Source organism: Aotus nancymaae, unplaced genomic scaffold, assembly GCF_030222135.1.
Source record: "Aotus nancymaae isolate 86718 unplaced genomic scaffold, 86718_ANA_hifiasm-v0.15.2.pri h1tg000033l, whole genome shotgun sequence".
Classification (NCBI taxonomy): Eukaryota; Metazoa; Chordata; class Mammalia; order Primates; family Aotidae; genus Aotus; species Aotus nancymaae.
In genome coordinates, this window is record NW_026988447.1 from 59,962,720 (window position 1) to 60,251,077 (window position 288,358).

At 37.2% G+C, this 288,358-nt stretch overlaps 1 protein-coding gene, 2 non-coding genes and 2 pseudogenes across 9 annotated transcripts; 2 read left to right on the forward strand and 3 right to left on the reverse strand.

The window, feature by feature from the left end:
• Positions 1–473: 473 nt before the first annotated feature.
• On the reverse strand, positions 474–5,527 carry LOC105706237 (pumilio homolog 3-like; annotated as a pseudogene).
• TET2 (tet methylcytosine dioxygenase 2) lies at positions 3,724–141,146 on the reverse strand. Of its 7 annotated transcripts, XM_012436520.3 has the most exons (11): positions 141,004–141,141; positions 97,489–97,633; positions 46,101–49,561; positions 41,998–42,088; positions 40,495–40,588; positions 39,650–39,858; positions 24,116–24,266; positions 21,886–21,975; positions 13,730–13,867; positions 10,576–10,930; positions 3,724–8,422 (listed from the first exon to the last, which is right to left on the reverse strand). In XM_012436520.3, exons 3-11 carry the CDS (start codon positions 49,513–49,515, stop codon positions 6,963–6,965), a joined length of 6,003 nt encoding a protein of 2,000 aa, XP_012291943.2. In that variant the 5' UTR covers positions 49,516–49,561; positions 97,489–97,633; positions 141,004–141,141; the 3' UTR covers positions 3,724–6,962. The 7 variants fall into 7 exon arrangements, with proteins under 7 accessions (XP_012291943.2, XP_064240111.1, XP_064240112.1 ...); XM_064384041.1 differs by lacking the exon at positions 97,489–97,633; XM_064384042.1 differs by lacking the exons at positions 39,650–39,858; positions 40,495–40,588; positions 41,998–42,088 and having other exon boundaries at positions 24,178–24,266; positions 141,004–141,142.
• On the forward strand, positions 125,224–125,291 carry LOC135277868 (small nucleolar RNA SNORD5). Its single transcript, XR_010345443.1, has one exon. It is a non-coding gene; the product is annotated as a small nucleolar RNA SNORD5 (small nucleolar RNA).
• LOC135277899 (U4 spliceosomal RNA) lies at positions 132,485–132,625 on the reverse strand. Its single transcript, XR_010345465.1, has one exon. It is a non-coding gene; the product is annotated as a U4 spliceosomal RNA (small nuclear RNA).
• Positions 141,147–180,015: 38,869 nt separating the features above from the next.
• On the forward strand, positions 180,016–180,566 carry LOC105706236 (nucleoporin Nup43-like; annotated as a pseudogene).
• Positions 180,567–288,358: the final 107,792 nt, after the last annotated feature.

Here is a 288,358-nt window from a genome sequence, read left to right on the forward strand (position 1 = left end):
AGTTTTAGACCAGCCTGGCCAACATGGTGAAACCCCGTCTCTACTAAAAATACAAAAAATTAGCCAGGCGTGGTGGCATGCACCTGTAACCCCAGCTACTCAGGAGGCTGAGGTGGGAGAATTGCTTGAACCCAGGAGGCAGAGGTTCCGGTGACCTGAGATCATGCCACTATACTCCAGCCTGAGTGACAGAGCAAGATTCCATCTCAGAAAAAAAAAAAAAAAAATTAGTAGAGTGACTATACTTAAGAAAAATGTTGTACTTGGGTGATGGCTACCCTGAATACCCTGAGTTGGTCACTATGCATTATACCTAACAAACTTTCTCACATACCTCATAAATGTGTACCAAAAAAATTCATTAGAGTAAAATGCCAAATTGAGGACACAAGCTCCTTTTGAAACAGCATAAAAAGCAGCCCCTCCAAAAAACTGTATTTGTTGCATATATATGCAAGGGAAAGTGTGGCTCCTTTAAAGAGTGAATTTTGGATGAGAAAACTAAGGAAGTTTGTGAGAAACTACCTGGTAAGAGAGGAGAATTTAGGCAGGTGCCTCTAATATATGAGAACAAAAGTATCTTTGTTCTTTGAAACAGAATTCTCCTAGTCAAACCAAAATAACATAAATGAGTTAATTCTCTTCTATGCATCTCTTGTGAATACTTTCTCATTCTTTCAGCAAATTTGACTGTATTGACAGGGGAGGGAGAACGTCCCTGACCCCTTACTTCATAAGCTGGGTGACTTAAGTTAGTAAGCAAGTGTCTTCATGCAACGAGCACGCCCCTCAAATCAACGTTGGGAAAAAAAGATGCTTCTCCAGACCTCCTTCTTCTTCTTCTTTCTTCTTCTTTTTATTTTTATTTTTTTAAATACTCGCCTCCAGATGGACTTTAAACCAACAAAATCCATCTAAAATTCTCCACACTCTAAGGATTAGGTGCCTTGTTGAAAAATGACTTTTCTCACTAAGTCTGGCTCTTACACAGCTGACGAGTTCTGGACAGTGGAATCAGGCAGGACTCAAAGATAAGCTAGAATTACCCATGGTGGAAGGGGTTTTTAAAAAAGTTTCTTTAAAGACCATTTTTAAAAACAATTTATATAAATAAATTCATATACAAAGAAACACATATACAGAGCACCCCAATTACCAGTACGGTGGACCCTAGCCCTTCTTTTCTGCATTGGGAAACAACAGAGAACGGAACAAATGATTCCATCTTCCTCTTAACTCTTTCCACCTATGTGCTCAGTTTTTCAAGTAGAGTTTCTATTCCTTTGCTGGTGCTTTTGGTTTTTTCCAATGTAGGAATCAAGCTTTTCAGTGCAGCTTTGACTTCGTTTGCAACTTCTGGGTCACAACTCTGGAGGAGGCTGGAAAGAATAATGGCCCCTTGATTTATGCTAGCCCAAGACTTCAGATTCTTCATACCAATCTGCTCTGCAAGTGTTTTTGCAAAACAACCTTCTCTCCCATTTTCTTTCATCTTTTTATCTTGCTCTGTTAACCAGTTCAGAACTAGATGTCCTGCAGGATGTTCTGCCATGTGAAACTCTCCGTCCTTGCCAGCGGGATGCAGTTCTGTTGCTGCCAAGCTGGTGATGGCATTCATGGCAGGCTGAACATCTCCAGTGGCAGATCCCAGAATGTCAGACACCAACACACACGCACACTTATCTAGCACCACCTCTTGGGCGTGTTCTTGCAGGTAGCTTAACAAAGCTGGAGAAATGGATTCTAGGAGCCCCCGTCTGCGGACCTCTATATCTTTCTTACTGTGTGCATTTCAATCTCCTTTTTGCACAACTTCAGTGATTTCTTGAACTGTATGTGCAGGATCTCTGGGGCTTAGTAAGTATAACAGACCTTCCTTCCATATTTATCATTTACTATGCTAGGCAACAAACTGATAATTTCTGATATGATTATCTGCTTCACAAGCTTAGTATCATCAATACAATCAAATGCCGCCAGTAAAACCAAATGGGAGTATTGGCCATTAGCCACCTATTCAACGTGTAAGTCTTCATTGTTTTCACAATCACTTTCCTGTCCTTGGGGGTACCGTGCCACAGGCACTTCATGGCCACTCTGGCGCCATCGTGTGAGTGTGCCAGGTATACCACCGCTTCACAGATGGCCTCAATCATTTCTGATCTGAGTTCGGGGGGTGCACAGGTCCAAGAATACTTTATGCACCAAAGAGTGCTTAATCATAGCTTCCTTTGGGGTCATTGGAGTTAGAATCTGTTTCATTTCATCCATAATAAGCTCTAATTTTTCTGGCTGTACCTCTAATACTTTGTCCAGAGTTGAGTGATCTGACTTGTAAAGCTGAAATGTGTTCCCATAGGGTTTTTATGATAAACCAGCTGAAAAGAGTGAGGAAGGAATGGGTGGTGCTGCGTGACAAGGCAGCTATGTGTGCTTACAAGAAAGATATGTCCTTGATGTATCTTTCCAGGAGAGGCAAGGGGCCAATAAAGCTCTGTGAATGGCGGCTCATCTGTCATTTCTAGCTGTTTCCTCTGTTCAAGTCCACCTGCGGGCTCAGAAGCAGCATGCCTGCCCACACCTTCATTTATAGTGTGCTAGCATCACCAGCCGCCACTAGCAGAGGTAGTAGCAGAATGGGGCTCTAGCAGCACAGGCTTTTGAGCTTGTGGAGTCTTAAATTCTCCCTGCCCTGGGCAGGGGAGACTTGCAAATGTGGAGTGGGAGGTTCCCAAGGTTCAGCCAGATGATAGACAGTGAAATGAGGGTTGACGATGTGCTCAGAGGGTTGAAATTAAAAGAAAACAAAAGCCAAGTCATTAGATCACTGTGTTTTAACAGTGATGTTGCTGCTTCACTTAATATCCTGGCTTGCAGAGTCCTGGAGGAATCTCCCAGTCAATGAGCTCAGAGATTACTAAATGGTAGCTCTTGGGTTGCGCTATTTGAATCAGATTTGGCCCAGGCTGAACAGAGAGAAATGTGAGAAGGGGAATTCCTTTACTTCATGCGTGATGAAAATGATTTCTCTGCCAATTGGGAAGGAATGGACGGCTGGAAGATTCCCATACTATTGTTTAATATCTTGCAGTTCTAGTAAGTGTTTCAGCTGGAGTGAACTGATATTAATATATGGGATGATTCACATGGCAGAGAATGGGTAGAGATGAGGAGGATTTAGCCTCAAGCTCCCTGAAGCCATGTGGGACTGGATGAGGACAAGTATATTTGTGTGACGCCTGCCAGGCCACCTCTCCCCACTCCTCTTGCCTACCACCTCCGTGCCTTTCTGATGTACAGGAAAAAGTATTTTCCCTTAAGAAGAGTAAGCAAGAAGTGGAAGGTGAGAGTTGGAAAACAGAGTTGGCCTTAGATCTAAGCAATATGAATTCAAACTTAGTGCACCTGCTGTCACTGAGAGCCTTCACAGAACACTGGAAGGGACAATCTAAGATTAGAGGTGCTTTACTTTATAACTGATTTATACTGTCTACACATGGAGCAAAGTGAATATTCTAAAAAGTCACTTGGAAGAAAAAGTGAGTGAATATCTAGTCTATTTGATCAGAGAAACACTTTGGCCTTAATTATTTGAGTATTATCTTAGATGTAGTTTAACATTACGACTACCTATCTGAAAAGTGTCATTAAAAATAATTTTTATTCCCTTTTCATTGAGGTGGCAGTCATTCAAGTACTAAAAACACTTCAGGAGGACAATACTTAGAGTGCATTAAATAAATATAAATTTTATTAAAAACACTCACATAGCGTTATCAGGAATGATATAATAATAGCTTTCAAATAACCTGCATTCATAACATTACAATACTTACAGTATTTATAACCATCCTCAGATCTTATAAACAAACCAAACATCTCATGAAAATAAAATGAAACTAGTTAAAAAAAATAAAGCATAGAAAAATGCACACAAAAGTTCATTATCTTAGTGTCAAACTGCAAGAGTTTTCTACACAAGTTAACCACTAGCTTAGAAGTGAACTGTACATCACTGTGCGTCAATCAAGATGAAAAATTCATTCAAGTAAAGTTGACACCACTCAGAAGCATTTTCAAGTATGGCTATATAGTCAACCTGATATTCCTATATTAGCAAATTGTAGATCTGCTTTCCATTCATTCTAACTGAGGCAGGTTTTATATTTACAATTATAGATCTGATATTTACAATATGCCAATCAATTTCTTCTCTTCCTTACGTAACCTCTCCCCAACCCCCAAACTATACTTCCTGCTCTTTTCGGCCAGCAGTTTAACAAATGACAGTAGGTGACATAAAAATCAAATATTAAGAATGGCTAATCAAAATCACCAAATGTACATACAAATGTTTTGAGCTAGATATTATGGTAATAATATATAAAACATTAAAATCATGTGGTTTGTAAGCAAAGCAAACATTTTTGGAAATGTCTGTAAATTGGACACAATCACAAATTTGATAAATCTTTTAAAAAGACAAAAGCCATCTTATAAGGATTTGACCAATAAAACCCAAAGGCCTCCTCTGATTAAGAATTTATTTTAAATACTAGTCAGCAAAAATGTATTTAGGTCAAAATGTAATTGTACAGTCTATTGCACACCATACTTGTAGGTGTTTGCCTGTTTAAGGGAAGTCCTCATGGAGTATGTACCTTCAGTGATTACAGGATCAAAAAAACTTCATTTAGAGAGTTAAAAGACTCTGGCCAAGAGCCACTTGCCAAACTCTCCTGCCTTACAATTTCCCTTTATCAACTCAGTGCATTCTATTTTCATGTAATTTTTTTTTTCTGCTTGAAACAGTCAAAAGATTCCTCAAACTTTTAAAATGATTTTCTTTACAATAAAAAGAGCCAACAGATTTATAAAATTAGTTTTAGTTACATCAGCACATGTACAAGTAAAATAGAAGGGATTCAAAATAAAAGGGTCAAATCCCTGACAAGGAATATATTTATTAACCTACAACAATTTTACAAAAACACAGGTGACATGTTGGCATAAGGAGAACATGAGCTGAAATATCCCTGAATTTTTAGAACAAAAAGGTTGAAGTTCAAGTTATACTTGCTAAGAAATCAAGTATTGAAAAAAGGTTTTTTTTTAATAATAAAAAAAAAGGACTTGGAAAAAAAATGATGGTACACAATGCTTTCACTCTCAGTTCAATATCCTATTGCCAAACTAGTGTTGAGGTATATGACAAGTAGGAACATCACTCAAACATTTAATGACTTCTTAGCTCACATTATGATATATTTGTAGCAGGCTGAGTAGCACCATCATGATGTGAATTCTGCTTCAAACTCATATATATATGTATATAATTTTTTTTTACAGTACTAAAATACTAAAGCATCGCGTTAAAAAAGTTTTGTTTACAATTTAATTTACTATACAACTCTTTCACTTTTTCTTTATACAAATTAATGATTTAAAACCACCACAGCAAACCAGCTGCCTGTTTTTGTTTCTTTTTAACTGACAGATTCACATGGAACTAACCCTGTTTATTCATCTTACGCAGGCATCAGTCTGCTCACTCTTCTTGTTAGAGAGGACACTTAAGAAATGACAACATCACAATGTACATAATTATCAACACAAAGGCAGACTGCCATTCAGTTCTCTGAAGAGCATACAGATCCATAAAATAGCATAGGCTTCAGTGAACTAGCTTTGCTGAGTCTGTAGCATGCGGCTAATTATTACCTGCAGTTAATAGAAAATTCTTAAAACTGTACATATTTGAGCAATGAACTTGTCATACAATTTTGTAGAAAACTGTTTTACAGTATAGCATGTGAGATGAGCACCAGAAAACATGTTTTGTGGACTAACGTATTCCCTTGAATCCAGTAAGCCCCACTGTGGATTTAACTGGCTGTGTTGAAAATGGACACATTGCTCATCAGCAGATGCATGGCTAAAAGCAAAAATATTTTAAAAGCTTTCCTTGTTTCCTTAAAAAAATCAACTTTGCATTCTAAAATGAAAGTAAACTTGTTTTTTAAACATCTTAGTACCTTAGCATTGTTCAAGTTGTCAAAGCTTAGGTAGACAAAGTGCTTCTAAAACACCATTTAAAATATTTATACATATACATGTGTGTGTATATATGTACATATATGTTTATTGTCCTACAAGGACTTCACTGGATGAGCAAAATCCAGAGGCCTTTAAAATGTCCACATTTTAAAAATTAAGCTTGTGTAAGAATAGGTAATTATGATAAAAACTTGAATGAAAAGGTACCCCTATTATTCAAGGGCACTGGAGTACACTGATAGCATCTTGATGCTATAAAGGCATTAAATTTTCAAATATTAAAGACACCATTTTCTTAGCACCATTTCTTAAAACATCCAAACAAATTCAGTGTTTTCCTGTTATCCATTTATGCTTCCTGTAGCTATTTTGATAAATAAACGTTAATATTAAGATTACAGTAAAAACTGCATTTCAGAAAGCCGTATTTCCAGTATTTCAGTACATCATAATTCAGCACCAGATGGTATTTTAGGATTCCTGTCACTGTAATACTACAGTACTTGTTTGATTTGTGTTCCATGACTATGCAAACTTGATATTATTAAAAGTAGTCACAGATGTGTAGACTTGTAAGGGGGGGAAATCACATTTACATATCATCTCATCCAATAATAGAACCAGTGTTTAAAAATGTAAATTGCGGAACACTTTCTTCCCCACCTTCTTTTTGCATAGAATGCTTTGGTCTTTTCCTAGATGCCATCTGTGACCACTTGGGAGTCAGTGAAAATTAAGTGCTATGGTAAGATTACCTCTTTTTTTTGCTGGTGAGCTGAGGTTTTTCCCACCACACTTGTCATGAATACTGTGACCTTTCCCCACTGCCCACGTCACGATAACTACACTACTGACAGGTTGGTTGTGGTCTTTTCAAATGAGGTAACCAACAAAAGGGGGTGATATCATATATATCTGTTGTAAGGCCCCGTGACCCGAGTGAAGGCATATGGAGATGTAGTTACTGTGGAGTCTGTGGTCACGGACATGGTCCTTTCAGCGAGGGACTTGATGAAGCGCAGGTATGTGGGCTCTGAAGGTTCATGTGGCTCAGTGGGCTCCCGTTTCACTTTTTTGCCATGGGATTTTTGAGGCACATAGTCTGGGCCATACTTTTCAGACTCTTCCTCTTTCTCACGGGCTTTTTCAGCCATTTTGGCTTCCCAAAGAGCCAAGCCATGTTTTGGCTCATTCATGCTCTTATGCTGGTAAAAGACGAGTGAGATCCTGGTGGGGTGATTCCTATTGGGATTCTTTAAAGGGGTTGTGGCATGCAGCTCGCGCTTTGCACACTCAATGAGAATCGACCCATGAGTTGGAGCCACGGCCACGCCCCCAATGTCAGGATCCAGAAAGCTCTGCTCGCTGTCTGACCAGACCTCATCATTGTCCTCTGCGGCAGAAGCCACACCCTGCACTGGTGCCAATGGCTGCTTTTCCTGACCGTTAGCATCACTTATTCTGTGTAAGCCTCCTTGGACACAAGCAGTTCTATCATGGTTAAGAGCTGGAAGCATCTTTGATAACCCATTAGCTGTGTGGGAAAGCATGTCATTCTCCTTGTTTTGGAGATGCAGGGCATGAAGGGAGCTGTTGAACGTGCCTGGAGCTGCACTGTAGTTATGGATTATGTGAGACGGTGAATGATGTTCACCATTTTTATAGTCTATGTTTGGATTACTCAAATTGGGTGGTACTCTAGAGGTGGCTCCCATGCAGTGGCCATCCACCTCATGAGTGGAATAAGGAGGCAACGTCCCTACGTGATGTACATTTGGTCTAATGGTACAACTGCTGAAACCATCTCCCTGCATATTTTGGTTTCCATAACCTAAGTATTTAGATGTAAAACTCTGGCTATTTCCAAACCTTGGCTGGTAAAGTGTATGGATGGGTGGTAGATTTAGCTTAGACAGAGGGTCTTGGCTCGGATACCTATACAGATCCACGGGCTGAGACTGGGGAGAATAGGAACTCAGATATGGGGAGCAGTTGTCCACTGATAGGTTTCCATTGCATTGATATGATGAATATTGGTTATTCTGACTCAAAAGCCCAGGGTAAGGGTTCATGGGATTAGAAGAATTCAAATATGAACCTGCAGCTTGAGATGAGGTGGAATAGAAGTTGCTTCCATAGATATCTGAAGTGTGTGAAGAGCTTGGATAAGGACTAACCAGATTGGGCCGTCTCATGTATGGATTAATGGATCCAGAAGCAGAATAAGAGTTGACAGACTCTGTCTGAGGGTGATGTGGCTGCTGCTGCTGGGGTCTCTGCTGCTGCTGGGGCTGTGGTGGGTTCTTCTGTGGAGGCTGGGGCTGCTGGGACTGCTGCGTGACTGGTCCTGGAAGCCGCAAAAGTTCTGTGGACAGGGTAAGAGGGAACAGAAACAGATTATCTCTGATGTTGATGATTATTTTATGAAGGTTAGCGAGGATACTTAAATGTGTGTAAGAAACTCCACTAGGAATATACAATACCTATTCAGCAAAGATAAGAGCAAAGTCAGGTTTCTTTGCTAACAATTTTTTGCCTAAGGCATGAGAAATGCAGAACTTAGTGGAAAAAAAAGTAATAAACATCCAAAGCCGTTCCATTGAAAGCAACATCTTCTTTGGAAGTTCTGAACATGCCTTTGCTTGAAGTGTCCTCCTTTTTCCTCCCCATCTCCCTACCCTTCCTTGGTGTAGTCATCCCTTCCTCAAGGGACCACTGTGACCTCATCTTCTAGTGCTTTTATAATACTCAATGCAAACATAGATCTGATAAAGCAACACTCACAATGTATTACAGTTATGTTTTTAGTTCTCTCCTCACCCCCACTGGTAAATAAATTCCTAAATGGGAGGGACAATGTCTTATTTTACTTTATTTCTTTATTTCCTGGCATGCAATGGAATTTGCTACATAATTAAAGTAAGATTTGTTATGCGAGATTCAGGAATGTTGTGAAAAAAAAGAATGACACGCATTTAAACACAAAAGGCATCTTATATAATCAGCAAACGGTACTTTATGAGCAGGCTTTCCAGAAAGGAAGTTAACACAACTGTAGGTAACACTTTAAAGAAACTTTCAGCTTTGTACGTGAAACTTTTAAAAGTCATACTTCTGTTTTGATCTAACTTGAAAAAGTCTTATGAGTTAAGAACAAATAGATAAAAACTGCAATGGCAGTTCTGAGAACAGAAGTGATTAAGTTAAAAGGGAGCAGAGACAAAGTTCTATCTGGTAATATTTCACAGCTAACCTAAAGGAGATATCAGGGAGGAAGAGTTTTTACTTAGTGTAAGTCAACCAATCAATAAACACTTATCAAGCATCTTTAGCATATTGTTCTAAATTATTTAACCTAGTTCCTCTGAGCTTGGCAATGAATCAGTAGAGAAATCTGGCTTTATGAAGCAGTAAAGATGGTTAGTTTTAAGCAAACTGGTACACTACACTTAAGAGATACACATTTTGCTTTTGTTAATGGCCAGGCCAATACCATCTCCAAATTTTGGATTTTTTTTTAAACCATACTAATTGCAGACATAAAGCAAGAGGCTATGGAAAGAAAATAGCTTAGTATTCATGAATAATGTTCTATTGTTACTACTACAGCTGTAATCTATTCTGATGGGTAACAATTCTGTAGGATATCTACATGTGGAACCTCTCCTTAACCACAGAGTCAACATGTCTAAGGAAAGGTATTTTATTCTTCTCTCTCTATAAATTGTAATTTTTTCAAACTTTTTATTTCAATAAATAGTACTGTTTTAGAAACCTAAAACAGTAGGTTAAGTTTAAGTTTAAAACTTTGGAGTCATCTTTAAATTTTTCTTTTCTTTCATTCCAATGTTCTGTCACCAATGTATTGATTTTCCCATTTTGGAAAAGCTCATTTGCACCATTTTGCTATATCTTTATGCTACCAACAAAATTCAAGGTCATGTTACCTCAGTCCCGGTTTATGGGATCTGTCTCCAAACTGCTCCTCTACTAATCTGGTCTACTGCTAGATTACAATGAATTTCATTATATCACTTACCTGTTAAAAAATGTTGCTGTCTGTTATAGAATAAAATCCAAACTTTTCCATGTTTTCCATGTTACTGGGCAATAATATCTCATTACCATCTCTGCGAGCAAAGCCTGGCCCTTGCTACTTTAGAGAAGACTCGGGCACAGAACTAAGACCATAACTGATGTAACTTTCCAAAATTAACAATGTTCATTTTACAGTGAGAGCACATAGAAGCATGGAGGTGGGGGGACAACACGCACTGGGGCCTGTTGGCGGGGGTGCGTCTGGAGGAATAGCTAACGGATGCTGGGCTTAATACATAGGTGATGGGATGATCTGTGCAGCAAACCGCCATGGCACACGTTTACCTATGTAACAAACCTGCACATCCTGCACGTGTACCCATGAACTTAAAAGTTGATGGGGCAAAAAAACCAAAACAATATTCATTTTTAATAGACCATACAACACATTTATCTACAAATACTCTACATGACATTTACCTGCCAACTGCTTAGCCTGGCTTGCATTTTCAGTTTGTTTTGTACGTGACGAGGCTGACTTTTCCTTTTCATTTTTACTCGAGCTGTTGTCCAGGGAGGAAAGCTTTTCAGCTGCAGCTTTCTTGGCTTCTAGTTTCTTTTGTCGGCAAGTCTTGACTGGCTCTGCTAACATCCTGACTTTTCGCCGAAAAGAACTCAGTACCTGAATAGCACCACTCCGTTTTTTCTCCTCCTGAGCTTCTACGCTCCCAAACTCATCCACGTCAGAGACTTTGTATAAAGGCAGAACATGAAGCTGCTCATCCTCAGGTTTTTTTCCAATTTCTCGATTGTCTTCTCTAGTGAGAGTGCATACCTGGCAGGAAAGACAGACATTACAACCTCAGCAACAAGTCCAAAAGAAAATGTGTGTGTGTATCTTTCTCCTCTCAGTACCCAGATTTGTGCTAGTGGTCAGGTTGCTCCAGATCAGTGACACGTATATTACTATAAAACCATTCTACCTGTTATTAATGAAAAGAGCATCAAGATGATGGTACAGGGAGATAAAGACAAATTGACACTGCCACCCACACTTTCCCTGAGTCTATCAGGAACTGTTACTGTGGTGACCCTTGTTCTTCACATACGTTTCTGACTATGGGAAGACGCAACACTCCCCAAAATGAAGCACTCTCTCACTTTTCACACTTCAAAAATAGATGTGCAAGATGTGAAGCCTCTTCAAAAACAGGCAAAAAGTTTTTTTTTTTTTTTTTCTATGAAATGACTTCCTCTGTTTTTGGTTGTATCACATTTGCCTCATCTCACAATTCTGAACGCAAATTTCATGTTTTCCACATACCTGACACCAAACTCTCTATGCTTAAGAAATTTCCATAAGATAACTGAAGTAAAAATATAAAAAATGAAAAGCTAAAGATTTGGCTGATATAGGTAATATGCAACTTAATGCTATTTTTTTACCTATTTTTTCTCTCTCCCTTTGTACTTTGTCAAACCTAACTTTGTTTCTCTTCATTTCTTTTCTGAAACATGACCACATACAAGTGGGTACTCTGAAAAGGGTAGCGGGTGGAAGGAGGAAAGCTACATCTGTTGCCTTGATAATTAAATGGTACTTTTTTCTTTTGTTACCACAATTATATTGGTTTTGGTAAAGGATTATTTGTGGTTTTAAAATACTAGCTTTTTAGTATTTAGTGTTTTTGATCAATGCAGACAATGTGATCTAAAATAAAATCATTAGAAGATACTTTTGAGAGAACTGTGATCATAACTGACTGACTTTAGACATGACTTTAACATGAGACGGTATTAATGAGCCTGTCACTTCCTGCATGGGAAAGTCTTCAAATGCATGTCTCTGAGCACCTTGTTACTTTCCCTATACATATGTAACCCTATTCAGTGCTTATCTAGTGCTACTTTCCATTTTACTTCACAGAACCCATGCTCTATCAGAGGCAAATTCTCCTTGTTTCTAAACATCCTTCTCATTATCTTACTCTCTATCACCTTGCTGGAATGAAACGTGGTTATATTCAGGATGCACTATAACTCCAGTTATCATTTACTCCTGCTTTTCAGAAACTAGCATAGCCTCCTAATAATGAGCAGGTGCTGAGAACATGATAAGTGACGACTTTAGATGTTGCGGTGGGTGGTAGGCCTTGTGTTTGTTCTCCTGGGTCAGAAGTTAGCAAACTAGAACCTGTGGCTAATGTGTCTCACAGCTTGTGTTTGTATGGCCAGTAAACTAACAATGGCTTTTACATTTTTGAGGAGTTTAAAAAAAAAAAAAACAAACCCACCAAACAATGTAACAGAGACCCTATGTAGGCTGTAATGCCTAAAATATTTACCATCTTGCCCTTTATAGAGAAGAGTTTTCCAGTCTCTGATCTAGACCATTAAATGAATACCTTCTCTGCTTCTCAACAAAAACTTCACACCAGCTTCTTCAAATTATTTCAGCTATGATCTAGTACCTCCCTGAATTCTCTTCTGCCTTAGAATGTGACTTTAATATCTGACATCTATTTCCATATTCTCACTGGCCATCTTCCTCGACTACACTTACAAGCATGTTGATGATTCATTAGATGATTGATTTATAGTTTTTTCAACAGAACTTTTTGTTCTTTATCTCTACTCTGGGTCATCCCTTTACATGCAAAATTATACCCTGAATTTTGTGGGTATAGAACATTCCTCCACCCTAAGAACTTATATATATAATTTTTTTTTTTCCCTTCACCACTGCCTCCTATTACAAGACTAATCCAGTTCACCCACTGTAATATGTAGCCGGGCTCTTTTGCACTGTGAATCTTTTACAGTAGGTTACCATAGTTACTGTGACAATGATGATGTGTTTCTCATTTATGCTTCTCTCTCTGTAAGGTGAACTGGTACCTTGGCTTGTATATGGCTTTTTGCTTAACTGATTATAACGTACCAGGCAATTGGCACTGAATTTTGAGATTTTCCTGGCAGTTAACTGTAACTGGCAATGCATAGTCACTGGTTTAATTAGCACCAAGGATGTTCATGTTTCTCACACGCTTGTCAACACAATTGACTGGACACTAATGTGCCAACCTATCATGAAAGTGCTAGTTATGCCAAAGACGGTCACTTTGCAACAGGAATTCGTTCACGAAAGTACTGTTGTCCAGTGAAAACTGCAGACAACATATTACGCTAACCAAATGCTACTAAATTCCTGTGTTCTGCTCCTCGACATGAGATATGGCTGCTGATATGGTTTGGTTGTGTCCCCACCCACCTCTCATCTTGAACTGTAGCTCCCATAATTCCCCTATGTTGTGGGAAGAACCAGTGGGAGGTAACTGAATCACGGGGGTGGATCTTTCCCAACTTGTTCTTGAGATAGTGAATAAGTCTCGGGAGATCTGATGATTTCATAAAGGGGAGTTCCCCTGCACGTGCTCTCTTGCCTGCCACCACGTAAGACGTGACTTTGCTCCTCATTTGCTGTCAGCTATGATTGTGAGGCCTCCCCAGCCATGTGGAACTGTAAGTCAGTTAAATCTCTTTCCTTTATAAATTACCCAGTCTTGGGTATGCCTTTATTAGCAGTGTGAGAACAGACTCAGACAGCTGCTAAGCTGTCCTCATCACAACTTACCAATGTGCTGCCATTCTGCATGTTGTGCAAGTCTCTATGGGCATGAGCACAGAAGTCCAGACATGCAGTGACCCCTGAGAATGGACGGCCTTCCTTCAGCCCCAGACGGCACTCTGGTGCTCTGTGTTCATATTCAATCTGAAAAATGAAAGTGTGTGTGTGAATGGGAAAGTAGTTAGTTTTACTCTTAGACCAAAAAACTCACTAGTATTTAAACCATTTATAATTTTAAAAAATGGTTTAGTCTTTATATCCATAAACAAAATGGAATGACACAAAATAGAGCAAATATCTTGATGTGGTAAAGTTTTTATTTTACAGTGTTATTGAGGCCATAATTGACATACACTAAATAGCATATATTTAAAGTGTGCAATCTGAGTTTTGATATATGTATTTGTCACAATCAAAATAAAGTACATATTCATCACTCTTAAAAGTTTCCTCATGCCCTTGTATAATTTATGCTTCCTGCTTTGTTCCCAGACAACTACTAATCTTTCTATCACTCCAGGTTAATTTTCATTTTCTAGAATTTCATATAATTGGATGTATTTGCAGTTAATTTTTATAAATGGTGTGAATTAAGGGTCAAGATTACTTTTTCCCATATGGCTATCCAGCTGTTCAGATACCACTGGATAAAATGGTTATCCCTTCCCAATTGAATCGCCCTTTGTTAAAAATCAATTGACCATATATATTGGGTCTACTCGAGGACTGTCTAATCTGATATACTAGTGTTTAATGGTGTGCATGTAGTATGTCATATCAAACTTTAAAAAAAAATTTATTATTTATTTTTTAAGACAGTCTCACTCTGTCACCCAGGCTGGAGTGCAGTGACATGATCTGGGCTCACTGCAACCTCTGTCTCCTGGGTTCAAGTGATTCTCAGGCCTTAACCTCTCAAGCAGCTGGAACTATAAGCACATGTCATCATGCCCCACTAATTTTTTGTATTTTATTAGAGATGGGGTTTCCCCATGTTGGCCAGGCTGGTCTCAAACTCCTGTCCTCAAGTGATCTGCCCACCTTGGCCTCCCAAAGTGCTGGGATTACAGGTGTGAGCCACTGCACCTGGCCAATATCAAACTGTCCTGACAGTAGCAAGTATAGATCTTAGTAAACCTTGAAACCAAGCAATAGATAACCTCAAATTCTGCTCTTCTGTTAAAATATTGTTTGACTATTCCAAGTCCTTTGCATTTCCAAATATATACACTTTAGAGCCATCTTGTCCAATTTTTTCAAAAAAACTGTTGAGGTTCTGAAACATGTATTGAACATATTAATTAGTTTGGGGAGAACAAACATCTTAATAATATTTAGTCTTCTGAACCATGAACATAGTACATCTCTCCAGTTACTGAAGTCTTCTATAATTCATCTCAGCAGTGTTTTAGTTTCCAGTATATAATCTTAGTCATTTTGTCAAATTTATGCCTAAGAATTTTATTTCTGATGCTATTTTAATGGTTTATTTTGATTTATTTACTGCTAGTATATAAAAATACACGAATTTTGTAACTTTGCTAAATTCATTTTTTGATTAGACTTTTTTCAAACTTCTTATACAGATAAACATGTCATCTGCAAATAAGTATGGTTTTAGTTTTTCCTACCCAATCTTGACTGCTTTTTTTCTTACCTTACCGCATTTTCTAAAATTTACCGTTTGATGTTGAATAGAAGTGGTTGGTTAAAAACGGACATCGTTGTCTTGTTCCTTATCTTAGGGGTAAAGTATTAGTCTTTCACCACTAAGTAAAATGTTAGCTTTTGGCTTTTCATTTATGTATTTAATAGGTTGAGAAAGTGTCCTTTTATGAATGTTGAGTGTTATCGAATGGTTTTTTTGTACCTACTGCAATAATCATATATTTTTTCCTGTTACGTCTTTTTAACGTCATTTTTTGTGTTTAAAAGTATCCTTTTAATTTATTTGTATCTTTAAAGTGGTTTTGTTTTGCTTTTTTTTTTTTTTTTGAGACGGAGTTTCGCTCTTGTTACCCAGGCTGGAGTGCAATGGCACCATCTCGGCTCACCGCAACCTCCGCCTCCTGGGTTCAGGCAGTTCTCCTCCCTCAGCCTCCTGAGTAGCTGGGATTACAGGCATGCGCCACTGTGCCCAGATAATTTTTTGTATTTTTAGTAGAGACGGGGTTTCACCATGTTGACCAGGATGGTCTCGATCTCTTGACCTCGTGATCCACCCGCCTCAGCCTCCCAAAGTGCTGGGATTATAGGCTGAGCCACTGCGCCCGGCCTGTTTTGCTTATTCAATATCACAATCTCTGCCTTATAATTGGAGGTGTTAAAACTATTTACATTTAATATGGTTGTTGATATAGTTGGGTTTAAACCATCTTGCTGTTTTTTATTTATATTTATCTTTTTTTGGTCCTATATATTTTTAAAAAACATTTTTGGGTTGATTTTATTTTTCTCTCTCTATTGGCTGATGAGCTATATTCCCTTATTTTTTTAAGTGGTGCTTGCTTTAAGGTACTCTAACTTCTCACTGTTTATAGCCAAGTAATATACCCAGTCCATATATAGAGTAAGTACTTTACAATAATACACTTTCAATTCCTCAGCCTCTGTGCTATTTCTACATATTATAAACCTCATTGTTAATATATATTTAAAATAGCAAGTTACCTTTTAAATACATTTTTAAAAAAGTATTTTAACCATGTTTACTATTTCTGATGCTTTTAATTTTATTATGTTGATCTAGATTTCTATCTGGTATCATGTTTTTTCTTCCTAAAGGATTTTGTTTAACATTTTAAAAGTGCTACTTTGCTTGTGGTGAATTCTTTCAGCTTTTGTATGTCTGAAAAAATACTCTTTGTTTTGCTTGCTTTTTTGAGAGCTGTTTTCATTGGTTAGATATTTCTGGGTTGACAGTCTTTTTCTTTTAGTATGTTAAAGATGTCTCTGCTGTATCTTCTCACTTGCCTTTTTCTGAAGGAAGTCTCCTGTTTTTTCCTATGTGTAATATGTCCTTTCTTCTCCCTTTGCCTTTCTGATTTTCTCTTTATCACAAACTGTAAGCAAACTGATTATAAACTTTTGGTAGTCTCTTTCCATGTCTGTGTTTTTTAATCTGGGGTTTGCTGGGCTGCTGAGGACTATGGGTTCACAGTTTTGAAGAAATTTCAAAAAAATTTGGCCATTGTTTCTTTACATTTTTTTTTCTGTCTCCCACCTCCTTCTATAATACACATATATGAATGTAACAATATTGGCTAATAGGTCTTTTATATATTCATTTTTTTCAGTTTTGTTTTTTTCTTTATATTGAAAAATTTCTATTGCTTTATCTTCAAGTTCCTTAATCTGTAATTCCACCTAGTGTATTTTTAATCTAGACATTATATACGTTTCACTTCTAGAAGGTCATTGTGGGCATTGTAATATCTTCCAGTCTTTCGTTATCACTCTCATGCTTTCCTCTGGCATTTTTAGCGTATGAAATATGATAGCCATTTTCATGAACTGATCTACATATTGTATCACGTCAGTTCCGGGACTGTTTTTACTGATTTCCCCCGGCTCCCCAGTATGGGTTCTATTTTCTTTTTTCTTTTTATGCCTTGTATTTTTTGATGGAATGCTAGACTATAAATTTTACCTTGTTGGTTGGTAGATTTCTCTTTTCTCTTTTAATTTTTGTACTGGGATGCAGTTAAATTACTTATCAGTTTGGTCCTTTTGTGTTTTGATTTTAAGCATTTTTAGATGAGCTCAGAATAGTCAAATTTACTTCTACCAATGCAATATAATTATGAATAGCTTATGTATTATGAAGTCTTCTCTGTCTGGCTGGTATGATCAGGAACTATTCTAGGTCCTGTGTGAGATCAAGGGATTATCTGCCTGCTTCCTCAGATGGTTCTTTACTCAGCCCTGGCCGTTTTTTCACACGTATGTGCTGTTCAGTGCTCAGCTGAAGACTGGATCAGAACCCTCTGCAGGTCTCTCGAGCTCTTCTCAATAACACTCCCTCCTCTCTGGTACTCCAGCCAGCTTGGTCTCTCCAAATTTTCAACAACTTTGCCTCCTTAATACAGAGATAATGCTGGGGTATGTTTGGTTTCCTACTGCCTACCCTGGAGCCTAATACTCTCTTCTGGAAGCAAACTCGGGTGATTATAGGTTCACCTTTTGATTTCCTCTCTGGTGCCTCTGTCTCTTGAACTTCTTATTCTATGTCTAAAAACCATTGTTTCATATATTTTGTCAGTTTTTTCTTAAATGTGTAAAGGCATATCTAGTCCCTCCCTATTACTCCATCATGTCTAGAAGATCAACCTGCATTATGACTAAAGTTTTTGGTGACTTCATATTATTTACTGTTGGATTTATATATGTTTTTGTCTATCTAACCTCAAAAGACTTTGGCCAAAGGAAAATAAGGGTACCAACTACTGTTTTTCATAGCTGTGTGGTTTGTGACTGTTTAGTTCATGCTGTGGTTTAGTTAGCTTTATTCTGTTCCTTGAACAAAAACAGATATACAATCAATCAGCTAGGAATTAGACAGACTTATGCCATCTCCTAAATATACCATACAGGATTTTGTGAATGAATTACTGGAAATCCATCTCCATGTCTGGAAGACAATTCTAAATGAATGGCTTTCTCATGGTCTAAGGTTGTACTGTTCAATATGGTAACCATTACCCATATGTGGCTATTTTTGTTGATTTTTAAATTAATTTAAACTCAATTACATTAGCCACATATCAACTGTTAAATAATAACCATATGTGGCTAGTGGCTATTACACTGAACAGCGTAAATAGGGAATATTTCCATCATCATAAAAGCTCTCTTAGAAGCATTTGTCTACAATGTCATCTCCATGTATGATAAATAGCATATGAGTTGAGATGCAAACCTACTATTTCAGGTCTATTGTTAAATTGTAAGACAGGCATAGAAAAGACAGAGCCAAATATAGAGTCTACTGGATAGACATGAAGAAAGGACATTTAAATGGAGAAAACTGAAACTCTAATTCCATGGGACTGACAGGAGAGATGCTGTGGAGAGCCAACTAAGCTTTAGCAATAAGACTTTATGAAATCAAGAAATAAAGCAAGGACAAAATTCAGATGTGAGAAACAGAGATAATATACTCAGTTGGGGAAAGGTGGTGAAGATCAAATAGTAAGTTTTATGACAGCATCTATAACATCAAATGGTCTTCCCATGTACTGTGTGGAAACATCAAATGGCTATTATTTTGATCTCTAAAGCATATTAACATATATGGATGAACATTACCAATAGTACCTACCACATAATATAAAAATATTGTATCCATTCAGAAGCATCTCACCCATTTACAACTATTAATTATCTAGACCTTACATCAACACATTGTTTCATATATAAATACTGAAACGCATATTGGGAATTACATGTACTCATCTTGTTATAACCTGAAAATTTTTGATGGCTTCATATTTTGGGTAATTAAGTTTTAGGAAATGCACAAAATAGTTATCCCCAAGTAATATATAATAGGGTAGAATACAAATGCTTAGAAAATACAGAGTGTATGAGACAGTCCATAATAAGAATCAAGGGAGCAAAAAGAACAACAATACTTTGTTATTCTGCCTCTTTCCTCGAGTAAAGCCATTTGATTAACAGCACCTATTAAAAATTCATTTAATAGAAAATGGCCCAACTTTAAATCTAGCAAGATGGACTCATTCACTTCCTTATTTTTATAGCTTGATTTATTTCGGAAGTTCTTGTCGAGAGTTAAATTTTTACAACAGTATCAAAGCACTCCTTATACTTTGTGATGCTAGCTAAATAAAATAACAGTATTAATCTATTAGTAATAGTGTTTAAAATGCTTTTTATAGATATTCATACACATTTCTAAAAACGTAAGTTATGACATAAAATAACTTACAAATAGACCATCATTTAATTTGCCTCTATTGTTCCCACCAAAAAAAAAATTAGTTTGTTGAGGACTGTTAAAGTCCACAGTGGAAAAGAAGAGTAGCTAAATCATTTTAGGATTAATCCCCTGTCCATGTCTGGTGTGTAAACTGATCTAATCCCCTAAAAGTCTTTCATATTATCAAGTAAATGGCAGAGCACAAAGTTACACAGCCCCATACCTATTGCTCCTGTACATGCTGCTGTGGATATCTTCTCATCACCTCCAGCTTTCTTCCATCCATCCATCTCCCTCTTTCACCTTTCCTCCTCCATTTCTTCTACTCCCTCCCCCAGTGCTTGCTTCATTGGCTTCTCTTCCTCCACTCATGCCCACAATGATTAATGGCTCCAGAATCCCATCATAAGCCATTTCTCCTCTTTATAATCTCTACTTTGAAAAACTCCTTTCATTCCTATGCATTCGACTTTAAGTCCTGCAAGCCTTCTGCTAACTCTCAAATCTACAATGCTAGCCTGAGTTGTTTTCCTCATTCACTAATTAACCTAGAAGCAAGTCAAGCCTAGCATGTCCGAAATTTTGATATCTCCCTAACACAAAACTTAGTAATTTTTTTACTGATTTCTGATGCCAGTTAATAGAACTACCTGTCCAAACTAGAAATTTGTTGGATTTCCAAATTCTCTTCTGCTCAACCACACATCTAATTAGTCACCAAGTTCTCTAAGCTCCACCTTAGTGTACATACTTAATTCCTTTTTGCCATCACTCATGCTATTTCTTTAATTTAGGTCCTTAAAATCTCTTGCCCAATGATTGCAATAGCTTCCTTCTCTCTAATCTTACATAGATTTATTTTCCTTACTTGGCTTTTAAGTGAACTTTTAAAAATATAAATTACTTCATTCCTCCATCCCCAACACACACTTGAAACACCCCAGTGGTTACCTACAAAATAAAGTTCAAAGATCTTCATTTAGCATCTAAGGCCATTTGTGACATTACATCTAGTCTACTTTTAGGTTGTTTTTTTCAGAAATGTGAGCATATTTCTATTCCAGCTGTAATTGTGTAATTCTGAAATTGCTATTTCATATGACTCTGTCTTCTCTAGAGAAACAATTATTTTGTTTTTTGGCTTTTTTTAGAGTCTGGGTCTATCTTTGTCACCCAGGATGGAGCACAGTGATGCAATCATGGCTCACTGCAGCCTTGAACTCCTGGTCCTGGGTAGCTGGGATTACAGGCATGAGCCACTGTACCCAGTTAAAGACAGAATTCTTTTTTTTTTGAGATGGAGTTTCACTCTTGTTGCCCAGGCTGGTGTGCAATGGCATAGTCTTGGCTCACCTCAACCTCTGCCTCCTGGGTTCAAGCAATTCTCCTGCCTCAGCCTCCCAAATAGCTGGGATTACAGGCATGCTCCAACTTGCCCAGCTAATTTTGTATTTTTAGTAGAGATGGGGTTTCTCCATGTTGGTCAGGCTGGTCTCAAACTCCTGACCTCAGGTGATCTGCCCACCTCGGCCTCCCAAAGTGCTGGGATTAAAGGCGTGAGCCACTGCACCTGGCAAAGACGGAATTCTTAAAGACAGTCAGAGATGGCACTGCTCATCTGTCACTGTTCCCAGTGACTAAATACAGTGTTTGTGACGACTTTCACTTAATGCTTTTGTTGCTGACGTTACTGAAACAGTGAAGATTTTTTACAGTTTTTTGCCTTCCTTATGAGCAATTTCTGACCAAATCATCTGCTGTCCTAAATAGCTATAGCTTAGAATACACATATAAAATAGAAAAAAAATGTTTTTGCTTGGTTTATGAAGTCAAGGTCAAACAAAAAAGGAAGATCTGGCAAAATCTGACACATCTGGATACAAGTATATATACTTACAGTGTTAGTATATGCATAGCTTTACATGAGTATTTGTAAGCTGATAAATTCTTATGAATACTCATTTATACTTATAGACTTCCAGTGAAAATAGTTAGTAGTGGTTGGAACCTATAGTTTGGGCCACATAAAAAAATGTACTTTTGTATGGTATAATTTTTACATACTAGAAACTGAACACTGTAGTGGTTTCAACAATTAAGAGGAAAGGTTAGAATTTCTAACACATAAAAATCATTGTTTGACAAATATTTTTGGACATAGGTAGGTCATTAGTAACAAATAAGTAAATTGTTATCACTGCCAACGATTATTTAAACTTACCTGATTATTATATGCATCAGGTGCGAGCTTCTTATATGTTGGTGCCATAAGAGTGGACAGGTTTTGCAAATGAGACTCCAATTTCTCTTCCTGCATAAAGTGAATAATTCTACATATTAAATTTTAAGTTCATTCTCTCTACATGAGAAAGAGGCTATCAGTTAGATTATTCCCTTTACATTTTGAATCCAAAACACAATATATGTTGCCTTAATAGCTAAAGCATCTTTAAAACATGACCATTTCAAAGTGAAAGGTATAGATTACATATCATTTCATTTTATATGTGCTAGCAAATATCTAGCTATTTGTTTTTTTCATAAGACCAATTGCTTTTCTACTTTGCATGCTGATACTTTGCATTTTTTACATACAAGCCTGTGCCAGGAGTAGGGTTAGGGGAATGAAGCCATATGGTCTTAAAGAGGTCACATTTTTTGCTCTCGCTATTCAGTGAGCTACCAAGAAAGAGGAACTATTAAAAAAAAAAACTTGTTTAACTTAATTTGTCTATTTCTAATCTTTATATTTTATGTTTATAAAGATAGTATTTCAAAATTTGAAATGATCTCTCCATAGAGCAAATGAAATTTACTGGACACTTCAAATATGGATAAAATGCTTCAGAACTAAAATACAGGATATATGAAAAACTTTGCAGAATTTACTTGAAAGGGGGAATGCTCAGTGACACCCCCACCTGCCCTGCTCATGAAGAACAGATTTTCCAAGTAATACGCTGTTAAAAAATGGTAGGTCATAATATTTAGTTGCTCTATTCATACTTAGAAGTCTTCATTTCAGATCAATATTTCTCTTAAAAAAATGTTGGGAGGCATGACCACCTGGCAGAGATGTAAATTTTAGAAAGTGAACAGAGCCCTCCTATCTAACAGAGGCAATAAGTTACTAGGTATCCTCTGGATTGGGTTTACATGAAACCCCCTGAAAGTGATAAGTTTTTCACCACTATTTTATAAAGTGATAAATGTTTATCTATAGAAAACTAAAATGACTGACAGAATGCAAAATCATTACTTTTCATTAAATTTATTAATATTCTTGTTATTGTCTAGTGAAATGATGTTTCGTACTTTTAAGTAATATGTTTAATTATTGAAAATATCCTTCAAAAAAAGTTTATATTGTGATTTCAGGAGTTTTTGCACTTTTGCTTTATTGTGACTATAATAGTAAGTGAAAGTTTAATAAGGTTAACAAATTCTTCCTTTGGATGGACCCATCAATATTATAATATCTGTAGTATGGATACATTTTAATTGTATTCAAAATTCAAAAGATAATTATAAGCATATAGAATGACTGAAAATGTGGTCATATCTAAATGCTAAATATACTGAGGTTTTCTAATCATTCAATTAGTACAGAGACAGTCCCTGACCTACAATGGCTTGACTTTTTTGACTTTAGGATGGATTGATTGGCGTATTAAATGGATTTTTAACTTACAGTACTTTCTTTCTTTCTTTTTTTTTTTTTTTGAGACAGAGTTTCACTCGTTACCCAGGCTGGAGTGCAATGGCGCGATCTTGGCTCACCGCAACCTCCGCCTCCTGGGTTCAGGCAATTCTCCTGCCTCAGCCTCCCAAGTAGCTGGGACTTACAGTACTTTCAACTTACAATGGATTTATTAGGATGTAGTCTCCTCATAAGTCAAGGAGCATCTATCCTCTAGACTACATGCCACCCCAAAGTTGTTAAATTTGGTATCAACTTGCAAATTTTATTTTAAGAAATGCATATTCTAGAGACAAGATGAAAACCAGTGACGTTAGTGAGAAATCAGTGTCCATTTATCTCCATTACAGATTTATATTAAAATTTAAGTAACTAAAAGTTTTAGTTACTTAAATGCATTCATTATAGTGACTTTAAATTATGTGAATCTCATGGGACATAAATGTGACTAGAAATGGTCTTTTCTGAATGTAGTGGTTATGTAACTTCCATAATCCAGAGTCAAAAGATGAAAGACATCACCAATTCTCATTTAGTTTTAATGATGGAGTTTTGTTGCCCAAATTTTATCTATTATTTTGGCATAATATGATTATTTTTATGCCAACTTAAAAAATAGTGTGTATCTACAGTCTGGGAAAAACTTTGATTAATAAGAGCTTACCAAGATATGTCATTACTGTTCACTTCATCTATGCTAATGAATTCTCTATGAAAAATAAAGTAATTATACATCAGGAAGTAAACAAACCTCTTTTGGGTCATCCCCAAGTAGCTTAAACTTCCTTGGGATCTTGCTTCTGGCAAACTTACATCCATTGTAGTACATGCTCCATGAACAACCAAAAGAGAAGGAGGCACCACAGGTTTCTGGATCCAGCCCCTGGCAGGCGCAAGTTCTCCTGAGAAATCAAAAGACCAAATTCATTGCTATGGACAGCATTATATAGGCTGTGCAGCTGATATTCTGGGTGTCTATATGCAAAATGAGTTTGAAAAGAAGTCTAATATAACTCTGCATTAAGCTGTGGCATAACCACACACAGAACTATATCTATTGACTTTAAAACAATTTTATTGCAATATAATACACATACAGAAAAGTACACATAATTTTATAATTCACAAATGGAACAGACCCAGTTAAGTAGAACTCATACTAAGAAACAAAATATTTACTATTTCCTGGAATCTCCCCTCATTCTGCCTTTCAGTTACTGTCTCCCTAACAGTAACTTCTCTGAGAATATAGTAGTTCTGCCTATTTTTATGTTAATATTGCTTTCTTTTTTTAGAGATGGGGTCTTGCTATGTTGCCCAGGTTGTACCTGAACTCCTGGGCTCAAGTAATCTTCCCGCCTCAGCCTCCCAAATAGGTGGGACTATAGGTGTGTGCCACATCAGTGGCTTGTTTTGCCTACTTTTATGCTTGATATAAACATAGGTATATGGAATTATATAATATAAGCTCATTTGTATCTGTCTTCTTTTTACATTACATTTGGAATATCCATCCAAATCACTGCATGTAGTTGTACTTTATTCATTTTCATTGAGTACCATATTCCATCTTATAAAAATGTGACAAATTCTACCATTGATGGGCATTTGATTGATTGCTTCCTAGTTTTTGGCTAACATACAGTATTGCAACTTTATAGCCCTAGTTTGATATATCCTAATGACAAGAAACAAACATATAAGTAAGCAAAGAAAACAAACAAACAAAAACAACTTATAAAGAAAATATTCAGGTGGAACTGTAAATTATCTTTAAGTTACTGTATACTGTGATATAAAAAAGTTAATATAAAAAACCAAGAATTTCAATGTACAATAGAAGCAAAACAAAAGATAATACTCTATCGTCTTAACTATGAATAGGAAAAAACAGTATGAATTAATAACTTGAGTTAATCTCAGATTTTCTTTCTAAAAAATAATTACTTCATGTATCTGCTCATTAAAAAAGCCTAAAAGTAATGACATCTCTGTAGCAAGGAGCATATCTAGACACTGACTATGATCTCTAAATATAATTTCCCATCAAAATCTCTGAAATTGACAAGATTCTTACCAGGCATTTATTCTATCATTGTCTTAGAAACTATATTACATGGTAACTAAACAGTTGATGAGGAAAAGTCCTGTAAAGGACAGCTAATAAATGCAAAAGGAATATTAGAAATAACCACTTTACAAATGTCAGCACAAATGGCAGAATAAGCATCTCTGAAGATTTTCTTCTCCGTCAAAGCAGTAAGTACTGATAATTATTGTCAAAATCAGCTTTTTCAGATCTGGAAATCAGCAAGAAACTTGCAGTAATATAGAGAGAATTTATTCAAGAGGGGGATAAACAGGATTTCAGTAAGAACAATGAACTCTGTGGTATTTTAACATTCCCCACAGCTCTATGGTAGATCAAAACAGCCCACATTTAATATGAAAAGCAGCAGCCAGGCTGCCACTAGAGGAGGCCAGATTGGTTGGATATACTCTAAAGTACCATTCAGAGAACTTACATTATTCGACCTAATTGGTAGTTTCCTGGAAGATCCAAATAGTAAGGTTATCTTTACTTATCTATCTTGGAACTCACCTAGCATGAACTGCCTTTACCACAGAGGTATTTGTCAAATAATCATAGGCAACTGTTGAATATTTTCACTGATTGAGGTGTGGCTAATAACTGGAGCAAAAAATAGGATAAAAAAGCTTAAAAGTAAAACCTGAGAAATGAGATGATTCATAGAAGGCTTTGAAAATATATTCCTGGCAATTTAGAAAGCCACATGCAAATGTAGGACTCATAGAAGACCTGATAAAGCCCTAAGTTCTCACCACAGTCTAACCTTGAGACTCTGCACAAGCAGGGAATAAAGGCTAATGCAGAGCTGCAAATAGCCTGGCTGAGTGTTGAATACACGCCCCAATACACATACAGACCCTTTTGTCAAAGACTGACTTATTGGTCTCAGGCACCTAAGGAATTCTGTCTAATCCTTAGCTGACCTCCAAGAAGCTTAACTAACTCCATGTAACATAAATCCAAAGATAGATATGCAAATATGTAAACATCATAATCACACTGCTAAAGCCAATAACACAAGAAAATCATAAAGGCTGTAAGATTAGCACATACGCAGAACTCCCAATGAGATTAATAGCTGATCTCTGATCAGACACAATGAAGACCAGAAGGCAGTGGGATGACATAGTGCCACAAGAAAAAGACTGTCAGTCAACCAAGAATTCTGTATCTTGCAAAATTGTATTTCAGAAATGTATTATATAATAAATTATGACATTCTCAGATAAGAGTTTACTGTTTTTAGGCATGTGCTATAAAAAATACTGAATGTGTGCTTCAGGCTGAAAGGAAAGGACACTGGGTAGTACTTCAAATCCACCTAAGAACTTAAAGAGCACTAGTAAAGATAATTACATAGGTAAATATTAATTTTTGTTTGTGACTATTTTTTTCCTATTTGATTTAAATGACAATATATATCTGATTTAAAAGAAAAAACATAATCTGTGTTAATGGGCACAAAATATATAAAATTTAATTTGTATAATAAGAGCACAGAGGAAAAGGAGGGAATGGAGCTATATGGGAAGTTTCCTTTTATTGCAGTGAAATTGGTATTACTCCAGACTAGACTGTTATAAGTTAATTGTAATCCCCAAGGAAACTACTAAGAAAATAACATCAAAAAAATATAATAAAAGACTAGGTAATTAAAATAGTACACTAGAAAATATCTATTGAATACAAAAAAAGAGTGACGGAGAAAAAAGAAAAGATATAGACAAAATGGCAGACAAATTCTACCTTATCAAGAATTACCTTAAATGTACATGAATTGAATAATTAAAAGGCAGAGACTGGGGATATAGATTTTTAAAAAGATTTAACTATATGCTGTCTACAAGATACATAAATTTTATAATAAAAAGTTCAAGTCATTAAAATGATGTAACAATGGTAAACATACATGTAATCAGCAACAGAGCACCAAAATACATGAAGCAAAAAGTGGCAGAATTAAAGGAAGGAAGCAATAATTTACTAATCCACTTTCAATAATAGCTAAAAGTAGGCAGATTAAAAAGAAAACAGAAGTTGTGAAAAACACTATAAACCAACTAGATCTAACAGACGTCTATAAAACATGCCAACCACCAACAGCCAAATATACACATTCTTCTCAAGTACACATGAAACATTCTCCAGGATGGAGTGTATGTCAGGTTATAAAACAAGTCTAAATAAAATAACACTACAAAAATTGTGCAAAGTGTGTTTTCTGACAAAATTAATTATAAATAACAGAAGCAAATTTGGGTAGTATGTAAAAATAATATACTCCTATATAATCAGGAACCAAAAAAACTCATGATAGAAATTAGAAAATACCTTGTAAATGAAAACTCAACATATTCATTTTATAGGATGGAGCTGAAGCAGAGCTGGAGAACAAACTTCTATAAAAACAAACTACTGAAATTGACTCAAGAAGAAATAGAAAATCTGAATATACCTACAGTAAGTTAAAAGATGAAATCAACACTACTTAGATTGGTCAGAGAAATGAGGTCACAGAGAAAATCACTGCTCTCAAAACCAGAGAGACAGACAGATAAAAAGAATTACAACTTACCAGAGCAGAAACGTCTGTAAGAACCAGTGTTGGGATAGGAAAATCACAATTATAATTGATAAATTGCTGGAGATTCCGTGTGAACAACTCCAGAGGCATCCAGTCACAATAGGATCCTCACAGTTTTGTGAGTTTTTTACATCCAGGAGCCAGATGAGGTTCTCACAATGAATATTGGAGAAAAATCCCTTCATGCTTCCATAGGAGGAGGGGAAAAGAGAATGTTTGTTTTGGAAAGTGTTATATACCATTCTGTTCTTAAAAAGTTCTGCCATCAGGCTAGGTATGATGGTCACGTTTGTAATTCCAGCACTCTGGGAGGCTGAGGTGGGCAGACTGCTTGAATCCAGGAGTTTGAGACCAGACTGGGCAACATCGCAAAACCCCATCTCTAATAATAATAATAATAATAAATTAGCCAGACATGGTGGTGTGTGTTTGTAACCACAGCTACTTGGGAGGCTGAGGTGGGTGAATCACTTGAGCCCAGGAGGTCGAAGCTGCAGTGAGCTGAGAGCAACTGTGAGTGCCGTGAGCAACTGCACTCCAGCTTGGGCAACCAGAGTGAGACCCTGTCTCAAAAACAAAGGATAATAAATATTATAAACAAATGTGCCCACAGATTTAATAATGAAGCTGAAAAGGACCAATTCCTTGAAAGACACAACTACCAATATTTACACAAAAAGAAATCTAAATAGGCTCATATTTATAAAAGAAATTGACTGACTCAGTAATAACTTTCCAAAACAAAGTACCAGCCACAGATGGTTCATTCTGATTTCTACCAAACTTTTAAGGAAAAAATTATATCAATTCTCTACAGTCTCAAGACAGAAGCAGAGAAAATACTTCATAACTCATCTGACGAGGTCAGCACTACCTTCATACCAGCACCAAAGTCTTTACAAGAAGTAACTACAGACTAAAAGCAACCATGAAAATGAATGCAAAAATCCTTACCAAATGACAAAATCCAACAATATATAACGTATCACAACCATGTGGGTTGTATCACATGCCAGCCTAGTTCAAAATTTGAAAATCAATTAATGTAATCCATTGCATTAATAAGCTAAAGAAAAATCATATGGTAATATCAATAGGTGGAGTAAAAGCATTTACAAAATCCAACATTAATTCATGATTTTCAAAAGCCTCTCAGTAAACTAGGAAAAGAGGAGAAGTATCTGAACCTGATAAAGAATATCTACAAAACCGTACAGCTAGCATATTTAATGTTGATAAAATTGAAGATTTCCTGCTGAGATCAGGAACAAGACAAGAATATTGCCTCTCACCAATGCTTTTCAACATCAAACTGGAACTCCTAGCTAATACATTAAGACAAGAAAATAAAACATATACAGATTAGGAAGAAGTTGTCTTTGCAGATGACATAATCACCTAGAAAATACAAAAGAATGACAAAAATCTGGATCTACAGCCAACAGAAAGGGAAAAATTTTTTTCAATCTACCCAACTGACAAAGGGCTAGTATCCAGAATAGACAAAGAACTAAAACAGATTTACAAGAAAAAAACAACCCCATTCAAAAGTGGGAGAAGGATATGATCAGACACTTTTCAAAAGAAGACATATATGAAGCCAACATATATATGAAAAAATGTTCACTATCACTGGTCACTAGAGAAATGCAAATCAAAACCACATTGAGGTATCATCTCACACCAGTTAGAATGGCGATCATTAAAAAATCTGGAGACAAGAGATGCTGGAGAGGACGTGGAGAAATAGGAACACTCTTACACAGTTAGTGGGAGTGTAAATCAGTTCAACCACTGTGGAAGACAGTGTGGCGATTTCTCAAGGATCTAGAAATAGAAATTCCATTTGACCCAGCAATCCCATTACCAGGCACATACCCAAAGAACTATAAATCATTCTACTATAAAGACACATGCACACGTATGTTCACTGCAGCTCTGTGTACAATAGCAAAGACCTGTAACCAACCCAAATGCCCATCAATGATAGACTGGACAAAGAAAATGTGGTACATATAAACCATGGAATACTACGCAGTCATAAAAAACGATGAGTTCGCGTCCTTTGTAGGGATTTGGATGAATCTGGAAACCATCATTCTCAGCAAACTGACACAAGAACTGAAAGACAAACACTGCATGTTCTCATAGGCGGATGTTGAACAATGAGAACACAGGACTCAGGAAGAGGAACATCACACACGGGGCAGTTGGTGGGGGTAGGAGAGAGACAGCGGGGAGTGGGGATGGAGGGGAGGGATAACATGGGGAGAAATGCCAGATATAGTATGCACCTAAAGTTAAATAAATAAATTAAAAAAAAAAACTGGATCTAATAAGTGATTATAACATGGTTGTAGGAAACAAGTTTCATATACAAAAGCTGCTCACTTTTCTGCATACCAGCAATACACAAGAATTTGAGATAAAAATACATTATCATTAGCACCCCCAAAATGAAATACTTATGTGTAAATCTACAATTTGTACAAGGTCTATATGAGGAAAGTACAAAATTCTAAAGAAGGATATAAAAGAAAGAAAGATATTCCGTGTTCATGGATAGGAAGTTGTGTATTGTCAAGATGGCAGTATTTCTAACTCCATCTAGAAATACAGTGCAATCTCTCTATCAAAATTCTGTCAAGATTTTGAGGATATTGACAAACTGATTTTAAAGTTTATATCAAGAGGCAAAATACCAATAAATGGCACAGTATATACAGCCTTTTCAGACTGGTTTTTGTCACTTAGAAGTAAGATGCAAAAGAATAGCCAACTCAATACTGAAGGAGAAAAGCAATGTCAGAGGACTGACACTATATGATTGTAGGACTTACTCTGAAGCTCAAGTTACCAAGATAGTGTGGCATTGGTGAAAGTACAGACAAATATATCAATGGGACAGAAGAGTACAGAAACAGACCACTCAAATATAATCAACTGATCTTTGACAGAGTAGCAAAGGCAATGCAATAAAGCAAAGATAGTCATTAACAAATGGTATGAGAACAACTGGACAACTCCACGCAAAAAAAGTGAATTCATACACAGTCTCTATAGCTTTTGCAAAATTAATGAAAAATGGGTCACAGACCTAAATGTAAAATGCAAAACCATAAAACTCTTGGAAGATAACACAGAACATATAGATGACCTCGGGTTTGGTGTTGATTTTCTAGATTCAAAATACCAAAAATATTGTTCATGAATTAACCAATAATCTAAACTTCATTAAAAGTAAAACTTTCTGTTCTGCAAATGTCACTGTCAAGAGAATAAAAAAAACAAGATGCAAACTAGGAAAAATATTTCTTGCTCTTATTAATCAAGCTACTGTGCTCTGTGGTATTTAATCAAAGGAGCTGAAAACTTTTGTCCACACAAAAACCTGTATAATAACATTTATAACAGCTTTATTCATAACTGCCAAAACTTGGAAGCAACTAAGATGTCCTTCAGTATGTAACTGGATAAACTGTGATACATCCAGATAATGGACTAATATTCAGTGCTGAAAAGAAATGAACTACAAAGACATGGTGAACAACTTAAAAGTTTATTACCAAGTGACAAAAACCAGTCTGAAAAGGCTACATATACTGTACCATTCTAACTATATGACATTCTGGAATAGGCAAAACTATGGAGACAAAAAGAGCATTGGTTGCTAAGGGTTAGTGGGCTGGGAGAGATAAATAGGTAGGGTACAGAAGACTTTTAAGGCAGTGAAATTACTCTAAATGATACTGTAATGGTGAATACATGTCATTAAACATGGATCCAAACTCACAGAATATATAACACCAAAAGTGAACTCTAAACTGTGAACTTTCAGTGATACTGATGTGTCAATGCAGGTTCACTGATGGCAACAAATGTACCATTCTGGTAAGGGATGTTGATAATGAGGGAGGCTATGCACATACAGGGCAGCGTGTAGTTCAGGAAGCTTTGTGCCTTTCACTCAATATTGCTGTTACTCTAAAGTTGCTTTAAAAATAATCTGTTTAAAAAATGTTTGATAAATTCCCACAAAGGAAAGCCCACAAACATTTAAAAAAGAGTTAAATCAGTTCTTTACAAACTCTTCCAAAAGATAGAGAAGGAAACATTTCCCAATGCATTTTGTGAAGTCAGAATTACTCTGATACCAAAACCAAAGATACCACAAGAAAATTATAGATCAATATACCTCATCAACAGAGATGCAAAAGTGCTCAATAAAATTCTAGCAAACTGACTCCAGCAATATATAAAAAGTAGTAAACACTAAGGCCAAGTGGGATTTATTCCAGAAATGCCATGTTAATCTAACGTATAAAAATGAATCCATATACCATATTAACAGAAGAAAATAGAAGAAACCATTTTCATTTCATTAGATGTAGCCAAAGCATTCGAGTGAAGTTCACCTTTCATGATAAAATTATTCAACAAACTAGTAACAGAAGGGAACTTCTGAACTTGACACAGAAGTCTCTTTTTTTTTAAAAAAAAAAAAACCTACAACTAGTATCATACTTAATGGTGAAAAACTAAAAATTTCTTCCTAAAATGAAAAAGACAAGGATGTTTGCACTTGTTAATTGTATCTGATATTTTCTGGAAGTTCTAACTGGGCAATTAGCAAGAAAAATTAATAGAGACACTCAGACTGGAAATGAAGAAACAAAACTATTTCTTTTTTTTTTTTTTTGAAATTCCCAAAAATCTATTGTCTTTTTTTTTCCAGATAAGAATTTTTTTTTAATATTTTAAGTTCTGGGATACATGTGTGGAACATGCAGGCTACATAGGTATACACGTACCATGGTGGTTTGCTGCACCCATCAACACGTCATCTACATTAGGTATTTCTCCTAATGGTATCCCTCCTCTACCTCCCAAACCCCCCAACAGGCCCCAGTGTGTGATGTTCCCCTCCCTATGTTCATGTGTTCTCACTGTTCAGCTCCCACTTATGAGTGAGAACATGTGATGTTTGGTTTTCTGTTCCTGTGTTAGTTTGCTGAGAATGATGGTTTTTAGCTTCATCCATGTCCCTGCAAAAGACATGAACTCATCCTTTTTTATGGCTGTACAGTATTCTACAGTGTATACATGCCACATTTTCTTTATCCAGTCTATCATTGATGGGCATTTGGGTTGGTTCCAAGACTTTGCTATGAAATGCATCCCAAATTCATTAAAAGAAATGAGAGGAATATGTAATTAGGGCAACTAAAATAATGCACTAAATGGCCCTCTTTTTTTTTTTTAATTGCATTTTAGGTTTTGGGGTACATGTGAAGAACATGCAAGATTGTTGCATAGGTGCATACGTGGCAGTGTGATTTGCTGCTTTCCTCCCCTTCACCTATATGTGGCATTTCTCCCCATGCTATCTCTCCCCAACTCCCCACCCCCTGCTGTCCCTCCCCTATTTGCCCCCAACAGACCTCAGTGTATAGTGCTCCCCTCCCTGTGTCCATGTGTTCTCACTGTTCAACACCCGCTTATGAGTGAGAACATGCGGTGTTGAAACAAAACTATTTCTATTTGTAGATGACATAATCTTGTATGTAGCAAATCCTAAAGAATCTATCCAAAAAAGTTAGTGCTAATAAGGTAGTTCAGCACGTTGGTAGGATATAAGATCAATATATAAAAGTCAAATATATGACTGTACATTATCAACAAAGAATTTGAATTTGCAATAGGATTAAAAAAAATGCATAGAAAGTTTTAACAAAAGAATTTCAGGCCGGGCATGGTGGCTCATGCTTGTAATCCCAGCACTTTGGGAAGCCAAGGCAGTCAGATCACTTGAGGCCAGGAGTTTGAGACCAGCCTGGCCAACATGGCGAAACCCCGTCTCTACTAAAATACCAAAAAATTAGCCAGACGTGGTGGCATGCACCCTGTCTCTACTAAAAATACCAAAAATTTAGCAGGCATGGTGGCATGCACCTGTAGTTCCAGCTGCTTGGGAGGCTGAGGCAGGAGAATCACACAATCCTGGAGGTGGAGGCTGCAGTGAGCTGAGATGGCACCATTGCACTCCAGCCTGGGCAGCAGAGCCATACTCTGTCTTAAAAAAAAAAGAAAGTGCAGGACTTTGTACCTGTTTTATCCAAAACATTATTGAAAGAAATTTAAGATCTAAGTAAACAGAAAAATATCCTATGTTCACAAATTGGAAGATTTAATATTAAGATACTAATACTCTCCAAATTGACCTACAGATTCAACAGAACCTGAGTCAAAGTTCCAAAAGGGGGCTGGGTGTGGTGGCTCACACCTGTAATTCCAGCACTCTGAGAAGCCTAGGTGGGACAATCTCTTGAGCCCAGGAGTTCAAGACCAGCCTGGGTAATATAGTAAGACCCTAGCTCTACCAAAAAAAAAAAAAAAAAAAAAAAATCCCAGAGGAGGGAAACTGACAAGCTGATCTTAAAATGCATATGGAAACATAAGAAATCTGGTAGCCAAAACAGTCTTGCAAAAGAACAAAGTTGGAAGACTTACCTGTCTTGATTTCAAAATTTACTACAAAGCTACAGGAATCAGCACAGTGTGGTACTGGCATAAGAACAGTCATGTAGATTAAGAGAATATAATTAAGAGTCCAGAAATAAACTCATACATCTTGGTCAATTAATTAAAAAAAATGGTCTCTTCAACAAATGGTGCTGAGACAACTGGACAGCTACTTGCAAAGGAATGAAGTTGGACTCTTATCTCTTACCATCAAATTAACTCAACATTAATAAAGTCTAAATGTAAGAGCTAAAGTTATAATACTCTGAGAAGAAAGCATAGGTAGGTGTAAATCTTTCAGATCTTGAATTAGATCTGAATGATTTCTTAAATATGACACCAAAAGCACAAAGCAACCAATTAAAAAACAGAAATTGAGTTTCATCAAAATGAAAACTTTTATACTTTAAGGGTATTATCAAAGTGAAGAGACAACTTGTGGGATAGGAGAAAATATCTGCAAACCATGCGTTTGACAAAGTTCTAGTATCAACATATATTCTTACAACTCTAAAAATAAACAACACAAAAATATGTAAGTAAACTGTTCTCAAAAAAAATGCATGGTCAATTAACACGTGAAAAGATGCCAAACGGCAATTAGGAAAATGCAAATCAAAATCACGAGATAAACTTCACACCCACTTGGATGGTTATAATTAAAAAGACAAACAATAACATTTTCTTGAGGATGTGGAAACACTGGAAGCTTCATACACGGTTGGCAGAAATGTAAAAGGATGCAGCTACTTTGGAAAATAGTTTGGCAGTTCTTACCATATTACTAACAATGTCACTCCTAGGTGTATATCCCAAGATAACTGAAAACATATTCACATAAAAACTTGTACACCAATGTTCACTGCAGCATAATTTATAATAGCCAAAATGTGGAAACAATCCAAATGTCAATTAACTAATAAATAAAAAAAATGTGGTCAGGTGTGGTGGCTGATGCCTGTAATCCTAGCACTTTGGGAGGCTAAGGTGGGAGGATCACTTGAGGCTGAGTTTGAGACCAGCCTGGCCAACATAGCAAAACACTGTCTCTACTAAAAATACAAAAATAAGGTACGTGTGGTGGTGCACACCTGTAATCTCAGCTACTTGGGAGGCTGAGGCATAAGAATCGCTTGAACCTGGGAGATGGAGGTTGCAGTGAGCTGAGATCGCGCCACTGCACTCCAGCCTGGGTGACAGAGCGAGACTGTCTCAAAAAAAAAAAAAGTTATATATATTTTTATATATATAATATATAATATATATATAATATATATAAATATATATAATATATATAAAGTTATATATATTATATAATATATAATATATATAATAAATATATAATTTATATATATGATATATAATATATATTTTATATATTATAAGATATATAATATATATTTTATATATTATAATATATATAATATATATATATAATTAGCCAAAAGAAGAGTAAAAAAGTATTTATCTTTTTTACCAAATGGATGAGCCTTGAAAACATTAAGGTACATGAAAGAAGCCAGACAGAAAGGCCAAATATATGACTTCACTAATACAAAATGCCCAGAATAGGCAGATCCAGAGAAACTGAATGTTTATTGGTGACTGCCACTTAGAGAAAGGAAAAGGGGAGAAGGGGAAGTGACTGCCTAATATACAGGGTTTCCTTCTGGGAATGATGAAAATGATCTGAAACTAGGCAGAGGTGACCTTTGCACAGCTTTATGAATGTACTGAAACAACTGAATTGTATACTTTAAAACAGTGAATTTTATGGCATGTGAATTATATCTTAATTAGAAAAAAATACATGGAGTAAGTCAAACTACCAGTCCACAGAAGATTCTGGAGACAGATAGGTTAAACAAAAGAACCAAGATGAAACTGGTCAAATCCAGAAGGTGGAGAATTTCACACAGAAAAATCATACAGTTTCTTTAAAAAACATATTCATAAAAAAAGGAGAAGGACTATTATAAATAAAAAGAGGCTTGTGAATCATAGAATTTATCTTCTAAACAGAGACAATTTTACAAGAGGAAGTTTTGTTTTAGTTATGCCAGACAATGGGCATGAACTGGGATCACACTACTCAGAAGTGTTAATCACATTGCAATGGCTTTCTTTTTCTCAATATCTTTTTTGTTTACATATGTGTTTTTTGAAATAGAATCTAATGAGATACTCTGAACAAACACATACTAAATATTAAATGATAAAGGCTTTACCTGTTAGAAATACATAGAAAACAGACAAGATGATATATTATCTGTGTTCTGCTTTCAAACACTAGTGTAAGTGGGTATGGGGAAAATAAATAAAAAATTGATAAAATGTTGATAAATATTGATGGGTCCATGGAATTCATTATATTGCTCCTTTCCTTTTATGTTTGACAAGTTTTATAATATAAAGTTCCTTGAAATGTTTAACATTACCCACCATGGCAGAAGGCATTTCTGGCTTTGATTTCCTTATGATGACAGATACACTCCCACAACTCTTTACTTGCCAAAAAAATATTGGTTAGACTTAGTCATAAAATGGAAATCCTTAAGGGAAATCTTTAAAGAAGAAACAGCTGGTTTGGCTCAAAGGAAATGTAAAAATCAGTTTCTACTTTCCCACTGAAAGATGCTCTCAGAGTTCTTTGCTGAACTCGCAGTGGGTGGTTTGGAGCATGTGGACACAAGGATTTGTAAGAAGTCAGTGATGAGGTTCACACAGCTCTGAACATAAAACTGAGTCCACAGCCCCCATTTGAGATTATTTTCTGTTCTTGGCAAAAAGTTGTAATTTTTACTTCTGCCAGCCATAAAATAAAATCTATTTATGGGGTAGAAGAAACTTCAAAAGCTATTTCTGAGTAAAGTCTGTATTGACACTGGATGTGTCTATTTTAATCATGTATTTAAGTATTAAAATTTTTCATTTTGGAGAATTGCTCTAAGTATGCATAAGCATAGCTTAAGCATCATCTAAATGATTATTCATGTTTACCTTGAAACTCTAGACAAAAACAAAAGTGTATAGCTTTGCTTTTAAATTGTCTTAATATTTGAAGCTTGTCTTTTAATAGTTTTGTATTTGCCTGACATTTAGAGTAGTTAAACTAACAATCTACAAGTTTTCTGAGACTCTGGTCTAATCATTTTGCATGGTTTTCAAATGCAAAATAATAAAACTTCTTCAAGTAATTTTTTATATGTCAGATTCCATTTCAGGCATTGGCATTTATAAGAATTAAGGAAAAGCTGGCTGGGCACGGTGGCCTACACCAGTCATCCCAGCACTTTGGGAGGCTGAGGCGGATGGATCACCTGAAGCTAAAGTATGAAAGCAATCTGGCCAACATGGTGAAACCCTGTCTTTACTAAAAGTACAAAAATTAGCCAGGCATGGTAGTGGGTGCCTGTAATCCCAGATACTAGGGAGATTGAGGCATGAGAATCACTTTACCCCAGGAGGTAGAGATTGCAATGAGCCAAGAAAAATATTAGAGATTTATGTTAATGAAAATTAAATCCATTTCAATGAATAAAATATCATTTCCAGGAAAATTCAAGAAATTCAAACATATTGCAATAGGACTATTCTTGAAAAGAAATTTTAAAACAACTATCATTTTCACGGGCAGTTCTTCAGTGACTTCGACTTTCAAACCATCAAGTCTGAGAGATATTCTCCTTAAAGACAATGCAGTGTTACTGAATTCCTGAGAGAAATGCTATTACCAATATGAGCCCAAGGTGCCTTAATTTTTATTTTCTTTCTAATTAAAGGCACCTACATACACTTTTTTTTCCAGAAAGTGCAAGAGGAATCAGGGTAGATTAAAAAAAATTTAGGCTTAAAGTAGTCCATCATAAGTTTATAAGTTATGTGTTATGAGTCAGCAGCTTCTACTTTCCAAATAATCATTTGTAAAAGTGGTCAGGTACACACCATAAGATTTTTGGATCATAATTATCATAGAAAGTCAAGTCACACTTTCATATAGAAAGAGTAACTTTTCTAAATAGATTGTTTATAGTTGATTTGTCTCCCACAACCCAGAGAAAAACTGTGTTAGCATAAAGTTAGTAAAACCATGCTAGTTAGAGTTATAAACAGCAAAGGACAAATTTGGCTAGTTGCTGCAATGAGCAGTACGAGCATTTCTTAGAAGCTCAGCAAACGATTCTGTAGTTTGGCGGATGCAGAGAAAAATAGACTAAGGGAAAGAGTGCAAAATTAAAATTAATTTAAAACCAATTGTGAGCAAAATAGTGTAGGATTTCTGTGTAGCACTGTGAAAATTCATATATTTGTTTAGTGTTATATATAGGATTATCAGCACAGTAGAGGAATATTAAAAATGAAGCTTTCTCCAAGTGAAGGTTTAGACTTCTTGCAAAGTAGATGGTGTTGAAACAAAACATTAGCAATTGGATACACTGAATATATTTAAGTGCATACTCCTGCAGTTCTATTCTAAATTCTTATATTCCTGGAAAATAATATATATCCATACCCAGTAATTTCCTGATCATTTAGCAGCAGTAAAAGTGGAAGCAGTTTTTATTACTATTGTAGAAATAATGACTAGACCGAATGAAAGTAAAAATCAGTTCCATTTCTACAGAACTTCTAAGGCTTTGTATTTTGATTTTGCTACGTACATATGGAAGTTATTTAACCTGGCCCAAAGTTTCTCATCAGACTTACTTTCCGTTTCAGGTACTGCAACATGGAAGTGGAGTCAGTGTGTGATAATACAGTGGCCAAGCACACAGGAGCTGTCACTTGCAGCATGTGAGCACATAAATAATTTCAAGTTTACGGTATAACTGAGGCCATGTAGGTGCAGACACTCTGATTGCTCCTAATTAATAGCTAAACTGTCTGTACATATCAGGTAATGAAATCATCTCAAATTATTCATGTTAGCAAATACAACTTCTTATTGCATGACTGCCAAACAGGCATTTTGATCCCCATTTTATAAATGTAAAAATGCACGTTAAACTCTCTTCCTTCCAACCAAAGATTAGGCTTTCCTATGAGTGGCCCCAAAGAGTCTGGAAGAGGCCCTGGGCTTCACTTACTCTTCATTCAAGGCACACCGGCGATTGGTGAGCGTGCCGTATTTCCTCAGCGTCTCGGTAAGCTCTGAGTAGAGTTTGTCAGCCAGAGACAGTGGGATTCCTTCCCACACCAGGATGAGAATCACAATCACTGCAGCCTCACAGGTGTGGCCAGCTCTCTCCCGCACCAAACACAGTAGCTTCTCTTCACTGCTGCTTCTGCGAACCACCTGTGCAGATCACCATTCCATCCCAAACACCCCCCACCCCAACCAAAACAAAACAAGGGTCACTTGCAGCAGGTAAGAGCACTTATGTATGTATATTTTATCATGCTTAGGTCACAATTAGGGCAACATTTATCAGCATGTGCAATTTGCCTTTTGCATCTATAAAAAGTGGGCCTTGACCCTGGTATCAGAAAAAGGAGAGATGCAAAACTACTTCTTAATGTTTAGCAGACCATACCCAGTACAGTGGGGACAATTAAATGCTACCAGCATTAAACCCAGAGCTAGATGAAAGATACATAAGTCTTAGTTCAAGGTTTTCATAAATGAAAATATAAAGACTAACTGAAGGTATTTAAAAGATTAAGAACCACTTCACATTCTAAGAAGGATCATACATTTAGCAGGCACTAGAATGGACCTTCTCCCTATCACTAAATTCTTTCAATTAAATACAGTTTGTTGATTTTAGAACAAATGTGCATCTTCTAAGAGATAACACAAAATAAAAAATACAGGTTATGCTCTTTTCAACTGTCATGAATCTTTGATCTGGATAACTCTATTCTCAGTGTTAGATTTACAAATAAAAATGTCCAAGATTCAAGACCAAAAGTTTTATCAAGTCACACTTACCCACTTAGCAATAGGACATCCCTGAGAACTTTTGCCTTCTTTACCAGTATAGATGACTCTTTCAATCCTAATAGCTTTACCCTTCTGTCCAAACCTTAAAGAAACCCACAGAAACACACACACACTTACAATTAGCAAATGAATTCAACAGGCAATCAAAATATTTGAACATTTGAGCAGAACTTTATTCTATGACCACATCCTGAGAAATGAATGGTTGTTTTTTTGTTTTTGTTTTTTTTTAAAAAAAAACAGGTCTAAGCCAAGCAAATTGGATAATAGTTTTTAAGCTTTGTTTTTCTTCAGTATCAAAATGTATTGATAATTGTAATGAACTATTTTGTAAATTACATGTTGGGTGAGAATAATGGGAAAGCTCATTTCTATATAAAATTTCACAAAGCACAAAATTCAAGTTAGTTCGCTAAGTTCAGTCTTCTAAAGCATAAACTATTATTTTCCCCCTTACTAAATTTAGCTATTTTAAAACTTGAGGAGTCATAATAGGTTTTAGTTAAAGAATGTCTCCAAGAATGTCTCACAATTTAGAAAAGAGGGCTGGCAAATAATTAGTATCCAGCCATATTGAAAATATAGAATAGTTCTGGAAATAGACTATATCTTTCCTTATGAGCAAAACACCATCTACTGCTTGTTTAAAAAAAAAAAAAAGGCACTTAGGGAAATTCACTATTTCTGCCAGGCCACTAGATGATTATTTAGTGAACTTCTACATGCTAGTTTAGAAATGAATAATTTGGAAATGGAGCAAGAATGATACCGAATATGTCCTTGCTGCCCCAATGTATCCTAAGTACTTTAATAATAATACTGCCTACCTCTTAATGAAAAGGCACCCTAGTAGAAGAACAGCTCAGAGCTGTATAAATTTATATGAAAGGCCCTCTCTGCATTATCTCGCTCATAAGAGTCTTCTACATGCAGGAGTAAAGGCAAGAACTTGTATACCTGTGATTGATGGTGAAAAAAAAAAAGGCAGCTGTAAATAGTATCTGTTTCTCTTTCTATTCAACATATCACACTTGCTCTCTTTTTACAGAAAATAAAACTTAAAGATAACTACTCATTTGCAGTACTAGGTGGATTTAATTCAGTGGTTCCTTTCTTACACCACTTGACCATTCTTTCCTCTTTGACACTTTATTATCAGGTGGGAAAGTCAGAGTGGGACCTCTCTTTGGAGCCTGTGCCAGTACCTTGTGGCTGGCAGACCGGCTGGCCGATTCCTGTTCATGCCTGGGTTTTCTGGCATCCATCGCAAAGTGGGCAGCCTGTGCCAGCTAGCAGACTATTAGTCCTGTCAAATATTGTGACTCTCTGGTGAATAGCACAGTGTGTAGTATTGGCAACCCTAGAATAGCTAAGCCTACTAATAATTACTCAATTTACAATTGTTTACTGCTTTGTGTGTGAAGGCTGGAAAAATTCTGACATATACAAAAGGATAAACGTTAATCTGCCCTGTGCCTTTGCGTTAATTACCTTTCTTCCATGATTTCTCTAATAGCTGCCACATTAGGACCTGCTCCTAGATGGGTATAAAAAGGACCTTCATCTTTTTCAATAATTTGCTCTGTTGAGATAATAGAAGATTATTATTTTAGACCTCAATTATACTAAATATAAAGGCTACATCCACAAACCTTATCCCCCAACTACACATTAAGGGCTCTAAGTGACTTAAATTTTTTTTTCTTTAAAATGAGTAAATTGATGGACTGATCTATTAGAAAATGTGCCACATAATGAAGTATATGTACATGATGGTTGTTGGATAAAAATATATTACATTTCAGATATGGGATAAAAAATTATTTTAAACCAAATAAGTGAAACTGAACAAAGAATACAGTGAGGGAATTAGAATGTATTATATGTAGTATCAACTACAATCCAATTTTTTTAGCTGAAAAAAGAAACATTTGAAGCTAACTGGAAGCCTACCTGTCACTTGGATTTTAAAATATTAAAAATAAAATTTCCTGCTGTATCCCACCCCCAGAATATTGCTTGGTTTATTGTCAAGGATACCGTTTTTTCTTCTTATTTCCCCACAATACTTAATTACTGTTCTGTAAATATCAATCATCAATCCAGACCCATATTAACGTGTACTTTAGAACAATTTATGATGAGAGAAAATCCTGGGGAGTCAGGCAAAAAGAAGGGGCTGTTGCAAACCAGTGAAGATGGAAAAGTGGGAAGACAGGGTTGGGTGATAAGAGAAGAGTGAAGACAATTACAACTTACCAAATGTTACCTATGAGATGCGTGGTGTTTAAGCCCAGTGAGGCAACTTAACCACACACAAAGAGGGGTAGTGTGAGTCCTCCCTCCATCCTCCTACACAATGTGGGGGTGGGGTATCTCTTTGCAAGAGGGAAAACATGGCATGGGCAGGCCATTAGTCACACTAATTTAACATTTGTCTTTTCAAATGTCCTAAACTAAATCCATACTGCATAGCTGTAATTAAGATCTTCATCTCTGCCCATGTATATATCTACATCCATCAGCAAAAATGTTTCACTATTCCTGTAGACCTATTATGTATCATGAATTAAACAAAAGCTTTTTTTTTTTTAAATGGAATACAGGCATACCTCATTTTACCGTGCATTGCAGTTACTGCTACTTTTACAAATTGTAGGTTTGTGGCAATCTCATTTGTCAAGTAAGTCTATCAATGTCATTTTTCCAACAGCATGTGCGCACTTCATGTCTCTGTACCACATTTTGGTAATTCTCACAGTACCTTCAACTTTATTATTATTATTATATCTGTTATGGATGGTGATCTGTGATCAGTGATCTTTGATATTACTATTCTAATTGTTTTGGGGTGCCACCTAATCTGATAAATGTTGTGTGCATTCTGCGTGCTCTGTCAACCAGCCTTTCCCGTGGCTCTCTTCCTCTCTCTGGGTCTCTGTTCCCCAAAACACAGCAATATTGAAATTAGGCCAATTAATAACCCTATAGCGGTCTCTAAGTGTTCAAGTGAAAGGACGAGTTGTATGTCTGTCACTTTAAATCAAAAGCTAGATACGACTGAGCTAAGTGAGGAAGGCATGTCAAAAGCTAAGAGAGGCTGAAAGCTAGGTCTTGCATGCCAGTTAGCCAAGTTGTGAATGTAAAGGAAGAGTTCTTGAAGGAAATTAAAAGTGCTACTCCAGTGAACGCATGAAAGGTAAGAAAGCAGAACAGCCTTATTGCTGATATGGAGAATGTTTTTGTAGTCTGGATAGAAGATCACGCTGGTCACAACATTCCTTAAGTCAAAACTTAATCCAGAGCAAGGCCCTGACTCTCTTCAATTCTATGACGAGAGTGAGGAAGCTGCAGAAGGAAAGCCGCAAGCTCGCAGAAGTTGGTTTATAAAGCTTAAGAAAAGCGGCTGTCTCTAGAACATGAAAGGACGAGGTGAGGCAGCAGGTGCTGATGTAGGAGCTGCAAGTTATGCAGAATATCCAGCTAAGATCACTGATGAAAGTGGCTCTACCATACAGTAGACTCTTAAATGTAGTTGAAACGGCCTTCTATTGAAAGACGATGCCATCTAGGACTTTCATAGATAGAAGTCAATGCCTTGCTTCAAAGGACAGGCTGACTCTCTTGTTACAGGCTAATGTAGGCGATGATTTTAAGTTGAAGCCCATCCCCATTTACCATTCTGAAAATCCCAAGGCCCTTTAGAAGTATGCTAAGTCTACTCTGTTTGTGTAGAGTAATAGAAAAACAAAGTCTGGACAATAACACATCTGTTTACAACATAGTTTACTGAATAGTTTAAGCCCAGTGTTGAGATTTACTGCTGAAAAAAAAAAAAAAAAAACACAACAACAACAAAAACAAAACCTAAGCCTCTTTTCAAAATATTACTGCTCAAGGCACCTAGTCACCCAAGAGTGCTGATGGAGATGCACAAGGAGACTAATGTTGTTTTCACGCCTGTTAACACAACATTCATTCTGCAGCCCATGGATCAAGGAGTACTTTTGACTTTCAATTCTTATCACTTAAAAAATATATTGTTAGTCTACAGCTGCCAAGATAGTGATTCTTCTCATGGATCTGGGCAAAGTACATTGAAAGCCTTCTGGAAAGGATTCACCATTTAGAAGTTATTAAAAACACTCATAATTCATGGGAGATAGTCAATATATCAACATTAACAGGAGTTTGGAAGAAGTTGATTCCAACCCTCATGGATTACTTTGAGGAATTCAAGACTTCAGTGGAGGAAGTCACGGCAGATGAAGTAGATGTAGCAAGAGAACCAGAATTAGAAGGAGAGCCTGAAGATGTGACTGAACTACTCCAATACTGTGAAAAAACTTGAAAGGATAAGAGTTGCTTCTTACGGATGAACAAAGAATGTTTGAGATGGGATATACTTCTGGTGAAGATGCTGTAAACTCTGTTGAAATGACAACAAATAATTTAGAATATTATAAAAACTTAGTTGATAAAGCAGCAGCACAGTTTGAGAGGATTGAGTCCAATTTTGAAGGAAATTTGCTGCGGGTAAAATGCTATCAAACAGCACTGCATGCTACAGAGAAATCTTTTGTGAATGGAAAAGTCAATTGATGCAGCAAACTTCATTGTTGTCTAAGAAATTGCCACACACACAGCCATCATACCTTCAGCAACTCCCACCATGATCAGTCCACAGCAATCAACATTAAAGCAAGACCCTCCACCCGCAAAAAGATTAGAACTCACTAAAGGCCTAAATGTTAGCAATATTTTTAGCAATAAATTATTTTTAAATAAGTATGTATTTTTTAGACACAATGCTATTGCACACTTAGTATATTACAGCATAGTATACAAGTAGCTTTTTATATACAGTGAGAAACCAAAATGTTCTTACACCTTGCTTTATTGTAATACTCACTTGATTGTGGTGGTATGGAGCCAAACCCACAATATCTCTGAGGTATGCCTGTATCATATTTTTCTTAATCGAAAGGATGAAATTTTAGAGAAAATGGAATCAAAATGAATATAAGTTGCAACATTCCAAATGTATAAATGGAGGAAAGGCAACTTTGGGAGCACTAAGAGTGTCAGCATTACAGTCTCCCCCAGCTCATGAAGACTCAAGATAATAATTTCCCTATTAGCCAGAAATCTTGTAAAACTAATATATTTTACCTTGAGTTAAAAAATAAAGTTCCTACATTAGACTGCATATGGCAGTTATTTTCTCCTTTTAAGAGATTTTTTGCTGCCTGGCTGTCTCTCCAGGAGATAATATACAAAGAACTAAATAGACTAACTGATCTAAAACAGATAACATTCAAATTTTACAGGGTCTGAATAGAGGGAAAAATAAACATGCATAATTATTTAATTTTTTTTTTGAAAAACTGAATGTAAGTGAAGTTCTCTTTCACAAGACACAAGCACTGGTAATTTAAAGACAAAAAATGTAAGCTTCAGATTTTTATGAGCCTTTACAAATTGCTGCCAGACTCAAGATTAAAAAAAAAAGAAGAAAGAAAATCCCATATCTGAAGATAAATTTGCTAATTCTGGATAAACACCATGTGTCTCAGTACATTGTTGGCACTTACCTACACATCTGCATGATGGGAAATCATACTGAGTCTTGACAGGTGTATCCAATAAATTTTTTATAGGAGTATCTAGTAATTTGGAAGGTGACTCTATAAAATTATTGAGAACAGAACCAGCTGTTCTTTTGGTGGGTGTCTTTTCTGAAGAAGTTGCTTGCTGCTCTAAAGCTGGGGTGTGGCTATCAAGTTCTGCAGCAGTGGTTTGTCTAGTCAAAACTGTGACTGGCCCTGACATTTCAACTTTTACTTGCTTCTGTGATTTGAGAGTAAGAGCCTTATGGTCAAATAACGACTTGACCTGAAACTGCTTCAGATGCTGTTCCATGGTCTCAATGATGCTCTTTTGCTGCACATTATCACAGCTTGGAGGTGGAATCTCTTCCTTAGTTACCTTTTTCCATGTTTTGTTTTCTGGTTGTGCTGCGTGCATACAGGCATGTGGCTTGGATCCAGGTTCCACCTTAATTGGCCTATGCATCTGACTATGGCAAGACTCAGTTTGAAACTGCTGTGTTTGCTGCTGTTCTTGCTTCTGTAAGAGATGCCACCTTAGCGCAGCATGCTTTTGAATGTCCTTCTGGGGAGGGGTCTGAGTGTGACTTCCTCCCTGGTCAGGCACAGGTAAAGCATTTGCTTGGTTATGTATCAAGTACCTTTGCTGAGCAAGTTGTGCACCTTGTTGACCAGATATATCTTGGTTTCTACTTTTATATCCCTGTCGAACTGAAGCTTGTTGTGACTTCTGTTCCTGTTCTTGAAAGCACCTGTGAAGATCTTGCTTTGGGATCACATTATTTGGAAAATATTGCATGTGATGCAAGTTTTGGGTCTTGCTTCCCGCAAAAAGTTCAGGATGTGTAGTCTGTTCTTTATTCTCTGAAACGAGGTGTATATTGTTTGAACAAGAAACCTGTACTTTGCATGCACTTGATTTCATGGTCTGACTATAAGGGGAATTTCTACTGTTCATATTCTGTACTTCCTCCAGTCCCATTTGGGCATTATGAGTCTGGAACTCACTTGATTTTGAATACTGATTTTCACCATGAAAACATTCTTCCACTTTAATCTGCCCAAAGAACGATCCTTCTCTTTGCTGATCATGGTTGCTTTGGGGGTGAGGAAAAGTCTGGAGTATTTCTTCTTTATTCTTTATTTGTAATCTTTGCTGCTGTTGCTGGTTTTGAGGGAGATGTGAATTCTGGGATGGTTGTGTCTGTGCTGCCTGTTTATGAGGCTTATGTTGCAAAAGATGTGAGTTTGAAAATGGCTCAGTCTCTGAAGCCTGTTGATTCAAGTGCTGTTTCAACAATGTGGACGTAAGTTTTTCAGTCTGGGAATCTGCTCTTTGTTGAAAATGAAATCTAGTGCCACACACTGACTGCACATGAGCTTTGGGTAAATGGTCTGTTTTGGAGAAGTGCACCTGGTGTGAAGGTTTTTGGAACTGGAGATGTTGGTCCACTGTACCTTGGGATTGCCCTTGATTCATTTCAGCTTGGTACATTTGTGACTTGTGCTCCAGCTGTGTCGTTTTCTTGGTGTAAGTGTGCCTTGGGAGCCCTCCGGGCATGTTGGAATTTCCAGTGTATTGTTTGGAGGTCATTTGATTGGAAGGATTGGATTGATACTGAAGAACTGATGGCAGTGATGCCTCATTACGTTTTAGATGGGATTCGGCTTGGTGAAAATGAGGGGCCTTCAATTCAATCCATCCTGGTTTCAGATAGTGCTGTGTTGGGGGCAAAAGATCTCGTGTTTGTTCCTTGTTTCGAGCCTTCAGAATCTCTTGCTCTTTGTTTCTCATCAGCTGCTGGCAGTGGTCCTGTAAGTGGTCACTGCTACCAAAAATTGGTGGGTTATGCTTGAGCTGTTCTGATATTAGTCTTATTTTCTCAGAACACAATGGAACAGTCATCGTCCCTGCAGTCTGTACGTCATTCCTGTTAGCACAGTTATTCTGAGGCCTTTCAGAACGCATCAGAGAAGGGCTGCATCCATGTGTAGATGGATTAGGACTCTGGGAAGGCGGTGCCTCGGGTTTACCCTCTATTTTCACTTCTCTTAAAAGTGTTGTGTTACTTTGGTTGGGGTAGTGATGGTGTTCTTCAAAAACTCCACCATTCAGAGTGCTTTTTCCTTCTGAAGGAAGCTGAGGAACCCGTGAAAGAGGAGGAGGGGGAGAAAGAAGCAATTGTGATGGTGGTGGTGGTGTGGTAGTGGCAGAAAAGGAATCCTTAGTGAACACTGAGCTTTGCTTGAAGTAAGCACCATTTATTTCATTTTGCTTTAAATACCGTTCAGAGCTGCCACCAGGAGCTTGCAAATTGCTGCTGGAACCTGAACAGAATTCTTCACCAGACACTAGCTTTGTGGTTCCTCGGATGTGATTAGTTTCTGCAGGAGATGGGCATATCTCAAAAACTGATTTTTGTTGTTGTAGTTGTAGTTGTTCTGGTTTCTGAAAGGGACAGGTATCTAGCATTGCAGCTGGTTTACTGGCATTATCAGCATCGTCGGCAACACAGGCCTCAGTCCCCACTGCAGCTGGCTTTGGAGGCAGCTCAGAGTTAGAGGTCTGTGCGGAATTGATCTGCCCTGAGGTATGCGATGGATGAGTGATCTCACAGGACAACTCATTAGTAGCCTGACTGTTAATGGCATTCATGTGAGATGTGGTTTTCTGCACCGCAATGGTAACACAATCTGGATAATATTGAGACAGTGTTTTTTCCAGGAGTTCACCATGTGTGTGTTCCATGGAAGAGGCAGAAACTGTAGCACCATTAGGCATTAGCACTGCCTTGTTTTTAGGTAATACGATGTTCTTGTCATGGCAATTAGCACTTTTCCCCTCCTGCTCATTCAGAATCTGAAGCTCTGGATTTTCAGACCCACTGCGGTTATGTGTTGAAAAACTGGTAAAATCTTTAACTGCATTTTCTTGGTGTACAGAGCTCACAGATTCTTTCTTATCACTCAAATAGGAGACATTTGGTTGACTGCTTTCACCTGGATTTCTTTCTTTGCTTACCCCGAAGTTATGTCTTTCTCCATTAACCTTTTGGTCTTGTTTCAATTTCTTGATCTGATGGAGCCCAGAGAGAGAAGGTTCACTAACTGTGCGTTTTATTCCTCCATTTTGCAAACACTTGGAATACCCTCTACTTTCTTGTATAAAGTCAGGACTCACCCGACTATTCTGGCTTCCCTTCATATGGGGTATTCCATAATAACTTTTGAAAGACTGCCACTTGGTGTCTCCATTTACTTCTGCATGAGTTCTCTCGGGTAGTGGGCTTCCATTCTGGAGCTTTGTAGCCAGAGGTTCTGTCTGGCAAATGAGAGGCGATGGTATCAGGAATGGACTTAGTCTGTTGCCCTCAACATGGTTGGTGCTATCCTGTTCCATCAGGCTTGCTTCGGGGCCATCCACAAGGCTGCCCTCTGGATGAATTCTAAAGAGCATGGAAACAAAAATTAAAATGCGTTTATATAAATACACACATTTAATACTAATATATCTTAAGGAGTTAACTGAGTATAAATATTGGAATACCTAGGCATAGCAAACCGATCATGCATTTTCATGTTTCATAGTGACAACTGACAGCTACTCAGGAAATAACCATTCTTGTCTTCCTATCAACTCTCAAATACTTATGGTCGTGGAGAACGAGGGTGATCAAAATTACCAGCTTATGTGGGAAGTTCATACTCTTAGTTATTAGCATCAGTTTCCTTCCCAAATAATTCCTTTTTGTCCAAATGCTAAAAACAATAGAAAAAAAATCACCTTTTCTTTTTTCTAGCACTTCATTTATCTAATCACTTGCTAAATTCTATCAACTCTACTTCCTGTATATTCCTTTAATCATCTTGACTGCTACTTCATAGCTCACATCTTCATCACTGTGTCTCCTGATCTACTGCAGTAGCTTTTTTTTTGGAGATGGATTCTCACTCTGTTGCCAGGCTGGAGTGCAGTGGCATGATCTTGGCTCACGGCAACCTCCACCTCCCAGGTTCAAGTGATCTCCTGCCTCAGCCTCCCCAGTAGCTGGGATTACAGGTGCCTGTCACCATGCCCAGCTAATTTTTGTATTTTTAGTAGAGACAGGGTTTTGCCATGTTGGCCAGGTTGGTCTTGAACTCCTGACCTCAGCTTATCCGCCCAGCTTGGCCTCCCAAAGTGCTGAGATTATAGGTGTGAGCCACCGTGCCGGGCCTGCAGTAGCTTTCCGGAAGGTTCTCCCCTAGTCCAGTCTGCCCTTCCCCACCAGCCCTTTAATCTTCCCTTCAATTTGTTTTCAAAAGGAATGTTCTAAAATGCAAATCTGATGCTGATGCCACATTCTCTTTAACACACTGGCTTCAACTTGCCTGCATGATTCTCAAGCTATTTCATCCAAATACACCTGAGAGATAAGGCACATTCCCTTCAGTATTATCAATATTCCAGGTGACAAAATAGGGGTGAAAAGCATAATTTATGAAATATCCTTTCTAGGTGATTCTATGTTTTCCTCTACAGGGTCTGGCTGCTCAATTCTTTTGAGAATTCTGTTTAATTTAAATGTTTTTTTTTCCACATGCAGGGTGTGTTTTTCTCTCCTCCTACTCTTTCTTACAGTTTATACTCCAACAATAACAACAGCTTATACATATCCAAACATAGTAAGCTGTTTCAGAGCTTCATGCCTTTGCTTTTCTGTCTGCCTAGAATGCCTTCTTAATCCCCTTATTTGCCCAATGACTCTATACAGAACTCTAAACCTGCCTCAGATATCATCTTCCCTAGGACTCCATCTTTGACTCTCTAAAAGAATTAATCATTCTTGTGGAGAAAAGGGAACACTTATCCACTTATCGCTTGTGGGAATATAAACTAGTTCAGCCATTGTGTAAAGCAGTGAAGCAGTTCCTCAGAGGACTTAAAATTGCCATTTGACCGAGCAATCCCATTATTCAATATATGACCCAAAGTGATATAAATCATTTTATTACCATAAAGACACATTGCATGCATATGTTCATCACAGCACTAGTCACAATAGCAAAGACATAGAATCAACCTGAATGCCCATAAGTGGTAGAGTGAATAAAGAAAAAGTGTTACATATCCACAATGGAATCCTACACAGCCATGAAAAAGAACAAGATCATGTTCTTTGCAGCAACACGGATGGAGCTGGAGGCCATTAACCTAAGCAAACTAACACAGGAACAGAAAAATACCACATGTTCTTCTAAGTGGCAGCTAAACAACAGAACACATGGACACAAAGAGGGGAAACAACAGACACTGGGGATTACCTGAGAATGGGAGAAGGGAGAGGATCCAAAAACTACCTATCAACTACTATGCTTATTACCTGGGTGACAAAATAGTCTGTACATCAAACCCCCAAGACATGCAATTTACCTGTATAACCTGCACTTGTATCCCTGAATCTGATTTCATTTATTCAAACACCTTTGAGAGTAGTACTAATGAAGATTTCAGAGTCCCAATAATAGAGAAAGCCAGAAGAAATGGCACTAAAAAAGTTTAATAATCCATTGTATAAGGTGTCTACTTTATTTCCTCACAGTTTTTCTCATTATATTTATTCTTAAAATATAAGTAGAAAAAAATCAAGACTATTTCCTCTTTGGGTGAAAAATAATTCTATTAAAACAGCTATCACTTGATAAACAAGAATGAAATAGAAGAAATAAGAATATAAACACTGAAAAGCAACACTAAAGTTATCATTGCTTACAGATAATGATAACAGATCAATCTAGAGAATCAAGTAAAAAATGGTTACAGTTTGTGACAATTCAGTAAAGTAGCTGAAGAAAAATTCATAGCCTTGATGAGCAACAACCAGTCAGAAGCTTTACTGAAATAAAATACTGTAGTTACAATAGAAGAAATTAATACACTAGGAATAATTTTGAAAAATGTAGAAGACCTATTTTTTTTTTTTTTTTTTTTTTAATTGCATTTTAGGTTTTGGGGTACATGTGAAAAACATGCAAGGTTGTTGCTTAGGTGCATACGTGGCAGTGTGATTTGCTGCCTTCCTCCCCTTCACCCATATCTGGCATTTCTCCCCATGCTATCCCTCCCCAATTCCCCACCCCCCCGCTGTCACCCCACTCCCCCACAACAGACCCCCATGTATAGTGCTCCCCTCCCTGTGTCCAAGACCTATTTTAATGTAACTTTAAAACTGTACTAAGTAATATATAAGTATAAAAACAAAACAAGTGAAAAGCTATAATATGTTCTTAGATAGTTGTCAAATTATTCACTTAATATACTCTTACTAAAAGTATTTGGACAATATTTTGAGGAATTGAGGAAGCTGACTCTAAAGTTCATGTGGAAAAATAAATCAGTTGGGTAGCCAGGGGTATTCTGATAAAGAATTACATGGGGCCTGGTAGTCAAAAGATATTTAAATGCAACAAAAGCTACTATACTTAAAACAGCTTGTGTTTACACATATAATATTAATATGATCAATGGACTAAAACAGAATGTTCAAAAATAGACCCAAACACAGAAATATGCTGCGATCAGGATCGCATTTCAAAGACATACATGATATTAGAACAAGTAGGTAGTCTCCTGAAAAGGTGATAAAATGAGATCAATCCTGTACACCTTATCCTAAGATAAATTCTAGATTAATATTTGAATATAGAAAATAAAACCCTAAAAAAAGTTAAAAACAATCTAAGAAAACTTAAATCTAATGACTGGGTAAGTTCTTTTTTTGTGACACAAAATCTAGAATTCATAAAAGATGGGAAATGTTGCTAAAATTTATGTGTGCCAAATAAACATGTAAAAAGAGTTAGAAGTTGTGTAAAACTTTTCTTAACATATAGGACTCCTACAAATAGATGATTAACCACCTACTAGAAAAATGGAAAGAGGACATGGATAGTTCATAGAAAATAAAGTGTGAATGGCTCTTAAGTATTTAAGAAGATGTCTACCATTGCTCATAAAAAGAAATGCAAATTAAAACTGCAATAAGACACAGTTTTTCTCTTCTCAAATTAGTGAAGATCAGTAAGTTTAATACTATCCTATGTTTGGCATGCATGTGGGAAAACAGATACACTCTTAGATGGTTTTTGAGAGTCAAAATTGCCACAAATATCATGTAGAATGACAATTTGGTAATATGTACAAAGTTTCAGAAACACGTTCCTTGGCTCTTTTAAGAATTTATCTGACAAGCCAGGCATGGTAGCTCGTGCCTATAATCCCAGCACTTTGGAAGGCGGAGGCGGGCGGATCACTTGAGACCAGGAGTTTGAGACCCACCTGACCAACATGGTGAAACCTTGTCTCTACTTTAAAAAAATGCAAAAACTAGCAGGGCATAGTGGTGGGTGCCTGTAATCCCAGCTACTCGGGAGGCTGAGGCAGGAGAATCACCTGAACCCGGGAGGTGGAGGTTGCAGTGAGCCGAGATTGTGCTACTGCACTCCAGCCTGGGCAACAGAGTGAGACACTGTCTCAAGAAAAAAAAAATTACCTGACAAATATGCTCATATATACATTAAATGATGTAGGCACAATCTTTTGGAATAACAAAAGGTTAGAAACAACCTACATCAGTAATGGTTAGGTTAAATAATTTATGGTACAGCCACACAACATAATACCATATAGCTATTAAAATGAGTGTCTCTGTATTTTCAGATGGAAGTACCTCCAAGTAATTAAATGGAATAAAGGAAGCTGCACAACAGTTTATATAAGAATGCTACAACCTATACATTTATTTAAAAAATATAAAAATCATCTCTGGAGAATATATAACAAACTGGTCATAATAATTTGCCTCCAGAAAAAGGAATAGGGCAGCTGGAGAAAAGCACTGGAAGGGAGATTACTTTTAACTATCTGTCTTTAAAAAAAAAAAACTTGCAAGTATGTGTATTACTTAATATAATAAAAGGCCAGGCGCAGTGGCTCACACCTGTAAGTCCCAGCACTTTGGGAGGCCAAGGCAGGTTAATCATGAGGTCAAGAGATCGAGACCATCCTGGCCAACATGGCGAAACCCCACCTCTACTGAAAAATACAAAAATTAGCTGGGTGTGGTGGCACGGGCCTGTGGTCCCAGCTACTAGGGAGGCTCAGGCAAGAGAACTGCTTGAACCTGAGAGGTGGAGGTTGCAGTGAGGCTAGATCGTGCCACTGCACTCCAGCCTGGCAACAGAGCGAGACTCCATCTCAAAAAAAAAAAAACAGAATTAACATTAAAAGTTAGAATTAATATTGGACAAAGAAAAACAACAACATGATGTCTTTATTTCTGCTAGACTTACTTCCTCCCATACATTAAGAGACGGTATAGACACGCATCATCCAACACAGTGGTGAGTCACATACAGCTACTGAGCCCTTAAAATGTGTCTACTCCAAATTGAGATGTGGTATATGTGTAAACATTTAGTTTGGATTTCAAAGATTTAGTGTGAAAAAAAAACCACAAAAATACTCAATTAAAAAATATGACCTGTTGAACTATTTTGAATATATTAGGTTAAATCAAATGTATCATCAATTTGTTTCTTTTTCACTTGTTTTAATGTGAGTACTAGAAAATTTTAAATTCCATATGTGGCTTACATTATGTTTCTATTGAAAAAGTAGAAAATTTGGGTGAGACAAATACTCTTAATCATCAATAACACCTAGTATAGAAACTTTAGGTCTTAAAATCATGAAAATTGAAAATTGATTTGTAGTTTTTGATATAAGAGGCTTCTTCAAAATCAAGGAGCATAGAAATAAACCTAAATAAATCCTGCAGAGATGAAGTCAATTAGCTGTCCAGATACTACAAAAAACACTTTTCTTTTGGTAACTGTAAAACCAATTCATATATAGACCAATCGAAAGGTATTTACATGTACATACATGTGTACATTTATGATGTTATAGAAAACTTGTAGGATCTGTACATAATACATATTTTTCTACTTTCTGAGGTATAAAATATTTTAAGCATTTAATACATTACTCTTTATTATGATCCATTCCACATAATTTTGGACATTCTTTAAAGTGTCAAGGGAAAATCCTTTGAGTCTAATAATAGCTACTAAGAAGAAATGAAGGTGACTTAAAATGAAATTGTAATTCAATATGGAGTTTTAAACACAATAGCCATTTTTAAACATTATACAGAACTATTTGTCTGTGACGGCAAGTCCTTTCTTTATACAGCCATTGGATGTGAAAAGTTTAATGGTTAACCTTTTCACAGGAAGGGCAGGAAAGTTATGTTAGAATGAGGACAATTTGTTATTGGTCTATAAATCTTATTTCAGGAAATTTAAACTAATAAACTGCTATTTTAGAGGGAGAAAAAGGCAGTATTTTATTTTACTTTAATATGGGCCAAATCACACTTTTTATATACATACCCTGGAATACTATGATCTAGTAACCCACTCACACACTATTCTTTCAAGCTCTTAGTGCTTTTATACTGATGTTGATAAAGTATCATTTTGTTTAATAAAAAAGAAGGAAATGAGACCTATGCATTTTGCTCATTATAGAAATACTGAAAAAGCTTTTGTGCTGTAGTTTTTATGGGGTCATTTACACAGTGTTTTCAAGCTTGCATAAAAAGCCTACATAAAGTCAATAATTTTTGCATAAGATAAAAAAACCTTCAAAGGTGAATTTTTGTAGATATTTACCTGCTACTCAAAGTAGAATAATGAATTTTTTTTACAAATTTAAATGATTGCAAAGAAGAAAACTTTTTCAGAGTTAAACTGTTTTTCAGATAAATATAAATTTTTGCTATAGAGATTATATCTGTGATTTTTGCTTCTCAGAGACTAAGAACAAAAACAGAATTTTAATTCATCCATATCTGCTCTTATAAGTGACTCATCAGAAATATTTTGAATTATCATGATTGACTTTTTTAGTTGAAATTAAACATCCTTCTATTTCTTCCTATACCAGAGAACATAAATTTAATATGGTGTACAATATTAATCAAGATACTATTCTATTGTGCATCTAAATATTCAAATACTTTTTAAAGTCAGCTATTGAAGGTCCATACATTGTAATTCATGGTATTCACAATAGTCCATGCCAAATAAGATTCTACCTATAAAAATCATTCCCTAGATGCAAACAATTTTTATTTTAGAATGAGAAGCAACTTTACTAGAAGACAGTATCTTCCTAAGAGGATGCTGGCTAATAAAATTAAGGACTTTTGGGGGGTTATTAAACTGGGTATGAAGTTTATATACAAGAACAGAGACAGAAGAACTTTTGGGAAAACCTGGAGTGACTGATTGTTTACCCAGGGATGATTTTCATGATGTCAATACTTCACTCACCACATTTAGTTAAAATTTAAGAATGAATAGACAGTTTTTAAAATATTCCTTAAGAGATGCTCTCATGGATTATAACTGGTATCACGTTATCAACCTACAGCTCATGCAATTCTTGAAAATTTCACAATGTGCCCTTGAGAATTGGTTTAAGCACTGTTAGAGCTACCAGAATATTAATAAATTATATTACTTTTTCCTCCTTTTGAAAATAAAAATGAAATTTCCGTGAGATCAAACACATGCCATATTATTTTGGCATCTTTATTTCTAGAATTCTACTGGACAAAGAGCTCTTGCTCCTAGAATGACTAAATAGCATTTTAACCGTTTGAAAGGTATGTTAGGCTGTTCATGAGTTGCTATAAAGAAATACCTGTCTGGATAATTCATAAGAAAATAGGTTTAATTGGCTCATGGTTCTGCAGGCTGTACAGGAGGCATACCACTGGCATCTGCTCTGGGTGAGGCCTTACAAAGCTTACAATCATGGCAGAAAGCAAAAGGGAAGCAGGCAATTCACACGACGGGAGTGGGAGCAAGAGAGAGAGGGAAGGAGGGAGGGAGGGGTAGGTGCCACACACCCTTAAACAACCACATCTCTTCAGAACTCACTATCAGGAGGACAGCACCAGGCTATGAGGGATCTGTCCCAATAACCCAAATGCCTCCCGCAGGCCTCGATCCAACACAGGTTTATATTTCAACAGGAGATCTAGAGGAGCCAACGTCCAAACCACATCATAAGGCTAAGAAATTCTAAAGTGATGCTCAAATATGAGTAATAATATGTAACAATGATCCTAACACTCTATAAATATTTTAGAGTAGCAGCAAGGATCTAGTACCATTTTCCCATTTTAAAGATGTGAAAACTGAGGAATCTGCTCTTGGTGAAGCATCAAAACAGTGGCTCCCACAGGGGCTAGGCCTAGGCACTCTGGCAGCTCTTTGAAGCTCTTCCCACCACATAATACTAAGAAAAATGCATAATTCAGGGAGTAAGTTTTGTTATTAAATTCATATTTAGCCAAAAATTTAAGCATTTTTTTTAAGGTTTAGGATTTTTAAAAAAGTATTTTGGTTGTGTATCTGTAGGTGTGTATATGATTAAGGGCATTTTGCTTATCTTTTGCCAATGAATCATTTCTTTATGTGGTTTGGGATAGAATAAAAAAGAAAATGTAAACTTTTAGGACATGGAATTTGCAGCTGCCTTCCTAGATTATCTCTGCAATGCTGGACTGCTGATGACTTTTCTCTAGAATATTTGAGAATGATTTATAAATCTCCCCTGGTAATGTCACTAAGAGAACTGGAGCTCAAGACACATTCGCTCATTTACTTTTATTTATTTTTTTTGAGATGGAGTCTCGCTCTGTCACCAGGCTGGGGTGCAGTGACACAATCTCAGCTCACTGCAATCTCTGCCTCTCAGAGATTCAAGCGATTCTCCTGTCTCAGCCTCCCGAGTAGCTGGGATTACAGGCACACACCATCACACCCTGCCAATTTTTGTATTTTTAGTAGAGACGGGGTTTTACCATGTTGGCCAGGATGGTCTCAATTTCCTGACCTTGTGATCTGCCTGCCTTGGCCTCCCAAAGTGCTGGGATTACAGGCATGAGCCACTGCGCCTGGCCAGTCCATTTATTTTTTTCAGTCACTTTGAAAAAATACTATTTTCTGTCTCGCTGCACTGAGTTGAATCCTCACTCAGTGCAGTTGCTATGGCATGGAGCTAACACAAAGGTACCTATATCCTGCACTGTGGTGATGTTGAGGCAATGAGACTATTGAAGTGGCATGGGAACACAGGAGAGGGAAAAGCAGGGCACTTGTCTTGTCAATGTGGGCACGTCAGCCACCCAAGTCACTCTTGTAAAATTTAACTTCATTTCTTCTTGCCATAGTATGAGAGAAAAACATGTCCCACTAAGTCAAAGGTAGTTATAAAAGGCTGACAACAAATGTTTATCAAAGATACCTACAACATTACTGAGGTAGAGAACCAGTGATCTAGGTAGAAATGTGGATCTGTAATCAGCAAGCACAGAGAATACCAAATTAAAAACTCAATAGAGTGCAATTAAAAAAACAAACTAGTAAGACAACAAATGACTTGTGGAAGCTCTTCTGATTACTGAACGCTTAACCTAGGAAAAGGCGTGTTTATCTGCTTCCCTAAAAACTTATAGTTGCTGATCAAAATATAACACAAAGCTCATTATTCAAACCACACCTAAACACACACACACACGATTTTTTACTATGTGGTGCAGCATGAGGTTTCTTCATAGGTTTACCAAAAAGGCAGCAGAATGAATTAAACTTTAAGAATGAACAAAATGTAATGCTAAAGTTGTCAGAACTTTGGTCTTTTTTTAAAGTCTAAAAAGGCAGTTTTAGAAATTGTCATTTGCCTAAATGACAGATATTAATTAAATCACAATTTTAAAAGGTCATAATTTAGATCCCACTAGTCATATAATGTATGTCTATCCTTTTATTCTAATAATCTAATGTTCTTTGTAATGCATGGACTTCCAACGAACCAAAAAGAATAGTTCTATTTACTATAAATACCACCATATTTTTCAGAAATTCTAAAGGTCAAATTATAACCAGGCAATTTAACATAAATAGAAACATGAAACAATTATCGTATGGCCACTTGATAATTTCAGCTAATGCTTCAGAACAATTTTTCACAAGCTATGAGATAGAGATTTTTCATAAGCTATGAGAGAGAGAGATACTGGCTGAGATGTCAATTATGTTAACCTTTATCTTCTATGTCAGGGGTACACATTAATGAAGCATGTCTGTCTCAATTGAAAATACTGGCCTTTTGACTAGTAGCTAACATTTTGGTTTCCTAAGACCAAAACAGGTTCTGGCCACAGCAGCTTTCATTTGATTTTGTTCGTTCTCCTGCCTCTCTGAAAATAATTTATTATAAATTCAAGTCGCATCGGCAGCATCTGTGAAACAATTACTGCATCTAGGACTGACTCTGCAGTCTAATCCATCATAATTATGACAGGCCTCTTTGAAGATGCCATGATGCATGACTTAAAAATAGCACATTAGTGTGCAAATGGATCAGCATCTCATTTCACCAATATGCATTTAGAGTTGTAATTTTGCTCAATACCATTTGACTCTTTGGATTACTCAGGAACGGTAGCTGTATCTCTCACCATAAAGCTGTAGATGATGCTCAAATTTGCGAAGAGGGGTTGATTTTGCTCTTATTTTTTGGTTTATTGATTTTCTAGGTGGTATATCTTTTATTGCTCTCAGAGAAAAAATACAAATCATTTAAATTTTATGTCAACTTTTTTTTAAGGCGACAAAACAGACAATTTATAGATTTGTATAGTTGCCATACTGTAAGGCAGTAAATTATTCTTTTCTATAAAATTTTTTTGTATGTCCTAATACTACAAGAATATATAAAATACTCTACCATCATGAGTCCTGTTTGTTTATATATTCAGATTACTGAGGGTAAATACTTCAGACTGCTTACTTATGGGGACTGTATCTACTAAAGGCACTATGTTTCAGCATCAAACTTACGAGACTTACTGTATATCTCTGTCACTTCCACTGACAGGCTTTACGTCTATTAATTCAGGGTGTTAGGAATTAAATATTTCTTGACATGGAAAACCCTGAGTAAAGATGATGTATATGGCCACACTTCCTGCATAGATGGCACTATTCTCCAAAACTATTTTGGATTCTTCCTATCAAAATGGGACATAGCTTGTGTCAATTATACACTTATTTCAAGATGTGTGCAGTGCAAAGGACTTCATTATTGTCTATTAAATTTCTCTCTGGATAGTGTTCTAAAATCCTGAGGAAAATGCTGGTTTAAATTCTTATCTTCTGCATCTATTAAGTTTGGTCCACTTAGTTTGACTCTTAAAATTACTCTGTAATATTGGTATGGTTGCCAAGTTTCACTCTTGAGGTAAACAAAGTGTTTTTTTAAATAGGGCATTTCTTATAAAATTAAAAAGTATTCTTCACTAATTTAAATTAACATTATTTAATATTTAAATATGAAAGCTAAAATTTTAAAGAAAAATATAACCCAAAACATGTATTTTTCAACAGCAGAATTAATGTATCCAAGCTACATGTTAGGCCTGGAATATAATATGCTTCCTATATGGATTAAGTATGGAGACTGTAAGGTGAATTAACATTTTAAGGCAAAGCTAACTTTAATATTTCTCACTCTATAAGAACTTTCTATCTTAGTATGAAGAAATCTGTGAAGATATACTTCACATCTCTTGAAAAAGGACTGCTGAACACACAAATATATCAAAGTCCTCAGAGAAAGTTCCTCCATTTCTGAAAACCTGTTCATTGGACAAGTAGCTGCACACACACACATACAGCGTGCGCACTGCTGCTAATTTAAATCACGTGCACAGGAGGCTTTGTCAGGTTTTTCGTAATCCTCAGTAGGGACTATTGAATTCCCATGTTTAAAGTTTTAAAATGCGTTTCTTAAAATGGCAGTATAAACAAACTTGAATAATGTACAGATTTGAGGGAGGAGAATTCAGAGGAATGCCACTGAAGATTAGAGGCACATTAGCTCAGACACAGAGATCTGTATTTAAGATGTGGAGACACCTGCCAGTTTAGTATAAATCTGCCTTCAGTTTGCAACCCAAGTTAACCAACCAGTTTCTAATTGGTAAAATGGGTATGATCTTTTGTCATTTCTCTATTATCCACGTATCTGTCAAACCTGGAATTGTTTCTTGAATTTGGGCTCAGTCCTGGACTTTCTCCAAGTCTCACCAAACTAGTTTGTACTGAAGGAAATTATAGTTTAAAAAAGATAATCAAAAATAATTAGAAATATAACTTGTCACAAATACTAATTGTTTCTCATAAATTATTTCAAAAATTCAGATTTTTCTATTTTGGTTGACTCCTATTATTAGAATGGATAATTGTGAGCTCATTGTCTTTACTGGAACACTGTCCTGGATACACTTACATCATCCAATGCTTGAAACTTTCAATTAAATAAAAGTGTACTAAAAACACTTGAGAAGTTGTTCTGGCTTGGTCATGCTCTAAGAATCCGTCTGGGGCAAGGAAGCCCCAGCAGAAAGAAACTGCGGGGTGGACTCAGTGGGCAAAGCTGAAGCAGCGATAGTGATAGAAGAGATGGGGACAGATCTCTCATATCAGGGTACCATGCAGCAAGAGCCCTTGTAGGCCTCTCTAAAGAACCTTCCATCTGTGTCAAGAGAGAGCCAATATTTGGATGCCTGCATCATAGAGGGCATCCAATAGCCAGTCAATGTCCAGCAGAAAAATAGCAACATCCAAAGTCCTGCAGTCTTGTTCAGGTGCATAAGGAGCCCTGAGCTCCTTTTCGTCCTTCCTCAGTCCTGACAAATCTCCTAGGCACTGGTGCTCAAGGTAGAGAGGGAGAGGAGGTATCTGGAGTGAGGTTTTCCTACTCTCAACGCCAAGGGTTGGAGCCAGAGTTTAAGTTTGTCCTGGGAGAAGAAGAACATTGACTCAGGCTTGAGTTGGAGTTTTAAAATAAATAGGACTGTTTCAGACTAAAATAAATTGTTCTAATAAGCCAGGTGTGGTGGCTCATGCCTGTAATCCCAGTACTTTGGGAGGCTTAGGTGGGTGGATCACCTGAGGTCGGGAGTTCGAGACCAGCCTGACCAACATGGAGAAACCCCATCTCAACTAAAAATACAAAATTAGCTGGGCATAGTGGCACACGCCTGTAATCCCAGCTACTTGGGAGGCTGAGGCAGGAGAATTGCTTGAACCCAGGAGGCAGAGGTTGCGGTGAGACAAGGTCGCGCCATTGCACTCCAGACTGGGTAACAAGAGCAAAACTCTGTCTCAAAAAAAAAAAAAAGTTCTAATAAGGAAACAATGCTGTAAAAATTACATTATCTGGTCAAGATGACACCAGCGGCAGAAAGGAGTGAGGGAGACTATAATAGTGTATTTGAGGGGCAATTGTAGAAAAATAAAATCTTCATTTTTATATACTGAGGTATGATTTTTCCAATAGAACCATTACATAAGGCCAACAAATGGTTTCTAGTAATATATAAGAACTCTATGTAATTTTTCGGAGGACTCATAATCATTCAGTGTAGTTATGTAATGACATTGGTAGGGTTATAAAAATAATCTGTGAAGGTATTCATTCTTTCATGCAACAAATATTAATTGAACATATTCTATGTGTCAGGCACTCTTATAGTCACCAGTAATACACCACTGAACAAAAGACAAATATTCCTGTCTTCTTGGACCTGTTATTCTAATGAGCAGAGAAACAATAAACACAATAAGAACGTAAATTATGTGGTGTGGTAAGAAAACGTTGAGTACTAAGGTAAAAACAAAGAAATAATAGCGCAGCTAATGGGGAATCAAGAGTATTGAGGAGTGGTTGCAGTATTAACTACTATATAGTAAGAGCAAATCTCATTCAGATCGTGAGAGCTGAACAAAATCTTAAAGTTGAGTTATATAATAAACATCTAATTCACCAAGATGATCTTAATTAATCAATGCATAATTATTTATTGTTGTATACATTGTCTCATATCGTCAGTCCTAAAATCAAGAATGATAAAAAAACAAAAACAGACAAAAAAGTCCCCACAAAGCTATCAAAAGGTAGAAATTAACTATATCAGAGTCAACTAAATTGTTGAATCCCCAGGAGGCTCTAAAATATTAATGTGAAACAAACATGACATACCTAGCATTTTATTTAAAAACTCTGTACCAGGAATCCTTGCAACTCAGGCATTTTGGTAATTATGTACTGTACTGTATCCTTAAAATCTGCTACTTCTTGAAAATGTTTTGTTCCCTACCATTGCCTCAAAAGGCATGCCATCTATGTTTTGGAGAAGTTTTGTACAGACTTGAACAAATTCATCTTCATATTAATCTAGTCTTAGTCAACTGGTTAGCATTAAAATCTAGTCATTTTTATTCTTCCTATTTTGGAACAACTAGCAATGATCATGTTTTAGTTAATTTGTAGGATATTACAGTTATTCAAGAGTAAGATGAAGATTCTACTTAAAGACTAATAATGGAGATGCCATTAAACCAGTTGCACATCAATGGGCTATCAACTTAAGAAATTTCAATATGTGCCAGTTCTAACGAAAACTGCCAACACTATTTCATAATATAAACAAAATAATTTCAATCCATCAGAAGAAAGAGTAAAATAAATTATCTAGTGGGTTAAATATTAGGAAAATGACAAATTTCAACTATATAGATGCTTTAAAAGAGTATCATATAACCATGTGCTCATCAGAAAAATACATTAATGTTTTCATACATGATGAAGATCAATTTTCTTTGATCTGAAAAACTCTGATAAACAGGTTAAGATCACCTAAAATTATAGAGCATATTTTAGATTATCAAAATATTAATAGAAAGACTATATATATATATATATATATACACACACATATATTTCTTTTTTCATTACAAAAGTTTCTTCTGGGAACATAATCTATGGGATTCAGAAGTTGTATAAAATATGGTCTCTATCTTTAAGAATTTTTAGTTATTTAATTGAGAAGACAAAACATATACATACACAAATAGCTAGTCAGAACAAGAAAGCTGAGTTTTGGTTCTAAATGTGGGTTTGTGAGCAAGTCATAACTACCCCACATCTCAATTTTTAAAATTCGATAATGTAATATAAGGGAAATGAACACGATTACATCCAAGGTTGTCTAGTGTTCTAAAATGCTATGATTCTCTAAAACTGGCAATGATAAATATCTACTTCTTGATGTCTCTCTCGTGTCTCTTTATAAGTGCAGTGCTAATAAACTAGAGATATGTCCTAATGTGTATGTACCTGAACACACATGTACAACAACACTATTGAAACAGATTAATATCATATGCAATATCTACATATGGAACACTGGTTCTTCAGGATGTTAATGTGTAATTTTAAAAAGGGAGGACCAACCTGAGAGAGAATAAAGTTCCTTGCTCAAGTTTGAAAATTTATTTTTAAAAAATTTAAAACTTTCTTTAATGCATGGCCTCGAAGTCTGTACTATGATGATAGGATGTCTAGAAAGGTGCTGTGACATGTGGCATTTCCTGGACATAATGAGGTACGGGATCATTATTTACAGAGCACCCTGAAAAACCAGTATTTCCATGGAATAGTATACTTTGGAAAATCCTAATTCTGATGTAGCATATATTTTATGTAATTTATATGTGCATAGATCTTGAGGCATTGATGAGAACCTGTGGAATAGGAGAGTATAAATTCATATAACCACTTAGATGCAGAGTTCTGAGTTCATCTTCAAGAGCAAAGGACATCTATCTATGCAAGTTTTGCCTTAGCTTCAAATTTAACTTGTAAAAACTATCTTACTTCTTCCAATTATATTGCTGTTCTAATTATTCAAGCTCTTCACTTGTACTTTGCCCAAATACAGAGAATCATTACTTTCTTCTTTTCACCATGAGCTAAACAGACTATCCAAGTTATGCCTTTGAAATAAAGAGAAAGGTCTATTTCCTGGATGTAATTTGGGTGATTCTTCCTTTATTGTTGCATAGCACTGATATGTATCTTCACCGGGAATGCAGGGAGGGACGAGAACAAAGAAGAAAGAACACACAAAAAAATAAAATCTAAACATTCAAGACAAACAAAAAATACATTTCCATGCATGTCTCTATTAAAAATAACGTTTGAATTCAAAATAAGACTTAACTACCTACTAAAAAATTTCCATATAACCTTAGCCCTACCCAGGAAATATAAATTCACATCACACTGAATGATGCATTTAAGACTGATGTGACCAACAGTTTGTTCAACACACTTAGCTATACATCTGTTATCATAATTATAACTAAATCCTATAAAAGATGAATTAGTTTTTTGTTTGAAAACAGCTTCAAATTAATTAGTGAATGATCCATGTTGATGGCATTTTTCATAGAACAAAAACAGGATTTTCTAGAGGAAAACATCTACTAGGAAATATCATATAAATGTTCTGCTTTAACCTGTGGCAAATCATTACTTTTAAAATTTATATTTGAATATAATATATAAACGTAAATCAGAAGCAATAAACAAATATCACCAACCACCTAAAAGTTGTAGCTCTCCCCCTTTCCCTTTTATCGTATCCATCTTTCAGGGGTATAAAAAAAATCTGATTTTAAATGCCATCTTATAAAGATGGTACCATAAAATAAATCCACCAGTTAAGATAAGCACTGAATTACGATGAAAAAAAAAGATTTCAGATTAACTCAAAAAGATTATAGAACTGTTATTACTAGAAGCACTAACATTTCCATGAAAGAACTTTGATTAAAATTCAAAGCAATATTTAACTTAACTCTCCTCCCCACGACCCGTTTCAAAGAAGTACAATGAAATAAACATGTATAAAACATTCCTTTTGTTTTAGTCAATTTGGCTTTAAAAATACTCATTTAAAAATACTCTATTGGCTTTAAAAATATTCTATCTGTCCTCTTCTACCTCCCACAGAAATACTAGCCAAACTCCAAGAATACTAGCTCTAATATTCACAGTACGGAAATGTCTTACAGTCTTCTAAAGACTCACAGTTAGTAATCAAGATCATAAAATATTCTGAAGTTGAATTAATTTTATTTAAGGGGAGAACAAAGAGTAGAAGGAAATGGTGGTTGGTCTCTTGATAGAAAAGGTACTTTAGTAACACATGGAGAAAATAGAGCTCTGACTTGTGTCTCTTCAAAGGTATTGACTTACAGTTAAAATGCTATGCAGGCCAACCATTTATGGTATTGTATAAAAATTCTACACTGCTCTGCTAAAAAAGGTTATGGTTTAGAACCCCAGAAATGAGTTGGCATTCTGGTTGAAACCTAAGCAAACTCTGTCCCATGTGTTAATGTTCTCTTTGTGGTAAGATGTAGCATGAAGAGATGGTAAAATCACTGCAGATAAGGGAAAAAAAAAAAACCTGGCTGATCTCATCTGTACTGCAGTTACTGCTTTGAGATGATGCTGAAGATTGCATTATTGAAGCACTACCGGGAAAATGCTGTATTCCTTTCTGTTTCTCTGTTCAAAATACTTTCAAAACTCTTAATCTTTCCTCAGAGGCATTTCCAACTCTGGAAGCCAGGCACACAGCTACCAATCTTATAAACATTTAAAAGTGTTTCCTCACTCATTTAAATTTTAAATAAAATTGTAATGTACTGAATAAGAATTCAGGCTTTTTGGTAATAAATATAAGTCAAATGTCACAAAGTTTAAAAAGCTCTTTCATTAATTTTATAGAACATTATTTCATGATCTGACAAGTGATTGTAAGATGTTATTACAGAGAGATACTGAAGTCACCTATTCTTTTTAGTTTAAATGCTGCTCAGTTGAAGAAAATTAGATTTTATAAAAAGGTCTCATGTAGCATTTTCTGTAAAAAAAAAAAAAAGCATCATATTCTTATTACTGTATATGTCTGTGTAGGAAGAAGACTCTCCAAACTGCATTTTTCCTCTGCTCTCATATCACAACAACATTCAGTACAGAAAACTTCTCTTCTGTGACCAGATATGTGGGGGTTTCTCCCAACCACCAAGCAGCAGACACTAGCTGTGTGTCCTCCAATTTAATTCCTGGAGACAGTGTTAGATCCCACAGATTGAAGGCTCAGTCCAAAGCCTCCTTAGCCTCAGACACAGGTCACAAATCCAGGCCTCCAGAACCTCTGACCAACCAGCTTCAAGCTGGGGTTCCCACAACGCCCTCTTAGAGTTCAAATACGTGTGCTCAAGCAGCTCACAGAACTCAAGAAAACACTTACTTACATTTGCTGGTTTATCAAAGGATACAGATGAAAAGATGAGTAGGGTGAGGTATAAGAGAAGTGCATGGAGTTTCTGAGTCCTCCCTGGATGAGACACCTTCCAGGAACCTCCACTGGTTCAGCTAAGCAGAAGCTTCCCAGACTCAATCCTCCAGGCTTTTTATGGAGGCTTCAAGGTTATCAACATTGCTTTCCCCACTGCAAAGGGTGGGACCTTCTCTGGGGTTTTAAGATTCAAAATCAGAAGGGTGGGGAAGATTAGAATCTCCCTCAGGGTTGGGTGTGGTAGTTTATGCCTGTAACCCCAGCACTTTGGGAAGCTAAGGTGGGTGGATTTCTTGAGCCAAGGAGCTGGAGACTGGGCAATATGCTGAAACCACGTCTCCACAAAAAAAAAAAAAAAAAAAAAAAAAAAAATTAGCCAGGTGTGGTGCTATGTGCCTGTAGTCCCAAGTACTTGGGAGGCTGACATGGGAGGACTGCTTCAGCCTAGAAGGTTGAGGCTGCAGTGAGCTATGATGGTGCTGCTACACTCCATCCTGGGTGACACAAGAAGGTATTGTCTCGGAAAAATAAAAAATTCTCCCTCAGGGCAAGTGAAAGGAAGGCAAGAGAGATTCTGTTTTCTGAGGCCTGCCCCTGATGCCCAACACACCCAATATTCTAACAGAAGACTGTAACAAGGAATATGAGAGCTATGAACCAGAAACCACAGACAAAAACCAATATATATCAAAACACCACAATGGCAAAATTTTGTGGTATATTTTTTGGCATATATTTTCAAAAACGGGGGACAGGCCTGGTGGCTCATACCTGTAATCGTAGCACTTTGTGAGGATCACGTGAGGCCAGCAGTTTGAGACCAGCCTGGCCAACATAGTGAAACCTTGTTTCTACTAAAAATTAGCCAGGCATTGTGGCATGGGCCTATAAGTAGTCCCAGCTACTCCGGAGGCTGAGACAGAGAAATCATTTGAACCGAGGAGGCAGAGGTTGTAGTGAGCAGAGATCATGCCACTGAACTCCAGCCTCAGCGACAGAGGGAGACTCTGCCTCAAAAAAACGGAGTTCAACTCATTACTTACTGAGTCTGCGAGCTGAGTGCTGTAGTAGGTTCCATGGGAAACAGCATGACAATTGGTCATAGTGCTTGCTCTCAGAGAGCTTTTATCTAAGTTAGAAGCAGATCATAGAGTTACAATAAAATAAATGCCATCAGACATGTAACTACGGGGACTCATAGGGAGGTGGGTCATCCGAATGAAGGACTTTTGGTAGTGCACTTTAAGAATTTTTAGAATCTCTTCACTTTCAGTGAAAGAAGAACATCCTAGGTAAAGGAAAATGCTTGCGAAAATTTGTAGAAAGATTTAAAACATAGAAAAATATGTTAAAATCACAGGAAATTCTTTTGGTCAAGCATAGGTATATGTAACATCTTATAGTGAGAAGAGTACAGATGTGGTGGAAATTAGTGTGTCATTTTGAATAAGGCCATTTGTGATGATAACTACAAGCTCTGAAGCATAATCCTGTAAGTTTCAAACTCAACTTGATTAAAATTGGCTAAAGAAATTTTAGTATGCTTCCTCTCATTTTTCCTCTTCTGCATATTTGAAAAGCTGAGAATTTTCCCAAATTCTATCTTTTCGACCTAGGATAATGAAAGAACTATACTGACTTGTCAAACTTCAGAAGGTTATTTCATTATGCTCATAAATATTGAATTGAGCTACAACCCTAGAAAGCAGTCACTATCAGCCATTTCACACTGCATCTGTATATTTCTATGTCAGAAGAAGAATGGAAGAGTTAAGATTTAAACTCAGGCTTGTAAAATTAGTCTATGCACTTAAAAAGAAAGATGAGCAGATGCCTTTGTAAAATAAAACTCCCATCAAGTCTTTTGGTGGGTGGGTGGGGGAATGGGAAAAATTAGTATTTTTTAATCATGAAAAAATAGAAAATTAAAAGAGACTAATGCCATTAATTCAATTTTTAATTTCACTTAAACTAGAAGGGACAGTCCTAGAATATATAGACCAGCCATACACAATTTGAAAATTCTGGGACTCTTTAATATGCATAAATGAATTCACTCTAGTTTAAAGTGTGTGTGTATGTGTGTATACAAACACAAAGGCAAATATGTGAATAATATAATACTCAATATTGCCAGTTGTTATATGTAAATGTTATTGACTACATTAAAAAAAATCAACACCTGCAACTAACATAAGCTTATTATTTTATTAGTTGGGTTTCTGTAATTAAATATAATGTTCTGAAAGTCTGCTGTACCTCAATCTGAAAGGTACACTAAGTAATCTTTACAAATCATTTGGCAGAGCAGAACAATAAGGAGATAAAGAGAAGGTATTCTTCATTACTATTATGGGTAAACTGGACAGTCAGCCCTCTTAGACTGGACCCTCTTTTCAACATTCTTTCATCTATTTATTTATTTATATTCAGCATATTGTTCTATGTTTTAGGAATGTATGGGTGAATAAGATAGTCTTGGTTCCTTCATCAGTGAATTTTATCTAGACAAACAAGTAGCCCAAATAAACAGACAATTTCAGATTGGTAAGGAAAATAAATCTGAGTGATGAGACAGGACTATAAACAGGACTATTTAGATAGAGCAGGTAAGAAAAGACTCTTGAGTTGTTGATACCTATCCGAACTGAATGAAAAAGGCAATGATAGGATGACCTGGAAGAATGATCCAGCTAGAGGGAGCAGAAGTACAAAAGGCACTGAAGCATAAATTAGCATGGTATGTCTGAGGGAAAAAAACTGGTCTAGTTGGTTCTTAGTGAACAAGAGGAGTGTTTTTAAGGTGAGATTAAAAGCATGTAAAGGCCAGAGAGGGGTAAAGTGTTAAGATTATTATTTAAATCCAGTGGGAAGCCATTGGTGCATTATATATAAAGCAGTGATGTGAACTGTTTTGGACTTAGAAAATCACTCTGGTATCTGTATAGACAATAAATTAAAAGTATAAAAAGTAGATGCATGAAGTTTAGAGACTGCAATAATCCAAGAGAAAGGATATAATGTCCTGAACTAGGGAATAGCAGTGGCAGAGAAATGGATAAATTTAGGACACATTTTGGAGGCAGAAACAAAACGACTTGGTAATGGATTCAATGTCAGAGAGTACATGAAAGGAAAGAAACCAGGATAATGCCTAGGGTTTTGTTTTGAGCTAAAATGTTGATGATGGTACCATTTGTTGAGATGGGTAAGTCAGAATAATATGGAAAAATTAAGGCTTCTATTTGGAACAAGTTCAGTTGAGATGTACATTATCATTAAAGTGAGTATATTAGGCAGGCAGTTGAGTATACAAGGAAATCAGTAAGGGGTCTAAGCTGGAGATAACTGTGAGCTGTGTTAACCTACGAATGGTATTTAATACCCCACGACTAGGTAAGATCATCCCAAAAAAGAGTACAGTTAGAGAAAGATTAGGGCCTTAAAAACACTAGAATTTAGAGATTGTAAAGAGAATGGAAAGCCAGCAAGGTGACCCAAGAGAAGCTGGCCTAAGACTGGGGCCTTAAAAACACGAGAATTTAGAGATTGTCAAGAGAATAAAAAGTCAGTAAGGTGACCCAAGAAATGGCCAGGAAGATATTGAGATAACCATTGGCTGAATGACCTATTTTATTTCCATGAGCTCAAGTAGCAATTCAATCTCAGATCTGTACTTCTAACCTTCGGCAGAATTCACAATTTGGATTTTCAGTTTTCTCCCAGTCATATGTACCTCTATGTCCCATAGGCACTTCAAACTCAACATACCCAAAACGGAATTCACTCTTTCACTCCAAACTTGTCATCTATATTCCCCATCCGTGTGAGGGGTACTATCCTCCACCCAGTTACTTAAGAAGAAACCACGGATATTTAATTCTTTCTTCCCTTTAAGAAATAACCTATCGATCACCAACTATTATTGGTTCTCTTTTCTTATTGTCTGTAGAACCCATAAATTATTCACATCCTTATTCTTTTTTTTTTTTTAATTTGCGTTTTAGGTTTTGGGGTACATGTGAAAAACATGCAAGGTTGTTGCGTAGGTGCATACGTGGCAGTGTGATTTGCTGCCTTCCTCCCCTGCTCCTATATATGGTATTTCTCCCCATGCTATCCCTCCCCAACTCCCCACCCCCCACTGTCCTCCCCACTCCCCCTCAGTGTATAGTGCTCCCCTCCCTGTGTCCATGTGTTCCCATTGTTCAATACCCATCTATGAGTGAGAACATGCGATGTTTGATTTTGTGTTCTTGTGTCAGTTTGCTGAGAATGATGGTTTCCAGGTTCATCCATGTCCCTACAAAGGACGCGAACTCATCGTTTTTGATGGCTGCATAATATTCCATGGCGTATATGTGCCACATTTTTCCTGTCCAGTCTATCATCGATGGGCATTTGGGTTGGTTCCAGGTCTTTGCTATTGTAAATTGTGCTGCAATGAACATTCGTGTGCATGTGTCCTTATAGTAGAACGATTTATAATCCTTTGGCTATATACCCAGTAATGGGATTGCTGGGTCAAATGGAATTTCTATTTCTAGGTCCTTGAGGAATCGCCACACTGTCTTCCACAATGCTACACTTTTACACATCCTTATTCTTACCACGATGGCTCATGCTGTCACCATCTCATTGCTATATTACTGCAGCAGCCTACTGAATGAACTTCTTGCCTCTAGCCTTGCTCATCTTCTACCTATTCTTCATACTGAAGCCCAACGCTGAACACCACCTCTTCCAATAGTTACTTATTACCCTTCAGTAGATATTCACACCCCTAAACTAATTGTTTAAAATAATTCTTTCATGGCTAGCTACAAGATTTCTGAATGTTCTTAAACACATCCTCTTTTATAAAAGCATCTTCACTATGGAAGACTAAAATTATATATTTTAGCTCCATTAAGAAACATACACAAAAAATATGAGAGAAATCTGTTGTCAGATTTCTGTTTGTTTCCACTGTGACAAACTAACTTGGTATATGTACCATTTTAGTAAAAAGAAAGTTGTTGGAAGCACATTATATCAGCCATTGACCTATATCAAGAGGTGTAGAATATTTAAATCTCTAGCCCTAGAAGTCAAGCTGGATGACTATTTGACATAAAGATCCAGAGTTGGTGGGCTCTGAGTCCAGGCTCATCCAGAGCATCTCAGTCAGCACTGGAACAGAAATTTCAGATTTCCTCCCCATTTGGATGAAGATTCATTTTGATATAGAAACATGTTATTGCACTCGAGTCATCTTAGAACAAATTCATACTTCAAATACTGTCAGCCAGATGCAACCTTAAACACTATTAATCAGACTCAAACTTTGTGAGCCTGGTTGAATAACTCATAACTGGAATACACACGAAAAGTGAGTGGATTAAAAAATATGCACGCAGACATTTATACCAGTGTATTCAGTTTTGCTAAAAGTGCCCTTCGCTCAAACATATACACCATGCCATGAGGCATCTATTTGATTTCTGATGTGCAAAGGCATCTATTTGATTTCTGATGTGCAAACTCTATCTTATTAAATGCCAAACTTAATTCAACTGGCATGCGCTTTGTTTTCTAGCAGATGTTAAAATTAAATAGCTTTGTCTTTATATCCTTGTTTCACTCTAAAACACTTATCACTTTCTGAGGCTGTTTGCTGACAATTCGCTCTTTGGTGGAAGAAGACTGTTTTAATTGGTGCCAAGTTTCCTGCTGTTTCCTCTTTGTTATGGCAGGTTACCACGTCAAAGAGCAGGAAGGCACCAAAGAACAGAATTCACGCTAAATTAATCCCAAACTTGGAGATTAATTGGAAACACTCCCTACTCACCACTGTGCCTCTACCCACTCCTATTTTACTCTTCTTCATGCTGTAAACTAGTAAGTAAAGCTGCGCATGCTTAGCAACTGTTCGATGACTGGAAAAAGATCCAAGAAATATAAAAAGATTAGATGGTAAAGATGCCTAATTAATTTTTTTAACTTCCTGTACATAAGAATTAATCAAGTATCTATCCCTTATACTTAAAGGCAAGAAAAATAATTAGATGATAAAAATAAATGAGAAAGCTAGAGTTTCCTAGTTTGGGATATTGATCCTTCAGAGAACTCAAAATGTAATTCAGAAGATGTTGAAGAGTCATGCTCAATTCTAGCCATTTGGGTTGTTTGCAAATGGATGTTTTCTACCAGTTTCTACTAAAACACAAAAAGCATATGAAAATATTCTAAATCAGAAGAGTGAGAAAGTTAAAATTGGTTCCTAGAGCTGTGAACTTTATTTAAAATATTCTGCTAATGCCTAAATGCGTAATGAATGACTTCCACAGCAGTGTAGGTTAAGAGGGAAATTGCTGAACTCTTTGCACATCTGAAACCGTATAGGTACAGAGTTGCCATTGTGACCAATCACTTCAGTTCCTTTTATGATCCCTTAAACACAGACACTGAAATGGAAGCCATAGCCAAAACACTAGAAGGGGTTTTCCACTTATCTTTTAAAACTTTCTCCTCCTCTCTCCTTCAATATACATCCCAAATAAACTATGTGATACGAACTCTTGTTTAAAATCTGTTGGCTATTCTGAAAGGACTTCAAATTGTAGCAAATTCAATTTTCTACATTTCCAGTTTCAGTTCTTTACTTTAGTCTTTGTACTTCAAAAGGAGAGTTCTCATGCTTAAGGTTTTCATGTTTGTGCTAAAGCAATTTCTTGTGAAACTAAGTTTATTATCCAAACTAGAAACTAAGATGGTAAATTTTTGTCTTAATTTCCCCATAAACTTACAGTATTCATGTCTAAGATTTGAGATCTTTTTGAGAATCTAATAAAAGCAACTGGTCAATCACCTCTTCTAGTAAAATTTATGTAAAAATTTCAGTGAGCTTATACATTTCTATACATTAATGTTTGGAATCTTTATCAGTTAAAGTTTTTTATATCTCTGAAGTTTCACTTGAAGAGTTCACCTTGAATTTGAAATGTAAAAAAAATTTACTCCAAACTTGTTATATATGATTTTGCTTATTTTTGTTCTTGTGAGACTGATAATTTATTCTCTCTTCTTGAAAGACTGCTTGCTATTTTAAATTTCCTTCAAAGCAGTCTCTAATATTAAAGGCATTTAAGAAGCTAATTTCCACCATGTTCATGAACAAAATCAGGCTGGAGGATTTGTACACTAGCAGGAACATAAGAGCAGATATCTAAGCCTTCTTTCCAGTAAATGATTTAAATGGTCAAAGAAAAACAAAAGTTAGAAAAGATCCCCCATTAGCACCAAAATATGGAATAGTGCCAGATGAGAGGCAGAAAGTTTAAATAATTTCTAGAGAAAATGCAGATGAATCCACATTAAAAGTCATTACTAACAGCCTAATTGCAGTCCCTCTTCTAAAGCCAGCTGTGGAGTGATGCAGAAAGTAAGTAAAAACTGCTCCATTATCTCTTATTTGGAGAGCATGGGCTGGGGTAGACAAACCTAACAGGAGAGAGGGAGACTGCAATTGAAGCCCTCCACATCTGCACCATTTGAGGGGGATGTGGAAACACTACTGTCTGAGCTATATACTTGTGTAGCAGGCTCACCCTGACATAAGGAAGCTGTCTTCCCAACCAAAAGGTCCCCAGCATCAAGGGTTAAAGGTGAAGGAGGCTTTAGGAAAAATGGGTATGTCTTATTTAATCACAAAGCAGCCAAAGGCAGCAAAGTTGGGGAAAGGAAGTATATACAAACTCAGCAAACAGAATGCTTCTGGGCAGCAGGTCCCTGGCTTCACTCTTGGGGAGAGGGAGAGGTCCCAATGGGAGAGAGCTGTTCCCCAGCCAGGTGGGCTGAAGTACTAAGAAAGAAAATCATACATAACCAAACTAGGAATCTGAACTAGAGGCCAAGACAAGTAAAAGAGAAATACAAAGAGTGTGAGATGAAGGATGGGCATGACCTGATCTCTTAAGCAATATTTTCAACAAATACAAAGAAGTTTGTCAGTGATATGTTTTAAATGCCCCATTAAGATAACGTTTTGAACACTCTAAGAAAATTCTATTATAATTTTTTGGGTATAGATGAATCAGCCTTCCTTTAAGAACATGTGAATAGAATAACAAATCAGAATAGTACCTATGCAGGGGGAAATAAACTTCAGCTAAAAGACAAAAACAAACATGTTACTTAATAGTAGAAGACCACACTTTCAGAAATAATTTGCTTACTGTTCTAGAAATAAATCTTAGGCCTCCTGTGCCTTAGCCTGACAAAGTTTTCTTAGTATTCATTGAAACAATAGATAAATGATTAACTTGGAAAAGAGACTGAAATTAAGAAGTTAAGGAAAATTTCATAACAAAATATAAAGAAGTATTACAAGAAGTAAAAAACAGAATACTACAAATAATAAAGCTAGTCAAGTAGAAAATAGGTTGAAGAGATTTTTGCTTCTTTCTTTTCCTAAATAACTCTTTGTTTAAAGAAGAAAGCAAAGCTTTGAAATAAGGAATTTCTGAAAATAATCATAATAAGTAAGTACCTCTCAAAATGCATTGGCTATAGCTATATTATAACGAGAGTCTTAAAACTCTTTTATTGACAAAACAAAATAAAAACAATTTAAGTATTCCAACTCACTAATTTAGGAAAACAAAGCAAACTTAAGCAAAGAAAGGAAAAGTAATTTTTTAAAATAAGAGAATTAATTAGTACACACACACACACACACACACACACATATTAGATTTAACAAATCTAAGAGTAGATTCCTTGGAAAATAATCTAGTCAACAGCAAACTAAGGAAATTTTAAAAAATACACACATTAACTTAGTGTACACAGAGGTGATGTACCTACAGAGAGAGAATATTTAAGTAGTAAAATGCCATGTATTTTAAAACAATAAATTAGAAAACCTAGAGTGAATGGTGTTCCAGGAAAATATATACTGCTAAACTCATCTCAAGAGAAGACACAGAGCCTAAATAAACTTATACCTATGGAAAATAATCTTTAAACTTTTCAAATTATCCTGCAATTACACCCAGAGCCCAATGTTACCATAGATATTCTTTTTAATTTTCCAAGAAACCTAACAATTAATGTTATCTAAATTTTATAAAGCAAAGAAAAAGAAGGGAAAACTAACAGATTTCTCCATTGGTAAATTATTCTGAATAGTTGAGATTACTTTTTTCTGTCAACTGTAGGCCTGATATTACATGATGTCTATGTTTTTAGGGAATAGTAGCCCATTATTCATTCAAGTATCTTTAAGTACCTGGTATGCACTAAGGATTTAAAATTCTTGTCCCTGAGGGAGAGAGATGCTTAAAACATTTTAAGAAAACAATGTAATTAGTTTTCATATATATATAGTCACACATATATATATACGCACATATACATACATATTTTGAGATGGAGTCTCACTCTGTCGCCTAGGCTGCAGTGCAGTGGCGTGATCTGAACTCACTGCAATCTCCGCCTCCCAAGTTCAAGAGATTCTCCTGCCTCAGCCTCTTGAGTAGCTGGGATTACAAGTGTCCACCATCAGGCCTGGCTAATTTTTGTATTTTTAGTAGAGACAGGGTTTCACCATATTGGCTAGGCTGATCTCAAATTCCTGAACTCAGGCGATCTGTATTTTTAGTAAAGACAGGGTTTCACCATATTGGCTAGGCTGATTTCAAATTCCTGAACTCAGGTGATCTACCCGCCTCGGCCTCCCAGAGTGCTGGGATAACAAGCATGAGCCACTGTACCCAGCCAGTTTTCTAATAGATTATATGTAATATCCTTTAGAAACATTAAAAAACAGGGGTAGGAGGGGACTAAATTTGCCTCGAAGAGTTTGCGATGGCTTAACAGAGGCTGTAAGTTCCTTATTATTATTAAACAAAAATTATTTAAATATTTTCCAAGACGTTTCATCAAAGTTAATTACAGCCCTGAGTTTTCTTGGTATTACCTACTGTATGGCAGCATCAGTGCTATTTTAAGAGTTTAGGTAGATGTGTTTCCCATAGCCAGGCACTCCTGTCTGTGTAATGTAATGTATTGGTATACAAAATGTAATGTACTGTATACAAAGACCTTTTTCCGACACAAAGCACATTCAATTCCCAACTGATTACAGTATTGTTTAGGATATTTTTAAAAAAGAAAACATGACTTTTTTCCCAGTAAATACAGCTTAAAGCCCTCTCCTATTACTACTTACTTTTCCTACTTTTGGTGCTTTGTTTCTTCTAATGTAATTACATATGAGTCCACATGGTCAATGTAGGAAAGGAAGTAGCTCTTAGTAAAGCATAATCGTACGGTGCTCTTTTACTTTTCTCCCAAATCTTATGTAAAAATATTTTAAGGGAACTAATTTGGAATTGATAGCCCTTTCCCAACTCTCTTAGTCACTAATTAAATGATAATTATTATTCATCCACCATACATTTATTAATTACCTACCATGAGCCAAACACAGTGTTAGGAATCAAAATAAGAATAAGAAAGAAGCCCAAGTACTCCAGTCTTTTCAACGACATTTCTTAAGACATTTAAAAATATTTGGCCAGGTATCGAATTACATTTGATACTTTACTTATTCATACTCTGCCCTGTTCCAGGAAAGGTTTGTATTTACTGTCTTTATTTTGCCTGCTATAGTTAACAGCCATTTCATGTTTTCACAATGAAATCTTTATAACGATGTATCCATTACTTTGTTGACAGCAATTCTATCACAAAACTATGGAAAGAGTGGTACTTTCTTTTCATTAAATTACAAATAATGAACAAAAGGCAAGCCTAAATATGAAAAGTAGGTGTATGTTGCAAAATGAGGGCTCACTGTGACCACTGAAGTTATGATGTTACTAAAAGTCATTTAGAAAGGCCAAAAACTATTGCCTTTAAGACAAACAATTTCAGAGGAGAAAATCACCAATGTATTCAAGAGCAATTAATAATTTAAAACTGTTTCCTGTATTTGTTCAATAAAAATGTAATAAAAAATAAGATTAAAAAATTGTGTAGGACTATGTAGACTATAAAAAAAATAATAAATAATTGTGAATTTCAGGTTTTTTTTAGGGTAGCATGTAGTAGCGGGAAGAGACCTAGGATTTAGAGGACCCAAAAGGCGAACCCAGTGCCACTAGCAATTCACTGCTTCACTTTACAGCAGTCATCTCACCTTTCAGAGGCTCAGGCTTCTCAAAAGTGAGGGCTAGAAAAAAACAAAACTAACTTCACATTCACATTATGTTCAGCATCAGTTAGTCATTAACTAAGATAAATAAATGCTATTTATCAACAGTTTTAGTAAGCTTTCTATAACAGGTTAAGTATATTTAAGTATCTTTATAACTCAGGAAACTAGTTAATTGGATATATATCTGTGTTCACAATATTCATAAGGATTATGAGGAAGATGAGGAGGGGTCTTAACCTCTAAAAATATGCAGAACTTTCTAAGGGCATGAAAACCTGGAAGACCAAAGTTGGTAATCCAAAGATTCTGGATGGGCTGGGTGTGGCAGCTCATTCCCATAATTCCAACACTTTGGGAGGCCAAGGCGGGTGGATCGCTTGAGGCCAGCACTTTGAGAACAGCCTGGGCAACATGGTGAAACCCCGTCTCTACAAAAAATACAAAAATTAGCCAGGCGTGGGGGCACATACCTGTGGTCCCAGCTACTCTGGAAGCTGAGGCGGGAGGATCACCTGAGCCCAGGAAGTTGAGGCTGCAGTGAGCCTCAATTATGTCACTGCACTGCAGCCTAAGCAACAAAAGTGAAACCCAGTCTTAAAAAAAAAAGGATTCTGGATGAAGATGTTCTGTTAATGATACCATTTTAACTACATTGGCACTAATTGAATTGAACTCTAGCCTCAACTTGGTAACCTTCTATTACTTTATACTTTGCTTAGTACAATCTATAATTAGCAGTACTTAAAACCTCTCAGTAAGATTAAGTTTGAAAAAGCACAACTCTCATAACAGATGCTGGAGAGGGTGTGGAGAAATAGGAACGCTTTTACACTGTTGGTGGGAGTATAAATTAGTTGAACCATTGTGGAAGACAGTGTGGCAATTCCTCAAGGATCTAGAACCAGAAATACCATTTGACCGAGCAATCCCATTACTGGGTATATACCCAAAGGATTATAAATCATTCTACTATAAAGACACATGCACATGTATGTTTATTGCGGCACTGTTCACAACTGCAAAGACTTAGAACCAACCCATCAATGACAGACTGGATAAAGAAAATGTGGCACTTATACACCATGGAATACTATACAGCCATAAAAAAGGATGAATTCATGTCCTTTGCAGGGACATGGATAAAGCTGGAAACCATCATTCTCAACAAACTGACAAAAGAACAGAAAACCAAATATTGCATGTTCTCACTCATGAGTGAGTGGTGAACAATGAGAACACATGGACACAGAGAGGGAAACATCATACACTGGGGCCTGTGGGGAGGGTGAGGGGCTGGGGAGAGATAGCAGGGGATGGGGGATAGGGGAGGGACAGCATTAGGAGAAATACCTAATGTAGATGACAGGGTATTGTATGCAGCAAACCACCATGGCATGTGTATACCTATGTAACAAACCTGCATATTCTGCACATGTACCCCAGAACTTAAAGTATAATAAAAAATAAGAAACTACTGATACATGCCAAAATGTAAATTAAAAATATTTTAAAAAATTAAAAAACACAACTCTCACAAATTAGTAATACTTCCACTTACTGAACTGTTTGATAATTTTATTTACTAGAAGCTACAGTAATTGAGCACTGAAACGGGAACAAAAATCAGCATAGCACAAATGCACCCCCTATTTACCATCTTTTAAATCTTTTGTTTATTTGTTTTGTCTCACATCTATTGTATTATTTACTATCATACATGAAAACAAAGTTATGCTTTCCTTAAACTTTTTAGGAAATACCTTGCATTAGAGCAACTAAGATAGATAAGCATGAACCACTCCAGTAGAAAACAATTCCTCAATTAGACATTTGAGGGGAAAGCATGCCTTTTTTTGAAGAAGAGGTAATTTTGTTTAATAGGTTAATTTATTCAACTTAAAAAAATATATCGGATATAATATTTTTAAATTGAACTCTTGATTTACAAATATTTAAATGATTTGGACAGATAATTAAAGGGAATTCTCAGTCCTCAAGGGGTTGAAGGATTCAACAACATGGATTTCAATTGTAGTATGATCAAGTAACTCAAGATGTAAAAATCTGAAGAACATAAAACTTAAATATAAAACAAGACATAAGCACTCCAGTGAAATCAATCTTTTTTTTTTTTCCTCATTTTGATTAAAAGTATGACCTGGTAGTTAAAAATAAACATACACTTATATTAGACCCATGGCTTCTGACCTCACTGACTGATAAGCAGGAAGCAGTGTTTCTATAGAGAAAAAAGAAGGATAAACAGGTATAAAGCAGAAGGAAATAAATGGGCATGAAGTTAAAGGTAATTAGATAGTTGTTGAGTAAACATATAAGAGTAGGAATGCAGCAGAAAGTTTTCATACATATATGTTTTCCTAGGTTTACAAAACTCTGGAAGAGATTTTCCCAAATAGAAATAGTTGATGAAGACGAACTGTGGCTTGGGAAGACAATAATGTAGTTTAAAAGATTATTTGCATTTTTTCCTCTAATGTTCTCTGAAAACAAATTTACAGATTTTTTTTCCAGCAATGTCAGTTGTGCTTATTATATCATTCTGACTCTCATATTCTTTGTTAGTTTTTTATCGTTTGATAGTATCAGTGTACCTTTTTCCCTCCAACTTTATTGAGGTATACCGGACACACAAAAGTTATGTATTTTTAAGGTGTGCAATGTGATGTTTTGGTATATGGATACATTATGAAATGATTGCCACAATCTAGTTTATTAGCATATGTATCCCCTCACAGTTATCGTGTGTGTGTGTGTGTGTGTGTGTGTGTGTGGCGAAAACACTTAAGATCAACTCTCTTAGCAAATTTTAAGTATACAACATAGTATTATTAACTATAGTACTAAGCTATACATTAGACTCCAGAACTTACTCATCTGGCATAACTAAGAATTTTGTTCCCTTTCACCAACGCCTCTCCAACTCCCCTCACCAATCCCCAGCAACCACCATTCTACTCTCTGTTTTTATGAGTGTAAGTTTTTCAGATCCCACATATATAGGATCATGCAGTACAGCAGTCCCTTTTTCCCTTGGGGAAATACATTCCAAGATCCCCAGAGGTGCCTGAAACTATGGAGAGTAGTTACATATACAATTTTTTTCCCGATACATACAGACTAGTTTTTTTTTGAGACGGAGTTTCGCTCTTGTTACCCCGGCTGGAGTGCAATGGCGCGATCTCGGCTCATCGCAACCTCTGCCTCCCGGGTTCAGGCAATTCTCCTGCCTCAGCCTCCTGAGTAGCTGGGATTACAGGCACGTGCCACCATGCCCAGCTAATTTTTTGTATTTTTTTTTTAGTAGAGACGGGGTTTCACCATGTTGACCAGGATGGTCTCGATCTCTTGACCTCGTGATCCACCCGCCTCAGCCTCCCAAAGTGCTGGGATTACAGGCGTGAGCCACCGCGCCCGGCCAGACTAGTTTATAAATTAGGCACAGTAAGAGATTAACAATAACTACTAATAAAATAGAACAATTATAACAATACACTATAATAAAAGTTGTATGGATGTAGTCTTTCTCTCTCAAAATCTTATTGTACTATATTCATCCTTCTTCTTGTGATAATGAGAGATAAAGGCCTACGTGAAGAGATGAAGAAAGGTGAATGTTGCAGGCACTGTGACACGGTGTTAGGCTACCAATGACCTCCTGAAGAGGTCTGACATGTCAGAAGGAGGGTAATCTGCTTTGGGTGATCCTGGATCATCGAATCATGATGATGTTGACGGTTGGATGTCAGGAGTGGATGATATTTGTGACTAAAGGATGGACACGCTGCACAAGGGGGTGATTCACATCTTGGGTACTACTCAGAAAGGCACACAGTTTAAAACTTATGAATTAGGGGCCGGGCGCGGTGGCTCACGCCTGTAATCCCAGCACTTTGGGAGGCCGAGGCGGGTGGATCACGAGGTCAAGAGATCGAGACCATCCTGGTCAACATGGTGAAACCCCGTCTCTACTAAAAATACAAAAAATTAGCTGGGCACGGTGGCGCGTGCCTGTAATCCCAGCTACTCAGGAGGCTGAGGCAGGAGAATTGCCTGAACCCAGGAGGCGGAGGTTGTGGTGAGCCGAGATTGCGCCATTGCACTCCAGCCTGGGTAACAAGAGCGAAACTCCATCTCAAAAAGAAAAAAAAAAAAAAAAACTTATGAATTATTTCTGAAATTTGCCATTTAATATTGTCGGACCTCAGTATATCACAGGTAACTGAAACCACAGAAAGCAAAACCAAAGATAAGGAGGGCACTACTGTCTTTGTTTTTATGTGTCTAGCTTATTTTACTAAGCATAACATCCTCTAATTTCATCCATGTTGTCATAAATGGCAGGATTTCTTTTTTAAGACTGAATTCCATTATGTATATAAACATGTATACACACACACAAATGAATTATTCATTTATATATGATTCATATTATATATATTACTCATATTATATATATTATTCATATCATATATATGATATTATCCATTCATTCATCAACAAACACTTAAAGGGTTGTTCTCATATCTTGACTATCATGAATAATGTTGCAATGAACACAGGAGTACAGATCTAATTGAGATAACTGATTTCATTTCCTTTGAATATATAACCCTAAGTGGGATTGCTGGGTCACATGGTCTATTTTTAATTCTCCAAGAAACTTCCATTCTATTTACCATAATGGTTGTACCAATTTACATTTTGACCAACAATGTACCAGGGTTTACTTTTATCCATACCTGTGTTAAACACTTTTTTTTAAGAGCCATTCTGACAGGTGTGAAGTGATATCTTGTGATTTTGACTTGTATTTTCCTGATGATTAATGGTAGTGAATATACATGTCAGCCACTTATGTGTGTTTTTTAGAGAAATGTCTGCTCAGGGCCTTAGCTCACTTATTAATTTGGTTATTTTATTTTTTTGCTATTGAGTTTCTTAAGTATTTGGATATCATCTAATGTATGGTTTGCAAATATTTTCTCCCATTCTGTGGGTTGTGTCTTCACTCTGTTGATTTTTTAAAGTGCAGAAGATTTATAAGTTGAGACAACCTCACTTGTCTATTTTATTGTTGTTGTTGTTGTTTGTGCTTTCAATCATAATTTAAAAATTCTTGCCCAGACCAGTGTCAGGAAGGTTTCCTCTCCATGTTTTCTTCTAGTAGTTTTACAATTTCTAGTCTAACGGTTAAGTTTGTAACCATTGTGTGTTCTTGGCACTCTTGTTGAAATTCACTTTACTATAGATATATGGATTTATTTATGAGCTCTCCATTCTATTCCACTGGTGTACATGTTTGTTGTTATGCCAATACCATACTGTTTTAGTTACTGTAGTTTGTAATATATTTTGAAATCAGGAAGTACATGCCTCTAGGTTTGTTCTAACTGAGGACTGATTTGGCTATTTCAGTTTTTTTGTGGTTGTATGTGAATTTTAGAATTGTTTTCTCTATTTCTGTGAATAATGCCATTGGGATTTTTATAGAGATTACTCTGAATTTGGTAGGAGGGACATTTTAACAATATTAATTCTTCCAATCCTGTGTCTTCTTCAATTTTTTCATCATAATTGTCTGTATATATGTTTTTTACCTCATTGGTTAAGGTTATTTCTGAATATTTTATTCTTTTTGTTGCTATTATGAATGGAATTGCTTCCTTTCCTTTTTGAGAGTTTGTGGTGTGTATGTAAAAATGCAATTAATTTTTGTATGTTGATTTTGTATTCTGCAACTTTTCTGAATTTATTTGTTAGTTCTAACAGCTTCTTTTTTGGTGGGGGGGCAGTTTGAAGAATTCAGTGTATTCAACATATATAATCATGTCATCTGCAAATATATACTTAAACTTATTTTTTCATGGATATCTTTTATTTATTTTTCTTATCTAACCATTCTGGCTAGGACTTCCAGTAATATGTTGAACAGTGGTAGTAAGAGTAGGCATCCTTGGTTTGTACCAGATCACAGAGTGAAGGCTTTCAAATTTTCCCCAATGTTTATGATGTTAGCTGGGCTTTTCACATGTTGCCTTTATTTTGTTGAGGAAGGCTCCCCCCACACCTATTTTGTTGAGAGTTTTAATCATGACTAGACACTAAACTTCATCAAGTGCTTTTTCTGTGTTTATAAAGATAATCGTGTCATTTTTTTTCATGTTGTTAATGGTAGTGGATCATACCAACTGATTACCATATGTTGAATAATCCTTACATCCCCAGAATAAATCTCTCCTGATCATGGTATATTTTATCCTTTCAATGTGCTTTTGAATTCAGTTTGCTAGTATTTTATTGAGGATTTCGGCCACTATGCTCATTGGGGTATTGACCCATAGTTTTACTTTCTTGTGATGTATTTGCTCTGATAGCAGGGTGATGCTAGCCTCATGAGTTTGCAAGTGTTTCCCTTTCTGTTTTTCAGAAGAATTTAAGAAGGATTAGTGTAATTCTTCTTTGGCTGTTTGGTAGAATTCACCTGTAAAGCCACCTGGGCCATCTGGGCCAGGTAGATGCCATCTGAATCCTACCTGGGCTTTTCTTTGTTGAGATGTTTTTGATTACTGATTCATTCAATCTGCTTATTTGTACTGGTCTGTTCAGTCTTTCTATTACGTCTTGATTCAATTTTGTGGGTTGTACATGTCTAAAACTTTATCTGTTTTTTTCTAGATTATCCAATTTGCTGGCATATCATTATGTATAATAGTCCTTTATGATCCTTTTCATTTCTGAGACATCTATTATAATACCTTCTGTTTCACTACTAATTTTATTAATTTGAATGCTCTCTCTTTTCTTAGCCTAGGTAAGGGTCATTTTCTTTTCTTTTTTTTAATTTTAATATTTAGTTTTATTTATTTATTTTTTTTAACTATAAGTTCTGCAGTATATGTGCAGAACGTGCAAGTTTGTTACACAGGTATACACGCACCATGGTGGTTTGTTACACCCATCAACCTGTCATCTACATTAGGTATTTCTCCTAATGCTATCCCTTCCCTAGCCCTCCACCCCCTGACAGAAGCTAGCAGGTCATTTTATTTTTTAAAAAACAAGCTTAGTTTTGTTCATTTTTCCTATTATCTTTCTATTCTCTATTTGACATATTTGTGCTCTAATTTTTATTATTTCCCTTTGATAACTTTGGGCTTAATTTTCACTTTTTTTTCTAGTTTATTGAAATGTAAAGTTATGTTGTTTGAGATTGTTTATCTGTTTAATGTAGGCATTTATTGCTAAAAACATCCCTCTTAGTACCGCTTTTGCTACATCCCATAAGTTTTGTAGACTGCTTTTGGCAGGTATATACCTTCTCCTACTGGGCCCTGGGATTGCCTGTGGGATCTTAATAAAGTGAGGCTAGAATCAGGTCACATGACTATTGCCACATCCAGAATTAGCAGGCCTGTTACTGGTGGCATGGGCAGGTATATTTCCTGTTGGTTTTCCAGGTGAATAGAAATACCTTTAGGACCATGGTTGAGCAGAGCTGAAGCCAGGTCACGGGGGTACTTCTCTTTCTGCAGTCAGGTCTGCAGATGATAGGACTGCTACCAGGGGAAAGGTGTGGCTTCCCCTGGGCCCCTGAGTGAGCTCTTGCTGGGTCCCTCAGAAGGTCTCTGGCTGGGGAAGACTTCCCCTTGGACCATGACAGAGCAAGTTTGGAACAGAGACACAGGGTTGCTTCAAGGTCCACAGCCATGACTTGGGTTAGCAGGCCTGCTACTAGGGATATGAATGGGTGTCATTGGGTCTTTGGGCAGGCAGGGCTGATTCTACACCACGGGAGAAGGGGGGTTTGAGTTGGGTCTCAGGGACAGTTCAGAATCCACAGTCAGTCAGGACTGAAGTCAGTAAACGCTGGTGGTGCTCAGATAGGAGTGTCTCATTAGTTCCCAGGGTAGATAGGACTACTCTCAGATTGTATCAGGGCAGGGCTAAAACTGAGTCACAGGGCTGCTTTAGATACCACAGATAGGAATGAGGTCAGGAGGCTTACTACCAAGGACAAAGAAAGGTACTACTGGGTCCCCAGACAGGAAGGACTGACTCTGGATAGTTGTAGAAAGGGGCTGGAGCACAGACCCTCATATTTTAATGTGATAGAGATGTGAAACATATTCATATCTCTATTATTAAGTATATTACCTATATTACATAGGCACAGGTAAAGATTTCATTATGAAGATGCCAAAAGCAATTGCAACAAAAGCAAAAATTCACAAATGGGATCTAATTAAGCTAAAGAGATTCTTCACAGTAAAATAAACTAACAACAGGGAAAACAGACAACCTACAGAATGGGAGAAAACTATGCAATTTATGCATCTGACAAAAGTCTAGTCTCCAACATCTATAAGGAACTTAAATTTATAGGAAAACAAACAATCCCATGAAAAAGTGGGCAAAGGACATAAACAGACACTTTACAAAAATGTCAGACATGTGGCCAACAAACATAAGAAATAAAGCTCAACATCACTGATCATTAGAGAAATGCAAATCAAAACCACAATGAGATACCATCTCACATCACTCAGAATGGCTATTATTAAAAAGTCAAAAAATAACAGATGTTAGTCAGGTGTGGAGAAAAAGAAACACTTATATGCTATTGGTGGGAGTGTAAATTAGTTCAGCCTTTGTGGAAGACAGTGTGGCAATTCCTTAGAGACCTCAAGACAGAAATACTATTCAACCCAGCATTCACATTATATACCCAAAGGAAAACAAATCATTTTGTTACAAAGACACATGTACACACATGTTCACTGCAGCACTATTCACAGTAGTGAAGACATGGAATCAACCTAAACGCCATCAATAATAGACTGGATAAAGAAACTGTGTTATATATACACCATGGAATACTATGCAGCCATATAAAAGAATGAGATCATGTCCTTTGCAGGGACATGAATGGAGTCGGAGACCATTATCCATAGCAAACTAATGCAGGAACAGAAAACCAAATACCACATATTCTCAATTATAAGTGAGAGCTAAATGATGAAAACACGTGGACACAAAGAACAACACATACTAGGGCCTATCAGAGGGTGGAGGGTGGGAGGTGAGAAAGGATCAGGAAAAATAACTAATGGGTACTAGGCTTAACACCTGGGTGATGAAATAACCTGTACAACAAACTCCTGTGACCCAAGTTTGCCTATGCAACAAACCTGCATCTGTACTCCTGAACTTTAAAAAAGAAATAAGCCAAGAGATGGAATGGAAAAAGATTTCCATAAATATCCTTAGACTTAAAGGAGGGACTTGAAGTAATAAGATGAAATTTAATAAATTAAAAGTTAAAATCTCCAACATTTATTCAGAAAATCACAGGCACAAAGTGAAGGATGAAAGAGATCTGTGTATCAGCTGCTTGCATGAAAAAAAGACAAAAACTTTTGCGTACCGTAACTTCAATGTGATTAAACAGTATGCTCTTACTATAAAAAAGCAAGTGTGCTTTGGGACTGTATTAATAGTTGTGCAGCGTCCAGGCAATTAGAAGAGAACCCTAAAAGGATTTGGTCATGTTTAAGATACCAAACACCGAACTTTAATATTTAAGGGATCAGTAAGTTATAAATGGATCCAACATTTTTAAAGAAAGAGTAGAAGACTCTTCCTCAACTTGCTCTCAAACTTCTCTTTCTATAGTGAAACATTTATGTTCATATTGGAATTAGAACACTAAACATATCCCTAAAGTCTCCAAATAGCTAAAACCTTACAACTCTCAACTGCAACACATTTAATTTTGGTAGGATAGTTGAGGGGAAAAAAATGTAAGTATCAAATGTCCCACAAGTGCTACTTATAATTAAGTATCTCTGAGGTTCAAGCTTTGATATAATGTAACTTTGTAAATGCGATTATCATGTTTTGACACTTCAAGTTCCAACTACTGGACTCCCACACTGATGTACCAAATCAGTGAGTTCCCAATTAATTACTATAAGTATCCAGTTAGGTGCTAGACTGGGCCTTTTAGGAATGCAGTAAAGAAGGTTCCTGCATGGTATGGGAAGGGAATGTTCATTTTCTCAGGCTACAATGCATATTTTTCCCAGATAATAATAATGGCAATTTTATAAACATTTTGATTCTCAAAAATGTAGAAAATATTCTCTTGCCATTATTTTCTGGCTATTGCTTCCTTCCCCATAACTTCCTTCTGTTTCCTTTAACTGGTCTCAAATATTTGATGTTGGCATTTTAGAACATATTTTAGTTTCTGACCTAGATTAATAAAGAGAAATATCTTCCATATCATTATTAAAAGCTAAGCTAAGTTTTAAAAAATATATTTTCATATTATTTTCTTTTTTATAGGACAATGGCACCTTCATTAAATAAAAAAACATTTATTTATTTATTTATTTTTGAGATGGAGTTTCACTCTTGTTGCCCAGGCTGGAATGCAATGGCGTGATCTTGGCTCACTGCAAACTCCACCTCCTGAGTTCAAGCGATTCTCCTGCCTTAGCCTCCCAAGTAGCTGGGATTACAGATGTACCACCATGCCCGGCTAATTTTGTATTTGTAGTAGAGATGGGGCTTCACTGTATTGGTCAGGCTGGTCTCGAACTCTTGACCACAGGTGATCCACCTACCTCAGCCTCACAAAGTACTGGGATTACAGGTGTGAGCCACCGCACCTGGCCCAAAAAACATTTATTAAATATTTACTATGTAGGTATTCAGAGGTGCTTTTCCACCTCTTCTAGGAAGACTTACTAATAAAAAAAAATCATAGTAATGCTAATTTTTTAAACGTCTAAAAGGTGACTCACTTTCAACAAGTAAAACTTCCAGAAAAACAGAAAGAGACAATTAAAATCTAAATTTAAAAACTAAGAAAACTACTTTTCCCTGCCTTAAAGTCTGAAAGTGAGCAAAGGGAAAAACCTTTTAGAGATCGTCTGGTTTTATATTTCATTAATGAATATATGATATTTTTTGTTCTAAATGAAATACACTTAAAATGCCTAAATATTCAATTCTAAATTTGATATGGGAAGTGTATTTACTTTCCTCTATACCTATGGATATTAAGAATCCCTTTTTGGCCAGAAGCGGTGGCTCATGACTGTAATCCCAGCACTTTGGGAGACCAAGGCGGGCAGATCACAAGGTCAGGAGATAGGGACCATCCTAGCCAACATGGTGAAACCCCATCTCTACTAAAATACAAACAATTAGCTGGGCATGGTGGTGCACGCCTGTAGTCCCAGCTACTCAGGAGGCTGAGGCAGGGGAATCGCTTGAACCCGGGAGGCAGAGGTTGCAGTGAGCCGAGATCATGCCACCGCACTCCAGCTGGGCAACAGAGCAAGACTCTGTCTCAAAAAAAGGAAAAAGAAAAAGGATTATTTTTTACTCTTTGGTCAGGGAACCTAAAGCTTAGAGGTCTTTCCTAAAATGCTCTCTGAAGTTCTACCATGTTAGTTTGTCCCTGCAAGCCTGCACCACCCATTCTCAGCTACACCACAAAGCACCTGGATAGCTACCCCAAACAAGAGCCTACATTCTAAAGTCCACTGACCACTTTCTGCTTCTCTGACAGTGAAAAACAGAACACAACAAAAAACTGCTAGATAAGAAAATCTATAATCAATTAATCTTTTCATAATTTTCAAAATACTTTCTGTATTCATGTATTTCTCACTAAGCAAGGTCTTGAGCATGTTTAATCATCAAAAATTATCACCCAATAGACATCAAATATCATTCTTCACAATAGCTCTCAAACTTCTCTTTCTACAGTGAAACATTTATGTTCATCAATACTATTGGAATGAGAACACTAAACATATCCATAAAATCTCCAAATAGCTAAAACCTCACAAATCTCAACTACAACACATTTAATTTTGATAGGATACTTTAGGGAAAAAAAAAAATGTAGGTATCAAACGTTCCAGGAGTGTTTCTTACAGTTAAGTATCTCTGAGGTTCAAACTCTGATATAATATAACTTTGCAAATGAGATTACCATTTTTTGACACTTCAAGTTCCAACTACTTGACTCCCACACCTCTTCCCTCCACTTAATCGGCAAGTGCTGTATCTATCTTAAGAAGTAGGAAGAAGTTGCCAGTAGGGGCAGAGGGAAATAAAAGATATGAAAAAGATCACAAAGCAAACCTGTTCTTTTAAATTGTATGATTGAGTGCCTACTATGTAACCAGACACTGTATAAAATATTGGGAATAAAAGACAAGATGTAGCCTTTGTCCTAGAAATTTCAGAATCTGTGGAGGAGACAAGCACAAACAGATGACTACAGTAAGTGGGATGTTTGAGGAACAAAAGCACCACAACAAATATGAAGATTCCCATATGAGAAATCTGAGCTGTGTCGTTAAGAGAAAAGGGCAGCTTATCAGGACAGCAACAGCAGTGCAAAGGCTCAGATGTGTAAAATACTACGTCATGGCAAAGATCTACAAATTTGAAGGGATGATATGGTAAGGAGGAATTTGAAGAGTGACCAGAAGCCAGATCAGGAATATCAAGCATAGAGTTTGATCTACTTTCTGTGGGCTGATCGTTTTCTGAACTGAGTTCTTTAGACTCCTGGGTTCACAGAGCTATTCATGGCCATTCTGAAGAGGGGTAAGTAGTGTCCCCAAGAATTCTACATCACATGTGTCTTCGCATTAACCAGATAAACTCCATTTTAATTGCAAACTTCAAGTAGGGGAGGGATGGGAAAGTTTCCACTCCTTTAATAAAGTCTGAAATGGGTATCCATAAAAGAATATTAAGAAGGGGTATACATGGTCAAATTTGCACTCAAGAATGAGCATAAAGGGGTACTTTAAACTGATCATCAGAAAAAAATAAAAAACAGAGACAGGGAACAATTAGGAAATACTTAATTCATAGAAGTGGTGAGATGACTGGAGAGTGAAAAGAATGAGTATGTCTAAACTAGGTTTAGGGGTATAGTTGGAAAAAATGGTAGAAGTTCTTGGTCGTCAGGTCGAATGCTCTCAATGCAACAGGAAGCAAGCTGGTGAGCAGAACTTAAGGAAGGGTATTGTATATGAGTATGCACACGTATGTGAACATGTGCAAGTGGGGGTAGGAGTCAAAGATTTTTAAGAGAAGTCCCCAAGACCCCCACCAAGATTCAAGGACTATACGTGTCCTTGGTTGAGGATTACAAAATTGTTATACACAGAGACAACATTATAGTCAGCCCCCCGTGGGTATTCATGGATTCCAGCATCTGTGGATTCAATCAATCACAGATCAAAATACTCAGGGAAAAAAAAATGGATGGTTGTATTTCTACTGAACATGTACCGATATTTTTCTTGTTACTATTCTCTAAACAATACAGTATAATAACTACTTACATAGCATTCACATTGTAGTATTATAAATAATCTAGAGATGATTCAAAGTATATGGGAGAGTATATGTAAATTATGTGCAAATACTGCACTATTTTATATAAGAGACTTGGGAATCCACAGATTTTGATATCCATTGGGGGTCCTGGAACCAATCTCCCACAGATATTGAAGGACAACTATAATTATATGACCATAGATTCTTCTAGAAAATCACTACTTGTTTTTCTAGTCTTTTCAATATTAAATGAGCTAAGAAAATCCATACTATTTTCACATTTTGAGAAAAATGTCTGGTCAGATTAACATCTGTAAAGATGAATAAACATTTTTAGTGCCTGTATTTGCATTGCAATTTTCTTTCAGAATGCAAACTGTTTTCACTAAGACTCTTTCATTTCTGCTTCAAATATCCTGAGATCAATAGAGGCAACTGATAGTTCACTATTTGATGGGGAAACTGAAACACAAGAATGGTGAAAATTACTTTCATAAGTTACAGTCTATTTTAGAATGGCTTACTTGTTCTAAAATCAAAGGTCACATCATATGTGGATATGCATTAAATGCAAAAAATGCTATAGAGCTATTTGTGAATTTAGGGATTGCCAAGGTTGTCAGATAAATGCCATGATAATGTCAACGATCTTGTTTAATTCAGTCTCTTGGGACAAAGAGACTACTGATACCAATCTGGGCCTTAACATACATATAAGACACCATATATAAGAAGAGTTTTGCTTTCACATAGTTCATTTATGACTTGTACCATACCCTGTGGCATGTGTAATGGAGAGAGTAAAGAAGTGTATAAAGAATTTTAATGCTACTATAAATACATGTCTGCTCACTTGCTAGATAATTATATTTTATTAGAATAAAAACAAATATCTGATGAGTAGTAGAAAAACTGAAGAGTACAGTTTGAAGAGCACAGTATTAGATGATCTCTAAGGTCTATTTTTTCTTTTAAAATCCTGTGACTCAAAGAATAAACTGCTCAGGCTTGTTAGAACAATGACTGTGGATTTTAGCTCGTAAGAATGACCTGTAAGGAAGGAACAATAAAGTCTTAAAGTCTAGGCCTTGATTTAAATTTCAAGAGAAATGAGGAGCTAGATCAGAAAAATCAAGAAACGAGTGTAATCTATTTCCTGTAGGGTAATGTTATTTTTGGGCCAATAAGAAAAGCCATTTTTCTTCTGAAAGATTAACAGAAAAATAGTACATCATTAGAAATACCATTAGTCCTTAAACTACTGAAAAGATAAAAAGATAACATTGTAAACCAGGAAACTTCAACAATAACTATAGGTGGGAGAAAGTGATTAATTAAATCAAGAAGACTGATGCTTCTAAACAAGTTAGATCTGTTTCATGAGAAAGGATAAAATGTGTCTATGTTAATTAGAAAACAGCTACAAGAGAGTGCTAACAGGCAAGTCAAACCTTCTAATCCTATTCTCCACAAGCAAGCTGGCAAGATACAAATCACTAACTCTTTTTATAGACAGCAGAAGGAGAGGCTCAATATGGAGACCTGGGGCTAGAGCAAGTTACATAATAGCTAGAGGCATGGCTATAAAGTCATCTAATATCTCTGGGTATCATTTTTCCTTCCACAAAATGAACTAATTGGACTAGCTGATGTCTAATGATTCCAAATCAAAAATGTTTTGATTCTGTCTCTCCAACTTGTTATAAAAAAAAAAAAAAATTGTATAGCAAACAATTTTTGTACTATGTTAGCATTTACATGGATTAGAAAGTTAATTCAGCCTATACGACAAATATCATATAAACTTTAGTTGCCTTAAGAATATCTGCATCTGATTATCTTAACTGACTCATGTTGAATTCAAACTCATATGTCCTAACTTCCCTATTTCCTTTAATACCAACACTTAATGAATCATTTTGAAATTTTCAGAGAAATCTTTTGACTCCTCTCTTTTATCTCTTGTGTGCAATCAGCAAATAAATCCTCATGATTTTTCCTTAAAATATATAAAATCTATCTTCCCTTTTCATTCTTACCTCTCCTATCAAAATCCATTTTCAATGTGTCTCCTAAATTACTGCAACTACTACCTCCATTTCTTTATTTGTTTAAATTTGTAAAAATAATGATATTGCTGAAGACAAGAATTTACCTTTCTACTCACCTGCTGTAATTGTTCCTCAATATTTGCAGGATAGCATGGAATAATCTTTAGCTTGACCTTAGGATTTTACAAAATTTGGCCTTACTCTGCTTTTCCATCTTCTCTCTCATATTTGCCAACATGAACTCTATACAAGGTCACTTGTTTTCTGTTTCCCCACCACTTGCCTTCTGCCTGGCCCATTCCTGTCCTAAAGGCTGACATATTTATTTCACTCCATCTCATGCTGTTTCCCCTCCACTTCTCTCCAATGGGATTACATTCTTTGTTATCGATCCCAAGTCTTCCTATCCTTCAGGAACCCAGGCCATGCCCTGTCATCTTCCCTTGTGAAGCCTCCTCTAACTGTTACAGTCCAGATGGACCTTGCCATTCAACTTCCAAAGCTCTTGTCCACATCACTTACTTAGGTGTATGTGTAAATATTTTTCTCTTTTTTGAGATGGAGTTTCCCTCTTGCTGCTCAGACTGGAGTACAATGGTACAATCTCAGCTCACCGCAACCCACACCTCCTGGTTTCAAGCGATTCTCCTGCCTCAGCGTCCTGAGTAGCTGGGATTACAGGCATGTGCCACCATGCTCAGCTAATTTTGTATTTTTAGTAGAGACAGGATTTCTCCATGTTGGTCAGGCTGGTCTCGAACTCCTGACCTCAGGTGATCCACCCGCCTTGGCCTCCTAAACTGCCAGGATTACAGGCATCAGCCACTGCACCCGGCATGTGTAAATATTTACTGATGTATAAGATACTGTGATTCTTTTTAAATCACTCTACATAAAACCTTTTACTACTCCAGGACTTTATGGCTGTTCTCCGCTACTTAGAATTCCTTCAGACAACTTTATTGTTTGTTTCTATACCATTATCAGATTTTTATTTAAGACATAATCTTCTCTTGAAGCTACCTTGCTTGACTACCATATCTTCAATTGCTACTAACCATGCCACCCAAATTCCCTTTTCTCCTTTATGTTTTTATGCTAAATACTTCTTGGTATTTGGTGTATTATACATTTTATTTATTTTGTATATGTTGGTATCTCTAATAGATTCTAAGGTTGACAAGGGAAGAGATTTTTGTCTCTTTTGCTCATTAATGCAACTCTAGTTCCTAGAAGAGTGCCTGGTATTTGGCACGTGCTTATGAAATATTTTTGAATGAATTCATATTTTAAAAACTAAAAGCAACATTAATAATAGTGGTTAATAATAAAAAACAAATGCTAATATAAAATTGAGAACTTATATGTTGGGCAGTGTACAGGTTATACATAAAATAATCCTATTATCTATTATTACCTACTTTATTATTTGTCATATAAAGCAAGGCTTACAGAGGTTAAATAATCTTCCCAAGAACATATTCCTAATAAATGTGCTAAAAATAAACTCTAGGCTTTATTTACTATTGAAAATATGTCAAAGGCTGAGCTTATCCAACTGTAAAAAACTAAATGTAAAACAAGATTTTTGAGGAGACATGAGGGAAGAACTCAAACACCTACCTGTAAAATATTTTCCCCCAGTTGCTAATATTTAATTTGTTGTCTCTCTCTCTTTTTTTTTTTTGTAAGTTGACCTTATACTTTTCCATAAACTTCTGCACTTTATTCCTTACCCAGGCTTAACATTCAAGAAGAGAAAATATTCTGACTAATGTTACGACTTCATTAAAGAGTAAAAATTCCATCTTAAAAATACATTCTCAGTTCTCGTGTAAAAGACAAGGGCAGAATGAGTAGTCACAGTTCTCACAGAGTTAGGTAAAGCAATCATAAGGGAGGAGGGGAAAAGTAAAGAATGCTTTATTCATAATTACCTAAGATTTTCCAGCATGAGAGGAGAAAGAGGAAGTCTATTTTCAGTGACAATGATTACTCTAAAAATATTAACATGCAAGGGGAAAATTTTCATTCTGAGAGTTACTACTATGCTGAGTTCTCTTTCCTTCACAGAGTGACTTAAAATTCCCAGGGTAAAGAGGTAATCTAGACAGTTGCGCTTGCCCTGTGTCTTGAAAATGGCAACATCCAGGAATCATGGGAGTTTAATTGAGGACACACTGGAAAGGATTTCTCAGCACCAGGACAGTCTCTAAGAAGTATCAAGTGGCAGAGTGGATACTTATATCCTCAGGTGTCTGCAGTAAGGGAGAGAGTAGAGCTACACAGGCTTTTTAGAAGATTTGTTATGCTGAATGCATAAACAGGATTTAGTGAAACTGAAGCTGAATTACCTGCTAAAAGGGTTATAGAAGAAAAAAAAAAGCCTAATTCTTTCTTTTACCTACCTAATCCAGATTATTTCCTGCAATGTCCCTATAATTTTAACTGGATTATATAGTACAGGCAAAGTCAAATATCATAGAATTCATTCTCATCTTCATCTTAAACACTTTAGAAAAAAAATACATTAGTTCCCTACTTCTATATGAGAAAATGGTCTGACAACCCTTAGGTTGGGACACTCAGCAGGCCATGGCATTTAGAGCAAATTCGTTTTTATTAAGATCATTTTAAGAACATGATTTTTAAAAAAGTATTTTGTGTCTCCCTGTCTGTCTCTTTTGTATTTTCAGAAAACCATATGAACTGGGCCTGGGGCACGCACGTGTAATCCTAGTTCTTTAAAAGACTAAGGCAGGATGATGGTTTGAATCCAGGAGTTTGAGAGCAGCCTGGGCAACATAGCTAGACTCTATCTATTAAAAACAAAGTATATGTAAAATCACATAGCTGCTCCTGCGATCTGCCATTCCATGATTTAGTTCTCTACTAGTTCCATGCCACCAAATTGTCATACAACTGACTGGCCAGTTGCAGTAGGTACTCACTTGTCCAGTCAGCAAATAACCACAAATACCATTTATTTGTTCCTTAACAAAACTGAGACAAAGTGGCTACAAGTGAAGTAAAATGGAGAAGCTAAATATTGTAACAACTGGTTATAGATATCGTATTTCCCTATGCTTATAGTTATATTTGAATAATTCTTACCTCTTTTTAAAAACTCCATAGACATTGAGAATTGCTAAAAATTATCTTTCTCCCCAAAAATACAGATATACGTAAGTCAGCACAAAACTTCAGCAAATTCACAAATCTCACAATCTAATCGACGTGTCCTAAGCATAGACAATAAAGAAAAGTATTTGAGAGGGTGCAGGGTAAGTTGGAGTTGAAGTTTGGGAGAGAGATTAACCATTAAATTAGGAATACATTTCTACTTGAAAAGCAAGCATCAGCTGTCTCTACCGTCTTACCAGCAGCTCAGTCCCTTACTGCTCCTCCTGATCATGTCCTGGTGGCTGCTGCTGAGCCCATCTCCTGCTTCCAAGCGTTGTCACTCAACAGAAGCAAAGGCAAGTAAACAATCTTGAGAGGGTGTGCTGCTGAATGTTTGCCAGCCTAGAGAAGACAGAATTTGAATAGTTTTAAGTTAGCAAAAAGGAACAGGGTATATACATCTGATATAAAGAGTTTAAAAGGTGTTAGGTGCCTATTATTGAATATTTCCATTCCACTGTGGCTGTTAAAAAACTTACAGGATCGCCGGGCGCAGTGGCTCACGCCTGTAATCCCAGCACTCTGGGAGGCTGAGGCGGACAGATCACCTGAGGTCAGGAGTTCAAGACCAGCCTGACCAACATGGTGAAACCCCATCTTTAAAAAAAAAAAAAAAAAATTCAAAAAACCATAAAACTTATAGCATCTCTCTCAAAGCAATGACACTCTCAAATGTACTATAATAAAATTCTAATATTTGCAGAGCACTTTGCAATGCGCAAAGCATCTTTGGTCTTCACATCTTCACTGCAATCATCACTGAGGCTTAAGAATCAGTAGCTTATATTACTTCATCTGTTGAATCCAGTGGTTCACAGTGTGGCTTACAAGAGTATCACCTAGGTACGAAGCTGAGGATTTGTGCTCAGAGATTGACTTGTTGAGTTAGGAAACCGTATTCTCCAGGTGACTTCAAAGTGAAGTCAGGATTGAGAATCACTAAGTCCCTGTACTTGATGAGCTGTAACAATAACTAAACTCAGAAATACCAAGTATTTATTCAGTATATACCCTGTCAAGGTATTATGCTAAGTACTATGAAAAAGGTAAAACATTATAACATGTGGTTTTTGTGCTCAAGGGTTTCAACTTAGCAGACGAGACTGGATGTACACTTTAAAAGGATCACCTAATAAGATACCTACTTTAAAAACATAACCCAAGTAATACTTAATTGGTCAAAGATGTAGTAAAAATACTGAGTGCTACAAATGCCTGGAGATGACTGTGCACTGAAATAAGGGAGAAAGTTGAACACATGGGAGAAGTCCACTGAGTTCTAAGGCAGGGAGAAAAGAGGAATGAGGAGAGAGTGTTGTTTTGAGGCAGTGATGGGGCTGCAGCAGATTGGAGGTTAAAAAGTTCACTCTGACTGAAGGTTGTCTACAAAGGAGCATAAGAAAAATTTGGAAAGACAGATTTGAAACAGAATCTAAATAAAGAGTTTCGATAAAATGGCTAAAGGAGTTGTCCATTTTCCTGAATATATGGAAGTAGTATTGGAATATCCTGAAATAGTATCTGGAATAGTATCGGAAGCCACTGAAGCTCATGTTCCAGGGGTTCTTGGTAAATGCCAGACGCTATGCTAGATGCGCTACATACGTCACCTCATTTAATACTCAAGAAAATCTGGTCAGATCATTATTATTATTCCCATTTTACAGAGTAAGAAGGGAGGTCTCTTGATTTTTCCTCAAAGTCACATGCCTAGAAATAGTAAGCTGAGACTGGGCCATGCTGCTTCTGTAGAAACATGGAACTGGGAAACCATCATTCTCAGCAAACTGACACAAGAACAGAAAATCAAACACCGCATGTTCTCACTCATAGGTGGGTACTGAACAATGAGAACACATGGACACAGGGAGGGGAGCATCGCGCACTGAGGTGTGTGGGGGGAAACTAGGGGAGGGACAGTGGGGGGGTGGGGAGTTGGGGAGGGATAACATGGGGAGAAATGCCAGATATAGGTGATGGGGAGGAAGGCAGGAAACCACATTGCCATGTATGTACCTATGCAACAATCCTGCATGTTTTTCACATGTACCCCAAAACCTAAAGAGCAATAAAATATATATATATACATATATACATATATACACACACACACAAAAGAAAAAAAAAACATGGCATCATGAAAGTCATGTTAAGATTTAAGGGGTATTTTGAGATATAACTCATATACCATCAAATTCATCCTTGTAAAGTATGAGTCAGTGGGTTTTATATATTTAAAAAAATTATGCCACTGTCACCTATCACCACTATCAAATTCCACAACATTTTAATCACTCCATCCCCCTCCCCCCAAAAAACTCACTACCCATTAGGAGCCAGTTCTCATTCATTCCTCCCTTGGGCCTTGGTGACCACTAATCAACTTTCAGTCTCTATGGATTTGCCTAATTTGAATGACTTTAAATATATGAAATCATACAAAATGTGTCCTTTTATGTCTGGTTTCTTTCACTTAGTATAATGTTTTTAAGGTGCATTTCTGTTGTAGCATGTGTCTGTACTTCATTCTGTTTTATGACTAATAGTCTGCTGTATTTATATGCCATATTTCCTTTAGCTATCAATGATGAACTTTTGGGTTACTTCCAGTTTTAGCCTCATAAATAATGCTTCTTTGAATATTCATTTGAAGCTTTTTTATTGTGATAAAACATATGTAACAAAGTTTGCCATTCAAACCACATTTAAGTATACTATTCTGCGGCATTAAGTATCTTCATATTCACCGCCACTGCCACCCATCTCCATAACTTTTTCATCTTCCTAAACAGAAACTCTATACTCATTAAACAATAGCTTCCAATTTGCCTCTTCTCCCAGACTCTGGCAATCATTATTCCACTGTAACGCTTTATGAATTTGACCATTCTAAGTACCTCATGTAAGTGAAATCATATTTTTCCTTTTGTGATTGGCTTATTTCACTTAGCACAATACATACAAGATCCATCCATTTTGTAGCATGTGTCAGAATTTCCTTCCTATTTAAGGTTGGATAATAGTCCATTGTTTGTCTATATAATGTTCTGTTTATCCATTCATCCATCTATAGGCATTTGGGTTGCTTCCAATCTTCATGTTATTGTGAATAATGCTGCAACAAACATGGCTATACAATGCTTATACGTTTTTGTGTGGGCATATGTTTTCAATTCTCTTGGTAGTGGAATCTCCAGGAATGAAACTACTGGATCCTATGGTAATTCCATGCTTAATCTTTTGAGGAACTGCCAAACTGTTTTTGCAAAGTGACTGCACCATTTTACATTCCAATAGCAATGTGTCAGGGTTCCAATTTTTCCTCATTCTCACTAACACCTGTTATTGTGTGTTTTAAAAATTAAATCCATCCCAGTGAGTGTGAAGTGGTAGAAGATTTAGGTGTTCTACCTAAATAATTATAAATTATTTATAATGTAGAGATTATAAATAATCATATGCAAGATATTGGCTTATTGTAATAATCATAAGTGATAGTCGGAATGAGAGGGTGACAGAAGAAATGAAATAAAATGATCCAACAGAAATATTACTGATAAAGAAATGAATAGCACTTAGTAACATTTTAAATTTAGGGAGAAAAAAGATTCAATTATAGTGATAAAGCTTTTGAGTTTGGTTGTCTGGAAGAATGATGGTATTAATCAGATAATAGATAATTCTAGAAAGGGATCTGAAATGACAAAATAAATTCTTGACATGATACATTTGAATAAACTTATGTATTCCAAATAAATATTCATCAGGCAGGTGAAGTACAGGAGGTCAGGGTTGGAGTCAACGGGTTATTTCATCTTCTTTTTAAAGAAATGATCAAAGAACCATTATTAAGATTAGAAGAGGGTTATTGCCTGTATATGACTAGACCCAGTGTTTAACTGGGGAAGGCAGAGGAGTTTTTGCCTTTTGTTTTCTGTTTAAAATAGTAAAACAAAACTTAAATAGTAAAAAACATAATTATTAAGCTTTATAGAACTTGTTTTTATCAGAATTTGAGTTGGTATCACATTTTTAACTACACCAAGGTAGTGTTCGTGGTTCTTGGAATGGTATGAGCAGGTCTAGTGGGATTTCCCTCTCTGAGCTGGCACGAGATTGGGAGTCCTAGAGGACTTAAGTGTCACTATCAACAGTTATCTGGTTGGCTGGGAATCAAGCTGGCAAACTATCAAGGAGAAACATGAATTCTAGTTTTATATGCCCAAAACAGTCCCCCTTAGTAAAAAGAGGTGATCCCCAACAAGTAGTCTCTTGAGAGAATATAGCTCCTCAGCAGCCAATAATTCTGACTTTGTCCAGCTTTGGAAAGTCTCCAATATGATAATATTCAGGAATAAACACAATGATGACTCACAGGCTTATATACATGTTTTGAAAGAGAAGCTTAAGGTGCTATTTTTGGATCATGAGATAAGTACTCTCAAAGAAGGCTGGGCCAAGGTGGCTCATGCTTGTAATCCCAGCACTTTGGAATGCCAAGGTGGGTGGATAACTTGAGGTCAGGAGTTTGAGACCAGCCTGGCCAACATGACCAAACCCTGTCTCTACTAAACATACAAAAATTAGCTGGACATGGTGACGCAAGCCTGTAGTCCCAGCTACTCGGGAGGCTGAGGCGGGAGAATGAGGCAAGAGAATCACTTGAACCCAGGAGGCAGACGTGGCAGTGAGCTGAGATCGCACCACTGCACTCCAGCTTGGGCGAGAGAGTGAGACTCTATCTCAAAAAAAACAACAACAACAAAAAAGAAAATCACAAAGAAAATGCAAAATACAGTCAGCTTATACAATGAGTTTCCCCTCTGACATAATATATTGAGAGTTATTTTAAAAATCATGTAGAAGATAAAACAGAACAAACATATGAAGGGTAACTGCTGAAGACAGAGGTTAAGATAGGGGCCATGAAGAGGGTTAAAAAAATCTAAGCTGATGAACACATTTAAATGTTCTCATTTTCACACACCTATCTACTGTATTTTTTGTTTTGTTTTCTTTTTCCTGAGACAGGTCTTGCTCTGTTCCCCAGGCTGGAGTGAGGTGGCATATCTCGGCTCACTGCAGCTTTGACCTCCCAGACTCAAGCTATCCTCCCATCTCAGTCGCCCAAGTGACTTGGACTACAGGCATGTACCACCACACACAAATTTTCTGTTTATTTTTTGTAGAGATGAGGTCTCATTATGTTATCCAGGCTGGTCTCGAATTCCTGAGCTCAAGCAATCCACCTAGGTCGGCCTTCCAAAGTGCTGGGATTACAGGCGAGAGCCACCAGACATATCTACATTTTTAAATGAATAAAATACACTTCACCATCAAAGTTGCAATCTTTTTGAGCATAATATCATTCCTAAAAAAGTTTTCCTTTGTTTCCTAAATGGAAGCCTGTTCTAATATATTTTATCTTTATAAACTATTCATTGTGTTTTAAAAAGGTATTATCTACTTTCTGCAATATTTTCCAAATAGATTTAGAAAAAAAAAAGACAATAAAAATAGCCAAAATGTATTTAATGCATTCTAAGTCATCTAATTTTCAGAATACTATCAGTTGTGTGCCTTAGCACACCCTTTGTAGGTGGCAGGGCCTCCAGAACCTGCGTTCTCATTCAACGTGCTTCATAGCCTCCACAAGCTTGTAGGAGATTCAATGAAACATTTCATTTTGATGAAAGGTAAACAATTCTATATTTCAAAGCCTAGAAACAGACAAGTTTTATTTCAAAAAATGAAAAAAAATCCAACCTCTTCTCTAAAAACCAGTCACCCCACCTATAAACATATATGTATCAATACAAGTTAGGCACCTCATACAGGAATCCTCCATTTGGGGTTTAAATGCATTTTCCTTTCAAGAGAGAGATCCACCACTGATCAAACATCATCAAACACTTCCGTTACAAACAGAAGACTTTGTTTATCATGCTGGATTTAGTCCTTCCCTTCCCTTTGTGATACTAGTGCACCTTCACTGCACGTTTCTTCAAAGCCCCAGTAATGGATGCTTCCTTCCTGTTGAAATGCTGCCTTGGCTGCTTCTCTGCTTGATGTGATTCTCCTCCAGGTTTAAATGGGGTTTGACTGGAGTTCATTAAACAGCACATTACTCTCATCAGGATATGCCCACCAAATGTTTCTCCTCTTCTTATGCACATGTATGTGCGCACAGACAGACACAGACACACACACAAACACATACACGCATGCAGACCTCTCTCTGCAAGTAAATGATCTCAACTGTACAGTGCCCAAAGGGAAGTGCTATTTCAGAATGTCAGCTACTTTGCACTGATGGCTATTCTACTGTTAATGCTTTAAAAACACACTACAGTAGTTAAAGCTTTAAGAAGAAAATTAAAGACCTTATATGTATTCACTTCCTGCTCCTCCTAACATAAACAAAGTAGTAACTCCCAATGAAAAACTCAGTAAGTGTTTGCAGAAAAAATTCCATGAAGAAAAAAACAAGTATACATCATACAAGGTTGTTTCTAATCAACAGTCTTTATATAATTACAATTGCCAAACAAGGCTGAAATATCAACCACCAGTTATAAACTATTGTGTTTCCATTGCACAAAGTGATTATTTAAGAACCAAAGTGTTTGCATTGACCATAGTGTTTCCATTATACAAAGTGATTATTTAAGAACCAAAGACTGGGACATAAGAGGTACAGGTATAAATTCACATGGGATTGTGTATAGATTATCAGATCGATTTATATACTTCCCCAAAATAAAAAGAAGTATGAGGGATTTTTTAACAATAATAGATTTTTTAAAAACCAAGATGGAAAACTCACATCAGAAGAAAATACTGTATAAAAATCAAGCAGAAAAAGCAAAAAAAAAAAAAAAAAAAAATCTGCATCTGAAACACAAACTTTTCATGACATTCTGACACTTGCTAATACTTGACCTTACTGATCAGAGACTGAGCCAATGAAGGGTTTGCTCAAAATCTTAACTTTGAAAAGCCTGTTAAGGGTATGGTTTATTTTTCATCCACTAAAATAGAAGATATAATTCTCTACAATAGATTTACCATTCCTAACTTCCGGGCATTTTAGAGATCCCCTCCAGAGATTTCAAGTAGTACAGGAGAAGAAAGGAGTTAAAGGGGAAGATAGGAGCAAAGAAAGGCAACGTGTACTGATTTTAATGCTTTATTCGTCATTTCCTTTTTCTTCGCACAAGGAACTTCAGGTATTTGTGATAGTATTTGCATAGCTGACTGCAGGACAATACTTCTAGTGGGAGCTAGGTTTTTAGCTGAATCTCAAAGTGTCTCTCCTATAACTTCCATAAAACCATAGGCAAACTAAGGGGGTGGGCTGCAGAAGAGATAACAAAGTATAAATTAATCTCAGGTTCTAATTCTTACTCTCATTCTCCATAACTTCATGATATTGAGCTGATCACTTGAGGAAACTGAGGACTAGAGAAGACTGTAAGATGTTAAATTGTATTATTTCCGTTTCAACCCAGCTTTAAGGTTTCATGATTCCATGATTTAGATACTATCGAATTTGAGACAAAAACTATATATAAAGGAAAAAGAGTTACTGACCAAATTAATAGATATGAAAACACAAGCAAAATTAATGAAATTATTCTAATTTTAATCTACTTATGTGATATTAAAGCTTAATAAAAGGATATCCTTTAAATTGTAATATGTAACTATAATTGATAGCCACAATGCTCATTATCGATTTCAAAGCAATTTTTACAACATATATTCTATTCTTTATATTTAGTAATTTCATATTATAAAATGATGTAATGGTTTCTTGAAAGTAATGAGTCTACTACCATGGTTCTCTTAGACTGTCCTGCTAATTGCATCCATTTATAACAGCCATAAATTGAGGATCAATAAACTGGTAGACTTTAAGTGCTTTTTAAAAACTGCTTCCAGTCTATAACATTTACCCAGATATTTTTTAAAGGATTTCACTTTTCCTATTTTTTGGGGATAAGTATTTGGTATACATGAACCCTACTTTACAATTTCTTCAAAATGGATAGAAAGAGTGAATTTGTAAATCACTTAAGTTATAAATTATTTATAGCCCAAATAATATCTTCATCTAAAGATGCTTTAAGTCACATGACAAAAGACATTACATTAATATCATCAATATAAACATCAAAGGATACACTATAAAAATTCTAATGCTTGATGAGATGGCAAATTATAAAATAAAATTACACTATAGTATAAAACTTCTGACATTTGATCAGTCACTATTTTCAAAAAACATTCCTTCAGTAACAATATTCTCTAATTTTCATTCTAAAAATTTAAACAAGGAAATTTTTATTTAATCTTACTTAGAAAGGCAAATGAAAAAATAATTTTTTAAAGATTTCAAAACACATAGGAAAAAGCTACAGTTACATTTACCTGGTTTGTTAAAAACAAACTATGCATTCTGCAAAATTCCAAGTGTCTACTTGCAATTTTGGTATTCTTAAAAGCAGTTTAATAAACAACAAGTGAAGACTTAGATAATATCTCTTTTGCCACACAGCAGTGATAATCAAAATACTTAACAGCTCATATGTCAAGGCATGACACACAGTGCTGGAGGAGAATCCTAGAGGAACCCACTTGCCATTTGTTACGCTAGCTGCAGGATTGTTGGTAGGCCCAGGGAGTAATAGGGAAGGAGCTATAGTGGCTTACGGTAGCAGAATTACTAGCTACCTTGGAAATCTTTCAGTAACCATCAGCACAGCCACACTCGTGTGCACCTGCTGCCTATCAGCTCTGGTTGTTTGCATGATTCTTAAATAAGGGATAAAAAAAGCATTAAGCAACTGTTAGAAGTCTTTGCAAATCTACCATGTGTCACTGGAAAAAAATGTAACTATTAACTTTGGCTGTAGCTAGAGAACAACATAATGGGGAAAATTTGACAAAAGAAATAAAAATTTAAAGATGAAATATTGAAAAATGTTTTCTAATTATACATAAATTACATAAAATATTTTCATAATATTAACATTATTAAAAAATGAAAGTATAGGGTTGAACCTTCAAGTAATAACCAAGATAACAGAATTTAAATACATTTCTCCCTAAGTAAGGAAAGCAGTATAAAAAGCTATGAATTCAATCATTCTTAAGGTTGGAGGGTCATATAAATGAATCAGAAATCCAAACAAATATTTTTATAACAAACTTGTGACATATTATTTTTCATCAGAGTAACTGTCATTATCATATTAAGCTGGATTTGCATGTCTTCAATTTCCTGGAAGGGGTTACAACTATTGCTACTTACAAGTTGATTGCTTATGAATAAGCATATTATAATGGTCAAGAAATAGCAGCATAAGTAAAAAATATTTGGTGCAGTGTTACAGATACAGGAGATGGTCTGTACAGAATTAGACATTTAAAAAAATTTTTAAACCATGTTTTATTTGCTAGATCTTCTAAGTGAAATATCTGAATCTAAAGAAAGCAGGAATTCATTGTTGTTGATTGTCCTGTGTTAAAAGGGATTAAAGTCGCTTAGCAACCTGTGTGTTGTAGAAACCAAAATAAAAGAAGAGTTGGTTGTCTATCACCAGCTCTTCTAAGATGGAAGAGTTCAAGTAAATAGAAAAGCACTATTTCTGCAACGGTGCTTTGACATACATTTTTCATCACATGACAAAATAAAAACCATTAAGAAATTCCCAGGAAAAGGAAAACCCTCTAAAAGCATATTAACTGTGACTAAATGGAGAATTTACAAACCCCTACCATACAGACACATATGAAGGCAAACACACACCCATAACAGGCTCCCCCGCCCCACATAACAAAAGACATGGCCAAGGAGTATATAGATGGTAGCTTAGAAAGGGAGATTGCATAGCAGAAACTTTGTTAAAGGCTTTAAAATATTCTAGGTAGAAATATAAATGAGCATAAGAGTGATGATTTATAGAATCAGAGACTATTTTTAAATTTGCTTTTATAAAGGCAAAGAATGAAGATTAAACTAGGACAGTACATAATCAGGGAAGGCAACTTCACATGGAGGATTTGAGGATTTGAGTTAAAAGAATTATAAAAGGACAGGCACAGTGGCTCATGCCTGTAATCCCAGCACTTTGGGAGGCTGATGGGGGTGGACAACCTGAGGTCAAGAGTTCAAGACCAGCCTGGCCAATTTGGTGAAACCTCATCTCTACTAAAAATACAAAATTAGCTGGGTGTGGTGGTGCATGCTTGTAATTCCAGCTACTTGGGAGGCAAAGGCAGGAGAATCACTTGAACCCAGGAGGTGGAGGTTGCAGTGAGCCAGGATCCCATTACTGCACTCCAGCCTGGGTGACAGAATGAGACTCTGTCTCCAAAAAAAAAGAGAAAAGAATGATAAAAGGGCAATATCAATTAGAATGTGAAATACTGTTTGTAATCATGGGATAGAGAATATTTACACTTCAGAAAGGTTTTTAAGTGTCATGAGATTCTAAATGTAGTAAATAAGCTGTGAAATAAACATAATTTTGCTTCCTAGTAAAACAAAAAAAGATATAAAACTTAAAAGAACTCAATAATTATAGAACACATTCGTATATATTTTATGAATCTACAACAGCAGAGAAGCACAGGCATGTAATAATTTGTATTTTCTTCCATGATTGTATTCCTCCAGTCATACTGAGATTTTGGAATATGAGCAAGTATTTTTAGACCAGGAACAAATCAAATCACCACTTTAATGTCATCACTGAGCAAAGTGAAGTTTGGCAAAAAGAAGCCACAGACTCTGCATTTAGAGAAGCTTGTATGTAAATTCCTTCATGCCAAGTTGACTCAGGTTCACAGGCCACGAGCAATCGATACTGAAAGTCTTATCATTGATTTTGGATGAGAAACTAAGACAAGGCTGGAGCATCGAGTTCCTTCCACTTGAAGATGTGAAAGTGTCATTTCTATGATAGGCCAACTGCCAGCTGACCAGAAAGGCATAACTACTGTAACTTCCCAAGACAAAACCAGTAAAAGAAGAGAGATAACAAATGAACAACGCTTAGTAAAAACCAGATACTCTACGTGCTAGAAAAACTTTCCTCTTGGGCAAGACAAGTAATACTGAAGAACCTAATAGAGGGATAAACTTAATCATGCCTCACTAGGAATGCAGCTGCTTTAGAGGATCTCACTGTAGACAGTCTTCCAGTGGGATGCCAATCTTCCCTCAAACATGTGCCACTGAAATGACTTAATACTCTAGGTTTATGCCAGGTCAGGGTACACAGGTCACCTAGAGAGCCATGAATGAAGTCATGCGTTATCAGAAAGCAGGTCAGAGGTGACACAAATCATCTAACAGCTGACTACAAATTACTTTCTATTATAAGCACTCATTTCCCAAATGAAGAGGATATATCACTTTTTGAGGATGGTGAAAAAAAAATCCTCACATAAAATCAAACAAGATTTTTTTATCTTGAACACTTTGAGAAAAAAAATGGAGTCTGTCTGTAGGTACATGAATTTCCACGGTAGCCTTTGCAGTATCACTGGCATTAGATGCAGGCAACTGAATAATGCCCATGGACATACCCCCATCACCTCCCCTATTTCTTTTAATGAAAGATTTGTGTTAATTCTTCATTGCAAACAAGGTTGTGGGTCAATTAAGGAGGATCTGACCTCAAATTGGAAAATTGAGGTCCAAAAGAAGACTTGAAATGAAACACTGTAGCACCCCACAAAAGAAAAGATAGACTTTTATCACTGATAGGTTAGGCTTTGTGTCCCTACCCAAATCTCATCTTGAATTATAATCCCCATAATCTCCATAATCCGAATGTGTCAAGGGAGAGACCAGGTGGAAGTAAGTGGATCATGGGGGCAGTTCCCCCATGCTGTTCTCATCATAGTGAGTGAGTTCTCATGAGATCTGATGGTTTTGTAAGTGTTTGGTAGTTCCTTTTGCGTTCATTTCTCCTTCCTGCCACCTTGTGAAGTCGCCTTCTGCCATGACTGTAAGTTTCCTGAGACCTCTTCAGCCATGTTAAACTATGAGTCAGTTAAACCTCTTCCCTTTATAAATTACTGTCTCAGGCAGTACTTTATAGAAGTGTGAAAACGGACTAATATAATCACCTAATTTGATTAACATTTTTTTCAGATTGCCTAAATTTTTTAACATTAATAAACTTTATAGTAAAATTGATTCACAATAAAACAGCAGAAAGTTTCCATATGCCCGCTGTCCCCACACATCCACAACCTTGCCCGCTATCAACATCCCATACCAGAGTGGTATATTTGTTAAACTGATAAACCTACACTGACACATTATGATATCCAAAGTCCATAGTTTACATTAGGGTTCACTCTTGGTGGTTATATTCTATGTTTGCACAACTGTATAATGACATAGATCCACAACTGTAGTATTGAACAGATTCATTTCACTGTCCTAAAAATTTTCATATACATTCCTCCCTCCCCCTAAACCCTAGAAAACACTGCTCTTTTTACTGTCTCCATAATTTTGCCTTTTCCAGAATGTCATATAGTTGGAACCACACAGTATTTAGCCTTTTCAGATTAGCTTCTTTCCCTTTATAATATGCATTTCACCCATGTATTTTTATTGATAGCTCATTTCTTAGCAATGAATAATACTCTTTTATCTGGATATACCATTGTCTATTTATCCACTTATGTATTAAAGGATATCTTGATTGCATCCAAGTTTTGGTAATTATGTATAAAACTGTTAAACACTGTGTGCAGGTTTTTATATGCACAGAAGTTTTTTTTTTTTTTTTTTTTTTTGAGACACAATTTTGCTCTGTTGCCCAGGCTGGAGTGCAGTGACATGATCTCAGCTCACCGCGACCTCCATCTCCACCCCCTAGGTTCAAGTTCTTCTGCCTCAGCCTCCCTAGTAGCTAGGATAATAGGCATGCACTGCCATGACCAGCTAATTTTCTTTTTTGTATTTTTAGTTCAGAAGGGGTTTCACCCAGGCTGGTCTCAAACTCCTGACCTCAAATGATCTGCCTGCCTCAGCCTCCCAAAGTGCTGGGATTACAGGTATGAGCCACTGTGCCTGGCCAGGGCATAAGTTTTCAAGTCCAAACCAAGGAGTGCTATTGCTAGATCATATGGTAAGAGTATATTTTGTAAAAAACTGCCAAATTGTCTTCCAAAGTGACAAAACCATTCTGAATTCTTACCAGCAATGAACAAAAGTTCCTGTTGCTCCACATTCTCACCAGCACTTGGTTTCATCAGTGTTCTGATTTTGGCTATTCCAGGCATGCAGTGGTATCTCATAGTTAATTTGGAATACTCTAATAATGTATGATGATTGACATCTTTCCATATGGTTACTTGACACTTGTGTATCTTCTTTGGTGAGGTGTCTGTCTAGGTTTCTGGCCATTTTCTAAGTTGGGTTGCTCATTTACGAACTGTTGAGTTGGGAGAGTTGTTAGTACATTGTGGACAACAGTCCTTTATGAGAAGTATCTTTTGCAAATAATTTTTCCATCTGTGGCTTGCTTCTCATTCACTTGATATTGTCTTTCTTAGAGAAGAAGTTTTAACTTTTAATTAAGTCCAGCTTATCAATTATTTCCTTCATGTATCGTGCCTTTGGTCTTATATCTAAAAAAAATGTCACTGCCATACAAAAGTCATCAAGGTTTTTTCCTATGTTATCTTCTGGGAGTTTCATAGTTCTGCATTTTACATTTAGGGCTATGATTAAATTTCTGCAAAGGGTATAAGATCTGTGTTTACATTCATTTTGGATTTCAAAAATTTTTGTTCTTACATGTGAATGTCTAGTTTTTCCAGCATTATTTATTGAAAGGACCATCTTTGCTTCATTTTATTGCCTTTGCTCCTTTGTCAAAGATCATTTGATTATATTTATACGGGTTTGTTTTGGCTCTTTATTCTATCCATTGGTCTATATGAATATTCTTTCACCAGTACCCATCACATTGATTATCTGAGCTTTATAGTAAGCTTTAAAGCCAGGCACTGTCAGTCCTCTGACTTTGTTGTTCTCCTTAAATACTGAGTTGGGTATTCTGCTCTTTTGTCTCTCCGTATCAACTTTAGAATCCTTTTGTTGATATCCATAAAATATTGTGCTGTGCTTTTTAATGGGACTGCACTGAATCTATAGATCAAGTTGGGAAAAACTGACATCTTGACAATATTGAGCCTTCCTATCCATGAACATGAAATATCTCTACACTATTTAGTTCACTGGCATCTTTCATCAGACTTCTGTAGTTTTCCTCAGATAGATCATATATATATTTTGTTAGATTTATACAAAGGTATTTCATTTATTGGGGTGCTAATGTAAATGGCAATGTGTTTTTAATTCAAATTACACTTGTTTATTGCTGGTAGATAGGAAAGTGATTGACTTTTTTTATATTAAATTTGTATTCTGCAACCTTACAATAATCACTTATTAGTTCCAGTTTTTTTTTTTTTTTTTTTTGCTTTTTTTTGTTATTTTTTCTGATCCTTTGGATGTTCTATATAAACACTTGTCATCTGTGAACAGACAGTTTGACTTTCTCCTCCTGAATCTGTATGGTTTTCATCTTCTTCCCTTGTCTTACTGTGCTAGCTAGCACTTCTAGTAGGAAACATGTGTCAAGAGGGGACACCTTTGCCTTGTTCTGGATCTTAGCAGGAAAACTTTGAGTTTCAAAAAATTAAGTATGATGTTAACTACAGGTTTTTTGTGTATTTTCTTTATCAAGTTGGGGAAATTCTACTATATCCCTAATTTTATTTTCCTTATGTGGATATGAATTTCTAACCTATATCATTTTATCTTTCTCTGAAGAACTTTAAACATTTTTTGTAAGGGTGGTCCACTGGCAACAAATTTCTGAAATTTTTGTTTCTTTAAGACAGTCTTTATTTCTTCTTCACTTCTGAAGGACAATTTTGCAAGGTACAGAATTGCACGCTGTTGGATTTTTCTTTCAACATCTTAAATGTCTCACTTTCCTCTCTTATTTGCATGGTTTATAAGGATATGTAAGATAAAATTCTCATTTTTGCTTCTCTATAGGTATTTTTTTCCTCCTGGATTCTTTCAATATTTTTCTTTATCTTTGATTTTTTGAAGTTTGAATATAATATGCACGTGTGTAGTTTTGGGGCACTAATCCTGCTTGGTGTTCCCTGAGCTTTCTGGAGAAGTAGTTTGGTGTCTGACATTAATTGGGGGAGATTTTCCTACATTATTGCTTCAAATATTGCCTCTATTCTTTTCTTTTTCTAGTATGCTCATTACATGTACATTATACCTTTTGTAGTTCTCCTGCAGTTCTTGAATATTCTCTTCTATTTTTTCCCAGTCTTTTTTCTCTTTGCATTTTAGTTTTGAAGTTCCTATTATCATATTCTTAACTTCAGAGACTTTTTTCCTCAGCTATGTTCAATCTACTTATGAGCTTATCAAAGGCATTTTTAATCATTTCTGTATACTATGTTTGATATTTGGCATTTCTCTTTGGTTCTTTCCTAAAATTGCCATCTCTATATTTATATTATTCATCTGTTCTTATATGTCATTTTTTTTAACCTTCAACATATTAACCATAGTTTTAAATAAGTTTCTGTTCTGATAATTCCAATATCACTGCCATATTTGACTCTGCTTCTGACGCTTGTTCAGTATCTTAAACTGCATTTCCTGACTTTTAGCATGCCTTACAACTTTTCCGTTGAATGACAGATTGTGATATACTCGGTAAAAGAAACTGCTATAAATAGGCTTTTAGTAATATGATGGTAAATTGTGTGGGAAAGGGAAGCACTCTGTAGCCTTATGATTTGGTCTCACTCTTGGTGAAACTGTCCCCCTGAACTATCAACTTCACCAGTGTTCTCAGTTCCCTTGCATTCCCTAAGGTGGACAGGATGGTTTGAGTTGTCTAAAGTTATATATTTTCCTCTGCCTATGTGGAAAGCTAAAAGGGTGCTGAACTTGGGTATTTCCTTTCCCCTTGAGAGGTTAGGCTCTTATAAAATCCCAAAAGTTTAGACGCTGGTAAAATAGTTTCATTTGAGGGCAGGCCTTGAGTCCAACAAAATGCTCTGACATATTTCAAGATGGTTCCTTTTCTTCTCCCCTTGGGGAATTTTCTCCAGTATTCACTGTGAAGACTCCTGGAGGTAAAACTCACAAAAGCACAGGCCCTTTCATAACTGAGTCCTCCTGGAGATTTTAACTCGTAGACTTGCCCACACTGAACCTCCAGCAATTTTTCAATTACAGTTCAAGTTTTCCTACCTGGCACTGGTTCCCACAAAAATTTTCCTTGTAGGTTTTTGCCCCACTAAGTTGTGATTCTTTATATCTACCTGTCTGCTGCTTTAATATTTCATGCACTGGTTTGCCCTATAATCTCATTTTTCTGATGGCTCTAAGAAGAGAGGTTAATTTTCTAATTTATTCAGCTTTTTACTTTTTTGCTAGGATGGAGTGGTGGCTTCTAAGCTCCTTACATGCCAGGCTGAAAACCAAAGTCTCAGTATTTTTTTTTAAAGACTGTTTTGTTTTTTACTTTTTAACCATATGTAATCCCATAAAAATATCAGGTTTTCTATTCCAAATATATCTTAGGAAATACCAGTGGAAAGAAAATCTGTGATCATAGTCTACTTCTCAAAAAGGGTTGTTTTGCAATGTACAAATACATTCTTTAGAAGAATGTAGTGATAAAGTATCTTTTAAGACCTATTAAATAAGGGATAGGCTTATCAAATTCATGCATGTATTTGGTCTTTTCTAACTTTCTCTGATACATCTAAAATTTTATTTGTATATGTACAGTATAGTTATAGAACAAACTGAGGCACTGTGTAGAAATATAATTAGCATATTAAGTTCATGTTTATAATTGTTTCATCAATATATATGTTGATAGGGACAGCTATGGTTCTTTGAAGTCATTGCTACATACTATTAAGAAATATATACACTATTTTTGCATGCATGGGTAAAATATTATATATTTCCTCACAGATATCTACCTAAGTCAGTATTTCATTAAACTGAACTCTTGAAGAAGTCTCAAGATCTTTCTCAACCAATATTAATCTCTGTTAGATTATAATCTTGTTTATATGTCATGTTGTTAACAGGAATTCTAAGAATATTAGCCTAATTTTATAAATGTTTTAATTTACCATGAAATAAATATTTGAATAAATAGACTCTTGGCCTGCATTTGCTGAGTACTAGAGAAAACAAATCCCTTTAAATTTCCTCATGCCATCACCTCTGCATTCTTGTAGCAAATATGTCATTTTCAAAACTAGAATTTCTTTATTTCCTTTACTAAAATGACTGATTATTATCTGCAGTTTCTTAGTAAGATAGAGTTTTTCTTAAAAGATTAATCTAGGAACTTACCATTTTGGTAAAACGGCACAGTGAATGGAAATTTTATGCACATTTTCCTCTTGGAAACTAAGGATAGGTAAACTTTTATCCTTTCCATTGGCATGCAGGAATAAATTTCCCCTTAGGAGGAAAATTTATATTGTTAAGAGGTATGAGAAGCAGATATTTTTCACATTTTCTATTCTCTAAAGGGATATTTAAAATTTGGTTCATGAAAATAAGACTAAAGTAATTTGCTTTCTGCTCTGAAAAGCAGTATCATTGTATAATAAGAGTAGCAGCATAGCCAACTTGGAAAAAGCTGTTAATTGCCCATATCAATTTCATTACCAAAATTATGTCATCTGCTAGAACACTTCTGATTAATACTCTTTCCTCACTGAAATATTTTCTTTTTGAGTAAACAGCTAATTAATCAGTTTCAAGTCTTAAGACCACTCGTATTCTCATACTGTAACAAACATTACAGAAAGTATACACACAATCTGCAAGAAACCTTGAATTCAACTTTCATAGTTCTGAAATGTTTCTGATAAACATATAGGCATTTGAATGGAACACTATTTTTTTCCATGAAAAAACAAAATAATACGGTCACTTACAAGATGCAATGTAACAAATACAGTTGACCTTAAACAATACAGGTTTGAACTGAATGGGTCTGCTTATATGTGAATTTTCTTCCACTTCTACCTCCCCTGGAACAGCAAGACCAACCCATCCTTTTCCCTCTCTTTCCAAGACAACAAAGGATGAAGATCTTTATGATGATCTACTTCCATTTAATACATAGTAAACACATTTTCTTTACCTTATGATTTTAATAGTTTCTTTTCTCTAGCTCAGTTTACTGTAAGAATATAGTACATAATGCATATAATAGACAATATGTGTTAATCAACTGTGTGTGTTATCAGCAAGGCTTCCAGTCAGCCCCAGGCTATTAGTAGTTAAGTAGTAGTTAAGTTCTGGGGAGTCAAAACTTACATGTGGATTTTTGACAGTGCAGGGGGTTGGTGCTCTTAACTTCCAAGTTGTTCAAGGATCAGCTGTATTTATTTAAGGTCTGTGATGTGCTGCAAATAGACATACACACACACATGTGCTCACGCACATGCACGTGCACACACGCGCACACACACACACACACACACACTTTGCTGAGCTTGAAGTTCAGTGAAATTTCACAAAATGTTACCTTGCCCAGATACTGCATTTTATAGATGAAGAAATAGTAAGCTTTCTCTCCAGTATCACATGAAAAACCAAGGATATAATTTAAAGACAACCATGCCTTTTTGCTATACCAAGTGTATACTAATTCTATCTTACCTATCTGAGAAATGTATGCTATGGACATATGAAGGTGATGATAAGTCTTGGAAGATTAGGAAACGGATTTCCAAAGCAGATAAAGACCAGGCATGTGGAAATGAATAATGCAATCTGGAAGAAAGAGAATAGTCTGTTTCTGTAGGTTTATCCACAGCTACTTTAAAGTTGCTGCTTCACCTTCTTCACCATCCCATGTACTGTATTGTATATTCCACTGTAAATGGGCAAACATGACACTGGCAGCAGGAGCCAGCATCCTTTATCAAGAGGCAGTTATAGCTCAAGAGTTGCACCTTGGTAGCACCAATACAGAATTTAAGGATTGCAGAAGATGTCTCAGTAAGTTACACTGCTGGTTTGAAGAAGACTGTTTTGACATCTAATTCTATCTCTAATTCTAATCTTCCTGTCATTTTTTAAAGAACAAAAGATGAATAAGAAAACTACTGGCTTGTGTTATCTTATTTGGTTATATGATTACATATTATTATGATCAATAACATATATTAAAACTCATTATTCAATGCTTCTTTAATTTCAGAAAGTTCCCTATATTTGGAAGAAAAATAAAGAACAACTCTAACAATTTGCACTTCATTTACTTAGCATGGATTAGAGCATTAATCATTATTTTTTCATGCCACTAAATCTTTGGAATGAGAATTATTTAATAGTATTGGTCTATATCCACTAAATAAACGTTATAGGCACTGTGCTAGACACTCGGGATGACACTGTTCCAGGCACTGTGCTAGACACTTGGGATAACACTTTGAATAAAATAGAAATGGAACTTCCATCATGGAGCTCAGAAATAACACTGAAATGCTGCTGGATTTTGAGCCAGCAATAACAGCAGGAAGAAAACTGCACTCAAAACACTATGAATTTATTTCCGCCATTTAAAAAAATGAATGAAGAAGGTATTTCAAATCCAGAAGAGATATTTTCTCATCATGATGGCAGATGTTAAAGATATTGGAAACAGTGCAATTTCTCCTAGTGTAGAAGGAGAAGGAAGTTGGTAGACATACAACTGAAATAAAGGAAGCGGAAGGAAGAACACAGGCAGTGCTCATCTTGCAGGAGGCTTGAGCACCCTAAGTCTATTTATAAATCAGTTGTTTAAAACTGATTGTATTATATATATAGTGTTGCATATCATGTTTATATTTTGAGGTAGCCACAGTAGCCTTTTAAACACACTATGTAATTGAAACACTAGCATCATAAAAGAGTATAGTCGCCAATATATATGGTATTTTAGCTACGAATGTTTCCTTGGCTCCAGAAGTTCCTGGAAGATTATCTCAGCAATTCCTCATGGATTCGAAAGCCTAAATTCACCCATAAATAAGCAATGGATATTTTATCTATCTTTAATTTCCAATGAGGGGAAATCAGCAGAGAAAAGACAACACTGGTAGCCTTAAAGAGAAAAGCAGTAAAAATAAGATTATATCACTGACACATTTTAAAGAGATGGGTTCTCACTGTGTTGACCAGGTTAGAGTGCAGTAGCTGTTCACAGGCACAACCTTAATGTGCTATGGTCCCAAATTTTGGGACTCAGGCAATCTTCCTGCCTCAGCTCTCAGAGCTGGGACTACAGTTGTTGCCATTTTAGAAACCATTTTCATTCACTCGAACTTTCACCAAATATTTATTGAGTGCCCACCATGTGCTAGCCACTGTTTGTTATGCTGAGACTGTATGTCAGTGACCCAAACAATGTCCCTGAGCTCATAGAACTCACATCTATTGGAGGGAGCAGACAATAAAAAAAATTGTAAGAAAAGCAGAAACCCTTTGTCACGGGTTGATAAACCATGCAATTCCCATCAAAATACCATCTTCATTCTTCACAGAATTAGGCGAAACAATTCTAAAATTCATATGGAAACAAAAAAGAGCCCATATAGCCAAAGCAAAACTAAGTAAAAAGAACAAATTGTGACTTTAAACTACACTATAAGACCATAGTCACCAAAACAGTATGGTACTGGTATAAAAATAGACACATAGACCAATGAAACAGAATAGAGAACCCAGAAACAAACTCAAATACTTACAGGCAACTGACCTTTGACAAAGCAAACAAAAACATAAATTAGTAGGGAAAGGACACCCTACTCAACAAATGGTGCTGGGATAGTTGGCAAGCCACATGTAGAAGAATGAAACTGGATCCTCATCTCTCACCTTATATAAAAATAAACCCGAGATGGATGAAAAATTTAAATCTAGGACCTGAAACTATAAAAATTCTAGAAGATAACATGGGAAAAATCCTTCTAGACATTGGCTTCGGCAAAGATTTCATGACCAAGAACCCAAAAACAAATGCAACAAAAACAAAGATAAATAGGTGAAACTTAATTAAACAAAAGAGCTTTCTGCACAACAATAGTAACAGTCAGCAGAGTAAACAGACACCCCACAGAATGGGAGAAAATCTTCACAATCTACACATCCAACAAAGCACTAATATCCAGAATCTACAAGGAGCAAGTTAGCAAGACAAAAACAAACAATCTCATCAAAAAGTGGGCTGAGGACGTGAACAGACAATTCTCAAAAGAAGATATACAAATGGCCAACAAACATATGAAAAACGCTCAATAACACTAATGATCAGGGAAATGCAAATCAAAACCACAATGTGATACCACCTCACTCTTGCAAGAATGGCCATAATAAAAATAATCAAAAAATAGTAGATGTTGGCATGGATATGGTGAAAAGGGAACACTTCTACACTGCTGGTGGGAATGCAAACTAGTACAGCCACTGTGGCTGTGTGGAGATTCCGTAAAGAACTAAAGGCAGAACTACCATTTGGTCCAGCAATCCCACTACTGGGTATCTACCCAGAGGAAAAAAGTCATATGAAAAAGATACCTGCACACACATGTTTATAGCAGCACAATTTGCAACTGCAAAAATGTGGAACCAACCAAATGCTCATCAATGAGTGGATAAAGAAACTGTGGTATATTTATATGATGGAATACAAGCAGCCATAAAAAGGAATGAATTAATGGCATTTGCAGCAACCTGGATAAGACTGAGACTATTATTCTAAATGAAGTAACTCAGGAATGGGAAACCAAACATCATATGTTCTCACTCATAAGTGGGAGCTAAGCTATGAGGATGCAAAAGAATAAGAATGACACAATGGACTCTGGGGACTTAGGGGGAAAGGATAAGAAGGGGGTGAGGAATAAAAGACTACAAATAGGGTACAGTATATACTGCTGAGGTGATGGGTGACCAAGATCTCAAAAATCACTACTAAAGAACTTACCCATGTAACCAAACACAACCTGTTCCCCAATAACCTATGGAAATAATAACATTTTTTAAAAAAAGAAAATAAAATAAGGCAAGGTCAGGAGTGACAGTCTGTTAGACAGAATGGTTAGGGAATTTATCTCTGAAAAAGTAACACTTGACCAGGCATGGTGGCTCACGTGGGCTCATTCGGGAAGCTGAGGTGGACAGATCACGAGGTCAGGAGTTTAAGACCAGCCTAACCAACATGGTGAAACCCCGTCTCTACTAAAAGTACAAAAATTAGCCAGGCATAGTGGTGCACACCTGTAGTTCCAGCTACTCAGGAGGCTGAGGCAGGAGAATCGCTTGAACCCAAGAGGCAGAGGTTGCAATGAGCTGAGATCATGCCACTGCAATTCCATTTGGGTGACAACGAGACTCTGTCTCAAAAAAAGAAAGGAATTTTCCTCCATCCTTGAGAGGAAAAATTATGCTTGAATGCTTGTCTTATTGCCAGGACAGCAAGAAAGCCAAGGAAATAAGAATAGAATGAGGGAGAATAGTGGCAAGAAATGGAATTAGAGACATAAATAACAGTCAATTCACCTGAGGACTGGTGGGTCATGAAAAGGGCTTTGGCTTATATTCTGAGTGAAATAGAGACCCATTAATGGTTTTAAGCAGAGGAGAGGCATGATCTGACTTAATTTTTAAATGATCACTTGAATTTTTGTTTGGGTAAGAATTCATGGTGAGGTAAGAAGGGGAAGCAAAGCTAGAAACAGGGAAACTCACGACAGGGAAATTGCACTTTTCAAAGTGTCACATGAAGGCAGTTTGAACATGAAGGCAGTTTGAACAGAGATGGAAGCGGTGAAATGGTGTGAAGTGGTCAGATCCTGGATATATTTTACAGTTAGAGTCAACAGAAAGGGTTGGAGGATTGGTTATTTCTTTTCTCTCTGTTGTTTCTAGTATCTCCTTCATTCCCTAAAGCTAAGCAAGGGCTCTGGGTAAAAGATTATGTCCTTATGGGTTTCACATTTATTTTTAAAGATTGCTAAGCAGTGGAAAATAATAATATTTAAGTTTTATCTCCTTTTCTATTACCTGTTATCAAACAGCAAGATAGGTAAAAGATATGAAGACGAGCAAAGTATCTCCAAGGGCCCAGAAAGAGTTCACATTGGAGGTATACAGGATGAACCTCTACTGCTAGGACTATTAGCACAGTCACTGACTATGCCTGGGCACTGTAATTCTAAAGCATAATATGAGAATACTGAGGACTTAAGATACAACCATACACACCAAGTTCTGAAAATTAGTCAGTCATGATCTCTAGCACTATTATTATTATTATTTTGAGACAGTGTCACCCTGTCACCCAGGCTGGAGTGCAGTGGCTCAATCTTGGCTCACTACAACCTCCACTTCCCGGGTTCAAACCATTCTCCTGCCTCAACCTCCTGAGTAGCTAGGATTACAGGCACTCGCCACCACACCCAGCTAATTTTTGTGTTTTTACAAATTTTTTAGGGGTTGGCCAAGCTGGTCTCACACTCCTGATCTCGTGATCCACCTGCCTTGGCTTCCCAAAGTGCTGGGATTATAGGCATGAGCCACTGTGTCCGGCCATACACACAATTTTCTTACAGTTAGTTGTATTTTTAGACATGGTTAGGTAAAATTTCATTTTCTTAGTTTACCTAATTTTTCCACAAAATTTAATATATTTTATAGGACTTGAGCCACAAAATAGGCTACCATTAAAATGAATCAGAGAACAGAAGACTGACTTTTTGGAAATTAAATTTCAATTAACAAAAATATCAAAAGTTGGAAAAATAAAATATACAGAGAAAAACAGATGAAAAATACATGAGGGAGTTTAATAAATAAGAAAAATCCTTCGCAAGTTCTAATGCACCATAACATGAATTCCATAAAGATAAGGGGAGAAAAAGATGGAAGAAATAATCAAAGGTACAATGGGAAAAAAGTACCTTAAGCTGAATAAAGGTGCCTGTTTCCAGATTGTACAGAATCATCAAGTGCTGAGAATACATTTTAACAGAGCCACATCTGGAGGAATTTCAGAACTGAGGAGATAAATAGCCTAATAAACGTTTGAATACGTAAAAAAGTTATCTAAAAAAGAATCGGATTGGCATCAGATATCTCATAAGCAATACCACATAAAAGGTAACAACGTACCAATGTTTCCCAAGTTCTGAGAGAAAATTACTTTGAACTCAACGGTTCTAATCCCAGTAATTTATTAATGTACTACGAGGAAAAATGTAAGGCATTTTGAACATGTAAGAACTCAGCATAATATTTGTAGAAACCCCTGTTTTTTCCTTTTTACCTATAAAAAGAAAAACAGTAGTACAAAGAAAAATAATAATCAAATACAGACAAAGACATGAGACCGAAGCAATGCTGGATATAGCCAGGAGAAAAAGAAGAAGAAACTCTAAATTAGAACAGAAAAATCAGACTTCAAGAAGAAAGTGTATTTCATTCATCAACAAGAACCAAAAAATACAATTAAAATTTTTAAGAAAAATTGAATGCTTACAGAAAAACCTAAGTCCAAATGTGAAAGAAACAAAAACATGGAATAATTTTGAGGAACTGAAAGAATTTAGCAAAAACGAATCCATTTTTCCCTAATGCTTAAAGTATCATCCTTAGAACAAACTAAGTTTTGGTGTCACAGGATCACTTTTTCCTTTTCTACACGTTCAGTCATACTGCTTGGTGTTACAGTGACTTTTATTTTTTGTTCCCATGCTCCTATGTATTTTGAAAAGTCACTGTGGAAACTAAGCAACCAATCGAACATTTCATTTTGTGTTCTGTATTTCCCTAAGTGAAGACTTAGAAAGGTACTCAAGGGCATCCCAACTTACACATGGCAATAAATAGTAAGTGTTATTGAGGACCTGCTATTTATTTGGTTGCACAATAATTATTGTGGGAAATTCAACAGACATACAAGATGTGATCCTAGTTCTCCAAGAAACTTCAATCTCAATGAAAGCAAACAGTTTCTGACACATAAATAATGTATTTTTAAACTGTTACCTATTTTAAGTTAAAACAGTCAAAAACATGTTTCACATGGGCCCAAAATTCCATGACACTGCCACGTAAGGAATTTCCAATCTCACAAGTAGCCCCTGATTAGCATACCAAGACTATCATCTATCTCATTTATTTATTTATTTATTTATTTTTTGAGATGGAGTCTCCCTTTGTCACCCAGGCTGGAGTGCAATGGCGTGATCTCAGATCACTGCCACCCGCCACCCAGGTTCAAGCATTCTTATGCCTCAGCCTCCTGAGTAGCTGGGATTATAGGCACCTGCCACCATGCCCAGCTAATTTTTGTATTTTTTAGCAGAGATGCAGTTTCACTATGTTGGCCAGGCTGGTTTCAAACTCCTGATCTCAGGTGATCTGCCTGCCTCCCAAAGTGCTGGGATCATAGGCGTGAGCCACCACGCCCAGCCAAATATCATCTTATCTTTAAACAAGGTATGCCGAAGTGTTGTTTCTTTTTCTAAAAATATGATAGGAAGTAGGGGAAAAACTAGTATCTACAGTCCTTAGTACTTTTTAAATCATGCATGCTATCATTTAATATTTCTATGGACAAAACATATCGTTTCATTGTATCTAATAAATACAATAAAGGATGATAGTGAAAGGATGGTACTATGAGCTCATAATTTATATCCTGATTGGAACAATAAAAAGGATGGAAATAATCCTTCACCTCTTCTCCCTTGAGCCAATCTTCAGAGGCTGTGCTGTTACACTTGCACAGTCTCCCTGTCTGGTCCCAATACTGAGAAAGCCATGCCAACTCTAGCACCTAGGACCATTCAGGCAATTGGGAAATCACAGCTTTTGAGCAGAGGCTGAAAACATCCTGGGAAATTCCTTAACTGACCAGTCTATGAGTCCTATAATCCCATTATGCTTTAAAAGAAGATCAGAGTGGCAGAGGCGGATGGATCATGAGGTCAAGAGATCGAGACTATTATGGCCAACATGGTGAAACCCTGTCTTTACTAAAAATACAAAAATTAGCTGGGCATGGTGGCACACGCCTATAATCCCAGCTACTTGGGAGGCTGAGGTGGGAGAATAAGTTGAACCCGGGAGGCAGAGGTTGCAGTGAGCCGAGATTATGCCACTGCACTCCAGCCTGGGTAAGACTCTGTCTAAAATATAATATAGATATATATATCTCAATACTGTGATATTCATCAATAATCTTTACCCTTCTGGAGTGTACATATATATATATATATACACACATACATACACACACACACTCTGATATATATATATCAGAGTATTGATTATTTCCTATGATATATATATACATCAGAGTATTGATTATTTCCTATGAACCTGTATACTCCAGAAGGGTAAAGATGATGGCTCTCTTCTTTCCTGATACAGAGATGCTCAAAACATGCTTGAGGAATAAACAAATATTCATTCAATCACTACAATTTTGCCAAGTAACATGCTGGATGCTTTCTTTATGATTATACTTCATTTCATCCTCTCAATAATCCATGAAATAAGAATTATTAGCTGTTCTCACTTTACAGGTGGAGAAGCAGATTCACAAATGCTATAGCAACGTGAATATGACATATACAGCTAATAAAAAGGAAAGTTGGGATTCTAAACTAAATCTTCCTACTGCATGATCTCACTTATATGTGGAATCTAAAGAAGTCAAACTCATAAAAGCAGAGAGTAACAGGGTGTTTGCCATGGTCTGGGTAGTAGAGGAAATAGGTTGGTCAAAGGGTACACAGTTTCCATTATGCAAGATGAATATTTAATACATTCTGGAAATCTAATGTACAACATGGCAACTACAGTTAGCACTGTATGGTATTCTTGACTGTATTCGAGTAGCTCTTAAGTGTTCTCACCATAAACACAAAAAATGACAGAGGTGACAGACATAAATCAGCTTGATTGTGATAATCACTTCACAATGTGATGTATATTAAAACTTCACATTGTATCCCTTAAATATGTACAGTTTTGTCAACTGTCTACTTGTCAATTATACTTCAATAATTGGCCAACTGGCACGCGCATGCACACACACACACACACACACACACACACACACACAATTGAACCTTTCTAGCTCCAAATGCCAGACTGCTTGATGGCATCCAACTGTTTAACAGTTGACTTATATCTATTAGGAACAAAGGGACAATGGAGATTTGCAAATAGGGAGATGCCAAAGACAATTGAAAATTTATAGAGAAGTTACTCAACCCCATGTCTTGGTTTCTTCCTTAGTAAAATGGGGAGAGTAATAGCACCAACAAAAATATAGATGATGTAAAGATTAGATAATCTCTGGAAAGCACTTACCATGGTGTTTAACCCAACATAGAAACTTAATGAATAGTAGCCATTATTAGAAATATACATAGCTTGTTATGCTATTTGAGGCAATTGACTTTACCTTCCCATGCCTACGTTTTCTCATCTGTAAATGCAAGGAATAGGGTTAGTGAGTCTCTAGAGTCCTTTCAGCTGGTAACAATCCACGATTCCATGTTTGAAAATAAACTATGTTTTTGATTAATTATTTACTGGGAATCCAGGTGGCAATGTCTTGTAAGTAGTTAGAAACAACTCTAGCATACAAATCTAGATCTAAAATATAAAAATATATTCAAACACACATATACTTACACAGAATTAAATCTATAATTCAGGGAAAAAGATGAAAAGTTCAAAAAAGGTAGATTAAAAAGTAATAATTCATTACAAATAGGAAAAAGAGTTTGAAATAGATCTTTAAAATGTTCTTCAGACAATGAATTTAACTGTTCAACTGCTGAATGATACAGGCATGAACTAAAAATTCTGACAGAGAAAAAGAAAAAAAAAGGAAAAAATAAAAATGAAATTTAAAAATGTTCATAATTTGTGATAGAAAATTCATTCTTCACTGAAAAATTTGTAGTCTCCCGATCTTAAAAACAAGAAAATGCAGCTCTCACTCCAACTCTCTGTTTCTATGAAGGTATGCAGCAACATTTTTAGAGATGGTTAAGTTACTTTATTAGCTTCTAAGAGAGTTTGAGTCAGCTTGGTTATGAAAGAGAGCAACACTCCTCAGGGCTTGTCACCTCCACTCTTTAATACTGAAGAGCTTACTTGCTTACTTGCTCGCTCCTCAGGGTTAAAAGCTACTATTTTAAGTTCCCTTAAAGTGAAAAGCTCCCTTCAGGTGGTAATGATAGTTTAAAATAAACAATGTGGGCCAGGGGAGCCTTCCTTAGGCATCTACCATGTTTCTCCTCCAGTCAGATTTTACTAAGGCCAAAGCTTTCTTATTCCGTATCAATATTCATGATACAGAACAGTTAGTGAGACAGACACCACTCCTTTTCCCTATATCCCACAGTTAAACAATTGTAGTCTTCAGAATTCTGGAGCTGTGTGTAAACATGAAAGCTCCATGTGTTTGACCATGTGGGAAGGCATCAGGGTAACCTGGGACTCCTATGTAAGAGAGAACACACTGGCACGAATGTCAACATCACCAAGCAAGCTGTTTGTTTTGTGTGTGTTTGGTGCCTCAGCTGTCTTCTTCAGGAACCACATAAAAGTAGTTTATACAAAAGGCCCCGAAGATTTTGTGCACCTTCAAGATATTAGCGAAAATGCATGACATCAGTATTTTTTTATTCTATATTTATAGACACTGTTACTATAGTCTGTTTAATTGATGATTTCTACCGAAGAGGATTTAGCTTAAATATGAAAAGTTCAAAACACATACACACCGCATACACACACTTAGTAGTAATTGAAAAAAAGATGAACAGCCTAAAATTTCCACATTGTTCCTTGGTATGCATCACATTCAATTTACCATTTTGATATCTTATAATACAGAGACAACTGTCACTCACTCTCATCTTTATGAAGACAGCCTATGCAATGAATAAGTCAAATGTTTATTGCATGCTTGCCCCTTCAAGTGAAACTACAGTATAGTCAAATAAAAGTTACGTTTAAATCCCTTTTTTAGCAGAAATGCATTAACTTGTAGCCTTAATCAAATTCTGAGCACTTGCAGCTTATATCCATATGTGATTTACTATGAAACAAAGGTCTGAGAAGGAGGGAAAGTATTAATGTTCTAACATAAGATAAGATGATTTTTGTCAAAGCTCAATAGTTTTCAGTCATGGCTCTGCTCTGTGCAGGAAAAGTACACTCATAAGTAATTTCACCCAAGCTTTTACTATTTGGGCCCAGGGTGATTGAGATAAATACATCATTCCTAGTCCAACACTATAAAAAGCAAGCAAGTAAGAACCTTTAAAAATCTACAACCTACTCTCACCATATCTTAATTCAATGTATCAGAAATGTACAATAATGAATTATAAGTGATAAACACTAAAGAAGTAATATCTTTTCATATTCAGAAGGTATTTTTGCTCTGCAACAGAATGAAAAAACATCTATCCTTAGATTTTATTGATGGCTGAATGAGTCACTTTTTTGGTAAAAATTTCCTCTAAATAAGAACAGCTTTAGATGTTAAATGGCTAGAACCTGAGTTTCTGTATGTAAATAATAGATCTGGTCAGATAATATTTAAGTTATTCCAGATATAAAGTTTTCTTATACCAAATATTAAAGAAAAACACCTGTAATCCCAGCACTTTGGGCGGCCAAGGCAGGTAGATCACGAGGTCAGGAGTTCAAGACTAGCCTGGCCAAAATAGTGAAACCCTGTCTCTACTAAAAATACAAATATTAGATGGGTGTGGTGGTGGGTGTCTGTAATCCCAGCTCCTCAGAAGGCTGAGGCAGTGAATTGCTTGAACCCGGGAGGTAGAGGTTGCAGTGAGCTGAGATTGAGCCCCTGCACTCCAGCTTGGGCAACAGAACGAAACTCGTCTCAAAAAAAAGAAAAAAAAAAGAAAAAAAAGAAAAACAGATTTGGTGCTTGGTTAACTCTTGGGAAAAGATCCTTTATTAAAAAAAAATTTCATTTATAGTATCACATTTGAAACACGCTTATTTTTCCCATTTTTAGAAAAGTAGTGTAATTACAAAAACAAATTCTATGAAAGAGGCAGTCAAATGAGCTAACTTTTCAATTAACTATAAATTTCATCTTTGATAATCTAATTACAATTTTTTGTTAGTCAAGAAGACTTCCATTTTGGATGCCCAATGATGACATCCATCTCAAATGATCCTTAGATGCAATATAAAAAGAACTCAAATTCTGTTCATATTTTAAATATTCAGGCCAGTGTGCTTACAGCTAATGAATAGCATCAGTACACATATACCAGATATACAGGGTTAGACATTTAAATTCTTGCTGCCTTTTTTTTTTTTTAATTTCAACTTGCTTTGTATTGATAAAAATAAATGAAAAGCTCTAAAAATCATTCTGGGATAGGAGAAACATTCTCTAAATGTAGAGACTTAAAGCTTTGTGGCTGTTTTAGCTCTAAGTCTTGATATGAAATTAAAAATGAAGGAGGGTTGAGAGAATTTACAGAGGATGGGGAAAAGGAGAGGTAACTATAATAAGATACTGAAGAGCATGATCAACCAAGAGTTTTCTTGAGTGTTTTCTGGTCATATCGTCTAGCTTGGGAATTTAATCATGAATTTTCTTGCTTTTTAAGATGCTCACAAATATCAAGATGTAATTTTTTAAAGGCATTTTGTGAGGCTGGGAGGCAGGTATGCAAACCTGACTTAAAGGGCATGCACTGTGAATTATAATCAGATCCAAAGCATCATCTGCTCACGTTTCCCCAAATCACAAAAATCATTTGGCATGACTAGTTCCGTTTGCTGCAGGGCATAAAAAGATTAATCTTGTATCTAGGCACAGCTTTTGAGGCTTTGGTAGAAAACCTGTACATTAGGGAAGATCCTGACCTGAACACCTTGATCTTTGGTTCATGACCCCATCAGAGCCAGACAAGGGCTCCCTGACAGTGAGTTAAACTGTGTTGATTCTTCCGCCCACAGACACTCAAAGCTTACTCTCTCCACTGTTACATCAGTCTCTGGAATCCTAGGATGGTGTTTGTAAATAGTGCTGCCACGTGCACAGTACCCACGTGTCAAATGTTGATGTGACCATGTGTAACTGGAAGGAGAGAAAGCTTCTACAGGTTCCAAAGAGAAACCTACTATTTTTTGGCCCTAAAAATGAGCATACAGATATCAAGGAATTATCTCTAACTAAGGGTGATTTATTTGGCTTTTCTTTTTTTTTTTTTCCAAAAATAGAGGAAGAACTGGATAAAATTTTTCCTGTTGCATTTCTTATAATCCAAACTAACTGCCCTACCTAACTCAATTTAGGATCAGTTTTATAATTTCAGCAAGGCGTTCTGACTGCACTTTCTATTTCTCCTGTTTCCAAGACTTATTCTTGTTTGCTCATTTACTTCAGTGTAAACTGAAATATTATGACAGATGAATTACATAAAAACTAGAGATATACACTAAGTAGGCAAATGATTTCAAAGTTACAATTTACACCCAATTAAATTACAGCATGACCCATTTGATATTCAATGGCTTTCCTTGAGTGAAGAAAAAAAAATTACCTCTCTTCTTACCTCAGATTTCACCTTATCTACATTCATTATATCTTTTACAATGGGTTTGTGAAAAGAAAAAAAGTAAACTCCATTCCTTAAACACCTGAATTCTTACAAATACTAGAGAAAAATTTCAATGTCAACAACTAAGTTTTTAACCCCTAAATCTCAAAAGTTTCCCAGAAACCCTGAGGATTTTTTAAGGCATGACTAAACAATACAAAAAAAAAAATATTAAATGGAGAAAAACTGTCAACAGTAAATTAAACTCATTGTATTTTAAAAATATATTTTGACCTCAACAAAACCCAAGAATTGTTTTTAAAGTCACTTTAAAATGCCATACCCTAGATTTCCCATGCTGTTGAAAAACATGTTGATAAAAATGTTTTAAAATTACAATATATGTTGAAAAAAATTAATTGATGTCTATAAAATTTCTTATTTGAAACAAGAACCACATTTTTAACAGTAAATAAGTTGTTTCAAAATGTTAAAAATAGGCCAGGTGTGGTGGTTTATGCCTGTAATCCCAGCACTGAAGGAGACCAAAGCGAGTGGACCACTTGAGGTCAGGAGTTTGAGACCAGCATAGCTCACATGGTGAAGCCTCATTTCTACTGAAAATACAAAAATTAGCCAGGCATGGTGGCTGGCACATATAATCCCAGCTACTCGGGAGGCTGAGACAGGAGAATTGCTTAAACCTGGGAGGTAGAGGCTGCAGTGAGCCAAGATCACGCCATTGCACTCCAGCCTAAGCAACAGAATGAGACGCCACCTCAAAAAAAAAAAAAGTTAAAAATTATTCAGTTCCCACAGTTAGTAACCAAATGTCCTTTTCAAGTTTGATTTTTAGTAGAAACACATAATTAAATCTTAGCCATTAATAAGGTGAGCCATTAGCAAAATGTCTGTTAGCTTTGCTTTATGCCAGTGTTTTCCTGCAAGCTGTAATGTGGTAGACAACTCCAAAATTAAAATACAACTTTGTTTTAAATTCAACTTATGTAGATAACATAACTTTACTGGAGAAAAAAACGTTTCGGTGACTAGACTGGAAGAAAGATAAAATCTACGATACAAAGTTTAAAGTGTGATTTTATCCTGCTAAAATGTATCTGTTTTTGTTTGTACTAAAATAATTACTTACTAAAATAAATAAATTATGTGGTAAGAATCTTTAGTTGGACATTTTTTCTTCCCTCATATTTGAAAGGTACCCATTTATGGTATTCTTCCTTTCATCAGTTGCTTTTGGTACATTAAAATAGGAATGTAAATGAATTAATATTTTAATAATTCACTTTTTAAGATGCTCACTCTAATTTGGCGAACTATCAGACACTGTATTTTTAGAAATGGTTTCTTCTTCTGTTTTAATGTACACAGAATACACAGTAGAACAAACGAAAAGCTAATAATCATCTGAACTAATTAGAGGGTGTTAAAAGTGATCCTTGTAATGCAGATATCATGAAAAGTTACAAAAGAGCAGAGATAACTTCACAGCCAATGGCAAATACAAAAATTCTATAACTTCAAAGCAAGAGACTTCAAACAAAAGCAGGAAAAGTACTGAAAGAACAGGTTAAAAAAATTAATAGGACCAGGACAGTATGCTAAGGATGGAATCTCGTGTGGTATCATATTACTCTCAAATTCTGGTGCTCTACTTCAGAGGCAGCACAACTAATAATTAAGGTATTTTTTAATGGGTGCCCTTCTTAGTGTAGCCAGGTAAGAAAATCATGAGGAATAACTCAGAGATACCATGCTATGTTATCTGCTTTCATTTTCCCTAATGAAGCTTTTTCACTCCTTTTTGTTAATGCATCATCAATTTCAAGAGAAAATACTATAATAGTAATCCATTTGACAGTTGGATGAATAGTTCTCATTAATGTATAATCTGGACATAGAAGCTAGATTTAACACTGCATCAAGAAAATAAGTGATTTGGTAAGGCAGGTTTTAGCGATGGCTAATGAAGCATGACAACTGTAATTAAAATTATCATTACATTTACCCACCCACAGAACAAACTGTGACAAATCTTAAAATGTTAAAAGTAGCAAATTAAAAATATCAGAACCCTGTATGGCATACCTAAATGGCAGATTGCCTGCATTTCTATGCTTGAACATAGGCAATTCCCTCTGAAGAGAGTAGTACATCAGCAAACATTCACAGCCCATTTTTCTTCTTTTGAATATGGTGTATCCTCCATAGAAATTACTTACAAAAAGCAAAGCTAAAAATAAACAACAAATCAAAATATTCCTAATATGAGAAAATATTTACATTTTTTAGAAGTGCATTAAAAAGTAAAGATGAAGTACTACACTCAAACCTGTGAACAACTTTTAAAAAAAATTACAGAGATACTAATACAAAATTTTATAGTCAGCTGAGGAGGTTAACAAAGTTTTAAGAGAAACGAGAGAGGGCAAAGAAAAGTAAGCTACTCGTTTCTTTAGTAAGGAGAACAGAACCTAAATGTTACCTAACTACTTTCCATAACCATTACTACACCAACTTCTTGATGGGTCTAACATGAGCATCTATCTTGGGCTTGTCATACATACTCAACAAACCTACAAGTAGATGCTATGATCATACTCATAAAAAGTAAAATTCTATAGCTACTCATTGAAAAAGTGATCATAGCAATTATATAAAGCCAACATACTTCCTTATTGGGTACAATACCATGAGTACCTTAAATATGTCTCTGAAGCTTAAAGCTCAATGTTTCCAGATCAGTGAATTTTCTCCACTCACTAGTTATCAATCATGGTCCCAAGATATGGGATCCAACTGGCTGTAACCCAACATTCTCATGAAAATAAAAAGGGAGAGAAGCATTGCACAAGAATGTCTGGTATCTAGAATTACATAAGGTTAGAAATTCAAATACAATTAACCTTAAGTAATTCACCCTGTGTGTCCAAAACTACAAGTCATAGTTCCATAGGGACTAGTGTTAAAAATCTTCACTCATTTTACCATGAAGAGTTTGTAGAAGTTCTGCTGGTATTTGTAAATACTTGTGGACACGTATAGCAAACATGAAGAGCCATCATCATTCTGACCCTAACCGTTTCTCACTTTGTCCTGCCATTATGAAGACTGCTGCAGAGCAATTCGTTTTCAACCTTATTTTACATCTTCAACATGCCACAGTATCAGGAAACAGAAAAAGAGTCACTTGCTTAAACCCCAGGAGATACTTTGTCATTTTAAAATCTGAGACATTACAAGTGGAGATAGAAACAGTTAACACACTCAAAGTTTTAAAGTTTCCTCTGCCCTGCATTGCCTTGTTTTCACACAGATATTAATGCCTTCCAAAATCTAGTAATTTGTTATTTCTAGATTTAACTGCACTTCGCAGCAATTTAAACAAGAACAGCAATTTTTATGACTTTCCTTTTTTTTTCTTTTTCTTTTATTTTTTAAATTCAGTCTCCACAGAAACCGTCAAAAATTGCCAATGCTGACTATACTTCAAGTCGTCATGGCGAGGTATTGGGAAAAGTTTTCAATTAGCAATAATCACACCTCAGATAAACCTCATTGGCTATGATACTGCCACTGCGAAAAGCCTTTTTCTTTTTTTTCTTTTTGAAAGAACATCTCACTTTGTCAACCAGGCTCAAACAGGGAGGCACCAACATGGCTCACTGCAGCCTCAACTTCCCAGGCTCAAGCCATCCTCCCACCACAGCCCCACAAGTAGCTACAACTACAGGGCTGTGCCATCACATCTAGCTAACTTTTGTATTTTTTGTAGAGATGGGGTTTTGCCATGTTTCCTAGGTTTGTCTCTAACTCCTGAGCTCAAAAGACCTGCCCACTTTGGCTTCTCAAAGTGCACAGGTGTGAGCCACCATGCCCAGTCACATTCCTTTTAACACTTGGGTTACATCTACTGAACTAATTAGGAAATGGCTGGGTAACTAAAGATATCTGAGAAAGTTTTTTGCAACTATACATTAAGCCCTGTTAACAAAGTCATATAACCTATCACTATCTATTGAATCATCCCATATAAGCTCTGAAGGCTATTGCTATCATGAAACACAATGCAAACTTTTGAGTGACCAAGTATCCTTCTCATCTATAAGAGGATGTTGCCCAGACTAATCTCAAACTCTTGGCCTCCTGCCTTGGCCTCTCAAAGTTCCAGGATTACAGGCGTAATAAAACTTCTTGATGCCATCTTCCTAGAAAGATAGGCTTAGCCTCATTTAATCCAAACAGTTCCTGCATTTCTTTTGCATGAGACCTAAGATATTTTCTAACATAACATAAACCAAATAACTTAACTCAACTATATTCATTTTTATAACAACAGTGTTTTGAAATTTAATTCACATATAATAAATTCATTCCTTTAAAGCATATAATTCAGTGGGTTTTAGTATATTCATAGAGTTGGGCAATCATTATATCTAATTATAGAACATTTTCATCATCCCAAAAGAAATCTCACACTTATTAGCAGTCACCAATTTCCCTGGCCCTAGCCCCTACTAGCCAAACTTTCTGTCTCCTTAGATTTGCCTATTCTGAGCATTACTTAAAATTGAAAGCATATCAGCTGGACGTGGTGGCTCATGACTGTAATCCCAGCACTTTGGGAGGCTGAGGTGGGTGAATCATGAGGTCGGGAGTTCAAGACCAGCCTGGCCAACATGGAGAAACCCTGTCTCTACTAAAAACAGAAAAAAATTTTGTATTTTTAGTAGAGACGGGGTTTCTCCATAGGATTACAAGCATAGAGGTACAAGCCTATAATCCCAGCTACTCAGGAGCCTGAGGCAGGAGAATTGCTTGAACTCAGAAGCCAGAGGTGGTGGTGAGCCGAGATCGTGCCGTTGCATAGAGCTTGGGCAATAAGAGCAAAACTCTGTCTCAAAAAAAAAAAAAAAAAATTGAAAGCATAACTTAATATGTGGCCTTCATTAGGCCCTTTTGAGTCACCTGTGTCACAGTATTTACCAATAATCCATTCCTTTTTATTGCTTAATAACATTTCATTGTATGTATGTCCACAATTTGTTTATTTACTCATGAGTTGATAGACATTTGGGTTGTTTCCATTTTTTACCATTATTAATAATGCTGTTATGAACATTGGGCTAAAAGTTTTCATGTGACCAACTGTATGCATTTCAAATCTCCTTTTTTGTCTTTCTCTATATAGTCCATATTATATAGAGGACTTTTACAACTAACAATGATAATGAGGAAGTATAATATAGTAATTAAAAGATTTGGCTCTAGAGAGAGACTGCTCAACTCAAATATTGGCTAAGCTTAAGCCATGTATTGGGTGTATGAACTTAGGGAAGTTATTTAACCTCACTGGGCTTCAGTTTCCTCATTCACAAATAGGGATAAATTAAATGACATCAACTTACAATGTCACAAAACAACTTAAAATATTTTTAACATAAAGGACATCTATCAAAAAAAGAACTTTTAAGAAAACAAAAACTTATATTCTGACATACATTTTGATAAGGCACAATCACATGATTGATAACGTGCTAACCTTCTGTGTTAAACTTCTCTGTTTTGAGGAAAAAAAGTTTAAAAATAAGTGAACATATGATTAAATGGTATAAAACAAAATATACACAAATGAGTACAAGTTAAACCGAGGACACCTCTGAATAAGATTAGTAGACCATATCAATGTCAGTATCATGGCTGTGATATGATATTACAGTTTTGCAAATGTTGCCACTGGGGGAAAACTGAGCAAATATACATGGACTCTCTCTGTATTATTTCATACAATTGCATATGAATCTATAATTATCTCAATAAATATTTCAATTAAAAATATATGATCCCATATAAGTTTACTAAAAACCATTCACTTTTCTGCTTAAAATGGGTAGCTTTTATAGGGCAATTGTCATAGCTTGTAGAAGTTAAATGTAAGGAATTACATTTAGTTACTCCTACCATCATCACCATCACCAAGACACTTAACATTATTTTTTTCTTACACTTGAAAATAGATTAGACTGGGTGCAGTGGCTCACACCTGTAATCCCAGCACTTTGGGAGACCGGGGCAGGCAGATAGCTTGAGGCCAGGAGTACGAAACCAGCCTGGCCAACATGGTGAAACCCATCTCTAATAAAAATAGAAAAATTAGCCAGGTGTGGTGGTGCATGCCTGTAGTCCCAGCTACTCAGGAGTCTGAGGCAGGAGAATCGCTTGAACCTGGAAGGCAGAGGTTGCAGTGAGCAGAGATCACACCACTACACTCCAGCCTGGGAGACAGAGTGGGACCTCCTCTCAAAAAAAAAAAAAAAAAAAAAAGAAAAGAAAGCAAAATAGATTATACATTTTTTTTCAGCTAAATTACATGGTTTTTCACTAGTTCTAGATCATTTATTAAATATTGACTGAGAGGTCACTCGTAGGTTCTATTAGGGAATAGAAAAACATAGAAATCAGTGACTAACTTCCAATAGACAAAAAAGAAATATAATTTGAAAGAAACATTTTTAGTATTTTTAGTCAAACAATTGGTTCATTTTATGTCCTAGACTGTCCTCCGAAAACACTTCATCCCAATTTATTAATCTCTTATGTATTTTTTTTTTTTTTTTTGAGATGGAGTCTTGCTCTGTCTCACCCAGACTGGAGTACAAGGGCCCCATCTCAGATCACTGAAGCCTCTGCCTCCTAGGTTCAAGCAATTCTGTCTCAGCCTCCAGAGTAGCAGGGACTATAGGCATGTGCCACCACACCCAGCTGATTTTGTATGTTTAGTAGAGATGAGGCTTTACCATGTTGGCCAGGCTGGTCTTATATTCCTGACTTCAGGTGATCTACCCGCCTAGGCCTCCCAAAGTTCTGGGATTACAGGTGTGAGCCATCGCGTCCAGGCTCAAGTGATTCCTCTGCCTCAGCCTCCCGAGTAGCTGGGATTACAGGTATGCACCACCATGCCTGGCTAATTTTGTATTTTCAGTAGAGTCAGGGTTTCACCATGTTGGCCATGTTGGTCTCAAACTCCTGACCTCAGGTTATCCGCCTGCCTTGGCTTCCCAAAGTGCTGGGATTACAGGCATGAGCCACTGCACTCAGTCTCATCTCTTAAATTCTCAGTTTATTTGGAACGTGATTTCAAGTCAGTTTAGAGGAACAACTTTCAGTGAGTATAAAGCATTCATTGAGTTCTGTTTTTTGTTTTTGTTTTTTTAATGAATAGAAACAGGTTATCTCACTATGTTACCCAGGCTGGTCTAGAACTCCCAGCCTCAAGTGATCTTCCTGCCTTTGCCTCCTAAAGGGCGCCACCACACCCAGCCTGAGTTCTGAACTCTTAAAACTGCAGGTAGGACGATATTATCACAGAATTTATTTTTACATAATACACTGAAAATCCACCTACTACCTGTTTCTTCTTCTTGAAGCATGACAAATTTAATTACATGTCATTAAAAATGGAGAAACATATATCAAAGCTGATAGAATGTGCTTTTTTGTTTGGTTTTGTTGTTGTTGTTGTTGTTTGAGATAGGGTCCCTTTTTGTTGCCTGGGCTGGAGTGCAGTGGTGTGATCATAGCTCACAGTAACTTAGAATGTTTGAGTTCAAGCCACCCTCCTACCTCAGCCTCCTGAGTAGCTAGGACTACAGGAATGTACCATCATGCCCCACTAATTTTTAAATTTTTTTTGTAGAGACTTGGGCCTATGTTGCCCAGGCTGGTCTCAAACTCCTGGCCTCAAGTGATCTCTCACCTGGGCCTCTCAAAATGTTGGGATTACAGGCATGAGCCACCACGTCCATCCAGAATTTGTTATTTGGAATGGACAACTAAATATCTATTCCACTGAGAAAAGATTATATATCTATTTTAAGTCAGCAAGTCTCTACAATGTACAATCTAGGACAAAAATAATGCTGGAAATAAGCAGATACACGTAATTCTTTTTGGATTGCAGTCACAATGATTCACATGCTCTCACTTTCCCCTTCTCCCTATTGGAACCCTTCTCTCCTACTATACACCAAATCAACAGATGTACTGTATAACCTCCTTCAATAATGCTGCAGTATTCACTCACTTTTGGCAGTGAGTCGAAATAGAAATTGGAGATTTAGACCAAGTAAATACTGTATATTTGGCAAAATCATTTGTGGTTGTGTTCTTCAGCATAGTTTCCCAGATAACCACCAGCTCTACTTGGCAACTGGTCGTTCCCACAGTTAAGGCTCCAATTGTAAAGCTGGCTTGGGAGATATTCTACTGCTGCTGGCTTTGGTACCATTACTATCCTTAAGAACTACTGTGGAATGGTAGAATAATCACTGACAAAGTGTTACTCTGATTAACAAATACTGACAGCTGGTCCAAAGTTTTAGCCTGTTCCCAAGATAGGAAACAATTACATTTAAACAGCCTACGTCGCTATTTATAAAACAAAGACAATTCTTTCCAGTAATGTGAAATTGCTAGATAAGACCATGAAATTCTATTAAAACAATAATAACAACATAAACAAAACTGAACTTGCATTGGAAGCAATTAAAACATAAAAAGTAGATCTAATATTTTCTAAATATTATTCTAAAATACTGACATTATACAATGTCAAGCATCCATAACTTTTGAAGATATTTTATTTCAAGGTAATTTTGTAAGAATTCATAAGAATTTACCTACTTGGACTTTGGGCAGGATGGAAAATAGAGTTTCTGTGAGGCATGCCTATGAATCATAAGAAGGGCTTCTTAATGAGGTCAGCAAATAAGGAAATACATTTTAATAGTGACATTTTACTTACAACATTATTTGGGGGTGGAGTCTTAGAAGAATTGATAGGGAACTTTTCACTTCAACAAGTGAAACTAAAACATTAACTCCAATTTTTGTTACCTATTACAAGACCAGCGCCCAATAAGGACTTTGGAATTCTTTCACAACAACTCCCTGGCAGGTGTGCTTCACTTGTTCTGGAAGTGATGTTCACTTGCCAAAGTCTAGTAGGACCATGTGCCACTGCCTCAAAATCATATCAATTTCTCTGGCTTCTGGTATAAACTGGCACATCAGATCTAACTAAAGCCTTAAGAAGTGTTTGGCAAATATAACAATTTAAACAAAGCAAGGGATTTCTCTCACTGCAATTTAACTTCTCATGAATGATTAGTTCAGTAAGAAAATAAGCAAAACAATGTCATAGTTTTAAAAAAGCTATCTATCTTGCTATTGTCCATTATCAGGCTCCTAAAATTCAATAACCCAATACAGTCCTATAGAATTTTTGGGGCATCTAGGTGGTATGATCACACAGATGGTATATAAAGAACTGAGGTTATGTCTTTTATTGTAAGCTATCCCATACTTATTAAAATAATTTCTCTTTTTCAACAAAGGATGTTACTGTTATTCAGAGGGGTGACTAATATACACATCTCTTCCTTATAATCACTGAAATACTTCATACAGTATTAATTAGCAGCTATTTTTAGCATAAACACAGGATACATAACAATAGTCTAAATTTGATGACAGGAAAAAACAAGTCTTTGTAGTTATATTCAAAATTATTAACCAATGTAGTTATTCTTATTTATTGATTTGAGTGGAAAATGTTGTATCTATTATTAGTTGAATAGGCTGAAGGCAGCAAATACCACAACATATGAAAAGTTGTCCCCCAAAAGTAAATACTATTTTGTTAGCAAAAGGCATTGTTTATTTTTAATTGTGAATTGCTGGAATAATTAACCATAGTTTTCTCAATAGTTTACCATGAACAGCATTAATGGTAAAATCCTAAGTGGTCTTTTTTTTTTTTTTTTTTTTTTTTTTTAATTTTAGGGCAAATGAGAACTAACCAATAAACCATTTCTATGCCACAGAGATAAGTAATACTTCTTCCTTGTAAACACGTGAAAGAAGGCTGTGTTATCAACGATTAAAGCAAACTTAACTACATTAAATTAACAAAGATCAAAATAGAAAGTTACACAGTGAACTACTGAGGACAAACAGTTTTGGAAATTCGACTTATGGAGAAATATCTATTATTGTGCTTTTCCTTCTATCCATTTTTTAATCCTAAAAATTGTCTTCTAAACTTCAGTTCTATTATCCAACCCTTCACTAACACTTCTCTGCTTACTAACATTTAAAAACATCAATATTTACTGTGTTTAAATTTATATTCCATTCCAAACATTAAGCACACATACAAACATGTAAAAGAACATAACTCCCCTTAGTATTTCAACCTTCCATTAAAATGCAAATGTAATGATTTCATTAGCCAGGCAACAATACCCACAGTCTCACACCAAACCAAACCAATGTCTTTTCTCTGTGAATCCCAACGTCCCTTAAGATACAGTCTTATTCCTAGGTTGGATCATTTGTTGATGAATATCTCTGAATTTGAGTTTGCCATTATAATCCCTGATTGAAGGGGAAAAATCACAATGTGTGATTTGAGATCTTAAATTCATGAATGTATTCTATTCCCTAGACAGATAAATACATAAATATTTCACTAAATTTTATGCACAAAATTTTACCGCGGGAAAATAAGCCTTTTCTCAATTCTTAAACATTAGATGAAGAAGGGAGAACTCAGTCAATGTAATTAAAAGTATATCATGAGGGTAATAACCAGCAAATAACACTTCTATTGCATTTTCGGCCTTTCCAGGAGTCTATCCAGGCCACACTTTATTATGTCATAGATAGAAAACTCTCCACAGAAACCCTGTTAGCTTAATAAAACTAGACAAGCAGTCCCAGTGAAAAGATTCAGCAAGATGCGAGTGACGAGTGTGTGTGCATGTGTGTATGAGAGAAGACACACACACAGAGGGAGGAGAGAGAGAGAGAGAGAGAGAGCGAGCGAGCGAGAGAGACAGAGGCAAAGAGTAAAGAGGGGAGACAGAGAAAGGCGGAGAGATGAAAGACCAAAGAGAGAAGCCAAAAGAGAAATTGGATGGGGCTGTTACAAATCTGCTCTTCACTTCTTTGCTGGGATTGGGTTTCATTCTTTCGGCGCCCCTGACCTTGCAGTCTCGGAACTCTCAACGCTGCGCTCCCCACCCCCTCCCGCCCCCTCCCCGGGCCTGCGCCTGCCTTTGTGTCTGCCTGTCACTTACCAAGGAACCAAACCAAGCTGATTCGGGAGAAGCACAAAGCCGGGACACAGATTTGTCCACAAATTCTCTTACACACATTCCCCAGGCTGGAAGGCGCAGCCCAGCGCAGACTGAGGTACCTTGAGAAAAGTGAGTTCTGGTCTTGTTGGGGAACCAGAGAAACTATTCTTTCCTCTTTCACTCAGCGCCGCTAACAAAACGCGCGGACTTAAGAAAAAAACAAAACCCCACTCAGTGTACTCCAATTCCACTCCCTGTGACATTCACTTCGTACAGCCCCCAAAAGGGGGATAAGGAGGTAAGAACTGGCGGACACAAACCCAGATCCAGACCCAGACCCTAGAGCGGATAAAAGGGTCGAAAAACCCCCTATCAGTGTTCTCTCTGGGGTTGTGGGGATAAACGGGAGGCTCGTTTCACTTACACGAAAGAAACAGGGGAAGAGGATTAAAGGGAAAAGTAGTGTCCCCCGAAGCTGAACTATTTTAGAAAGGAAAGCAAATTTAAAAGACCACTTTTCTGAGGATTAAAAGGCCGGGAAACCGGCTCGCCAGAGGTACAAAGGTAAGTTTTCTGGGTAAGGAGGGGCGAACATTAGCAGGAGAGAAGAGAACACAGAACTACAGGTTTAAGAGGGGTGGGGGGAATTAAAACTATATTTGTCAGCCATGTTGAAGAGGCTCCAGTAATTTGTGAAGCTTCCCTCTTCCCTCTTAGTATTTGTGGGTGACATTACAGGGTTTGCTCCCCAGTCCCTGGAAGCCCGAGAGAAAGCGAAGGGGAGAGGAAAGGGGGAGTCTCGCGGCATAAGAAAAGCGCTCTGACCTCGTTCTCGTCCCTCAGCCTTGCAGCAATCCAGCAGTTGCAGTCGGGTCTCCTTTCTAACAAATCCTAAAGGGCAGCCATCTTGCTTCCTTCTGCTTCTCTACGAAAGCAGCCTAGCCTCCGCATCAATATTCATAAGGCAGTTTGACGTCTGTTCTCATCACTCGGCGGGGCCGGCGTCTCGGGGCGGCCGCGCCGAGGGGGCGGACGTGACTCGCATGCGAGCGGGGCCTGGGCGCGCGGCGCTCGCGAGGAGGAGGCGGCGGCGGCCGCCCGAGGTCTCGCCGCTACCGCTGCCGCCCGCTCTCCTCCTCCGCCCGGGCCTCCTCCCGCTCCGCCCGGGCCTCCTCCCGCTCCGCCCCGGCCTCCTCCCGCTCCGCCCCGGCCTGCGCCGCCGCCCTCGGGCCCTCAGCCCGGGCTCCCGGGGAATTAGCCCCCTGCACCGGGCGTCCAGCACGAAGGCCCGCGGCACCTGGGGCCGGACAGCGGGGCGCGCGGTGGAGACCTGGGCTGCCCTCGCGCTGTGCCGTGGCGCGGGGGGAGTGGCGCGCCCGGATGAGCGCGGGGCGGGAGCCGGGGCTGGCGAGCGCGGGGAAGGGTGCAGCCCTCGGGGACCCCGGGGACCTCGGCGGGTCCCCATCCCCGGGAGAAGACGCGAGGCAGGAGCGAAGGTGGGGGCGGTGTGGGGGGTTGGGATGGCATGGGTGCCTGGACAAGGACTTGACAACCGAGATTTCCCTTTGAAACTTTTTGCGGGTCCGCGCTCCACCACCCCTTCGAGGACCCGCGCACACCCCCCTGCGCGCACCCACCTCCTCGCGGGTGTACCCGCACACGCCCTCGCATTGGCCCCCGCCTCCACACACGCTACCTCTCCCCGCACCTCACCCCCGCTTGCGCCCACCTTCTTCTCAGAGGCCCGCGTCTCTATCCTTTACATCCCCTTGCCTGCGCTCTCCTGTCCTCCCGGTTCTGTCGCTTTAATCTCACTCAGCAGAAGCACTCCCGTGTTTCACTGAGGGCAAGCCCTTAGTGCTTTAGGGGCCTGTATTTTTAAAGACCCGACAAATTGGGAAATTGACCGAGTCCTGTTTCTCCCCGCCCCGGCCCACCTTCTGTTTACTTTGGCCACGTGGGCTGAGTAGAGGAGGGCGTCTCAGAGAGTCAAGATGGGTTTCTCACCAGTGACCCTCTACTTCTCGCTAGTAGGAAATAAACCTGTGCTTTCAAACGCTCATGTTGCCTCCCGTAAGAGCCTCTACTTTGCAGAAGTTTCCACCAGTACAATTAAATAATGAGTAATGAAGAAACCGACCGATACAGAGCTAATTCCGAATGACGGGTGCTTGATTTTCCCTGACATTCAGAGCCCTGTAACTACGCTCTTCCTTTGACAGGAGTTTTTCTCTATTGCCGAGTAGTGTTACTTCCCATTCTAATGCCCCTATTTCTTATCATAAACTTTTTGTTTGAAGATGAGATGAAGAACAAAGCCCATATGAATCATAGTACGAATCAGATCACCTCAGATAGTAGTTTTTGAAATAGTCCCTTCATCTTTAACATGTCACATTATTGACGTTCACATTTTAAGTAGGTATTTTTGGTCACATCTTTTATGGGATCACCGCATGGTGATCACAACCCTTAAGTCAATACTAGTTACGCTGTGTAACCACACTTTTTTTTGGACTGTAATTTCTTCAGAAGTGAAGCCCTAATTTTATGAAATCGGAATATTTCCTCTTTGAAGAGTGTAAAAAAGGGAACTCCTTGCAAGTGCAACATTGTTGCTAAGAAGAAGTTTAATGTGTCCAATGAAACATTGTTTATTCCATTTTGAAACAAAGTTGACTCAGATTTCAGATTTTGCACAGGCTAACAAAAATAGTACATTTTCTCCTAAACATTTCAGGTGGGAATGACATTCCATGTGTTCTAGCTGTGCATTAAAGCATCACTTAGGTCTTGGCAATTGTTAACGCATTCTAAAATCTAAGCTGTTTGAAAAGTTCTTTGTGATTGTGATTTCTTTTCTTTTTCTTTCTTTTTTTTTTGAGACGGAGTCTTGCTCTGTCGCCCACGCGGGAGTGCAGTCGCGGGATCTTGGTTCACTGCAACCTCCGCCTCCCGGGTTCAAGCGATTCTTCTGTCTCAGTCTCCTGCGTAGCTGGGACTACAGGCGCGCCCCACCACGCCCGGCTAATTTTTGCATTTTTAGTAGAGACGGGGTTTCACCATATTGGCCAGGCTGGTCTTGGACTCCTGACCTCGTGATCCGCCCGCCTCATCCTCCCAAAGTGCTGGATTACAGGCGTGAGCCACCGCGCCCGGCTTGTGATTTATTTTTCCAGTTCAGGAAATAGAGTTCTCTCAAGACCGCGACATACGTTTATATAGTGGACAGTATTGCAGATTTGTTGAAACATGGGCTTTGGAGTTGGACAGAGCTGGGTGAGTCTTGACTCCTTTTCCACTGTAACCTTGTGCATTTTACTTAACTCTCTCAGTATCGGTTTCTTTTAATATATTGAACAACCGGTAAGACAGAAGGGTTGTGGTGAGTTTTTAAGAGCACTAGGTGAGTGCCCAGGTAGTTAATACTACTACTACAATAACAAACCATCTACTTCTAGAAGTTGTTTTTTTTTCTTCTGACTATAGAAATACGTAGTTATATATCTTCTTACACTTAATATATGGAAAATATTATATTAACATGTGTTTAATATGCAAGTATCTGTATATTCCTTTAGTTATAACTGGGAAATGATCTTGCAGGTCACCTCCTTCTCATTTCTCCTTTGAAAACTGCTCTCTGTTGTAACAGGTGGTTCTTGCCTATTTGGAGTCGTATGTGGCTTGCAGTTGGTTTTGCAACAGGCCCTGAACATTTTCTTGCCAACTTCTTTCTCTGTACTTACACTCTACCCTCAACCATCATGATGTTTTTTAATTTAAAAGAAAATACATTACTCCTCTTGGCTATTGTGAATTTTCAACAGCAAAAGGAAGTAAAATTCTGAAAACCTTCAAGTATAAAACACTTTAGTTTTTTTTAATTTTAATTTAAAAAACTTCTTCCTTAGCTGCTATTTCTGGGAAAGAAAGGATATGGTTTGCATAATCAGTTGTTTACTGAACACAGTGCACACTTGTATGGGTAACTCAGAGCCAGTTTTTATTAATTGTGTGCATTTTTGAGATTCCTCCTCCTATAGGTGTGGACAATCTATGCTTAAAATATAATTTACTTTTTTTTTTTTTTTTTTAACAACAATCAGTTATCAAATTCTTTAATATTTTTTCCCCCCTCAAACTAGAAATAGCAGCACTGTTTCCATACAGAGAGATCCTTGCCTCCTTAATGGAGAAAAAAACACTAATAAAACAAGTTCCACAACATACTACTCTGTGTTAGAAAGTTGGCTTGATTGGCCTGCGCACCTGCTATCTAACTCAGTTGCTCGGTCTTTAAGTTTCTTAGGGTGGAGGCAGTTTCCTGTCTGCTGTTGTCCATTAAAGAGCTGACAATGGCAGTTTGCTTTACAATGCGATTTTAAAAATATTGTACTAACATAAAAATAATAAGTGCATTCTTCATTTCCTCCCCACCTGCAGAATATAAAATTTTCTTTAAGGACTTGATTTTCTCTTCAACACAGAGAAATAGTTGTGATATAACCTGCTTTGAAAGAATTCTAATGGTTTAACAAAAACACTAAATCATGGCCTGTTGTTTCCCATCTCCAAAAACGTGCTTCTGAAGTATAACACGATAAAGATTCTCTGCATGCTTAAAAGACAATTGACCATTAAACAGCATAGCAATCATTGCTGTGAAAAAGCTTTCTTATTTCTTTTCTTTGGTAACATTACTGCACATTACATGTAATGTACAGTAATATAGAATGCTAAGTTTTTAAGTCTCCAATAGATGAAATATTGAAATATAATGTTTTATCTTATTAATATAAATTATTATTAATAAAAATTATTGTCTAACCGAGGGATTATAATATGAGAGTCTCGATAGAATCTCTTTTCTGATGATTTCTACTTTTTTCCTAATTTGACTTCATCTGGTTAATTTTTATTTGTATAATTTGAACATTGTAAAGAAAAAATACAAATTATGTAATCTTAAATTAGTGAAATCAGGAACTATCCAAGGTATGTACTAATTTAATTGGGCAAAGTAGAATATAAAATAAACTGAAAGGTGTTGCCAAAGGCATTATAGAAAGAATGTTTCTGAGGAGTGAGAATCACTTAAGCCTAGGAATTCAAGACTGTGAGACACATGAGCAATGACTGTGCCACTGAACTCCAGACTGGGTGATATTGCAAGACCCTGTCTCAAAAAGAAAATAAAAGAATATTAGAATCATTAGTGGGACAAGCATCACGGAAATTCCTCCAGAATTATTGCAAACATTGCTAATACCAATCTCACAATTTTAGGGAACATTTTTTTATCCTCATAAATTTTGACTTCACAATCCAGTAAATACTCTTTTTGTCTTCATCCAAATTTAGTAACTCACTTAATATCTCACTTTATTTTGAAAGAATAATTTTTAACTTTAATGATGAATTTCAATAATCAATAAAATTTAAGAATTAGTAATTGCCTCAGCATCATTTTATGGGACTCTATAGTTTTTTGGCATTTATGTACACTATTATGACTTAATATTCAAAATCATGTCATATTAAAAATGGCATTTAATATAATTTCCATCATATAAATATTAAAGGTGAGGTTAAGTGATTTATTTAGGGTCAGACATCCTGTAAATAGAGAGCACCTTTCAAATATAAATTTTGTGAATTAAGTTTTATATCGAAGCTAACCTTCTGTTTTTTTCCTGCTTGTCCTCTAATTTTTTTTCCCTCAACATTATTAGTTCTGACTGGTAAAGAAGTCTTCCCTTCACAACCCCATGGCAATTTTCTATTATCCTTTGCTACTTAAAAAAATAAAAAACTCAGCGCCTACATTTACTTAGCACTCCAAAAGTAATTTTATTTGTTAAATACTGGCTGTCCACCAAGCATTGAAATAATTGTTTTACATTCATTATCTCTTTTAATTTAATACTTATTACAACAAAGTAAGTTAGGTAATATCTTATTGAGAATTAAGGACTTAGTAACTTGGTTTGGATAAAATAGCTGGAACAATTGTCTAAATCAGGGTTAGCTGACTCAAGCTGATGATCTTGCAGGCTACCTGGTGCTGTCTCCCAATTTAGCAGATACGGACATCTATGTTTGCCCCTTGTTAAGTTTTTCACACAGTATGTTTTATAGCAAAAACATCAGTATTTCCCATATCTTTCTCATATTAAAAAAACAAAAACCTCTTTTGTCTAAATCTCTACTTTTTAAAGAAAAATTCTTTGCTTTCTACTCTGTTTCTTTACTTTCCAATTTTGTCAGGAAGTTAGCAAGCTTGAACTCTTTGGAAGAATAATTACATTCATGTAATAAGCAAATGTGATACTGTACCCCTTCCCCACAACCACTTTAACATGTGTCTTCACTCACTAACAAGTTGTTTGCAAAGGTAAGTTCTAGTGTATGTTTTCAATATTGGTGTGCAATTGCACCTTTGACCTGCCCTTGACTTTTATGAATGACTTAGGATTCATTCCGCCAAGCAAAGAAGCTGGCAGGTGGAAAGAGCGCCATCTACTGAAATCGTTAATCAGAAAAGGGTCTTTGGTGATATTAATAAATTACTCAGAATGGGATAGCACCAAACTTTTCAATTGGGAAAACAAATAAAAACTCACCTAGAGAGCTTCTAAAAAATATGCATGACTAGGTTCCACTCCTCTATCCCCACAAGCCTTTTGGAGATTCTGATTAATGAGTTCTGGGATGAGGCAGGAGTAACAATACTTTTCAAATGATTCACAATGAGATGTACAAAGTGTGCTTGAAAATCAGTGAGATAGCTTAATGTGTGAGAATGAAATAAAAACTTTCAGTGTTTACACCTATTATGAATAGTTAATAAGCACACAATATTATCATTCATAGAACATCCCATGACAAAGAACAGAAACTGTATATCTCTCTATAGTATAGTGGAACTCTCTCCTTTGCAAAGATCTTGCAAAACTGCCTGTAACTCTTTTGATATTTCATATTGAGTAAATCTTCCTGAATGCTCTTGTGATAGGTTAAAAAATTGAGGAAGAGACAAATAATTAGCAGCTTAAGAATGACTCAGATTATCACTAGTGAAAAATAATGATTAGGGGAAAATGTAAGTGACAGGAACAGTTCCCTGGAGCAGTGGGGACAAAGAAGTACTGGAAGTTGCCTGAGTCCTGTGTGTGAAGAATATTGTTTTGTTGTTGTTCTCTTGTAAAAATTCTACTGGAAGAGTTTTGTCAAAAAATTTTAAAGTTTTTAAGCCATTTCTATAATCCTGGCAATTCGACAAGTTGAATATGATTGTCTTTCTTTTTTAAAAATAATAGTCATGCAATAGTTTATGAGTGTTATCATATGGGATCAGGATAACAGTTAGTCCTAGAAGAAGGACCTATAGAGATTAAACAATTTTTAGGCCCCAGTAAGCTAAATTCTTTCCTTTCCTACAGACATCCTCCATGGAGAAGGCAAATTAAAAAGGAAGTCAGTTAGCTATTAGTTGATATCCAGTTTTCTTAAAATCTTCCAAAGTGTGTTTTCATATTTTCTGGAGATGTGTGGGAAAATTGAATGAGCTCTGACTCAGATCCGACTCAAAGCCTGTGGAAGCATGAGTGGCTAAGTAGTTTCCTGCTAAGCTTGACACTACCAACCTCTGTTTAATTTGTTTTGTTATGCTATATCTCAGATTATTATGATTTGGCAGAAAACTTTCTTGATCGGTTAGTAATTAGGCATACCTCTAAAGTGAACATGGGTTGGTTGCCAGGCAATTGTTCTGCATTTCACAATGACTTATGTCCTCAAGAGAATAAATTAAATCCAAACAGGGACCACAAAACAGGGGGTTTCTGACAGAAAGGCTGGGGTAGAAGGTGAAAACACACACACACACACACACACACACACACACACACACACACCTCAGAAAAGCAAAATAAATCCCAAAGGAACATTTCATTGAGGTTCCTTAACTTTCATTTTTCTGAAATCTTAAGACCACTGGCCCTAGTTTGACTGGATAGGAAGATGCAAGGAAGTGAGAACTATTGAAGAAGGGTGTGTTTAGCATGGGTTAGTGGTCAGGTGCATGATGATCTAGGGTGATGATGATATATTTTAATGAAGGAAAGTTTTCTGAAACCCCTTTAATAACACAATGTCAACAGGCACTGTCTACTAGTGAACAAGAACTAGAGAGTCTCTAAATTTAAAATTGGTGAAACAGTGGTCATAATTTTGATAAGTGAGAATTGCTGTTAAAGGTAAAGGTAGTGTGAGGTCAAAAATGTAGAAAGAGAAACTCCAAAAGCACACTTATTGGAGGTGTTAAACTCAGGCAATAAGTGTATAAAAGGAGCCAAGATTGTAGTCTAGCCTCCACTACTAAAAGCCTACAAAAAACCTTTAAAATGCATTATCTCATTTAGTATCTACAGTAATCTTGAACATAGGGAAGACTATTACAATCTCCATTTTATTGAATTTTATTTTTTAACAGCAAGGAACATGTGTTTAATACATGAAGGAACGTGCCAGATTAAGAACTTGCCCAGGGTGACACAGCAGGTGATAAATTCTCAAATTCAAGTTTTCTTCAGTATTCCTTCCACAAACTAAAGGGAAATAAGCCAACTCTATTTCTTTCCTCAGGGTGGTAAAGAAGCTCTTACCAACTTGTGACATTGTGTCTTAGGTTGATACATTTTCATTCCTTGCCTGTGCTCACAGATAGAGGAGAATGCTATAGTAAGGGAAATATTTAGGAAGACAGTGCTAGGTGTATTTTTTTTTTTAAGGAGGCTATCCACTGTGATAGTAACTTTGTTTATTCCAAATGTGAGATGAAAGTTAATCTCTTCCCTAAAAAGATTTCGAAGGGAAAGAAGAATAAATTATTCAAAGACAAAATGTTGGCGCTCTTCCTTGCTCTCTCCCCTCAAAAGCAATGGAGAAAGATGTTTGGGTGAAGTGGAGAGAGAGAAGGAGAGAGAAAGAGAGAGATGGAGAGAAGTTGTGTGTTTGTGTGCGTTTGTGCATGCGTGTGTGTGTGTGTGATGGGAAGATAGTCATTGGACCAGAAGTTTATAAACTCAAAGTTTTATAAAATGAATTTTTTTTTAATTTTGAAATTTATTGAAACAATTCCCCTTTTTATTGATTAAGGCTGTAGGGGGTGGGGCTTGGTGGATTTAGTTTAGAGTTTCAAATTCATGTATTTTCTAATGAAACAAAAACTCAGAATGAAACTTGATGCATACAATCTGGAATGAGTGAAACATTTTGCTCTAAACTATTTTATGAAAAGACAAGTTTCATATAATTCTGGCAAATAATAATGTTCTCCACCAAGGCTACTTACCAAGCAATAATGCTTTTCACATATCCAATGTATCTGGAAAAAAGGCAAATGTAGACTGTATTTATTATAGAATTATTAGCTTTTGGAAACAATACAATAATTACTTTACTTGGTAGTATACATTTTTATTTTTGAATTTTTAGAGACTTTATTGATGGCAGCCAATGGGAAATATGTGAAGTTTTGTAGTAATTTATAAAATTCAAAATCATAGCTATGGGGTGACAAAGGAAATAGTTACAGACTTCACTTTTAGTTGAGACTTTTGAATGGCTTTACTCCTGAATGTGCCATGAATTGAGAGGAGGGAGGAGCTTATCGAAGATTTTAAGATGAATAAAATCTAACGTAGTCAGGACGTCTTTACAGATTTTTTTGTTGTTGTTAAAAATGAAACTGTAGAAACGAATCTTGTTATTCTTATTTTCCATTGCATAAATGGTTGCTCAAATATGAATTTCTAATTTATCATAGTTTATGGTAATACATTAAGAGACTTATGTGTCATTGGTGTTTTGATTTCTACATTCTAGAGAGACAATTTAATCAGTGAATGACCAAAACCAAACACAGTAAACTGTGCCATCATGGGGGTCTGCCCAGGAAATCTCCAAAATACAGAATAAGACAGATCAGAAGTCGATGGAAACACTGTCATAGAACACCTCTCACAAGTGTGTTATAAGAATGACATATTTGTTCTTCATTCTTGTTTTAGTAGTGACATTTCTCATGCTCTGTTTTTTCAGCCTTTGAGTTATGTAAAGAAAAGTATGCCAGGATCCAATAGGAAGTCTGCTTAATATTCATCCTTGTAGGTTCAGGGAGAACTTTCCATGAAAGTAACATTTGAGGCCGGGCGTGGTGGCTCATGCCTGTAATCCAAGCACTTTGGAGGCCAAGGTGGGTGGATCACCTGAGGTCGGCAGTTCAAGACCAGCCTGACCAACATGGTGAAACCCTGTCTTTTTTTTAAAAAAAAGTAATAAAAAATTTATATATATATAAAAAAAGAAAGTAACATTTGAACCGAGATCTTAAGGATGAATAGGAATTTATTCAGGCCAAGTGGTAAGTCAGAGAAAAGTGCTTGCTTCAGATAAATGACTGTATCTATATTAGACACATGAGAGAGCATGACATGTTTGATAAAATTAATTCCAAAAGACGTATAGAAAGTAAAGAGGAAGAGTCCATACTATTGCGATGCAGCAATTTGCAGGGATCAGATAATGAGGGTTACTTTAAATCATGATAAGGGTTTGGATTGTGGCTTAAGTGCACTGGGAAATCAATAATGGATTTGAAAAGAGAAGAAAATTATTAGATTTGAGCTTCGAAAATATTTCTGTGGTTGCTGAGGGAGAAACGGATTGAGAGAACACAATCACAGAGGGTGGGATACCTGTGAGGAGAGAGTAGAAAAATTAGAGTGGTCTAGATGAGAAATCGTGCAACAAGAGAGAAGATAGAAATGGGTAGATCCAAGGTATTAACAGAAGTGGTAGGAATGGAGCTCAGTAACTACCTTGGAGCAAGGTGAGGCGGAAGCAGAATTGAGAACGTCACCCAGGTTTCTGACCTGGCCAACACAATGGTTGGTAGTGGCTTTCACTGGAGATAAGATAGAAGGACCTGGGAGTAGGCGTTCGGGGGCTGTGGGAAGAAACAATCATGATGAACAAGTTAAGTTTCAGGCACTGGAAGGACACCCATTAGGAGACACACAGTGAGTAGCTAGGTATCTGAGCCCAAAATTCAGAAAAAAGACCCAGACTGGAGTTAGAGATTTGTGAATCATCAACATAAAGATAGCAGTTGAGGAAGATAACCTCATAGACTGAGGAGAAGAAAAGTGAAACTCCAGAAGAAAAACAAAGGAACGCCACTCTTGAGGTTTGAGAGAAAGAGGAGGAGCCCCTAAAGGAGAAACCCAGATGTGTGTGGTTTTATGGGAGCCAAACTAAGGAAACGCTTCATGATGGAGCATTATCAGGGCCACATAGTTACTGAACTATCCCCAGAGACAAGTAATAAGAAGTGTGCCTTGGATAGAGGGTGGTGCATTCATTGCCATGCTTGGCAAAATGAGTTTTAGTAGAAGAGCAATGGTGACAGAAGCCAGATTGCTTGAGGTTGAATGCTAAACAGGAAGTGAGGATGTAGAGATAGTGAGTGCAGATGACTATTTAAAGAATGTTTGCTACAGAGAGGAGGAAGGAGATAGCAGAGTAGTTACAGGGGGATGTTAGATTGAGGAAGGAATTTTTTAAGATGGGAAAGAATTGAGCATGTCTAAATACTAAAGGGAGAGAGCAAACTGAGGTGCATAAAGGGAAGAGAAGATAATGTATTGAATAAGGTCCCTGAAAAATTGGGTCTTTTAAAAAATCACTCTACTGACAAGCTGAGGTAGAGAAGACGTCTTACCCTTTATAAAGATCAAACCCCACCCCCTTCAGCTTTAATCAACAAAATAAATTTGTTTCAATACATTTCTTCTGTGTGACGAAAAGAAAGTATCAGAGTTACCATGGGTTTGGTCCAGACCAGTAAAATAATGCCCATCATAATAAAGTAAGTCACAGAAATTCTTTGGTTTGCCAGGGCCAATTGACTCAGTGTAAAGTTTTCTTTTTATAGTTCAGTTAAGTTTGTAGATGAAATCCCAAGACCTGAGGGAATTTTCACTATATGCCTCCCAGAATTGGTGTATAGTCTCCATGGTTACTGATACAGGCTAAAATAGTTGATTTCATTGTGCCCTCCCCCTCCCATGCCATCTTTCTTACAATGGCAAAAGGATCTTCATCTGGGTGATGTACAATGATGGTTATGGTTTTAAATCTATGCTTGCTGCTACGCTGACAGTTCTGTGATCCAAGAATACTCATAAGATTATTGCTTGTGCTGGGCGCAGATAATGTGCAGGCACGTCACATTTGATTGTGCTTCATTTGGCTGCACATCACAGATACTGCATTTTTTACATATTGAAGGTTTGTGGCAACCCTGAGGTGAACAAGCCTATTGGTGCCTCTTTCCAACAGCATGTGCTCACTTTGTTTCTCTGTTTCACATTTTGGTAATTCTTACAATATTCTAAGTTTCATTGTGATCGTATCTGTTGTAATGATCTGTGCTCAGTGATCTTTGATGTTACTATTGTAATAGTTTTGGGGGCAGCAATGTACCCACCTAAGATGGCAAACTTCATTGCAATAGGTGTTCTGCGTGCTATGCTAATTGGCTGTTCCCTGTCTCTTTCTCTTCTGGGACCTCCATATTCCCTAGAACATACCAATTTTGAAATATAAGTCAAGTAATAACCCTACAATGGCCACTAAATGTTTAAATGAAAGGAAGAGTGGTGCATCTCACTCTAAATTAAAAGCTAGATATGATTCAGTTTAGTGAGGAAGGCCTGTCAAAAGCCAAGATAGGCTGAAAGCTAGGCCTTTCTCATCAGTTAGCCAAGTTGTAAATGCAAAAAAAGAAAAAAAAAATTGAAGGAAATTAAAAATGCTACTTCAGTGAACACACAAATGATAAGAAAGCAAAATGGCCTTATTGTTGGCATGGAAGAAGTTTCAGTGTTCTGGATGAAGATCGAAGCAGCTACAACGTTCCCTTAAGCGAAAGCTTATTCTAGAGCAAGCCTGTAACAGTCCTCAATTCTGTGACGTCTATGAGAGTGGTAAGGAAGTTGCAGAAGAAAACTTGAAAGATAGCAAAAGTTGGTTCATGAAGTTTGAGGAAAGATGCCATCTCCATAACATAAAAGAACAAAATGAAATATGTGCTGATGGAGAAGCTGTATCAAGTTGTCCAGAAGATCTAGCTAAAATAAATGATGAAGGTGGCTCCACTAAACAATAGAGTTTCAAGGGAGACAAAACAGCCTTATATTGGAAGAAGAAAGATGTCATCTAGGACTTTAATAGCTAGAGAGAAGTCAATGCATGGCTTCAAAGTTTCAAAGGACAGGCCGGCTCTTTTCTTAGGGGCTCATTCAGCTGGTGACCTTAGGTTGAAGCCAATTTACAATTCTGAAAATCCTAGGGTCCTTTAGAATTATGCCAAATCTCTTCCTGTGCTCTATAAATGGAACAATAAAGTCTGGATGACAACCTATCTGTTTACTACATGGTTTCCTGAATATGTTTAGCCCCCTGTTGAAACCTGCTATCCAAAAAGAAAGGAGATTTATTTCAAAATATTACTGCTCATTGACAATGCAAGAGCTCTGAGAGAGATGTGCAAGGAGAATGATGTTTTCATGCATGTTAATACAACATTCATTACGCAACCCCTGGATCAAGGAGTAAATTTGACTTTCAAGTCTTATTATTTAAGGAACACATTTTGTTAGCCTATAGCTACCATAGATAGCGATTCCTCTGATGAATCTGGGCAAGGTAAATTGAACATCTTCTGGAAAGAACTCACCATTCTGGATGCTGTTAAGAATATTTGTGATTCGGCCAGTCACAGTGGCTCACACCTGTAATCCCAGCACTTTTGGAGGCCAAGGCAGGCAGATCACAAGGTCAAGATATCAAGACCATCCTGGCCAACATGGTAAAACCCCGTCTGTAAAAAAAATTAAAAAAAAAATTGTGATTTAGAGAAGGAGGTTAAAATAGCAACATTAACAGGAGTTTGGAAGAAGTTGATGCCAACTCTCAAGGATGACTTCTAGGAGTTGAAGACTTCAGTGGAGAAAGTAACTGCAGATGTGGTGGAAACAGGAAGAGAACTAGAATTAGTGGAGAGTCTAAAGGTGTGACTGAATTGCTGCAATCTCATGGTAAAACTTGAATGAATGAAGAGTTGTTACTTAGAGATGAGCAAAGAAAGTGTTTTATTGACATGAAATCTACTCCTGGTGAAGACACCATAAACATTGTTGAAATGACAACAAAGGATTTAGAATATTACATAAACTGAGTTTATAAAGTAGCAGCAGGGTTTGAGAGGATTAACTCCAATTTTGAAAGAAGTTCTGTGGATAAAGTGCTATCAAACAGCATCACGGGCTACAGAGAAATCTTTTGTGAAAGGAAGAGTCAATAAAATGGCAACATTCATTGTTTGCTTATTTTAAGAAATTCCACTCCACAGCCACTCCACCCTTCAGCAACCACCACTCTGATCAGTCAGCAGCCATCAACATTGAGGCAAGACCCTCTGCCAGCAAAAAGATCATGGCTTTCAGAAGGTTCAGATGATTGTTAGCATTTTTTAGCAATATTTAAAAGTTAAAAGACATAATTCTATTGCACACTTCATGCACTATGGTATAGTGTAAACTTAACTTTTATATGCTTTGGGAAACAAAAAAAAAATTATGTGACTCACTTTATTGTGATATTTGCTCTAATGCTATAGTCTAGAACTGAACCCACAAGATCTCTGAGGTATGATTGTATTGCGTCTATATTCTTGTAAGAACTATGGAAGGTAGATATTATTATCTTTAGCTTACAGATAAGTAAAAGCTCAGAGAAAATATATAAATTCCTGCAATCAAAGAGCTGGTAAATGGCCAGGCATGGTGGTTCACATCTATAATCCCAGTACTTTGGGAGGCCGAGGCAGGTAGATCACTTGAGGCCAGGAGTTTGAGACCAGCCAGACCAGCAAAGAAAATCCCCCATCTCTACTGAAAATACAAAAAAATTAGCTGGATGTGGTGGCACACACCTGTAATCCAAGCTACTTTGGAGACTGAGACAGGAGAATTGCTTGAACTCAGGAGGTGGAAGTTGCAGTGAGCTGTGAGCCAAGATCGCACCACTGCACTCTAGGCTGGGTGATAGTCTCAAAAGAGCTGGTAAATAACTGAACCAGTACTACACCTAGGTTTATCTATTTCAGATGATGAGCACCAGTGTAAAGAGCTCATCCTCTGAAATAAGCAATGTTTTGCTTCAAATTACCCTCATAGCAGTGTTACGTTTTACAACTAATCTTCTCTGTTACACAATAGAGAACAACAAATAGTGAGAGATATTGGTATACAAAAGAAAGAGAGAGTTGGTGAAAAACTAGATCCAGAAATAGAAAGATAAATGGGAAAAACAAAATAATTGCTTTCAGCACCTATGTATTCCTTCACCTCTCCCATTTTTATCACGCCTTTATTTCTTCATTTGGTAATGCTGTGTTTTTCGATTTACAGAGAAATTTTGTTTTCATGGGGCTAAAAAAACTCAGATACTTAAATTTCAATTATGATAAAAGATACAAAGGAAAGGTTTGGAGACTTTGGGGGAAGGTAACGGGAGGAATACGATCCAGTTTATGAGTCAACCTAAGGTTTCCTTGAGGAAGTGATAGTTGGGCTGACCTTTGAAGAATTGGTAGGAATGAACCAATGCAATGAAACCCAAAGAAAGAAGCTTTGCTTTTCGCAGAGGAAATTGCGCATTTGAAGGTCTACAAGCAGAAAGGGAAATGACATAAGGCCAGTGGGGCCGGAGCCCAAAGGGTAAGCAGGAGACTACAGTCAGACAAGTAGGGTAAGGTAGGAAGGGGTCAGATAATCCAGGGCCTTATATGACACATTGAGTCTTTAAAAAAATTAAATTATTAAAAGGTGGGAGAGTAGAATAAAGTTAGAAGCTATGACACACTATTACTGTTTTACCTACTCAAGAGCTATCCCCTCTTTTATCAAATAATAACACATGAATTATCCTTGGAAAACCAACCTTCAAACCACAAGGCTCAGGCTGTCTACCTTCAGCTTCAAAGCTGGGCATTTTTTTTTTTTGTGGGGGAAGAGGATATTTCTCTGTCGCCCAGGATGGAGTGCAATGGTGTGATCTTGTCTCATTGCAAACTCTGCCTCCTGGGTTCTCGTGCCTCAGCCTCCCGAGTGGCTGGGATTACAGGAACACACCGCCACACCTGGCTAAGTTTTGTATTTTTAGTAGAGATGGGGTTTGAAACTCCAGGCTGGTCTTAAACTCCTGAATTCAAGTGATCCTCCCCCTCAGTCTCCCAAAGTGTTGGGATTACAGACGTGAGCCACTGTGCCCGGCCTGAAGCTGGATATATGTTAATCCAGCCTTGGCCAATCATAAAATAATCCTCTCGCCACAGAGATTACTAAGAGAGGAAAACATTCAACCCAAGCCAGACCAATAAGAACCAATAAGTTTAGTTCTGGGTCTTCTGCTTGTGTTGTTAGGGAAAAGTATTCCCTTTCTACTGGGGATGCTGATGTGATGGGATGTACACCTAATACTACTGGCAGCCAAAAGGGAAAAATTCATTTTCTCAAAGGAAATGCCTTTTCTATGGCGTAGACAACACAGAGGATAGTGGAGCAGAGAGATAAGAGGGAAGTCAAGTTGACATCACTGAGCAGATCTACTCCATAACTTATTAGTTTTATGAACTAGCAAATTTCTCTCATCGAAAAAGCCTGTTTGAGGCTTTTTTTTTTAGCCACTTAGATCCGAAAGAGTCCTGATTTGTATATTTTTAAAATACACAATTTGAAGTGTGGTAGGTAACAGACCCTTAAGTGTGGACTTGGCTCTATCCAGGTAGTAAAGAGGCAATGAGGGCCCTTCTTTCTTTAGCTGAGAAATTGACACAGATGTTGATTAACCTATCTTTTATATCTTGGGACTCAGACCATGTGTCTACTGAGGCCAAAGATTAAAGGATGTATACAGAAAAAAAACCCAAACCAAACCAAAACAAAGCCCAGAAATGTATTTGTTCTTTTTTGTGGAGTTTAATGATGTCCTAAATGCAAGAAACAGCTGCATTAAAAGCTGGCTTCTCTGGAAGCAGTAAAGACACTAAGAGCAGCCCTTTCAGCCCTTGTCCTGATAGACAAGATAGCCAAGGGTCAGAAGCATTTCTGTTTCACCCTCATCTAAGTTTAGCGTTAGCAAAGGTGGGGAGAGTAGAATAAAATTGGAAGCTATGACTGAAACTAGGAATTCTACCCACCTGGGGAGACAGAACACTGAGGCCAATTGTTAGAAGACAGAAACAACAAATTTGGAATCTAGAATCAAGGATTAGAATGCAATACTCAGTTTTGTTGTAAACTCACTGAATTTACTGGAAACAGATACAGAGTTTAGTAAACTTTTAAGGAACATGGGTTTCCAGAGAAATGCAAATACCCATAAGCTGAGTACTGTGATTGTTCAACCCCTAAGGCAATACTCAGTCAGGTTCCTAAACCGACACCAACAAAAACAGCACTATCAGTAGAGTATGATAACCAGAGAGTAGGTACTCCCCAGGGCCTTTGGCAAGGACTGCAACAAGGCATCCCAAAAGACAGATCCAAGAGCAGACAGAAGGACTCACCAAGGAATTTGCCCCAAGGCCAGGACAAGGGGTTGCTGCTGCTCCTGTCTAGCAGGATAGTATAAGGAACGGTCATCATTTTCTGCCACCTCCCACCCATATCCCTTTTTCCCAAGAAAGAGTTTTTATGATAGTTATTTCATTTCCTCCAAATAAATGCATATTAGATTTCTTGGAGGTGGTCAAATATATCATTTAAAGAGAGGTTTTTGCACCAGGAAGAAGACACATTAACAGTAGAGTCTGGACACAGGCTGCACGCAATAACTGAATAAAACGGAAGTGATACATGTTTTTGATTCCATTTTGATTCCATATATTACTGCTTAATGTAGGCTTGGGTACTTTTGAATTTCTAGGTAAAGATATAGATACATGGAGCTTGTGCAGCCAAGAGGTAAACTGGAATAAAATGTACATTTTGGCCTATTCAGAATCCATTTCTCTTAGGTTCATGCCCTGATTTTCCCAGAGGAACTATTCTTCTGTGACTAGCTGAGTTTGACTTCACTTCTAGCCTCAAGGCCAACATTGACACAGACCTGGATAGTCAGAACGCTGTATCCCTTTGATGTTAGTGATTGATTGTGCATATCTGAATCATGTGATCATACCTCAATCAGTAAAATCAGAGAAAATGAGACTCAGTTCTGGGACCGAGGAACAGGCATTTTCTTTTGTTGGGATCCTGCAAACATCAAATTTAAGCCTAGAGTTTCTAGCACCTATCATGAATGAAGAACCTACCTGACAACAGAGCTAAAATAGGCCAAATGAGAGCTGGGAAATGCAGAGTGGGATGGAGTCTTGGAAATATCATTTGAACTCATTATTCTAGCTAAAAACGAAGATAATCTATTTATGCAGTTTTTCACTATGTTAGTCAATTGTCTTCCACATCCCATTTTTTGGGGGACAATCTACTTTTTGTTGGGTTTCTGCTCTTCCAACCTAAAGAGTCTTCAACCCAAGAAAAATGGGACGTCATGAAACGGATGTGAGCAGGGTTGAGATGTGATCAGATTTGAGATTTTTAAAGAACAGATTTTGAGTAATCTTGAATAAACACCATCTAACTCTCTAAAAGTCATAAATAAGCATAATCTGTCAGCTAGTCCATTGTACCTATATTTGTACCCAATGTTTGTAATGAGACCAAATGTTACTCTGCTTACATTTGCTAGAAGAGATAATTGTGTAACATGATCCAATAATATAATACCTTTCTTATGGAAGACTTTAAGGAAATATAATTTTGAGAAAATGAGTCAGTTTCTTGGTGACTTTTACTATAATCATGAAAAAGAATTCAGACATAATTTTTACTTTAAAAGAAAGTAGCATTTTGTTTTCTAAACAATGTTATCACAAGTTTATCACTTTCTCATTATCTTCTAGTTTTTGGAAAAGTCACCAAACTTCTTTAAATAGATGACACAACTGCTTTAAATATATTTCCCTCCAGAATTTTTAGAAAAAATTCCATCTCAATGTATATATGAGAATAATTTACTCCTTAGAGTAAAATACCACCTTAGTAATTTTATGTTAAATAAAAATAGAATCAGTAGTATGGACATATATATTTGATATACATTATCATCAGTATACACATTAGAATCAGTAGTATGGACATATATATTTTATATACATTTGATATACTATTGATATGACTATTGCTGGGGGTTTCATATATCTTTTATTGAATGCATTATTGCAAATATAAAGTAAAACTCATATTAAAGATGAAAAATCATCTCCTTCCCCATTTTATTGCATTCAAACTTTTCTATTCTTCTGAGGTCTTAGAATATTGAGGTCTCATATTTACAGGAATATGTGTTAAACCACATTATTTAATTAGCAACGTTAGGTCTAATATTTATAAAATCAGTTGTACAATCACATGATTTCATTATCATTAGAAAAATCTAGAAAGTTCTAATGGTGTAATGCCTATCTTGGTTTCCCATTATATTTTTTTCAGTGTCAAGATACTAACCTACATATATTTTGGTTTATTACCTTTCAGCCCCAATTCTTCTGTGCCACAAGATTTCCTTCTTTGTAACAATGTCTTTTTTTTTTTTCTCTATACTTCTCAAGACATTTTACTGAGGAAGAGTGATCCAAAAATTTGGGTCATTGCATTTTGCTTAATGATTGACCAAGAGATATTTGCATAAACAATTCTCAGACAGTATTTCAGATAATTAATTGTACCCATTTTTAGAAAAAAAAATGGATTGTAAATGTAGCGTAGAAATATTCTTGAGGCAGTTTATTCAACAAGCTAATTGCTTACTAATCTAGATTAATGTTTTCCTTTGAGCAGAAGCAGAGGCTCATAAGCATGAAGCCTAATTCACTGTTTGACAGAGTCTGTTATTCAAAAGAAGTGACCAAAGTTTGGGGTAACCCTCTTGTAGTTTTATAAGTGATTGTCCTTGAAAATCTGAGTTTCTTCATGTGAATCCATATATATATCAGAGAAGACTCCAACTTAGAAAGTAACCTCTCTACTCCCCATTCTATTTTAACCAGTATCGAAGTGTAAGTTTAGCCACAAGAAAATTGGTTACCTTACATACTCACAATGTCATGGTCCTAGGGACACCTGCCAACTATTTCAAGACATGGAGAGCATTGACTGGCTTCAGTGAGACAAGTGGAGGTTAGCTTAGAAAACTGATTCTGCAAGTGCTTTTGTTTCTGCTGTGCTTCCCAGAACCTCATTCGAATATATTTTTCAATAGTGTGGTTACTATCATACTGATCCCTAAGAAAGATATTCATATTACTTTTTAGAGAAGAAGTGTTCTTATCACCTTAGGTTAAGGTCAATTTATACTCCAATTACTTTTGATTTCAGCATAGATTTTTCCATCTCTTTCATGGACAACTTCTTTAGTCAAGACAAACATCCTCAAAGGCAAATATTTTACTGAAATATCTGGTTTTCTTTAGAGAAATGTAAACAATTGAATTTTCTTTTCATAAAAAATAAAATTATGATCATAGTTTATGATAAAAGAGACATACCATTTCCGTTGGGCCAAAAATTAGTTCAGAAACTGTCCCTACACAGCTTATGTGAGGAAATTGGCTATGCAATTGGATCAACTTCTATGCTGCCACAGAGGGAAACAGAATATAAGTTTCCTTATTTTAAAAATGACAAAGATTATAATTTAGAAAGGTATTTATGTATAATTTCCTTCTTGGAACTAGTTAACAATCCTTCTCAATATAGACAAACCTTAGAAATCAATAATATAAGACTATGCTGGGAGTGGTGGCTCTTGCCTGTAATCCAAACACTTTGGGAGGCTGAAGTTGGAGGATTGCTTGAATGCAGGAGTTTGAGACCAGCCTGGGAAACATACTAAGACCATGTCTTTACAAAAAATACAAAAAGTAGCTGGGCTTGGTGGCATGTGCCTGTATTCCCAATGCTTTGGGAGGTTAAGGTGGGAGGATCACTGGAAGTGAGCCAAGGCCATGCCACTGCACACCATTGTGGATGACAGAATGAGACCCTTTGTCTAAAAAAATAGGCCAGGCATGGTGGCTCACACCTGTAATCCCAACACTTTGGGAGGCCAAGGTGGGAGGATCACCTGAAGTTGGGAGTTCGAGACTAGCCTGACCAACATGGAAAAACCCCATCTCTACTAAAAATACAAAATTAGCTGGGTGTGGTAGTGCATGCCTGTAATCCCAGCTACTTGAGAGACTGAGGTAGGAGAATTGCTTGAACCTGGGAGGCAGAGGTTGCAGTGAGCCAAGATCACACCATTGCACTCCAGCCTGGTCAACAAGAGTGAGACTCTATCTCAAAAACAAACAAACAAACAAACTATATGTATATGTCTATATAAGACAAATAGAGTCAATATCTATGTGAGATAAATAAATGTTTTTATTTTATTTTTTTCTCACATCCTTTTTGGAAGTAGATATTTTTATCCATAAAATATAAGACCTTGCCTGTAATCCCAGCACTTTGGGAGGCCGAGGCAGGCGGATCACCTGAAGTCAAGAGTTTGAGACCGCATGTGAAACCTTGTCTCTACTAAAAATGCAAAAAATTAGCTGGGTGTGGTGTCACGCACCTGTAGTCCCAGCTACTTAGAAGGCTGAGGCAAGAGAATCACTTCAAACCGGGAGGTGGAGGTTGCAGTGAGCCGAGATTGCACCATTGCACTCCAGCATGGGCAACAAGAGCGAAACTCCATCTCTCTCTCTCTCTCTCTCTCTCTCTCTCTCTCTCTCTCTCTCTCTCTCTCTCTCTCTCTCTCTCTCTCTCTTTCTCTCTCTCTCTGTGGGAGTCTGTTGATACAGTTAATTACAGGCCGGCCTCCTGAAGCACAGAAAAGGTTGGAGAAGGAGGGTGAGTGACCCTGGGGAGTGGACATTTTTCTTGGTGATTTCTTTCTTTTTTTTTTGAGACGGAGTTTCGCTCTTGTGACCCAGGCTGGAGTGCAATGGCGCGATCTCGGCTCACCGCAACCTCCGCCTCCTGGGTTCAGGCAATTCTCCTGCCTCAGCCTCCTGAGTAGCTGGGATTACAGGCACGCGCCACCATGCCCAGATAATTTTTTGTATTTTTAGTAGAGATGGGGTTTCACCATGTTGACCAGGATGGTCTCGATCTCTTGACCTCGTGATCCACCCACCTCGGCCTCCCAAAGTGCTGGGATTACAGGCGTGAGCCACCGCGCCCGGCCCTTTCTTGGTGATTTCTACTGTTGGTCTGTGAAGTAATTTGTCCGGAAACTTGTCAGGACATTCTATATTACATGAAGACTAATATATATTTTTTTCTTTTTAAACGGCATAGAGGGTGGAACACATAATCAGCCGAGTCCTTTCCAATTGTAAGTTTTAATTTTTATGTGTGTTCCATTTTGCTAAACTCTAAATATAAATTGAAATTCATATTATGGAAGTATATGTAGGTATTTAAGGGACAATTATAGCAGGCCTGACAAGTAGAAGACATTTTTTATTTATTTTCTTTCTTTCTTTTTTTTTTTTTTTAAGAGACGGAGTCTCGCTATGTTGCCCAGGCTGGAGCACAGTGGCTATTCACAGGTGCAATCCCACTACTGATCAGCACGGGAGTTTTGACCTGCTTCATTTCTGACCTGGTCCGGTTCACCTCCTTAGGCAACCTGGTGGTCCCCAGCTCCTGGGAGGTCACCATATTGATGCCAAACTTAGTGTGGACACCCGATTGGCATAGCGCACTACAGCCCAGAACTCCTGGGCTCAAGCGATCCTCCAGCCTTAGCCTCCCGAGTAGCTGGGACTACAGGCATGTGCCACTGCGCCTGGCAAGTAGAAGACATTTTAAAACACAAATTTATGTTATGAGATGGGGTCTCACCATGTTGCCCAGGTTGGTCTTGAACTCCTGGACTCAGGCAGTCCTTCCACCTCAGCCTCCCCAATTGCTAGGATTACAGGTGTGAACCACTGCACCTGGCCTAGAAGACATATTTAAAAATATTTTTGGGGGATGGTATTTCTGAGATTTGATTAACATTTTTTTTGAAAACTATTTGTTTAAATGTAGGCATTTATCTGTTTATTAAGTAAATATTGATTGAGCACCTTTTATGTTCCTTCATTGAGCTTATTGTCTAATATAATATGAAGAGAGAGATATTTATCAAGCAAGCAAATAAATAATATTAATTTTATGTTTTATATATAATACATAAATTGTTATATGTATTTTGAAGAAAGAAAAACAAACTAATATATAATAATGACTGGAGTGTGATTATGGGGTCTTATTTTAGATTAGGATGGTAAATTAGTTTCCATAAATTGTTATATGTATTTTGAAGAAAGAAAAACAAACTGATGTATAATAATGACTGGAGTGTGATTATGGGGTCTTTTTTAGATTAGGATGGTAAATTAGTTTTCTATTGCTATGTAAGAAATTAGTATGAACTCAGCCATTAAAAAACACTCATATTATACATGGCTCTGTAGATCAGAAGTCTGGCATGGTGTGACTGGGTTCTCTGCTCAGGGTCTCACAAGGCTGAAATAAAAATTCTGCTTCCAAGCCCATTGCTGTCATTGTCAGAATCCAGTTCCTCGCAGCTGTAGGACTGAGATACTTATTCCTTGCTGGCTATTAGCCAAGGGCTACTCTGGGCTCTGGTAGCCTGCAGCATTCTTTGAATTCTTCCATCTTTGTCAGCAATGGCATGTGATAGCCTTCAGAAACTTCACATCTCTGACTTCTTCAAACAGCCAGACCTCAGGTGATCCACCCGCCTAGGCCTCCCAAAGTGCTGGGATTATAGGCGTGAGCCACCACGCCCAGCCTCTCTTGTCTTTTTGATACAGCCATTGTTAACTGCTATGAGGTCGTATCTTTAAAGGGCTCATATGACTAGGTCACTTCCACCCAGTTAATCTCTTTATTCAAAGGTCAATAGATTTGGGACCTTCATTTTATCTCCATACTTCCTTTACAGCATTAATAACTGGGAGATGTTATGTTTCTCAAGGCCAGGAACCTGGAGGGTCCATTATAGAATTCTTCTTACTAAGGATGGTTAGGAAAGCAAAAGGCTTTCTGTGGTGTTTCCATTTCAACTAAAGCCTGAATGATGAGAAATTACCAGAAATATAAAGATCTGGGGGGTGGGGCTGAGGGAAAGAATTATTGCTAGAGATAATACATTTCAAATTGTGAATCCCTCAAAAATTTAAAATGGAATATCAATTCAAAACCTCTGAAAGCTTCTGGAAGTATACAGACCATTACATATTAGAATTTAATGATAGCTGTATACCTATGCTTGCTGTATAAATACTGAATTTTAAACATTGACGTTTAGCAAAGAGTAGTATACAAAGAACAATTCCTAAAGGATCATACGCTTTCTATACTTCCCAAACTTTTTACTCTCTTCCTCTTTTTCTAGGCACCAACCTCTTGTTTGTATTCTTCATGTATCTTTCTGTTCCATCTTCCTCTTCCTTTACTGTCACATGGTCTTAATCACTATAATATGCTCATATTTATGCCCTTGCACAATCTTTCCTGTGATCTCACGTATCTAGAAGAATCCTTTTAGATATCTATCTTTAGAAAGTCAGCACTCTAACACTAATCAAAGGCCTGCTCTAGGCAGAACTAGGAAAACTGTTCTTTCACTGTCCTTTGATCTTTCCTTTAAGCCCTTGTTGACTTCTTTCTCCCACCTTTACTCTACTGAGCAGTCAAAGATCTCAGGCCTTTTCCTTTTCCAGCATTAATGCTCAGATTCAGCTAGATCCTACTGGACACCTTTTACATATATTAAAGTTTAAATTATTGATGAGTAGTTTCATGTGCAGCGAGTATCTGTATTTTAACACTGGACAATTGGTTAATTCATAGGACCGAGGATTTAATCATGAAATCTTCAGAGTAACCAGGTTAGATGCCAACCATGCTCAATGTCCCTATGAACTGTCCTGCTCAGAAAAGCAGCACCAGGCTCTTTGTGTATTTCTTGTATAGAGTCAGACACTAATTTGTTCATTAGCAGTGGTTTTCTTAAATCATGTCATATACAATATTCCTCTACTCTAGGGATATAAACAAGGACTTAAACTTTCTTTAAAGCTCTGCTAGCCATTATTTTTCTATGGAATCTCCATTAAAATACTGTATTAAGTTAGTAGAACAACAAATATATAAAACTGAATAATACAAAAGAGATCTTTAAGAAAGATTTCTTGGTATATAAGCAGAGGAAAAAAAAACATCTGTCCTGTTTCCCCAATGATAGTATAAAGTATAATAGAAGAGAATATGTGTTGAAAGGGGATATTACAAGGATTATTCATTTTATTTTGCCCAATTAATCAGGTGGATATACATATAATATATATGAGTAAATATCTTTCTGATTTATCTGTAATGAAGAGAGCTTTCCAGAATAAATACTGTTTTCACATTTAATGGGCTAAAAGTATATCCAAAATGTCTATAGCGTATGTCTCAGGTGTGTGGCAGAGTAGTGTAGGATGAGGGCTAGGTTAAAAATTAGGACAAGAGGCACACACAGTGGCCAAACTGGTATGACCGAGGGTGAAAGGGATGCTCTTGTTAATTTTTGGGAAATGAGACCCAAAGCTTTTGAAGACAAGAGGAAAGTCACATTAGAACTAGAAGTTTTCTATCTTACCTTTTTTCTTTTACAAATAACTCCAAGAGAGCTTGAGAAACTCACTCAAAGTTATAATAATTACTTGGGTATGAGCATTTGACTGTATGTACCTATCACATCACACATGCAAGTCATCTTTTGCACCTTCCAAACATCTTTTCTTGTTCCATTGCCATTTTTTGAAATCTACTTCCCTTGTGCTTCTCCCTCTTCAAAGTGCGCTTTGATCTTAATTTTAGGACTATTTCACCTGTTTTAAAAGGGATTTTATCAAACTTTAGTGTGCACATTCTGGTTCAGCAGGTTTGATTGATTAGGACTGAGATTTTGCAGCTCTCACAAGCTCCCAGGTGATATTGGTGCTTGTCTGTGGACCACACTTTGAGTAGCAAGGAATTAGGTTATTGGGGTTTCGAAACTTGACCCTAAAATACTTGTGTAAATCATGAGGAAATTGATATTAGGTATAAATGCCAAATGAATTCTATTTTCTTAGGATGGCGAAATCATGTATTCAAGGAATATTTATCAAGACCTTACAATATACCAGTCATTGTTCTATTAAGAGAAAAGATGAACTTTTTTTTTTTAACTGTCATTTCTACTATTATAATAAAATAAAGTGTCAATTAAAAAATTATTTTGAGGGGGCCGGGCGCGGTGGCTCAAGCCTGTAATCCCAGCACTTTGGGAGGCCGAGGCGGGTGGATCACGAGGTCAAGAGATCGAGACCATCCTGGTCAACATGGTGAAACCCCGTCTCTACTAATACAAAAAATTAGCTGGGCACGGTGGCGCGTGCCTGTAATCCCAGCTACTCAGGAGGCTGAGGCAGGAGAATTGCCTGAACCCAGGAGGCGGAGGTTGCGGTGAGCCGAGATCGCGCCATTGCACTCCAGCCTGGGTATCAAGAGTGAAACTCCGTCTCAAAAAAAAAAAAAAAAATATTTTGAGACAATCTTGTTCAGTCACCCAGGCTGGAGTGCAGTGGCATGATCTTGGCTCAATGCAACCTGTGCCTCCTGGGTTCAAGTGATTCTCATGCCTCAGCCTCCTGAGTAGCTGGGATTACAGGTGCACAACACCAAACCTGGCTAATTTTTATGTTTTTTTTTTTTTTTTTTTTTTTTTTGGTAGAGATGAGGTTTTAGCATGTTGGCCAAGCTTGTCTCCAACTCCTGGCCTCAAGTGATCTGCACACCTCAGCCTCCCAAAGTGCTGGGATTATAGGCGTGAGCCACCATGCCCGGTCTAGTGCCAAATTTTTTTCCTACTTAGACATCACTTTTTATGTGCTCAAGCAGAGTTGCTTTCTGATATGTACTTTGGATATCGGTTATATATACTGAAAGATCTTTTACAGTAATAGCCTCCTTAATTCTATCAGCATACTGTTCAAATTCCTGGAACTTGGAAATACTTTTAGAGATTATTTTCAATTAAATGTTTTAATAAAATATTTGGTCAATTAAAAAGTGGAAAAACATATTTACTTTTAATCCTAGAGAAAAACCAGCCTGTATTGTATGGTACCTGGATTTGTTAAATCTGCACGGAATGCTTTGTACGACACTTGAGCTGGGATCACTGATTTGCTTCCACAGCCGCCCATGTGGTCTTTGGTGACATAACCCAGGTCAGGCTGACATGCCAAATAACTAACATTGATAAGTGCCCACCAGAAAGAGTGAGCTGAATTATTGGGCACTGTCTTCCCTCATTGCAAGGGCAACAACCTCAGCATTTATTAATCCAGTGTAATGCTCACTTTGTAATTAACCTGGGAGCTACATCAAACATCTAATTGCACCTCTGACAGCAAGAGGGTAAGTTTTGTTGAGCCTTGAACCTCTCTCAACACATCTCTAGGAAGTGCAGTTTTGTAGCTATCAGTTGGTGGCTGTGAGAAAAAAAATAGCAGTCATGCTATTGCAACAGTGATTACTCCAGCTTCTTCTTTCAGTTAATGAAGTGTTGAAAGTTCAAGACCCAAGTTACTGGTAGAACTAATGAGAACCAAAATACATTAATACTTGCTGGAATGAATCTTTTAGGATTTAAAGCTTATTTATAATCATGCTTTGATAGGATCCTATTTTGTGTGCATTTCCTCATTTGCTATAATTTATTTGTTCATGCATATCCTTTTGTCATGTGAAGTATAAGCTACTTGAGAGCAAAGATGGTACACTTGTTTCTACATTGTGCCTGTACACAGCCTTGTTCATTATAAATGTTCAGGATGCTTGGTGAATAAGAACAGAATGCAATCTCTGTACTTATGTTCCTTCTTAGCACCAAATGCTTTCTGCTTATTACTAAGAAGTTTTCCTTGTCCATCCTCACCTTCCTGATCATGGCTGGATTAGAAAATTAGAATATTTTCTCTAAGAAGTTGAGATTAATTCCCATGAGTCCCCAGTTGACTTCTCTAGAAAAACTAAGAAGTGTAGATTACCTAAAATGTCTGAAAATCTTCTGGGGCAGTCTGGACCTTGAATATAATGGGAATATAATAAGAGGCATTATGGAGCTGAACTCTTTTCAGTAGTGGTTTCAAGAAGACCAAAATCTACTCTTCAGCTTCCCTTCAATCATGTATGTTCTATGAAATTCAAAAAGTAACATATATGGACATAAATTTACATAATTTTCCTGAAAAAAATATTCCCACAACACTATTAGTACAATAATATAATATATGATAGGCCAGACACAGTGGCTCATGCCTGTAATCCCAGCACTTTGGGAGGCTGAGGCAGGTGGATCACCTCAAGTCAGGAGTCCAAGACAAGCCTGACCAACATGGTGAAATCCTGTCTCTATTTAAAATAATAATAATAATAATAATAATATATGATAATAGAACTATGGCTTTGAAGATGTCCTCAACAAATATTAGCCATTGACTATACTGGCTATGAGTCTAAATTCTGGCTATGACACTATTCTTATGTCTATGAGGACTATTCTGGCTATCTGGCTATGAGACCATTCTGGAAATGAGTGTAAATATGGACCCAGCCCCACAATATTAAAAGATGTGCTTTAATTTGATCACCCTTAGACCTAACTGTTCATTGTGTAAAAGTGGTGGTTTAAAGAGAACCAATAATCTCTGATGATCAGCTAACATTACTGCATGCCAGGTACTGCATTAAGAACTTCATATGCATCAACTCATTCAATCTGCATGATATCCCTATAAAGTAGGTGTAATTTTTCTACCCACTTTACAGATGAGAAAATGAAAGTGCAGAGAGATATTAAGAAATTTGTTCAAGGATACTCAACTAGAAGGCACATAGGGATTCAAACCCAGATTTACCTAGCTCTAGAGTCTTTGTTCTCACCTTCAATACACCCTATGGCTCTTCTAAACCAATCTTACTGTAAATGACATATGGAAATAGAAGTGTTGCCAGTTCCAAAACCACACTGTATAGGTGCAAACCTAAAATAAATGCTTCATCGGATTGGCATAAACAGGTTTTCTAATCATGTAGATATTATTTTCCTGTCTTGAAAAGATGTTTTATTACAGCAGAATAGACTAAGGGGTTAGTTATACAGATTAAATATAATTTCATATGGATAGTCTGCTGAAGAAGTGAAGAGAAAGTTCATATTTGTCAACACTCCAAAAGTGTATTCAATTCAGTAGACTTTGCTGCCCTCCATGTCCTATTGTAAATAGCGAGCAATTAACTAAAGTCTACTCTTGTAACAATAGCAATAGGGACTTTAAAAGGATAAACCTCATTCCATCTTGTTCATAATCAAACAGATTACCTTCTCCTTATGCTTACATGGCTTTACATAGATGAATCATCAAATGAATTCAATTTTTAATTCTATATACTCCATTCAGCACTACGTTAGCATTTTTCTTCCTGCTGAGTCTTAAGGCTTGTAAGATATTATATGTGCTTAATGTGGATGTGCATTATGTCAACATTTCATCATTGCCGAACATCTTTCTTTCTTCCTCTCTTTTTTTAACTGTAAATATTCTGAAATGACCATCTATCCACAGCTTGCCTGCCCTCCTTCTCTCTCTTCATCCCTTCTTCATCCTCCGACCTCCCTTCCTCTTTCTCTCTTACTCTTCTCCTTTGTTCTCTCTCTTTTTTTAAGATAAAATATGACAAGTAATGAAAAGATAAGAATATTTTTGTGAGCCTTGAAACCTCTTGCCAAATTATTTAACAGGAATATTGTACCACTTTATGCTGAAATCACCAATGTATGGGAGCCTTATCCCTTTTCATATTTGCCAGAGTTTTTCATTATAATTTTAAACTTAATGTAATGATAGAATGCTTCCTCATTAAGAAAAATCCTCTTCTTTTAGGAAGGGTTCCTTTTAAAGGTTTTCATTTTTTAGATTGTTAGAGAAGTAAATCTTTTGAATAATTGAAATGCATTCAGTTACCTAGACTTCTCTTTTTAGAGACAGACTACCAAAACCAGTCTATTCTCCACCATATATGCCTAAGACCCATTAGAAACATTGTTATATCTGTCAAATTACCTCTCCTTGCTTGTCTACTCAAGATATTACACTACTATTTTAGTTGAAACAAAAAAGTTCTCCTGTGTTAGCTTATTTTTTTAAAAATTTAATTAAAACAAAACTTGTTAACCACAGGCTTAATTTGCATTTAGAGCTTCCCATTTTCTTCCTCTCAATGTTACCCAATAGATACCACAAAGTAACTGCTTCTGTCCAGACTGGCAGTACAGAACTGCTGTGGTTCTAATGATAAGAAGAGCAGTAGCCTCCAAAGAACCCAGGGTTCTTATTTGCAGAACCAATCAATAATTAGGTTTTTCATACTTTCTCTTTGATGAAGTCCTAGTGGAGAAGGATGATGGACAAGGGTTGAGCAGGGCTGAAAGCTTATGCTACATTTTTTTTTTGTTTTTTTTTTCCTAAAGTTTCACAATTTATTTATTGAAAGGTTATACGTTATTTTTAATTTTGAGAAACTTTTTATTTTGAAAACTTCAAACCTACAGGCGGATTAAAAGAATAGGACAATGAACATCGTAGATGCTCCATGTACGTTCATGAATTGTCAACATTTTGCCATATTTACTTTGTCTCCTTTTCCTTATACTACATTTTCCCCCCTAAAAAAGTGGAGAGTAAGTTGCAGGCATCTTACCCCTAAATACCATAGCATGTATCTCCTGATAATAAGACACACACACACACACACACACACACACACACGTATGACTTACATACTATATATTGTGTATGTACGTATACATATAACCACAATACTATTGCCACTCAGGCTATTTATCATTAACATAACACTATTGTTGAATGTGCAATCCATCCATACCCAAATTTCCTCAATTGTCCTAATGTCTTTTTTTAAAAAACTATATCAAGGATTACGTATTATCTTTAGTCTCGAATCAGAACAGTTTCCTAGCTTTTTTGTATTTTATGATATTTTTGAACATTCTAGGCTCTTCTTTATGCCATTCCACCCCCACACCAACCTTATTTTTTGGATTATGGAAGCTGTCTTTCTGACTGTCATAGCAACATATTTTTGACACTATTTCTCCACATTCTTTTGTCTTTTTCCTCCCAGATCTCTGTGCTATTTCCTTATTTTTCTCTTTCATCAGTATTTGGGACAACTTTTTGTTTTATTTTTATTTTTTAGTTTTATTTTCTTACTCAACTTTTCCCCTTCCCCGTAGGCTCTCATCTGTTTCCGTGAGATAATACTGTTTGTAAAAATTGTAATTCACTTGGTGTTATTTGTCTTTTTCTAACTCTCTAGCACTTCCCCCCAAGATGATGTGCTCCCTGCAGAGACAACTCTGCTTTTACAAGTATTTTCTAAAGTGTAACTTAAATTCTCCTTTAAGAATTATACTTGTTCTCTCTCTCATTTCCTCAGCTTCCTTTCCTTTAGGCAGATTTTAGCTGTAATTCTCATTTTCCAAGTTGCCCTAAATCAGAGCTTTACTTTTACTAAAGTATGTTCATTTAGATAAAGTATATTATACTGACTTTGACCCTATGGTGGAAAAATGCATTTTGTCACATTCCTGGTTCAACATTTATGAGGTTTTTGTCTGTTTTAGTTGACACAAACCTTGGATTTGAGGTTTAAAAGAAGAAAAAAGAGCTTAACATACCTAACCAAATATGCATATTGAAAATGGCTATTGTAAAATGTCATTCCAATTATTTCAGGATAATAATACCCAATGCAGTCTTATTTGAAAGAATTTTAAAGCTGAAGGGGCTTTGGAGATAACTAATTTATTTCCCTTAGTATTCAGATGAGGAAACTGGGAGCCCAGATTACTCAAGATCAAAATTGGTGGTAGAGAAAATTCAAGGGATCTCATACCCTGATTTTCAGTTCATCATATGTTCTTTGCTCTCACTGTGTTTCAATTTAATATTTTCCTGGAAATAATATTCAGGGATGTAAAAGAATTCATTGAAAAGCACTTGGAAATATGTGACAACAAAGAATTCAGAACACCTCATTAGGTATAGCATCTGGTTTAAAAAGATAGTCTTGCTTTGATGACTATTGCTGCAGACCTAACATGCATCGATTTATTGCTTTGTATCTGACATTGTTCTAAGCTACATGCATTCATTAATTTAATCTTAACAATATCCCTAAACGTTGATATATTATAATTCCCTTTTACATATGCAAAACTGGAGGCACAAAGAGTTTGGGTAACTTTTCTAAGGTCATTTAATAACAGGAAGAATCAGAATGGGCTGCAAACTCAAGCAGTGTTTTTCCAGGGCTGTGTACCTAACGGTTGTGATATACTGCCTCTCTTGATTTTAAGAGCTTCAAACACAAAGGCCACTCTTTTTCTTTCACAGAAATGGAAACTGAGGCACAAATGGGTTTGAATGTTTTCTTTATTGTTACCCAGTCAAATGCAAATAGATATCCCAACTAACTTTGCCTCATATTGAGAATTTCCCCAAATCACAAGGGTGCTATATCCACCATTATTAGAATGGAGATAGGGAAGCCACTTCGGGTGAGACATCCCCAGAAATTTTATTCACAGTTACATTGGTTGATCACATTGTTTCTTCTTGCCAATGTGAATTGGCAAGATGGTTGTCCATGGTTTATGGCATCTATGATTATAAAATCATTTTCTCTATACAGAACTAAGTTACTAGTATCTGTTAGAGGCCAGATATTTTCAACCAACTAACACTCTTCTTTTAGAAATGGAAAAGGCTAAACATGGTTGCTCATGCCCATAATCTCAGCACTTTGGGAGGCTGAGGCAGGAGGATTGCTTGAGCCCAGGAGTTCGAGACCAGCCTGGGCAACATAATGAGACCCCATCTCCAAAAATAAAAATAAAAAAAAGAAAAATGGAAAATAGCACTAAATTAAACTCTGCATGCCTCATTTGTGATGAATTTGGTCATCATTTTCATTAGCGTACTAACAATGTCTATGTGGCTAATGCTACAAAGGAATTTTTTCAACATGTCATTCAGACTAGATAGAACTTTGCTATAGTCCATAACTAAGTAGGTAATAGAAAATAGAAATTTTGGCCAGACGTATGACATATGAACTGAATTATCAATCAGGGTTGACCTAACAAGGGAATAAGTTTTCAGCAGATGATCTAAGTTCTGACTGTTTCAGAAACATCTAGAAAGAAGAGTTATAATACAATGTACTTGGTGAATAATATATAGCACCATTGTGAGTGACTCTCTATTGGATTTATGGCAAGTAGGAAGTGACACTTAAAAAACTGGAAGAATTGGGCTGACCTTCACAAAGCTGTCCCCTATTTGTCTCTTTCTCAGCTTTGTGTAGGCTAAAAGATGATTCCCTCAAGATGGAAGGAGGCATAGAGGGTCTCCGAGGCTGGCGAGGTACTGAGGACTTAAGGTGCACCTTGAATTAAATTTGACACTAACACAAAATTTTTTTCTCACAATCTGGAGAATGAAATGGTCTCTAACATCTTGGGGTGGCTACTTGCAAAGAAAACGACTGGCATCTCCAATAAAAGTTCCCCTACTGTTTTGGGAAGCAGCCTACACAGCAGGTAATTACAGTTCGGCCGGAACGTAAGTCAGCCAAAGCCTCATCTCAATAACATGTCCCGCTTGCAAAATGAAGTGTAAGAGTGCAACTCGGGAAGAGTGCGTGGCTGAGCAAGGGTGCTGGGGAAAAGACTTGGACAGAGAAAGAAAGATGAGAATAGTAAGAAAGAGGAATCCTAAACATTCCTTTTGGGTCTTCTAGATGCTGCATAAAATTCCAGAATCTTATCTCCTATGTCCATTATGACACAAATTATGTAGGGAATTTTATGTATAAATCTAAACATGTAAGGCAATGCTACATGTTTGCTGAGAGAATTTATTGTTGAAGAACATAAAATGTGACTGTTTTCTGAGGCAGAGGTCTGTGGTATACCTTAACACAAGTATTAAGCAGTTTGCTACACTCAAATAAGTGGTTTCAAGTTGCAGGAACTTTCAAGGGAAAGGTGATAAAAGAGCAGTAAAAACCTTTGTAAGGAAAATGTAGGCTAAGGCTAATTAGCATTATTATTATTTGAGACAGGGTCACACTGTTGCCCATGTTGGAGTGCAGTGGTGCAAACCTGGCTCACTGTAGCCTCAACTCCCTCAGTCTCTCAAGTAGCTGAGACCATGGGTGTGTGCCACCATGTTCTTAAAATTTTTGGTAGAGACAGGCAACATTTTTGTTGCCCAGGTTGGTCTTGAACTCCCGGGCTCAAGCAATCCTCCTGCCTTGGCCTCCCAAAATGTTAGAATTACAAGCATGAGCCATCACACCCAGCCATTTTTTACGTTTAAAGGACGATATGTGTTAAATTATCAGTGGGGTCCTTGGGCCACAGAGAAAAGTGCTACTGGATATAAGATCTGCATTTTGGCTAGGTGTGGTGGCTCATGCCTGTAATCCCAGCACTTTGGGAGGCCGAGGCGGGCGGATCACGAGGTCAGGAGATCGAGACCATCCTGGTCAACATGGTGAAACCCTGTCTCTACTAAAAATACAAAAGTTAGCTGGGCGTCGGGGCACGCACGTGTAGTCCCAGCTACTCGGGAGACTGAGGCAGGAGAATTGCTTGAACCTGGGAGGTGGAGTTTGCAGTGAGTCAAGATCGTGCCATTGCACTCCAGCCTAGGCAACAAGAGCGAAACTCTGTCTCAAAAAAAAAAAAAAAAAAAAAAAAATCTGCAGTTTAGTTTTATAAAGGAAAATAAGGACTGAAATGGAAAAAGGAAACTCTGAATGTGCAATGATTTTATTTAAAATTGCATTATGTTAATTAAAAAAATAAAATAGGAATACTAGTTTCAACATGTCATGTTGGGATTTGGATAGCATGTATACTTTGCTGTACATCCATTTATCTATCTATCTATCCATCCATCCATCCATCCATCCATCCATCCATCCATCCATCTATCTATCTATCTATCTATGCTGCCATAGGAACCATATTCCTGGGCTACTGTGAAAGCTGCTTTTTTTCTGGTCCCCACCCTCAGAGGTCACAGTGGCTTAGAACCCAAAGAACTTGGGACTTAATACTCAACATTAGGGAAGTCCAGATTTTCAGCTGTGTATGGTTTAAGTAGAATTTCTAGGATTCACCTGGAAACCTGAACTATGGATTTAGTGGGAAAACTTTTCTAATTCCAATTGACTGATTTACCAAGGCATTTTGGAACACAGTCTGTTTTTAATCTAATTGTTTCTAAAACTTTCTATGCATTTATGAAATATATGTAATATATTGTTCTCTATAAAGTATGTATACTTTGGGGGACTGCAGATGCTGTGTCCATTTTCCAGTTAAAAGTACAAAGCTTGTTTTCCTCACTTAGCTGATTTCTAAGGAATTATATCTCAATCCTAGCATTTGACTTACTACATTTTTCTGGATCAAGTGAGACTTTTTTAAAAACAAATATATTTATGTTTTTTCCAAATGCAGATATTTCAACTACTTATACTTTATTGAAGATTTATACTGCTTTTATTTTTTAAATTCCCAGACAAAGTTCCAAAAGCTCTCTTAATCATTCAGGTCTCTCCAGATACTCCTTGACTTGTTACTACTGCACAACCATACTGGAGCCAGCCCTGAGTTCCCCACTGTGCATCTAGAAATCAATACTCTGCTGGCACACTGATGGTTGAGGTGGCATAGGATTTATTCCCTGGCATTGGTGGCTTCAATCAATTTCCTCGTGCATTTCCTCTTTTTTAGTTTTTGCAAATTTATATCCTTTTTCCTTCCTCTCTCTTATTCATTAGCTAGTTAGAACAGATTCTGTAGTCATTGTTGAAATAACCAGCAGATAAAGAGCAAGAGGTAGAGTCAGCCTCTTGGGAGGAGTCAGACAGCATCAAACGTCCACATTCAGTGTCAAGCACTGTTACTTTGTTTGGCATCAAAAGTGGGAACCAGGATTAAGAAACACAGATTGTATCTATCATCCCATAGCACAGCAGCCTAAGACAGAAAATAAGTCCTTGTTCCTCATATTTTCGAAGAAGCCTTTGCAAAAGTTCTGAAACAGGAAACTAGAGCCATTTCACTGATTGTGTAAGCTCATCTACCAGGGCAAATGAAGGATAGATGTGCCATTTTGTGTATTTAGGAAAGAAATTTTAGCTCACACTGGCAACATGCTTTCTGGACAACTATGAATGGATGGCTGTTGTCATGAGCACCATCGTCCTGGACTATTACAAAAGCTGATGTTCCTCTGGTTTCCCACCTTCAGAGCTTCCAGTAAGTCAAGACTTAAAGATAGCAGGGACATGTAACTCAATTCTTGGATGGTATATTTGTAGCTACATCATGAGTTGATTAGACTTTCTGCAATTTACAGAACCTAACCATAGAGCTGTGAAGGTAAAAGTTCCAAATAGCTGTATCCACAGATTTGGCCACAGGAATTGGGGCTGGTTTGGTGGACTCAAGGCAAATGATGGTTTATATAATTGCTAATGCTTCTGATTCAAAGAGGTTGGGAACAGAGAATTTGTTTTTGTGCTTGGGGCTTGGATTATGATGCAAAACTAGAAGAAACAAGAGGAATAGAAAGATCAAAGTAGAATCTAGCATGGAGGAAATTGGCAAAAACATAAGCAGGGCTATTTATGAAGATAGATGGCAAGTAAGATGGAATGAGGTCACTATAATATAATTTTAGAACATTTTCATCATCCCAAAAAGAAAATTGATACCTATTACCAGTCATTCACCATTCCTCACACTTATCTCTTCATGGACCAACCCAGTTCTTGGTAACCACTAATCAACTCTCTGTCTCTATACATGTGACTATTACGGACATCTCATGTAAATGGAATCATGCAATATTTGGTGTTTGTTTGTTTCTTTTTTTTACTGGCTTCTTTCACTTTACATAATGCCTTCAAGTTTTATTCAAGTTGCAATATGTATTGGAATTTCATTCCTTTTTATGTTCTTTCTTTTCTTTTTATCATTGGCTTGCTTTTAATTAGCTTTAGCCTTTAAGCTTTTACTAGTGTAACCAACGAGGTTAGGATAGGAGGACCTATTTCTCAACACTTCTCATGTAAACCAAGTTTTAGATTTTTCTTTGTAGTAAAACAGGCTCTTCAGTGTTTACAAGCTTATTCCTGAGTCGTGAAAATTCTCTCTGTGATTCCCCCTTAATTCTTCTAGTCAATCTCAGGCTGCTACCTTTAGACAGACAGAAAGTGTGAAGAGACTTTTTTCTTGTATCTGTAGTGGAAATCTTAGCAGCAGACAGTAACTGCTTCCACCTTTTAATTTTCAAATATTGTTCTATTGTATGGATATACGATATATTATTTATCGATTCATTAGTTGATGGACATTTTGGTTGTTTTCACTTTTTGGCTAATACAAATAATGCTGCTGTAAACATTTATGTACAAATTTTTATGTGGACATGTTTTCACTTCTTATGGGTACATACCAAGGAATGGAATAGCTGGGTCACATAATAACTCTGTATTTAACAGTAAACAGTTAACTGCCAAACTGATTGCCAAAATGGTTGCATCATTTTACATTCACATCAACATATATAAGTCTTACCATTTCTCCACATTCTTGCCAATATTTGTTATTGGTGTCTTCTTGAATTTAGTCATCCTAGTTAATGTGAAGTGCTATATTATTGTGGTTTTGTTTTGCATTTTCCTAATGACTAATAATAATATACTTTTCATGTTCTTATTGGCCATTCATATATGTTCTATGGAGAAATGTATATTTAACCCTTTGCTCATTTAGAAAATTAGGATGTCTTTTTATCATTGAGTTGTAAGCCTTTAAAAATATATATTCTAAATAAAAGTCACTTAATAATTTACAAATATTCTCTCCTATTATTTAGGTTGTTATGTTAGTGTCTTCCAGAGAAAAAAACCAGTAGGACGCGCGCGTGTGCGCGCGCACACACACACGCACACACACACACACAGAGGCATACAGAGCTTTCATTTTCATTTTTCACAAGCTAAAGTTGTGTGGCCCTGCAACAAGCAATTCTATCAGTGCCATTTTTCTAACAGCAGTATGCTCCCTTTGTGTCTCTGTGTCACATTTTGGTAATTTTCACAATATTTCAAACTTTTTCATTATTATTATATCTGTTACAGTAACCTGTGATAAGTGATCTTTGATGATACTATTGTAATTTTTGGGGGGCTATATGAACCATACCCATAAAAGATGGCAAACTTAATAAATGTTGTGTATGTTCTGATTGCTCCACTAACCACCCATTCTCCCATCTCTCTCACTCTCCTCAGGCCTCCCAACAAGATTGAAATTGCCCTACAATGGCCTCTAAGTGTTCCAGTGAAAGGAAGAGTTGCACATCTCTCTTTTAAATTAAAAGCTAGAAATAATTAAATTTGGTGAGGGAGGAAGGTCAAAAGTCACAATAGGCTGAAAGCTAGGCCTCTGTGCCAAAGAGTTAGCCAAGTCGTGAATGAAAAGGAAAAGTTCTTGAAGGACATTAAGAGTGCTGCTTCAGTGAATACATGGAAGATAAAAGAACAATACAGCCTTAACGCTGATATGGAGAAAGTTCTAGTTTGTCTGGATAGAAGATCAAACCAGCCACAACATTCCCTTCAGCCAAAGCCAAATCCAGAGCAAGGTCCTAACTCTCTTCAATTCTACAAAGACTGAGATTGGTGAGGAAGCTGCAGAAGAGAGGTTGGAAGCAGTGCTTGCTTCTTGCTGTACCTGCTGCAGTTGCTTTCAGTTGGAGGAAATTTATGCCACCTGTGTTTCAGAAAATCTGCAAAACCTACTGGTGACCAGCGCCTCTGGGGAGCTTGAAGATTGCAGAGCTGTTTACTATGGGCTCTTGGGACAATGGGGAAAATTATGTTCCATTGCGATCTATTGGAGATTTTGGAAATTTGGACTCTGATAGAGGGTTTGAAGGAGACTGTCAATTATTGTGTGACATTAGACACTATGGTGATGTAATGGATTGACAGTTTTTTAACCAGGAAAGAATTGTAGCTGCTTCATCAACAGAATGTGTATCAGTTTCCCTTCACCATCTGAATAACCAGACTCTTTCAGTTAACCAGCTATGAACTACAGCTTATTACCACACAGGCCAGGAAAGTCTTTCACGTAGCAGTGCGCCATGTACAGGCGTTGTGTGCAACAACCCAGAAATCATTAATATTGGAGATGATGGTTGAATAAATCTCTTCAAAGCTTATCACAAGGAAGCTGTAAGAACTGTAAACAATGCAGATGGTAGTATACTCCATAGTGTAATCTTTCTTCAAACTCCTGAGATTCTTACTGTAAATTCGATTGGACAGTTAAAAATACGGGATTTCACACAACAAGGAAATGAACCTTTTCAGATATTGTCACTAACCGGTGACCGAATCCCCCTCCACTGTGTTGCTAGACATCTCATCAAACAGCATGTTGTAGCTACTGGTGGCCAGGATGGAATGTTGATTATTTGGAATGTTAGACAAGGTACTATGCCTGTATTTCTGCTGAAGGCTTACGAAGCTAAAATGAAAGCTAAAATTACTTTCATCCATCCAACCCAGATCCTCCATTTATTGTTCTGAAGATGAATTCCTCTGGCACTGGGATGTTCCACAGATGTACCATAACTCTTTCACTGAGGAGGAAGAGCTAGTACTTTTTTGTCTCATAGCATTAGTAACCAAGCTAACGTTCACCAGTCTCTCAAAGTTCTTGGCTCAGCACTGATCCTACAAAAGACCAAATTGAAATCACAAGCTTAATTCTCAATAGGAGTTAATATGGAGAAAATTCTAGTTCATCTGGATAGAAGACCAAACCGTTTGGATGTTTTTGGTTCTTGTCTTGTTTGTAGAACTGATGCAGAAGCAATTTATGTTACTGGACAACTTTTGTCATGAAACTACTGTAATTATAAGATTTTAGATAAATGTACGATTGGTCTTTTGAATTCCACCTTTTGTGCAAAATTTTATTATCAGAATATGTGAAATTTGCAGGGAAACATCAGCAGACTACCGTTAGTGTCAATTTCCAGCTTTGGCTTTTGTTAGTTGGATTTTCCCACAACAGTTGCAGAATCTGACAGATGACCAGTGGTAAAAAATCGTGAACATGTGGAAGAACATCAGGGGATTCTGGTACTGATGAATAATACATTGCCTTCAGACAACTATTGACAGCTCATGGAACTATTTCTTCATTTTTGATGTTGTGGGACTTAACACAACATCAGTGGTAGTTATGGGAACCACCAATAGCTTCCTATAATTTTTATCAGCATGTGTACTCCTTTGTGGCAATTGCCAGTGTTAATAATTATGCTTTTTATTGAAAATATTTTCTATAATCATTTTACACTTTATTTCCTTAATAATTTTAATAAACTTTTCCAGACAGAATTGAGTAGAGCTCTGAAGTGAAACATTAATAGCTGCATTTGAAATTTTTTAAAGATGAAAATGTTTTGACAAGTTCTTTTGTAAGAATATTTTTTAGAGCAGAACTCTGTCAACTTCTTAGACCCAACTTTATTTTTCTTGAGTTTCACAACATAGTTGAAAATTGCCGGCCGGGTGCAGTGGCTCAAATTGTATAGTTTTACAATCCCAGCACTTTGGGAGGCCGAGACAGGTGGATCACAAGGTCAAGAGATCGAGACCATCCTGGTCAACAAGGTGAAACCCCGTCTCTACTAAAAATATAAAAATTAGCTGAGCATGGTGGCGCGTGCCTGTAGTCCCAGCTACTCGGGAGGCTGAGGCAGGAGAATTGCTTGAACCCAGGAGACGGAGGTTGTGGTGAGCCGATATCACGCCATTGCACTCCAGCCTGGGTAACAAGAGCGAAACTCTGTCTCAAAAAAAAATAATAATAAAATAAAGAAAGAAAATTCTCTCAGGAGTTGATGTTGCAGTCTTAAATAGGAAGTAGTCTAGAGACAAAATTTCTTCATTTTCCCAGGACCCTTTTCCCTTAAGGCTTTCTGTTGATTGGTTAAAACTCACCCGCTTTATGAAGGGTAAATCTGCTTTCCCCAAAGTCTACTGATTTAAATATCAATCATATCTAAAAAAATACTTTCCCAGCAGCATCCACACTGATGTTTGACCAAACAACTGAGTACCATGATCTAGAAAAATGTCATGTAGAATTAACCCTCAGAGCTGTCTTTTTATTTGTGTGATAGGCTCTTGAACAGCAAAAGTTTACTAGTTTGACAGAATCCAATTTTTATTATTTTTTTGTCATTTTTGGTTTGGGTCAAAGAAATCATTGCCTAATTCAAGGTCATGAGGATCTACTCATATGAATTTTCCTCTAAAAGTTTTATAGTTTTAACTATCAAATTTATGTCTATAATTCATTTTGACTTGATTTTTATATATGGTAAAAAGTGTGAGTCCAAATTCCTTTTTTGGATTCTTTTTGGTTATTCAGTTGTCCCAGCACCATTTGTTGAAACTATTGTTCTTTTCCCATTACTGTTGCTTTACACTCGATGAAAATCAATTGAGTCTATATGCGAGAGTTTATTTTGGGAATGTCTATTTCATTTTATCTATTTATATTGCTAGTCTTATGCCAGGAACACACCGACTTGGTTACTGTAGCTTTATGATTATATTTGAAAATGAGAAGTATGAGTTCTCCATTTTTTTTTGTTTTCAGATTATTTTGTCTATTCTGGATCTCTTCCATTTTCATATAAATTTTGGAATCATCTCTAATTTTTGCAGAAGAGTTGTCTGGGATTTTAATAGCTATTTTGCTGAGTATACAGACACATTTGGGGAATACCTCAATTTTAACAATATTAAGTCTTTTGATATATGAACATGTGATGTCTTGATATTTATTTAATCTTCTTCAATTTATTTCAACACTGTTTTCTAGTTTTTAGTATACATATCTTTCACTTCTGTTAGATTTAGTTTTAAGTATTTTATTATTTTTAATGCTATTATAAGTGGAATTGTTTTCTTAATTTCATTTTCATATTGTTTATTGCAAGTAAACAGAATTACAATTGATTTTGTACACTCACCTTATACCATACAATCTTCAACTTTATTATTTCTACTAGTTTTAAAATTCCTTATGATTTTCTAGATGCAAAATCATATTATCCCAAAATAGAGATGGTTTTACTTATTTTTTTCCAATTTGTATACATTTACTTCTTTTTCTGGCCTAATTGCCTTGGCTGGAACGTCCAGTCCAATGTTGAGTAGAAGAGACAAAAGTCGGCATCTGCATCTTGTTCCTGATCTTCAGGGTAAAATGTCTAGTGTTTTAACATGAAGTATAATGTTAGATGTAGTTTTCCATAGATGCTGTTTACCAGATTGAGGAAATTGCCTTCTAGTACTAATTTGTTGAATATTTTTTTCATCATGAAAAAGTACTAGATTTTGTCAAATGCATTTTCTGCATCAATTGAGATGATCATATGATTTTGTCTTTTGTTCTATTAATATTGGATATTACTTGATTTTTTTGGATATAAAACAACCTTGTATTCCTGGGATAAATCTTATTTGTCCATGGTCTATAATCTCTTTTAATGTTTCTAGTGTTGGTTTGCTTGCATTTTATAGAGAATTTTTATGTCTATTTATTGATTTATTCTTTGTCTAATTTTGCTATTAGGGTAAAATAGAATGAGATGGAAAATGTTCCTTTCTTTTATATTACTAGAAGATTTGTAAAGGATTGGTGTTAACTTTTCCTTAAATATTTGGTAGAATTCACCAGTGAAGCCATCAGAATCTAGGCTTTTCTTTTGTTTTGAGACAGGATATCAATCTGTCACCCAGGCTGGAGTACAGTGGCCTGATCACACAGCCTTGACCTCCCCTGGCTCAGGTGATCCTCCCACCTCAGTCTCCCAAGCAGCTGAGACTACAAGCACATGCCACCACACCCTGCTGATTTTTTTTTTTTTTGTAGAGATGAGGTTTTGCAACATTGCCCAGGATTGTATCTGGGCTGTTCATGGAGGGATGTTTCCAATTTTCTAATCAATTTTTTGTACTTATTATAAGTCTGTTTAATCTATTTCTTGATGCAATTTCAGTCATTTATCTCTCTCTCTCTCTTTTTTTTTTTTTTTAGACAGGGTCTCATTCTGTCCCCTAAGCTGGAGTACATGGTGCGATCTTGGCTCACTGAAGCCTTGACCTCCCAGGTTCAAGTGATCCTCCCACCTCAGCGTCCTGAGTAGTTGGGACTACAGGGATGCACCACCGCACTTGGCTAATTTTTGTATTTTGTGTAGAGACAGACAGCCATGTTGCCCAGGCTCTTGGGCTCAAGTGACTCCTCCACCTGTGCCTCCCAAAGTACTGAGATTGCAGGCATGCAACTGGCCTTGTATTCTTCTAAGAAATTGTAGATTTTATTTAAGTTATCTAATTTGTTGGTATACATTTGTTCATTGTATTTCCTTAGATTACTTTTTATTTCTCTCTGGTCAGTAGTTACGTTTCCTTTTTCATTCTCTATTTTAGTAATTCATCCCGTTTTGTTTTTTAGCTAAAGATTTTTCAATTTTATTGATCTTTTCAAAGAACCAAGTTTTGTTTTGTTGATTGTGTTATCTATTCTCTATTTTATTTATTTATCTTCTAATTGTTATTTCCTTCTGTTTTCTTGTTTTGAGTGTAATTCGCTTTTTATTTTTAGTTTCATATGGTAGAAGTTCAGATTATTCATCTGAGATTTTTCTTCTTTATTAGGTATATGTGTTTACAACTATAAAGTCCTCTCTAAGCACTGTGTGAGGTGCAGCTCATAAAGACAAAATGTTCAAGCAAGTCATCACTGATGGCAACTAGAGCTTAATTCTTCTTAGGAACTCTTGTAGACTTTGTGAAACGCAGTACTTACAACTTATCCCACCTAAAGGCCGAGGGAGTATCCACTAACTGTTATTAGTCACTGATTGAGGATTAATCTTGGGAGGCATTAATTACTGGGCTTTTCTGACCTTCTCCATAGTCTGGTGGTCAGAAAGGGAGACTTCAAGCAAAAAATTGCAGTGCTGGCAATTAGAATTCAGACCTATGAGCACAGAAATGGAAAATGGTAAGATGGTCTGTGCAAAACACTGAGAGCATTTGTTGCACGACTAAATGTGACTTTTTCTTAGTGGCAACGTTGCAAGGGGCAATAGTTTGTCTTTTATCTTGGAGTACATGAGAACATGTTCCAATGTGTGCCAGACCATTGCCTCCCTAGAAACTGCAAAGTATGCGGCAGCCCCTCAATCTCTGTAGCTTTTCTCTCTGACTCATTGGAATATATGATTTGACAATGGTAGCAGAGCTACTCATAATTTCCTGTTCATCATAATTTCATCAATCCAGTCAACCAGCATAATTTTCTCTAGAATGTCAAGATGATCTAGTTTCCTTTCTACTACATTTTGACAGAGAACAGGAGAAATCACATAGCCCGAGGACAAGTGAATGTGCATTGCAGTCCTTTCCACATGGAGGTAAATTTCTTTCATCTTGGTTATTGATGAGGATTGAAGAAAACACATTAATCAGATTCATAGCTACTGCAACTGCCACTGCCTGATCAATAAGTGGTGTCGATCAGTTCTAGTCAACATACCACGTCTGATACAGACATGCAATTGTGGCTCTCATTTGGTAATTTCATGGTAATCAGCCATGATGTCAACCAGACAATGATATGATGATGACCACAATATCTGTGCTTTCGTATCTTAAGCATTAAGCCTGGATTTTCATGGAGCTGGTATTCTGATTTACTTTCTTATTTTATTTTTTATTTTTTGAGACAGAGTCTCACCCTGTCACCCAGGTTGGAGTGCAATGGCCTGATCTCAGCTCACTGCAACCTCTGCCTCCTGGGTTCAAGAAATTCTCCTGCCTCAGCCTCCCAAGTAGCTGGGATTACAGGCACACCCCACCACGCCTGGCTAATTTTTGTATCTTTAGTAGAGATGGGGTTTCACCATGTTGGCCAGGCTGGTCTCGAACTCCTGACCTCATGATCCGCTCGCCTTGCAAAGTGCTGGGATTACAGGTGTGAGCCACCATGCCCAGCCACTGATTTACTATCTTAAATGGGTAAGGGTAACTTCAAAGCCTTATCCTTGGCCTTTCATATAATAATTGCTCTTATTGCACAGCTCAAGGAACCGTGTGAGTGTTAGCTGCTAAGCATATTCATCCTAATTGTACACTCAGGGACAGGGGAAATAACAACAGAATGGGTCTATAAACTCACTGTGAGATAGTCTTTGCAGAGGGTTCATCTGACTTTCAAAAGCCCCACTCTAATGGAGGTAATGGAGTATGAAGACATAGCATGTCTCCTTGTACTTGTGTTAGCTTAGAATTCTAATAGTCTTTGAAAGGTCAGAGTCGCCCTCTTTCCTCAGTGCATAACTTAGTCTGGTAAGTGGTCACAGTTTCTTCAGTAATGAATTTGGAACATGTTTAGTGTATATATTTGCTGTAACATTACATACAATATACTTTCCTTAAGGGGATCTTTAGGGATCTTTTCTTGCAGGGAGCATCATCCTCTTTAATGTTTGACTCTTGTTTTGAGAATTGAATCAGATCCTAAAGCTTGATGAACGATTGTGATTTTCCACTGTGGAAGCTGAGGTTAGCCTTCTGCTCACTAGCCGTTGATTTTTGTCTGCAGTCAGCTGCCATCTGTCTCGCTCCTGGGAATAACACGATTAAGGCCCCCTGACTGTCATTCTAGATTTGCTGCCTCCTATGGTTATTATTTCCACCTTGCCTGTGACCATTAAGTGTTGCAACCTAGTGGCCAATGTTTTAGAATTCTGCATTACCATTGACAGAGAGGAAATTAGTTCCACCATGATATAATTTCCCTCTATCTACCATGTCCTACAGAGAAGAGCTGCCATTGAAATTTTCAAAGATGTAACTGGCTATTCTCTTATATAAGTTTATTCTTTATTTTGTTAGTAAAGGCAGTATCTTCTGGGCTCTTCTGAAGAACACAGGGTGAGCTTTTCTCCCAGTTCTAAATCTTTCTCCAGTACTCTGCCAACACAGTTCTAGCATCTCCACCATTATTACCATAGGCCATAAATATGACTAAGTTTCAAGGAGGGATCCCAGTTCTGTATTAGGCCTGAGTCCAGGTGTTCTTGGCAAGACATTAAATCCTGAGTCATGAAAGAGTCCTCCAATGTCAACAGCCTCTCCCTTATTCATGTTCATATACTGTCTGCCCAACCTAACCCTCAAAATGCACTCCCACACATGTTTTACTAATTTCCGCCAGAACATATAAGCCAGTAATACATTTTCTGTGAATAAGCTATTTCTTTCTGGAACAGGGATTGTATTTCCCCACATAGCGTGTACTGAAATGTGACCTTAATTATTGGTTTGGAAACTATGAGGAAAGGTGATGGTGGGTCTTGGGGAAGAAACATCATCTTGCTAGGCATCTGCTTCAGGTGAGGTCTGGACGAGATCTTCAGGTAAGAAGGGCTCCTCTCTGGCAGGGGCAGGGGCTGCTTACGCCAGTCTGGAGGATCCAGGAAAACTTAGGGTTCAATCTTCTTAAATAAATCTACAAATATCCCCAAATCAGGTTTTAGGATTCCACTACTCCCCTATCTTTGAAGATTTTTCAAGGCTGCACGTTTAGTCTCTTCACAAGGTTTAAATATTTGACCTGACTTTCAGCATAGAACTACCCTTTGATTATAGGAGTTGAAGGTCTTTTTTTACCCATCCATGGAGGCCTTCTGATCTTCACAGGGTGTGCCTCAAAGTTGACAGCTGAACCCGGCATATTATTTTTATTTCATACTCATATTTTTTCAAGACCATAAAGACATTTAATGAAAGCTGGTGAATTCCTTAATCCTTAGAATTACTATTGCCCAATTTCAGTGAATGCAATACTTTTCTTTTCCTCTGTATTTCATCACACCCACTATAGAGGAGAGTTTTGTTGTTGTTGTTGTTTGAGATGGGGTCTCGCTCTGTTACCCAGGCTGTAGTGCAGTGGTGTGATCTCGGCTCACTGCAGCCTCTGCCTCCCAGGTTCAAGCAGTTCTCCCACCTCAGCATCCCGAGTAGCTGGGATTACAGGGATGTGCCACCGTGCCTGGCTAATTTTTGCATTTTTAGTAGAGACAAGTTTTCACCATCTTGGCCAGGCTGGTCTTAATAATTGAATGATATTACATGTTAGGTCTTATCACCATCCCGTTTACCAACAGTCATTCGATTATTGGTATCATCTGAATGCAAACAATCTAGTTATCGGATCTCATTCTGCTGTTTTGCAGGATCATTGCTGGTACCAATTATCTTTCAGTTTCTCTTAAAGCAATGCCTGAAATAAGAACTTGGGTACCATTAAAAAAAATGGGCCCAAAACCTCAACAGACACTTCACCGAATAAGACATATACATGGCAAATAAACAATAAAAAGATATTCCTCCTCACTCAGGAAATGCAAATTAAAACAACAATGAGATGCCACTACATATCAATGAGAATAACCAAAAATCAAAAACACTGACAACAAATGCCTGTGAGGATGTGGAGCAAAAAGAATGCTCATTTACTGCTGGTGGGAATGCAAAATGATACAGCCACTTTGGAAGACAGTTTGGCAGTTTCTTATAAAAGTGAATAGGCCAGGCAGTGTGTGGCTCATGCATGTAATCCCAGCACTTTGGGAGGCCAAGATGGGAGGACTGCTTGAACCCAGGAATTTGAGAACAGACTGGGCAACATGGTGAGACCCTGTCTCAATTTTATTAAAAAAAAACTACATACACTCTTATCATACATATGATCCAGCAATTATCCTGGGTATTTGCATTAGTTCATTTCACACTGCTATAAAGAATGGGACCCAGAAGAGTTATAGCCATACTCTACAAATATCTCTGGCATCAACAAATCAATATACAATTTGAGGAGCCCAATGTAATATATGACTAATCATCAAAATATCTGTGATATTTCTCAATACATTATTGTGTGTGTGTGTATGTATATGTGTGTGTGTGTGTGTATTTACAGAAACCCTGATACAGGTAGAATGAAGACAAAAGTATTACTACTGCTGTCAATCAATGAATAAAAACAGTATGAAAAGTCTCTTACTATTTGTACTTCAGTTTTATGTGTTGTATAGAAAGAAAGAAATATTCATGAGTCAACTGCTATGTTTTCATCCATGATCGTCATCTCAAAATAGCACCAAAGTGATCATTATAATCACAAAATAATTCCATAGGGTTCTATGAAATCTAAAATAATTCATTATGTGTTATTTAATCTCATAACAGCACTGTGAGAAACACAGGCTACCAGAGCAGAAATAGCAGCCCTACGAAGAAAGAGAAACGATGAAAAAGAAAGGAAGGACGGAGAGAAATGTGAAGAGGTGAGGAAAAAAAGGGGGGAGAGAAAAAGCTGCCTACCCATTCCTTGTTATAACTGGATAGGAATCTTAATCTTAACATCTCCTGATATCTCCCAATAAGTTCTCCAAGGTTTAAGATCCACACAGGTCTTTTTGCTTCCCAGTAATAGTTGCTTTACAAATTTTAAGTAATATTATCACCATTACCAATCTTAGCTATAAAGTTTTCTTGTAACTCAAATATAAAGTTGGGGAAGCTTCAGAATAAACAGAGCACAGTAAAGCACAAAGTCGAGGTTAAAAAAAACAAGAAACAAGCACCAGCTTTCTCTATCGTCCTCATCGTCTTTCTCCCTGATGCACTGTGTAGCTGAGTAGTAAGCTCACATTAAAAACGGGATTGTAGAGTGAGTTTGCCTGAGAATGCCTCTCCAAAAGCAGCTTAGGAAGCTAAAATCCCTCCCATTTTGTCCTCAGTTCAACTCCCAAGATTCCCAACCTCCGTGTGTGAGTCACATTGCAATTGCCTACGATATGCATCTGCACGGATTCCTTCTGCTTCAGCAGGGAATTTCAAGCTCCTGCCTGCCTATAATGAAGAAGAAAATTAGTGCGACAATGTGTCCGGATGCCGAAAAGCTGGCAGCCAGCAAACCAGTAGTGCATTTGGCTAATTTTCTTTTCTAGGGCTTTTTACTGTAAAGAAAATTGGCCTCCATGGATTAAAAAAAATTTCAACATTTGCATCCTTTTCTTGAATCTGATCTTTTTGTTTCCATTTTAATAAGTCGTGGGAAGTTTCCTGTGAAAATGTAAACAAGCTTTGTGTTTATTGTAATCACTTTTTCCTCCTGTTTTCAGGCTGTAGACAACCCCAGCCCTTACTCAAATTCTGGTGGTTAGAGTAGAACACAACCAAGTCATAACCTAAGGCTGTCCTTTTGTAAGAGGAAGTGGTGGGATAAATAAAAGAAGGCATTTCCTAAAGCAGCAGAGAGTACTATTAACGGGCTAAAGAACTAACTCCTCAATGAAGAATTAGACAACTGAACTAGTTTAAGAAAAAAACCTTTAATGTGAATAATTCACAGCTTTGGAACCTAAATACCCACCCAAGAAAGAACCTTGCCTTTTCCTGTTAATCCTGAATATTGTGTCTCTACTCTGCTTCTGGAATCACCTTGAAAGTGTTGCCATCTTCAGTGTTTCTAATCCCTCTCATCTGATGTATTAACCCACTATTGTCCAGCTTCTATTCTTACTACCTTACTGAAATTTACAAAGACAGATGTCAACAATCATCTACTTATTGTACAAGTAATACATTATGATCAATACAGTGAATGTTTCTTCATACCCATTTTCTTGGATTTCTCTGTTGTATTTGAAGATGTAGGCCACTCTTTCTTTTGAGAATTTTGTCTTCTTTTGTTTTCATGACATTATGCTCTTGTGACTCCTTTCCTACTTTGCAGATCACCAATCTTTAGTCTTCTTCACTGAATTGTTTTCTATTGCCCTCTTAAAATAGGAATTATTTTGTGTTCACCTTTTTAATAATCTCATTCATTCTCATGTTTTCAGTATCACTTCTATATAATTTTCTCATTTACATGTCTGGCCTAGACTTCCTTCCCAAACCCTTATATCTTGATCTGCACACTTGGATTCTAGCAGTGCTATTGTGAACAATTCCAAACCACCTCCTGCTGCCAAAAGTCTCACCTCAAGTGTCTGCTTCTCTTGTCTTTTCCTGTTGTGACTCGAGGCCTTTCATAATGTCACAGAAGCATTTTTGCCCACTTAAGAGAAACTCACAAGAGGAAAGTCAGAAGATAAATGTTTCAAACTCCCACCTTTAAGATGGGTAATTTTTGGAGGGTTTCTTTGTTTTCTCAGAAGTCCCTCGTTGCCTAGAGCACAGACCTTAATAAAGTATCCTTACATTGGCTCTTCCTTCTTTCCTATCTCACTTTCCCTGTGTGACCACTCATGTTTTGTGAGATCACTTGCCAGACAACCTACCTATGGCCAAATTATTTTTTTAATAGATTTAATTTTTTAGACCACTTTTAGGTTCACATCGAAATGAAACAAAAGATACAGAAAGCTCCCATATACTGCATGTCCTCACTTATGCACAGCCTCCCCCATTATCCACATTCTGCCCCACAGTTGAATATTTGTTACAATCAATGAACCTACATTGAAACATCATTGTCAGCCAAGGCCCACTGTTTACTCTAGGATTCACTCCTGCTGATGTGTATTATTATAGGTTTAGACAAATGGATAATGACGTGTCTACCATTATAGTGTCATACAGAATTAATTCACTGCTTTGAAAATCCTCTGTGCTCCTCCACCTATTCGTCTCTTCCTCCCCATAACTCCCGACAACCAGTGATCTTTTTACTGTCTTCATAGTTTTGACTTTTTCAGAACGTCATACTAGTTGAAATTCTATAGCATATAGCCTTTTAAGATTGGCTTCTTTTACCTCATAATACACATTTTAAGTTTCCCTCATGTCTATTTCTAGCTTGATAACTCATTTCTCTTTGGTGCTGAATAATATTTCAATGTCTAGATGTACCACAGTTTATCCACTCACCACAAAAGGACATCTTAGTTGCTTCCAAGTTTTGGTAATTATGAATAAATGTGTGTGCCCGCCATGTACATCCCCCATGCTGTTCTCATGATAGTGAAGGAGTTCTCACAACAGCTCATGGTTTTGTTTGGCAAAACTGCTCTCTCTCTCTCTCTCCTGCAGCCATGTAAGAAGCGCCTTGCTTCTCCTTTGCCTCCTGCCATGATTGTAGGTCTCTTGAGGCCTCCCCAGCCATGTGGGACTGTGAATCAATTTAACCTATGAAGAGGCCAAGTCAATACCAGGTTTAAAGATTTTTAAGGACAGGATAACAATCTTTCTTGGGGGCAGTGTAGCAGGTTACAAATAGAAACTCTTTGTGATTTGTCACAATGGGAACTCAGGGCCTTCAAGAATATCAGTAAGTGTACACTGCCCATGTGCTATTATAATAGCAGTAAGAACTCATGGGTGACTCATCTCCCCTTCCAAGATGCCCTCCTGAATCGCCATGCCAGTGAAATGGAGAAGTACTCTTTGGAAAATATACCTTTCAAGATTTTGCTTATTGTTGATAATGCTCCCACACAGCTTCCTTTTATTGATGACCTTTATTCTAATATCAAAGTGGTCTTTTCCCCGCTAAACACCATTTTTTTTTATTTGACCAAGGAGTCAAGGAGTTATAACAGCTTTTAAGGTCTACTACTTAAGGAAGACATTTGCCCAGGCTCCTGCTGCAACTAGACACTGAGGAAGTAATGATGGAAGGGTTACAACATATATGACTGGTCAGGAATCTTGCTTGGGCTTCAGGTGATGTTACCGAAAAGTTGCATGGCATCTGGGGAAGACACTCAAGACGTCTGCCTATGATTTCAAGGAATTTGTTAAGGATGAGGTTGCAAAAATTAACAAGTCTGTGGTTGAGATGGCAAACAAGTCTAGTCTGGATATGGATGAGAGTGACGTCGGGGAGCTCCTACGGGTGCTTCTTGAAGAACTGGAAAAGAAATGCAGAGCTGAAGAAGAGGCAAGAGAAGAGAGAACTGAAGGAGAAGAAAAAGAAGAACCACCAAGAAAATTCACAGCAAAGGGTTTAGCAGAAGCTTTTGCAGTGCTTAAAACTCCTTAAAAAGTTTGAAAACATGGATCCTAACACTGAAAGATTTTCATTTACAGAAAGGAATGCTCACGGTGCATCATCTGCTTCCAAGCAAATCTGTAATGAAAACAAGAAGCAAAGCAAGCAAACCACAGTGAACAAGTTTCTGAAAAGAGCGACACCTCCTCAAGAAGAGCTTCAGCAGGTCCTTCAGGAGGCGTTACACAGAAGACGTTGTTGTCATATGAGGTGACAGCTCTATGTGTTTATTGCTTGTGAAGACTTTCCAATGGGACAAGATGTGGAGATAGAAAACAGAGATATTGATTAACCTGTAGGCCTAGGCTAATATGGGGGTTTATGTTCTAGTTTTTAACACAAAAATTTCAGAAAGTAAAAAAAAAAAAAATTCCAAGGATATATAAAATATTTCTGTATAGATATACAATGTGTTTTAAGCTGTATTATTAACAAAGAGTCAAAAAGTTGGGGATCAGGCACAGTGGCTCATGCCTGTAATCCCAGCACTTTCGGAGGCCGAGGTGGGCAGATCATGAGGTCAGGAGTTCAAGACCAGCCTGGCCAACATAGTGGAACTCTGTCTCTATTAAAAGTACAAAAATTAGCCAGGAGTAGTGGCACGTGCCTGTAGTCTCAGCTACTTGGGAGGCTGAGGCAGGAGAATCACTTGAACCCAGGGGTAGAAGTTGCAGTGAGCTGAGACTGTGCCACTGCACTCCAGCCTGGGTGACAGAGTGAAACGCCATCTAAAAAAAAAAAGTTGGAAAAATTTAAATGTTTATGCAGTAAACAAGTTACAATAAGCTAAGATTATTATTGAAGAAATTTTGAAATAAATTTAGTGTACCCTAAATGTACAGTGTTTATAAAGTCTACTGAAGTGTATAGAATTAATGTCCTAGACCTTTGTATTCACTCACCACTTACTCACTGACTCACCCAGGTCAATTTTCAGTCCTGCAAGCTCCATTCACGGTAAATGTCTTATATAGGTGTACTATCTTTTATTTTTTATACTATAATTTTACTGTACCTTTTCTATGTTTAGCTGCACAAATACTTACCATTGTGTTACAATTTTCTACAGTACCCGGCACAGTAACATGCTGCAGAGGTTTGCAGCCTGGGAGTAATAGGCTATTCCGTATAGCCTGTGTGTGTAGTAGGCTAAACCATCTAGGTTCTTAAAAGTATATTTTATGATGTTTGCACAATTACAAAATTGCCCAGTGATGCATTTTTCAGAATGTATTCCTGTTGTCCAGTGATGAATTCTGTACTTTTAGAATATTAGAAACTAGCAGATATTAAAGGAAAAGCTGATCTTGTTAATACCCAATATAGAAAATGCTGGAATTGTTCCAGTGGACATTTAAGTTACCTCACATCTCAAGACCATGTGGAAGGTTGGCATACACTTGCCAGGTCAACACTCTGTTTGTCTGCCCCATTGTTTTTAGCTCAAGTTCTACCCTGAGCTGAGATGCTTGCTGCTTGTTTCAGCACCATTACCTTTGACTTGTGCATTAATGGGACTTGAGTTGTCTATGTCTTCAAGTGGAAAGAAAACATCTCTGGGCTCTGCAGATTTGTGATTGTCTGATAATAAGATTTCCTGCCCTTTCCCAGCCACACCTTCCACTGCATGACTCCTGTGTTACGGTTGGGTCTGTGTCTCTGCCCAAATCTCATGTCAAATTGGAAGTGGGGCCTGGTGAGAGGTGATTGGATCATAGGGACAGCTTCTAATGGTTTAACACCATCCCCCTTGGTGCTGTTCTCATGATATTGAGTGAGATCTCATGAGGTCTGTTTGTTTAAAAGTGTGTAGCACCTTCCCCCCATCTGTCTTTCTCCTGCTCTGGCCATGTGAAGACATGCCTGCTTCTCCTTTGCCTTACACCATGACTGTAAGTTTCCGGAGGCCTCACTAGCCATGCTTCCTGTACAGCCTGCAGAACCTTCAGCCACTAAACCTCTTTTCTTATAAATTATCCAGTCTCCATTTTTTTTAATACCAGTGAGAGAATGAACTAAAGCACTCTACTTCTAGCTTTCACAAGAATAACAAAGAAGTTAAGTTTTGTGATCACACTGGGTCCTGAATCTTCTCAGTGGAATCAGTGTTTCCTTTGGAATGGAGGTTTAAAATCCCCTTGGGGACAAAAGAGTTGGTCTTGTCTGAAGTTAGAGATGAAAAGAGACTCTACCCCTCCTCCCTCAATTTGGGAAAGACCATGGCACTTCCATGGGACTCTGTCATCTCCCTCCACTTACAAATTAGCTCGAGGTTTTATTGTTTAATCACTTCATGCTCAATGTTGTATACATTACGATAGCACTTTAAAAAAATGCCTAAAGGCATTTAAAGTTACAAAAGCAAGACAATTTTATTAAACTGGAACCTAACCATGGCACTCTTGGCTATAAAGCAGGATTTCCGTTCGGGGGTTTTAGTCTCATTGCTGAAGTGATGCTGCGTGAAGATCATCAACCTTTAAATAATACTCCATTCATGATTTAAATTTAGTTCTAGACCAGTGGGTGTTCAAAATGAAGCACTGAGCTAAAATCTATATTTCTAGGAGAGTGGCTGCAGATGCTAATTTAGATTTACGAAGAAAGACAATGGTCTGTGGCAAACTAAGCAGGGCAGCTGGGAGACGGTCGGTATTCTGGGAGGACACGTCCTAATTAAGCCGTACACCTCCCTCTTCTACTCTCAAGACCCAGCAGTTATTGTTCATGGCAGATAACGTACCATTTGTAACTTTTTTCATTACCCTTCTTTAACTTCTTGGATTTTTATTTCTGCTAGGAAATTTTAAAAATTATCTAATTCACTGGACAGCTCTTCCCATAAAGGAAGCATAAACTTGAATTGAAAATCAACTTTTGTTTCTGAGCCCTAGACATTTGCAAAAATATGACAGAAGAAGCTTGTCATAATTTTCCTTGCAAGCAATGGCCCGTATTTCTCTCACATACACACTGAGAATTGTTGGGGACGGAAGGAAGAGTGGCGAATGCAGGCATCACGTTTGATTTCAAAACATCAAGGAAGCCCTAGTTATAGTGAAAACTTAACTTCCAGAAACTCGTCCCATTCTAGATGCCATTCTTAATTTCTTTCTTTACTCTGGTTCTCTCCTCCGCTTATCTCTGTCCCACCTTTTCCCCTGCTTTATTAGCACTTTGAACTTGCCCAAATTCAAAGTGCTGGCTTTAGGAAGTACCTACTTATTCATGGCAAATGTTATCTGATCAAAAGAGTCAGTGCTTCTCAAGAAACTGAAGTCAAATGATTGAACCATTCACAACTCTGGTATTCATGGGAAGGGCTTTCCAGTGTCATGGCTTGAATGTTTCCAGTGTCATGGCTTGAATGTTTCCAGTGTCATGGCTTGAACGTTTCCAGTGTCATGGCTTGAACGTTTCCAGTGTCATGGCTTGAATGTTTGTCTCCTCTAAAACTCACATTGAAGTTTAATTGCCACGGTAGCAGTGTCAAGAGCTACACCTTGAAGAGGTAACCAGGCGGTGAGGTCTCTGACCCTCATGAGTACATTAATGGTATTGTCTTGGAAGTGGGTTTATTATAAAAGGGCAAGTTCAGCCCCATTTTTTTTCTCTCTCCTTCTTCCTTTATCTCTCCCTCTCCCTCCCCTTTTCTTTTCCTCTCTTGCTGTTCTGTCTTTCACCATGGGATGACTCAGCAAGAAGGCCCTTGCAAGATGCCAGACCCTCAATCTTGGACTCTCAGCCTCCAGAACTGTGAGCCAATAAATTTCTGTTCATGATAAATTACCCAGTCTCAGGTATTCTGTTACAGCAGCTCAAAATGTACTAAGACAGCCAGCATGATGGAGAGAACACAGTGCCAACTTTTCCCAGAAGCTGTATGGTAAAGGGAAGATAAGATGTTTACTTCCTCACCCTTCTATTATCACAGACTAGTTGTACCAAATTCAAAGTCTTCCCTTACTTTTTGTAATCTCATATGTTTTCTTGCCTTTCCTCTGCTCAGGCACAGGTTTCTTGTTTATCGAACTATACTGAATAATGTATTAGGAGGCCAAAAGCGAGCATGCTGTCTTATAAAAGTTTGGTTTAAGACCAGTGATGTGCCGGTGAATGTTTAACAACTGGCTCTCTGCATAGAAAGTCCTGATTTATAGTATTTATTGATTTCTGTGATGTAAATACTCCCATTATGGCTGATTGCCAGTGTAAGGCCACTGAACATGGAGTTGGGAAAGATGTGCACCGTTTGCTTTTGTAAGCGAGTACTAGCCGACTGGAGCACACCCTTGAATATATGCTGAGGGCTCAGAACATCGCCTGTAACACAGCAAATTCTACACTAATGTGTGTCTTTATCAACCATTCTTCCTCTTGTGACTATAATTGTGCTTTGTCTCTCTCTTCCTCATATTTTGTATATGTCTGTAGCTATAGATATGGATATATATAGATAGATAGATATAGATACATCAGTGACGTGCTGGAAAACTCTTAAGAAAAAATCCCCTGATTTACAGCATTTGCCAATTTCGATGAAAATACCCATACGATGGGTGGTTTCAAGTTGCCAATGGTTTGATGCTTGGTTTGTAAAATTTCTGAATATTTAACAATCTGTCCCCTTAAGCTGGTAGGAAACTGCTCCAGCACATAACTGTCATAAGAGCTGGTTTCCAGGGATATCTGTATTGTTGCAGAATTTTGTTCACAAACACTGAAAATACAGGTTGTAAGTTTTAGATTCTGTATAAGTGAACTTTTTCTCTTCTGAGTAATAACCTATGAATAAGTGTTTTTATACATTTATCCCAACTCTTTCTTCCTTCCCCATCTGAAATATCATATATCTCAATCTACAAAAAGATTCTAGAATAAAACCTTATCTCATACAATTCATCTGAAATTTCCTAGAAAGCCCTATAAATTTAGAATCTTGAATTTAGAATGTATAAATTTAGAATCTGGATTGTCATTTTGGCTTCTAATAGTTATAAAGCCTTATAACTTTGGGCAAATTCCAAATAAGAAATACCTCAAAGGAAAGTGTGAGGTATGTGAAAGGATGGTACAAATTGTGCATAAATAGATGGCATGTTCTCACTGTCTCAAGAATAATATCGTGGCTAATTCTGTATCTCTCTGTGCATTGAGGCAGTGAAGAGATGGATGACATAAATTTTTAGTGTCAGGAGTTTGCATAAAAAAACTGATCATTAAATTTGGAGAAAATATGAGACCAGCGACAATAGAGAGGGTTGGATAGATAGGAAAGCAGGGAAAGGGTGTACTAGGTAGAGGCAGTATATAAATAAAGTGATAGAAGTAGAAAAAAAAATCTGTAGTATTCCCTGTTTCCCATATGCCAGTCACTGTGCCTGGTGCTAGAGCCATAAGCAATGGGACAGAATTTCTACATTCAGAGGTTCTCAAATCAAGTAAAAGAAGAAAGAGAAGATGCACCTGATTGGAAAAGATGGTTTGGGGAAAGTGCAAATTAAATTTTGTTGGTTAAATTGAGGAGAGTTGATTGAAGGATGGCTGAGTTTGTAATTGTTAGCTGAGCGGCAGAATTAAAACGGTATTTCGCAACAATCAATTTAGTTGAAATATGCAGAATAGATTAGGACAGAGATAGGGAGAGACAGGTAAAAGAATATTGAAATTATTTAGAAATGAAGAACATGAATGGAATTGATAACCTTTGGTCCCTGATTGTATATAGAGAAGGAAAAGAATCAGAGGTTTAAAACAGGGGTTGGGAAATTTTTCTGTAAAGGACCAGATGGTAAGTATTTTGAACTTTGCAGTTATACAGTTTCTGTTGCAACTACTCAGTTCTGCCATGTAGAGTGAAATTAGACATAGACAATACAAATATGAATGAGCTTTACTGTTCCAGGAAAACTGGCAATGATGGACTTGGCTGCTTACTATAGTTATTTGAATCCTGGTTTAGAGTATAGAGAAATTGAGAAGGGTCATTGTCCAGGGGAGAGAATTCTGAATTCAGTTTTGAATATGCTGGGTTTGAGATGAAGAAAACATTAACATGGAAATACCCTTGAGGCCTTTGGAAATTTAGAATTGGATTTTGGGTGAAAGATCCAACTCAGATCCAGATTTAGGAGTTATCACCGTTAAAGTAAGAAAGCAGACGTACAGTTACTGTCCAACTGGGAGACCAGAAGCAATCTAACGCAAGGAGTTGCTTAAACAGGTGACAAGGGAGCAAAAGAGACAAATGGGAACAACCCAGAGATTAGGAACAGCATAAACTGTGTTTAGGAGAGAGGTGCTGTTTCTGGAACTCGGACTCAGTGAGGTAGACTGTTACAATGATGACTTCCAATGAACCACATCCCCTTGTTTTCACGTCTTTTGCAATGTCATATTGCTGCTCTTCTCATCAATAAACAACGTCTGTTTCTGTAACTCTTTGAATAAGGCCTGGCCTTGTGACTTGCTTTGACCAACAGAATGTGGTGGATGTGACACTGTGCAAATTCTGGAACCTCTAGGTAAGAGGTCTTGCCTCATGAAACCCTTAGACCACCATGCTATGAGGAAGCCCAGTCTAGCCTACTAAGAGACAAAAGGTCCTATGGAGGAGAATCAAGCCAACAGCCAGAAAAAAACTGTCAGACACGTGAGTGAAGTTATCTTCTTTCTTTCCTTTTATTTTCTTTTCTTTCTTTTACTTCCTCCCTCCCTCCCTCCCTCCTTGCCTCCCTCCCCTATTCTCTCTCTCTCGTTCATTTTTAGAGATGGAGTCTCACTGTGTTGCCCAGGCTGGAGTGTAGTGGCTATTCACAGGCACGATCCCACTACTCATCAGCAAGGGAGTTTTGACGTGCTCTATTTCCGACCTGGGCCAGTTTACCCCTCCTTAGGCAACCTGATGGTCCCCAGCTCCCGGGAGGTCACCATAATGATGCCAAACTTAGTGCAGACACCTGATCGGCATAGCGCACTACAGCCCAGAACTCCTGGACTCAAGTGATCCTCCAGCCTCAGCCTCCCGAGTTGCTGGGACTACAGGCACGTGCCACGCGCCCGGCGACTGAAGCTGTCTTGAGGCATCCAGGTCCAGTCAAGACATCAGAGATAGCACCCAAGGCAGCAAGAGGGAGGGAGAGAAATATCCTGGCATTTCCCATCGTTTATCTGCCCGCCTTTCCCCAGAGTCTCCTGCCAGTGCCTCCTTTCTCCCTCTAGCGCTTGCCTTTGGTCAATGAAGCTAGCTGATAGGGTACCCAGAAAATGCAGCCTGCAAGATGAAGCAGAACTGGGGGAAGAGGCCCAAGATCAGCACGGAGGATTAAGCAAATGAAAGGAAGCACAAAGTGGTAAGAAAAGCCATGGAGAAAGGAGAGAAGCTTCTGAAGAAGCACAGACAGATCAGCCATACATGTTGGAGTAGCAATAATACAATGTTGGCTTGAAATAAAAAAATGAGAGGATTATAAGGAAGAGGGAGAGGTCTGGTAAATGGCATCAAATAATGCAGAGACTTCAAAGAAGGCAACTAACGAAAGAGACTATTTTATTTGGTGGCGCACAGTAATTAGGGACCCATGAGTGGCCTGTAAACATAGATTAATTTTTCCTTCCCAAACTGTGCTTTGAAAATCGTCAAAGGTCTGTGAAAATGTCACAGGGGATTCATTATTAAAAATGGCAATGGCATCTGTTCTGATTTATAGTATGCTTTAAAAATTCTTTATTTCGACATGTTTATAAAAACATGTTAGGGGAGGGAGGCAGCGAATCACACTGCCACGTGTGCACCTATGCAACAATCTTGCATGTTTTTCACATGTACCCCCAAACCTAAAATGCAATAAAAAAACATGTTATAACATGTTCAAAGATGATACATCTCCATTAAAAAGTAGAGATGCATAGAAAATTAAGTTAATATTTAATTTTTATTTTAAAAAGTTTAAATTAAGTGATGGTATGATTATTTCTTTCAAAACTGAACACTCTGAGTCTTATTAAATGTGTTGAGAGGCCATGCATATGAATTATTTGGTATAAGACGATTATATTTATGATTTGGCCAGTCAACTGATTACCTCTAGCCCTGGTGTTGATTTTAATTACTGTAGAGTGAAAGATTCTTTTTATTTTTAAGCATCTTTAGAGTTTAACTTACAACCATGATGGAACTTTAAGAAAAATAAAGCTGATATTAAATGCAAGTTAACTAAGAGTATAAAAAATGATATGTAATCCCAGCTACTCAGGAGGCTGAGGCAGGAGAATTGCCTGAACCCAGGAGGCGGAGGTTGCGGTGAGCCGAGATTGCGCCATTGCACTCCAGCCTGGGTAACAAGAGCGAAACTCCGTCTCAAAAAAAAAAAAAAAAAAAAAAAATGATAATTCTGCTAATTTTTTTCAAGTTGTCTTATGCAATATTGTTTTATTAACTGAATTGCAATTTATTTATTTATTTATTTATTTATTTGTTATACTTTAAGTTCTGGGGCACATGTGCAGAACAAGCAGGTTTGTTATATAGGTATACACGTGCCATGGTGGTTGGCTGCATCCATCACCCAGTCATCTACATTAGGTATTTCTCCTGAAAAATCCCTCTAGTACTTAAAAGAAAGTGTAAATGGAAAAACCCCACAAATATATCCAATACCTTTTTTACTTCTTGCAACTAAAGATAACCCATATCTGTTATTTGACATTTTTAGAGAAGTGCTATTTTAGATATTTTTCCCTTTTTTTCTACCCAAATCAAAAGGATATTTTAGATATTTTTTGTATCTTATTATTTAAAAACAATATGTGTATACTGTATGATTCCATTTATATAAAACTGCAAAAAGTCAAATTCAAATTATAATGATAGAAGGCAGGTCAGTGGTTTCCAAGGATTGGGGTGGAGGTGGGTAACAGCAAAGTATTACAAGAGAAATTTTTTGACTGATGGAGATGTTCTGTATCTGGGTTGTTGAGGTGGTTACATTGTTAAATTCAACAAACTACATTTACAGTGGTTGCATTATACCAACTATAAATGGGATCACAACATAGTAGATTAAAGATAGGTATAAATTTTGTAAAAACAGCTCAGTATATTTAAAAAATATATTTAATTAGACAATTCCAAATATTAGACCACGGATGCAGATTTTTGTCTCTAAGAACCAGGACAAGAGTGAGGCAAGTGAGACTCAAGTTGCAGAATTTAAGGCAGGCCTTCACTGTCAGGTTCCTGAGAGACCCAGCCCTGCACTTGTACATCTCTAAGAGGGAGTCAAAATTTCATTCCATCTTTTAATATACATTGTTACTACAGGGCGAGGTGGCTCACTCCTGTAATCCCAGCACTTTAAGGGGCCAAGGCAGGTAGATCATCTTAGGTCAGGAGATCAAGACCAGCCTGCCCAGCATGGTGAAACCCCATCTCTACCACAAACATAAAAAATTTGCCAGGCATGGTGGCAAATATAATTCCAGTTACTTGGGAGGCTGAAGCAGGAGAATTGCTTGAACCTGGGTAGCAGAGGTTACAATTAGTCGAAATCATGCCATTGCACTCCAGGATGGACAACAAGAGCGAAACTCCATCTCAAAAAATAAAAATAATAGCAATAATAAAATAAAATTAAAAGATGTACATTGTTACCTAACCCAGATATGAACTATATTACCATTACATTTGTTGCCATATAAACTTTTATTTTCTCATTTTAAACTTGTGATTTGTTGGACTTCTTGAGTGTGAGTATTGCTACCTTCCACTTCTGGAAGAATCTCAACCATTATCACTTGGAATATCACCTCTCTGTCTGCCTCAGTTTTCTACTAAAGCACTGCTTCAGCCTCCCAAGTAGCTGGGATTATAGGTGCCTGCCACCATGCCCAGCACATTTTTTGTATTTTTAGTAGAGACAGGGTTTTTACCATGTGGGGTAGAACTCACCCCTCTGCCAAATTTTCTCTCTGTTTGTGCTGCATTCTGGATCAAAGCTTGAGGTCTCTTTGGTCATTTTTAACCTATAGCTTATTCTGTCCATTGAGTTTTCAATGATTGTTATTTCTATTTCTTCATGTTCTATTTCTTTATCAAATCTGCTGAAATATTGACAATCTCTTATACTTCTTTAAGAAATTTAAAGACATTCTTTAAAATTTAAATATAGATAACGTCACAAAAATTGCAGAAATGCAGTTTTGCACACTGATATGCCTAATCCCAGTCACCTAGAATAGTGTCTGGAACAAAATGGGAAATCTATATTTGTTTTTAAATTCAATATTTGCCAGATCTGAAGGTCAGATTTTCTTATTTATTGTTTCTACTTACTCTTGCTAACCATGACTAGTTTCATTGGGTAATTTAAAAAATGTTTGTTGTGAGCTCATGTTTCTTAGAAATTTATTTGGATGCTTCGTGTCCTGGTTTAAGGAGCTCTCCTTTGAAAAGTTTCTGTATTTTCTCTTTTCCTTTGCCAAGGATGAAGTAACCACCATGGGTCACTTTAAGTTGTGAGCTTGGGGTTTTTATGGCTTACACAGGTAGAGTTGTGTTCTAGCCTCAAATCTACATGAAGACTAATTTAGGATTAAGATTCTCATCAAAGAAATTTTGTTTTTTTCACTTAGGACCAAGGCAAGATTTCTTATCATTTATTTTGAAAGTGGATATGGAGGCTTAAGGAGGTTAAAGTCATACAGATAGAAGAGGAAAGAGGATGAATGCATAGATTTGTAAGACTTTGAAGCCCATGTTTTCCCCTTATACCAAATGCCTTCAAATGACTTGTGTTGATAAGTGGCCCTGATTTCAACCAGGTCTACAGCGGGTAAGCAAATTAAAGAGTTAGACCTTGCAGGAAGCCATGCATGTCCAACTGCTAGAATAGAATCAGAAAGAGTACTAGGACCCAGTCATTTGCAAAAACATGGATGGAACTGGAGACCATTATGTTAAGTGAGCAAGGCACAGAAAGACAAACATCCCACGTTCTCACTTACTTGTGGGATCTGAAAATCAAAACAATTGAACTCATGGACATAGAGAGTAGAAGGATGGTTCCCAGAGGCTGGGAAGGATGGTTGGTGAGGGGTGGGCGGGGGTGCGAGGAGTGAGGGGAGGAGGTGGGGATGGTTAATGGATTTAAAAAATAGAAAGAATGAAAACACTATTTGATAGCACAACAGGGTGACTACAGTCAATAGTAAGTGTATAGTTTTAAATAACATAAAGGATGTAATTGGATTGTTTGTAACTCAAAGGATAAATGCTTGAGGGGGATTGATACCCCATTTTCCACGATGTGCTTATTTCATATTACATGCCTATATCGAAACATCTCATGTACCGTATATATATATACATATATACACACACACACACGTACATATATATATACACACACACACATACATATATATATGCACACACACATACATACATATATATACACATACACATACATATCTACGTGGTAGATATTATATATTATTATAATATATAATATAATATATATTATTTTTTTGTGGGTACATGATATATATATCACACACACACATACATATCTACGTGGTAGATATTATATATTATTATAATATATAATATAAATAATATATATTATTTTTTATTTTGTGGGTACATGATATATATATATAGAGTACATGAGATGTTTTGATACAGGCATGTAATATGAAATAAGCACATCGTGGAAAATGGGTATATACAAATATATATATATATATATATTTACCATGTACCCACAAAATAAAACATAAAAAATAATAAATAGTACTGGGATAGAAGTCTGACGAAGGTTGCTGGATCTTTGTGGCTGGTGTCTCCAAGTTCAGCTGCAAAGGGTTTGCTGGTAGCCTAATGTTGCTACTGTTTGGCTGGACAGGCATTCAGCTAGGGACATAGGTCAGGATGAGCAGGACAAACCCAAACTGCCAGTTTCTAGTTTTGTCTGTTCCTCCCTACCTTAGGCAACCATGATCTTTTGAGCATAATGGCTGTTGGTACATTTCCACCCCCCAAATCTCATCCAAACTTCTCTTGTGGCCATCACTAACCCAGGATTATATAGGGAAAGAGATTTTGGGAAATGTATTTCTAGCTTGTCTAGGCAGATAATGTACAACTACTAGAGGAGGAGGAAGAATTGGCAACCTATATATGCTAGTTGCATCTGTATCTCATCTCTAACTAGATGAACTGTAGTACTATAAATTCTTCATAAGCAACCACCTACTGCCTTACCTTCTCAGCACACAACTTATTACCCAGAGAGAGTGTGGGAAGTTGTATATTTACAGTATCTACTATTAAAAGTGTATATATTTTCCTGGAATGTTGGTTTCAGAAGCAAAATTGTATAATAGTTTTCCATCCATAATCCCTGCAACTTTTAAAGGATGCTATTTAAAAAATTTTATTCCTGGAACAATGTAAAGCTTTGCATTTTAGAGCAAAGATATGCTAATGAATGCTTGTCACTGACTGGCGACTTCATGTAACACTGCATAACATGTGAGTGACTGATCTAATGAGAGAGACAAACAACCTTAGCGAGTTAATGCGACTCCCCTGCTCTGTGGGCAAAGGTCCTTTGAAACCCTAACAAACCATTTCAAGAACACGATCCTCTATCAGCCTACACTTTTCTTTTGAAAAAAGCTCTCAGAAAGATGCAACTTTAATTTAAGGTCTGCAGAGTTTCTTTCAAAGAACATGTGTTAATGTGGTCTGGAGTCCACTTCAGTTATAATAGATTTCACTTTTTCATGTGGGATTATAAGGTATGTATGTCTCCTTTTCCTCCAGTTAAGACATAATGAAGACATGGTCTGAGGATTTACCAATTTCTAGCACTTCTGGGCAGGATTTGGTATTTTCAATAATAAGAATTATTATACTTAATATTATAACTGTCATTAAAACTGTTACATATTGTAATTATTATTACCATCCCATTTGCTTCTCCTTTTCTTCCTGATGCTCTTAAAATGTTTTACCATTTGCAAAGTACGTCACAAACATTTTCTCATTTCCTGTCCACAACAGTCCTGGGAGGGAACATTTTACCATTTCCACTTTATAGATGCAGAAATGGAAACTCAGAGGAATTAACTGATTTGCCTAGGCTTTCTCCATCAATGTTAGAGCTGGGATCAGCTCAAGTTATTGTTCTATTCCTTCATATTTTTACTATTCTATTTTTTAAGAAAGGCTGATTATTCCTATTTCAGACATTTGGTCACTTACACAATGTGAAACTTTTCTCAATAGAAATTATGAAAACAAATCACTGATTTACTCAACATTACTTGTTTAAGCAGCAAACATATGACGATGACTTCCTAAACAAATTGATGAATTTGTACCATTTTTCATGCTCCTTTAAAAGTGATGTTTCAGGATCAATTTTCTAGGTAAATTATATATTGTCAATAAACTGATCAGATATGGGAACATTTTGACTTATTTAAATGGCCAGCCCACAGAGATGGGTAGAGGATACTTCCTTTTGCCCACATAGACAGAATAAAAAATGATTCGTCACGCACCGATAATTACAATACAAAAGAAATGTGGCTATTTTTAAAACACCATTTTTCTCTTTAAGACGCAAAGCTTCCCAACCTCTTATAAAAATCCATTCACCTGATATTAAAAGCCCCATTCCCTGCAGCAAACCTCAATCTCTGACCTGAAACATAATGGCAAGTTCCAAGAAAATGATGCAGCCTCTGCCACAGTTGAAGCCTTTGTTGTTTGCACTTATCCTCACACGCAGACATCTCTGAATAGACAGGCAGGTGCTCTTTGATTAAAAAAAAAAAAAAAAAAACTAGTCCCCACAGTAAATGTGAACAGCAGTCAGAGCACATTTGCATTTTTTTATTTTGTGAAGAAAATGTTAGGTAAGTTTGGAATCTTGGAATATCCTTCTGCAGTTCAGCATTTACTTTCCTTCAACATCTGCCAATTTCAATATTTTAAAGCTGTGTTCAGTTATTAATTCATACAAGTTGTTGAGATGCAGGCATCCCAGTAGATGACAAAACAATGACAGAGAAAAATCACTGTGTACTTCAACTAACACTCTGGATTTAGAATTAAAGACGGCTTGAATATTCCCATTTATTATTATTTAGAAAGGTTCTTTGGAGTTGCTCTTTGCAGACACAGCAAATTCATTGACAGGATTAAAAAAATTTGGAGCTGGATTTTAGACTAAAGTGTTGCTGCCGGCATATCAATGCCAGCTACAAATCAGCACAAACAATTGTTCCATCATTAGCAAAGCCTGTGAACAGGAGCAGTGCTAATAAAGGCTTCTGGCACTCTCACTGGATTTGTTTGACTTGATTGCATCCCGCTACATTTACAATCTGTTTTGTGTTATCACACGTAGACTGACAGACTTTTAAATTCACATTTAGAAAATTTGAGAGCAGTTTTCAAAAAACAAACACTCCCCAAAAGAGTAATATATCAGCAGCACTGACTTACACTGCTGATAAATAATATTTCGCCACTGGAAACAATCTGATACAATTAATGAGAAATCCAAGATGAGAGACCTAGATTCTGTTAAGGATTTATCTATAACTTTGTGCATGTGGAGTTAGCTCTTTATGTCATAGTCCTTTTTAATAACTAGGCCATTGTATGTGCCCCTGCCTTTACTAGTACAAATAAAATAGACAAGAATTAATATTTTCCAGAACTTTGGTCCTCTGAGATAAAAGATGCTGTAGGAATGCAAAGATCTATTAAATAGGAATTGCGAATTTCAATGTTGTTATCATTCATTTCAGACACATGAAGCAGCTAGTTGCGTGCATAGTAAAATAATAATGACAGTACGCTCCTGTTTAGTGAGTATTTACCATATGCCTGCCGTATGCGAAGTGCTTTACCTTTGCTCTTCCTTTTAGTTCTCAAACAGCACAATTATTATCCATTTTACACACAAGGAAAGTGTGGCTAGAGAGGCTAAGTAACTTGTCTGAGGTCACACAGCTCAGTGTCACAAAAGGGGATTTAAGCTAAGACTGGTCTGTCTCTAAAGCCTATGCTCTTCATCATAATGTAAACTTTGAAAGCTGCTGTAAAGGTCTTATTTTGTAAGGTTATCTTTCATGATCTTTTCCTCAAATCACAAGTATGCTACATTTATCTTTTTTCTTATCTATCTATCTATCTATCTATCTATCTATCTATCTATCTATCATTTTGAGATGAAGTCTCACCACTCTGTCATCCAAGCTAGAGTGCAGTGGCACAATCTTGGCTCACTGCAACCTCCACCTCCCAGGTTCAAGCAATTCTTCTGCCTCAGCCTCCCCAGTAGCTGCGAATACAGGCACACACCACCATGCTCAGCTGATTTTTATACTTCTAGTGGAGACTGGGTTTCACCATGTTGGCCAGTGATGCTCACACGAATTGCACCTATGCCTGTGGGGAAATACTATCCAATCAACTGAAAAAATGGAAGAAACCTGAGCTTGGCTTAAGGACAGGTTGGCTCAGTATGTAAAAATGGAAAGTGACTATAAGAAACATAATTATGGTAGCAACTAATTGTATAATAATTATGCTTCTATAATGATTGGTCGTCTCTCTGCACAGTGGGGAAATTTAGGAGATGTATACCTGCAATGAAGACTTCCTGCTGATTCTCATAATTCACACCTATCTTTTAGCCAGGACAAGCTAGTTAAACAACTGTGGGTTCTGAAGAAGTAGAAAAGTTTTAAGGCTCTTTTGAGATAGCCTGTCCGCTATAATATGGGTCCCATGGAATAAAGAAGAGGATGTGTTTTCCTCTCTAGGATTCTTATTTGCTTATCAGAATAAGTGGAGAATTAGCAGAAAAATGAACTGAGTTGTTGGAATTATCCTATTTGGCTCAGCATACATAAATTAAGTGCATATGACATTTAGGCCTAATGCTAGCTGGTTAGCATGAGATGAATTAGATATAATAGTCTCCCTCAAGGGTTTATAATGAGGAGAAATACATCTATGAACAACTATTTAAAACAATGTGGTTTCAATAGGGATAGGGACAAAATTTATTATAGATTTTAAATATATAACAGAGGAAAAATTATTTTTTATAAAAAATTCTTTTAACCCAAAATAATTCTATAATTCTTGAATTAAAATCCACCTTACAGATAAGATTTTTGCAAAACTGAAACATACAAAGTTTCAGAGTCAATAACTAGTCATTTCTGATAATTAACTGTACTACTGTGGACAAGTTATTTAATTTCTATAACCTTGAGTGTTTTCTTATGTAAGGTGTGGGTAATTCTAACTCCAAAGAGTTGTAAAGATGAGGAAATAAGATATTCATAAAGTACCTAAAGTAGTACCTGGCACATACCAGCACTCAGTATATGCTGGCTTCATCCTACTTTCCATCACAAGCCTTATTTTTCTTCTTTCTGAAGAAAGAATAGGAAAGATGTATTTTAGTTAGTAATAACAGTTATAAAGCAGAATACATTTTGAGGTCACGTCTACAGGAGATAAGTGCATCCTGTTTTCTTCCTTGTGTTATTTAAAACATTGTGTTTAACCATGAACTTTAATGAGAAACGGGGGTTGTTGTAAATGCAGAGAGGGGCATTTACAGAACATATCTACTTGTCTACACATGCAATAATGGTCACTGAATTTCTCTGAAGGACACTCAGGGCTCTGATTATTACTTCCCTGTTCTGTGCAGTGAACACATAACTAACAGTTGCTGAGGACCCACTCTGCGCAGAGCCCGAGCTGGGCCTTTCCATGTACATTGACCTCCAGTTCTTCTAACAACTTTGTGGTCAAAAGATGTGGAAATAGAGTTACAGAGTTAGAGATGGTCTGAATCAGGATTGTAAACATGTTTCTCTTTTTACAGAAGCCAATTCTTCACTTTGGTCTGAAGGCCCTCTCTGCTCCTGCTACCTCCCTCTTCATCTTTTGCAGGAGTTTTCCCCAAGAAATATCTTACATGTATAATTCTGTTTTGTTATCTTCTCCTGGGTGGACCTGAATTGACATGGCAAATACCAAATGTATTCTGATAAGTCAAGTGTCAAGATGGAGCTTGGGGCCTGGCTCACTCATTTCTCAGCAGGCAAGGAGGACTGCATCATGAGAGTAATGTAGGGCCTAGATAGTCCCTGGCACAAAGTGACAATCCAGTTGCTAAACATTTCATTGGGAGTGACTTGAGGAAACATCCCAATGGGAAATACCCTTGCAGTCATAATGATTCAGGGATTTGAAAGAGATGTGGAGTGGGGAGCACAAGGATAGAGAGTTGGCTGGTTATTACTGTTATATCAATGCTCTGCAAAGGGATAATGAGAAACAGAGAACCATTAACAAATGCTAAGGATAAGAATCTCAGGACCCCTTTGGTGGCTTAAGAAGGGGCTCTTTTCTCCTACAGTGGAATAATGAATGGCTGAAAAACAGACTCCAAGATTTGACAAATAGAATTCCAGAGCATCAGAGATACTGAGATGCTCAGCCAAGGCAGATCATGGATGAAAAACCTACAATCTTAAAACATGGGATGAAGACATAAAGATAGATTCCCCCAGAGGATTTTTGCTCTGTAGACATCCCTGAATGTTCAAAGTTTACAGAGGTGGCTCATTCCTTTATAGTAAGAGCTGACAACGCCTGAGTGTGGGAGATAAACCTCATGAAGTTTTAGGGACCTGACATTTCAGCGAAGTTTTTAGAGGTCCATAGCTCCTGGAGCAATATTAGATCTGCAAACTCTTGACAAAAGATCCATGGCACTCTTGACCATGGGGCACCAATGGACCTGCCCATTATGAGCAAACTTCTGTCAGACTGGCCAAGGCATAAATATGAATTGGCATAGCAGCAGTCTCTCATTAGATAGAAATGTACATCCAGAAATGCCATATGCAATGACAGTGAGTGCAGGTAAGCTATGTGGGCAGGTAGACAAGATTCCCATGTTGATCAGCACAGTCACAGCAGTGATGCTCACAGAAATTGCACCTATGCCTGTGGGGACAGCCTGTCCAATCAACTGAAGGAATGGGATAAAACTGAGCTTGGCTTATGGACAGGTTGGCTCAGTATGTACAAATGGAAAGTGACTATGAGAAATGTAATTATGGTAGCTACAACTTATTGATAAAAACTTGACTGTAAAAAGACATACTTTTTAAATACTTAAATATATGTTATTATTTTTCAAGTTTTTTTCTCATGAAAGTAGAATTTTAAAAAATATTCAGAACACTTAGAAATTATTTGGATTATAGTTATATTCATACTTTTTCTCTCTGACTACCTAATTTAGGATAATGAAGTTTTTAGTCTCTTACTTAAACATTTCCATCTGCCCAGCAACTGGAGTCCATCTGGAATAATGTATTTTTATGAAATTGTATGGGTAACTCAAACCAGGATTACTCATCTGAAGAGAAAATGGTTGTATTTCATAGGTTTCACACATGAGCAAATTGATCTATAGCTGTGAAATGAATAATAGTGTTATTTGACTGTACAGTGAAATGAAAGTCTTGGAAATTATATAGTTGAATATTTTGCATTATTATTGCTATTTTCCCTGGATTTCTCTTTGGGAGCGCTTTTTTACTAAGAATTTTTCTGTACTTTTCACCTTTACGAAACAATAAAAATGATCCTTTGGTTAGTACAGGGTTGGTCAGCAGTGCTGTAATGCTCTATGGGTATGATGACAATTGTAATACCTCTCACGGCAGATTCATGAGTTGAAAGTCAATGCAGTGTTTTTTCAATTAGTGACTGATTCTGTCCCCAAATGGAATGGAATCATTTCACAATAAGGGATATAAGCTAATTGAATAATTCTGGATGCAGTTTTATTTCATCTCCCTGTCTATGCAGAGATCTGAGATAAGCCTTGGTATCCAGGTGACCTAGGTTTGGCTTAGCTTCTTCCCTGTATAAATGCTGTAACCCCTGGATTTCATTTGTTTGTGCCTCAGTTTCCTCAGCTGTAACATGAGAGCTTTAGAATAGGTTGTCTTTCTGTTCTTCCACCTTTACATTTAAATTTCTAGGGTTAGATTTCTGAATATAATTAAGGCTGACTGAAATAAATATACAAATGGCCCAAGAGTACTTCCTCATAAAACAGTCTCCTAAAACAGTGAAGTTTAAATAGATTAATATATGCATTGTGACTTAATCTTCTAACAATCAATTATACCAAGTCCTCATTAATTCTCCCTCCAACAAGATGACATTAAGATGTCCCATTGTAACATTTTAAATTATTTTCTGGCAGAGGCAGACTTTGAGAGATATTGATCATACTTTAAAAACTCAATTGTCTGAATAGATGGCATATACCATTATTTCCATAACTTATTTCACATAGAAATTCTCAGAAGATGGAAGATGGAAGAACAGGATTTCCCATCTGTGGCATGGTACGCGCTCCACCCTTCCCCGCATTCTGCAGTCAACAATGGTCCTACCTCAAGTTTATTCAAATGTTTTTAAAATTCACCTATGTTTCTGGAATTTTTGAAGTAATAAGTTTTATAAACTTAATACATACTAGTGAAATAGTATTTCCTGGTCTTTGTCTAAAAATTGCCTCTTTCATTTTATTCTAATATTTGTCTGTGTTCCACATGTGTATTGATTTGAGGATATTTTTTACTCTTTATACTGGGTGATAACTTTTTGAAAATTCACTATGAAAGGATGACTGTCACAGGAGAACTGGTACTTGGAAACCTTGAGACATTACATGAAAAATCTTGGTGTAATGTGCAAATGCTTATAAGCAAGAAGGTAATTTGACATGGCCTTCATAACCCTAATGCTTACAACAGTGCCTGTTGTAGAGTAAGGAATCACTAGATATTTGCTAAATAAATAAAGAGGCTAAATTAGAACAGAAAGGTATTTTTAAAAGCCCAATGCAGGTAGTAACTGTCAGACAAAAAAAAAAAAAAAAATCTCAAATATTTCCTAGCTAGCAAATGTCACCATACCCCTCTCTCAATTTTGGAGATTTTTATTCCGCCTAGCAACAGTATTGGAGTAAAATGTAAAAACCATTTCATTGGTTATAAAGCACTGAAAGTATGATAATTAGGGCCGTCCAGATGCTCACTCTTCTTGTTGAAATTATATTGACATTATCATTTCATTTTATTTGTTACTCATAACAGTATTCACATCTTGGCCCTTAAGCAGAAAAGCTTTACTTGTTATGGTTGTTTCACAGTTGATTCCATTATTTGACTTCCTGTTTTCAAAATTTGCCAACCAATCAAATATATCTGTGGTTTTAAAACATGTGTCAACTGAACAGATATCAAGAATAAAATGCACGTATACATCCCAAAAGACCTCTGTCAAAATCAGTAAGATTGCACAAGGCAGGAACCTCGGATAGCACTTCAACAGAAGAAAATTGTCAGAAATTAGTTCATTCAACGTAGTATCTGAGCTTTAATAAACCAAGTCTTATCTCTTTTGGCCAGTGGAGAGTTTCTAATTGGTAAGGGTCCAGGGTAAGGCAAACAAATGCAAGGAAACCTGTCTGCCTGGCTTTTATATATCAGCAAGATAGCCCTATCGTACATCAACGAACAGGCTTCAAGTTGACAACAGGAAAAATGTGACTCAGCTTATACAAAAGGGGAAGTCCCAGCGTTGGGCTGAAACAATGGGCCTGTCATTTTACCGCTTTGCTGGTCTGTCTTACCTTTTTGAAGATATGCAGGGGCTGAGGACTCAGCATTCTTCTCTGGGTCCTAGGCAGGGTCAGTAAATTTAGCATCTAGGGAGAGGCATTATTGGAGGGCGTGAGCAGAGCAGAGGAAACAATGGGAAACTTGTGGTCAGGCCAGTAAAATGATACCTTAAATTCCAGGAATACTTGATTTGGGAATGGAAACAGGATAGGCCCAGCAATAAAACAAAAGCAGCACAGAATCCTCCTTAGAATGACGAGTCTAGTGAATGAATTAAACAAAGAAAGCAGACTGTGAGGGATGTGTTTATTTTCTCCTCCTATACTCACATATCTGCAATTGCCTCTGCAGAAGATGTTACCACAGAAGCAATGACAACCTGCTCATTGATGCAAAAACAGTCTATGACACCAAAGACTGTGTATATGTGATTTACATGTTATGTGTTAATTTGAGTTTTAGAAGAATCTGTAAGTGATATATAGGGCTGAGGAAAACGTGTACTTCTTTGGCAACTGAGCTACCTCTTACATAAAATAATACCACCAACAACGATTGGGCAGACCTCACTGTGGGGTCAAAGGCAGAAATAGTATGCTCTCCAAATAAGTCACTCCCAGAGGTCCTGTAGTCTTCAAAAACCTGACCACTATTATTCTCTGTGCTTATAGGTTGTTCTTAGTTGCTGCCTTGAGGCTTCTCCTCACTTCACTGTTTTCAGTTCTTTATTGATGTTTGTGAATTCTCCATGCTCTTCCTCTTTCATGATACAGTGATAATATGGTAAATGTGGGTGATTAGGATGTTCAGTGAAGCACAGACTTATTAATAGGAACCAGGACTAATGGCTAAATGTTGATGTTGTGAGGGTTTAAAGTTTTACATAAGACAATCACAGTAGTAACATAGTCATCAGAACATGACTTTTCTTGTTTCATTGAAAAAATGTTTAGTACTTTTGACTGAATTTCTAGAGTATGACAAATCCATTTTATTATTTTTCCATAACTTGGGGTTGTTTTATGCTGGACTGTGGTATGCAATGTCCCAAAATATTAAAGATAGCTTTTTACTTCTAGTATAATGGTATCTTCCTTATCTTTGTATGCTTGATATACAGTCCATACCTGAAACCTGTCAATCACTTAATAAACATTTTTAATTGAATATATTTTCAAATATATTTTGATTAGTTATTCTTTCTTTGAAAGAGCCCCCCCAAAATAGAAAGATATAATTTTATAAAACTATTACAGGGCTAATACTGAAAAATAAAACTGGAATTGTCTTGCCTGGACCTGTCCGGAAATTATAGCTGAGATTGCTCCTTTTGGTCACCACAGAAATAAAAAATAAAGAAAAAGAGCCAGCAAAAAGAAGCCTTTAAAGGCAGCAAAGAGGCTCCGCAGAGTTTTATGTCAGCTTTAGATAATTAAAACTCATTACAGAGCAGAACATTTAGGAAATCGGAAGGGCTGACTTCATTCTACCCACAAGATGTCCAGAATGTTTCTTGATTCAGATGACGGTGGAAGCCCCTCTCTTCCTCATTCCCACCCCATTCTTGAGTGCTGTGCTGCTTCTCCTTTCTCTGTTCCTGTTCTCAGTGTCCCACGTCACGCAATAGTAAGAAAATGACTAAACCTTACTCATTGAATGTATTATGTGAGCCAAAAACAAGTGTTCTGGCAGCTTGGTGAACTTTTCCCCAAATCTCCTGAGTCCCAAGGTAGCTCTGGCTCAACGTCACTGATGGAGCTGGCAGAAGAAAGTGTAACACATCTGTTCTCAAATATCCACTTGACTAACTCCACCACCTTCTTCAAGTCTAGTCAAATCTCACCTTCTCAATAAAGCCTGCTTTGATTGTTCTGTTTAGTGCTGCAGACTACCCTTTCCCCAACACTACCTTCTGGCACTCCTGATCTTTCTTACTGTACTGTTTTTCTTTTCAATGACATTTATCATCTTCCAACATACTAGCATATCTACTTATGATGTCTATTTTCTATTCCTGCCTCCCACTTGAATGTAAGATTCACAAAGGCAGAAATCATAGTTTGTTAATGTATCCTAAGCCCCAAGAACAGTGTTTGGCTCATAATAGATGCTTAATAAAGATTTGTAGAATAAAAGAATGAATATTAATTAGCTATTGCTATGATATATGAATTAGTTATTGCTTCTACTCTCAAGGAGTTTGTATAAATTAAAGAGACAAAGTACGAGCAATGCCCCATAACACAGAATGATGAATGCTAAACTAGCAATATAAACCAAGAGCAATGGAATGAATAGTTTCACAGAACAGTTCTCTGTTCTAGTAAGGGAGCCAAAGTGGATCATAAGAGAGGGATGATGGATGTGGAAGTATCTAGAAGAGATTCCAAGTGCGCTCTCAGCTTCTTTTCCGCATCAGAATGGAGTCTTCTCGTTAGGAAGATGAGATTTCCTATCTTCTGTGTTGCAACTTGAGGCAGCAAATGGAGTGGGAAGAATAAGTTGGTGAACTAGAATCACCTACTGAGTCTCTTGGCTTTCAGTTCTCTTTTTGGCCACAGTATAGGTCTCCTTCCCTTTCCTATGTTACTTACTGAAGATATTGGGTCTCGTAAAACCTCTATCTTCCCAGCCTTCTCAGTGAGGTTCTGAGTCAATCTAATCTCCTTATGATAGCTTTTAATACCTTCATTTTTCCTTCTGTCGTTCCAGAAGAACACGGTGTTTTACATTTTCTTGATATTGTTTTCCTCCTGCTTATCTGTACCTTGACTTACATTTTCTGGAAGAGAGGCAGATGGAAGATGACTCATCAGCACAATCATTATGACTTTCTTTGCTGCCCATGATAATTTGAGATTCCTGGTCTAGATTTTTTTTTTTTTTTTTTTTTACCACATCTGCTTCAGATGAGTCATATGACTTCAGGTGGTGGATTAGAATCGATGCTTTCTCTGCCCTAACCAGTTTTGAGTGTCTTCGTTTAGGTCTTAAGAGTGTTAAAAGTTATGCTGTTGAGCCAATCCTTCCAGTGAGAAGAATAAAGAGAAGTTCTGTTTTTGTAATATTGTACTTCTATTGATTGGCAAAAGATTGTTGCATTTATCGTTAACCTAATTATTTAAAAACCAACCAAAGCCTTCTTGGGTGAAGACTCTAAGTATATCTCAGGCATTTACTCTATTTATTGTGTTCTGTGTGGCTTGGGAAAGTCAGAAACAAATGAATTACATCTGTTTGTGAGACCTTTACTGATTTCTTAAGACAGGCTGGGAAAACAAAGGGAAAGTACCTGACCTTCTGACTATAATGTGCCAGTAAGTTCCTCTGGGTCACATTTATTTTTGTATTCTTGAGACAGAGCTATACACACAGTAGCTATCTAATATGTATTGTGAAATAGTGAACAACAGAATGCATAGATTGACCTGATTTATTATGTGAGGAACAGCATGAAACTTGGAAATCCAGTTTTTATGTCTGTAGAAAGGAAAAGTTATACTAGTCAACTATCTACCAATAAAAAACACTGTGAAATAAATTAAGCAGCTGAGATCTGTATGTTCAAGAAAGTGCATAACCATTACAGTTCTCCAATTTGTTAAGAAGGGACAATTCCCTTAGCAGTGCACTGAGTAAGTTCCATCTATTAAGTATAACTGTAGGGGCTCTGAGTCTCCTGAATGCCTTGCACAACACTACTTTCTCTTCTAGCTGGCCAGCAGTCCCTATCAATAGCACTGGCCTTCAAAGTCAGGTAATAAATATCCTTGTACTTTTTTTCACACACATTAATTGGCATGTAGAGAGTGTTGAAGGTTTTCTTAGGCCTTCTTGTTTTATAGGACTTTGTCACTTCAGTTAGCACATGGGTATACACTAAGGCAGAATTTCTAAAGTTTTGTTTTGTGGATTCCTTACTTCAAGCTTAGTTGTCATTGTTTATCTCCATACACTGCTGCTTAAGTTTTCTTCATAATGATTGTTACTACCTGAAATCATATGTGATTTTAGCGTTTACTTTCTGCCTTCATTCGTGGATCTATCACCAGCAAAGAAATTAGTATTTGGCATACTAGGCACTCTATAAATAGCTGAATAAATGAAAAAGCTTCATGATGTGAAAAAAGCCTTTTTTTTTTTTTTTTTTCTTGAGTTGGAGTCTTGCTCTGTCACCCAGGCTGGAGTGCAATGGTTTGATCTCGGCTCACTGCAACGTCTATCTCCTGGGTTCAAGCGATTCTCCTGCCTCAGCCTTCCGAGTAGCTAAGATTACAGGTATGCGCCATCACACCTCGCTAATTTTTGTATTTTTAATAGAGATGGGGTTTCACCATGTTGGCCAGGCTGGTCTCAAGTTCCTGACCTCAGGTGATCCACCCACCTTAGCCTCCCGAAGTGTTGGGATTACAGGTGTGAGCCACTGTACCCAGCCATGAAAAAAAGACTTCTATGGCCAAGTTCATTTTGAAAATGTTGGAGAAAATAAAGATAAACAAGTTTATCTACTGCAGGACTCACTGGGCATTTTAATAAACTAATGTGTTTTATGAGTCTCAGGATGGGGATGAAATATTCTGTGTACCCTCAACTTCTTTGATTACAGGATATTTTTGCTTTGGGCCTAATGTTATAAGTACATTTCAATGGAGAGACAAAATTGGGGAAATCTTAGAAAGTCTTACTCCTGTAGCAGTGAGGCATATTGCCATGCTGTAAGGATTTTTTAGTCCGAGTCCCTGGAGGATGAGTTCAGGGAAGCTGGCCTTGGGTGATGGAGACAGACGGCTAGGGGAGACTTGGAAGAAGAACAGCAAAACGGGAGGATTTGAAGGACCGGCTTTCAGTATCTCATTAATGTTCTCTTTCAAAATGTTGGAAAGATGCTACCAAATGGCAAATGCAGCTTGGAAAGAATTCCTGGCCATGTCTCAAAATCATTGTTTTTTTTAAGTAAACTTTTTACGCATAAAGGGGTACAAAACATAGTGCAGAGACCGGTGATTTTTCACAAAGTAAACACACTCAAGTAGAGCAATTAAAAAAAGATACCAAAGCCCAGAAGCTAACGTTTATGAATTTTATCTTTGGGATTGTTGATTTTCTATATTTTATATTTGTTTTCGATTTAAAAAATCTTTTTTTAAAATTTATTGCGTTTCGGGTTTTGGGGTACATGTGAAGAACATGCAATATTGTTGCATAGGTACATACATGGCAATGTGGTTTGCTGCCTTCTTATCTGGGTTGTTTTTCTTTTTGGTATTTTTTAAGGTAAACACTTAGAATCATGACTTTTTAGTCCTTTTCTTTCTTCTTTTAAATTTCCAACTTTTAAGTTCAGAGGTACATATGCAGGACGTGCGGCTTGTTATATAGGTAAACGTGGTGTTTTGCTGCACAGATAATCTGCTCACCCAGATGTTAAACCCAAAATCCCCTAGCTATTCGTCCTGACCCTCTTCCTCCCGCTAACCCCCACCCTGCAACAGGCCCCAATGTCTGTGGTTCCCTACCATGTGTCCATGGTTTTCTCATCATTTAGCTCCCACTCATAAGTGAGAACATGCAGAATTTGGTTTTCTTTCCCTGCATTAGTTTGCTAAGGATAATGGCCTCCAGCTCCATCGATGGCCTTGCAAAGGACATTATCTTGCTCGTTTTTATGGCTGCATAGTATTTTATGGTATATGTGTATATTTTCTTTATCCACTCTATCACTGATGGACATTTAGGTTGATTCCAAGTCTTTGCTATTGTGGACAGTGCTGCAATGAACATACAGTGTGCATATGTCTTTATAATAGAATGATTTATATTCCTTCAGGTGTATACTCAGTGAAAGGATGGCTGGGTTAAACGGCATTTCTGCTCCTAAGTCTTTGAGGAATCTTCACACTGTCTTCCACAATGGTTGAACTGAGTTACACTCTCACCAACAGTGTAAAATCATTCCATTTCCTCCACAATCTTGCCAGCACCTCTTGTTTCGGGACTTTTTAATAATAGCCATTGAGTGGTGTGAGATGGGATCTTATTGTCGTTTCAATTTGTTTTTCTCTAATGATCAGTGGTGGTGAGCATTTTTTCATATGTTTGTTGGTCACATGTATGTCTTCTTTTGATGTGTCTGTTCGTGTCCTTTGTCACTTTTAAATGGGGTTATCTGCTTTTGTCTTGTAAATTTAAGTTCGTTACAGATGCTGGATATTAGACCTTTGTCAGATGCATAGTTTGCAAAAATTTCCCCCTATTCTGTAGGTTGTCTGTTTACTCTGTTGATAGTTTCTTTTGCTGTGCAGAAGCTCTTTAGTTTAATTAAATCATATTTGCCAATTTTGCTTTTGTTGAATTGCTTTGGCATCTTTATCATGAAATCTTTGCCCATACCTGTTTCCTGAAGGGTATTGTCTGGGTTTTTTGTTGTTGTTGTTGTTTTGTTTTTTTTTTATAGATTTGGATTTTATATTTAAGTCTTTAATTCATCTTCACTTGATTTATGTATATGGTGTAAGAAAGGGGTCCACTTTTAATTTTCTGCACATGCCTAGCCAGTTATGTCAGCACTGACCTAGAAAGTTCTTTCCATATTGCTTTTGTCAGATTTGTCAAAGATTAGATATCAGATGGTTGGAGGTATGCAGTCTTATTTCTGAGTTCTCTATTCTGTTCTGTTGGTCTATGCATCTGTTCTTGTAAAGTGCCATGCTCTTTTGGTTACTCTGTGACCCTGTAGTTGGGTAGCATGATGCCTCCAGCTTTGTTCTTTTTGCTTAGGATTGCCTTGGCTATTTGGGTTCTTTTTAGGTTTCATATAACTTTTAATTTTTTTCTAATTCTGTGAAAAAAGTGAATGGTAGCTTAATGGGAATAGCACTGGATCTATAAATTGTTTTCAGCAGAATGTCCATTTTCACAATATTGATTTTTCCTATCCATGAATACAGAATGTCTTTTCATTTGTTTGTGTCATCTCTGATTTCTTTGAGCAGTGGTTTGTGGTTCTCCTTGAAGAAGTCCTTCACGTCTTTTGTTAACTATATTCCCAGGTATTTTATTCTTTTTGAGGCCATTGTGAATGGGAGTTCATTCCTGATTTGTCTCTCAGCTTGCCTGTTATTGGTATATAGGAATGCTAGCAATTTTTGCACATTGATTTTATATCTTGAGACTTGCTGAAGTTGCTTATCAGATTAAGAAGCTTTTGGACTAAGATGATGGAGTTTCTTAGTTATAAGATTATGACATCTGCAAACAAAGATAATTTGACTTCCTCTTTTCTTATTTCAATTCTTTTATTTGTTTCTCTTGCCTGATTGCCCTGGCCAGAACTTCCAATACTATGTTAAATAGGAGTGATGAGAGAGGGCAAACTTGTCTTATGTTGGTTTTCAAGGGGAATGCTTCCAACTTTTGCCCATTCAGTATAACATTGGCTATGGGTTTGTCATAGTTGGCTCTTATTATTTTGAGGTATGTTCCTTCAATACCTAGTTTATTAAAAGTTTTTAACGTGAAGGAATATTACATTTTGTTGAAGGCCTTGTCTTCATCTTTTGAGATAATCATGTGGTTTTCATCTCTAGCTCTGTATATGTGATAAATTATATTTATTTATTGTGTATGTTGAACCAGCCTGGCATCCTAGGGAAGAAGCCAATTTGGTTATGGTGGATAAGCTTTTTGATGTGCTGCTGGATTTGGATTGCTAGTGTCTGGTTGAAGATTTTTTTCATCAAGGATATTGACCCAAAATTTTCTTCTTTTGTTGCATCGCTGCCAGGTTTTGGTATCAGGATGATGCTGGCCTTATAGAATGAATTAGGGAGGAGTCCTTCCTTTCGATTTTTTGGAATAGTTTCACTAAGAATGGTACCAGCTCTTCTTTGTACCTCTGATGGAATTCAGCTGTGAATCTGTCTGCTCCTTGACTTTTTCTTTTTGGTTGGTAGGCTATTTATTACAACCTCACTTTCAGAACTCAGTATTGGTCTATTCAGGGATTCAATTTCTTCCTGGTTCCATGTTGAGAGGGTGTATGTGTCCAGGAATTTATCCATTTTTTCTATATTTTCTAGTTTATGTGTATAGAGGTTGTAATATTCTCCAACGGTTGTTTGTATTTCTGTGGGATCAGTGACAATATCCCCCTTATCATTTCTGATTGTGTTTTTTGAATCTTCTCTCTTTTCTTCTTTATTAGTGTAGCTAGCATTCTATCTATTTTATTATTCAAAAAAAAAAAAAAAACAGCTTCTGGATTTGTTAATCTTTTGAAGGGTATCTCTTGTATCTCCCTCAGTTTAGCTCTGATCTTGGTTATTTTTTTGTCTTCTGCTAGCTTTGGGATTTGTTTGTTCTTGATTCTCTAGTTCTTTTAGTTGTGCTGTGAGGTTGTTAACCTGAGATCGTCCTGGCTTTTTGATGCAGCCATTTAGTGCTATAAATTTCCCTCTTAACATTGTTTTGGCTGCATCCCAGAAGTTCTGGTACATAGTATCTTGGTTCTTATTAGTTTCAAAAAAACTTCTTGATTTCTGCCTTAATTTCATTATTCAGGAGCAGATTGTTCAATTTCCATGTAGTTGTATGATTTTGAGTGAATTTTTAAATCTTGATTTCTAATTTGATTGTGTTGTGGTCTGAGAGACTGTTTGTTATGATTTCAGTTATTTTACATTTGCTGAGGAGTGTTTTATTTCTGAATATGTGATCAATTTTAGAGTAAGTGCCCTGTGACAATGTGAAGGTATATTCTATTGTTTTGGGTAGAGAGTTCTGTAGATATCTATCAGGACCTCTTGATCCAGAACTGAATTCAGATCTTAAATATCTTCGTTAATTTTCTGTCTTGATTATCTATCTAATATCATCAAAGAGGTGTTAGAGTCTTTCACTATTATTGTGTGGGAATCTGAGTTTCTCTGAAGATCTCTAAGAGCTTGCTTTATGAATCTGGACGCTCTTGTATTGGGTGCATATATATTTAGAATAACTTGTTCTTTTTGTTGAATTGAACACTTTACCATTCTGTAATGCCCTTCATTGTCTTTTTTGATCTTTTAAGAAAGGTTTAAAGTATATTTTGTCAGAAACTAGGATTGTGATTTCTGCTTTTTTCTGTTTTTCAGTTGCTTGGTAAAATTTCCTCCATCCCTTTTTTCTGAGTCTATGTGTGTCTTTGCATGTGAGATGGATCTTCGAAGACAACATACTGATGGGTCTTGGTTTTTTATTCAGCTTTCCACTGTGTGTCTTTTAACTGGGACATTTAGCCTATTTACATTTAAGGTTGGTATTGTTATTTGTGGTTTTGATCCTGTCATCATGATTCTAGCTGGTTATTTAGCAGACTTGTTTATGTGGTTGCTTCAGAGTGTCCCTGATCTGTGTACTTCAGTGTTCTGTAGTGGCTGATAATGATTTTTTCCTTTTCCTATTTAGTGCTTCCTTCAGGAGTTCTTGTAAGGCAGGTATGGTGGTAAAGAATTCTCTCAGCATTTGCTTGTCTGATAAGGATCTTATTTTTCCTTCATTTATGAAGCCGAGTTTGGCCAAATATGAAGTTTTGGGTTGGAATTTCTTCTCTCTAAGACTGTTAAATTTTGGACCTCAATCTTTTCTGGGTGTAGGGTTTCCACTGAGGTCCACTGTTAGTGTTAAGGCTTCCTTTGTAGGTTACCTGGCCTTTCTCTCTGGCTGCCCTTAACATTTTTACTTTAATTTTAACTGCAGAATCTGATGATTATGTTTATTGAGGATGATCTTCTTGTGGAGTATCTTACTGGGGTTTTCTACATTTATTGAACTTGAATGTTGGCCTGTCTAACTAGGTTTTGGAAATTCTCCTGGATGATATCCTTAAATGTTTTCCAAATTGCTTCCATTTTCCCTATCTCTTCCAGGTACTCCATCAGTCATAGATTTGGTCTCTTTACATAATCCCCTATTTCTTGGACGTTTTGTTCATTTCTTTTTATTCTTCACTCCCTTCTTGTCTGTCTTTTTTTAAGAAAGACAGTTTTCAAGATCATTCTTGCCTTCACTTGGTCTATTCCGTTATTAATACTTGTGACTGCATTGTAGAGTTCTTGTAGTGTGTTTATCAGCTGCATAATGCCGTTTGTATTCCTCTGTATACTGATTATTTTGACTGTCAGCTTCTGCATTGTTTTATCACGATTGTTAGCTTCCTTGCATTGGATTACAACATTCTCCTTTTGCTCAGCCAAATTTGTTTTTATCCACATTCTAAAGCCTACTTCTGTCATTTCAGCTATCTCAATCTCAGTCCAGTTCCAGACCCTTGCTGGAGAGGTCTTGTGGTCATTTGGAAGAAAGGGGGAACTCTGGCTTTTTGAGTTCAGCATTTTCTTACTGAATCTTTCTGATTTGTGGGCTTATCTATCTTCACTCTATGAAGTTGCTGATGGGGTGTGAATGGGGTGTTCTTGGGTTTTTGTTGTTGTTCTTGTTTGCCTTCTGTAGGACTGCTGTGGTTTGTTGGGGGTCCACTCCAGACCCCCATCATGTTGGTTTTTCCAGTTCTTGGAGGTATTACCAAAACAGCAAAGATGGCAGTCTGCTCTTTCCTCTGGAAGCTCTGTCCTGGGGGTATTGACCTGTTGCTGGCCCAGATGTATCTGTAGGAGGTGCCAGGAGACCCTGATTTGGAGATCTAACCCAGTTAGGAGGAATGGGATTAGAGACCCATTGAAAGAAGCTGTTTGCTGCATTTTGGTAGAGCAGCTGTGATATACTGGGGATCCCTTTAGCTACTGATCGGTTTTGGCTCTCCAAAACCCACAGTCAGCAGAGCAGCTGGACCAGCTGAGTAGCCCAAACGACAAAAGTGGTGGCCCACAACTCCCCACAGGCACTCTGTCCCAGGGAGAAATCAGAACTCTGTTTATAGAATTTGGGCAGTGGTGCCCAGAGGCCCTGGCTGGGAGTACCTGCCCATTGTGGAGGAATCAGTCAGGGTCCTTCCTGTTTAAGGAAGCAATCTGGTCACACCTCAACAAAACAGTGGTGCCATGCTGGCAAAATGCCTCTGCCCTGGTTGGCCTAGACTCTCCAAAGCCCACAGGCTGGAATGGCCAAGTTGCTTAAACAACAAAGATTGCAACTCACCCCTCCTCTTGGGAACTCTGTCCCAGAGAGATAGATCAGAGCTCTGTCCTAGAATACCAGTGGGAGTTGCTGGAGGCCCCCCCGGGAGGTCCTGACCAATGAGGAGAAATGGATTGGGGTCCTACTTAAAGAGGTAGCCAGGCCACATTTTGGTAAAGCAGCTGTGCTGCAGTGAGTGGGGTGCTTTCTCCTCCCAGACATTTGGATTCTCCAAAGCCCACAGGTTAGAATGGCTGGATCGTCCAAACAGCAAAGATGGTGGCCCACCCTTCCCCCTGGGGTTTCTGTCCCATCTTAGGCAGGTTCTATCCTGTTGCCAGTGGCTGGCTGGAATTTCAAGCCAGTAGATCTTTTCTTGTGAGGGGCATGGAAGCGGGGACTTGCAGACGGATGTTACTTGGCCCCCTGGATTCCGCTCCCTTCCCAGGGGTATGTATGGACTTCTCGCTTTGCCTGAGTTGCATTCACGTTTGTCAGGGATCTGGGGACTGAGCTCCTGGGTCCTTGTGTGTGCCTGAGCAGCTGCTCTGCTGACTCCACACAACTCCATGCATTGGACCCAATGCCCTGGTGGAGTGGGCTCATGAGGGGATCTCCTGATCCAGTGGTTTCACAGATCCGTGGGAGAAACATGGTTTCCGGGAGTCATACATTCACTCACTGCTTCCCTTGGTCAGGGGAGGGGTTTCTCTAGGCTCTGAGTAGCTCCTAGGTGTGCTGTCACCCTGTCCTGCTTTTCTTCATTTTCTGTGGGTTGCACTGTTCCCTTGATCAGTCCTAATGTGAGTACCCAGATATTTCAGTTGAATGTGCTGTATTTACTCACCCCTTTCATTCCTCTGGTAGTAGCATGCATCATAGTTATCTCTAATTGACCATCTTGTATTATATCTGCCGTGTGTGTGTGTGTGTGTGTGTGTGTGTGTGTATTTTTTAGAGACAAGGTTTTGTCATGTTGCTCATGCTGGTCTTGAACTCCTGAGCTCAAGTGATCTGCCTGCCTCGGCCTCCCAAAGTGCTAGGATTATAGGCATGAGCCACTGTACCTGGTTCCTTTTGTGTAATTGTTATCATTTTACAAGTATTTAAAGCCCCAGACACTATTAATATTATAGTTTGTATGTCAACGTTCATTCAGATTTATACACATTTCCACCTTTCTATTGCTTTTCATTCTTCCCTGCTGCATTTCTATGTTCTTTTTTTTTTGGTCCCTGCCTGAAAATTTTCTTTAATACTTATTATACTGTGAGTCTCCTGGGAACAAACTTTTTGGATTTTTTTGTTTCTTTTCTCAACTGGAATGTATTCTCACCTTTGTAGTATATTTTCATAGTGCATAGAATTTTTGTTTTGCAGTTATTTTCTTTTAGTACTTTGAAAATATGCCACTGCTTCTGGGATTCCACAGTTTTTACTGAGAATTTAGGTATCATTCTCATTATTTCTTCTTTTAAGAAAAGGTTTTATTTTTTTATTATTATTTTTTTTGTTTGGCTGTTTTAAAGATTTTTCTCATTATCTTTTTGTTTTGTTTTGTTTTCACTTGAGTCAGGGTCTCTGTCACACAGTCTGGAGTTTAGTGGTGAGATCATAGCTCACTGCAACCTCTGCCTCCCAGGCTCAATTGATCCTCCTGCCTCAGCCTCCCAAGTAGCTAGGACTACAAGCAGGCACCACCACACCCAGCTAATCTTTTTGTAGAGGCAGGGTTTCGTCGTTGCCCAGTCTAGTCTCAAATTCCTGAGCTCAAGTGATCCGCCCGCCTTGATCTCCCAAAGTGTTGAAATTACAGGTGTTAGCCACCACACCTGGTCCTTCATTATGTTTTGCTTTTAGCATTTTTTTACCTAATATGGAGAGAAATTTTTAAATTTATGTTTATCCTGTTTAGTTCATAAAACTTTCTATATCTATGGATTGATTTCTTTCATTAGTTTTAGAAAATTCTTGACCAGTGCCTCTTAAAATATTGCTTCGATCATATTCTTTCTCTTTTCCTTCTTATGAGACTCTACTGATACGTCATTTAGAACATATCAAAGTGTTCCATATGTTCCTTATGCCCTTTTTGAGTACATAAGCTACATCAATGAACAACATCAAAATGCCTGCCTCATAGATCTTAAATTCTGTTAAGATTAAAAATAAAACAAATTATTTATTTTCATTTACACATGAGAATACAGACACAGAGAGGGTTTTTTTTTTAAACTTATCCAAATAGGTGGGCCAAATAGGTAGTGAGTAATGTAATCAGAGTTTATACCCATGTAGCTCTCTCTGAAGGTATGCACTTTACTGTACGAAAAATATTTATATTTATTTCACCTTTCCCAAGAGTGAAAACTTGGCTATTTATATATATTGAAAATATTGGGAGAATTTTTAATATAGACTCAGGTATTATACATGAAATGGGGGCCCTCCTTTATAAAGAATCTTGCACACTAATGTTTGTTCTGTGATGGCCACTTTAAATGGACCTGTTCTGCTGAGGGCTGGGTGTGGTGGCTTACGCCTATAATCCCAGCACTTTGGGAGGGTGAGGCGGGAAGATCATCTGAGGTCAGGAGTTCTCTACTAAAAAAAACACAAAAGTTAGCTGGGCGTGGTGGTGCATGCCTGTAATGCCAGCTACTCAGGAGCCTGAGGCAGGAGAATTGCTTGAATCCACAAGGTGGGGGTTGCAGTGAGCTGAGATAGTGCCACTGAGTACAAGCCTGTGCAACAAGAGTGAATCTCCATCTCAACAAACAAACAAACAAAAACCCAAAAGGTGAGATGGGTAAAAGTTCCTGCAGAGGAGTTGGCCTCAGGTTGCAGTACTCATCCCCATTGCTTATTAGATGCCTGAGCCAACTAACAGTTTCTCTCTCCTGTTTTTCCTGATTCTCAAGCTACACCGTAGCTCCCACCACTAATGAGAGGCAAGGATGCACTTCTTGACCCGATATATCTTTTAGGAAGTGATTTTGGTTTTTGCCTTTCAGCTCTACATATCACAAGTTCAGGAAAGAAGCCTAACTATGTAGCCTTTTACCATTACGGCAAAAGAGCATTACGGTGAAATTTAAATATTTCAGATCCCCACTTTGTATATACATCAGATTCTTTGCAGTTGAGTTCCCTTTGGCTCTCTAGACACACACAGTAAATTGTTTTTCAATCTGGCATTTATTTTTTCTTGACTCATTTATAAAGTCTTAATTTTTTTTTCCCACGCATTTGTAACTCTATTAGCTGAGAGACACCATTCATTTTGTAAGCAATGCTTTAAACATACTTCATTTATCAGAATTAATTTTGCTGAATGCACCATCAAATAAATACATTAAAAACAACTGTAACACTTCATTAATCAAAATGTCAACTTCTATAGATATAAAATATCCCCCATCTTAAAAATTCACTTCTTTTGCTGTTTGACTAAAATATGAAAAGTGACGTAAAATGCTGTCATTCTATTATAATATGCATGCAGGATTTGAAGGTGTATTCCATTATAATTAAGACTAATTAATTATTATATGGTCAAATGAGCCATAAATGCATATGCAAAATCTAGAAAGTTAATTATTTGAAAACTGGTTAATTGTGCATTCAGATGTACATTTGTTTTAGCATGTACTTTTAACAAGAGATTAGTCTAAATAAAAAAAATTAAAGTGAAACATTCAAAATATCTCTGCCCTGTGGGGAGAGAAAATAAATTAAGATCAAATAAATCTGATTCTTTAAGAACAAATCTATTTTTTTTTCTGCAAACGGTTTTCAAAAGAAAGAAAAAGCATAGTGTGAATACTCCTTTAAAATGATAAAATTTGTCCAGATTATTTATTTTGTAGTAGGCATTCAACTCGAACATAACTAAAAGAAAATTTTCACCATGTTAAGTGGTCTGCCATCTGCATAAAGGTCTCCCCAAAGGCCAATATTCAGACAGAAGGACTCTCTTTTAAAGATAAAACTAGAATCATGTAAAGATGAACAAATCCCCAGTTAGCTAAGTGGTTTCAAGCCAACTCTTTTCATCTTCTTTCACAAACCACATAACTGAAGTTTGTGAGGGGGTGCATGAGAGATGATAGCCACAGTGGCAGCAACAAAAATCCCAGGAGGAATCAGATAGAATGAGAAACCAGCGAAAGAGGCAAAACATAGATAACTGGAAACATAGGAAGATAACTAGAACATTACAGAATCACATAAACCAACAGTAGAGATTACGGTAACCTGTAACAAATAATCACAGTAGTAAGGGGTGAGGAGCAACAGGTTTTCTATGTGAAAAGAGAGATCAATAAGATGAGGGCATAAAATAGGGTCATGGAATTAGGGTCTAGGATAAATGTCAATATGTCATCAGTAAGCAAAGGGAGTTATGAAGAGCATAAATAATGGGACAGTCAATTAGTTTGCTAGTAAAGAATTATTTACTAGCAAACTTTATTATTTAGTAAAGATTTAGCACATAATATATGTTCAAGGAACTATACTAGGTGACCTAACACATGATACCTACTTTAGAGGAGTTTCTTTTCTGGATTGGGAGATGAGAAGAATGACAAATTACCAAGTCATTATACTCAGAAGAAAGGTACACACTGTAGTAGCTATTAGCGATAGCTATTAGCTGTTGATACATGGAAAGAGAGCAAGCCCCATGGACAGATGATGATGTCAAAGTCTTTAACAAAAGGTAGCCATAAGCTTGACGTTAAAGGGGTAAATAGATGAAGGGAGAAGGGAAGGCCTTCCAAGTAGGAAGTGCTGGATGATGAGAATGTGTTAGGTGTTACCGCAGATATAATCTAATACCTACTCAATATCAATTCTCCAATCCCCTATTTTCTGCTCACAGAATTAACATTTATTCAGGTAGCAATGAATATCTGAAGTGGAGAAGGACACTATTCCAGTTCTAGGAAATGAGTTATGATTGGTCTCAATCAGAAGTGGTTTTTTAATGCACTTTTGCCATTGATTGTTCCATGGGTAGTCATGTAATTTATTTCTGCCAGTAAGAACTAACAGAAAGTTTATATTATTTCTTAGTAAAATGAAGCAAACTTGGTTGGCCCAGCCTTTTTTCCTTTTGGCTTTTCCCCTTTGTTTTGCTTGTCTAGGAGAGACTATTTTTCCTGCCTTTCTGAAAGACAGCTTTAATGGGTATAATACTATTGGTTGATAGGTGTTTTTTCTTTCAGCACTTTGAATATATTATCCTATTCCCTCCTGGCTTGCAAGGTTTCTGCTGAAAACTCCGTTAATGATCTAATGAGAATTTTCTTGTATGTCACTTGATGTTTTTTTCCCTTACTCCTTCAAAAATACTTTTTCTTTGAATTTTGACATTTTGATCATACTGTGCCTCAGTGAGGACCTCTGTGGGTTAAGCCTGTTTAGATAACTTTGAGTTTCATGGATCCAAATGTCCATATCTCTCTCAAAACTTGGGATTTTTTTTTTTTGCATTTATCATTAAATATACTTCCTATGACTTTCTCTATGTCTTCTACCTCTGAAATTCTCACAGTGGGAACATTTGTTTGCTTAATGGTATTCTGTAAATCCCAGTGCTTTACAGAGTGCTCCAAAATGTTATTTATTATTGGTATGGCTATTAAAGAGGAGAAAACCAAAGAGAAAAAAACAATGCTGACTGCTTTGTAGGAACAGAAAGCCTTAGTATACTATATATGTAGATTAAATAGATAACTGGTTTATATTTTAGACATAATACAGTCAAATCAGGGACAGCACATTTTTCATATCTAAATTAGGATATCATATGAGTGTCTTTTGTTATATATTAATTTAATGAGTTGATTTCACAGGTTTACATACTCAGGAAAATAATATAAAAAATAAAATGCATCAAAATCATCTTCAAAATGAAAAAAGACTGGGAAAAGAAAATTAGATCTTGAAAGCATCATGTTTAAAACCAGGATGGGGAAAGGAATTCTAGAAGTTATTTTTGAGAAAAATGATATATGTATATAAATACACATATATAGGTCTTCCTGATGAATTAACATTTTGTCATTATAGAATATCCCTCTTTGTATCTGGTAAGATTCTTTATTTTGAAGCCCATTTGATACTAATAAATAACAGTATGCCCTGCCATCATTAGTGTTTGCCTGGTATCTCTTTCTATTCTGCAATTTTCTCCCTTTCTGTTACATTTCCTTTAAATTGTGTCTTTTATAAATATCTTATGATTGGGTCTTGTTTCTTTATGCAGTTCAACAACACTTTAATAAGATTGCCTTATCTATACTTAATGCAAGTATTCAATATGGTTAGGCATACCATTTTGCTATTTTGTTTTTATTTGTTCCTTATGGGTTGTTTTACTCCCCATTTTGTTCCTTATTTCCTTTCCATTTTAGATTAAGTATATTTTTACTGTATCTTTTCTATTGGATTTGTAAAAACTCTACTTCTGGACTGTTTTTAGAAGTTAGTATATATATTTACAATATAGATCATTAATCGTAATCAACTTTAAATTAATACTATGCTACTTCACTAATAATACAAGAACTCTATATAGAATAATGTCCTTTATCTCCTATTCGTCATGCTTTTTGGTCATGTGTTTCTTTAAAAAGTTTTAATTTTTGTGGGTACACAAAAAGTATATCTGTTCATGGGTTACATGAGATATTTTGATACAGGCATGCAATGCATAATAATCACTAAGGTAATAATCCATAATCTCAAACATTTATCCTTTGTGTTTCAAACAATTATATGCGTTTAGTTATTCTTAACAATTAAATTATTTTTGACCATCATTATCCTGTTGTGCTAACAAACACTATGTCTTATTTATTCTAACTATTTTTATACCCATTAACAATCCTCCCTTACTCCCCACTCTCCCAGCTGCTCTTCTCAGCCTTTGGTAACCTTCCATTCTCTATCTTCATGGGTTCAATTTTAATTTTTAGCTCTCACAAATAAGTGAGAATATGTGAAGTTTGCCTTTCTGAGCCTAGCTTATTTCACTTAACATAATGATCTCAATTTTATTCATGTTGTTGCAAATGACTGGATCTCATTCATTTTTTAACGAATGAACAGTACTCCATTGTGTATAACTACCACATTTTCTTTATTCATTCATCTCTTGATGGATACTTAGGTTTCTTCTAAATCTTGTCTAGTGGATAGTGTTGCAATAAACACAACGGTGCAGATATCTCTTCGATACACTGATTTTTCTTTCTTTTGGGTATATACATAGCAGTGGGATGGCTAAATCATAAGGTAGCTCAATTTTTGATTTTGTGAAGAAACTCCAAACTTTTCTCCATAGTGCTTGTACTAATTTACATTCCCAACAAAAGTGTATAAGTGTTCCCTTTCCTCTACATTGTTTCTATCATTGCTACTGCCTGTCTTTTAGATAAAAGGCATTTTAACTCAGGTGAGATGATATCTCATTGCAGTTTTGATTTGCATTTACCTGATAGTCAATAATATTGAGCACTTTTTAATTTGCCTGTTTGCCATTTGTACGTCCTCTTTTGAGATATGTGTATTCAAGTCTTTTGCCCATGTTTCAATTGGTTGATTAGACTTTTTTCTTATAGAGTTGCTTGAGTTATATATTCTAGTTACAAATTCCTTGTCAGATGGGGAATTTGCAAATATTTTCTTCCATTTTGTGTGTCTTCTTTCCATTTTGTTGATTATTTCCTTTGCTTTGGAGAAGTTTTTTAACTTGATGTGATCCCATTTGTCCATTTGTACTTTGGTTGCCCGTGCCTTTGGGGTTTTGCTTAAGAAATCTTTGGCCAGTCCCATGTCTTGGAGATTTTCCCCAATGTTTTCTTGTAGTAGTTTCACAATTTGAGATCTTAGATTTAAGCCTTTAATCCATTTTGATTTGATCTTTGTAAATGGTAAGAGACAGGGGTCTAGTTTCACTCTTCTACATATGGATATTCAGTTTTCCCAGCATCATTTATTAAGGAGACTGTCTTTTCTCCAATGTATGTTCTTGGAAACTTTGTCAAAAATGAGTTCACGGCTGGGTACAGTGGCTCACACCTATAATCGCAGCACTTTGGGAGGCCGAGGTGGGCAGATTACGAGATCAGGAGATGGAGACCATCCTGGCTAACACAGTGAAACCCTGTCTGTACTAAAAATGCAAAAAATTAGCTGGGCATGGTGGCACATGCCTGTAGTTCCAGCTACTCAGGAGGCTGAGGCAGGAGAATTGCTTGAACCCAGGGGATGGAGGTTGCAGCGAACCAAGATTGTGCCACTGTATTCCAGCTTAGGAGACAGAGTGAGACTCCATCTCAAAAAAAAAAATTGACTTTACTATAGATGCATGGATTTATTTCTGGATTCTCTATTCTGTTTCACTGGTCTATATACCTATTTTTATTCCAGTACCATGCTGTTTAGTTGCTCTAGTTCTGTAGTATAACTTGAAGTCACTTAATGTGATTCCTCCAGGATTGTTCTTTTTGCTAAGGACAGTTTTGGCTATTTTGGGTCTTTTGTGGTCCTATATAAATTTTAGGATTTTTTTTTTATTTCTCTGAAGAATGTTGTTGGCATTTTGATAAGGATTGCATTGAATCTGTAGATTCCTTTGGTTAGTACAAACATTTTTACAACATTGATTTTTTTCAATCCATAAATATGGAATGTTTTTTCATTTTTGGTGCTCATTTCACACTTCAGTTTCTTGCATCAATGTTTTATGGTTTTCGTTGTAGAGATCATTCACTTCTTTGGTTAATTCCTAGATATTTAATTTTATGTGTGGCTATTGTAAATGGGATTTTTAAAAAATTTTTTTCTTCAGATTGTTTGCTGTTGGCACATAAAAATGCTACAGATTTTCATGTGTTGATTTTGTATCCTGCAACTTTACTGAGTTTGGTTATCAGTTCTAATAGTTTTTTGGTGGAGTCTTAGGTTTCTCCAAATATAAGGTTATATCATCTGCCAAGAAGGAGAATTAGACTTCTTCCTTTCCAATGTAGATGCCCTTTATGTTTTGCTCTTGTCTGACTGCTCTAGCTAGGACTTCCAGCACTAGGCTGAGCAACAGTGGTGAAAAGTGAGTAACCTTGTCATGTTCCAGATCTTAGAGGAAAAGCTTACAGTTTCTCCCCATTCAGTATGATACTGGCTACGGAGTTTGTTATTTTTATTATGGCTTTCATTATGTTGAGGTATATTTCTACTATACCCAGTTTTTCGAGGGTTTTTTTTTTTTATCATGAAGGCATATTGAATTTTGTCAGACACTTTTTCAGCATCAATTTAAATGATCATATGGTTTTTGTCCTTCATTCTGTTGATATGATATATCACATTAATGACTCACAAATGTTGAATTATCCTTGGATCCCTGGGATAAATCCCACCTAGTCATGAAGTATGGTCTTTTTTTTAAACATATTAGTGAATGCAGTTCGTGAATATTTTCTTGATGACTTTGAACCAACGTTCATCAGGGATATTGGCCTGTAGTTTTCTTTTTTGATGTGTCTTTGTCTGGTTTTGACGTCAGAGTGATACTGACTTTGTAGAATTAGATTGGAAGTATTCCTTCCTCATCTATTTATAAGAAGAATTTGAGTAGGATTGGTATTAGTTCTTCTTTAAATGTTCAGTACAATTCAGCAATGAATTTTTCTTTGCTGAGAGACTCTTTGGTATGGTTTGCTCTTGTTCTTTGTTATTGGTCTGTTCAGACTTTGGATTTCTTCATGGTTCAATCTTGGGAGGTAGTATGTGTATAGAAATTTGATAATTTCTTCTAGATTTACTAATTTATTGGCATGTAGTTGCTCACTGTGGCAACTAATGATCCTTTGAAATTCTGTGGTATTAGTTATAATGTCTCCTTTTTCATCTCTGATTTTATTTATTTGCATCTTCTCCCTTTTTTCTTTGTTCATCTGGCTAAACATTGCAATTTTGTTTAAATTTTCAAAAAGCCAACTCTTGGTTCATTGATTTTTTTTTGTATTTTTTAATTTCAATTTTATTTATTTGATCTTTATTATTTCTTTCCTTCTACTAATTTTGGGGTTTGATTTGCTCTTGCTTTTCCAATTATTTAAGATGCATCACTAGGTTGTTTATTTGAAGTTTTTCTTCTTTTTTGGTGTAGACTATTATAGCTATACACTTGCCTCTTAGTACTGCTTTTGCTGTATCCCATACACTTCGGTATGTTGTGTTGTCATTATCAAAGAAAATTGTCAATTTCCTTCTTAATTTCTTCATTGACTCACAGGTCATTCGGGAGCATATTGTCTAATTTCCATGTATTTGTCTAGTTTAAAATATTCCTCTTGTTATTGATTTTCAATTTTTTTTTGAGATGGCGTTTCATTTTTGTTGCACAGGCTAGAGTGCAATGGCATGATCTTGGCTCACTGCAACTTCTGCCTCCTGGGTTCAAGTGATTCTCCTGCCTCACCCTCCCGATTCTCTGGGATTACAGGTGCCCATCACCATGCCCAGCTAGTTTTTGTTATTTTTAGTAGCGATGGGGTTTCACCATGTTGGCCAGGCTGGTCTCGAACTCCTAACTTCAGGTGATTCAGCCACCTCGGCCTCCCAAAGTGCTGGGATTACAAGCCTGAGCCACCATGCCTGGTCGATTTTCAGTTTTATTTCATTGTGGTCAGGTTTGCTGATGCTGGATATTATTTTAATTTATCTGAATGTTTTAAAACTTGTTTCATGACCTAACATATGATCTATTCTTGAGAATTATTAATATGCTGACAAAGGAATTTGTATTCTGCAGCTCTTGAATGAAATGTTCTGTAAACAATTATTAGGTCTATTTGGTCTACAGTACAAATTAAGTTTGATGTTTCTTTGTTGATGTACCATGAGGCTTGCAAATAGTATATTACAACCCATTATTTTAACCTGCTAACAATTTAACACTATTTGCCTAAACAAACAACCAAAAACAAAAAAACTAACGAAAATGTGTCTTAACTTTTTCTTCCTGCTTTTTAAAGTTTTGTTGTTTCTGTTTATATTTAATTGCACTACATCTTGAAAAGTTGTAGCTATTTTTGATTGACTTGTTTAGTTTTTCTAGTTAGGATAAAAGTAGTTTGCACACCACAAGTAGTATTATAAACATTCTGCATTTTTTCTTATACTTACTATTACCAGAAAGTTTTATACCTTCAGGTGATTATTTCTCAACGCTTTTTTTTTTTCTGATTGAAGTATTCCTTTTAGTATTTCTTATAGGACAGGTCTGATATTGATAAAATCCCTCAGCTTTTGTTTGTGTGAGAAAGTCTTTTTTTCTCCTTCATATTTGAAAATTATTTTTATTAAATATACTATTTTAGGATGAAGGTTTTTCTCCTTCAGCACTTTAAATATATCATGCTTCTCCTTCCTGGCATGTAGGATTTCCACTGAAAAGACTGCTACCAGATGGATTGGCGCTCGTTGTATGTGATTTGTTTTCTCTTGCTGCTTTCAGGATTCATTCTTTATGGTTGACATTTGGGAGTTTGATTATTAAATGGCTTGAGGTAGTCTCTTTGGGTTGCTTGGTGTTCTATAACCTTCTTGTACTTGAATATTGGTATCTTTCTTTAGGTTTGGGACATTCTCTGTTATTATCCCTTTGAATACACTTTCTACCCCTATCTTTCTACCTCCTGTTTAACAGCAATAACACTTAGATTTTCCCTTTTGAAGCCATTTTTTAAATCATGTAGGTATGCTTTATCATTTTATATTCTTTTTTGTCTCCTCTGACTGTATTTTCAAATTACCTGTCTTCAAGCTCACTATTCTTTCCTCTGCTTGAGCCATTATGCTATTAAAGGACTCTGATGCATTCTTCATTATACAAATTGCATTTTTCAGCTCTAGTATTTCTGCTTGGTTCTTTTAAATTATTACAATGTTTATTAAATTTATGTGATAGAATTCTGAATTCCTTCTCTGTGTTATCTTGAATATCTTTGAGTTTCCTCAAGAGTAATTTTGAATTCTCTGTCTGAAAGGTCACATATCTCTATTTATCTGGGATTGGGCCTTCATGTCTTATTTAGTCCATTTGGTGAGGTCATGTTTTCCTGGATAGTGTTGATGCTAGTAGGTGTTCTTTGGTGTCTGGGCTTTGAGGAGTTAGATATTTATTGTTGCTTCCACTCTCTGGGCTTATCTGTAGCCATCCTTCTTCAGATATTTGAAAGAAGTTGGGTGTTGTATTCTAAGCTATTTCTGCTTTAAGGGGCTCTCCAAATCCTAGTAATGCTGTGGTTATTGAAGGCTCATAAAGGTACTGCCTTGATGGTCTTGGACAAGATCTAGGAGAATGTTTTGGATTACCAGGCAGAGACTCTTGTTCTCTTCCCTTACCTTCTCCCAAACACATAGCATCTCACTCTTTGTTTGGGGCCACCTAAATCTGGGGGTGGAGTGACACAAGCACCCCTGTGGCCTTCACCACTGTGACTGTGCTGTATCAGACCTGAAGCCAGCACATTGCTGAGTCTCACCCATGGCCTGTTGTAATCACTCTTTGACTACTACCTATATTCACTCAAGGCCTTGGTGCTCTATAATTATCAGATGGCAAAACCAGCCAGGCCTGCTTCCTTCCCTTCAGAGCTGTGAGGTCCCTCAGGCCCCAAGTGAGTCCAGAGTAGTGTATGGGACTCAGGGACTGGAGTCAAAAACCTTAGAAGTCTTCCTGGTACTCTATTGTATTAAGGCTGAGCTGGCACTCAAACCACAAGATGCAGTCCTTTCCACTCTTCCTTTCCCTTTCAAAAGGCAGAGGAGCCTCACACCATAGTCACTGCTACCCCTGGCCATCAAGAGTACTGCCAGATAACCACCAATGTGCCCTTAAGGCCCAAGGTCTCTTAAGTCAGACTGTGGTGAATGTTGCCTGGTTTGGGACACCCCTTCAGGGCAGTGGTCTCTCCCTTGGCCCAGGGCAGGTGCAGAAATGTCATCCAAGAGTCAAGTCCTGGAATTGAGAACCCCAAGAGTCCACTGGTGCTCTATTCCCTGCGGCAGTGTTGGTACCTGAGGTGCAAGACAAAGTCCCCTTTACTTTCCCAAGCAGAACGAGTTTTACCCTGCAACCGCCAGCACCAGCTGGTAATGTGCTTGAGTCTCACCTTAAGCCAATGAGTTTCAGCTTAAGCCAGTAAGTCTCAGAGGCCCACTAAGACCTCCATCATGTGGTACCTGGGATATTGCTCCTGGATATTCAGAGCCCAGGGGCTCTTCAGTTAGCAGGTGATGAATACTGGCAGAACTGGTTTCTTTTCTTCAAGGAAGTGGGTTCCATTCTGGTCCAGGATGTGTCCAGAAATATAATCTGAGAGCTAGGGCTTGGAACGGGGGCCTCATGACTCTGATTGGCACATTACCTTGCTATGTCTGAATTGGTATCCCAAGATGTAAGATAAAATTCTCTCCACTCTTCATGCTCCTCTCATCAAGCAGAAAAAGGGGTCTTTTTTTGGAGCCATGAGCTATGCAGCCTGGGGTTAGAGAAGGGGTGATGCCAGTACTCCCTTGGCCACCCCAGCTGGTGTCTCGGTATGTTGTATGACCCCTTAGTTTATTGTCTCTGGGTCTAGTTCAGAGTTGCAGTCCTTATGGCCTAGACTGTCTTTCAAGTTTTCCTGGAGACTGAGAGCACTTTAGCCCTTAATGGCAAAGTTTGCAGGCACTGAAGTTTGGATTGGGGGTTCCACTCTGGCTAGGGCTGATTCAAATGCTCCCTCTGTGGGCAGGTGTCAGCTGTGTTTGTTCTGGTTTTTGTTTCTGCTATAACAGAGCAGCACTGAGTTCAGTGTCTCACAATTGCTGTGTTTTCCCTTTCCCAGGGTCCAGAGATGCTGCCCACACCACACCACTGCTGCCCTGGTCAGGGAGTGTCAGTGTTGGCAATTCCATGCTGTTTTTTTCTCTCTCTTCAGTGCGTCTTTCAGCGATATAAAGTTAAAACCAGGTACTATTAGTGCTCACTTGATTTTTGGTTCTAATGAAGGTGTTTTCTCTGCATAGATGGTGGTTAACTTGGTGTCCTTGCAGGAGGTTAGGGAATGTGTGCACAATTGGTAGAGCTTTCTATTCTACCAATTCACTCCATCTCTCTGTGGTTATTATTTTTGATTGGTTTATTATTTAGTCTTTCTACTTAAGAATAGCTTACATACCATAGTGACAGTGTTATAATATTCTGTGTTTCCTTGTGTACTTATTATTGCCAGTGAGTTTTGTACCTTTGGGTGATTATTTATTGCTCATTTTCTTTCTGATTGAAATATTCCCTTTAGCATTTCTTGTAGGACAGGTGTGATCTTGATGAAATACCTCAGCTTTTTTGTGTGGGAAAATCTATTTCTCTTTCATGTGTGAAGGACAGTTTCGCTATATATACTACTTTAGGGTAGAAGTTTTTATCCTTCAGCACTCTAAATATGTCACACCAATTCTCTTGGCATGTAAGGTTTCCACTGAAAAGTCTGCTGCCAGATGTACTGGCACTCCATTGTATGTGATTTGTTTCTTTTCTCTTGCTGTTTTTAGGATCCTTTCTTTATCCTTTACCTTTAGGAGTCTGATTACTAAAAGCCTTGAAGTAATCTTCTTTGGGTTAAATATGCTTGCTGTTTTATAATCCTGTATTTGCATATTGTTATCTTTCTCTAGGTTTGGGATGTTCTCTGATATTTTCCCTTTAAATACACTTTCCACTCCTGTCTCTTTCTCTGCCCTCCCTTTAATGGCAATAACTCTTAGATTTGCCCTTTTGAAACTATTTTCTAGATCCTGTAGGTGTGCTTCATTCTTTTCTTTTCTTTTCTTTTTTTTGAGTCTCCTCTGTGTATTTTTAAGTAGTTTGTTTTCAAGCTCAGTATTCTTTCTTCTGCTTGATCAATTTTGATCAATTCTGCTGTTGGAAGACGAATGCATTCTTTAGTATGTCAATTGCATTTTTCAATGACAGAATTTCTGCTTCTTTCTAATGATTTCAATTTCTTTGTTAAATTTATCTGATAAAATTCTGAATTCCTTCTCTGTGTTATCAATATCTTTGAGTTTCCTCAAAACAGCTACTTTGAATTCTCTGTCTAAAAGGTCACGTACCTCTGTTTCTTCAGGATTGGTCCCTTGTGCCTTATTTAATTCATTTGGTGAATTTGTTTTTCTCAAAGGTTTTGATATTTGTGAATGTTCATCTGTGTCTGGATATTGAACAGTTAGGCATTTATTGTAGTCTCCATAGTCTTCGCTTATTTATACATGTCCTTCTTGGGATGGCTTACCAGACATTAGAAAGTACTTGGGTGTGGTGATCTAAGTTGTATCTACATTTGCAGTCACCACAAGCCAGTAATACTTTGGTTCTTGCAGACTTGTAGAGGTACCACCTTGATGGTTTTGGACAATATCTGTAAGAATTCTCTGGCAGAGATTCTTGTTCTCTTCCCTTACTTTCTCCCTAACAAATGGAGTTTATCGCTGCTGTGAACCACCTGGGCTGGGAGTAGAATGAGACAAGCACCCCTATAGCCACCATCACTAGGATTGTGCTGCGTCAGACCTGCAGCCAGCACAACACTGGGTCTTACCCAAGGCTTGCTGTAACCACTCCCTGGCTATCGCCTAGGTTCACTCAATGTCCTGAGCTCTGCTATCAGGTGGTTAAGCCAGCCTCACCTGTGTCCTTCCCTTCAGGGTAGTGATTTCCCCCAGGCTCCTGGTGGGTCCAGAGGTGCTATCCGGGAGCCAGGGACTAGAGTTAAAACCTCAGATGCCTACTTGGTGTTCTATTTGCTGTGGCTGAGCCAGCACTCAAGCCACAAGATTCAGTTCTTCCCAGTCTTCCATCCCCTTTCCAAAGGCAGAGGAATCTCACTCCATGCAACCACAGGTCCATGGGGCATACTGCCAGGCTACTTCCAATGTTTCCTTAAAGCCCAAGGGCTCTCATTTAGCTTGTGATGAGTACTGCCTTGTCTGAAACTCACCCTTTAGGGGGCTGGGTGTGGTAGCTCACACCTATAATCTCAGCACTTTGATAAGCCAAGGCTGGTGGTTTGCATGAGGTCAGGAATTCAAGACCAGCCTGACCAACAAGGTGAAACCCTGTCTCTACTAAAAAAATATAAAAATTAGTTGGGCATGGTGGCAGACACCTGTAATCACAGCTTCTCAGGAGACTGAGGCAGGAGAATCACTAACCCAGGAGGCGAAGGTTCTGGTGAGTTGACATTGCCCCACTGTACTCCAGCCTGGGCAATAAAGTGAGACTCTATCTCAAACAAATAAAAAAACCTCACCTTCAGGGAGTAGACCCACTATGGTACCCAGAGTAAGCCCAGAAATGCCATCCAAGTGTTAAGGCCTGGAACTGGGGACCCTAAGAGCTTGCTTGGTGCTTTACTCACTTGTGGCTGAGCTGATACCTGAATCCAGCAAGTGTCAGAATCTTACCCAATGCCCACGATGTACTACATGGGTATCGCTACTGGCTCCTTAGGGTCCCAAAGCTCTTCAGTCAGCAGATGATGAATTCTGCCAGGACTAGGTCCTTGCCTTCAAGGCGGTAGGTTCCCCTCTGGCCCAGGATATGTTTAAAAATGTTGACTGGGAGTTAGGGCTTGGATATGGGGCTTGGCCTGTATTCTCTGTGTTTAAAAGCCAGCAATACATAATCACCATCATTTTACTTTCAACATTCAAACATCTTTTAAATAAATTTTAACAAATACTGTTTAATATTATCGCACACATTTACTCTTTTCGGTGCTTTTTATTAGCTTCTGAATATCCATTCTTTCATCTAGGATAATTTTCTTTCAGTGTGAATAACTTGATTTAGTTTTTTCTCATAGTGCAGGGCTGCTGGCAACACATTTTATCAGCTTTAGTCTGTCTAAAAATATTTTTATTTTACCTTAATTTTTGAAGAAGAAATTTATTGTATATACAATTCTAGGTTGAGAGATATTTTTGTTCTTTTTGAGGATGCCTCTTTATTTTATTTTCTTGGTTATGTGTTACTTTCTTGCTTTTTTCAGGCCTCATAATTTTTTATGTATGTCAGACATTTTGTATAAAACAGCAATAGACATGTAAGCAGATATTTACTCCCATGAAGAATGTGGTCATTTCTGTTGCAGGCAAACAGTGTGATCTTTTTGACTTGATCAATACTTAATAGTCTTTGCCCGTTACACTAATTAGATTTATATTTGCTTTCTCACTTTTGATAAAACTTTGATAGATTAAGTTATTTCAAAAAGCTACGTAAAGCAATTTCTTTGATGAAACTTTTTCTCTCACATGTCTTTGCAGTAGATAAAGGTAGTAAGAATGATTCCATTAGCCTTAAAGCTAGACTCAAAACTATTAAGAACACCTTAAATATTCTGTTTATTATTGTAGATTGTGGTGACAAAATGATAACATTTGGGTAATTCTCACAAGCAGTGAAGTTATTGGCTGCTTCATGTGTAATTTCCCAACCTATTTGAGAGGACTGTCCATTGTATAGATAGGTGAGATTTTACGTCTTCTCTTTAATCTTGCCTTTCATCACTACCAGTTAATCAAATTATAGGCTCATAAACTAGTTTTAGCCATCAGGAAGCTTCCCTCTTTAGGATTTTAAATGTTGAGGTAATGCAACAAGAAACTAGAAATCATTTAAAGTACTGAATATGTTTATTAGTTTTAACAGTTTTTTAATGGAGACTTTAGAGTTTTTTATATACAAGATTATGTTGTCTGTAAAGAGGCACAATTTAACTCCTTCCTTTCCAATTTGACTGCCTGTTGTTTCTTTCTCTTGCCTAATTGTTCACAAAAGGGATGCCTTGCAGGGATGAAGGCACAGTAGTAGCAAAGTAACTGGACTATTTCTGTGGTGTAGCTTTCATCTTGATTCTTTTACCCTAAATCCACAGGTTTTTACCTATTTTCAGAGTCTCTTTCTCTATACAGACTTCATTTTATCATCTTGCCAATGTTTTTATTAATACATTTCTTTCTGATTAACTTAGCTGTAACTGGCTTTAGTGGCCCAAAAGCTAGAACTTTTACTGATATGGGCACTTCTAAATGCCAGGTACCATTCTGTATGATGAGGGCATAGAGATTAAAACATACGGCTTCTGATTACAGAAAAGCATGATACAGCGAGGAGCTAGATACACATAACAGTTTACAATAGTATATATGAATGTATGAAATTTGTAAAAGAGCTATTGTGGAGGTATATAAGGAAAAGAGACACACAGAAAGGAGTGCCTGTGCTTGCCTAGGCAGCGAGGTGCAGTTCATAGGGCGATGACTGGTGCTGAGAGATAGCTGGCAGAGGAAAACAGCCATGCAAATGAGTCGGGGAGGGATTCTAGACAGAGGGGAAGCAAGGGCTATCCTTCCCATCTCAGGGAATACTGAGAAGTCACTAAGTTTATGGGATGGATACATGGAGGGAAAATGGCCGGAGGGCATTTTTAGTATGTAGATAGATACCACACTAAGGGATTTAGGATTTGAAGAAGAGATTAGAATATTTCTAGAAAGTTATTTCTGGAGAGGAGAGGATGGAGGAAAATGAGGCGAGGATCAAAGAAACCAGTTAGAATGTGCTGTTTCTTAGTTAATTTCATATTTTTAAAGGGCTGCAATTATCTCTCTTCATATCATCCTAATTTTGATAGCATTGAAAACCTGTGTTTTTCCACTTTCAAATATTAAGAGCCAACAAATAACTTTTTAAAATCTTTCATCATCTGAAGTACATTTGTTGTGACATTTTAATTTTATCTCACCCCTTCACATGTTGTTGGAAAGCAATAAAAAATGATCTCTTGAGTAGACATGGAGAAAACAATGTTGAAGCATTTCTCAATGAATTGAAGAGTTGGTATCTCGACTGTGATTATTGCTATTGCATTGCCAAAGGAATGGCCTGAGGAAGATGTGAGGCCAGGGTAACAATTAGATGCGAATTACTAAACAGGTGAAATGTGCATATGGACAAGGAGCTGCAGATAATAAGATAGCAATGGTATAATGGAAAGCAACAGGATGTCTCAAATAATTTAATGAAAGATAATGATCAAAGCAAAGAAGGCCTCATATTCAGAAAGTAACATCCACAGGTCTAAACTCTGTAAGTGAGTGTTTTCCTTTTTCCCTCCAGTAACTGTTCTTCCTTCTTCTGTGACAGGCTGTAGCCAAGATAATAAGGCATAATTACATTTATGATCTTTTCTTGCTGAAGTCCAAACACATTTTCTGGAAACCATGATACATACATTGTGCTTTGGTTCCAGAGCAATCTTCAAGTTGTGTTTTAACATATAGTTTAGCTGAAACATTACGGGAAGAGGAAGTAGGTTTGCTGATGATGGTAGGAGAGGCAGGAGCAGTGCAAGGGAGAGAAGGGGAGAGGACGCAAGGGAAAGGCCAGGGGCCGCAGTGAACAACGGGGCAGAGGGAAGTAAGGAGAATCTTAGAAGGCAATGAAAGTAAAGCAACTCAAAGGAAAAGAATAAATTAAATTCATTCCAGTTACTGATCAGTTTAAGAGGTAATTGTGGGGAAGCCAGAAGTCTAACCACTCCTTAGAACAATCGCTTCAATCATTGTTAAATGTTTGTTCAATTAAAACAACTTCAACTTTTGGGCTACAAAGAGAGGAAGGGTAGGGCTGTGGAGAATAAACAAGAGCTGCTGTAAGAAGAGATGATGGAAATGATAAAACATTATTGGTCTAAAACAAGGAAGCAAATCATTTGTGATAAGGGAAGTGAAAACCAGGAAGTATGGAAGGTAAATGCTAAGACTCAGAGAAGCTGCGCTCTGGTGTCCGTGACCTTCACTATGTCACAGCAGCACAGAAATCAAACTCTTCCTTTTAGGAGTACATTTTGGATACTGTAGTTTTAGGGTATGCCATTATTTGCCAACTACTTATGTCTGTATCCTATGTAAGATTTAAAAACTAATATTTAACTGTATCTTGGTTTAGTAAGAGCAGAGCTGGCCATGCTTAAAAAATATACACAGACACATTTCTAAAAGGATACATAGCAATTGTTAACAGTGCCAATCTGGGAGTCAGTTTGGGTTGGGAATGAATAATGTTTTAAACTTTTACTTCACAAGTTTTTGTAGTTTATGGTAAAGATAAATTTTTAAAGTTTTATTTTTAAACCAATTCTCCAATTCTCTTCTTTCTTTGCTTCCCTCCACTTGAATTTTTTTTCTGAGATCACAAAATGAATACATGCTTTTAAAATGGGCGGCAGTTTACTTAATTTATTCCTATGGACAAACCTTTGGGTTGTTTCAATTTTTTTTTGCAATGACAAACACTATTAAGGTGATCATGCATGTATGCTTCATATGTTTCTGCATCAACATATAATAAATTCATAGAAGTAGAATAACTGGTTAAAAGTGTATGTGTACCCATTATTAATTTTTATTTTTAACTATGGGTACATAATAGTTGCATATATATGCATAATAGATGAATAAAAGGGTATCTATCACCTCAAGTATGTACCATTTATTTGTGTTAGAAACATTCCAATTCCACTCTTTTATTTAAAAATATACAATAGATTATTATTAACTATTGTCCCTCCATTGTAATATACACGTTTATTTTGAGAAATATTGCTAAATAGCTTACTGAAATGTAGCACTTTACATTTTTCTAAGAATGCATGACTTTGCCGATATCCTTACGCTAACTCTGGATATTATTATTATTCTTAATCTTAGCCTGTCTTATAAGTAAAATTAATTTCTTTTTGTTTAAATTAACATTATTAGAGAGGTTGGGAATATTTCATATTCTTATGATGGTTTTTTAAATTGATTTGTAACAGCTTTCTATGTAAAGTGATACTTACCTCTGTCATATATACTGAAAGTATTTTCTGCCAATTCACAGTGTCTTTTAACTTTATTCATAACCTCTTCTTATGTAAAGTTGTATAGTTTCATATAATCAAACGTGTTAATCTTTTTCTAGGGCTTCTGGATGTCATATCATGGTTAGGAAGAATTATAGAAATGTTTTCATCTACATCTTATTAGTGAATAGGAGAAACAAAAAATCGGAGATTCTAAGAGTCATAGGACTATTTTACATAGCTATGGGTCGACATGACCTGTTTACTACCTTAGCATCATCAAAAATACCTATGTTATCTTTTCTTTCTGTTTATCATTCCCTCTCTATCCTTCTAACACTGCTGTTTCCAGCAACTACTGCATTCTACTGAGAAGGCTAAGAAAAGGTTAGAAGATATTTTTATGACCAAAAGCAAGTAAGTCCTCATTTTTCACTATCTTTTGTAAATAAAATACAAGGTACGTCCCTTTTGTTTTTGGAGAAGTCAAGCTGTGCAGGTCATGTATTGTCATATATTAATTTGTCATATATTAATCTGATAGGTCAACCGAGATGAAGATATATATCAATGTCAATATTGCTGTAACAGCTCCTGGTATTCATTGCTGCATGTGCCATCACCATAAGGCATTCCTAGATATCAAACTCAATACTGAACAAACCACACCATGTGTAGGAGATAGCTGTAACTTGAAACAGAGGAAAAATATAAATTGCTCTCAGTTATTAGACCTGATCATCTCTTACAATTATATCTGCCAATTTTGCTATCCCAGCATATACAAACCTTACCTATCCTTCAAGACTCAGCTCAAACATTACTTTCTCTGTGATGCCTACTTTAACTACTCAGGAATAACATTTCTATTTTCTAAATTCTCATGGCTGTTTATGTATACCACTCCTCCCCACAAGCATCTATGCCTATCTTTGCTTTCTAGTCATTTAAGTAGCCATGACTTATTTCTTTTAGAATATAAAATTACTGGGGTAAGATGTTCATCTAAATAAACTTAGAATTTGCCCATGGTGTTTACTGAAATGGAGTTACTGACCTGAATGGGTAAAAACAGAATTAAGCTAGATTGAAGAGAAATATAGAAATTTGAAATTCAAACTCAGGAAAACAGAAAGGTTAAGAATAATAAAGGAGGGCAATAAAATTATTGATAGGCTAGTAACTAACCTAGGCAATTCAATTGCAATGGATGGCAAAGAGGAAAAAAAGAAAGCCCAAACTCAGGGTTACTTTTGCTGTGTGAATATTCAAAATAAATATCATCTCAGACTATTATGACTTACTATGGTTTGCTCTGCTCTTTGAGGGACTATTCAATAGGCAAAAGTTTTTGAAATAAATATTTTAAAATTTCAAGTTACAGCAAATAAGACTGACAAACAAAATAGTTTACTGCACTAGGAAGAAGAGAAAATCAACAAGTCTAACAGCTGATTGCATTTTAGAATTTAAGATTAGTTTCTCCATCTGGATGATATTTGTCTTTCTTTGTATTGGTATGATTCAGGTAAGCACGTGCTTCTTATAAATACAACAATCTTCACTGATATTTCTTCTATGAAAATGTTTAATATAGCAACTGTGGAGCAAAAGAGATACTTTGTATTAAGGCAGAATTGAAGTTCCTAAATAAGCTAAAATTACGTTTTATATTGTCATTCTATTTAAACCACAGGGACCAGCTTTACGATTATTTAAAGTCTGCATTGTAGTCACAGACGTTCTGGATAGCTTGTATGGGCATGCTTGAATCAAAGCCATATGATTTTCTTAAATGAGAAAAATAGCTAATTAAGTTTCTATGATTCCTTAATCATAATAGAATAGCCAATAATTGATTTGGAAAGGGAGGGAGAACCTTTATTAACCTGGAGCTGTTTTGTTTTTTCTTATCGGATCTGTCTCCTAATAATTAACACTGAAATTCCTCTAGCAATTATGGTTTCTTTTTTAAATGACTCTCATAATTTATAGTTTGCTAGGAGCAGTTTCAACTCAAATATGTGTGTAATTCACTCTTCTGGCCATTTTCACCACATTTCCCTTACTACCACCTCCTACTCACTGCCCCAAGTCCAGACCATCTTACACAGATGAATGAGTGTCTGTGCTCCCCTTAGCTAATATAATGGTTTGTGCTCCCCTTAGCCAATATAATGGTTTACCATATAGGGAATACTGTGGCTGGCTTCCAATGATTCATTTTGATGGAAAAGGGATATTCCTATTAAAAGCAGTCCATAGGCCAGTTCCCACACTTCATTTCTAAGCAATGCTTTTAGCTTCTTACCCCTTTTACCAGTTTTTCCCTTGTCATCCTTTTTTTTTTTAAACTAGTAGAGTTGTGGGGAAACAAATCAATTAATAAACGTGAATTTTACAGGACTTAAACTCAGCTCTGGGGCAAGATGTTCATGTAAATAAACTCAAAAAAAAAAAAAAAAAAAAGCTCTAGGTCAAGTGGACCTGATAGATAGCTACAGAACTCTCAACCCAAATTCAACAGAATATATATTCTTCTCATCACCACACAGCACTTACTCTAAAATTGATCACATAATCAGAAGTAAAACACTCCTCAGCAAATGTGAAAGAACTGAAATCTTAACAAACAGTCTCTCAGACCACAGCACAATCAAATTAGAACTGAAGATTAAGAAATTCACTCAAAACCACGCAACTACATGGAAATTGAACAACCTGCTCCTGCATGACACTTGGGCAAAGAATGAAATTATGGCAGAAATCAAGAAGTTCTTTGAAACTAACGAGAACAAGGATGGAACATACAAGAATGTCTCGGATACAGCTAAAGCAGTGTTAAGAGGGAAATTTATAGCACTAAATGCCCACATCAGAAAGCCAAAAAAATCTCAAGTTAACAACCTAACATCTCAACTAAAAACACTAGATAACCAAGAGCAAACAAATACCAAAACTAGCAGAAGACAAGAAGTAACCAAGATAAGAGCTGAACTGAAGGAGATAGAGACACAAAAAACCCTTCTGAAAAGAAAATCAATAAATTCAGGTGCTGGCTTTTGAAGAAATTAATAAAATAGATAGTTCACTAGCTAGATTAATAAAGAAGAAAAGAGAAGAATCAAATAAACACAATAAGAAATGATAAAGAGGATATTAATACTGACCTCACAGAAATATAACCATCAGAGAATACATCTCTATGCACATAAACTAGAAAATCTAGAAGAAATAAATTCCTGAACACATACACCTTCCCAAGACTAAACTAGGAAGAAACTGATTTCATGAATAGACCAATAAGGAGTTCTGAAATTGAGGTAGTAATAAATAGCCTCCCAACCAAACAAAGCCCAGGAACAGAAAAATTCACAGCTGAATTCTACCAGAGGTACAAAGTTGGTACCATTTCTACTGACACTATTCCAAAAAGTAAAAAGGAGTGACTCTTACCTAACTCATTATATGAGGCCAGCATCATCCTGATACCAAAACCTGGCAAAGATACAACAAAAAAAGAAAACTTCAGGCCAATATCCTTGATGAGTATTGATACAAAAATCCTTAATAATATACTGGCAAACCAAATCCAGCAGCACATCAAAAAGCTTATCCACCATGATCAAGTTGGCTTCATCCCTGGGATGCAAAGTTGATTCAACATATGCAAATTAATAAATGTAATTCATCACATAAACAGAACTAAAGACAAAAATAATATGATGATCTCAATATAGGCAGGAAAGGCCTTCAGTAAAATATTCAGCGTCCTTTATGTTAAATACTCTCAATAAACTAGGTTTTGAAGGAACACACCTCAAAATAGTAAGAATCATCTATCACAAACCCACAGCCAATATTATACCAAACGGGCAAAAGCTGGAAGCATTCTCCTTGAAAACTGGCATAAGATAAGGTCACCTTTTCTCACCACTCCTATTAAACACAGTATTGGAAATTCTGGCCAGGGCAATCAGGCAAGAGAAAGAAATAAAGCATATTCAGATAGGAAGAGAAGAAGTCAAATTATCTTTATTTGGAGATGACATGATCCTATATCTAGAAAACCCCATTGTCTCTGCCCAAAAGTTTCTTAAGCTGATAAGCAACTTCAGCAAAGTTTCAGAATATAAAATCAACGTGCAAAGATAACTAGCATTCCTATACACCAACAGTCGGCAAGCCAGGAGCCAAATTATGAATGAATTCTCATTCACAATTGCCACAAAAAAACAAAACAAAACAAAATAAAATGACAACAACAAAACCATAGGAATACAGCTAACAAGGGATGTGAAGGACCTCAAATGAATTAGAACAGACACAAACAAACAGGAACATTCCATGCTCATGGATAGGAAGAAACAACATTGTAAAGATGGAGCAATTTATACATTCAATGCTATTCCCATTAAACTACCACTGATGTTCTTCACAGAATTAAAACAAAATAAAACTATTTTAAACTCCATATGGAACTTAAAAGGAGCCTGAATAGCCAAGAGAATCCTAAGCAAAGAAAACAAAGCTGGAGACATCATGCTACCTGACTTCTAACTATACTATAAGTTTACAGTAACCAAAAGAACATGGTACTGGCATTAGAACAGATACATAGACCAATGGCACAGAATAGAGAACTCAGAAATAAGATTGCACACCTACAATCATCTGATCTTTAAGAAACTTCACAAAAACAAGCAATGGGGAAATGACTCTCTATTTAATAAATGGTGCTGAGAGTGCTGGCTAGCCATATGCAGAAAATTGAAATTGGACCCTTCCTTACAAAAATCAATTCAAGATGAATTAGAGACTTAAACATAAATTCAAAACTATAAAAACTCTATAAGAAAATCGGCAGAGGTTTTCAAGATGGCCGATTAGGAGGAAGTTGGGATCGCAGCTCCGAAAGAAGGCACAGAGGGTGAGTGGACGCCGCATTTCCAGACAGATTTTTACTGACCACAGACCAGGGGATTAACAGGAGGAGGAGCCGCACGGGTCACCAGCACCGCTGGTTTGAGCGGAGCGGCGCGCCGCTCGGCCTACGCCCTGAGGTGGGGGGCGGCGGATCCACGTACAGAGCGAGAGAGACTGAATCACCTCTGAGCCAGCAAGGGGAGCTGAAGCAGGGATTCAAGCCAGGACACTCCCGGGCAAGGGCGTGCCATGAATCTCAGAGCCGCTGCTTTGGCTGATGCAGTGGCTCACAGGGCAGCGGATTTTTACTGCCCACAGACCAGGAGATTCACAGGTGGCGAAGCTCCACGGGTTGCCAGCTCCGCTGGTTGGACTGGCGCGGCTGCTCTGCCTGCACCCGAGGCAGGGAGCAGCGGCCCCTTGTGCAGAGTGAGCGAGACTGGATCCCCTCTGGGCCAGCAAGGGGAGCTGAGGCAGGGACTCAACCCAAGAGTTTCCTGGGCAAAGAGGACGCCTCCGGAAACACGGCTGAACACGGGACGGTCCAGCTCTGTGGAGAAGGGGCGTCACCCACCGGGAAACACCCTGCAGTTCCCAGGACAATTTGCCCACAGCAGCTCAACGAAGCCTCTGCAGGCTGAGTGTGACTAGGCTGCCACCTTGTGGGCAGGGAAAACCATTGCAACAGCGGAAAATCATAACGCCCTAATTCCCTGGGACAGACCACCTAGGGGGAAGAAAAGGGGGTTTATGAGTTCAGCTACTACAGACTTAAAATTACCAAAATCAGAAAGACAGCAACTACAAAGTCGATAGGTGGATAAATCCACAAAGATGGGAAGAAACCAGCGCAAAAAGGATGAAAACACCCAAAACCAGAACACCTCTCCTCCTACAAGGGAGCACAACTCCTCACCAGCAAGGGAACAAGACTGGATGGAGAATGAGCGTGATGAAATGACAGAATCAGCTTTCAGAAAGTGGATAATAAGAAACTTCCGTGAGCTAAAAGAACATGTTCTAACCCAATGCAAAGAAACTAAGAACCTTGAAAAAAGACTTGACGAAATGTTAACGAGAATGGACAACTTAGAGAGGAATATGAACGAATTGATGGAGCTGAAAAACACAACACGAGAACTTCGTGAAGCATGCACAAGTTTCAACAGCCGAATTGACCAAGCAGAAGAAAGGATATCAGAGGTCGAAGATCAACTCAATGAAATAAAACGAGAAGGCAAGATTAGAGAAAACAGGGTAAAAAGGAATGAACAGAGTCAGCAAGAAATATGGGACTATGTGAAAAGACCTAATCTACGTTTGATAGGTGTACCTGAATGTGACGAAGAGAATGCATCCAAGCTGGAAAATACTCTTCAGGATATTATCCAGGAAAACTTCCCCAACCTAGCAAGGCAGGCCAATATTCAAGCCCAGGAAATACAGAGAACACCACAAAGATATTCCTCTAGAAGAGCAACCCCAAGGCACATAATCATCAGATTCGCCAGGGTTGAAATGAAGGAGAAAATACTAAGGGCAGCCAGAGAGAAAGGTCGGGTTACCCACAAAGGGAAGCCCATCAGACTTACAGCAGATCTCTCAGCAGAAACCCTACAGGCCAGAAGGGAGTGGGGGCCGATATTCAACATCCTTAAAGAAAAGAACTTTCAACCCAGAATTTATATCCAGCCAAACTAAGCTTCATAAGTGAAGGAAAAATAAAATCCTTTGAGAACAAGCAAGCACTCAGAGATTTCATCACCACCAGACCAGCTTTACAAGAGCTCCTGAAGGAGGCACTACACATAGAAAAAAACAACCAGTACCAGCCACTCCAAAAATGCACGAAATGGTAAAGAGCATCAACACAATGAAGAATCTGCATCAACCAATGGGCAAAACAGCCAGCTAGCATCAAAATGACAGGATCAAATTCACGCATAACAATATTAACCCTAAATGTAAACGGACTAAATGCCCCAATCAAAAGACACAGATTGGCAAATTGGATAAAAAGCCAAAACCCATCAGTGTGCTGTATCCAGGAAACCCACCTCACAAGCAAGGATACACAAAGGCTCAAAATAAAGGGATGGAGGAAGATTTACCAAGCAAATGGAGAACAAAAAAAAGCAGGAGTTGCAATTCTCATCTCTGATAAAATAGACTTTAAAGCAACAAAGATCAAAAGAGACAAAGAAGGACATTACATACTGGTAAAAGGATCAATGCAACAAGAAGAGCTAACGATCCTCAATATATATGCACCTAATACAGGAGCACCTAGATACATAAGGCAAGTTCTTAAAGACTTACAAAGAGACCTAGACTCCCACACAATAATAGTGGGAGACTTCAACACCCCATTGTCAATATTAGACAGATCAATGAGACAGAAAATTAACAAGGATATCCAGGACTTGAACTCAGACCTGGACCAAGCAAACCTAATAGACATTTGCAGAACTCTCTACCCCAAATCCACAGAATATACATTCTTCTCAGCACCACATCACACCTACTCTAAAATTGACCACATAATTGGAAGTAAATCACTCCTCAGCAAATGCAAAAGAATGGAAACCATAACAAACAGTCTCTCAGACCACAGTGCAATCAAGTTAGAACTCAGAATTCAGAAGCCAACCCAGAACCGCACAGCCTCATGGAAATTGAACAACTTTCTCCTGAATGTTGACTGGATAAACACTGAAATGAAGGCAGAAATAAAGATGTTCTTTGAAAACAACGAGAACGAAGACACCACATACCAGAATCTCTGGGACACATTTAAAGCAGTCTCTAGAGGAAAATATATAGCAATAGGTGCCCACATGAGAAGAAAGGAGAGATCTAAAATTGACACTCTATCGTCAACATTGAAAGAGCTAGAGGAGCAAGATCAAAAAAACTCAAAACCTAGCAGAAGACAAGAAATAACTAAGATCAAAGCAGAATTGAAGGAGATAGAGACACGAAAAACCCTTCAAAAAAATCAATAAATCCAGGAGCTGGTTTTTTGAAAAGATCAACAAAATAGACAGACCACTAGCCAGACTAATAAAAAAGAAAAGAGAGAATAACCAAATAGATGCAGTAAAAAATGATAAAGGGGATATCACCACAGATTCCACAGAAATTCAAACCATCATCAGAGATTATTACAAACAACTCTATGCACATAAACTAGAAAACCTGGAAGAAATGGATAAATTCCTGGACAGTTGCCTCCTCACAAGCCTAAACCAGGAAGAAGTCGAAACCCTGAATAGACCAATAACAAGGTCTGAAGTCGAGGCAGCAATTAAGAGCCTACCACCCAAAAAAAGCCCAGGTCCAGATGGGTTCACAGCCGAATTCTACCAGACATACAAAGAGGAACTGGTACCATTCCTACTGAAACTATTTCAAATAATCCAAAAAGAAGGAATCCTTCCCAAATCATTTTATGAGACCAACATCATCCTGATACCAAAACCCGGCAGAGACTCAATAAGAAAAGAAAATTACAGGCCAATATCCATGATGAACATAGATGCAAAAATCTTCAATAAAATACTGGCAAGCCGATTGCAACAGCACATCAAAAAGCTTATCCACCATGATCAAGTAGGATTCATCCCAGGGATGCAAGGCTGGTTCAATATACGCAAGTCTATAAATGTAATTCACCACATAAACAGAACCAAAGACAAAAACCACATGATTATCTCAATTGATGCAGAGAAGGCCTTCGACAAAATTCAACAGCCCTTTATGCTAAAAACCTTCAATAAACTAGGTATTGACGGAACGTACCTCAAAATAATAAAAGCTATTTATGACAAACCGACAGCCAATATCATACTGAATGGGCAAAAACTGGAAGCATTCCCTTTGAAATCGGGCACTAGACAAGGATGCCCTCTCTCACCACTCCTGTTCAATATAGTACTGGAAGTTCTAGCCAGAGCAATCAGACAAGAAAAAGAAATAAAGGGTATTCAATTAGGAAAGGAGGAAGTCAAATTGTCTCTATTTGCAGACGACATGATTGTATATCTAGAAGACCCTATCATCTCAGCCCAAAATCTCCTGAAACTGATAAGCAACTTCAGCAAAGTCTCAGGATACAAAATCAATGTGCAAAAATCACAAGCATTCCTATACACCAATAATAGACTTAAAGAGAGCCAAATCAAGAACGAACTGCCATTCACAATTGCTACAAAGAGAATAAAATACCTAGGAATACAACTAACAAGGAACGTAAAGGACCTCTTCAAGGAGAACTACAAACCACTGCTCAACGAAATAAGAGAGGACACAAACAGATGGAGAAACATTCCATGTTCATGGTTAGGAAGAATTAATATCGTGAAAATGGCCATACTGCCCAAAGTAATTTACAGATTCAACGCTATCCCCATCAAGCTACCAATGACCTTCTTCACAGAACTGGAAAAAACCACCTTAAACTTCATATGGAACCAAAAGAGAGCCCGCATAGCCAAGTCAATTCTAAGCAAAAAGAACAAAGCAGGAGGCATCACACTACCGGACTTCAAACTCTACTACAAGGCTACGGTAATCAAAACAGCATGGTACTGGTACCAAAACAGAGATATAGACCAATGGAACAGAACAGAGGCGTCGGAGGCAACACAACATATCTACAACCACCCGATCTTTGACAAACCTGATAAAAACAAGCAATGGGGAAAGGATTCCCTGTTCAATAAGTGGTGTTGGGAAAACTGGCTAACCATATGCAGAAAGCAGAAACTCGACCCCTTCCTGACACCTTACACTAAAATTGACTCCAGATGGATTAAAGGCTTAAACATGAGGCCTAACACCATAAAAACACTAGAAGGAAACCTAGGCAAAACCATTCAGGACATAGGCGTAGGCAAGGACTTTATGACCAAAACACCAAAAGCATTGGCAACAAAAGCCAAAATAGACAAATGGGACCTAATCAAACTCCACAGCTTCTGCACGGCAAAAGAAACAGTCAATAGAGTGAATCGGCAACCAACAGAATGGGAAAAAATTTTTGCAGCCTACCCATCTGACAAAGGGCTGATATCCAGAATTTACAACGAGCTAAAAAAGATTTACAAGAAAAAAACAAACAAGCCCATTCAAAAATGGGCGAAGGATATGAACAGATACTTTTCAAAAGAAGACATACAAGAGGCCAACAAACATATGAAAAAATGCTCATCATCACTGGTCATTAGAGAAATGCAAATCAAAACTACATTGAGATACCATCTCACGCCAGTTAGAATGGCGATCATTAAAAAATCTGGAGAAAATAGATGCTGGAGAGGATGTGGAGAAATAGGAACACTTTTACACTGTTGGTGGGAGTGTAAATTAGTTCAACCATTGTGGAAAACAGTGTGGCGATTCCTCAAGGACCTAGAAATAGAAATTCCATTTGACCCAGCAATCCCATTACTGGGCATATATCCAAAGGATTATAAATCGTTCTAGTATAAGGACACATGCACACGAATGTTCATTGCAGCACAGTTTACAATAGCAAAGACCTGGAACCAACCCAAATGCCCATCGATGATAGACTGGACAGGAAAAATGTGGCACATATACACCATGGAATATTATGCAGCCATTAAAAAGGAGGAGTTCGCGTCCTTTGTAGGGACATGGATGAACCTGGAAACCATCATTCTCAGCAAACTGACACAAGATCACAAAACCAAACACCACATGTTCTCACTCATAGGAGGGTGTTGAACAAGGAGAACACATGGACACAGGGAGGGGAGCACTATACACGGGGGTCTGTTGCGGGGGAGTGGGGGGGACAGCGGGGGGGGGAGTTGGGGAGGGATAGCATGGGGAGAAATGCCAGATATGGGTGAGGGGGAGGGAGGCAGCAAATCACACTGCCATGAATGCACCTATGCAACAACTTTGCATGTTTTTCACATGTACCCCAAAACCTAAAATGCAATAAAAAAAATAAATAAATAAATAAATAAATAAATAAATAAATAAATCCTGGCACCTCCAAAAAAAAAAAAAGAAAATCTAGGCAATACCATTTAGGATGCAGGCACAGGAGAGTTGCCTGAACCCAGGAGCCGGAGGTTGCGGTGAGCCGAGATCACGCCATTGCACTCCAGCCTGGGTAACAAGAGCGAAACTCCATCTCAAAAAAAAACAAACAAAAAAAACACTTAGGCACAGTAAAAACTCGATAGATATATGATAAAGTGAACATTTTTTGTAATAGTAAGGTGCTGTACTGAAGGTCCCTAAGATCATCCCAAGCATGGGGATCTGGTAGGACACAGAATTCAGCATATAATTTTATTTGTGGCTCTGATTAATTACACAAAAAGCCAAAAAAAAAAAATCACAATCAGCAAAGAGAAAAGGCATATTGAGTGAAGTCTTGGGAAAATTAGGCATAAGCTTCCAAGAATCCTCTCCTAGAGGAATCAGGATGCACTAAATTCCTCCAGCAAGTTCTGAGGACACATTTCTGGCTATTGCCAACCAAGGCAGCTCATTAGAAACTCAGTGCCCAGAACTTTTTATTGGGGCTGATCATGCAGGTGCCCTCTGCCTGGCACCTGAATTCTGGAATCCTGGAACGAAAGAGGGTTTAAGGATAAACCATACTGTTTGCACAGGTTAGTCATAGTGAGACACTTTTAACAGTTTTCGGAATGGTGGGAGTCCTCCTGAAATCCAAGTTCCCAGACAACGACCAAGGACCAATCTTGTAAGCAGTGCTTTTAAAGGATGCAAGCCAGGCCTGTTATATTAACTCTTTTCTACAGAGGGAATTTATATAATACATCACATAGGAAAATACAATCTTTGTTTTTAAAATTCATAATCCTCTGCCCAAGTTGCTTGTTTCTCATCTTTTTTTTTTTTTAATCAAAACAAACAAAAAAATGTCTGAAGAGTCCAGCACTACACAGTTCAGCATACCCATTTCTTTAGAAAGCAGTTCAGGGACCTTTGATTGTTTATAAGGAATGCTGCCAAGAAATTCAGCACTTTCTACCCCTTATTCCCAACTGCCAAGAAAACAAACTATCCTCCATCTGTTTCACATAGAACAAAAGAAGGGTTTTCCTTTGTATCATATATATACATTTTTAAATTTTTTAAATTGCATTTTAGGTTTTGGGGTACATGTGAAGAACATGCAAGATTGTTGCACAGGTACACACATGGCAGTGTGATTTACTGCCTTCCTCCCCATCACCTATATGTGGCATTTCTCCCCATGCTATCTCTCCCCAACTCCCCACCCCCCGCTGTCCCTCCCCTATTCCCCCCCTACAGACCCCAGTGTGTGATGTGATGCTCCCCTCCCTGTGTCCATGGTTCTCATTGTTCAACACTCTCCTATGAGTGAGAACATGCATTGTTTGATTTTCCTTTGTATAATATTTAAGAAACCTTTTATGTACCCTGTCACAGTTGCTTCAACCTTAGAGTAAAACATATTTCATATGGAACAAACTTGTTCTTGAAAATAATGCTTACTACACAAAAAACTACTAATACTATTTGCTTGATCTGTTGACAAGATTTTAAAAATTGTCCAATTATTTAAAATTCTGTCTCAACATAGATAATTCATATGATTAATTTACATAACTATTATGAGTTTACCACTAAAGGCCTGTAGTAAAGGCCACATAGACTGCAGCAGAGAACAGAGCCTCCGGGAATGAGAAATACTAAACTGCCTTATATTACTCCACTCCTTTATTAATTAAAATTCCTTATTAATGATTCTAATCTAATTAATGATTCTAAAATTCCTTATTAATGATTCTAATAATTTGTAAGGGAATAAGAATGCATATTTCAGGGAAATTTTAAAATAGGCTCAAACTTTTTTTTTTTTTTTTTTGGAGATAGGGTCTCACTCTGTCACCTGGAATGAAGTGGCATGATCTATAGGGTCTCACTCTGTCACCTGGAATGAAGTGGCATGATCTTGACTCACTGCAGCCTTGGTCTCCTGGGCTCAAGCACTCTTTCCATTTCAGCCTCCCAAGTAGCTGGGACTACCGGTTTGCCACAATGCCTGGCTAATTTTTGTATTTGTTTTAGAGACAGGGGTTTGCTATGTTGCCCAGGCTGGTCTTGAACTCCTGGGCTCAAGCATTTGCCCGCCTCTGCCTCCCAAAGTGCCGAGATTACAGGCATAAGCTACTGCACCCAACCCCCAAAACTTTGAAAAAGGCAACTAATTTGTTAGATCCGCAATCATTAAGAGTATGGAGTCAGACAGACACAATTAAAGTCCTGGGTTCTTCACTTAGTAGCCATAATCCTTGGGCAAATAACTTAATTTCTGTTAGCTTTAATCTTTTCAAACGTAAATTGGGCCTAGTAACAGTACCTACTTCATATGCTCTGATTAGTAAAAGAGATAATCCATGCAAGCACATGGTATGTTCTCACAGTACTGGCCCATAGTACATTATCAATAAATTTTAGCTCTTATTTTAGGGATACATCTTGTATTGCTATTTTAACCATCCATGCATTTGTCTAAAAAATTTTGACAATAGACCCTGATGAGGTACCCGACACTGAGGGGCTGTGATTTGACCTTGAGCATGTTGAGATGAGGCACCTGCAGGACTTTGGAAAGGTGAAAGCTATTAGACAAGACGGTCTAGTTGTCAGGAGAGACATCAAAATTGTAGGCAAATATTGCCTGGGAAATAATTCAGTTTATTATTCATTTGTCCAGTGTCTACTCCGTGATAGGTACTTGTAAAAACTGTTAAGACAGGCATATATCCTGGTTTATTTCTTGTCATCCTCTCCTCCATTGAGTTTTGCCTCTATTTACCCTCCACTTAGCCCCTGAAACATGTTTCTACCCATCCTATACCCTGTTATTTTCAATAACTTCAACTAACTCCAGTCAGTCACAATTTTAAGCTTTCCACTCTCTGCTCACCAACTCCTATCATTCGACTTTCCTCCATCTGATACCTGACTCCGGAGAATCCTTAGCCTCCTAGAAACTACAATTCTACAATTATTTTCATTGTCTTAATACTCTCATATCATCATGTTGTCTCTTACCTAGATTAAATTCCAACCACTTCTCCCTTGATGACCCCTACAACAGTCTTACTTTCTCAATTCCCTTGCAGCTAGGAATTTTCATGGGACTAATTTCCAGTTCTTAACCTGTTAGTGGATATCTGGTGGGGGTGATTTTAGAAAAGCTTTGGTATGCCTCCTACCCACCTGCTTGGTCCTTCCTTGGATGAGGTCACGACGGCTAGAGCCCTGGCAGCAATGTGGCAACCATGAATGAAAAGCCATGACAACATGTTCACTGGCCCTGCCACACTGAGGCAGGTGACCCAAAGGCAACAACTGCATTCCTCTGGATATCTTTTTAGGCAAATACCAATCCCTTGTTTGAGCCAAAAAGCCTTCCTAGTACATCCCACAAAAATGACAGATGTTGTGCTGAATCTGTGCCTTTTAAAATGTTTTATGTCATGACAAATGTTTTACAGTAAAATTCTGTCATAGGCAATGGGGAAAGTTGATGTTTAAGCAAACATTATGCATTCAGATTTATATTTTAGAAAGAGCCCTCAGTTGGCTGCATGGAAGATTATAGGGGACCACCTTTTCTCTCCTTTGGAAAATTTTCTTCCTTCACTCCATATGGTCCTGGTGGGGCTATCAAACACAGTCCCCGACTTCATGACCCTAGTAATTAGTTCAGGGAATTAAATGTGAGCCAAATAGGGTCAATCAGAGTCCATGTTCTAGTCAGAGCTAGAAGAAGAAGGCTGACTGCTGATTCTGAGATTGTGGAGCTGAGGTTCTGTGAAGCCGTAGCCATTTTGAACATATAACTCGCTGGGTTTCCTGGAAGCAGACACTGAGATGGAGTTTGGGGTACAGATGCTTATTAGGGATCAACCCCTACAAAATGAATAAACAGACATGATTGGGCAGAGGAGGGAGGTGAATTGTGATGCAGGTGTAACAAAGCCTTAGCCAACCTGGCAGGGAGTTCTGGAGTTAATAGATCCCACCACCCACGGGTGTTCTGCATGTACCTAAAGTGGCTGGGCCACTGCAGTTAGTCACTGTATGCATGCTAATCTGGGAAAAGTGTGACCTCGAGTACTGGTGGTGGTGGTGGTGGTAGTCATGGTGGTGGGTGGAGTCCCTGCAGCTGAGCCAGACTCCAAATGAGCTCACAGCTAGAGGCTATTGGCTGGCTGAATTCCCCTCTCCTGGGCAGTAAGTCTTATCTAGAAGGGGAATTTTCCAGTATATCTCTTTATCTATCACATCCAGTATAGGGTATAGAAATTCTGTGAGAATGGGACCAATTACACTGACAAAACCAGAAGTCAGGAATGGGAAGAGAAACCTAATCATGGCTTTGAGTCTATAGATCTAGTTGCACCTAAGGCTTGAATAGCTCTTACCATCCTTTGTTTTTTGAGCCAATACATTTCCTTTTTTGGGTTTGCTATTTTAGCTATGTCAGTCATAACAGAAACAGTCCTGTTTAAGGCAATAATTGATGTGAAAGAACAATGAGTGGGAGAGAGAATTTTTTAGAAGTTGGAAAGAATTTATAAGGACTAAGATACTAGCAATGGTGATGAAAAAAATGTTACATAGAAGAACCGACAGGCTATACTGATTGATTTAACTGAAGGACCAAGAACAGCAAGAATTTCAGATAACTTCTCAGCTTTGGGTTTAAGTTATATAGTAGGATAGTGAGGCTGTTCGTGTAGATAGGACATAAAGAAGCAAGTGGAAGTGAGAGAAATTTATAGGTTTAGTTTTATAATATACTATAAGTGCATGCAACGGACTTATTTAAAATCTAGTATGCCAGCTAATAAGCCTTCAGTAAAAAATAATCATGACCAACTAGTAGGAAAACTAAAAACAGCTGGTCAGCTAGTGAGTCTTGCTTGTTCGAAGGGCCTATTTGTGAAGCTAAATTTAAATCAGAAGTTTGCTAGAGTCAGAATAAGATAAGTTTAAATGAAGGTGGTTAATTGTTATAAAGCTGTGATACTCGTCTACACTAGAAGGATAGATCTGTCAAGAAAACTTGACTATTTTGTCTGCTGGTTGGAGTACCTGTTCCCTTGCACAGTAATAGCAAAAACTTGGAAATTAATTATCATCCCTCCTTATCTCTAAGACTCAATGCAGATTTTCCTTTCTTATCATTACATCATTATCTCATTACATGTTTCAAGTCCCAAACTTATACTCTGTATGTTTTAAGAAAGTTACTATCTGATAATATCTAAGGGGTGGCATTTTTGTCCCATAAAATAGATTATATTAAATTACATTATGAAATGGATTACTGAAAATACACTGTATTTACATAAATGCCCATTTATAGAAAATACTGATTCACCTTTTTCTTGCTGTACATCTTTCTCTAGGGTCAATTATCCTTTTACCATTTAATATAGTACATGAATAGTGGAAAGAAGAGGAAGGAAAAATCATAGAGGGGTCCATGAGGATTGAGGCTTTATTCGTTCACTTCCTCATTTTATCTCAAATATATCATTATCATATATTGCTGTGAGAGAACAGTGATATATACAACAGCTCTTACATTATGATATGTAGTCATTCTATAATTGACATTAATGTAAATTAGGTGGTGCCCCAATCCAATATCTGTCTACAAAAATGCATAGTCCAAAGGTATAGACAAAATATGTTGGATAATTGTAGGTGCTAATCATAGATTCATGCCCTGAATCAAATTCTCTCTCTACTTTATTCTTCAACTTACTTCTCTTTCTCTTAATTCAGAACCCCTTATTTGCCATTGTCTTAGAGTGTCTGAAGGTACATTCTTACCTCACTATGGTAAGGTAGGCCTCGTCACTTAACCCTTCCCAATTCACCTAAAACTTGAATTCCCAGTCGTAACAATGTCGCTCCCAAAGGGACAAGCTGTTAAATACTCATACGAGTAAAAACATCTTAGACATTAGAATAAGTGTACAAGTAGGTATACAGTATACCTTTGGTGTTAAAATTTCATGGTTGGAGTGATTAGAGAAAAAAATGTCTAAAATGTCACTTTAAGGGTAATGATAAAAAAGACTACCTAGAAATAGAAATTCCATTTGACCCAGCAATCCCATTACTGGGCATATATCCAAAGGATTATAAATCGTTCTACTATAAGGACACATGCACACGAATGTTCATTGCAGCACAGTTTACAATAGCAAAGACCTGGAACCAGCCCAAATGCCCATCGATGATAGACTGGACAGGAAAAATGTGGCACATATACACCATGGAATATTATGCAGCCATTAAAAAGGAGGAGTTCACATCCTTCGTAGGGACATGGATGAACCTGGAAAACATCATTCTCAGCAAACTGACACAAGAACACAAAATCAAACACCACATGTTCTCACTCATAGGCGGGTGTTGAACAAGGAGAACACATGGACACAGGGAGGGGAGCACTATACACGGGGGTCTGTTGGGGGGAGGGGGGATAGTGGGGGGTGGGGAGTTGGGGAGGGATAGCATGGGGAGAAATGCCAGATATAGGTGAAGGGGAGGGAGGCAGCAAATCATACTGCCAGGTGTGCACCTGTGCAACAACCTTGCATGTTCTTCACATGTACCCCAAAACCTAAAATGCAATAAAAAAAAAAAAAAAAAAAGACTAATAAACACCTAGAAGAATAAGCATATGGATGTGCAATTATATCAATGCTGACTTCACTCCTACCCTAGATACCTCTGTCTCTGTGATTTTCTGTAGTGTTTAGTCTGATTGGTAAAGGAATGGAAATGTAGACTTACATGCAATCTAAAATTTTCTAGTAACTGCATTAATAAAATGTAAAAAGAAACAGTTGAAATTGATATGAATAATATATTTGACTCAACTGAAAATCCAAGATATTCAACATGTAATCAACATAATTATTAATGATGTATTATTTTTTATATGTGCTAATCTTCAAAATCAATAGAGTATTGTATACTTTGAATATATTTCAATGTGCATTCTAATTTCCATTGAGTTTTCTTAATCTGTTAAATTTTATAAAATTTAGTTAAGCAGTAGACTCACATACCCAAGTTATCCTAAACATATTTAAATATTTCCAATAACCAAGTTGAGTTCCTGTTCTTTCCCACTGACCCCATATGCAGCATCAGAATACATTTATAGTTGTTCCAAGTAATGTAATTCCTCATCAGATAGTGTTCAGCTGGCTATAATAAATTAATCGAAGTTACCATGAAAATTGAAAGCAATCTGCTATCCTTGTCTTTTTTCATACCACCATATTCTTTCTCAGAACGTATTTTGAGTGAACATAGTGGGTTTTAGGCTGGGATATAAAAGTGATTTGTGGGTGTTAAGAGACAACACCTATAGCAAGGAGTAAAAAGCACATCTTCTGTGGAAGAGCAGACTTGTGATTGAATCTGCTCTTGCCACTTACCATCTATGTGACCTTGGGCAAGTCACTTCACTTCCCTGAGTCTTATTTCCCCATTTTAAAAATTGGAATGATAACACATGCTCTACAGGATTATTATAATTAAAAAATATAGGACATGCATACATTTGGCACAGAACGGGCACAGAGAAAGCATTTAAATTAAATCAGTATTTATCATCTTGAGATAATTAAATATATTATTAGCTTTCTGTTCAGTATATATATATATATATATATTCTTTGGCTGCCCAACTAGCTTGTTAACTTTTTGGAAGAAAGAATTACATGCCATTTAACATTTTAAAATCCTTTCTAGAGGTTAGTAAAATTCTACCATAGGATTGACCTTTAATGACTACTGAGTGAATCAATGCACCTGTAGCCTTATAATTACTGTCATAATACTATTTAAAAGATAAATTTGCCTATCTTGGTTAAAATAGCTATTAAATACAGGCTGAACACATTTCTATGAAGCCAGACCTCTGCTAAGAACTACAAGGTCAGAATATTAAGCTTTTAAATGGAATCAGTAATTTAAAAAAACCCTACCAATCAAGAAAAGTACCCTGAATCAAATGGATTCACAACTGAATTCTACCAGACATGTAAAGAGGTTCTGGTACCAATTCTACTGAAACATCCCCCACACAAAAAAAGAGGAGGGATCCCTCCCTAACTTATTCTATGAAGCCAGCATCAGCCTAATACCAAAATCTGGCAGAGACACAGGAAAATAAAACTTCAGGCCAATATCCCTAATGAACATAGACATAAAAATCCTCAACAAAATAGCAGCAAACTGAATCCAATAGCACATCAAAAGTTAATCAGCCAAGAACAAGTAGGCTTTATTCCTGAGATGCAAGGCTGGTTCAAAAACAATATGATCATTTCAGTAGATGCAAAAAAAGCTTTCAATAAAATCCAGAATTCCTTCATAATAAAAACCCTCAACAGACTAGGTATCAAAGGCACATACTTCAAAATAATAACAGCCATCTATGACAAACCCACAGCCAGCATCATACTGAATGGGCAAAAGCTAGTAGCAATAATCTTGAGAACCATAATCAACAAGGCAAGGATGCCTACTCTCACCATGCCTACTCAACATAGTACTTGAAGTCCCAGCCAGAGTAAACAGGCAGGGGAAAGAAATAAAAGGCATCCAAATAAGAAAAGAAGAAGTCAAACTCTCTTTGCTGTGGAGTCTATATTTATAAAACCCTAGTCTCCGCCAAAATGCTACTAGAACGATAAACAATTTTAATAAGGTTTCAGGATACAAAAATCCATGTACAAAAATCAGTAGAATTTCTATACACCAATAATATCCAGGCTGAGAATCAAGTCAAGAACACAATGACAATTAAAATAGCCACAAAAATGAAGTACCTGGGAATACAGTTAAACAAGGAGGTAAAGTGTTTCTAAAAGGAGAGCTACAAAACACTGCTGAAAGAAATCAGAGATGACACAAATAAATGGAGAAACATTCCACGCTTGTGCATAGTAAGAATCAATATCATTAAAATGGCCATACTGTCCAGAGGAATTTACAGATTCAACACTATTCCTATCAAACTATCAATGTCACTCTTCACAGATTTAGAAAAATTGATTCTAAAATTCATATAAGCCAAAAAAGAGCCTGAATAGCCAAGATGATCCTAATCTAAAAGAACAAAGCCAGAGACATCTACTACCCAAATTCAAGCCATATACTACAAGGCTACAGTAAACAAAACATGATGGTACTGGTTCAGAAACAGATACAGAGACTGATGGAACAGAACAGAAAATTCAGAAATAAAGCCATGCACCTACAACCATCTGGTCTTCCTCAAAGCTGACAAAAAACAAGCAATGGAGAAAGGACTCTCTATTCAATAAATGCTATTGAGATAATTGGCTAGCCATATGCAGAAGAATGAAACTGGACCCTTAACTTTTACCCTATACAAAAATAAATCCAAGTTGTATTAAGATTTAAATGTAAGACCTCAAACTCTAAAGATCCTAGGGGAAAACCTAGAAAACACTCTTCTCAGCATCAGCTCTGGCAAAGAAATTTTGGCTAAGGCCCCAAAAGCAATTGTAACAAAAACAAAAATTGACAAATGGGACCTAATTAAACTAAAGAGCTTCTGCACAACAAAAGAAACTATCAACAGAGTAAATAGGCAACCTACAGAATGGGAGAAAATATTTGCAAACTATGCATCTGACAAAGTTCTAATATCCAGAATATAAAAGGAAATTAAACAAATCAACAAGCAAAAACAAAAACACAAAACAACCCTATTAAAAAATAGGCAAAGAAGTGAGGTGCAGCTGGAGACTGGAGAGAATGTGCCAATCAGGTTTTGAAGTTTACCAAAGGCAAATCCTTCTGGAATGAGACAACCAAGAAGTGGGGCAGCTAATGGGGAAGATCAATCTCTGTCCAGGTCAATTCTGTTAAGTTTGACAGTGAGTGACCTGGGTCATCTTTGGTGAAGCAAGGGGTGATGATCGGAAACTGCTCACCTTTTCCAGTGGACCTAGGAACCCTCACCTCTGTAGGTAAGGGTCTTGATAAGGATGGACGTTTAGTACTAAGACTTTACAATATCACATACTCTCTGTTTTTTTTTTTTTTGTTCCTAGTTTTGTACAGATTTGTTTTTGAGTGTTAAGTAGCAGAGAAAAAATAAAGGAAATGTTATTTTTTAAGAAAACTCATTTTCATTGTTGTCTCCTTCTTTGTTTTCTGTGAAAGTCCTATACTGAGAAATTTGAATATTTTATATAAAAATCATTTCCTCTTGATTTTTGTTGTGATTTTCAAAGGTGGATTCCTACAGATAAAATCTTAACTATTGCCCAAGACATAGTAAAGTCTCACATGTGTGACTTCTTATAATTAAAAGAATCTTCTGAGGAGGGGATCCAAGATGGCTGAGTAGGAGCAGCTCTGGATTGCAACTCCCAGCGAGTGCACAGAAGGTGAATGGTCACTGCATTTCCAGACAGATTTTTATTGCCTGCAGACCAGGAGATTCCCAGGCAGAGGAGCATCTTGGGTCTCCAGCAGGGCTGTTTCAGCTGGTGGGGTGGCTCTTCACTCAAATTCACTCAAAAAATTCTCATGGGTCCGGGCACCATTTTGGCTGGTGACTGGAGCACCTGGGAGACAGAGTCACCCATTCAACTGATAAAAAGGGCACTGAAATAGGGAGCCAGGCCAGGAGATTCCCAGGTGAAAAAGTGCCATGAGTCTCCAGTGCAGCTATTTCAGCTGGCACAGTGGGTCTCCACACAAAATCTCACACAAATCTGGGTACCACACAAAATCTCACACAAATCTGGGTACCTTTTCAACAGGTGACTGGAGTGCCTGGGAGACAGAGTCAACTGTTCAACTGATAAAAAGGGGAATGAAACAGGGAGCCAGGCCAGGAGATTCCTGGGCAGAAAAGCACCTCCAGCACAGCTGGTGCAGCAGGTCTCCACACAAAATCTCACACAAATCCCAGCGCCTTTTCCACTGGCAACTGGAATGCCTGGGAGACAGGGTCACCCATTCAACTGAAAAAAAAAAAGGGGACTGAAACAGGGATCCAGGCCAGGAGATTCCCAGGCAAAAAAGTGCCACAAACCCCCAGTGCAGCCATTTCAGCCGGCGCAGAGGGTCTCGGCACAAGAACTCACACAAATATGGGTGCCATTTCAACTGGTCACTGGAATGCCTGGGAGACAGAGTCACCCATTCAACTGAAAAAAAAAAAAAAAAAAAAAGGAATCTGAGGCAGGGAGCCAGGTGATCAGGCACGGCTGGTCCCACCCCCACAAAGACTAGCAATCTGAAATGCTCTGGATTGAGAGTTTCACAGCAAGCACAGCTGAACCCAGGATGGTCCAGCTCTGTGGGGGAGGGGTGTCCACCATTACCAAGGCAGTCCACCATTGCTGAGACAGTCTGCCATTACAGAGAGAGTCTGCCATTACAGAGGCAGGCTGCCATTGCCAAGGCAGTTCTAAGTATACCCCTACAAACAGGACTGCAGGGAAGTTCATACGGCAGCTGGGCAGAGCCCACAGCAGCTCAGCAATCCCTCTGCTGGCAGACTGTGACTAGGATGCCTCCTTGCTGGGCAGGGCATCCCTGAAAAAAGGCAGCAGCATGACAGAAACCTATAAATAAAGCCCTACCTTCCCAGGACAGAGGACCTGGGGAAAAAAAGCTGTTACGAGTTCTGCTGCAGCAGATTTAAATGTACCTGTCAAGCAGCTCTGAATGAACAACAGAACTCACAGCTCAGCACTTGAGCTCCTATAAAGGACAGACTACCTTCTCAAGCAGCTCTCTGACCCCTATATATCCAAAGAGTCACCTTATAAAGGAGAGCTCAGACTGATATCTTGCAGGTATCCTTCTGGGACAAAGATAGCAGAAGAAGAAACTGGCAGCAACCCTTACATTTCTGCAGCTTCTGCAGGTGAGCCCCAGGCAAGCAGGGTCTGGAGCGGACCACCAGCAGTCCTACAGCAGAGGGGCCTGACTGTTAGAAGGAAAACTAAGAAACAGAAAGAAATAACTTCATCATCAACAAACAGGATGTCCACCCAGAAACCCACCTGAAAGTCAACAACTACAAAGACCACAGGTAAATAAATCCACAAAGATGGGAAGAAACTAGCACAAAATGATGAAAACACTGAAAACCAGAATGTCTCTTCTCCTCCAAGAGATCACAACTCCTCACCAGCAAGGAAACAAGGCTGGATGGAGAATGAGTCTGATGAATTGACAGAAACAGGCTTCAGAAGGTGGGTAATAAGAAATTCTCTGAGCTCAAAGAACATGTTCTAACTCAATGCAAAGAAACTAAGAATGTTGAAAAAAGTTTGATGAAATGCTAACAAGAATAAACAGCTTGGAGGGGAACATAAATGAATTGATGGAGCTGAAAAACACAACACAAGAACTTCGCGAAGCATACACAAGTTTCAATAGCTGAACTGACCAAGCAGAAGAAAGAATATCAGAGGTTGAAATTCAACTCAATGAAAAAAAATGAGAAGGCAAGATTAGCGAAAAAAAGAGTGAAAAGAAATGAACAGAGCCTCCAAAAAATACGGGACTATGTGAAAAGACCTAATCTATGTTTGATAGGTGGAACTGAATGTGATGGAGAGAATGAATCCAAGCTGGAAAACACTCTTCAGGATGTTATCCAGGAAAACTTCCCCAACCTAGCAAGGCAGGCCCGTATTCAAGTCCAGGAAATACAGAGAACAGCACAAAGACATTCCTAAAGAAGAGCAACTCCAAAGCACATAATCATCAGATTCAACAGGGTTGAAATGAAGGAGAGAATGCTAAGGGCAGCCAGAGAGAAAGGTAGGGTAACGCACAAAGGGAAGCCCATCAGACTCACAGTGGATCTCTCAGTAGAAACCCTACAAGCCAGAAGAGAGTAGGGGCCAATATTCAACATCCTTAAAGAAAAGAACTTTCAACGTAGGATTTCATATCCAGCCAAACTAAGTGTCATAAGCAAAGGAGAAATAAAATCCTTTATGAACAAGAAATTACTCAGAGATTTCATCACCACCAGGCCTGCCTTACAAGAGCTCCTAAAAGAAACACTAAACACAGAAAGAAACAACCAGTACCAGCCACTCCAAAAACATACCAAATGGTAAAGAGCATCGACATAATGAAGAAACTGCATCAATGAATGGGCAAAACAACCAGATAGCATCAAAATGGCAGGATCAAATTCACACATAACAATAATAACCCTAAATGTAAATGTGCTAAATGCCACAATCAAAAGACACAAGCTGGAAAATTGGATAAAAAGCCAAAACCCATCAGTATGCTGTATCCAGGAATCCCATCTCACATGCAAGGATATACATAGGTTCAAAATAAAGGGATGGAGGAAGATTTACCAAGCAAATGGAGAGCAAAAAAAAGCAAGAGTTGCAATCCTAGTATCTGATAAAATAGACTTTAAATCAACAAAGATCAAAAGAGACGAAGGACATAACATAATGGTAAAAGGATCAATGCAACAAGAAGAGCTAATGATCCTAAATATATATGCACCTAATACAGGAGCACCTAGATACATAAGGCAAGTTCTTAATGACTTACAAAGAGACTTAGACTACCATACAATAATATTGGGAGACTTTAACACTCCACTGTCAATATTAGACAGATCAACGAGGCAGAAAACTAACAAGGATATCCAAGACTTGAACTCAGACCTGGACCAAGAAAACCTAATAGATATTTACAGAAATCTCCACCCCAAATCCACAGAATATACATTCTTCTCAGCACCACATCACACCTACTCTAAAATTGACCATATAATTGGAAGTCAATCACTCTTGAGCAAATGCAAAACAATGGAAATCATAACAAACAGTCTCTCAGACCACAGTGCAATCAAGTTAGACCTCAGAATTCCAAAACTAACTCAGTACTGCATAGCTTCATGGAAACTGAACAACTGGATTTTGAATGTTGACTGAATGAACAAAGAAATGAAGGCAGAAATAAACATGTTCTCCAAAACCAACGAGAATGAAGACACAACGTACCAGAATCTCTAGGACATATTTAAACCAGTGTTTAGAGGATAATATATAGCAATAAATGCCCACATGAGAAGCAAGGAAAGATCTAAAATTGACACCCTATAATCAAAACTGAAAGAGCTAGAGGAGCAAGATCGAAAAACTCAAAAGCTAGCAGAAGACAAGAAATAACTAAGATCAGAGCAGAACTGAAGGAGACAGAGACACAAAAAATCCTTCAAAAAAAATCAATAAATCCAGGAGCTGGTTTTTTGAAAAGATCAACAAAATAGACCACTAGCCAGATTAATAAAAAAGAAAAGAGAGAATAATCAAATAGATGCAATAAAAAATGTTAAAGGAGATATCACCACAGATTCCACAGAAATACAAACCATCATCAGAGATTACTACAAACAACTCTATGCACACAAACCAGTAAACCTGGAAGAAATGGATACATTCCTGGACACTTGCATCCTTCCAAGCCTAAACCAGGAAGAAATCAAAATCCTGAATAGACCAATAACAAGGGCTGAATTTGAGGCAGCAATTAATAGCCTACCCACCAAAAAAAGTCCAGGTCCAGATGGGTTCAGAGCCGAATTCTACCAGACATACAAAAAGGAGCTGGTACCACTCCTTCTGAAACTCTTCTGAACAATCCAAAAAGAGGGAATCCTTCCCAAATCATTTTATGAGACAAACATCATCCTGATACCAAAACCTGGCAGAGACTCAACAAGAAGAGTAAACTTCAGGCCATTATCCATCATGAACATAGATGCAAAAATCTTCAATAAAATACTGGCAAACTGATTGCAACAGCACATCAAAAAGCTTATCCATCATGATCAAATAGGCTTCATCCCAGGGATGCAAGGCTGGTTCAACATACGCAAATCTATAAATGTAATTCACCACATAAACAGAACCAAACACAAAAATCTCATGATTATCTCAATAGATGCAGAAAAGGCCTTCGACAAAATTCAACAGCCTTTTATGCTAAAAACTCTCAATAAACTAGGTATTGACAGAACATATCTCAAAATAATAAAAGATATTTATGACAAACCCACAGCCCATATCATATTGAATGGGCAAAAACTGGAAGCATTCCCTTTGAAATCTGGCACTAGACAAGGATTCCCTCGCTCACCATTCCTATTCAATATAGTATTGGAAGTTCTAGCCAGAGCAATCAGGCAAGAAAAAGAAATAAAGGGTATTAAAACAGGAAAGGAGGAAGTCAAATTTTCTCTATTTGCAGATGACATGATTGAATATTTAGAAGACCCCATTACCTCAGCCCAAAATCTCCTGAAACTGATAAGCAACTTCAGCAAAGTCTCAGGATACAAAATCAATGTGCAAAAATCACAAGCATTCCTATACACCAATAACAGACTTAAAGAGAGCCACATCAAGAACAAACTGCCATTCACAATTGCTACAAAGAGAATAAAATACCTAGGAATACAACTAACAAAGTATGTAAAGGACCTCTTCAAGGAGAACTACAAACCACTGCTCAAGGAAATAAGAGAGGACATGAACAGATGGAAAAACATTCTATGCTCATGGTTAGGAAGAATCAATATCATGAAAATGGCCATATTGCCCAAAGTAATCTATAGATTCAATGCTATCCCCATCAAGCTACCAATGACCTTCTTCACAGAACTGGAAAAAAAAAAACAAAACACCTTAAACTTTGTATGGAACCAAAAGAGAGCCCGCATAGCCAAGTCAATTCTAAGCAAAAAGAACAAAGCAGGAGGCATCACACTACCTGACTTCAAACTATACTACAAGGCTACAGTAATCAAAACAGCATGGTACTGGTACCAAAACAGCATGGTACTGGTACCAAAACAGAGATATACACCAGTGGAACAGAACAGAGTCCACGGAGGCAATGCCTCACATCTACAACCATCTGATCTTTGACAAACCTCACAAAAGCAAGCAATGGGGAAAAGATTCCCTGTTTAATAAATGGTGTTGGGAAAACTGGCTAGCCATGTGCAGAAAGCAGAAACTGGACCCTTTACTGACACCTTACCCTAAAATTAACTACAGATGGATTAAAGACTTAAACATAAGACCTAACACCATAAAAACCAGAGAAGAAAACCTAGGCAAAACCATTCAGGACATAGGCATAGGCAAGGACTTCATGACTAAAACACCAAAAGCATTGGCAACAGAAGCCAAAATAGACAAATGGGACCTAGTTAAATTCCAGAGCTGCTGCACAGTAAAAGAAACAGTCATTAGAGTGAACCAGAAATCAACAGAATGAGAAAAGATTTTTGCAATCTACCCATTTGACAAAGGACTTATATCCAGAATCTACAAAGAACTAAAACAGATTTACAAGAAAAAAACAAGCCCATTCAAAAGTGGGTGAAGGATATGAACAGACACTTTTCAAAAGAAGACATATATAAGGCCAATAAACATATGAAAAGATGCTCATCATCACTGTTCATTAGAGAAATGCAAATCAAAACTACATTGAGATACCATCTCATGCCAGTTAGAATGGCAATCATTAAAAAATCTGGAGGCAACAGATGCTGGAGAGGATGTGGAGAAATAGAAACACTTTCACACTGTTGGTGGCAGTGTAAATTAGGTCAACCATTGTAGAAGACAGTGTGGTGATTCCTCAAGGACCTAGAAACAGAAATTCCATTTGACCCAGTAATCCCATTACTGGGTATATATCCAAAGGATTTTAAATCATTCTATTATAAGCACACATGCACAGGAGTGTTCATTGCAGCACTGTTTACAATAGCAAAGACTTGGAAACAGCCCAAATGCCCATCAATGATAGAGTGGACAGGGAAAATGTAGCACATATACACCATGGAATACTATGCAGCCATAAAAAACAATGAGTTTGTGTCCTTTGCAGGGACATGGATGAACCTGGAAACCATCATTCTCAGCAAAGTAACACAAGAACAGGAAATCAAACACCACATGTTCTCACTCATAGGCGGGTGTTGAACAATGAGAACACATGGACACAGGGAAGGGAGCATCACACACTGGGGTCTGTCGGGGGATACTAGGGGAGGGACAGCAGAGGGTGGGGAGTTGGGGAGGGATGACATGGGGAGAAATGTCAGATATAGGTGATGGGGAGGAAGGCAGCAAATCACATTGCCATGTATGTACCTATGCAACAATCTTGCATGTTTTCACATGTACCCCAAAACCTAAAACGCAATTAAAAAAAAAAAATATATATATATATATATATATATATATATATATATATATATATATATAAAGAATATTCTGCCTTTGTTAGTTCATGTGTCCACATTTCAGCCCTCCTTCCCTCAAAACCCTAGTTAGGGGTGTTAAAAACGGTTGATGTGTATGCAATGTCTGTTAAGCATGCACTATATATTTCATCCTTATTTATTGAATCTGGGACTAAAGTTTTTAGCCAGCATGAACCTAACCTACTTTTTGGGATAGAATTTACTGTTTTGTTACAGTCAATATTCTAGTGTGATGTGAATGCCATGAGTCAGTCTGAATATATGTTTTTCTGTAATTTTATCATTATTACGTGATGTTTGAAATGCATGCTTTTTAAAATAAATTTGAAAGCAAACTCTGGGGACAGACAGCATTAGGGCAAATATCTAATGCATGCAGGGCTTAAAACCTAGATGAAGGGTTGAGAGGTGCATCAAACCACCACGGTTTTTGTATACCTGTGTAACAAAACTGTACATTCTTCACATGTATCCCAGAACTTACAGTAAAATAAAAAAAAGAAAGCAAACTTTTCTACTGTTAAAAGACATTTTTTGACAACTTGACCCTTAACTATTATTGAGTACTAAGTTGAGGACTACATCATCTTGTTTTTTTACATTTTTACATAGAGAACCAAATAACATTAATTTGAGTCCTAGTCAGAGCACTAAGAGAAGAGAAAGAAATCAGCGGCATCCTAATTGGTAAAGAGGAAGTCGAACTGCCACTGTTTGCCGATGATATGACTGTATACCTAGAAAATTCTAAAGACTCATCAGAAAAGCTCCTAGAACTGGTAAATGAATTCAGCAAAGTTTCAGGATACAAAATTAATGTACACAAATCAACAGCTCTGCTACACAACAACAGCAACCATCTGAGAATCAAATCAAGAACCTAACCCTTTTAATAAATAGCTGCAAAAAAAAAAAAAGTAAAATAAAAAAAGTAACTTAGGAACATGCCTAACCAAGAAGGTGAAAGACCCCTACAGGAAAACTACCAAGCACTACTGCAAGAAATCATAGATGACCCAAACGAATGGAAACACATCCCATGCTCATGGATGAGTAGAATCAGTATTGTGAAAATAACCATACTGCCAAACACAGTCTACAATTCAATGCAATTCTCATCAAAGTATCACCATCATTCTTCATAGAACTAGAAAAAAAAAATCCAAAAATACACATGGAACCCAAAGAGAGTCCACATAGCCAGAGGAATACTAAGCAAAAAGAACGAATCTGGAGGCATCACATTACTTGACTTCAAACTGTACTATGAGGTCATAGTCACCAAAACAGCATGGTAGTTGTATAAAAATAGGCACATAGACCAATGTAACAGAATAGAATGCCCAGAAATAAAGCCAAATGCTTACAGCCAACTGATCTTTGACAAAGCAAACAAAAACATAAAGTAGGAAAAGGACACCCTATTCAACAAATGGTGCTGGGATAATTGGCAAGCCACATGTAGAAGAATAAAACTGGATCTTCATCTGTCACCTTATACAAAAATCTACTCAAGATGAATCAAAAACTTAAATCTAAGACCTGAAACCATAAAAATTCTAGAAGATAACATCAGAAAAACCCTTCTAGACATTGGCTTAGGCAATGATTCCATGACCAAGAATCCAAAAGCAAATGCAATAAGAACAAAGATAAATAGATAGGACTTAATTAAACTAAAAAGCTGCTGCACAGCAAAATAATCAGCAGAGTAAACAGAAAACACACAAAATGGGAAAAAATCTTCACAATCTGTACATCTGATAAAGGACTAACATCCAGAATCTACAAAGAACTCAAACAAATCACCAAGAAAAAAGCCAAATAATCCCATCAAAAAGTGGGCTAAGGATATGAACAGACAATTCTCAAAAAAGAGATACAAATGACCAACAAGCATATGGAAAAAATCCTCAACATTACCAATGATCAGGAAAATGCAAATCGAAACCACAATGTGATACCACCTCACTCCTGCAAGAACGGCCACACTAAAAATATCTAAAAATAATAGATCTTGGCGTGGATATAGTGAAAGTGAATATTTTTACACTGCTGGTGGTAACGTAAATTAGTACAACTGCTGTGGAAAACAGTGTAGAGATTCCTTAAAAAACTAAAAGTAGGTCTACTGTTTGATCCAGCAATCCCACTACTAAGTATCTACCCAGAGGAAAAGAAGTCATTACATGAAAAAGATACTTGCACATACGTGTTTATACCCGCACAATTTGCAATTGCAAAAATACAGAATTAGCCCAAATGCCTATCCATCAACAAGTGAATAAAGAAAATGTGGTATATATACACTGTAGAATACTACTCAGCCATAAAAAGGAATGAAACAATGGCATTCACAGCAACTTGGATGGAATTGGAAACTACCATTCTAAGTAAAGGAACTCAGGAATGGAAAACCAAACATCATGTGTTCTCACTCATAATTAGGAGCTAAGCTATGAGGATGCAAAGGTATAAGAACGATACAATGGACTTTGGGGACTTGTGGGAAAGGGTGAGAGAGGGGTAAAAAATAAAAGACTACACATTGGGTACAGTGCACACTGCTTGGGTGACGGGTGCACCAAAATCTCAGAAATCACTAAAGAACTTATGCATGTGACCAAATAGCACCTGTTCCCCAAAGACCTATTGAAACAGAAATTCAATTTAAAATATTAATTTGAAAAATAAATATCACTTGGTATCTCTGTATTGGTTGCAGCGGTGATACGGAATTGATTTCATTAATGCCTACATGGTTGGGAATCACTGATCAAGAGGGTAGGAGAAAATAAAAGCTTTAAACCCTCAATCCTCAGCAGAAAGTGGGTTATATTAGGTGAATTTATAGGTAATCTATGTATGTGCTAATGAGGTTGGAAAGAACCTTACAGAACACATTACCTGAACAACGTGAGTGGAGTGGGTTTGAGAGAACAACCTAATAGGATTATTGTGTCTCGTAGCGGGTACGTGGGAGCAATTGCTGTGCCCCTTTTAGAACCTTAACTTAATAACAGTGGTGGTAACAATACAAATCAGTGAGCAGAGATACAGCTCTTAGGTTAAGCTGGCTTGACTGTATGGCTGCAGGAAGTGACGGACCAGTGGCAGGCTCAGCTAGACCAAGACAGGGAGGGAAGAGTCAACAAGATTTCTGGAGGCCGAGGTGTTCCAGTGGTGGGAAAGTATGCCCCAAGCCTTCATGGATGTGTTAGAGGTCTTAAGATTCGTCTCTTCTTGTTTGGATTCCACGCTCACTAACCTGATAATAACCTGGTTTTCCATGTAACTGCCTCTAGGAAGAGAACATACTGTTCCTGCTGATGTAGATATTTTAGTCTGCTTGGTAAAAGTTCTACATCTTACTAGAAAATAATAAATTGACTGGTTTATAATGTGAAAAAAAAATGGGCAAAGGACATGAACAGACACTTCTCAAAAGAGAACATACAAATGGCCAAAAAACATGAAAAAACTCTCAGCATTAATAATCAAAGAAGTGCAAATCAAAACCACAGTGACATACCATCTCACACCATTCAGAATAGCTGTCACAAAAAAGACAAAAAGCAACAGATGTTGATGAGGCTGAGGAGAGAAGGGAACACTTATACACTGTTAGGAAGAATGCAAATTAGTTCAGCCACTGTGAAAGCAGTTTGCCAATTTCTCAAAGAACTTAAAACAGATAAACCATTTGGCTCAGCAATCCCATTACTGGATATATACCTGAAAGAAAATGGATTATTATACCATAAAGACATATGTTCTCTTATGTTCACCACCGTAGTATTCACAATAGCAAAGACACAGAACCAACCTAGGTGCCCATCAATGTTGGATTGGATAAAGAAAATGTGGCACATATATACCCTGGAAATCTATACGGCTACATAAATGAATAAAATCATGTCCTTTGCAGCAACGTGGATGGAGCTGGAGACCATTATCCTAAGTGAACTAATTCTGGAAGATAAAATTAAATACCACATGTTCTAACTTATAAATGGGAGCTAATCACTGAGCACACATGACCATAAAAATGGGAACAATAGACGCTGCCAACTACTAAAGACGAAAGAAAGGAAGGAGTGTATGGGTTGAAAAACTACCTATTGGATACTATTCCCCCTACCTGGGTGCAACATACCCATGAAACAAACCTACACATGTACCCCTTGTATCTAAAATAAAAGTTGAAATTAAAAAGATAACTATAAAGTTAGGGTAGTTCAAAATTCTAAGACATATATTTATATATCTTAGAGTCTATGCTATTGCTATTGTTCTAATTGGAGCTTAGTTATGAGAAGAGGAAAACACGGTAAAAACGTGGAGAGCAGACAGTTTCACATAGGAATGTCAGTAAATTGAGAGTTCCTGCCATCAGAAAATAAGAAATAATTACATAGGAGTTGTTTAATAAAACATCAGCAAGAAATACTTATCCCAGTAGCTGAATAGAGTATGGCATGGTTAGAAAACACATGGTTAAGCTGGGGGGAGAGAGAGAGACAGAGACAGAGAGAGAGGAGGAGAGGAGGGGAGGGGAGGGGAGGGGAGGGGAGGGGAGGGGAGGAGAGGAGAGGAGAAGAGAGGAGAGGAGAGGAGAGAGGAGAGAGAGAGAAAGGAAGGAAAAGACAAGACATGGTTAATGTACAAAGCAGAGGGACAACCTAGCAATCAATTAAGGTACATTTGGTATCATATAAGAGAAACTGAAACTAAATTGGAGTAAGATGTTAACATCCAGAAAGTACTTTAAGGGCTAAGTCAGAAGCCCAATTCTAAATGAAATGCAACAGGCTGGGTGGATCACCTAAGCCTGGAGGTCAGGGCTGCCGTGAGCTGTGATTATACTGCTATACTCCAGTTTTGGAAACAGAGGGAGACTCCTGTCTCAAAAAAATAAAAATAAATGAAATGTAACAGTAGTCAGTAAATCCAGAGAAAGACTCATTGTCATAGATTTAACTACCACAATTTCTTGCTTGAATTATGGCAATAATCTTCTATATGGCTTCTCCTCCATTCTTTCTCCCTGTCCTTTTCATTCTCCATTTGGCTCCCAGATTGAAATTTCCCAAATAGAAATTTTATTCTGTTATAATTTATAACCTTCAATGGCTTCAAATTGCTTTTAAAGTTCAAACTTCCTAATATTCTCTATGAGGTCCAGTAAAATCTACTACTACTTAATTACCTGTCCTCATCCATTTCATTGCTCAACATTGTACTTTATAGCCCATCCATACTTTCTAGCTCCTTCAACAGGACATCTGTTGTGGTCCCTCTTACCTATGGTTTCTCAAGACTATTCCTTCTGCTGGATTATTTCACTTCTTTTATCTGCCAGGATAACCCCTACTTCTTTAGCATCCTTCAGGTCTCTGTTAGAAGGCACGTTTCTGGGAAATCCTTTTAAATCTGCTGAGTTTTCATTAGAGCCCCTGTACTAGTTCCTCCCAGGGGATTAGTTCCTCTCATGTACTTCTCACTTCCCCCTTGACATGCTCCGATCCTCCCTCCATCCCAGACCACAAGCAAACTCTTTTAGGATAGGGACCGTATACATATTCCTCAGTTATGCCTTCCGAGCCTAACATACACAAAATGTTCAATAAATATTTATTGAAGAGTAAATGTATAAGGGAAACCTGGCCATAAAGAACAAGTTTAGTCTCGGGTGCTGGGCAACGACAATATTGGACAAGCAGCTATACTGGCCAGATGCTAAGCTTCAAACTCTGGTCAGAAGTTAACAAGGCATCTGCTTGATTATATTCAGAGATTAGGAACAGGTGAAGTAAGAGGCTCAGCTTCAAAGGCTAAAGAGATATGGAATAAAGAGCCATACAGATTTTAGTAAACATTTTATATGTTCTAGTTGTCATGCAGATAGAGCCTGAAACTTGTCGATCTAGTTTTCTTCTTTTTCCAAGTTACTAATAGAATATTAACTATGCTCACATTCAAATAATAAATATTGATTATCTTTCTGCAATCTAGATTAGTTTATAAAACATAAAATGAATAAGCATTTTACCTATTGACTGATAAATGGAATTAATGTAGATGAACAATATCTAGGCTATCTTTTCTTGACCAGATTTACCCAGAGAACTTACCTACCCTGCTTGACTTGGTCCCTCCTCTCCAATGTATTTCATGTGGAAATTCTAATATTTCAGTGTATAAAAACTGTAGTTGTAGCCAACTATTTTTCCATTTTCCTGATAACTCAAATCTTTGCACCAGATAATTTTTGTCCTATGACATAGGATGTGCCATCACATGTAATATTACATTGTGACATGTCATCATGTCATTACAATCAGAGGCATTAAGACCATTTATTTCCAAGGATTTTGTCCAATTTCTTTTGACTAGTAATGTAGCATTGAATTACTGTTGATTTTCTTTCTTCTTTTTTAACTTGATGGTGACAGAGGGGGTCTATGCATTCCAACTCATATTTTACCCTATTTGAAAAAAGTCATCACTATGACTATGCTATGAGAATTGTTCTCTCTCATAGCATTCTACAGTTTTGCTTCAAAGCCCTTATCAGAGTATATGCTTATTGATTTATTATGTTTTATAATGTGCTTCTCTCTGAGTAGTTTATAAATAGGCACAGTAAAGGCAGAAGATTATCTCTTTGGCTGCTACTGTGTTCCCTAGCATCTTGCATAGAACCTGGCATATATCAGGTACCAGAAAATATTTTTTTGAATTACACAATAAATCTGTTGAACATTTTCATACTGAGTGTGTTCATGTTTCATCAGAAAACAGAACTCATTGTAGTATTTGGGGTGGAAAGAAGTTAGTTCAGAACATTGGAATGGCTGTGGGAGCAGGGTCTGGCAGATTAATTTTCAGCATATTTTAAAGTGCAGGATTGCAGGCAAGACACTATCAAAGGTCTTTGTTGCATGGAACACTGAAGGGGTAATTCTCTGGAGGAAGGCTGGAGTCGCTGGAATCCTCTGCTGATGATCTCAGCTGACTGCTCATAGCAGGTGATTCCTGGGAGAAGCATTGAAAGCCAAGGAGCACTGCCAACAATGATCTCATCTGCCTGCAAACAGCTGCTGCTGAGAAAAAAATGGCTTCTTTTCTTTGTGAATGCCTCATTGGCAGAATCTAACCTTAAATGATACTGGAAAGGCATTCTGGAAAATGTAGTTCTACAGTATGGATAGGGACAAAGCTAATGACAAGATGATAAAAGGAAATTCAGCACATGGAGCCATTAGGAGGGGGCTCTTTATTAGAGTAAGAATGAACTAGTCTGTAGATACCATAAAGAGGGGACTTTTTGTTTCTATTTTAAAACTTGATCTACCTCCATCACCCAGGTGCTTATGGCAGGGATGGCTAGCAAAGAGACATCCTCTTCCATAGTGTAGGGTTCCTTCTGGAAAGTTGTTATCTGACTACTTTTCCCAGCCTTTCTTGCATCTAGGTGGGACTACATAACTGGTTCTTGCCAATGCACCAGGGGCAGAAGTGATGTGTATGTATTTTGAGATAAGGGGGTTAAGTATTAGGCACTCAATTTTCCGAAATTATCTTTGCTTTGCCTGTTGTCTGGGTGAGTGCAGAGCATCTAGTAGAGGGCTCTGAAGAGATCCTAGGACATAGTGGAGTTGCTAATGGAAGTATCTCAAATTTAGTCATCAGTTGGACCAAAGTTGCTGATTAGGAATATCTGATGGGATTTTCTGTGTAAGAACTAAATCTTGTAGTGTGAAACCAGTGAAACTTGGGGACTGCCTGTCATAGCAAGTTGCCCAACCCAAAGTGCATATAAAATATTTGATAATAAGCAAACAAAGTAGAGAGATTTGCCATGTCTTTTGCAAGGTCCACTGGGATCGTTGCTTAAGGACGAATGCCCTGACAGAAGACTCCATGCTAGCACATCCATGTCTTTGTTTCTTCCCCTTAACTTCGTGCATATTCCTCAAGTATTGTTCAGAGTTAAAACAAGGCTAGTTATGACTTTAAAGATCTCACATTGTTAGAAATTAAAAACTCTTTATAACAAAATTTTCTGATGCAAACTTTGTAGAAAAGTCATAGAAGGGGTTAACAGAAGTGTTATCTCTTAGCAAAACTAATCTGCCTGATTAAAACACAGAACTCCTGTCAGTGCTTTCATAAGTTTAGCGGTTCCTACTTGACAAATGAAATAAGCAAGGACCCCAAAAGCCTGTACCATACCTAAACCTTTAATCCTGTAGCAGAATCAGGGATTGAAAATTAGCAGATCATTGTTCTCTAATACACCTTTAAATCTTTCTATTAAATTATTTTAATCCTAGAAACATAGATAAAATGATAGCCAACAATTGAAAGCAATAGACACGATAGTGTTTTACGTGCACCACCAACTCATTAATTCCACACACCTAACAGAAACCTATCATAACTATTATTCCAACTTTACTGATGAGAAACTGGATGCCCAGAGAAGTTAAGAAACATCCTAAGGCCACATAGCTGTTATTTCTTTGATCAATAAAACACTTTATGCATTTGTTGGTAACTTGTCTGAAACACAATGAGCAGAAATAAGTTTTTATACACCGTTTTTCTAGGTTGTGTTGGATTGTTTTCTTACTAAATACACTGCAAAAAGTGACTTAGTGAGTTATTTATCCACATATTTGGCAAGAAATCTCTCGGTATCAAATGTGTTCATTTCATACTCATTTCTCTAATTCTGCATACCATATTCATTATAGAATCGCTTTTTCTCATTGCTGTAGAAATCAGACCATTTGATTAAATTTATCTCACTGATTTAAGCCTTCTCATTTCATTTCAGTATCTTAAAACTAAAAATTAAAAGGACTTTATAATAACTTCAGTTGCATACCTATGAATATTGCTCATGTCAAGCTCTCAAAAACAATAACTACAAACTGAATAAAATGGAAGTTTTAAGTTTGGGAATAAGCTATTTCTGTCTTCTCCAAAAACTGCTGCTGTGAATACAAATGCAATTATTACTCATTTTGTCAATTATTTATTCAGCATCCATTATTTCCATTTACCATGCTAGGTATTTGCAGACAAGAACGCTAAACTTTAAAACAACCCTGCAAGGTAGATACTATTATCCCTGTTTTACAGGTGAGCAAGCTGAAGCTCAGGGAGGTTAAAAAGCTTCCCCCGTGGACATAGGACTAGTTAGTGTCAGAGGTCATATCCGAATCTTTGTTCAAATCCTGTTGTCTTTCATGACACCACACTGCCTCTCCAAACTCATTTATAAAGACACATGTGAAATATAGTCCAGTGTACTTACCTGGAATCAAACAGAAATGCTCAGCCATGAATTTAAGGGGTTCCAGTGGTAATATTCTGGGCTTCCAAATATACATGCTTTTCTCCCTCTGTTTTCTCCACTCTGTGAACTGCCTTCTTAATTTTTTTTTCACTATTCAAGTCCTAACACTGGAGCTGTACTTCTTTGAGACGGTAGTAGATAAATGCTAAGCAGATGAATGCTTCTCTCATAAAGCCTTCCCGGATTTAGTCCATGCAGGTGACTCCTTAGATAAGCCTGATAGGTGGAAGTGTTGGTCTTGGGGAGTGGAAAGGAAGAACCATCAGCCAGCTTAGCAGATAGACAGTAGGACAAGCATAGTTCATTTTAGCTGTAGTTGTTCATTGAGAACTGTCAAGAAAAAGTACGATATCCATCTTCAATAATAAACAGTTTTGATCCCATTAACACTACTGTTTTATCACTATAATTTTACTGGACTGAAAAAGGGAAATAAAAGAAGATAAAATGAAGCGTGACTCAATAAAATGAGACGTTTTATTTTAAAATTAAAGTGTAACTTTATTCCCTTCTGGGTGGCTGCTTAACCTTACTCTGTAAATTGGTGCCCTCAGATAAAAGCCCTGGTTCATACTCAGCTGTTCCCTACTCAGAAAAGCTTATACCCCAGCTGATCTGCCTTAGGGTCTGAGGGAGGAACTAACATGTCTTGTTAGAGCAGTGATTCTACACATTGGAATCACCTGGGAAGCCTTAAAAACATTCTGCTGTCTGGGTTTCCTATTCAGAGATTCTGATTTAATTGGTCTGGGCATGGGGAATTTCAAAACCTCCCCAAGCATTTCTAACAAGTAACCAAGATTGAGAAATAGTGAACAACTCCGACGGCCCTGGGAGCCTGGTGTCCGCGCTGAAAATCTTCAGAATTCAGAAGGTGAAATGACATTGAACAGCCACTCCTGTCGTTTTCATCTTACATCATTTCTTCAGTTTTTCTTTTTCTTTCTTTCTCTCTTTTTAGAGACCATCAAAGAGAAAGCAAGGTGGCCTCTAAAAAGAATTGTTGTACGAAAACGGGCTTTCTGAGACTGGCTAAACTAGGTAACAATTCATTCTCTGACTTGGCTGGCTGGGAAATGAATAGATAAGAGATGGTGAAAGATGAATTAGTGGGGAAACACGGCACAGTGGAAAATTTAATTTGGAATCAAAATACCAGGATTTGTTTCTGGCTTTGCCATTTGCTGTGTGAGGGAGTGTCTCCTTTTATGAGTAGAACAGTAAAATTTGACTATTTGGTCTCTGAAGCATTTTCCAGTTTTTTTTTTTAAACTTTATTATTAGGTGAGACGGGAAATGTAATTGAGGTTGAAGTAAGCAAGGCTGAGGTAAGCTCCACTCCTTCTTGGACTTAAGGTTGGTTTGCAAAAAGCTGGGGGAAATCTTGCTTCTCCAAACACTTTCCTAGCTTTAGTAGGCACCATGGAACCACATGAGGAAAGGTTTCTGATCCCAGTTAGTAACTCGGGCTTTTTCATTACGTAGTTTACATTTCTTTGACTCTGAGTTTATCTGGGCTCATGACTTGTCTGCTCTGTGGGTATGATTGCTTTACCTCTGAGATAACTTGTCCACTCACAGAATCCCTTTCCTTGTGTCCACTTGGCTTTTCTCTATTTTCATTCCCATTTCTGGACATCTACATTTTCCTGCTCAACCATTTCTGGTTCTGGCTAGGTCCAGTTGATCCCACTGGGATGCTTTGCCCTGAATCAAAAAAATAGAGAGTTTTGCCCTTTTGAGGTGAGAGGGATGCATTGGGTTTGAGAGGGCAGTGGTGCTGTATTTATAAGATTTAGTGACCTTATCTCTGATGGTGCATTAGGTGGCCCCATGAATCCCCTTCTTAAATAACGAAGCCCCTTCTTTTTAGGTTTTCTGCTCTCTATTGGGAGAGGGTTGCTCTGGGGTACCGACTCCACTTTGAACTCTGGAATCACAGTGCAGCATAAGAACAGTAGAAGCATTTCAGAGATTTAGAGAGAGAAGGGCAACGATTTTCTTCACTGCGTGGAGATGGGAAATGATTACAATCTACCTAGTGTTTCTGAAACCTGTTTTGTGTTGGAATCACCTGGGAATCTCTATAAACACAGTTGCCTGACTCCTGAATCCTCAACACACCCTGATTTGATTAAGGTGGGGAGGCAACAGGAACATGGTATTGGTGATGGTGACAGGGAGGTTAAAAGCTCTCAAGGTGGGCCAGGCGTGGTGGCTCACGCCTGTAATCCCAGCACTTTGGGAGGCCGAGGTGGGTGGATCACGAGGTCAAGAGATCGAGACCATCCTGGTCAACAAGGTGAAACCCCGTCTCTACTAAAAATACAAAAATTAGCTGGGCATGGTCGCACGTGCCTGTAATCCCAGCTACTCAGGAGGCTGAGGCAGGAGAATTGCCTGAACCCAGGAGGTGGAGGTTGCGGTGAGCTGAGATCGCGCCATTGCACTCCAGCCTGGGTAATAGAGCGAAACTCTGTCTCAAAAAAAAAAAAAAAAAAAAAAGCTCTCATGGTGGTCCAAATGTGAGCAAACTTTAGGAAGAAGTGATCTGTGATTCGTAGCATAATATAGAAAGATAGCATATATTACAGAAGTGTAAGATGCTACTCTGAGCTGTTCTCATGAAGTCTGATGGTTTTCTCAGTGTTTGGTAGTTCCTTCTGCATACATTCTCTCCTGCCACCTTGTGAAGAAGTTTCTGCCTCCCCTTCATTTTCCATGATGATTATAAGTTTCCTGAGGTCTCCTAGCCATATGGATCTGTGAGCTAACTAAGCCTCTTCTCTTTATAAATTAGTCATTCTCAGAAAATTCTTTATAGCAGTGTAAGAATGGACTAATAGAATACCGATCAGTGGGATTGCTGGATGATATGAGAGCTTAATTCTTAGTGTTTGGAGGAACTTCCAAATTGTTGTCCATAGTGGTGCACCATTTACATTGCACCAACTCTGTGTGAGGGTTCCCTTTTCTTCACATCCTTGCCAACATTTTTTTGAGTTGGATTCTCTATTTTTTTCTTCAACTTTTATTTTATATTCTGGGGTACATGTACAGAATGTGCAGGTTTTTTACATAGGTAAACGTGGGCCATGTGATTTGATGCAAAGATCAACCCATCATCTAGCTATTAAGCCAAGCATCCATTAGCTATTTTTCTAGATGCTCTTCCTCCCTCTATAGGTCCCAGTGAGTGTTGTTCCCCCCAACCACGTGTCCATATATTCTCATTGCTCAGCTTCCATTGTAAGAGAGAATATGCTGTTCCTGTGTTAGTTTTCTGAGGATAACAGCTTCCAGCTCCATCCCTGTCCCTGCAAAGGACATGATCTGATGCCTTTTTATGACTGCATAGCATTTCATGGTGTGTATATATATCACATTTTCTTTATCCAGTCTATCTTTGATGGACATTTCGGTTGTTTCCATGTCTTTGCTATTATGAATAATGCTGCAATGAATATGCATGTGCTTGCACCTTTAGAATAGAATGATTTGTATTTCTTTGGGTATATATCCAGTAATGGGATTGCTGGGTCAAATGGTATTTCTGCTTCTAGATCTTTGAAGAATCACCACAGTCTCTTCCACAATAGTTGAGCTGATTTACATTACCACCATCAGTGTAAACGCATTCTGTTTTCTCCAGAACCCCACCAGCATCTGTTGTTTCTTGACTTTTTAATTGCAGTTCTGACTGGCATTGTGGTTTTGACTTGCATTGCTCTAATGATCAGTGATGTTGAGCTTCTTTTTATGTTTGTTGGCTGCATGAATGTATTCTTTTGAGAAGGGTCTGTTCATGTCCTTTGCCCACTTTTTAATAGGATTGTTTTTTCCTTGTAAATTTGTTTAATTTTTTTCTTTTTTCTTAGGATAGCTATGGCTACTCTGTGTCTTTTGTGGCTCCATATAAACTTCAGGATTGTTTTTTCTATTTCTGTGAAGAATGTCGTTGGTATTTAGATAAGGATTGTATTGAATCTGTAGATTTCTTTGGGTAGTATGGACATTTTTACAAGATTGATTTTTCTAATCCATGAACATGAAATAGCTCTTTTTGTGTGTGTGTTCTCTTCAATTTCTTGCATCTGTGTTTTGTAGTTTTCATTGTAGAGCTCTTTCATTTCTTTGGTTAATTTTAGGTTTTTAATTTTATTTGTGACTATCATAAATTCTTCTTGATTTCTTTTTCAGACTGTTTGCTGTTGGGGAAATGATACAAATTTTTGTATGTTAATTTTTTTCCTCCTACAACCTTTCTGAATTTGGTTATCAGTTCTAATAATTCTCCTGTGAAGTCTTTAGGATTTTCTAAATATAAGATCATATCATCCACAAAGAAAGATAATTTGATTTTTTCCTTTCCAATTTGGAGATCCTTTATTTCTTTCTCTTGTCTGATTGCGTCAGCTAGGACTTCTCGCATTATGTTGAATAATAGTGGAGAGAGAGAGCATCCTTGTCATGTTTCACAACTTAGAGGAAAAGTTTATGGGTTTTCCCCATTTTGTATGATACTAGCTATGGAGTCTATCAGAGGCTGACAGACTCTATTGGAGGCTTTTATTATGTTGAGTTGTGTTCCTTCTATACCCAGTTTGTTTAGAGTTTTTATCATTAAGAGATGTTGAATTTTATCAAATGCTTTTACAGCATCAATTCAAAGGATCATTTTTTTTTTTACCTTTTGTTCTGTTGATATGATGTATCACATTGATTGATTTGCCTGTGTTAAGCCATCCTTGCTTCCCTGGGATAAATTCCACTTCATCATGATGCATGGTCTTTTTAATGCATTGTTGAATTTCGTTTGCTAGTATTTTGTTGAAGATTTCTACATCAATGTTCATTGGGGATAGTAGCCTGTGATTTTCTTTTTTGGATATATCTTTGTCTGGTTTTGGAATCAATTAGGGTAATGCTGGTCTTATAGAATAAGTTTGGAAGTATTCTTTCTTCCTCTATTTTTCAGAATAGTTTGAA

What these genes read in the sequence shown, in the direction of transcription:
- TET2 (XM_064384041.1), bottom strand. Translation starts at nt 49,515, where the DNA reads ATGGAACAGGATAGCACCAACCATGTTGAGGGCAACAGACTAAGTCCA. An exon ending in CCCATCATGCAGATGTGTAG is followed by an intron (nt 42,089 to 46,100) that starts GTAAGTGCCAAC and finishes TTATCTCAACAG; the next exon opens with AGCAAATTATTGAAAAAGAT. An exon ending in AGAGAAATCATGGAAGAAAG is followed by an intron (nt 40,589 to 41,997) that starts GTAATTAACGCA and finishes GGTTTCTTTAAG; the next exon opens with GTTTGGACAGAAGGGTAAAG.